The following is a 275,890-nucleotide window of genomic DNA, read 5'->3' on the forward strand; positions in this document are numbered from 1 at the left end:
TCACCATCTTTGTTATTTAAATCAGAACACATAAAATCCATGATGTTTTTCTCTCCCTCTGTGCTTGCTTTTCAGCTGTGTAGCTAAATGCTGTCTCTGGTGATGATCTCCTTACACGGATTAGAGCAATGATTCTCAACCAGGGGTACGTGTATCCTAGAGGATACACAGAGGTCCTCCAGGGGGTACATCAACTCATCTAGGTATTTGCCTAGTTTTTCAACAGGCTGCATAAAAATCACTAGTGAAGTCATTGCAAACTAAAATTTCATACAGACGGTGATTTATTTATATTGCTTTATATACTACACTGAAACCTAAGTACAGTATTTATATTGCACTTGATTTATTTTATAATTAAATGGTAAAAATGAGAAAGTAAGCAATTGTTCAGCAATAGTGTATTTTTATGTCTGAATTTCTAAGCAAGTCTTTTTAAGTGAGGTGAAACGTGGGGTATGCAAGACAAATCACACTCCTGAAAGGGGTACAGCAATCTAGAAAGGTTGAGAACCACTGGACTAGAGCAGCTTAAAAATCTCTTGTATCAACCTGCATCTGCAGAGGGATTTTGGCAAATATAGTGCCTGCTGACCCTGTTCAACCATTGGACTGGAGCTAGCTAGCGAAGCTTCAAAAGTGGGCAGCTCTGGCTGAAGAGGCAGGGCACCGCCCAAGAACACTGAAGAGATGTTCTGGTTCAGTCTACGCTTCCAGCAGTCTCCACCAGTGTGCCTGTCAAAAACTAGAATCATTCTACTACAAACTTGTTATAAAACACAAGCCTCATTCATCCATAATTGAATATACACCTACCATATTATAATTATATAGTTTCAGTTGAATTGACCAATTCAGAGAAAGACAGCTTTTTACTATAAATGGGGGAAAGTGTACATTCATATTGGTTGAAACATATCCTGCTCGCCTCATTCACCTAATTAATATCATTTTTAGAACAATGATGTCAAATGAATCCTTTTTTTAAGTAAATGGAAGGAAGTAATCAATCTTTTTGGCTCTTGGTTAAGGTTAGATAGCATGTTTCTATTCTATTCATAGTCCTACTAATGTCCCTTTGTATTCATGGTCTTAGGAATGTCCCACTTTCCAAAGGGGGAGAGTGAATTGGTCTCTTGAATTGTTGGCAACTTGCTCTTACTATTCTTGAGATAGTCATAAGTATTGTATAAATTAGACAGAAGAGCTACAAAATGATGAAGGGGTCCAAGAGAATAAATTACATGAAGAAATGTTTTTAAAAAAAAAGGCACTATGTATCTTGCCTATGTATGGGAAGTGTAGAATAACTCTCTACAAGTATTTTAAAGGAGAAAATACTGAGAGCCAGAATTGCTGTGATGAAAAGTAATGGTGATGGAGACAATTAGTCAAATTTATTCTGGCTGTAACTTCATTTAGGTCAGTAGAATTATACCAGGGATGAATTTGACCTATTATGCCTAAATGGGACAAAAGCGAGCCCTATTCAATCAGTGTGTGGACTACACTAACTAGCAGCCCTTGCTAAGCCGTAGAAAGAATGAAGCATGCATTTAAACTCCATAGCGTGTCTGAGTGAAGTATGCATTCACATTCTATATTTTCGTACAGGACACCAGGATCATGACTAAACACTTAAGAGCTTGCAAATTGCTTGATCCTGGAATTCCGATAAAGACTCCCTAGACGGGGAGCCCTCTCCACTCACAACTTATGAACTCTGCAGAGTAGAGTTGATGTAGGTCTGCATTGCTTTGGAGCCCAAGAGCTCTGCAAGAAAGGGTTTGATGAGCTTAGCAAATTCATCTTTAACCAAGGCCTCCTTTACTGAGATGCCACTAAACCATATTAAGTATAAGTGCATCTATTATGAGAAGTTCATTTCTGGAAGTCTCTGTTGTAAAGCTCTGTTGTGGGCAGCCAGTAATCTAATCTAGTTTTCTTGAATGGCATCAGCCATTACAGAAAAGCATCAGCCTTTCTGAGAAGCTAAATAATACATCTTCTACTGACCCTCCTAATAACAGAGGATAGGATAAGTCAAGGACCCAGGAGAAATACCACCTGACTTAGTCCATATGGCCATTCCCAGAAAATATGCACTGCCAAACAGCAACTTCAGACTTTTCATGAATATCTGGACAGTGGTGCTGGGGGGAGATGGGGCAGAGGTGGTGGGTGAGGTAATATCTAGCTTCAACGGAAGATTTGCAGAAACAAAAGAACTTGGAAGGGAACTACTTCTGGCTTCCAAATATAGGCTGAACTCAAATCAAGGCTGGTTCTGAGTTTGTTGGAGCTCTGAGCCAAATAGACTCAGAGACTATAAGACCAGAAGGGACCATCATGATCATCTAGTCTGATCTCCTGCACATTGCAGGCCACAGAATCTCTCCCACCCACTCCTGTAATAGACCCATAACTGTATCATGTGACTCTTCTATCGTCAGGGAATTAAATGTAAATTCCTTATTGTTTCAGTATTGTAAATGCCAACGTGAAGATGTTGGAAAACTGAATTTAAATGAAAATAGTTTAGTTTCTCTGCTTGTTATTTTAATTATCAACACTTTTCCTCATGCACCGGTCAGCCAGCTCTTAAAAAAATAGGAGGGAAGCTGCCAATGGGCCCAGTTTTGGGGTAAAGTAGAGTTGTGCATAGTATAATACACAAGGGGAAAAGAGAGCTAATCTTTTTTGCCCACGCTGTTCCTGGGGCCAACTGAAGGTCTGTTTGGCCCCCAGCACAAACCAGAGCAGCTGTTCTAACTTGTGCTGCTGATCGCCACCCTCAGTGGGCCACTGTGCCCACTGGAGAGTTGTGGAGAACAGCAATGCTCCAGCCACATTCCCTGCCTCCAGCATACCTCTGACATGCCCCCTCTGCCAGAGTCTGTAAAGGTGGGTTGCATGGTGCCAGCTATGCCACGTGTGCCCCAACCAGGGATTCCCAAGGTGAAGAATTCCTCAGCCAATTCGTAAAGCCAGCTTTATGTCCCCTTTGCACCACTGTATAAAGAGACTATGGTCAGGGGCCAAAATTTGGCCCAAGAGTTGTGCCTCATCCTTAATGTTATTCTGGAGTTTAGGGTTTGATGGTTTTGTTTTCTTTGATTTTGTCTCCTGCACAGAGTTTGGGGTGGAGGAGGGGCAACAGGCACTATAAAAATATACTTCCATGTTATGTAACCTGTTACAGAAAACAATCCTTACATGGGAAAGTTTTTGTGATAAGAATTTTCATTTAAAAATAGCTCCCCTTTTAGTTTGTTATTCATTCAGTTGACAGAAAACCCATCATGAGCGAGTTAAAATGGTAAGAAAAAAGCTAATGTACCTGATGCTGAGTACATTGTCAGTCATTCAGAGGCTTGTGCTACCACAAATCTGTTAGTTGAGCACAGCAGTAGTTATGAGGAGCAAAAAGCATGCCAAAATGTGATACATTTTGAAGTGCCTCCTGCTATGAGCTGTCAATTTAAAAACAAGGAGCCAGCAATGGCCAACAATTGTCCGTTACTGACATTTAAACAACAATAGAATGAAGACCAAATGGCAGAATGAGTCCATATAGCTCATAGACCTGCTTAATACACCAGAGACTGTTTAATTGGTAGGTGTTGATCCAAAACATAAACAATCCTATACTTTCACTAGTCACAGGACCCCTCCTACAAGGAATAGCTGTGTTCTGATTAGAAAGACAGTTTAATGTATGAAGGAATCTAAGCATAGGCATGTGCACAGGGTGTGCCGGGTGTGCCCAGACACAGCCTGATGCAAGGGTGTCACAGGGGAAGATACAGTGAGGCGCCGTTGAAATGTGTGGATCAGTGAGATTTTTTGGAGGTGGAGAAGAGGTGGCGGGAAATTGAAATGTGAAACTGACAAGCTGCTGCAGAAGGAGCTGGCAGATTTTGGAGAGGTGGCTGAAATTGACAACCCTGAAAATATCATGAAAATTCCCTGGGTGCCCACCCTAATGAAATGTGCTGCGCACGCCTATGAATCTAAGGTATATAATATCAAGAGCCTTTCTTGCAAGCTTTTCTACAGCCTATTTTCAAAGCAGAATAGTATACCTTGGTAATTCTATTGTATATAACACCTAATAGTGATGAATCCACGGTAAAATAGAGCTACTAGCAAAATTATTCATTTTTTCATAATGGAGGTACTGTTGGTGATCAGATTTCCCTTCCCTTCTGCATCCACCCCCATCCCTAAAAATTGAAATTAGGTAAAAAATATCCATATCTGCCAGAACTTAGCACTTGCCGCCACGCAGCCCACCAAGATCATTCATTATTTCATGGTAACAGTTTTTCTGCTTCTGAAGACCAAGCACCTACCACTTGAGTTTTCATTAAACCTAGTGTTTGCTCAAAATTGTTACCAGTATAACTATGTGGATTAGGGGTGTGAATTTTTTACCAATATAGTTATGCTTGCAGAGGTGACCCCGGGGGACAAGGAGATGCATGTGGTTTCACGTCCCGTCCCTCCTCCCAGATTTCTGCCAGGGTTTATGTTTATTTTATTTTATTTTATTTTATTTTTGCAGGGAGTGGGTTCAAAATACGTGCCCCCCCCCCCCCCACTATCAATAGTTACATATTGCTTCTGTTATCAGTATAAGGCCTAAAGCGAATACAATTAGACTGATATAAAGGCGACTTATACCAACATAGTTATTCCCTTTTCCCTACAGAATAGCTATACTGGTTTAAGGTATCTTTATATTGATATAATGGCATCTACACTGGGTGAGGCGGGAGAGTTTACAGCTTTTGAATGGTACAACTTTCTAGTGTAGACAAGCCGTTAGAATCTTCATAAGGTGTGAGCGGGTTACAGCCTGTGTCACACAACTGAGCATCCAATAGAAGGCAGTGGGACACAAACACACACGCTAGTTTATGACATTCCTTTGCAAACCCTGCCACAAAGGGTAGATCTACTCTTTCAGTGTGGGGTAGAGTACAGGCACTGGATGGTCAGCTAGCACAGGTATAAATAGCAGAGTAGATAATTAGGCATTGCTTAGGCGATAAAAGTAGTGAAGAGTTTCCTACATGCCTGAACCCTAGGATATGTACCCTAAAGGTCTCTCTACATGTCCAAGTAGTGCATCCCATGTCTACATTGCTGTTTTTAGCAGTGTAGTGTCCCACTGATGGAGCGTTTCTCTGCCACAGTGAAAGGCTCTGGCAGGGTGAAGGCACTGAATTGTTAAAAATAGCAGTGTAGACATGGGAGGCACTGATTGGGTGTGTAGAAAGATATGTAGGATACAAACCCTAGAGTTCAGGCATATATATGCACATGTAGCTACACACTTCAGTGAGGGTTGACACAGCCTGGCCTTTCACTGCAGCAAGTAACCACACTTACCTGACACATTACCACAAGCCTAGGCAAGTGTGGACAAGGTCAAAAATAGTCCAGCCATTTTTAAAGATTTCTTTGAAGAGGCTGGATGAATCCTCTCAGTTGCATCAAATGTTTCTTTGAACTTATTAGATACCCCCCCATAAGTGCATACCTCCTGAATGAACAATGTAGAACTAGAAAACACTGGACAAAAATAGAGATATGATTTATGACAGCAGAATCTTTTAATGATAATTATTCCCATAGTAATTCCATTGAAATGCTAGGTTTATAAGGAAAACAAGAATTGCATTTCACAAAAAAATTTGAGGTTTTGATATTTGTTTCCATTCTTCACTGAGACAAAAACTAGGTTTCTTGACAAATTCTGAGAGAGAGACCACTCCAGAATGTCAATAAAATTAAATATAGCACCCCAATATCTTGGAAATACCAAATCAGTTTCAGGTAAATTCACAGACTCCGGTATTTGTTGAGAACAAATGAACATGGAGGATTTGAACTTTTCTTTTCAAATTTTAAATTATAGGACTGAATGACATCCATCCTGAGATTTTGGTGGCTTCAGCTAATATCAGTTGTGGTGGTTGTTGTGAATGAGAGATTTCATGTTATTCTGAATTATTCTTCTGCTATGATGGGTAGATGACCTGTAAGGAGAGAGGGTTAAACTCACCAGACATTTAAATACTCAGATCCAAATTCAGACAGCTGCAGCTCCACTTATCCCATATCTGGGGCCCGGTCTACACTTACCTGGTGATTTGGCGGCAGTCGAAGGGAGTTACGCAAGCTACACAGAGTAGCTTGCGTAACTCCTGTCGACTGCTGTGCTTCCCTTCTGTGCGGCATCTTCACTGCACTGTGCCACTTGAGGGGGTGGTTTTACTGCATCGACTTCTGGTGACTTCTGGATCGATTAAGAGGGTCTTCACTGACTGCTCAATCGATCCAGATAGGTTGATCTGATGGCGGCGACTTTGCTGCCGTCAGTGTAGACGTACTGAAATTCACCCATTATGTCTGGTTTGGCATAGATGGTGCCAAATGTTCATAGAAGAGAAAGGAAAAATGTCAACCTTTTTATGAGCCCAATTCTGCATGGTTTCAGTGGGACTACTCACTTCTCCATGTGTATAAGAATGGCAGAATCCGGGCCTTAATGTTTACCATTCACCTTTTAGTATATCAGGCAAATATATAACTAAAACGTTTTTTAAAATGACCCTATTAGAAAAATATTAGGACTGCCAAACAGTTAAAAAATAATCACAATTAATTGTGAGATTTTAAAAAATAATCACAGTTAATCACAGTTTTAAGCACACTGTTAAACAAGAATAGATTACCAAGTTAAATTAATTATAAATATTTTTTAATCTTTGTCTACATTTTCAAATATATTGATTTCAATTACAACACAATACAAAGTGTACAGTGCTCACTTTATATTATTTTTTTTATTACAAATATTTGCACTGTAAAAAAGATAAACCAATAAGAAGTGGGCAGCATTCTCTCCCATAAATGTAAACAAACTTGTTTGTGTTAATGAAGTAGGACTGAGTGGACTTGTACAAGGTGAATCTAAAGTGAGCACTGTACACTTTGTATTGTGTTGAAATTGAAATCAATATATTTGAAAATGTAGAAAAACATCCAAAAATATTTCTAATACAATTAAATTGATATTCTGTTATTGCTTAACAGTGTGATTAAAACTGAGATTAATCACAACTGTTTTTTTTTAATTTAGTTAATTTGTTTTGCATCAATCGCATGCATTAACTGTGATTAATTGACAGCCCTAAAACATACCTATGTATATTTGGGACTTGAGAAATACTGTCATTCTGGCTCCTTCAGTGCCCATCACAGTCTATTGTTCCAAAGCATATTCAGAGAATTTGAAGTCCACAGTTTAATGACCTGATCCTTTAATAGCCCTATGGGAACCATTATAATTCATCATACCAATGCTACTAAGAGAATTTTTTAGTTCAAGATCACTAACCTGATAGAAAATGCATCTTAAAACTCCTAACTACTTTTCCTTTTATGTTTTTCTAATTAAAAAATGGCTCAACAGATTTCTTTCAAATTAAGGGTGAGGGAGGAAGCTAAGGGTGAAATACCTCCTGGTGTGGATGGAAATCACAAAAGCCTCCACCCTTCCGGAAGAGGCTTCATGGGAAGGGAACTGCCATGTAAAAGGCATCTTATGCATCCAGTAACATGGAGGGACCCTACAGACCAGTCTTACCCATTGAAGGCAGTGACAGAGATGGCCCATGGGAAGGGCTACAAGAACTACAGCTACAGAAGCCCTAACACACTGTGTAAGTAGCACAGAAGGGACTTGAACAACTATTCCAGACATTAAGCTGGAAGAATGGCCACAGAGAGAAGGGGAGCAGTCTTTGCTGCAGCCTAGAACCCTGGCTATGGACTGGAGAAATGGATTTTCTGAAGAATTCATGAACTAATCCTGTTTTCTAAGCATGCTCTTGCTATTTAAAAGTATTCACTGAACACATGGTATGAATCAATGTCAGCCTCTGGTTTGCCTGTGAACTACATCTTACATTTCTTATTTGATATCTATGGTATGCAGTTACGTGTCATCTGGGTCACATGGTAGGCATTTAAATAGGCATCTTCATTCTTCCTCCAATTTCTTCCAGCTGTGAGATTCACATATATTTTCACAGCTTAATATTCTTTAAATGCTGATGAACAAGGAATTAAAGGGGAACAAAGTCACCACACTGTTTCACCAAAATCTTCACAAATCATTTTTGTACTATTCAGCCACCAATATTGCTCAGCTTTTCCTTTGTCAGTTAAGTGTTCGTATTAAACAAGGGAATCCTTTATATTTCCAGCGGATGTAAGGAAATCCATAAACTTCATTTTTAAGCACAATTGAGCCCTCTGAAGGAAATAGTTGTGCGTCTTAGTTTTTAAAATTATGAAAGAAAATCATTGGATTTAAGGAAGCCATTTGATTCTAATGCTACATTAAAAAATGAGGGAAATGCCATAAAAATAGCAACTAGTTAAGCTATCTGTAGTTATGATTGGATAGGACCTGACTGCTAAACTGGGAACAGGCAACTGTTAAGATGTCTAGCTGGAAACAAGTAACAAGGCTTCAGGGTTATAATGAGCTCCCATGGCACATGGGTCTGTCCGTGTTTGGCTTATTGCAAGATCTCAGCCGCTGTGAGACAGCGCATTAGTACCGGTGTTAAACATATATTGAGATCAGTGAGGCTCCATGTAGATGCAATGGCCCTCTTCAGAGTGCTGATTATAGAGTTAGGAACTAAGGGCTTGTCTACACACCAAGTTACTGTGTTGCAAGCCAGAGTTTAATGTTGCATGTGGACACTTCAGAGCAAGGACCTATTCTTCCTGTTTATACTTACAGCACTTATCACAAAGAGTTCCCAATCTCGTTGTGTCCTTGAGATGCTACTGTGATATAAATCACCATCTGTTAATACTAATACTGTGCTAGTATTGGTAGCTACAGCACATGTTGGGTTATTCTTCATTAACAGTCTGGATGAATATAGCACTTCATCCATAAGCATGAGCCTGATTCTGGATGAGCCTGTTCCTACAAAGGTGATGAGTATGAGGACTGCAAGTTTGGGTGACAAATTCACAGACAATTCTAAAATCAGAAGGCTTGCAAACACACAGAAAGACGTTCTCTTCTTTGCACCTTGACCTTTATTTGTCATTGGCTCAGTTAAGCTATCTTTTTATTCATGTATAATCCATTTAACAAACGGTCTTTAAGAACTGTGCATGCAGAGATTATCCTTCCCTCAAATATTGCCCCTTTGGTCCTTGTCTGAATCTTAGAATATCTTGGCCACATACGCAAAGGGCAGATTCCACACATTTATGCTGAATCCTCAGCCATTACCACCTGTTTCTTTGATTGTTTTGGACTTGTGTGAAATGTTTCCCCCCAATGAGAAGTGTTTCTTATTGTGCAATAAAACCCAGGTCCAAATACTGATTTTGTCATGTTGAGGGAGGAATGGTATTCTGTCTTAAAATAATTACCCCAAGATAGCCTTCTGCAGGGTATGACTCCCTATCAGACTAGACATTCTAAAATCAAAATGCTACCCACCTTCGAGGCTGATTCTTCACTGCCTTGTACACTGTCAAGTCATCTACATCAGTATAATATAGTTGTAAAATGCTAGCACAGAATATAGAATTCTGATGAGTAGAGTCTTACACTCACTTGGGTGCAAGTGTAAATGAATACACAAAGTGCAAGGCTGTGGAGGATCAGGCTCTAAAGCATTTTGAAGCAGCTTCCAAACTTCAATTTCACACTACCAGCTGCGCCACTGCTTTTCTTTCTTTCTTTTTTTTTTTTTTTAATTCCACTTCCACAATTTTTTCTTCTTTTTTTCCCTTCCGACTTTCCTATTTCTGATCCTGATCCATGCTAGACTGCCTGTTCCATCTCAGGCTTCTCAGCTCTTTCCTAATTGGCAAAAACCTCCTGGGAGGATGGCTTCCCACTATTTCAACATCTTATATTATTTCTGTGATCTTTTCTACATAAGGGTTGCTAGACACAAGTGATTCATGTTCAGTTTGCCAAATGAGATGACTAATAGGAGTGGACAATAGATGTGTGATAGGCCTTATTGTTGCATTTTACCCAGTGTATGTGCAAATATATTACCATTTAGGTGACTATCATTTTGCAGGGGTAGCAGGAGTTATTTATAAACTTTAGTTACATATTCAAACCAGAAAATCATCCTCCTATTTTCAAAATTGTTATCTCTCAGAGATTATGTATCCTCAAAGTCGTATTAAATCCGAGTGACAGGGTATAACGACTTCTTTCTAATTAATTCAATTTGGTTATGCAGATTTGGCTCTGTCTACATAATTTTTCATATAGCATTTTAATGCTACCTCTGTTACAAAGAGATTAGACTTCAAAATTTTTTTTAAATTATGTAAAAATACAATGACACATCTTACATTAACCATAATATATACTGCCCTGTAAAGTACTGTATGTAGAGGAGACCAAGTTGTTGAGTTCAAATGTAACTGCATAAATCATGCAAAACAATTCAAAGTTTCTAGACATCAAGAGATTTGCAGTCTTGAGGTGTGATTGAAGAGTAATAGTGTACTTTTGTCAGTGAGTTAACTTGGGTCTGAAAAATAGTTGAGCTGATTGAAGGACTTGACCTAATGATCTCATTCTTTTATCTCCACTTTGACTCTATTTCCAGTTCACTCTAGATCTTTGTTCTCCATTTCTTAGCAGAGGAAAAATTCCTCTGAGTTCTACTTATGCAAATTTATTTCACTGAGCCTGTCAGTTTCGGTGAGATCAGCTTTTGCACTACCAATACTATCTTCAGCTAATGTTACAGAGCTAGCTAAGGGTACCACAGACACCTGTGATATGTAGGTGGGGGGAATCTTTATTCAGGAAAATCCCAGATACCTTTGATATACATTTGTTTGAGTGGTATAATTATACTTTGTACAAGTATACAAGGTTCCAGAAAATATCAGTCCCTGATCTCAAGATTAATGAAATTACACTTGTTTAGATAGGGATACGTATAGTACAGTTATCTTGATATCTTTGTATGATAGAAGGAATTGAAAGTTTCATATTTCCAAGAGTTTGCTTTATATATTTTTTCAATAAGAAGTGTTTTGAAATTAAGACTAATTTTTAAAAAATAAATTCCCAGTAGTTCATTCTGGCCATATAATATGGTTCGGCTTTAACAATGATTTATTATTTGTATTGCAGTAGCACCTAGAAGCCCCAGTCATGGACCGAACCCCATTATGCTCGGTGCTATACAAATACAAGAAAAATGAAAGTGAGGCCTAAAATAAATAAAGGTCTTCAAACTTTCACAAAACCATCATCCATATTTTAAATTCTGGGGAAAAAAAGATTTTACATTTAGAGACTAAACCATAAATAAAATGTAAACCTTAGAAACGAAAATGACATATGTAATTCTTTATTTGTCTTTGGCTAAATTAATCCAACTGCAATCATTGTCATTATCATCACTATTGAAGATTCATTCTGTCTTTCATAAGATTTATCCGGACGACATAATAATCCACAGGTAATCCTAGAAGGTTCTCTGCTCTTGTTGAAAATATAGTTTTGATTTAAAATGTTCCAAATGTGAATTTTGCTAAGATGTGTGCTTTAATTTAGATATATCTAGGAAAAGCTGGTAAATACTAGATACCTCCTAAATGTGATTGCTTTCAAGCTGATCTATCATGGAAAATGAAGAGATCATTTTGCAATAGCATTCTGAGAAGCAAACATTATCAGTCATTTGCCATGTGCTTAGGTCATTTAAAAATAAGAACAAAATCATTGAAGTATTGTTGCTAGAGATAATGCTGCTTGAAATTAAGGGACAGCTATTTCTGTAGGTTGGTCATGTTCAGAGTGAAATGAACAACCCATTTATTTTAATATGTATTCATAGAGTGAGGAACTGTTGTAATTTTAAACATGCCATTTCTCTATTTTTCGCCAATATTATATCTGTGTTTCATCCCACAGCAAAAAGACAGGCATCTATAGGAAAACAAGTCTATCTCACTTGGTCTATATATTGTGGTTGATTTATTGCTTCAGGGAGTTTAATCAAAGTTTCCCCATCTTACCTTAATTTTTAAAACTAATTTTCTTCTTACCAGTTAGTCTCTAAAACAATTAATCATCATCGTTTCCGTATGTTTGTAGCAAAGAGGAAGTGAAATTCACCTCAGTGCCAAAGACCTGCAAATAGCCCAACAAACTGCTTATGCCCTTTACTCAGGTTTTGAGTGGTGCAGCACATAGACCTTGTATTGGCAGGCAAAAAGATTGTCTTCGTCAATGGTCCTAGCTTCACAGCCTTAGCTTAACACAATTGAAAAGCACCATTGAAAGGCTAACATGTTTCCAGCTCTGTAAATTGGCCATGTTGTGGCCTAGGGAGTTAAGTGTAGCGGAGATCCTATGCTACCATATGACCAGCTAATGTGGCTTCAGATGTGTTAGCCTGCATCTTAACAGAGTTTTTCAGTCATGGCAAGCTAAATCAGTTGAGCTAACACGATTGAAAAAATCACACCCTTTTCATCCAGCCCCCAAAGTCACAGTAAGGACAGGGTTGGGCAGTGAACCATTGCTTTTCAGATTTTTCTGTCCCCTCTTCCCCATGGGAAAGGTTCAAATAGGCCATTGCAGCCCTATGTATTTCCCTTTGTTGCTTACCCAAGCCAAACCTGAATTCAGGTCTTCGTTATTAACAGGAGAGTATAGTGTTAACCCACTGCACCACTTGGCTGTCTCTCGTAAATGTTTACATTGCAAACTCCTTTCACTTGCTGTGGGATATTAATCCCTGCTCCCATTCTCTTTTAGTCTTCCAGATACTCAGGAGGTGGCATAAGGAAAGAGAAATGCTGCTTTGGAATAATCCAGGTTGCCTACTGAATAACAGCATTTTACAGTGCTAGTTTGATATTCACCTTCACATTCTTCTCCCTCCTTTTACTGTCTCTGACACAGTAGCTTGTCTAACCACAAGCTTCTCTCACAAAACATAAAACATATTCAGAATTATAGCATGATGGTGTGGATTCTAAAGAATTGCAATTAGCAGTACAATTTTTAAAATATGCACTGACATGTTAGGAACATTGGTATGTGGAATATTAAATAAACCTTGAATGTAGTATTTTTATATGTTACATCTAGTGCCTTTTAAAATCTCTCTGGGCTCTGCCATATTATGAGGAAAACGGGGTGGCCTTAGTTGATTTACTAGATCTTTTCCAGTTCTGATTCCTGTAATTCTGTGATCTCATTGTCATAATAACATAAGCTTGTGGCTCACCAGATTCATTGATTCCCATGTGTGGAGAAGTTTTCATTTCCCAGAAATGTTCTTTCACACACACACACACGCACGCACGCACACGCGCTGGCCCAGCTCCCAAGCTGCATTTTGTGTCCCATGTGCAAGTACAAAGTAGCCTTGAAAGTCATGTAATCAGCTCTAGGAGAATCACCTGTATCAGGAGACCCTATGCCATACCACCTCCTAAAATCCAGTCTGGGGGTGTGGCTGGGTTATCATGATGCTCTGTTGATCTATATCTGCCATATCAGCACATATTGGCCATTCTAATTTATCCTGGGAAAATGAGATTAACATGCAACCAGCAAGGTCACTCACAACTCCATTTTGAAGGTTTCCTTTGCCAACAATAGTAATTATGTAGCTAGTTCACTGAAAATCTAGATTTTAATGCAAAACTGAATGTTTTCAAAAATACATTACAGAATCAAAGACACATTATTAACCCAATGAGATCAGCTTCATTTATTTTATAAAACTGGAAGAATGAACCATAGTAAATACTAAATGTCCATACAGAGTCAAGCAGAGTAATTAAAACAAGACTTGTGATGAGCCTTAGGTTTAGGCGTTTTGATATTGACAGTGCTAGAAACCAAATTGTCCCTATGTAACAGAAGGCTAGAATAGTGCAGATGGGCGTAAACAACATTCTCAGCAATGAGGCTAAACCTGAGTGTACATAGACATTCTCTGTTGAACTAAAAGGACCATTAAGAAGATAGACTTGCAGATAAAGTTTGGGAGGAGAAGTCTGAATCTATACATGTTTAGAACTTGGCTTTGCCTCAGAGTATCTGAGTAAAAATATGGGACCACGTTCTTGGGTCCAGTAAGGGCCACATCACCACCACCAGAATCTGATTGTAAAGTTGGCATAGGTACTACACCAGCTCTACATTGCTGGAGGATGCCTCTACACTGGAGAGTCACCCCAAAGAAATAGGATCCTCCAGTAGTGTAGAGCTGGTGTAGTGGGTCTTATGACCATCCCATTCCATTCTCATCCATTTACCTAGTACCAGTATAGGCCAAACTCTTATGCTCTGACTCGCATACTGAGTGTGTAATCCATTAATTTCAATTGGACTATTCACGGAGTAAGATACAATTCAACATGAATAAAGGCATCAGAATTTGGCCCTTTGGGAGATGTGGCCAGGGGAAAAGGAAGCAGTCAATGTTTCAATAGGCCTACTGATCCCTGGATGCCATATTGTTACTTTGAGTCTTCACTGGGCAGAGGAGCAGCCAGCGTAAGCCACCTAGGGTCAGAGACACAGCATACACCTGTCACCATTGTGCTGTCCATTCTTTAGCCAATGCCAAGGATGTGGGTCATTAAGAGGCTGAGAAATTTCTCACAGGCAGCCCTTCTGGGCCAACAACACAAGTAGGAAAAATGCCAATTCTCGTGCATTCTTGAAGGGGATGAAAGCAGCAAACATGATCCCATATTGCAGGTCATCAACAAATAATAATTCATGATTAGACACTGAATATAAATTATTCCTGCCTGCTGTTGAGATAGTATTTATTAGCTCCATTCAAGGCGACTATTAATCCTTGTAATTAATCTGATGCCTGCATCAGAGCCTATGGTAACCTGAATGGAAATTCTTCCATAAGAGTTAATACTGATGTAAGCAAGGTCTGAGTGTCTGAGTGGCACTCGCCCTGCTCAGCAGCTGAAAGGGGGCATGTTATTTGCATGGGCTTTGTATTTGCACGAGTACAATTAAGTACTCAGCATATTGCATAAGCACACTAGGTGTTGAGCATGAAGGGAAATGGTCCATGTGTCTGGTATTGTGTTACAAGTCACTTTTGTGTTAACTGCAGGGTAATGAAATGTTGTCCTTCGATTCTATGAACAAATGGCATCAGATCTGTGTTTAACCTGTTCTGATAAAAAATGCACTCACCCTCACAGAGCCCAAAAAGAGTGGCAGACGGATGTTTCAGCATTGCAAGGGGGAGAAGTCTCCTGTTGAGATTGCACTAGCCCTGGAAAAGGGTTACCCTCAGGCATGGATTGACGATCTCCTCCCACTGTTAAATAGTCAAATGAATTATTCCTCACACAGTCTTTTGTTTGTTAAAAACAGGGACCTTGCTTCTGTGTCAGCAGAAGGTTTTCCCATGAGCTGAAATTCACTAAGAGCTGACTCGCTAGAGAGACTGGGAAACCTTGACTGACAACCAGCAGAGAGGTGCCAGCAGTGGGCAGCTCCTGCAGACGGCAGGATTGGTCAGCAGCAGTACATGGCAGGAGCAACAGCGGTCAATGCCAGCAGATGGTGGGATCGGTCAGCGCCAGCAGACGGCGGGAGCCAGGAGCGGTTGGCACCAGCAGATGGCGGGAGCCAAGAGCAGTTGGCGCTGGCAGACAGTGAGAGCTAGCAGCGGGGACTCAGTGAGGCCCAGAGGTGGCAGGAGGCAGCAGCGGAGGAGGCCTGGTCAAACCTGCGTCCAGCAGGAGCCTGCAGAGGGGGACTGGCTGAGCCCCAACTGAGAGGTGGACATTGCAACTACGATGATCAGTTCAGGGGAAGCAAGAAGGGAGAGGTAAAGGACACGCCCCAGTACTCTGGGATGGGTTTGGCTCATTGAGTTCATGAATTCTGTTTGCACTCTTTCCCAAACCAGTGCTGTGTTACTTCCCTTCTGTTATTAAAAGGTTTACTTTCTACGCTCAGCCTCTGTGCTTGTGAGAGGGGAAGTATTGCCCTTTGGGGAGCCCAGGGGTTAGTGTGTGATTTCTCAGGTGACTGGGTGTGGGCTCGAGCCAGTTTGGTGTGGTATCATTGACAGGGATCCCTAGATATAGAACCCGGCCCTTGCTGCTGCCGACTATGTCTAGCAGAAGGGTTACATAATAGTAGGTTAATAATAGTAGGTTACAATTTAGTTCTTTTCTGCTTTTGTCTAGTTTTACTCAGCCTACAGGGTGGAGTCCTGGACTGGGACTCTGGAGACCTGTGTTCTACTCCTGGCTCTGTCAATGGCCTGCTGGGTGACTGTGGGCAAGTCACCTCCCTCCCTGTGCCTCAGTCTTCCCCCTGTGAAAAGGGAGTCTTAAGCTGACCTCCTTTGTGCAGCACTGTGAGGTCTGCAGATGAGAAGTGCTATAGAAGAGCAAGGTGCCATTGTTATTATTATTAGTTTATTATTATCAGACAGACCAAGTTGTTCATTTGGATTCAGTTTTGCGTCACCATCTCAGTACTTTCCTTCACATTGCCACCTCTGTCTGGAACTCCCTTTCTGACCCAGATGCTGACCACGTCCACCACATTAATCAGTCAGCTAGACAGAATTATACAAATCAAAACATGTGCATTAGCCTCCCACGTGACCAAATAATTATCCCTATTCTGCCTCCGCCCTGCCTCTTGCCATATTGTCATCTCCCCCTTTTGGTCTCAACTTAATGTAAGGTCAGACTTGATATTAGTTTTATTAAGGGCTGCAGAACGTAGCTCTTCAATCTGAAGTACTTTAGGAAAGGGACTTAATCTTCATCTGTTTTGTAAAATACCAGCCCCATCTATGGCAATACATAAGTAATACAACAATTCTTGTATGTGATGTGATTTTGATTTGATGTGATGTGATGTGAGGTGTATGTGATGGTAGCACCGAGAAACCTTGGTAAAGGTTCCATATAACCAGCTGCTTTGCAAACTTAATAAATGGATAGGCAGGCTGTTTACTCTGTATAATGTCTAAGGAATCGTTCCATCGACCACTGAAATACAGGAACCTCTGGACTGAAACATAAACTGTACTTGTTTACATACTGACATCAAGTGAATCTTCTAGGCATGCACATAACCCAAATAATCTGACTGAAAACAAAACTTGTAGAAGATTTGCAACCGTTAAGCTGTGTACATAGCAAGCCTGTGTAACCAGGTAACCTTCTTCCCTTTTGTCCTTTCTCCCCTTCCTTCTTGTTTGTTACACTGCTTGTTGCAGCTCATTTTATATTCAATTGTAAGCTCTTCAAAGCAGGGATTGCATCTTTCTTTGTTCTGTACATTGAAAATTGTTATACCTCAAATTTATTTTCAAATATTCAAACCAGTTATTGAGCTATTTGAATACTGTGAAAAACTGTTTGTCTACTAAATGATTCAAAGAGAAACAGCAACTTTCACTGAATCATGTGTTTGTCAAAGAGTATTTGACTAGCTCTCGTAGTATGCAATTCCTGTTGTAATGGGCCCTGGAGGAGAAGTACAGAAAAACCTTTGTAAAGTCTGCCCCTTGCCTCTGAGACCACTCTTCCTGTTAGACAATCTGTAACTCTCTGACATCCTGCTGTCAGCCATTCAGACATGGATTTCATTATACCACTATGTCACATATTGAGCTTGTAACAATCCCCTTGCTACATCTTTCACAGTTGCCAGCTATGCTACATGACATGGTTTCATGGACTTCACAGTCTTAAACAGCAATAAAACTTCTGGTCCAAATCTCCCCCAAGTCCCTACCTATTAAAGTGTAGTAAAGAATAATCTGTGCTTTAGCAGTATTAGAGCTAATCTCTCTATGTCAGCCAGTAGAGGGCAACATGATTTTATACCCCTCTAGAGTTTGATAGTACGAATGCATGCTAGCCAGTATATGATAAACTGAGACATCAAAGTAATAACACAAAGACAGATTATTTCATTGTATTTCATTATTGTATCTCCAACTATCACAAGTCTAATAGAGGAAAGGAGGAAGAATAGAAGACATTAATGATATGTTGCTGTCATTTGGGGTTTTAAATTCCATGTGAGCACACTGGTCAGTGATTCAACTTTGTGAACAAATGAGAAGTGAGGCTGACACTAAAATAAGTCCTAGTAAACACAAAGCAAAAAAGAAATCTAAATGTTGTTGTTATTGTTCAAAGGCTAGGCACATTAACCAAAAGTTTTTAATGGTTTGAATAGTGTATGACAAACTATTATGTTTAAAGGAGGTGCAAAGTATAGAGAACATAATGTATTAACTTATGCTCTTCTCCACATACATGTATGCACACAAAGACACAACATATGGTATACGCAAAAGACAGACAATAACTGAAGCAACAGCAGTTCAGAATATACAAGTCATACAAAATGGTAACCAGACAAGGCAAGACCCAAGCACTACCAAACAATGAATTGGAACTGTTTATATATTTAACTTCAAACTGTCTGCTGTATGGCTAAACTAGCACTGGAGGAATTTAACACAAGAGGGTTTGTGAAGTGGGAAGCCATTTCGTAAAGTTTGTTATCTCACTGCCACTCCTTGGCAGAGTCCAGCTGAATAACCCTACATACTCTCTTACAGCCCCCACCCCCTCACCTAGCATAGCAGGTGTGACTGGAGAATAGGACGTGGCCAAAGAAAGGGTTGAGCGCAGAATGCTGCAGCACCCCAGTGAGCCCTGACTGTCAAAACAGCCCACAAGGGGCTGTTGCAGTTGTCCATAACTTAGAGCAGGGCTGAATCTGCTCTAAGTGGCACGAGGGACCCAACCAGCCTGCCAACAGTGGCAGGATTGACAGGATATAAAAATGGCAGGTTATAGCCATTTTGACCTCCCACCCCCAAGAACTAGTTCAAGCTTCAAAATATTTTCAGACTTTCTTGCCTAAATTCTCTACCTAGTTCTATATTTAGCCACATAAATGAGTGGTCTAATTTTCATAACTGCTGCGCACCCACAACTCCCTTTGACTGCAACACCTCTGAAAATCAAGCCACTCTAAAAAAAAGGAGTTAGGCACCTACATTTAAAAATTGTGGCTTCAGCAGCAAGTTGAAAGGGCTCAGCACAATGCAGGATCAGGCATACGTTAGTATCCAATTAGGTGAACTCAAATAAAGTCCAGCATGTCAATTAAAAAATTGGATTATGCTGAATTCATAGTGAGACTGATGAAAACATAGGGAAAACCTTTTTGAAAAATATCATGAGAGATATGCCCCTTCTTTTCATCCACCTCTTTTCACCATTCTATTTGCTTACAAATTGCTTACAAAACAATATAATTGCTTACAATTGCTAACAATTGCTTACAAAACAATATAAATAATTGCTACAATTGCTAATTGCTTACAAAACAATATAAATAAATACATTGAAACTTTAAAATTGCTAAAACCTTTTTTCAGTTTCAGTGAACTTGGATTTCTTTTAAAATTGGGCATATTATTTGGTGTTGTCTTTGTTTTGCTCCACATATTCTTTCCAAAAGTATCAGATGACCTTTCCTGTCAACATCAGCCAGCTTATAACATTTAAGGTCCAAGATAGGCACAAATTCCCATTTTGTTTTACTGCCATATTTTACATTATTCTTTTGATTTGTGATGTGCTGCAATTTCATCCACAGTTTGCACTATCCTTCCATGGAAGATCAATTAAAGATAACACGACAAATTTTTGATTATATTCAGAGTCAATTTTAATATTACTTACATGAGGGGATTGTAATCTTATCAAAGATGTAATCTCTCCAGTTTTGCTTGCACTTACTGGGAGGTTTAAGCATTGTAATTCAAACCAATATCTATGCAACATGAGCAGGGTCCAATTTATCGGTGTTCCATCATATAAGCTAAATAAATAAGTGTAATGAAGAAAAATCAAAATTAGAAAAAGAAGATTTCTATTAAGCTGCCAAGCAATGCAGTGAATTTTTTGCTAGAATATATTGTAAGAGGCAATGAATCCCAAACTCAATGCAGTCACTGAAATTGAAATTCAAAATAATACCAATTTCAGTCAGAAGGAAACAGGCTTATAACATTGGATTAAACATTGACTTTGTATTGTCTTTATATTCAAGAGATGAGATGGTGTAGCCTTGAAGGTACAGAACAATGAGTTAAATTGATAACCCTAAGTGACGATGAGCCTTTTCTCAGGAACTTCACTACACAGCTGCCTACACTGAATTAGTCTGCTGAAATGTCAAGGGCTTCCTTTTGTATGACACTGCGCAATTGGCTGAAAGTCAATGGTTTCAAACACAGATCTATATGTGAGAGTGAGTGCAGAACTTCTGAGAATCAGACCACTTATTTCGTCATCCAAATTTGATCAGTTTGGCCATGAGGGAATATGGATTACAATGAGTAGTCTGTTTCATATTTGCATTAGTATTATATTGTTATAATACCAAAGGCCACCACAAACCTAAAATGGCTGCAGTAGACATTTGAGGTCTGCTGCAGTGATTCAAATTCTGCTTAAAGCAGTAACATGTTTGTAAATAGTAGTTCACATCTTTAAAATAGACTCTAGAATAATTATTTGTTTCCATAAATATGTGGTGAGTCATCATTTCCACATAGGTCTGGTTTTCAAGCACTGCTGAAATACATTTCGGACTCGAACATAGAAGCCTTACTCATCTTGGTGAGCCACTGTCCACACAAGTAGCCCCATGGATGGGAAAGGGACTACTTCCGTGGGTCAGGACTCACCAGAAGGAGTATGAGCTCTGTGTTTTGGCACTTTATGAGGGTCTGCACAAATTAGTTGTTTATTTTAAAATTATTTCTGTTTGGTATTCATTGCGTGCAAAGCAAATAGCTGCTATTCTGAGTCGACGAACGAAGGCTCTGGACTGAGACTCAGGAGATTTTGTTCAATGAACAGCTCTGCCATTGACTTTTTGTGTGATTTTGGACAAGACAGCTACTGCCTCTGTGCTTTGGTTCACCGTCGGTAAAACAATGCTAATAACATTTCCATTCTCCCATCCTTAGTCTATTTAGACTGTAAGCTTTTGGAAGCAGCGACTGTCTCTTACTATGAATGAAATCCTGTCCCCATTGTAATCAAGGGGCATTTCACCATTGACTCAATGGAGTAGGGATTTCACCATATGTGTTCATATAATAAGTAACAAAATGGGGTTTTTTTTTGGGACCTAAAGGCACTACCAAAATTATTTTTCATTACATCTCTAAAGTTCAGCTTCCTTGGAATCCTTAGATACCAGCCACTGATCAGGGCAGGATATTAGACTTACCTAATGTGCACCTGTGTTACCTCTGACTCAGATCAAAACTATAAATCCATCACTTTCATAAGCACTAAGTTGAAAAAAAATTAAAAAGCCCCAAAATACTGGGAGGTACATTGCTATGCAGCCCCTTGATAGTTCTCATTAAACAGAACCTGAAATGCCATTCTCATCAGTCAGTGCTGCACTAAGCTGTCCATTGTAGCTCTTTTTGTACTGTATTGATATATACACGGCATATTCCTCTGGTTAACAGCGAAACAGATAAATGCTGACTCCCAGCATCAGAGATTTAAAGCTCTTCTTATATTTCATGAAAATTGGTGCAAAATTCTTTGAAGGAATAGTAAAAAGGTACACTTACCCTTCAGTTTTGCATATAGATGCTACAGTATATTTTATAGTAGCCTTTAAGCCACCCTAAATGATCTACATTTGTTCAGTGAATTTAAATATATATTTACCACTCAACATGTTTGACTATGAAACAGAGGGCTCATCGGTTTATTGTACATTTTTGCTAAAATGAGGCTTGTAATTCAATTATGTATTCATCGGGAGTGAAAATGGAATATGTTCCAATCAGAAGCCCCCACTGTCCACATGTGCATTCTCAGATCAAACAGTTATAATAATTCCTTGTTAAATTCATCATTTTCCATTAGATGAGCAACTGTGGCTGGTAAAAGGTAATGGTTACAGTGTGTTACACAATTAACACAGTGTGAAATGAACTGAAATATGTTTTCTAAAGATGATTTTTAATGGAACAGAATTATTTAGATACTGAACATGAAAAGGGTATCCAAATGTGGGATCTGTTGAATGCTTTTAGCAAACTGACAGTGCACCCATTCACTGCAAACCTTCTCAGCTCCCATCAACATTAGACTCTTGTCAAAATCCTGGCATGCAGCCTGTCAAATATATTCTTTAGGCCCATGAAAAAGACTATTTGTATTTAAGGAAAATCATTTAAAATTGTCCAGAGATACATAAATGATGGAAATGTTTTCAGCCTTCATAATGATTTCTGCTTCCAAAATGCACTAAAGAATTCAGATAATCACTGGAGTGAGATGGCTGACAGACGACAAGTTTAGTATGAGTGGAGTGCATACAGAAAACAAAATGTCATAGCTCTGCAGAAAAAAAAAGTCAGAAGAACCATGAGTGAGTAGTTTACTGTGTTTTCTGCATGATATGCGCCAAATTACCCAAGTATAACTCAAGTAGTCAGTGAACCAGAGCATCCAGCAGTTCATAGATACAGAAGTTGCTTATCAATTCATGCAGCTTCTGTTTGTCATAATAAATAAAGATAGCAGGTCTGGTTGCAGTTATCTGATCTGAAAAAAAAGTTCCATAAACCCTTTCATGTAGTATGGCATTTTTCCTATTTATAGGCTAAATGCAACACTATGAAATTTCAAGCTATGGGGCCATTTAATTCCACATCTTGGCAGTGAAATATTGTTGGAAGTCACCAGATGGCGCTATTAAAGATAGTGCTGTAAGTTCTGTTCACTGAATGCATAAACAGTTAACTCTTGAAATAAATGAATATTGTCAGCTGTACTGCTATTCTTATTACATACCAAGCATATAATGCTGGTAAAGTCTGTTCAGAGGTAATTTCCTGGACCTTGGCTAATATTCTTTTGTAAGCTGCTGTCTACAGGTTATATCCCCACAAACAAGCAAAACATTACAAGATTCCAAAGCGTTACATTAGCTCCCTCAAATTTCTCACATTGCACCAATTAAACCTTAGTGTAAATGGGCACAATTCCAGTGAGATCGGTGTATCTACGTTCACTTTCACTAGGGCTGAATTTGCCTTTATATTTTTGGGATCTAAATTATACACTGAATGAAGGCGCCAACTTTTCACCTCTGGCCCCTGAAGGTCAACTCAGATCTTAAACTACAGACTAAATGAGTTTGGAGAGCTCATCCAAGTCTTTAATGACTGATACATCACTTAATTTATGGTGCTTTATGGTCTGTGCTAAGGATATGCAAGTATAACTGGAGTGTTGTAGAATGTTAGGAGGTGTTCTGGCTGAGCTGTCAGAGCCTGTGTACAACATGTCTGGTTCTTTAAGACCTTCACTTGCAGGAACATCAAATTCTACAAAAATATATCAAAGAGATCTCTGACAATGACAGTCTACTGATACTAAGGCTGATTAGTGGTGGGATCAGGTCAAAAAGAGCAGAGAAGGAGTAATTTTAATTTTGACAGTCTGCTTGCATATCCTAAGCCTATCTGAACCTGGACCTTTTCTGTTTTCAGTCCCTTCTTTATGTATAGAAAACCATGCTCCTTACTTCCCATAATCTCCTCTTCCATAAAATCATCCCTTTCTGAAAACCCCCAGAAAGGCAGAACTCCACAAAACTCCTTCCCAGTGATAACCGCAAAGTTATAACCGCACTTCTTCCAAAAAAGGCTCCAAGTTCATCACAATACAATATTCCCAAGACACCCTGCTTCCATCAGGTTCTCTGAACTTGATAGCCTTTCTTGCTCCAAGTCTCCAAACACATCATGGTTTTCTCTACCTTCTCTATCCCATCAAAATGCTCCTAGTTGATAACCCCACTTAACAGGTTTCCATTAAATTTCCAACAGGTTCCCAGCAATATACTGACTGATGACAGTCTTGTGATACCTACACTAAATCAGCCAACCATTAAAGCTGTGTTGGGTGGCAGTCAGGGGTAGCAGGCATTATGTAGCTCTTTCACGTCTTTAAGTAACTATTTAAACTCGCCAATAATTCAGAACCGTCAAGCTGTGTACACAGTGTGCCTATGTAAGTACATTTTCTTATTACTGTTACCCCCCATCTTCGCTCCTCCTTTCCCTTCTATTGTTTGCTACACACTTTGTCTGCCTGCCAACTCAATTTAACGTGTAGAGTCTTCATGGCAGGACCTGAGTAGATTTACATGTTTGTACAATGCCTGGCACAATGAGTATCGGGACCTCTGTGTGTTGCCATCACACAAATAATAAATCATAAACAAAGAACAATCCTAATCAATACCCCGGGCTCATAAGTGCTCACCAAATTTTCCCAATCTTTCTTGATAGTGTTGAGGGATCTGGCAGATGTGGAACCTTCGGTAGTAATAATACTGCTTGCACAGCATTTATATAGTGTTCGTTATGTTCCGAGTACTGCACAAATCATTAACTAATTAATCTCCTGCAGATATGAGTTAAAGAATTTATTAGTATTATTGTGACTTTTACAAATGTGAAAATTGAGGCATGAGGTGAAGCGTATGTTCCTCTAGACCACGTCTCAGAACATTAGAAATGGAAAAGCTCTATTATATTATATAATCCATCCTCTTGGCAATGCAAGATTTTTTCTCTGTAGCAAATAAATGTGCTACTCCTTACTGGTTCCTGGCACTTCTGGGTTTTGGTGTTATCATGGCTGGAACACCGTATGGTGCATCCTTCATTAAAGGTTTGATCAAAATCCTACTGACTTCAGTGGAAGTCTTGTCACCGATGTCAATGGATTTGAGGTCATGTCCTAAAGGAGTAGGGCATGCGGTCACATTTGGGTTCAGATTAGGGATTAGGGTAAAACTGAATGCTTAGCACTGAATTGATACTTTTGTAAGTATCTACCCACAGCATTTAGCATGGAGAAAGATAGGAGCATAGGACTGAAAGGGACCTTCCGGTCACTGAGTCCAGTCTCCTGCTGTCACAGGCAACCCATCATATAATCTCATTCATAAATGTATCAAGTTCCATCTTAAAATCAGTTAGACTTCTTCTTCTCACTCCTATTGGGAGGCTGTTCCAGAACCCCACTACTCTGATGGTTAGAAACTTTATTCTAATTTCCAGCCTGAATTTACTCATGACCACTTAATACCCAGTTGTGTTTGTGTAAACCATGTCCTTTAGCTTAAATAGCATTTTCTCCCTTCTTTATGTTTACCCCCCATGTATTTATAGAGAGCAATCACATCGTCTCTCAGCCTTCATTTTGCTAGGCAAAACAACCCAAGCTCTTTTAGTCCTCTTTTAGTCTCCTCACCCTCCTCCCGTGACAGGAAACGTGGCCAAATACTGACCCAATAAGAAGATCGCAAATGTTTGCAAGTCCTGAATCATTAGGAGTGTAACTGTGATCTCTCTGAACGTGATGCAATGTAACATTCACAGGAAAGTGAAATGATAGAGGGTGATATCTTATGGCACAGTTGAAAATATACACTGCAGAAAAACATGATCTCAAGTCAAACACACTGTACCCATTTCAAGATGATGTCCAGTTCAGTTACTTCAAATGATTGACAGACAAATAGAATCTTCAGCCAAATCTCTTATAGCCAGCAATTTATTTTCAGTCCATAGACCTTCAGAACTATTCTGTGTGATTCAGATTGTCCATATATATATATATATATATTTGATACAGCAAGGGCATTGGATAGTTCAAACCTGCAAAGCAAAGATTGGCAATAATGACACTCTTCAGTAGCGCCTTTCAAAAACCTCAAAGCAATGTCCTATAACTGTAGATGGAGAAGTATTGTCAGATCTCAGAAGAGCAGCTTCTCTTCAAATGGAATATGTGCAACAAAGGAAAGTCTACAAGTGCCAAATGGTAATAGACCCTTACACAACTGAATAGTGTGGGGCTGGAAGGTATGTAGGGAAATGCAAGATTTTTTTCCGCTTGTGCAGGGCCACACAGGAATGCCGAATTCCCTGAAGGGAGTAGGAAAGAGGCAGACCCATCTCCTCATACTGCTTTCCTGTAGAATGGATGGCAACATCAGGGGGTGCAGACTGTACCATCTTAAAGATTGATGCAGCCTGGGCAGTTATACTGCAACTTGGGGTGCTTGGAGAGGTACCATCCTGAGGTACAATCCTTCACAGAACTTCTCCTGGGATGATAAGGCTTCATACTGTCTCCTAGTTGGGCCTTTTATTAAATGCCTCAATTTGACCCTAAAAGAACTTGAAATATGAACAACAGAAGAGCTAAAGGACCAATCTCTGTTCAGAAGCTGTAGGAGATGAGCCAGTTTATGATGGCCAGACTGACGGCACATGAAAATCAATGGTACTTTATTTATAATAGTTAATAAAATTGAAAATATCTATATAAAATTGTATTGATGTAATTACATCCTTCTCTCTCCATGCCCTTCATATGTCACTTCTCTTCTTACATTATAGGCTCCTGGCTGCAGGGAACTTGCCTTTGTATGGATTTAGAGAGCACCTTGCACAATGGGGCTGTTATCCTGACTAAGGCTAGTGAGTGCTACCAGCTATGAATATTCAAGTCCCCCCTGTGCCACAGTGACTTGCTGTGTGACCCTGGGCAAGTCACATAGGCCCAGTTCTTCAAATATATGTATGTGCCTAGCTCCCATTGAAATCAATGGGAGTTAGGCATCTAAATATCTTTGAGGATCTGGGTCTCTGGGCCTCAATTCCCCATCTGTAAAAGGGAGATAATAGTACTTCCCTTCCTCACCAGGGTGTTGTGAGGATAAATACATTAAAGATTATAAGGCGCTCAGATATGACACTAATGGAGTCCGTACAAGTTCTGGAGATACTAACTAATAATAAAATAATGTAAAGAATAGCTTCAGGTAGTTCCTGACATCCATATGTTTACATTTAAAAGCTTATCAGCAAGATAAATTTAAATTCCATTTAAAACTAAACGACCTAAAATTAAAGATCATGATCAAAGAACATTTTTAAAGATCAATATCATTGTGTTGATGAAAAGGTTAAAATCTTTTGTAACCTTGCATGGCTTATTTTAGCCCTATGTTGCCCATTACAATGTAGGAGTCACCTTGTTTGTACAAAAACCATTTCCTCAAAATGGGACTTGTGTAGTGCCATAGTTCTGGCAGTGCTGGTATTTCTAATACACACATATCAACAGCAGAAGTGTGCATGGCTATATCTAATCCATCAGGATTTGGCAGCATGAACTTGAAAAGGACTACAGATCTCCTCCTTTGGAAAATTACTTCTTATTACTTATTTACGTAGCATAGAATTGGGCCTTTACTAGTACTAACTAGTTCCAGGAAGAGAGAATTTTCTGTCTCAAATTTTCACTCAAAAATCCACTCGGGTACAAAAGCAAATTTTCTGTCTTTCCTCTCCCCATGCCAGACAAAAGTAAACAATTTCTGGTTCCCTTGATACATGACAGTTCTCACTTTTAGACAATAATCAATCTTCTATTTAGTACCTGCGTCTTCATTTCCTTAAACTATGAGATTGTGATCTAAAAAGTGTCACTGTAAAAATGCCAGTTTGGTAATTGTGGCTTCTGTTGGCTTAAGATGAGTTATAAGATTGTTACACACTGTGAAGAGCTGATGTTGTGAATTTGGGTGGAAAAGCAGAGGATATGGATACAGTTTTTGGAAACCAAAAATGAAAAAAGAGTTCAGGCAACTGTTACTATATTAGTAATAAATCACCTTTGGAAACCTGAATTTAAATCTAGCCAATCAAACACATTGCCTCTGATTCTGTAGAGGCTATTGAATAGAGCCCAAGATGTGGACCTGGATTCTAATCCTGTCTCTGACAGCTGTTCAGGCCAGAATCCACACAGCGGGGAGCAAACTGAGGCATTGCTCCTGTACCCCCTAGTCCAGTAATTAACATACACACTCAGGAGGTGGGAGATCTCAGTTCAATTCCTCTCTTTGCCTGATGAGAAAAGGGATTTGAAGAATAGTTTTCTGCTTCTCAGGTGAGTGCTATAACCACTGGACTATATCACTACACTATATCACTCTTGCCCAATTAATATTTCATTAGTAATACACAGTGGATGAGCTTCAACAGGAGAGATTGATAGAGTCTCCCCCACCACCACCCTGTATACCCATAGTCCAGTGGCTAGGGCACTTACCTGAAAGGTAGGAGACCCTTGTTCAAATCCCTTTGCCTCATGAAACAGAGGGGAGAATTGAACTGGGTCTCCCATGTGTTAGGTAAGTACCCTAACCACTAGGCTAAAATTTATAAAGGAGGCCATCTCCATCCTTTGTATTTGGTAATTTAATTGGTGTTTTAGAGGATTTGGTGTTTCATATGTATTTTCCATCAGTGACTTCTAGAGCAGATTTGCTCTGATTGAATGTTACAATGAGGTGAATGTATCCTCAATCAGGAACCAACTGAGCTAAACAGGAAAGCACAACAGACAGCCGGTGCATTTGCTGCAAAATGTCCCACACTGATAACAGATGGAACACAACCAAAGCTGGCAGGTGAAAGGTTAAATAGCTAGTGGAATGGCTACTTCCCCATTTTCTACAAGTGGCAGAAAGTTTAGGCTATGCAAGGGGGAAAAACTAAAAGTTCCAAACATTTATTAATGAGTCCTGTGAAAAGATAACTGGTGATAAGATAATTATCTTCAGCTGGCAACTCACCCCCAGGTGTTCTGAACCACATAAGAATAGGGAACAGGAAAGCAATCTGAGGACATTTTTTTTTCTTTTGGGACAGGGAGTAGGAGAAAGAAATCACAAGCTGGGTATTGAAACCTGTGTTATAACTTTCTGTTCTATTTTCATTTAACTGAGGCAGAGTATATGTAGGAAACAGCAAGTTTCAGTGAAGCAAAAGAAAGATGTATCTAGTGGTTAACAGTGGAGTGGAAATTTAAACTTCTGGGTTCTCTTCCCAACTCTGTCATTGATTTACTTTGACTGTGACAAATCACTGAGCTGTTTTATAGCTACATCTTTAGGCACCTAAATATTTTGAAAATCTGGCCCCTAGCCTTTCTGTAGCTGTTTCTTCACTGTGATTAGAAACCCGCCCCAAATTTAAATTACACTTAAATCTTCAGATGAGGATTAATTGTATGTACCATGGATGTTTGTTAGTGAGCAGTATTACAAAATTAGTTGGTGCATTCATGCTATTAGATAGATTTTTAGTAAAAGAATTGTTCACATGTTTCAAACTCTCAAGTGGAAAAGTAATCCTAATTGACCTAGATTAAAATACTATTAGCTGGACAAAAAATGGCTAAATGACCATAAATGAAGGGTAATGATGAACAGCAATGTGTCAAGTTATAGGGAGGGGCCAAACGGGCACAACAGAGATCATTGCAGGGACTGCTCTTGTTTAACATTTTAATCCATTAGTTGGAAGTGGGTGCAAGCGGCACAATAGAGAAGTTCACAGGTGATGTTATGGAGGAAGGGGATCTGCACACGGGTGAGGACAGAAAAGCAAAATTTTAAAACTGGATTGCCTAAAGGTTGATATTGAAATAAGAATTTATATGCCTAACTTCACCCACCCAAAGTTTAAAACGTTGGTCTCTTCCTCTTTGGAAGAGTAACTTGCATCACACAACAGCCACCTCCTTCATGGATTTAAGGAGCAAAGCTGATCTCTACTAAGACAATCCTGTCTAGTGCTCCACAGCAGGATTATGATAGCTATGCTGTAGAGCTTCAAAGATGGAAGGTTATGGTGGGATGTTGTTAGATGTCTGCCTCTCCCTGACCCCAAATTAAAAACCAAACAAAACTATAGCTGGCATCTCTTCTAGATCATCACAGTTCCTAACAATCAATCTGTGTTATTTCTGCTTCAGTTATAATCAGCAATAGCAGTTGTGGGATCTGAGGACAGTGGGCAATATTATTGATGAAGGATGAATAAATCTTGGTCTTTTGGGGTGCTGTCAATACTAAAATCTTTTTGATTTTTAGCAAATAAATAAAATATTATTTCAAAGGCGTGGCTGGATTCAAAACTAAAGTGCCATTTAGATAGAAACTTTTCTTACTATAAATACTATTGAAAAAAATCATCAGTCAAAGTTTGAAAGGAACTGACCACTTTTCAATGCAAAATGAATGTGCCTGAACACACAAGGAGTAAAAGGATCTTAGGAAATGCAGTTTTTTATATACCAAACCTGTATCTCAGTTTTCTTCTGACGCTGAATCTTTCATGAATACACATTTTGTACAGTAGCCCTAAATAACAAGCTACCATTAAACAAATCCAAATCAATTGACGCCTGCAGTATAAAATGTCTGCTTTTTACATAAATAATGTTAAAGGTATGACAAAGACAAGAGCATGTAAAGTTTAACATGAACCACCATCCATCTATGCCTTGACCTGTTTTGCCTATAGTAAACAGCAGGAGTCTCAGATCGGTTAGGCTCAAATCCTTCCAATCCAGAGCACAGCCTGAATACAGGGCATTGCAAGGGAATGGAGACCTCTTCCCTGTGTCCTGGCATCTCCACAGTCATCCATCTCTGCAGGAACAGAAGGGGATGTTCTACAGATCTTCGGGCTTGCCCCACTTCATCTCTCTGCCCTTGCTATTTCCCATTATGGTTAGCACTATTATACTTAACACATACTACAGCACCTAGCTGTAGATCTTCCAGCCTCTCCCCCACAAACATTTTGCTTTACAAACATTGTTTTAAATAAGCTTGAAAACAGTCATGGTAATTATTATGTAGTTTATTGTTTCATGTACATTTCCACCAATAACTGGCACTTCCATTTTTGCTCAGCTTGAGGTTTATGCATCTTGCACCCAGGAACCAAATAATCTGGATGGGAAATTGCAACAGTCATATCATCTGTGCTGTAATATCCCACACAAGCCACCGCAAAACTCAGCTCCACCTTGTGCAAGGGATGTACACGCCTGTGTAGTCCATCTTCCCAAAACCTGCCTTTGACAAGGGAACTAAATTGGTTCTGCTACCAGGCACCCCACACCAGCAAAAGAGGGGTCATGGTTTGCACTGATTTAATGTTTCATGCCATCTGTGCTGCAATGCCCATGCACAATGGAGATGAATGCAGAATGGAGTGTCAGGTTTAACTTGTAATTGCCTTGGCTTTTGTCAGTTTGTCTCACATCTTTAACTTTACTTAATCATCCTGTAGCCTTTTTTTTCTGCTGTTAATTAGGACTAGAGTTGCAGTGAGCAGCTGGTCTGGTCCCGCTCTGAAGCAATCACAAGTATCTGAGAATTTTTTTTAATATATTTTTATTCTTCAGAATGACTAAGATAAATGATTTAGCATCATTTATTCCACTCCTTTGACATCAGTCTAAATTGACCTACAGAATCGCCGGCTGAACAGCACAAGTGAAATAAACAAGTTGAAGAGAAATGTTAACATTTTAATGAGAAAAAACAAACTCCTTCACAGAATAGTTAATCTGTTTGTTAGTTTGCGTAATGATAATATTTTATTTAATTAGCAGGAAAAGTAGAGAGCAATTAAAAGGTTTTATTTTGCCCAGAGGAAGCAGTTACCCTTTTGGAGAGACTATGTTATGTATATCAGTAGACATGATCAGGTGCATAATACCCAAGTGAATGCAACATTTCCACAGTACTGGGAATTTATTTGCCCCTTCAAAATGTGGCTGTTGAATTTTAACAAGTGTCCATTTCACAAGCAACTAAAGCTTAATTAAGCTTAGCTGTAGACATATAGACATGGATGTACTCAAAATTATCTTGAGAATAAACCCATTTGTGGTTTTTAGCATCGCTGCAGTACTATGGTTTAAAATTGCCCTTATTTTCTCTTAGCCAAAAGTATGAGACCCTAATGTATTTATTTGCTTGTTGTATCTGAAAGTTTTTGGATTTGGAAGTGGATCTTAATGGCAGTATATTAAAAAGATTGCAGGAAATGTTCTGACTCACAAAAGGGCTTTAAATGTAAGTGACACTCGGGTCTTCAAACTTTAGCTTCTACAAAATCAATCAAACCTCTTAACATTTTGTAATGCACCCAGCACCTCTATAGTTGGAATAGGACCTGTAGAAAAAGTCAGGAAGGCTTGCAAGCTAAAATATTCACAAATATTGGATAGCCGTTTGGAGCATCTTTGAGACAAGTATACGTTTTTGTTGAAAATATAGATCATTCTATTAATCATACCTCTAAAATTGTATATACACAATTTACAATAGCTTTGCTATCTAGTGCTTTGAAAATGGTAAGCTCTTTGGGTGAGAGGGATTATTTCCTATATGTTTGTACAGCGCCTGGCACAATTGATCCCTGATCTGGTTGACCTCTAGGCTCTACTTCAATTTAAATGTCAAATAATAATAAAATTATTATTGTTTTGCTGCTTTTAAGGCACACAGTGCTTGATGAGAATGCAGTTATTCTGAGCAAGTTTTCATTACAGATTTCAGAAATGCAGCTTTTTAAGGAGGTTCAGGATATATATGTGTCATAAAGATAAAATATGGATCACCTCTGGTCTATTTTAAAAAGGTAGACTAACTGGTTTGATCATTTTAATGTTCTCTATTTGCTGTCTTTTCAAAGACTGATGTGAGAAAAGAGTGGGGTTAGGATTTGTACTTATTGTGTAATATTTAATACATAATTGCATTCACTATGTTTTATTTACATGCAATAATTTTCGGGCCCAATCCAACTCCTACTAAAGTCAGTGGGAGTCTTGGCCCCTTGACACTTCTATCTTTTGACATAATCACATTAAGGACTATGTAAACTTTTTCTCTGCATCGTTTTTGACCTAAAATCCATGTTAATGTTGGATACAGAACCAAATACAGTTCACTATGGATGGAACACTCCTTTCAAGTTTTAGGTATTGTTTAGTATGATCCAGAAGGGCATGGATGTCACATGAAGTGCTGAGAATGCAGTTCAATGTTATCTGGTGAGCACCGTCCTTCAGACAAAATGTTAAAGGAGGAGGGCAGATTGTCCATTTCTGGTGGCTATCCAAGACAGAGCAAAGGATTCATTGCAATGCGTGTTTGCCTACAGTTATCTAACAGATTCTTTTCATAGCAATTTGTGATACCTAGAGGATTCCAAATTATAGCATAGAATTCTGAATGAGAATACAAGAGGATTCAGCCATTAAATTACAATATAACCTTCTTAGAGTGAAGCCTTTGTTTCATAAAACATAAACATAAAACGAACAAATATTTATATGTCTGCATAGTGATGTGAACTGAAACAATTTTGAGACTTCCATTCTACTCTACCTTAAATGGAATTTTTGCTATTTCTCAGCTCATTATAAGGAGTTCCCATTGAATTCCGGTAGTTTGGGACATCACACATTTTAAGCAAACAAAGCTAAAGTTCAAAGAGCTGCTTTTCGTATGGAATTTCTCATTTGTTTATGATCAGTGACAACTAGTAGGGGGCTGAGCTTTATTACAACCGTACAAGTGAAGCCTCCAAAAGTAGGGAAGAAGATGGATATTCTGCCTTTGACATAGATTCACAAAAATATCAACTGTCAATACATGAACTGAAAATGTTCCCATTTCCTTAAAAGTTTAACACTGTGATCTAGCAGTCCTGGAAAGTAAAGCCAGCCCTGCTTCTGTGTATCCTTGTTTCCTCTCTTCATACTTCCTTCTTCATTCCCGTGTCACTAATGCCTCTAGTGCCATGGCACTGAACCAGTCAGCTTATTGCTGAGTATGTTACTGACTGCTCTAGTGAAATCAGTGCGTCACCATCTTGGATTTTTTTATTCATATGAGGATGCTGTGTGTCATACATACATACATACATTCTGTTGATCATACCATACATTCTTGTACCACTTTTAATAACTTTGTAATAATGGTTGATCAGTAGCAAGTATTTTGAAGTCCCACACCCCATTTTCAAACTGTCCATTGCATACATAGTCAAATAATGAGAAAAAACATGAGGCAATTTTGAAACATTAAAACAAATAAGACGCAAACGAAGAAAAAACCCAATATCCTGGTTAGTTAAAAAAACAAACGTCCCTCTCAGTTCCAAAATATGTATCTTTAGAAAGAAAATGTGCAACACCCCCAAATCTTTCTAATGCCTCAGATTAGTGATCTAAAGTTCCCTGGGCTAACTAAGCACTGCTGACTCACAGACTCAGTTACCCAGAAGTACAATGTTTAACTATGTATTTACATTCATTAAATTCAATTTTCACATGGGAAAGCTAAACCATGTTTCAGCAAATTCACCACACATACAATATTTCCCTAATTGTTGTGAAGAAACTAGGTATCTCAGCAATGTACTGTGTTATATTTCATACTCACATCACTAATTCACATCCAGATCAACAAAAAGGACTCTTCTGAGTCCAAAGTCAAGTATGTTAATGAAAAATAATAGTCAATTCAAAGGAAAACAGTTAAGGAAAATATTATTAATGAGTGTGACAGAAGCAGCAAAAAGTATAAAGCTTCCACTGTTAGAAGAAGCTGAATCACTACCTGTTGGTTGGTTTGTTATTATACTGGTAGTGGTTGTATTGCATAAGTTGGAAAGTTTTTTTTTTAAAGGGTAGGGAAAAATTGAAAATGGTGACCACTGAGTGGACATACTAAATAGATATAAATCACTACCAGTGATAGCATTTTACAACCACTTTGCACAAATATAAGTGACTACACAAAGTGCAGGCCAGGGAAGACCCATGCCCTGTGTAAATGCTTATTCATCATAATAATGGTTACTAATAGTGTTGAATATTGGTATTTTACACATTCCTAAGGTGAAATCCTGACTCCTTTGAATTCAATGGAACCAGTCCTTAGTGTGGAGTACTTCAACTTTATATATAATATGCAGAACAGATACTTTTCCCACAGAACATATCATGAATCACTAGCAGTCTATTCACAATTCCTAGTTGAGATGGACCAGAAGCAAAAATCTGGCTCTGTGTATTCCTGGATTTTGTGGCAATCTGGATCAAGAATCTGAACTTTATGGCTTGGACCATCTTTTTCCAAAACTGTGCAGAGTTCGCAGATCCAGGGTGATAAGATTGTACTTGGAAGTGTCTCATTTTATGCAGGAATAATTTCCATTATCATATTGTTTCCAAGGAGCCAGGGACTTGATCCTGTGGAAGTTTCTTCTTCACTTATAGTCAATGGTAGAAATATTTGTCATTCGTTTTATTAATTTGTTTCATTTTCATACTATTCTTTAGTAAGAAGGGTTAGCTGAGAAAAGAGTCATCTAGGGTCTTGATTAAAGTCCCATGCAATTCAGCTTGAGAGGTCCAGCATTAGAAGTGGTCTCTGGTTTCTCACTCCTTGGACCTTTGAATCTCTGGAGCATTAGAAAAGTGCATGTCTGGTCTTTGGAAAGGCTTCTCTTTGTTTCCTGCACAGACTTCTCAGCAAGTGAATGAGCACAGCTTTGGCAGTCATCTAGGAGTGAAGGATAGAATTCATGTGTGGGTGGGCACAAATGGTAATCCTAAAAGAAATGCAAGGGAATGCTGATATCCTTGCAGGGTCGCCTTCAATTAGATGTAAGCATACCAGTGAAGTTATTGTGGTTCGATAGCTGGAAGCTCGGGGCAAGGTATGCCACTATACACAAAAAAGATGCACAATCAACTGCTTTCCTTTTAGAGGAATAAAACTCTTCCACTACATAGGAGGTCTATGCCTAGACAAGGCTAGAATTAAGGCAAAGGCAGACTTGCGTACTCACACAGAGAACAATTTTTCCCACTTTTAAATTGGTACGTTGCTTTCATTTATGACTAATAATAATGTAGGCCCTGCTCCTGCAAATTGTTCTTTGCGGGATGACTCCCACTGAAGTCAACAAGGCCCAGTGAAGGCCTAGAGATCTGCCTGCATGCTATAGTTTGGGATAATTCTGCACAAACTTGAAGACATGAGATTGAAAGATGGAGTTTTAGCATAATCTTCTTGTTGGACCATTTAAACCACCATCTACACAATACATATTGAAACTCAACTTTAAGTATTTTATTTTTATGTACAGTTCATTTTTTGTCTGGAAATAAAATATCTAAATACAGACAGACTGTAATGTTGTATATGTATAGCTCTCAACAATACTTTAGCTGAATAAATGCATTGTACATAATTCTGTCTTTTTAATGGAGTTTACAGCTACATTGATGAAATGAATTCCTCGTTTCCTTGATTGTTTTTAACCAATAACAAGCAGAGAGACAATTACAAGTTAATATTAATAAGCAGCTCAAATAACACTGATTAAACTATGTACAATACAAACCATTCATACAAATGAAGACTAGGATATTGAATGTTACAATATTTGTAATAAAGACAAGACAGCCACTTATAACTTACATGTTGTCTATCAGGCATTTTCCTTCTTGTAGAACAGTTGGAGAGCTTTTAAGTAGCCCAGCTGGTTTCAACTCTGCCAGTTTAAATGTTCAGTGAAGAAATATGAAACCATAATGTCTGCCCACATGTAAATTCCAAATGTCTGCTCATCTTTACTAGTAATAGGCTCCCTCCACAGAAAAAGAGCCACCTAACGCCACCTTGAATGTGCCTACTGTACGCTGGAAAAGAAGTCATTATGCTTTATTGTATTCATATAATAAGGAATACTTAACTCTAGACACACATTTTTCCCATTTTAACAAGCATTTACTCCTATAGTATTATTTACCGGTACAGTTACTCTAAGCAGTAGAATGCATGAGTGGGGATTATTGATTGGCATGTATTCAAGACTTTAATGGAGATTTCCATAACAGTTTGTGTTAGAAACCATTCTCTGTCTAGTTAATCCTTTTGGCTTGATGATAGGTTATCCTGAAACATTATGTATCAGACAATGAAAGCCCTCTTAACAGGAATCGCAATAGATGTCAGCTGAAAGAGTGCATGTCTGTGTGGTTTTATTTCGAATCCATAGTGATTTACAACTAGACTGTTACATGGAGCTGACTGGGCAGAAATTACATTAGATTGTTTTCCACTAACGTATTTGCAGCCATTTGACAGCAGCAGCAGCAGCAGAGTGTAGACACATTCCAGGCAATAGGTGTGGCCTTCTTCTTTGAGGTAACAGCCCTGTCATATGATCTCTTTTATTCCTCAGGCTTCAGTCTTAGATACATGTTGTTCACCCTCAACCTGAAGGGAAGTAGGGTGTGTCACTGTGGTAGTTGTAATCAGGACACACCTTCTGTACTAGTTTATAATCTGTACTATAAAAGGAAATGTAAATACAGATTACTTTAAAGGGCTTGGAGCAGAGCCATGACACGTGACTTTGGGTCTGCTCCTGATAACATGTTTTTGAAGGGTCATAGTTGCAGAGTGTGTTCTTGGTAGCCTTGTCAACCTTTTCATATTCGATGCGACAGTTAAAGGACTTGGAATCTTTGGCATCAATCACTGTTTGTTGTGCCAAGTCAAATTCCACTATTTTGGTAGGGGGCACCAGGCTCACAGATACATTCCCTTGACCAGTAGAATTATGCCTGAAATAAACGCTAAACGTCCCGTTTCCATGATCAACAATTTTCCCAGTTATTAATAGATTTAACTTCACAGTCTTGATGTTGGAATGAAAGTCGCCCCAGCCAAACATTTTCTTAAATTTCCCAGTCTTGACAATGGGCCGTCTCTTTGCTCTGGGTCGAGGCTCTTGAAGGTCTGTGGAGTTCCTCAGCCAGTCCCAGAGATCTTGCTCAGTATAAGTTTCTGGGGCATCATATCGCAGGTCCAAATCTGTATCATTTTCTTTGCCACGAAAAGTCTGTGATAGCAGTCGGCTGATGGACAAGTCTTTGCTGCTTTCTGTCCATATGTGCTTTAGTGTGGATTTGGAGCTGCCTGATTTTAGAAGTTCTGATTTGCCGCCATTTGTTAAATTTGCACATGTAACCTGAAAGAAAAAAGAGGTCAGATTGAGATAGTACATACAAAACGTCCAATTTGATGCCAAAGAGATTGGAGTTCAGAATTTAACAGAGTTAAAATCAGTTTTAAATCTAAGCTGAAATATGAACTCTATACATAAGTAAAATAGACCAGAAAGACCATTTCTGTTGCCTTTCCAGGGGATCACAATCTATTTCTCTTTAATAGTCTTACACATAGAATATCCTTCCGAATTAATTCAGAAGGCCCCTTCAAACCCCAGCTCAGAACCTACTTCTGCTGTGACGTCTGCGAGCAGGCCACCGACCAATGGTTGTTTTTGTGTACCAGGTGGGGGTAGCTGATTTTCTTATTTAAAAAAAAATTCAAATTCTGTGGAACCATCACAATTAAGTTGTGTAATAGTGAGTGTATGCAGTAGCAAGTGTGTGCAACCATGTGATCATACCCACATTCTCCTTCCCTATCCCTCTCTTTCCTTTGGTTTGTGACATTCACTGGTTGTATCTTGGCTCAAACTGAGTTTATATACTCTTTGAAGAGGAGACTGTCTCTTAACATGTTATGGCCTTCAACTTACTGGGGTGGCTTTTGCACTGATGGAGTAATAACAATGTATCCATGCTGCTGCAGCCCCTCAGTGTCAGTCTGCTACTGTCTGCGTTAGGACTCTGCGCCTGTATGTTATGCCAGGCACTGCTGCCTGTTGGTTTTGGACACCAGGTAAGGAATAAAAACACACCCACTTTAATTAGGTACACTTATTTTTAATTAAGTTTTACACTTTAAACAGCAGAGGGAGACCCTAGGGCTCTGCGAAGCGGCTGCAGGAGAATGCCAGACACTCCAGGGTGAGTTCATGGCGGGCTCTCATAACATAGCTTGCATTTTAAGCTTTTATACAGCATTTTTAGGGAATAGCAGGGATTGGCTTATTTACAGCCACTGACTTAGCTAGCACTTTTGCTTTTTTTGGCACAAAACACAATTAGACAACAAATTACAAAACAGATTACGTAACCTATTTACTACTTAACCAGTCCTGACCAGACTGGCCGCATCACTATCTCAAACGCGTTACAACATTTTTTGCAGCCTACACTACAATCCACCCCTTGACGAGGCGGGTATGGTTTGGCCATAAATAATACACTGCAAATACAAAACACTTTTATAAACATTTTTAACTTATAACAAATATATATATTACACATACTAACCAACACAATTACACCTAACATTAAAGCAATTGGGTGTAACATTACATTTAGGAATTTGCTGGCTTTTGGAGACCAACTGATAAACATATTATACCAATGATGTATAATTAACTGTTGAATATGGTGCGCTAAGTGAACCACCCCTTGACTCTTAACTGTTATTTTGAAGGCAGCTGCCCCAGTCATTACCTTAGCCTGGGCAAACAACCGGTTTACCCACATCCCCTCCTGCTGCAATTTGTGGTCCTGGGGCAGGGAAACATGATATTTTTGCAGCCACTGATGCGGTAGAGTGACCTGCAGGGTTCTTGCTTGGGTTTTACGGACGATTAACGTAAAGCACAAAACTCAATTTTTATTGCAATAATAAATTTATGGTGGTATTTTTTAGCTGCTTCGCTGATGCCCACTTTTTTGAAGCTTTGAAATACAAAAATAACATTTTTCTACCACCTTTTGTGGGTGGCAAATTATTGCTTAAAATACCTTTTTTTTTTTTTTTTACAATTTTTTATACTGATTGCAGGCAAAACAGAGGAATTACCTTTATATTTGTTTGTGTTTGGCTGACTTTTTTACAGCCATAACTTTGGTTTTTAAAAGATATTGAATTTTATGAAGCATGGAAGTACCCAAAGGGTTACTTTGCTAACAAAACCAAGTTATTAAACCAAGAACTTTCTTTTTATAACACTGTTACCCCTTGAACATTTTTACAACTATTACCTTTGAGCATTTTTACATTTTTTAACTGTTTAATCTTTTTTAACTTTTGTAGTATTTATTTTTACCAACGCTATTCTTTTAACTTTTTTTTAAGTTACTTACTTTTGCCTTTTATTTACTATATTTTAACTTTATTACAAGATTTTTGGCTGCCATAACTTTTAACATTTAAAGTGTATTTAAACATTTTTTTATTAAACATTTTAGGAAAACAGACATGCAAGTGTGTGTGTGGGGGGGGGAGGGGGAGGAGGAAGCAACCAATTAACCTTGTAAGATTATTTTGAATTTTAGGCTAACAGAAACACATTTTTTAACAGTTTAATTAGGGATTTACAACGGCTATGATTAGCAGGTGCTCTGCCCTGCTTCAGGGTTAGTTTTCTTACTATTTTCTGCACTGCTAGATTGTTTTTTTTTAATATTACGTTTGTATTGTTTTAAAACACTATTTAGGGATTTTACCTTTTTTGTTAATAAAGTGATTGACTTTTGATTAAGTGCAGCTTGCATGTAGCCTGAATTACAAATGCATTTTTTTTGTTTTGTTTTAGAGGGATTATACACATGAGAAATATATTTGACAAAGGGCAGGGATTGGGGTTTGGAATTGGGATCGTCCCCTGAGGCTGAGGAGTTTTTAGGTTGTTTCTTTTTAAACAGCCTGACTCTCTGACACGGTCCCGAATCTATCCCTGCTTGAGTGCCAAGGTTTTTGAGCTTTAAATGCTTGCACTTAGTTTCCCAGTCATTGGCACGGGTGGCAGATGCCTCTACCATTTCCCACGCCACTAGCTGGGCTTCCCTTGCGGCATCCAGGTTATCCTGGAGCACCTGCACCCCCTTCTCCGTTTTTCAGAGTCGGTCCTCTAGGGAGCGGAGCGTAGTAAGCAGGAGCCACCCCACCTCTCCCACCGCCTTCTGCTCCACCTTCCCTCTTTTTTCCAGCCGGAACTCGTCCACTGCCTTTGCCAGGGCTACTGGCGTGATGGCTCCCGCATTCTCGAGCTCTGGCCATGCGGTCGGCGCAGCCCACCGACCCACCTTTTCAGCCACGGATGACCACATACTGGTACTGGGCCACCGGGGATGCGGCTGACACTCCCTCCCTCTTTCACCTTTGTCCCGAACAGGGGCATGCTTCCTTCCCCGATATCCTGTTCATGACGCCAATTGTTATGCCAGGCACTGCTGCCTGTTGGTTTTGGACACCAGGTAAGGAATAAAAACATGCCCACTTTAATTAGGTACACTTATTTTTAATTACATTTTACGCTCCAAACAGCAGAGGGAGACCCTAGGGCTCTGCGAAGCGGCTGCAGGAGAATGCCAGACACTCCAGGGTGAGTTCATGGCGGGCTCTCATAACATAGCTTGCATTTTAAGCTTTTATACAGCGTTTTTAGGGAATAGCAGGGATTGGCTTATTTACAGCAACTGACTTAGCTAGCACTTTTGCTTTTTTTGGTACAAAACACAATTAGATAACAAATTACAAAACAAATTACATAACCTATTTACTACTTAACCGGTCCTAACCAGACCCGCCGTGTCACTGTCTTAAACGCGTTACATCTTTCGCAGCCTACACTACACTGTATAAATGTAGTTCCACCACTGCAAATTCCCCTTGTCTAAATAATCCCTATGTGTTTATACAGCACATTGGGTCTCTGATCCTGATGCTGGTGATGGGTGGGGGCTCTGGGGCTGACTTTTGTTTATGTCTTATGTTGCTAAAGCTCACACTTCAGTTTTTCAGTCATCTACCTGCAGGGCTCAAGAAGGCATTGGTCCCCACCCCCCATGTGTTCTGGAGGTTCTTTATCACCTTTCTATGAAGCATCAGGGATAGCCATGGCTTGAGATGGGTCATTGGACAGTGAGGTCCAGTGCTATGAGATGGCACTGTGCATTCTTGATCTCAGGTGCTTGGCTGGCTAGTTCTTGTTCACATGTGCAGGGTCTAACTGATCACCATATGTGAAGTCAGGAAGGAATTTCCCCCCATGTCATATTGGTGGTGACTTTGGGTGGTTTTTTGCCTTTCTCTCTCTCCAGCGTGTGGGTGTGAGTCACTTGCCAGGATTATCTGGGTATATATCACTTAATCATTTCTGCTATTGTGGGGATTCAAGCACTGGTATGTCTTGGTCCTGCCTATTCTCTGAATGTTGCACATAATAGTCTAGTCTCTTGTGGGCTGTAATACTTTGGTCTAATTTTGGTTGTGCAGGTGCTGGGCGGTGTTGAAGGCCTGCGATAGACAGGAGGTCAGACTAGATGATCTGGTGGTCCCTTCTAGCCTCAAAATCTAAGACTGACTGGAGCCTCTAGGCCTTACTATAATTTAAATAATAGAGCGTAATAAAGGGCTTGATCATGGTTTTGCTATGAGCCCTGAATTAGTGGCAGACCTGGACTGACTTGAGGAGTCACATATCCCTCCTTGTCACCCTGCTGCTACAGAGGACTATGTTGGTTCTATACTCAGCATAATGTATGCTCCCAAAGGCAGCAGTGTAGCTGTGCCACCCATCACTTTGAGAAGGGGCAGAGCCTAGGCTCTGCCCACTTCCCACCCACCTGTATGCAAAGGGGATGGAGTGGCTCTGCAGAAGGGGTGTCTTATATCGCTGTACCGCTGTTCATAAATAAATCCAAAGTGAACTGTGCAGCATAGAAATCCAAGTGAGTTTTTTGTCTCCTAAAGTGATTACCTCAGAGTGAGAATTGTGAGAATACCTAAGTGAAATTAGCAGTCAAAAATACAGATCAAAGTTTTATAAAATCATGAAAACCTTGCACTGAAATCCTGAGGAATCTAAAAACCTCGGGACCATGTCAGCACCAGAGCACAAAGACTTAAGCTAGCCATATTCATTTTCCATTCTAGCTTTAAGAATGTGGTACACATTGTCACAATTTCTGAAGGGTAGGATGAACAGTCTTGGTTTGTAAGGGGAACATCACTGCTCTTAATTCCTCTGCCTGGCTACAATGAACACCACAGCAGCCCTTGCTGATAGTTTCATCATATGGGTGCTCAAGGGCCATCCCATTATCTTGTTGCTTTTATAAATGCCTCTTCCCTTAATCAAATATAACAACAATATTTCCATTTCCTGATAAACATGGAATTGAATTGTGTTGCTGACCAGCTTTCTCTTTCCAAGGTAGTTGTGCCCCCTCCCAAACATGCTGCATGGAAGTTGTCATAGTGACCACTGAATATCTTGAAGGGATGACAGGTATAATGACAGCCTTTTTTAAAAAAAAAAAAATTAAGTCGATCAGAGCACTAACAGAATAGCCCCAATGCCTTTTGGGATGGGATGGTGGGGGGGAGAGAAAAGAAATAAATAAAATATGCTCTTTATTTAGGATTTGTCCCTGGGATGATTTTTCCATTTTTTGAATGGCAGGAAGGATAAATACTGCCTAGCATTTGATAGGTGGTTTGTATCTGTGTCTTAGCATCAACACAGTGAGCAAGGGGAGAGACTGTAATGAAATGCTCTGATGGAGCACTGGTTAATGAAGCAGCAATGAAGATATCACAGCGAGAGAGACTTAGAATATAATTTTGCAGAGGCTTATGGGGAGTGAGAGCAAAATAAGAGAAATATGGTCAAACGGAGAAATGTGCCAGTCTAGCATGAATCTAAGCAGTTAACTAGCAGATCTAGTGTACCTGCAATCTGAAGGTAGGATATAAATTGCTTATTATCGTATTTTACTCTCCTCACAGCTTGCTTTTTCTTTTCCTTCCTTTTTTTTTAAACATTTGTGTTCCAGTGAGTTACATTTCATAGGATTAAACAGCAAATTCCCACATAACAGGATATAGCACCATAAAGCTCATTTTAAAGAAAAGTTCTTTTTTTGACTACATAAAACCAAGCACCCAGCACCCAGGAGAAGAAGTGAATATTTCTGAAATACTTGCTGTCAGCTACAAATCATGAGTGTTCTAAAAGCTAGTATATCTCAAGTTCAAATGGAACTTCAGATTCCATGCAAGACACATTGTTTCATATCTGACCTAACAAACTCAATTAATTGTTACTCTCATTGATTTTGTAATAGTTTAAGGGCTTCTAGTCACGCAGTTGGCCCTGAGATCTCTGTTTGTGATTTTCTATTTGAGTAACTGGCTACATTCATGATTAAAGACCTGTTCCTGCCCTCCCTAGTCAGGCAGCTGAGTAAAGAGTCTGACTAAACAGCACAAGACCACCCAAAAGGGTTAACAATACAGATTTACAATTCATTGCTCATCAAAGTAGTGGTATTGACAAAATGATAGTATTATCCTGTTTTCAAACCAATGTTTTTTTCACATACTACTATGTTGTGTTGTAACTATACATACACGCCAAATAGGCCATGATTTTCTTATACTTGTGTTCACATCTACCCAGTCATCTCAAAACTGTCACAAAACTGTAATATTATTGTAACAAAACACGCAAACCCATGACATCGTGCATGTTTGCTGAGTAAAAATTATTTCACTTGAAAATGGTCCCATTTTAGCATAAAATATCATGAAAACAGGACCAATTTCCAATACTCAGTGAAATGCAAAAAATACTGAGCATTTCAATTTGACGTGAATAATTGTTCCATCCCTAGAGCATGCACACACACAGTTATACATGTATTATAACATCCATGTGATTTGATCTGAACTGAAGTTGCTTTCTCCTTCTCCCCCCCCATCAGCTCCCTGAATATATACCAGATGCCATTTAAGTCTTGATATGTTCTGCACTGAATTGTTTACCATACAGTGGGACTCCTCTTACATGGAAAGTTACTCGTGTAAATTTTTGCAGGATGGGAGGTTTGTAATATTCCCTATAATTAGCATTGGGTCTACATAAACATCACAGTAAATTTAACTACCATGGACAGTAAGTGTCAAGATTTATTTGGGTTGTACTATACACTACATTTCCAAAATCTGTACTGTGATTTAAGTTTCTATCAACAGAAGCTCTTTGGACTGTCTCTTACTATTGGTTTATATAGTGCCTAGCATAAAGGAGCTTGGATTTTTGTTGGGAGCTTTAAGCCCAACCATAATATAAGTAGTAATAGGTAACAGTATGAAACGCTGACAGATATACCCATTACAATGCATGTCATTAATGAAGTAAATATATGATATTTTTCTTCAACAAAGAAATGCTTCCTGAGATTTTTAAATGATTATAACGATGGGAGGTGGTGCTCAGAAGGGTACTACAACAGAGAATACAAGATATTTGAGGCCCGATCCAAATCCCACTGAAGTCACCGAAAGACTCATAGTGAGTACAATGGGCTTTGGTTCAGGCCTTTTGTGTGGAGAATTCATATTTCCTCTGGATAATCACTAGACTACCTTGGTATCATCTGGTCACCCTTTTCCCATGAATAATGACAAATTGTTGTTGAATATATTTTTTGTAATTTTGAACAGTGCTCTCACTGAACATAACATATGAAAGTTATATTATGGAGCCTCAGTATATGTTAATGGCTAAGAAATTGATCTGTATGCCTAGTTTCACTCAGTTTCAACACAACACTCCAGTCTTTATCTCATCCTTTTACACTAAAGACATTTTCACAGTGACACTTAACTTCATTAGATGTGTTTTTCATGAGTATTATTCTCATTTAAGACTCCCTAAGAGAGGGTAACTCATTTACCTCAAAGCCTTTGGGGTTCAATTTAATCCCTCATGCACATGAACCTATTACCTACCGTAGGCCAAACCTGAATGCTTGAGATCAGATTAGTTTAACAAAAAATTCAAGTGGTACAAAATGACTCTTGATTTCTTAGTCTTTCATTATACTGTAGATCTATTACAGTTCATTATATATAATTACAGTATTGGTTTAGAAATTATGTATTTATTCCTCTAAGTGTATGAATATTTGAGGGCAAATGGAAATGTAAACAAACAATCTAATATTCAAGGTAGGAAATTTCTCTCTTCAGGTAAATAACTAATCAAAAACACAAGTTAATTTTGGCTGGCACGCTGTAGTAGGGATTTTTCAGCTCAGTATTTGCATATTCACTGTGTAGAGCAACACAGAATTCTGGCTTCTTGGCCAGATGCCTCAGATACTTTGCTTGTACAGGAGCGTGAACACAACATAGGTGAAAATTGGCACTCTAATGATGAGACAAAAGCACTCTGAATTCTCACTGAGACCCAGTGTCTACCCATAACCATTATTGTTTGTTTATTAGTTGGTGGGAAGACCTGAAGATCTAGGGCCCTGTTGTACTTTGATCAACTTAGTAGTAGTGGCTCAGCCTAGAGCTATCTGAGTAGTATAGAGCAATGTTACTGGGTTAGAGAAAGTGTTAGATACTACTGTTACTGTGAATATATATTACCTAGTCAGTTCTTGGCACACAAGCTAATGCCAATGACCTTCCATGGAAATTATAATTTAAACAAAGAAATTGACATTAGAATTTGATGGAGAGATGATTATAACAGATGGAGTGAAATGAAGCAGAGGCCTTGTGATGCATTACAAATTAATATTTTGAAAGCAGAGGAAGAACACATTTAAACAAAGGCTCTGCTCATTAATTTTTCACATACAGGGTCCTATCTTTTTATTTATAAGCCTTTTTTTCTACGTGGTGAGATGGATGGAGGTGCATGTATCGGCTGTACATTATCAAAATATTCAGCATCAGAATGAATTTGTCCAATGGCATAAGTGTGCTGGGACGTCAAATATGAGGATCCCGTTCCCCCATCTTCTGATGATATTCAGTCAAGTAGCTGCATGAGACTATGCACATCACTTATCCATAAACATCCTGGTGCCACCAAGTACAATGGCCAAGAACAGGTTCAATTTAATGGCACATTGCAGGAGAAACTATTTCAGTTAGTTATGTCTTGCTGAGGTTCCAGTTCTCAGCACACATTATCAGCTGAATCCAATATATCATCCTCTGCTGTTGATGTCACTGCACTTTGCCAGGAAACAAAACAATAGGGCACGTTCTTGTCCTTCTCATATCAACACTGATCAATCTGATCCCTAGGAAACAATGATGCAGGGGTGTCTAAACTCTAAGGCCCAGATCCTCATCTGGATTAATTAATGGCGTAGCTCCATTTACACCAGCCGATGATCTGGCTCTAGCAGTTGTATTATAGTTCTTAAACAAATAATTGAGAAGTTAGAAAAGAGAAGGGTATGGAAGGAAACCTAGGCTTTTTTCTCTGCCTTGATGTACCATGAGAGGAAAATACAGGAATGAGGGAAAATGGATATTACACCATAAAAGGTATTATACTTAGGTAATGAAAGATAATAACATGAAAATACTCTCAGACCTAATGTTGAAGAGTATTCCCTATGCCAACTATTGCACATGGGAAATGTGCAGTTATTCATACTAGTGCAAATATTGTCTGAGGTTGCTGACAGGGTCAGAGATCTCTTGGGCAGGACTGGTCAGAATTGTTTCTATTAAAATTGTTTTTCTATGGAAAATTGGATTTTTGATGGAACAAAATTTTTGTAGACCATGTCTGCTTCATGCAGGAAATTTTGGTTTCTCATCAAAATATTCGACATACATTGCTAATGCAGGTGGTCACGTCTACACATATGTTCAACCTTAATGTTCACATATCCTTACTCAATACAATCAATAGTATTTGGTTTCCAAAGAAAATTCTCAATTAAATTCTGCATTCCTTTCTTGTTTTAGCCCTGGTCTACACTTACTGGGCAATTTGGCGGCAGTCGACGGGAGTTACACAAGCTACACAGAGTAGCTTGCGTAATTCCCGTCAACTGCTGTGCTTCCCTTCTGAGTGGTGTCTTCACTGCAATGCGCCGATGGGAACCGCGTTCCCATCGACGCAGCATTACACCACTTGAGGGGGTGGTTTTACTGCGTTGACTTCTGGATCAACTGAGCAGGTCTTCACTGACTGCTCAGTCAATCCAGAAAGGTCAATCTGATGGTGGCGACTTTGTAGACATACCTGCCGTTTAGGTAGTGGCTACCCTACGTATCCAAAGTGACCTTCTAAAGGGGATAAAAAAGATGACATTTGGGCGATTTCCAGCTCTCAGATAGGGACAAAACAAAACCGGATACTGGTTGCCAGATTCTCAACTGGTGTAAATTGACATAGATTCACTAAAATCAGTGGACCCACACTAATTTAAACCTGCTGAGGATCTGGCCCATCATTTCAATTTTCAGAATTCCAAGTATAATTAGAGAACTGGTCTCCTGGAGGACAGGGACACCAAACAACATAAAATAGATCCAAATATCTCTATTTAGGGATATAATAACTCCTAATTATTCAATAAGCAATCTGAAAATACTGTAGTTGGCTGCTCAGCTAAAGAAAAGGAGCTTAAAACAGCTACAGCCTTTATATGTTTTTCTATGCAACATAAATGCATTTGAAAAGGAACACATTTCTAATATTTTTCAAAAAATCCTAAAATGATGAAACACCCTTATTGTTTAGCTCATATTTATTATTAAGAAACCCGACTGTAATATTTTTCAGTAACCAAATTAAATTGTTAAAAATGATTAGACACTTCCTATATTTTATTTTCTCACATTCCCCATATTTCTCTCTCAGAGCTCAGCTTTGCCACAAGCCCCATGTATGGTGCAGCACATTGGTGTGCTGCCCATGGAGTAGGTGTGGGTAGAGTCACAATCCACCTCCACATTTCACTCTGCCCTGGGAGAAGGTGTATCCTGTTGCCCAGCAGCATCCCTTGAAGCTGTTCTGCCGAAAACATTGTGGAGACAAGTATCTTCCCCCACCCTCTTTCTACACACTATGGAAGAAGGAGTAGCAGTTCTGCAGAGGTTACTCTACCTCAAAGATTTGTGGGGGGAAAAATCCCTGTCAAAATTTCAACCAAGTCTAGATGTGCCCAAGTTCATCACTCCCTACAAATCTGTTAGTGCTCTTGACTTCTGCATTATTTTTGCCCCAGAGTGTACAACATGAGCTTTTATCAGCATCCCTTAGAGTGTGAGAAAACTCCCATTCTGAGATTTTCCATGAGAAGCAAGACGTGTGCAGCTGTGTACTTAGCCAAGTCCAAGGGATTAGTGGTTCACCCATCACTGCTTGTGTGAAATTATATTTTAGTTTAATTTAATCATAGAAACTTTTTGACTGATATGTAGCATGTGAAAAATAAATCTCCCTGAGCCTCCATCATCCATGAAAACCAGATTTTCAAAGGTATTTAGATGCCTGAAGATGAAGATAAACCCAAATCCAGACATTTTCAGCTAAAATGGTACAACTGTGCTGCTGTAGTGCTTTGTGAAGATGCTACCTACACCAGCGGGAGAGCTTCTCCTGTCAGCGTAGGTATCCCCTCCCCTCCCTGAGAGGTGGTAGCTAAGTTGACAGGAGAAGCCCTCCCGTCAACACAGCACTGTGTGCATGGGACTTTAGTCAGTGTAACTGTGTCGCTCAGGGGTGTGGATTTTCTCCACCCCTGAGCAATGTAATTATACCGACATAAATTTGTAGTGTAGACCAGGACTTAATATATATGCTTGCTCCATGCAGTCAGCCGCCTATGGGAGTTAGGTATTAATCTGTTGACATATTTTTTAAAATTATACTAGGCACTATAGCCATCTTTCGGTGCCAAAAGATCTTTTAAAATCTGGCCCCAAGTGACAAGTATTATGTCATATTGTATAATAAAAGAAAATTCATTGATTAAGTAAAAACATGTTTCCAATTGCTTTTCTGGAATAATTTTACAGAGTGGTAATAACTTTTCAATTTGAGGGACGAATCATCCCCACTAAATTCAATGGCAGAACATCCCCGAGAAGCAGAAGAGCTAGAAAAGTGTCTGATGTTGCGTAGTTTGTTTTAATTTTTTTGTATGCTAAAATAATTATGTCAGAATGGATGCTGTTTTGCTTGTAAACCATGTCATTTCTGAAGACATTATGCTATCATGTGTAATATAATAGCCTGTAAACTGAAAGACAACTGAGTTTCAATATACAGAGTACATCCTCACACTATGGTTTTACAGCTTTTCATTTTTCCCTTAGAAGTGTGGGAAATTCAGCCAGAATGTTTCTAATGGTGCAAGTGAATTTATAAAGATTTGGAGGAGGATTGAAATGTAACTGTACGAAATATCCTATTAACTCTTGCCCTCTGTTTTACATTTTTAGAAAGAATTTAAACTAAACCTTTGAAGCCTGGTGCCTATGTCATCATTAAAGATTTTTCACTTCAGTGGATTATGACTTTTGAAAATTCATACCACCTCCATTCAACAGGGGATTGAATTTTCATGGAATAAATTAAAGTGGGTTAAAAATGTCTAACAGAGTTTTAAGACCACTGCTTTATACAAGCATCACAGAGTTCTGTTAACTTTGAAATGAAACTCTAGCTAGGTAAATAACTTTTGTCAAGGATCTATTGCTCTCATTCCACACTCCTGTAAGCCTTCTTTTATTAATATTGACTTGCCATTTTCTGCATACATGTAGAAAGAAATATTGAATAAAATTAGAATATAGCTGAAAGGCCACAGAGCAATATTTTAATCAAAATCTGTACTGTAGTCTGCTATGTATACTGTGTTCAAGAAGATGCCCTTTATCATATAAGTGAATAATCACATAGGTAGGCTGAACAAGGTGAAAAAGACTCTAAGACTGTCAAGAAAATAGCAGTTCTGTGCTGCTTGAGCTGGCCAGGTGACAGTACTCTAATGTGCAAACGTTGTCCTCTATTAACATATTATTAATTATCCACATCTAGTTGAAAATTAAGCTCTTCCATGGATAAATACAATTAAAAAGCTCCCATATTAATAATATCAATGTGAGTAGTCTATTACTGCTGTTTGTGGCACCATCTTTTTTGTGGAGAAGCATTAGAATATTCATATAACTAATCCGCTTGATAAGTGGATTAGTTGCATGAAGTAGCACAAAACTGTTATTTGATAAGGTTAAAGTAGTGCTGATATCATGTGAAGGATATTGGGAGCCAAATTTTAAAAAATAATCAACTAAATTTTGCAACCAGTGTAGGTACACATAAATGAAAACAGGTGCATACACAAGAGGCAGCTCTGTGGCCAGCCGTTGTAATCCTGTTATAAACATTCATCTGTTTTCATCTGCAATTACCTATTATCTACAAACAGATGTCTATTTTAGAGGAGATTTTTCAAAGGCACAAAGGGCAGTCGTACGCCCAACCTTCAATGAAGTTCAATTCAATGTGCTGTTCATAATGTCTCCCTTTGGGTATACATAATACCCCCACTCATTTTCCTGCAAACTCTATCAGCACAGTCTTCCAGTCCTTGAGGATATAATGAGGAGGGACAATTTTTTTTTCTTTGCTAAGTATGTTTGTTTTCTATTTGCTCAATTGGTGTATACATGTCAAAAACTAGGAAAGCCCAACTAAAAGAACATGTGTGCTGTATCTTTAATGCAGTAACAAGAAGCCAGGCAGCAGAAGGGCTAGGAAGGGTTCTCAGCAGAACCTTTACTGTGAAGCAAAAACGAGTAGCTTCAAGGATAGTACCATCTCTTGAGTTAGAATGTTGGTCTTTTTATGATTCTAGACTATTGTCACATGATGCTCATCCAATAAATATATCAAAGAGGAAAAAGGCATTACCCAATGTCATAAATACATTGACATGCATCATGTAATCTAATAACATTTGTCTGGCAAATACTTATTCTCATTAGATTATCCTTAAACTTTAACAGTTAAATGTTTAGGCTTGTGGTATTTTTCTCATGATCTGTCTAAGTGGATGTTATGGAAGACTTTCTGTAGTAGCGCAACTAAATAATACAGGCCAGGGGTTACACACTAGAATGCTATCATAGATGCATGCTATTTGTTTTATGCACTGCAGTATTTTCTTCCTACAATAGTGTCATACCTAATTAAAAGTGAAAATTAGTAGCCAGCAGTATTAATCAAATTCAATATGCAGTTCTTCACTCTTGAGAGCGATGGTTCAATTGCTGGTGCCATCAGGGAAGTCATTAATTTAAATCTAGATGAGTAAAAAGGCCTTAGGGCATTGACACATAAGTCAAAAGAGGTTGTGCTATGAAAAATTGTTCCCAATGAAAGGAAATACTTAGGGGGAAATATATGAACATTGTCTTAGCACATCCAGCGACTGGACAGTAAGCATAATTGTCAGTTGGTATCTGGAGGTTGGTGGGTACTTCACTACAACATAACAGATTTGATATAGTGCTTTTCATTCTTGAGTTATCCCAGAGTGGTTGGCAATGGGTTAAATACTTGTTATTTAATGTCTGTGTTGGCAAATATCACAGTCATTATGTACTTGTTAACTTGTGCCAAGCATAGCTCATGTGTCCAGAGAATCTGGGAATGAGATTTTTTCAAAGCCTGAGCACAAGTTCCATAAATACTTCATATTTTCTCTTTAAATTCTAAAGAGAAGGTTTCCAAATGTCTGATCTGCAGTTACTTCAGTTGTACTCAGCTGCTGTGCAGAACAACAGGGGGGAGACTTCTTGAACCCTTGTCTTACACATGAAGCAGCTGGACACAATGTTGCCCAAGGAATCTTGGTCCAGAGGAGTAAATTAAAGAGGAGTGTCCTGGTCCTAAGTGCTTCCTCCGAATGACTGGTGTCTGAAAGATTATATATTTTGCAGAAAATGCTGTTACTGTCCTAATAAAGTTGTGGTACCTTCACTCTTCACTTTTTCTATTAGAAAGAAGGAAAAACAAAGGGGAAGAGGGATGGTAATCTAGTATTCTAACATGACTTCACATGGGCTACTAACATGGGTAAAAGAAATAGGATTTGTTTGGCCTTTTCATGCTGGTGAATATTTGGATTATTGTGAAACTCACAAAATGTGTGGGACTTAGACGCTTATTTGAGGCTTAGGAAAACCACAGAAGTCTGTAAAATTAGGCTGGAATTCTCACAAGGCAAGGCTTTACGATAAGATCTCCATGTCTGGGTGCTCTGAAAACATCACAAGTTCAGTCTTTCCTGTGGAATATCAGTCCCACCTGGAACCAGGAAGTGCAGAGGTTCTCAGAAATGAAAATGAAGGAGAAAACCGAATTTTTGGAATAATAAAAACAAAAAAAAAGTTTTGAGCAATGGTTTGAGTCGATTTTTATTTGACCACAAATCATTTTGACCATCTCCAGTTTGGCCATGTTGAAGTCATTTGAAGGCAAATTCTGTCTACACTTACCGCTACGCTTATACTCATGAATCACGCCAGAATGTGTTGGATTGTCTTTAAGAGAATAAACATTTAAGCTACCTCGTCAAAAATGGATGAAGACCATAATCTACTGATATATTCCTATATCTGTCCCAAAGCAAGAAGCATCTTCTTTGGTTCTGTTGCTGACCAGAAACGGAAAACAATTTAACCATAGCAAGCAAATTTCATTTGTTATCTGCTGACCACTAATACAAAAGATAGCTTTGAAAAAGTAATAAAAACCTCACTCTAAGGTTTATAGCTTCACTATAATATATTTTCTAAACAACATTCAATAAGCTGACAAAAGCATTTCATTTAAATATCCATGCTTAGCAGTTCCATTTTGCCTGGTGTGAAGGAGAGCTGCTATTGTCTCTTTCATTAACCATACTTAATGGTATATATTATTATTTATATTATCTTAGTGCTTAGAGGCCCCAGCTGAGATCAGGAACCTATTGTGCTAGTAACTGCATAACACATACTATGAAACAGTGTCTGCCCTAAGATGTCTACAGTCTAAATAGACAAGACAGAGAAAGGATTGGGGGAGAAACATGAGTGACTTGCCCTAGGTCACAGAGCAGGACAGTGGCAGAGCTAGGCACAGACCCCAGATCTTCTGACTCCCAATCCAGTGTCCTATCCAATAGATCACACTGTCTTGTTCATTCATAGAAAACATGTTTATTAAATTATTTGGTTGAGGTATAAAATCAGATAACATGAACTGAAAAGGCCACAAGCTTTTTTGGTGACAGAAAGCAAACCAGGAGACAAGTTGTGGCAACAAAAAGAGCACAAAACCAGCCAGTGCAGCCACAAGTTGCTGATTTAGCTCATACCCGGGGGATATCTGACTTCAGTTTTAAAAGATTTTCCCCCTGGATAAAGCTATGCAAAGAGCAGTAGTTGCAAACACCATCTGCCTTTCCTTAATGTCAATCCCCTCAGGGTACTTCCTTGCTCATGGGGATGCCATTTGCAATCCCATCTACCACAAGCAGTGAACAAAGACCATGGTTTCCACCGGATTGTCATGTAATTAATCAAACTTGAATTTGATTTCTGCAAATAGAGACAAAGGGCTAAAAAGTGCTCACCCTGCTCACATAACTTTTAAAACACTGACTTTTAAATAGTTCCATGAGTTAGGTGAGTATGATTAAAAGTTCTGTCTTTTAAGAGGGTCGATTTAAAAAGTTTTTCCATTTCTGACTTTTTTTTTTTCATCTGTTTTCCCCTCTATGGGCCAAGTCCAGTGCCCTCTTAAGTCAAGAGGAAGACACCAGCTGAATTTAGTGGGCATTGGATTGAACCCCATTTCTAAAAGGAATAGTTCTCTCAAACTTTTAGAATAAAGAATTTTAGAAAGCTTTTCCTATCAGGTGTCTTTCCTGTGTGAAATTTAAAATATGGCCAGCAACCTCCCACTGTCAACACACAGAAGATATTTGGAATCCTGCAATAATACCTTTAGCAAAATTATTTGGTTTCTTGTAATTAATCTTTTAACAGTATCCAATTTCCTAGGCAAAGTAGCCCAAAACTGAAACCAAATTCATTATCTTGGATAAATTTAGTCAATGGCAATATGGAAACTGGATCTTAAAAATAGTATCTGATATCTGCAAACCATCTATTATAAGAAATAAAGCAAAGCTGTGGCTTTTTGATACAGTAAATGAAGAAGTTAAGCATATATGTATCTAAGCATCATAAATCAGTTATTTATATTATACACACACATGCACACACACCCTTGGGGTTATGCACCTACCCACTCAACTTTCATATTAACTGTATTCTCCAGGTTAATGCCAATTTAACTATAATTATGCAAAACAATAAGCTACCTGGGGGCTGGTAATGTTAAATTCAGTCAGAGAAAACACATATTTTACCAAGTGTGAGTTTTGTAAGAATGTTGTTGCATAGTTTTAGTAGCAAAATCCCCATTGTTTGCCTGTTAAGTGCAGGGTAGACTGATATCTGTAACTATAAGACACCCATCACCATGGTATCTATGATTAAATGTAAACCTGAAAGCTGCCATTATTTATACTAAAACCAGATTTATCTAAGAACAATATGAGTCAGGGAGGAAACTGTGAGCCCACAACAAGACAATCATATTCAGGAATGACTAAAAGAAAATTGCTTCTCTGTGCTTCACATGGAAACCTGAAACTTCACAAGGAGGCAAGAGCATTTTGTTGCTAATGATATGTACAGCTTTTGTAATGAAACCCAGCAGAAGGCAAATCTCAAGTTGTTTGGGATTTCCTTAGCACTTAGGAGGTGGGTACTTTATACAAACTGAAACCAACAAATGTTCATGGAGCCTCCTAAGAACTGTAACTGCCAAGACTCACAAGCTCTGTTTCTGATGAGTGAACTGTCAGTAAAACAGCCTAATCCTACAATCCCTTCATGACTGGAACTGCCATTGGCTTCATGTCAGAATTCTCATCTGGAGGTCTTGGAAGACGAGGCCCAGTTTTTCAGACTTGGGCACCTGTAGTAAGGCAGCTGTATCCACATTAAGTTGGAAAATATCAACCAAAGTTTTTAATTAACACTGTCATTTCTGAGCCTATTCCTGATGACAGTGTATGGTTAAAAATAACATTGCGGAGAAGGGGATGTGGCATGAATGTCTCAAGGGTTTGATAATGATTTAGAATCCCTTAACTCTAGGTTACTAGTTCAAATCCAGAAAAGATCAATAATGATCAACAGTCTTACAATCTATTGGTTGACGGGTAGTACATGAGAAATTAACTAGTGTTCACAGTCCATTTCCTAACAGACACTTTCTGTATTCCGAACACCAAATTGGCATGGATGGTCTTCCTGGCAATCAGTTTAGAGAGGGAAAGAACAGAATTGGCACTGAGATTGATACCATTCCATAGTAGATGAAGAATTATCATTCCGTGGTTGAAACACATGGTGGTAATTTGCCCTGCAACTGCCCGAGCTTTTCTTGTTTGTCAACTGACCTGAAGACGAGTGATGTCAAATCATCACCTTCATCCAGTAATCATTTCATTTAAAGGTTACTTTAAGTGGCCTGCATTTCAGGACAACCTAAACTTGTAAATAGGCATTTTTTATAATTAAATAGCTGGGATCAGATCCTCAGCTGGTGTCAACTATAATATTTGTGGGTTCTTCTGAAGAAGACTTAGAAAAAGCTGAGGGAAATTATTATTTATTAGGTGTAAGACCTAAACCATCTGCAAAGTCTGCTGGTTTGCTGTGCAATTCTCTGTAGCACAACCTCACCTTGTGCTCGGTAAGACTAGGCAGAGCCCACTCTCGAATATGGCTCTCTTAAAAAGATATCCTCACACTTCCCCTTTCCAAATAAACATGAAAAAAATATAATACACAACAGTATATACACAAGTAAAGAAACCTAATAACTCACTAACAATTTTCTATTAGTCTTTAAGATGCCTGAGCAGTTTCATGAGTCTACATGTCATCCCTTCAGTCTCTACATTGTGATGTGACGTACCACCCATGCTCACTGGTGCACTCTTTCTCTGTGGATTTCTCCATGACCCTTCCTGGTTCCATCACTGAAGACCTAGATTCCGCCTCTCTTGCTGTCTCATGTCTTGTCTCCTTGTCCTCCCTTCATCCTGGGATTTATTGCAGCTGTCTGCATGTGAGTTCCTCAGCAGTGACAACCACATAGAACCTAGATGCCAATTCATGAGAGACCATTGCCTTTTATGACCAAGTTTTTTCATCATAGATACAGGCATGATCATGTTGCTGCAAAGGCTCAAGTTCTTATGACCCCCCTCATATTAAACTTTTTGTTTAAAAGTTTTGTTTGTCTGGTTTTTTATACGTGTTCAAGTCACTTTTATCTGTTACATCAATTTCTGCAAAATCAGGCATTCTTGTTTTTAGTTTTCTATTGAACAAAACCTCTGCTGCTGACAACACCTGTTTAAAGGGTACACATCATCTTTTATCTTTACTTCATGCTCACATACACTAACAGGTGAAATCAGCTCCCCGCTGTAAAATCTGAGGATTACCAGTTAATTTGTTTGTTTTCTCAGTGTGTCTTGGCTTTTGTTTAAGCCCTATTTAATAGACTCTGGCACCACCTTTGCTTGTGAACCAGTTTCCATTTGTTATTAAAGTAATAGTCCAGTCACTTGGTGCTGCTGTTTCATGCATAGTTCCTATGAATAAGAATTCTTCACTGGTGCTTGAGCAGTTCGTTTCTTGGTATAGGGTGTACACACTTTGTTCCTGCTTGCAAACTCTGTGGGGTTTTTTTGCAGTTGTTGCAGCATTTTCCAAAAGCAGGACTTTGCTGTGGACCATGTCTGTTATCACACCCGTGTACAGCTCTTCGTGCTGACCTCTAGAAGCTCATTCTGATTTGTTTTTTTCTTTCCAATTTCTCTGTAGATCCTTGAAATCTATTTTGCCTCTGCATTCTTCTATAGCTTAGAAAAGTTACATGTCCACTGCTTCAGTGTATTGTTTTCTCACCATCTGGCTTCCATCTGGCCTGAGTAACTCAGTTGCCTGGCAATTTCTGATTGCCTTTTCTAAATTCAAATCTGGATCTTCCAGAAGACTCTTTCTGAACATTATATCTCTGATCCCCCTAACAATCTGATCTGTGGTTAGGGAATCTGTGAGCTCACCATAAGTACACGATTGGCTCAGCAGTCTGAGATCAGTCACAAATTCTTCAAAAATTTCTCCCTCCTTTTCAGCTCTCATATGAAAGTTGTATCTTTCAAAAGTCTCATTCTTTCTAGAGGTGCCGTACTCCTCAAATTTTTGCACCACTATCTCAAAACTAGCCTGCTCTTCTAGGCTCAACTTTGGACTATTATATGCATCTAGTGCTTCTGGCCCAGTAATATTAAAAAAAATACCTACTTTTTGTTTATCTGCCTTCTCAGTGGCTGCACTTGCCAATATATAAAGGCTGAATTGTTGCTTGAAACTCCTCCATTTAGATGCTGCATTGGTGGAGAGTTTGAGTTCTGCTGTAGCTCTCAGCTGCTCCATATCTAGTCTTGATCCTTTTCACCCTATTCCAGGTAACATGCAATATTCATGGGTTATTACGAAGGAGACTATGTCTACACTTGCCACCAAATTCGGGGGCAGTCGATGGGAGATACGCAAGCTAAATAGAGTATATAGAGTAACTTGCGTATCTCCCATAGACTTCCTAACTCCTATTTACCACAATGTCTTCAGTTTGCTGTGCTAATTGGAAAAGTGCTCCCATCGACGCAGCATTACATCACTTGGTGGAGGTGGATTAATAGCATTGATTTCTGGGTTGATTGAGCGAGTCTCCACTTCTGCTCAATCAATCCGGATAAATCAATCTGACGGCAGCGAATTTGCCGCTATCAGTCTAGACCAGCGTTTCTCAATTGGTGTTCCACACTGCTAGGGTTCCGCGAGAAAATGACATTGCGCTGCCGAGAGCAGCTGTTCTCCGCGCCGCTGAAAAAGGGAAGATGTCCCGGATTTTTCCACGGAGGGTATCAAGTATGAATGTAATTTCCATGCGGAGCCTAAAGGGTTCTGCGGGGAAATTTAATTGAGAAACGCTGACCTAGTTGTTTGTATATAATTTACTTATTTCGACATTTTTTTTGGCCCCATGTGTAAAAATACTTTTAAGAGTTTGGGGGGTTCCGCAATTATTTATCGAGTTCAAAAGGGTTCCGTGGCCAAATTTAATTGAGAAACGCTGGTCTAGACATAGCCAGAGACTTAGACAAAACAGAGGAAGATGGTTCTTGATTAGAAGTAAGACCTACACCATCTGCAAAGTCTGACTGCTCTCTGTGAGAGTCTCCCTACCACTGCCTCTGCTTGTGCTACACTCAATCCGACTAAGCGGAGCCAACTCTCAAGCATGGCTCTCGTAAAGAGAAATCCTCACATAAACCAAGATAGCTTTGCTTAAGTCAATAGAGCTAAGCCAATTAATAGAGCTAAGCCACCTTGAAAATATATGATCCACATATTGATAGCTATAGGGCGATATCCTGCCCTCTGTAGAGAGAAGATGGTGAGAGCCAGGAAATTCTCAATTAACACATCATGGAGTTTCCTATATTATCCTGTCATAGGGTGGGTCAGTATCTCAGAACAGCCAACATGATCACTGATAGAGTTTGTAGATGACATCAAAATTGGGGAAGTGGTAGATAAGGTAGAGGACAGGACACTAATGCAGAGCAATCTGGATAGCTTGGTAAACTGCGCACAATCAATAATATTTATTTTAATATGGCCAAATCTAAATGTATAAATCTAGCAACAAAGAACATAGGCCGTACTTACGGGATGGCTGACTCTATCCTGAGAAGCAATGTCTCTGAAAAAGATTTGCAGGTTGTGGTAAATAATCAGCTGGCTGTGAGCTCCCTGTGTGACACTGTGGCCAGAAAAAACTAATACGATTATAGGATGCATAACCAGGGGAGTCTTGAATAGAAGTAGAGAGGTTATTTTACCTGGTACTGATGCAATTGCTGCTGGACTACTGTGTCCAGTTCTGGTGCCCACAATTCAAGAAGGATGTTGATAAACTTGAGATGGTTCAGAGAAGAGTCACAAGAAAGATTAAAGGATTAGAAAAGATGATATATATTGGTAGGCTAAAGGAGCACAATGTATTCATCTTAACAAAGAGAAGGTTAAGGAGTGACTCAATTACAGTCTATCAAGTCTATCTACCTTCATGGGGAACAAATATTTAATAATGAGCTCTTCAATCTAGCAGAGAAAGATATATCATGATCCAATGGCTGGAAGTTGAAGCTAAACAAATTCGAAATGTAAATAAGGCATAAATGTTTAACCATGAGAGTAATTAACCACTGGAACAATTTACTAAGCATCAGGAAGGATTCTCTATCATTGACAATTTTAAAATCAAGACTGGATGTTTTTCTAAAAGTTACGCTCTAGGAATTTTTTTGGGGAAGTTCTATGGCTTCTGTTATACAGGTCAGACTAGATGATTACAATGGTTCCTTTTAGCCTTGGAATCTATTATAATTGTTCCTCCTCAGCTATCTGTATCCTGAGAACCAGTGGAAAAATTCTGTAGATATTCCACCGCAGATAATCTACTAGTGGTCAAATGTCCACTTTGCCTTGGTCTAAAAATGGACTTCAAAGGGCAAATAAATGGATTGAAGATTACTTTGATTCTCTTTGACTTATCAAGGACATTACTAGATTGTACCAATTTAAAATGCTCTCATCTTTCCTATTTTAGCAGAAAATGGAAGGTTAAAGGACTGAAATACATGCAACAGGTTGAAGTCCTAGTATTCAATTGCATATCCTCATTTTATAATGCAGTGATTGCACCAAGATCTTCATAATTATTCTTCCCCTTACTCCAATGGACTGCATCATTTCTAGAAGGAAATCCAGGCATCTTAGTAAATGCAACTAATTTTAAGTCTATAATATGTCTTACTTCAGTCTTTCTGAATCATGGTTGCTCCTGATCTGATCCATTTACTCCTTCGTGTTGCAAAGATATTGTAAAACAGCCACTGTTTCTCAAAGACATGTCTCTGGCTCTACTTACATGACCTCAAAAGTTAATTCAGATTCCCTCTGCTTTTAGCCTTACAGAGGACATAGTCTAGCTTTATCTCATATTTAAAGAATTTAAAGAGGTCAACCAGAATTTAGGAACAAGGAAATTGATGTAATTTCATAAATGATCAGCAAAAGTGAATATTTTAGTCTGGTTCATAGTTCAGGTTTTAATAAACCGATAAAAGTTTCTAAAGGATCCTGTGGCAGATTACTTACTATTGTCCCACATTTACAGCATGGTACTACGTTTCTAAAAGTCTATGGATTCTCCATGGGATAGATTGATGTTAGCTGCCCCATAGAAGACTAAAATGGAAGTTACCTCCCTGTATGGTTAAGTAAAGACTGCTTAGATTGCAGCTTCGGCCACAAAAGCTTCAGCTTTTCTAATGTTTAAGTAAAAATAACTTACTGGTGTGGCTGAGATCCATATCTGCCCTATGGTTTCTGAATATCCCAGTCAATATCAATTTATATTGAAATATATATTACTACCTTCTCCATTCCCATCAATACTAGGATCTTTCCTCCCCTGCTTCCTTGTCTGCACTGGGACTTTTCTCCATTAGCAATAAAAATAACTCAAGAAGCAGATGGTTTTTACCAACTGTTGCTGATAGAGATATTGTATGATATTGCCATATAATATGAGAGAATGCAGTGAAATTCCTGTTGTTGCCCTTTTGCAAGTTGATGAGCTGGTGAAGTTGGTGATGAGCTGGTGAACCCAGCTACAACTGCTACCAATCTTATAATGGAGGCACACTTTTCTCAGAAATAAGGTGGATGACATTGCAGATTTTTTTTCTATCAGAGTTTGTAAGAATTTTTCATCAGTTAATTTGGTGGGATTTTACACCTTGAAAATTTTATAAAAATTCAGAAGACTGAAATGGCTCTCAACACAGCCTAAAAAACCTCCAGAGCTACTTTTAGGATAATAGTCTTTCTGAAGTCTACCCCAGACTATTTACATTATTAGGCCTTAATTATTTGCCGCTTGCAACTCTTCCTCTTTATAGAATAAATACCAATATATTCAAGAGACTGATCTAAATAACAAGCTACAAGACAATCAGGCCACAGAACAACCCAAATAAAAATGTCCTCATTTCCTTTACTATATAAAATAAAAAGCAAAGGATGATTTTTTCCAATATAGAGAAGAAATACAAATATTTAAATTGCACTAGGCAGATATCAGCTATTTATTAAAAATAGCATGAAAAATTATTAGAGAAGACAAGATTTATCATACTGAGGGAAGAAAATTTTTTAATACTTTGTTTATATACAGCAATATTTCCTGAAGATCTCAAAGCATTTTATAAATGTACACCAAACTCAGAACATTCCCATCAGGCAGGAAGCAATTCTTATTCCCATTTCATAGATGGACAAATCCCGGCACTGAAGGTTTACATGACTTGACCAAGATCACCTAGTCAGTCACAGACAGAACTAAAGAGTCCTAATTGCTCTAAATGCTATTCTGGCTGCCTGATGGGCAAAACTGTAGCATCATCAAGAAATCAGTCCAAAATATGTCACTGAGGCAGTTACGCTAGAAGCTACTCAATAAAGGTTCTAATATAAAAGTGGTCCTACCAACACAGATGGATGGTATAAAACAAAAGTCTGTTATCTGGGAATCAGTTTTAGGCATAGATTCCACAATACAGAGAGCATTTAAAAGACTAACAAAAAGTTTGCTTTGATTAGTAATACAGAGAACAAATCCAGGATTAAAAATAGAAAGTACAAATATCTAAAATTGGGTCTTGAAAAATGTGTGTATGTTGAAATTCAAAAGATACAAAGTCATTTTTCCAATAAACTACCTGAATCACTTATAGTGAAAAATGAGACAAGACAGACAAGGATATAAAGCTTCTCAATACTGGTCTAACATTGGCAAAGTCGGCTTGAGAAAGAAAGGTTTATAGTTTTTGTGGACCTATGTGACACTTTCCAGAGAAGGAAGCCTTTTATTCAGGAAAGGAACAGATGTTTTGGCAGATAGCATAGAAAGAATCCTGTCAGAGACTATAAACTAGGCTTGAAGGGAAGAAAAAAGAATGTGGAAAAAATGTGAAGTATAAAACAAAAGAACCAAAATGATGTGAATAAAATAGAAACACACAAAACGACAAGAGCTTTGTTTAAAATAAATAAATAAATACATGTACTCAACATCTTGTAACTTTGTGAAAAAGTTTTTATGCCAGAAGAGAAACTGAACTCTCACTGATACAGCTCATTGCAGCATGGGGTTGGAAGATTAGTTTTTTAACTGCAGATGGAAATCAAATAAAGAGAAGAGCAAATGCCCTTTTTAAGCATCAGTTGAGAATGATCACAAGTTTGCAGCCAATATTAAAATTCAGCCAAGCTTTATAGCCAACATGTTGCTGTAACTATGCTGTAAGAACAAGAAAATAGTCAACTGTATATATAGAAAAGAATGTACAATCATCACCTGTTCCTTACACTGATCAGTTTCCAGTTTAAGTGATTCCTTCATCATGAAAGTGTCTCCTGCATCCAAACTAGTTTCCAGTCTTTAATGAGCAACCAACCAAGTCAGACAAGCAGTGAGACAAATATTTAAAAGAATTCCTTCTGTTAACTTAAATTTTAACAAACTTAGCACAATAGAGGCAATAGAGATTAATATGTTTGAACTTGGCTGCGTTAAAGCTTGATCCAAAGCCCATTGAAGTCAATGAGAGCCTTTCCAGTACCTTCAGTACTCTGGATCTGGCCCTTTGTGACACTGTGGGTCTGAAAACAATACCCCAAAACTGCGTACTCACCAATGTCATATAATTATATGATGTTCTGTCTAAAGTATGCCTTGTGTGGCATTATTTGAAAAGTCTTGATCTGCTAAACATTAATTAATCTCTTGTCAGATTCTATGTGCCACCATTGTATGTGAAGTTATGAAACATTGTTGAATATGCTATTGGAACATGTTGCAAGATGGGAAACCCCCACAAACAGCCTTTCAGGCACAACTGTCAAGTGGCCAGATAGTTAATGGCTATTGCTTACCCATTCAGGAATAGATTTCACTGACAGGAATTGTTTACAGTGAAGGCTTCTCTGTAGGAAGCACATTTGCAATGGGGTTTGACTGATCAATGAGGATGACTCCCACCTTCCCCCCCAGATCACAATCCCGATTGTTCTAGCAAGCTGAAACAGACTGTAAAAGGGTGAGCATGACATCATCACTGGGCTCCAATCCCATACAACTGAACACCTGAAGGGTCGTCTGGAAGACAAAAGGACTTTGAAAAGGGGGAGGGGAGTCCCAGGAAGGTAAAGTTGCCCAGTCTGTGTTTAGGAAACTGCTTGTACCAGCTAACAAGGGTGAGACATTGCTAATCCAAATATTGTTAGCGTGTAGAATTTAGACTGCAATTTTATGTTTATTTCTTTTGGTAACTACTTTTAATCTCTTTACACTTGCCACTTACAATCACTTAAAATCTATTTTTCTGTAGTTAAAAAACTTGTTTACTGTTTTATCTTAACCAGTGTGTCTTTGAGTGAAGTGTTTAGACAAACTGCTCAGGAACAAAAGCTTCCACTGTGAGGGAAGGGCGGACTGGATAATAATCTTCACTGGTCAGGTTTTTTGTCCTGGGGTCCAGAGCTGGGGAGCCAGCTGGAATTTCCCTATGGTTCCTGAGTGGCTGGAAAGCATTCATTGAATTTAGATGGGTGGGTCCATGCCTGTGAATGGCTGTGTAAATGCAATAAGGTTTGTGGCTTGTCACAGCATCACAGTGTGAGAGGGAGACCACATTGGTCAGACAGAGGGCTCAGTGGTATCCCAGCTACCAAGCGGTATGCCAGGGGTTCAGCATATCATCACACCCTTACAACAGTATGCTATATAGGCACCTTGCTGCCACATGCTGACTCTCTTCTCCCACTCTCTCTTGCGCTGCTTTATGAAGGAAGAACAGCTTCCTGCTAAAGGCCTCTCCCAGCCTTACTGGACCTGATCCCAATCCTTCAGTAATGCAAAGGTACCCAACTGCCTCCCCACCTCCCTGACATGCAGAATTCCTTCCCCTGCCTTGTATCACTTAGCCCTGCAGGAAGCCAGTTTGCAAGCTGGTTGGATGTTTCAGCAACATCCTAGGACCCTGTTGGAGTGGCCATCTATAGCTTTGAAGCTTTAAAGGATTAGAAGAAGGTGGCTGAAAAGAAAAAGCTTCCTCCACCTCCCTCTCAGGTCACTCAACTCAAAATCATTTCCTTCTTTCCAATTGCCTTAGTTCAGAGTCCTCCATTCTCACTCTGAATTGGAGGAACTGCTGGGAGGGAGGGAAGTGGATTGTGCTGGGGGTGGTGAGAAGGGGGATGGGGTGAGGGATTTCTTTACTGTTTTACGATTCAGAGGTGCACACAAAGATGTTTTCAGGTGGTCTAGAAGCAAGGGCCCATTTGGGAGCCATATGTGAGCCATTCTCTGGTCTTTTGGCTGGCTCCTTGCCTAGACACACCCCATTCATCCAAAAATCCTAAATACAGAACGCCAGATTCAGAAATGACACTTCTGCTGCTGTAAATTCGACCCTACTTACATTCTGTTAGACTCATTTAGACTCCTTTATATACTTCCAGCTCCTTGGCATGTAAGTTACACCAATGAGACTACCTTGCATACACCCATAGAGTCAAGGGAGTCCAAGTGTCAGAGGTCCTAATCTTACAAATGCCTTTTGAATTTAGCCCAGATTCCTCTAAGCCAGGCTAGGGTGCTTCCTTTGTTTAACAGAAATAAGTGGGAGGACAGAATGAACAGAGGTCACTCTCAACAAAAACAAGTTAGAGATTCTCACATTTTGGAGAACTGGCACATGCCTCAAATCACCTATTGCCCTTATTCACACGTGGATAGTCTTTCTTGGTGTGAAATTACAGGAGCTAATATTACAATAGCAAACATTTATTCAGGACCCTGCCTGCAAGCCCTCCTTGCACAGAACACCCGATGAACACAATCTGAGTTTCACCTGCAAAGAGCTTCCAGGATTGGGCCTTATTTATTTATCTATATTACAATGCACAGTGGCTTCATTAGAGGCAAACTCCCAGCTGCATGTTACTGTGAGATACTTACCCCACTAGGGCACCAGAGATACAAGGGTTCCCTATTAAGGGTATCATAAAATCACACAGTTTTATACTAGCTTGGGCCTATAAGAGCTAAAAGATTCAGTCTTGGTTAGTCGATCTAATGGAGAGAAAATTCAGCCAGTCACTTTGTTCTTGACTAGGTATCCATAAACATCCCTAGGCAAAAAAATCCAACATCCTCATAATGGTAACAAAGGTTTACATTTATTCTCAGATGACCGAGAGTATATTATTCTTTCATAGAGTCTCTGCTGTAAACAGATATATATAGGGAAATGCAATATTATTACAGCTTCATTTGTTAACTCTGAATTTACCAATCTAAAATTTAAAAAAATAACCAGGACAAACCTGCCCTTTGAAATTTGATGCCTTGCTTTGAAATTCTCTTTCTCTCTGTTTTTACAGCACCCTTCTCCATAGTATACAAGCACCTGTCAACTTGACCGAATACTCAACATGAGCAAAAATGTTAGAGGTATTTTTATTCTTTTGCCATTCTAAAAAATGCTGGGCAAAAAAAGTCTATCTCTTGGGCTTTCATAAACACAGCAAAGCAACACAATTTTTAATTCCTTCACTGTTCATCATTTTGGCCCCAGTTCAGAAAACTTTTATGTACTAAAAAGGAGCTAAGGCACATTTTTAAATGCTGTCCTGAATAGTGATGTGTTACTGAATCACAACCTTAAAAATTAATGTTGGCCCACAGTTAACACTCTGTGACATTCTATATGAGAGTAAGAAATAGAAATGTAATGCTTCAAATACCACTGCATGATGCCTGTTGGGAAATGTAGGCTTTGTAATGGTGACCATTATGTTAAATCATTGAGATGTGACATTTTTCACACAGCTGTATTAAATAGCAAGAAATAAATACATCTGTATAAAAGGAGACAGAAAAAAATTACAGTTACAGGAATGTGGGAGAAAAACAAGAAGTACAGAAATAAATACAGAAACATGGTATAGCTAACAAGGAGAAGACAGGAATGTTGTTCTGGACAGAAAATTGACTGTATAAATGATATTTTGGCAGTCCATATTTATTTTTCATTAGTGGTTTTTATGTCAAGTTTTCTCCGTTTACAAGTCTAAACATGCTTTTCCTGTCTGCTATCCTTGCCAGCTCAGATTCAGGTCTTCAAATTAAAATGTGTTCGTTCTGCTTCATTCATCAACCATCATCTACCCTGTTATTTCTGGATCATACGTTAGCTAGCATTTTGATGATGATGGTGCAGCAGACAGAATAGAATGCAGCTTGCTCTGCCACAGATATATATGTATTGGTTCAGCAATGCTGAGTGGGGAATTTTTTTTTTTTTTTTTTTTTGATCAGCAAACTAAGCAGATCTGACTTAGAAGATTTATAAGGTGCAGATCTAGCATCTGGAGTATCAAACTACTCATGACATTTGGGCTGACATAGAAGAAAGGCAAAAAAGAAATATGTTTAAAGGAGTAGGGAACTGCAACAGCCGTTTACCAGCAACAACAGGAATTTGTGGATTTTATCAACTTGAGTGTTGGTGGCAGATAATTTCATCTGAAGAGGAAGTCACTTCTCCCCATTCCAGACTATCCTAACCATACATCCCCCAATCCACACCAGTACCACTTCAACTTTCAGGAGATAAGTTGGCAGCAGTGTCAAGTAATCTCTCGAATGGATCCTGATGGTTTTGTTACTTTCAGATTCTGTGATATATGCTCAGTCCTTCCTGAGAAGCACTGTGGCTTTTCTTTTGACTCTTTTAAAATGCCAAAGCAATGAAATAGAAAATTACATGACATTTTTTCAGCTCACTCTCATATTCCCTATTGAGTGTCATGAGCACTTTCTTTCCAGACTCCTCAAAACCTTGGACTCAATAAACTGGATCCATATCTTGTGAGAAAATAATTCCTCGCTGGTGAAATCCAATTAAATGTAATATGGCTTGCCCTCTGTAGAGGAACCAATTGAAATCATTTCCAGTGAATGTGGGGAAAGCTGGAGGTACAAAATGCCAGAGAATATACGGGGTGATCAAAAACCCACTGAAATCTTTTTATTAACTTTGATGGACTTTGGAACATTGACTTCAATTGACTTTGGTCTCAAGTCACTAATCAATGCTGTTAAAATCTGTGGATCTTGAAAGGAGGATCTACATTAGAAAACTAGACATAGGGCAAACACTACATTCTTGGCATTACAGGTAGATCTAAAAAGGCCTTAGTCCATTGGAATGTACCTGCAGACACACCACAAATGAATTTTCACCACAAAGAAGACCCCATTTATATGGAACACATAAATAAATGACAAATTGATGTGTCTGGGGTAGGATGGTTATTGTACCTGTACCATGATTCTGTGCTCTTTTTAATTAACAATAGAAAGAAAAAGGGGATGGGGAGGAAACTTGACAACTCCAAAAGAAAACTATAAAGGCATAGATTTATGTTTAACAAATGTCAGCATTGCACTACAGAGCAAAAAAGGCAGAAACTTGTAACTCCAAAGCAATAATTTAATGAGGTCTGGGTTGAGCCTTAGAGTTCTCTGGGCCCCTTTCAAGTTGCCTTGTCTTGAGTTGTATTCTTACTTCTTTAAGTTATAAAAAATTATTTCTATGCTTACACATGTTAACAGTAGGTCGTTTCCCCTTATTCATTAAAGATTCTTGTAGATTTTATAGATTCAAAGGCCAGAAAGGAACATTCTGCTAATCTAATCTGACCTTCTATATAACACAGGCCATAGAACTTCCTCAAAAGAGAGCATATCTTTTAGAAAAACATCCAATCTTGATTTAATAAATTCCACCATGATCCTTCATATGTTGTTCCAATGGTTAATTACCCTCACTGTTAAAAATGCATGCCTTATTTCCACTCTGCATTTGTCTGGCTTCAACTTCCAGTCATCGGATCTTGTTATACCTGTCTCTGCTAGATTGAAGAGATTGCTATTAAATATTTGTTCTCCATCTAGGTATGTATAGATTGTACTCGTCACCCCTCAACCTTCTCTTTGTTAAACTAAATAGATTGAGCTCTTTGAGTCTATCACTATAAGGCATCTTTTCTAATCCTTTAATGGATCTTATGGCTCTTCTCTGAACTGTCTCCAATTTCTCAACATCCTTCTTGAATTGTGGACACCAGAACTAGACACAATAATCCAGCAATAGCCACACCAGTGCCAAATACAGAACTAAAATAATGTGCTGGAGGATTCTCTGTACCTTGAAGTCTTTAAATCATTATTTGAGAACTTCAATAACTCAGTCTTAGGTTAGGAGTCTATTACAGAAGTGGGTGAGTGAAGTTCTGTGGCCTGCGTTGTGCAGAAGGTCAGACTAGATGATCATAATGGTCCGTTCTGACCTTATAATCTATGAGTCTATGAAAACTTCTCTACTTCTACTCAAGAGTCTCCTGTTCATGCATCCAAGGATCACATTAGTTGTTCTGGCTACGGCGTCACACTGTGAGCTCATGTTCAGCTGATTGTCCACTACCCTGCAAAATTTTTTTCAGAGCCACTGTTTCCGTGGATAGAGTCTCCCGTCCTGTAAGTATCGCCTACATTCTTTATTTCTAGATGGGTACATTTACATCCAGTTGTGTTTAAACACATATTACTTGCTTGCACCCAGCTTACCTAGCGATCCACATCACTCTTTAACAGTGACCTGTCCTCTTCATTATCTACCAGTCCCCAAATTTTGTGTCCTCAGCGAACTTTGTCAGTGATGATTTTGTTTTCTTCCAGGACACTGATAAAAATGTTAAATAGCTTAGGGCAGGACCCCACTGGAAACACCCCCATTTGATAATGATTCCCCATGTACAATTACATTTTGAGACGTATCGGCCAACTTTTAATCCATATAATGGGTGCATGTTAATTTTATATCAGTCTAGTTTTTTAATCAAAATGTCATGCAGTACTTAGTCAAAGTGGTTAGTTACAAACATTTGTCAAAACTCTTTTACTGGTTGATGACAGACCAGGATCTTCCTTTTTGTTCTAGGAATCAATTTTATTCCTGCAATCCGATATGCCTGGCTTTGTAGAATTATTGGGCTATATATTTGTTTAAAGATGTTCTCTTCAGTATTGAAATATTAATAAAAAGTGAGTTTAAAAGTGACAAAGACAATGCACAGTTTCCCAGAGTGGATTTACTGGTTCTTCATAGGATGCTAAAGTAATTTCCTCTGACTGACATTCAATACCTTTGTTTATGCATCCCTGTTTTTGTTGCTTTGTTTATTGTTGCTAAGCATTTTGTTGAGAGATAAGTTATATACCCAGCTCTACTTCTTCTAGATTCTTCTCCTGATTAGTGTTTTGTTCCATGTGGCTTTTGAGGGATTAGTCATTTTTTGCATAATTGTGAGGTGTTTGGTTTTTTGTTTTGTTTTTTCCCCCTCTGGTTTCATTTTCTTACATTTCTCTAAATTGTATAAATAATTTGCCAGTCAATGTTCCAGAGCTCTCTACAGACACTATAAATTGTACTGCCCACCTTTTATAATTACAAGTTCCTCACTGCTTTGAATCACTATCACTTTGCATCATTTCATTGCCTGTGTTCCTGTTCCCAAACATTGCTAAAATAAACAAAAATTATCATTGTACTGGCACTGGCAGAATAACTATAATAATTTTCCTTCATCTAGGACTCCTGTTACCCAGTAGCTCTGATATCCAAGCCTTTTCAGTGTTTCATAGAATCATAGTACTGGAAGGAACCTCAAGAGACCTTCTAGTTCAGTCCCCTGCACTCAAAGCAGGACTATTATCTTATTTATTGAAGTTCATCATCTCCTCCCCACATCCAACAAGTCAGCATCACTAAATAGATCAGTTATTGCCACTGTGATCAGTATATAATTATTAATTCATGATTGGGTGCCCATTGTGCTCTGGGCCTGATTTTGAAAAGTATACAGCTTCCATAGCCCCACAGGTGATGCAGGGAGTCAGAACCTCTTAAAATCAGGTCCCAAAAAAAGTAATGAAAAAGATTGTCCCTGGCCCAAGGAGTTTAACAAACTGAGATCTGCCTTTTAAGTAATGCAGTAGCCAACATTTTCTTAGAATCCATGGCAATTATGTCTATAGCTTTCCCACAACTAATTTTTAATTTGGTTGTCTCTACCAATTATAATATTAAAAGTCTCCCCCTTAAGAATCCATGCTGACTTTAATTAAATCATAACATTTTAGAGTGCCTGATTAGCTGTCACTGTCTCTTATTGCAGAAACGAGGCTTATAAAATCAGTAATTTCCCATCTCCTACCTAGTTCCCTTAAATACTATATAGGGTTTGTTTCAAGTTCATCATCACCTCCCCTGTTTCCGGGATAGTTTTGAATACACCTATGAAGGTTCTCCTATATCTTTTACCACTTCAGAATTCTGGGATGGATTCCATTTGGCCCTGGAGCTTTGTTAGTTTTCAGACATTCTAATATCCTGATCATCTGTCCTGGCATGGTCCTAATTTCCCTCAGTATTTCTTCTTCCTCTCCTGGGAAATTTATGTCTGTTTCCAGCATCTGTCCCCCATCCTCTTTTGTGAACATTGAGGCAAATCATTAATTTAATGTCTAGTGCTTCCATCAATAAATTACACTAATCTCTTTCTACTGCTTCTTTTATGAACCTCTTGTTTCTCATGTACAATGCTTAAAAATGTCTTCCAAACACAACTATGTCTGTCCTCTAAATTACTACTGTGGTGACCCTTCAGGTAAGGTACACGGCTCCCAAATGGAGCATATATTTGCCCCTTCTTCTGTAGTAGCCCTGACACCTAAGAAATATAAATCCTATCATGTGCACCAACTTTTTCCACATCATCTGTCACCAGGTTGCCTCACCCATTCAGTATGGGGCCCACTTTCCCTGACCTTGTTTTTAACATACCTGTAGAAATATTTCTTGTTATCTTTCACGTCCTTGCTAGCTGCAACTCCAGTTGTGCTTTGGCCTTCCTGATTTCAATCCTGTATGCTTAAGCAGAATTTTTATACTCTTCCCTAGTCACCTGACCAAGCTTCCACTTCCTGTAAGCTTCTTTTTTGTGTTTAAGCTCACCGAAGATTTCTTTGTTAAGCCAAGCTGGTCACCTGCCATATTTGCTATTCTTTCTGCACATTAGGATGGTTTGTTCCTGTGCCTTCAATTAGGTTTCTTTAAAATACAGCCAGCTCTCTTGGACTCCTTTCCTCCTCAAATTAGCCACCCAGGGGATCCTGCCCATCAGCTTTTCAAACCATTTCCAATCTTCCATTATCTTCCTAGTCCCAATTGAGACAGATAGCATTCATGAACACTGTCTTCAAGGACTAATCCTTTGTCTTATTTCCTAGAGTCTCACACCTGATTTGCAAGACCTCTGATGTATACATTATACTTCTACACCATCATATTCCAATTGGTTAAACTACTGGTTTCTTCTTAGTTCCTAACATCTAAATGGCAACAAGCTGTGTAAATGTTTGTCTCCATTCAGTACGGTATTAAAAAAAATTAGAAATTAATTTAGTATTCACTAGAGAACACACAAGTTAAGGGCCAAATCACCTTTCCCTCCAAGAAACTATGGGAAGGGAACATGGAGAAAAAACAATGGGAGAAGAGAAATTAATTTTTCATCAGATTTTTCCATAGAGGGTGCAAGGTTTCTTCTTACTTCACCTCCACGCCTCTCCCTCCCCATCTCCTGGGATAGAACAATCAGGAAATTCAACCCACAAAATCTGTGGCTTCCAGAGAACCTCTTCATAGTCAGAGTGAGGCACCCCCCGGAAGGCACTATATGTCCATATTGGATTGGGATGTCTCCAGCTCCCCTCTCTGACTACCTGGTGGTGCAAACCAATTGTGCTGTGCTGTCAGAGACTATACATGCCACTGCTCCTGGGACTTCCCTCAAGCTATATTAAATTCTGGGCATTTTCCTTGTGGAGAGGGAAGTATTTTTTCTTGCCACAGGAGGGGAATTGGTGGGATAATAAAGTTCATAGCATACTTGTTCTCGTACACTATTCACTCTGCCTCTGGCTCACCCTCCTGTCTGTGCACAGATCCCCAAGCAAGCCCAAAGAGTGCCCTGCCCTCCATAGTCAACAGGGTCAGGGGAATGATGTTCTGGAGATAATACTCCACGGATATGAGCAGAAAGCGGAAGATCCCTTCTGTGTGGAGATCTCCACGTATGCATGGTGAAGAGGAGAGAGAATGCTCCACCCTTCAGTTATTAAATTCCCTCCACAGACAGTACTTGCTAAACTTAATTTCTCTCCTTGCCATTGGTATTCTGATCAGCTGAACTACCTTTTGATGGTTTAAAACTCATGCAGTACTCAAGAAATTACCCCACCAGTTTTGCACAAGATGGGAATAGTTATTTTGTGGTCTGACACTTACGTTCTCTGTTTTAATTAAAATCTGTGTTTTAATGCACACTATATAGCAATTACTTTAGATCAGCATTGCAATGTGTAGTCATATTCAGTTGATTTCACCCTTTGTCATCAAGAGACGAACTTTAGCACCTTTCTAATAAAGGCTACGTATTTTTTTAAAAGGAGAATGCCTTTTCCAGCTGCAAAATAATGCATGTAACACGTCTTAGATTTACCCAAATTCACACATAAAATCCACCGTAGAAAATCAAGTAATTGCACATGCAGTTTCTCATTTTCTGCACACTTATATCCAATTTTTATTTGGCAATGGTGGGTTTTTCTACATGCAAATGCAGGCACAAACATTCACATGCTTTTTAGGATTGGACTTTTTGAAGAGGGGCCCTGAACTGTAGTCTCTGGTCTCGGTTGGACCTCATGGGCTACTACTGTGTTTCTCCATCCAATGGAGCAATACAAGAGCAAAAAAGGGACAGAGACAGGCAGGGAGTAGCAGACCCACAGACAGTTATGCTGTGGAGGACTAAACCTCACCTCTGAAAGGAGAGTGGCATTCCCCCAAGGCAGAGAGGCAGAATGCCTCCTCAGTATTGCCAACATCAAGAGATCAAAAATCATGAGACTGCCCTTCAAAATCATGATTTAAAAAAAAATCAAATAATATTTTAATTTAAAAGTATTTATTATATAATTATAAAAATTAATTAATTAATTAATTTTAATTAATTATTCTCTGTTTACTTTTTTGACTCCCCTCTACTGGTCTGCCAGCATGCATGTGAGAATTTCAGATTGAAAAGTTAACATATCAAAACAAAACAAAAAACATTTGCCTATCCCTGGCTGCTCAGAGGGAGCCTCCGCTTACCTTCTCCATTCCCTATTTCTGTCTTGACTCACTCCCCTCTTAGTTTATTTCATTTGATAAAAGAAGGTGAATAGATTGAGAACCACTGACCTAATTAATGTAGCACAAATCACACTCACGCATATAGCCTAGGGTTGGAGTTACAGATATATAAGTTAAAGAATTTTAAACTTGTCTCTATCATTCATATAGGTGATAGTGTCATAGTAAAATCATTATGCAATTGGTTTAGCCTTCTGCAAGAAGCAACACTTCCCAAACTCTTTCCTTTCCACCTCCACCCCCCACACACCTCCACTTCTCTGCATGAGACTGGGCAGCATTTCCCACATGCTCACACACTTCTGCCCTGTCTCCCATTGCTCCAGAATCTCCTCACCCCACTTCCCTTCCCTCCACTGCCCTGTCCTGAACCCCCCTCCTCCTGACTGTCTTTCCACTTCTCACCCATCTCTCCTGCCCACTATATCCCCCTGCTCCTGCTCCCCTTATTCTCCTCATCCATCTTTCAGAATGTCTCTTCTGCTCCTCAAAGTCCCTGTATCCTGGCTAACTTCCTGACTCTGAACCACAGAGTGGCAGCCATATTGTCTCTGGGTCTGGCTTCAATCTCATTGGAAATAGTGGGAGATGGCAGCCAGCTTTATTAAGGGCAGCCTCACTTCCACACGCAGATAGACTGTAGGGCAATGGGGGCCATCTTGCTGACTTCAGCCCCATTGGTGTGATAGGAGATGGTGGCTATTTTGAATAAGGGAAGTTTGTGGAATTGGCAGCTTTTCATCATGTTTTCATGAGACAGGTAAAAAAATACCCCTAAATGACTAGAGTTGTGAGAGAATTTGAAGTGTTGGCAAGCCTGCCTCCCCATGCTCCTATTGGAGTGGTGCAACACTGTGCTGTTAGCATGGTTTAGCTCTATGGTGAAGACACATGCACATTGACTGTCCCTCTTTGATTTCTTCCAGACAGTATCACATTTTGGTCAGATCACAGGTTTCCCTTTAATTTAAGATTATTCTTTCAACATAAACTCTATCCTTTATGACTTTTACACTAGCGTACTAGAAAAATAATTGAAAGGAAAGAACAATGCAACCTATGAGAAACTCCATTGCTCCCTACTGTTAGCATCTAATGTTGCCCCATTAAACTCAATATTGTATGCTGAACAGGTCACAGGAATCCACAGGAGAAGGCGCACATACACATCATTTTATCAAAAAAATTCCCTGCATTCAAAATGTATGAATCTTCTTTTTCTTTTTTTCTGAGGGTGAGAAGAAAGAGTGCTCTTCTATTTCCAACCATCGCTCGCAAACATTCCCTCTGAGTTCATTCAGTTTATAAACAATCCTGTCAAAAGCGAACAGATCCATCTTAAAAGTGTCAAAAGAAACCCACATACCTTTTAAGAGAATCTTAATCTTTCAGAACTTCCTCTTTAGTGTTTCCTGACTTTCCCCAATAGGTTTGATCCCTTCTAGTATCAGTTTCAATGTGTTTCATATCTATATCAATTTCAAACCCTATCCTAACACAATCACACTTCTCTACCATCAGCAGCATTCTGAATCAGCAAGAAATGACATCTCAAGTCAGCATGAAGGATTATTTAAATAAAAGGAGGAAATCTGGGTTTACAGTTTAAGATATTAGGCACCACTTCTAATATTTGCTCAAATATAAAAAGTTAATAAAAAGGACAAAGCAATATTGTTATTAAGTAATAAATGAAGTTAAAGAGGAGAATCAAATATCTGATGTGCAGTCCATGGGCCCAATTTAAAGTCATGCATCATTTACGCAGAATTTTTGAATAATTCACTCAGGGGAAAAAGTTCAAAATGTGCTGTCCAATAAGGCACAAACTTTTACAGTTCATTTAGCCTATACTTCTTTATGCACAAGTGGCCATATCTCCATTATGCATCCAAGGGTGCACAATCACAAAACAAGGTGGACTGTGACAGAAAGGGACATGACCTGTTCCAGTACACAAAATATATGCATTACCAGCACTCATCTTAGCAGAGGGAGAAGTAAAATAGAAGGTGTAAAATGTCAAGCTGCTTGAATATAGCCTTAACTTACAATAAAGGCTCATAACCTGCATGATTTTATTCTGAGCTTTATTATGACATTAGGAAAGTAGGAAAAGTAGGAAAGAAAGAAATGTATTCTGTTATAGTAATTGCCACAGGACATGATACTTATGCTAAATCTGAGACAGACACACATTATTACTTTGTATCCTTCAAAAAATTACACTCCTGACAATAAGTTACCTGGCATCATACTTGTTTTGTATGTACCAGTGTTATGTACTTCCAAAATGGATTAGGCTAACTCAGAAAAGATACTCGTATTCTGTAATAAGAGTGTCTACATGGGAAACTATTCCAGAATAGCTATTGCAGAATAGTTTATTCTAAAAAAAACTATTCTGGTCAATTTCCCCAGGTGGAGTTACTCTGATATAACTCCATTGACTTGAATGGACATATTTCTGATGTTGTTAATGTGAGTCAGAAGAATCAAGCCCTGCATGTGGTACTGATGTTAAGATTCAATTTGCACAATGCCAAAGTTATATTTCAGGGTCTAGATTTTTATCCAAAATCACAGACAGGTTGGACTCCATGAGTCAAAACAAAATGGGGGAAATCTGATTATAATAGTAATTAATGGTTTCACTTTGGGTCACTGAAGTGATATTTTTGGCACTACTGAAACTCACTGCAGTATTAGATGTATCCTTACCCACAGCTAACTGATGACACTCCTGTTTTATTGATAAACATGTACAAGAGTTATTTAAAGTTTGGGAGTCCTTTGAATACCTTGAGCTTGATTCACTAGTGTGTTACTCCACTTTTACACAGGTGAACCACCACTGAAATTAGGGTGACCACATAGCAAGTGTGAAAAATCGGGACAGGAGGTAAGGATAATAGGTGCCTATAGAAGAAAAAGCCCCAAATATCGGGACTGTTCCTATAAAATCGGGACATCTGGTCAGCCTAGCTGAAATCATTGGAGTTACATAAGCATAAATTCAGTGATCAATCAGGCCCATGCTATTTATTTGTTCTGTTAGTCATTCTTTTGTTACAGTTATTTATACCCTCTTCCCAGGGCCAAACCTTGTTTGAAGTACTTTTCTGAATTACTGTCAGACTTGACTTGGTATTGTACTTCATTACATCAGAATTTTGCTGATGGGTGATTTTAATATTCATGTGGATGCAACTATACTTTTTCTTTCTTCAGTTTTGATTTAACTAAAGTTGCCTATTCAGATAATTTTTGCTTTCCCTTTTGCTTTCAATGGCTATTTCATGTCCCTCCTCTTTATCTAATAATTATTGCCCTAGGCAGCTGCTATATCCAGTTAGTCCAAATTCTTTTGTTACCATTTTTGATTTGATGAGTCATGTTGTTATTTCAAAATCCAGTAGATCAGGCAGATGATATTCTTAGTAGAGATTTGCAATCTTGGTGTTGAGAGTTTCCTCTTACTCCACCTTTTGAATACCCAAATTTTAAGGGGTACAAAGGCTGCAAATTGTCATCGTCCATTCAAATGGATGATGAGTAGGTCACAGTTCTTGGAGAAGGTTGGGGTATAGAAATGCTTGGCTGGAATGTCAGTATTTTATTATTATGAGATTTGTCCGTGTGGGAAAATTTGCCCTGCTGTTCTTTGGAATACCTTAGGTAGGTTTCCTAATCAAGAGAGATTTGCTGAAGATAGGATCAATCTATCTAAGACTCTGTGTAATGATCTTTAAAAATTTTCCATGAATAATATTTCACCATTAAGAGAACTGTGTGTTGGTTATTTTATTTATTTTGAAATTTGTTAAAACCTTGCCCATCACAGCATCTCTGCCCAATGTGAATCAGTTAAAAAAATTATAAATTAAAAAACAAAACTGTCAAAAAGTAAATTCAATGAGTGGTCTCTCAAAATATCAAAATTCAACTCAACCATTACAGGCCACCTCCCTCAAACAAAGATAAATACAAGCAGATAAGCTTTGCACAGTGCCTTGAAGATAAAATATTTGGGCTTTGTTGGACCAACAGGAAAAGTAAATTCCAGGATTCAAGTGCCCCTCTCAAATGACAACTCCTTAATCCTCATCCCTCAATTTTCAAATTGGAGGATCACTGGCAAAAGCATCCTATTAGATCTCATCTGTCAGGCTGTTACATAAGGAAAGGTGGTTTCTAAACTATTCAGAATATAAACTATAATAGGGCTTTAATGATGAAAATAAACACTTTGAATTGCATCCAGAAACAGACTCAATGCCGTTTATAGTGCACAGTTATAATATATATCATGAGAGAAGCACCTCTATGGAAAGTGGCAGATGTGATCTGCACTAGCTGAAGTTTCTGAGTAGCAGTCAAGAGAGTATATGTATAGGACACTGTATTCATTCCCAGGCAAATAACCACATTAACCAAGTTTTAAAGTGGAAAGTATCTACTACTTAAGCCAAAGAAAATCTTGAATGGACATTGTATTTTTGTGTCAATCACCAATGTTAGAAAAAGAGCCTAGACATTCAAAGTTAAGGTTGCACTTTACAGAGTGTAAGATAAGGGAACCCAAACATAACTCCTTCCCACAGCATCAACCATCCCTATTCTTGTCAAATCTTAAATTTGAAAAAGACACTGTACTTCTACAGTATCTGCGTGTAACATTAAAAATGTTACGCGTAGGTTCTATAACTATAGGCTCTATAACCATAGGTTCTGTAACAACAGAGGGGCAAACTGGCTGAGGTAATATCTTCTATTGGACCAACTTCTATTGGTGAGAGAAGTTTTTAAGCTTACACAGACCTCTTCTTCAGGTCTGGAAAACTTACTCAGAGTGTCACAGCTAAATACAAGGTAGAACAGATTGTTTAGCATAAGTAGTTAACATATATTTCAAGGGACCATTTACGTGGCCCATTAACACCCCTCCAGTCATAGGGAAGAAAGGAAGAGGCAGGGAGAAGCAGCTGGAGAGAGGGGGCATTATTAGTGGGTATAGATTGTTGTAATAAACCATAAACCCAGTGTCTGTATTCAGCCCATGATTTTTAGGGTCTAGCAAAATTATGAATTTAAGCTCCCAGGCTCATCTTTTCAAAGTGTTGTGCAGGGCTCCTTTGAGGATGAGAACTGAGTGATTTCTTTGTGAAAAGTGTTCACCCACAGGTGATAGGATGATTTTGTCCTGTGTGAGTTCATTTGAGAGCATTGTGATTGTCTAGTTTCACCACATAGTTGCTATTGAGGTATTAGAGGAGGTTTTGGAACAAATTGATACATTAAAGTAATAAGTCACCAGGACCAGATGGTATGTACCCAAGAGTTCTGAAGGAACTCAAATGTGAAATTGCAGAACTACTAACTATGGTATGTAACCTATAATTTAAATCTGTTTCTGTACCTGATGACTGAAGCTCATGTGATGCCACTTTTTAAAAAAGGCTCCAGAGGCAATCCCAATAATTACAGGTTGGTAAGCCTAACTTCAGTGCCAGGCAATTTGGTTAAAACTATAGTAAAGAAGAGAATTATCAGACACATAGATGAACATGATTTATTCAGGAAGAGTAAACATGGTTTTTGTAAATGGAAATCATGATTCACCAATCTAGTAGAATTATTTGAGGGGCTAAACAAGCATGTGGACAAGGGTGATCCAGTGGATATAATGTACTTAGACTTTCAGAAAGCCTTTGACAAGGTCCCTCACCAAAGACTCTTAAGCAAAGTAAGCTGTCATGGGATAAGAGGGAAGGTCCTCTCCTGGTTAAAAGATAGGAAACAAACAGTAGGAATAACTAGTCAGTTTTCAAATTGGAGAAAGGTAAATAGTGGTGTCCCCCAGGGATGTGTACAAAGACCAGCACAGTTCCACATATTCATAAATGATCTGGAAAAAGGGGAAAAACAGTGAGGTGGCAAAATTTGCAGATGATACAAAACTCTCAAGATAGTTAAGTCCAAAGCAGGCTGCGAAGAGTTACAAAGGGATCTCACAAATTGGGTGACTGGGCAGCAAAATGGCAGATGAAATTCCATGTTGATAAATGCAAAGTAATGCACACCGGAGAACATAATTGAACTATACATATAAAATGATGGGGCCTAAATTAGCTGTTTCCACTCAAGAAAGAGATCTTGGAGTCATTGTTGGCAGTTCTCTGAAAACATCCATTCAGTGTGCAGCAACATTCAAAAAAGCTAACAGAGTTGGGAATCACTAGGAAAGGGATAGATATAAGACAGACAATATCATATTGGCTCTTTATAAATCCATGTACACCCACATCTTGAATATTGCGTGCAGATCTGGTCACCCCATCTCAAAAAAGATATATTGGAATTGGAAAAGGTACAGAAAAAGGCAACAAAATTATTAGGCATATGGAAGAGCTTCCATGTGAGGAGAGATGAGTAAGACTGGGATTTTTCAGCTTGGAAAAGAAACTACTAAGAGGGGATATGATAGAGGTCTATAAAATCATAACTGCTATGGACAAAATGTAAATAAGGAAGTGTTATTTACTCCTTCTTATAACACAAGAACTAGGGGTCACCAAATAAAATTAATAGTCGGCAGATTTAAAACAAACTAAAGGAAGTATTTCTTCACACAAAACACAGTCAACCTGAGGAACTCTTTGCCAGAAGATGTTGTGAAGGTCAAGACTAAAACAGGATTCAAAAAAAGAACTAGATAAGTCTATGAATAGCTATTAGCCAGGATGGGCAGGGATGCAAATCATGTTCTGAAGTGTAACTAGCCTCTGTTTGCCAGAAGCTGGGAATGGGCGGCAAATGATGGATCACTTGATGATTACCCATTCTCTTCATTCACTCTGAAGAACCTGGCATTGGCCACTGTTGGAAGACAGGATACAGGACTAGATGAACCATTGGTCTAACCCAGTATAACCATTCTTATGTTCTCACGGGGCATTTAGTGCACTAGATGAGGTATACCACAAGTTCTGATAGTCATGTGTAGGATCTTGAAAAGTGTGCTGTGCGGGGTGTTGATCATTGTAGCAGTATGGGTTGGATGAATGGACTATAAAATGGATAGAGAACTGGCTAGAGCATAGGGCTCAATGAGTAGTGATCAATGGCTCCATGTCTAGCTGGCAGCCGGTCACAAGTGGACTGCCCCAGGGGTCGGTCCTGGGGCCGGTTTTGTTCAACATCTTCATTAATGATCTGGAAGATGGGGTAGATTTCACCCTCAGCAAGTTTGCAGATGACACTAAGATGGGGTGAGTGGTAGATACCCTGGAAGGTAGGGATAGGATACAGAAGGACCTAAACAAACTGGAGGATTGAGCCAAAAGAAATCTGATGAGGTTCAACAAGGACAAGTGCAGAGTCCTGCACTTAGGAAGGAAGAATCCCATGCACAGCTACAGACCGGGGACCGATGAGCTAGGCAGCTCTGCAAAAAAGGACCTGGGGGTAACAGTGGATAAGAAGCTGGATATGAGCCAGCAGTGTGCCCTGGTTGTCAAGAAGGCTAATAGCATATTGGCTTGCATTAGGAGGGGCATTGCCAGCAGGTCACGGGAAGTGATTATTCCCCTCTATTCGGCATTGGTGAGGCTGCATTTGGAGTATTGTGTCCAGTTTTGGGCCCCCCACTACAAAAAGGATGTGGACAAGTTGGAGAGAGTCCAGTGGAGGGTAACAAAAATGATTAGGGGGCTGGAGCACAAGACGTATGAGGAGAGGCTGAGGCAACTAGGCTTGTTTAGTCTGCAAAAGAGAAGAATGAGGGGGGATTTGATAGCAGCCTTTAACTACCTGAAAGGGGGTTCCAGGGAGGATGGAGCTAGGCTGTTCTCAGTGGTGGCAGACAACAGAACAAGGAGCAATGGTCTCAAGTTGCAGGGGAGGAGGTCTAGGTTGGACATTAGGAAAAAGTTTTTCACTAGGAGGGTGGTGAAGCACTGGAATAGGTTACCTAGGGAGGTGGTGGAATCTCTATCTTTAGAGGTTTTTAAGCAGCAGCTTGACAAAACTCTCGCTAGGATTATTTAGCTGAGGTTAGTCCTGCTTTGAGCAGGGGGTTGGACTAGATGATCTCCTGAGGTCCCTTCCAACTCTATGATTCTATGCCTGCAGGTTTTGCATCTATTGTTCCAGCAGGGTCTGGTGCCGCTTTGAGTTAGAATCATAGAATCGTAGGACTGGAAGGGACCTCAAGAGGTCTTCTAGTACCATCCCCTGAACTCAAGCCAGGACCAAGCATTATCTAGACCATCCCTAATAGGTTTCTGTCCAACCTTCTCTAAAAACTTCCAAAGGTGGAGATTCTGCAATCTCCCTAGGCAATTTATTCCAGTGCTTAAGTACCCTGACAGTTAGGAAGTTTTTCTTAATGTCCAACCTAAACCATCCGTGCTGCAATTTAAGCCCATTTTCTCTTGTCCTATCCTTAGAGGTTAACAAGAACAATTTTTCTCCCTCCTCCTTGTGACAACCTTTTATGTACTCAAAAACTGTTATCATGTTCCCTCTCAGTCTTCTCTTCTCCAGACTAAACAAATCCAGTTTTTTCAATCTTCCCTCATAGGTCAGATTTCCAGACCTTTAATCATTTTTGTTGCTCTTCTCTGGACTTTCTTCAATTTGTCCACATCTTTCCTGATATGTGGTGCCCAGAACTGCACACAATACCCCAGATGAGACCTAATCAGCACATAGTAGAGCAGAACAATTACTTTCTGTGTCTTGCTTACAACATTCTGTCTAATATATCCCAGAATGATACATACATATATATCTTTCAGCTTGACTGTGAACCCCTGATAACTACTCTCTGAGAATGGTTTTTTGCAACAGTGTGACACTGCTGACTCCGATTTAGCTTGTGATCCATTATAACCCCCAGAAACCTTTTTGCAGTACTCCTTCCTAAGCAGTCATTTCCCATTTTATGCAACTGATTATTCCTTCCTAAGTGGCGTACTTTGCATTTGTCCACATTGAATTTCTTTCTATTTACTTCAGACCATTTCTCCAGTTTGTCCAGATCATTTTGAATTTTAATTCTATCCTCCAAAGCACTTGTATTTCCTCCCATCTTGGTATCATCCACAAACTTTATAAGTGTACTATCTATGCCATTATCTAAATCACTGATAAAAATATTGAAAATAACTGTACCCAGAACTGATCCCTGTTGGACCCCACTCAATATGCCCTTCCAACTTGACTGTGAATTACTGATAACTAACCTCTGGGAATGATTTTCCAACCAGTTATGCAACCACTTTATAGTAGCTCTATCTAGGTTGTATTTCCCTAGTTTGTTTATGAGAAAGTCATGTGAGACAGTATCAAAAGCATTATTAAAGTCAAGATATACCACATCTACTGCTTCCCCCTATCCACAAGGCTTGTAACCTGTCAAAAAAAAGCTATTAGGTTGGTTTGACAAGATTTGTATTTGATATTCATGCTGACTGTCACTTATCTCCTTATTATTTTCTAGGTGTTTGCAAATTGATTGCTTAATTATTTGCACAATTATCTTTCCAGGTACTGAAGTTAAGCTGATTGATCTGTAATTCCCCGGGTTGTCCTTATTCCCCTTTTTATAGGTTGGCACTGTAGGTTGTTTTATAGGTTGGCACCTTTTTCAGTCCTCTGGAATCTCTCCTGTCTTCCACGACTTTTTGAAGATAATCACTAATGGCTCAGATATCTCCTCAGTCTGCTCCTTGAGTATTTCATCAGTCTCCAGGGACTTGAAGACATCTAATTTGTCTAAGTAATTTTTAACTTGTTCTTTCCCTATTTTAGCCTCTGATCCTACCTCATTTTCACTAGCATTCATTAAGTTAGATATCAATTGCTACTAAAGTTTTTGGTGAAAACTAAAACAAAAAAGTCATCTAGCACTTCTGCCGTTTCCACGTTTTCTGTTATTTCCCTCTCCCCCATTGAGTAACGGGCCTATCCTGTCCTTAGTCTTCCTCTTGCTTCTAATGTATTTGTAGAATCTTTTCTTGTTACCCTTTATATCTATAGCTAGTTAAATCTCATTTTGTGCCTTGGCCTTTCTAATTTTGTCCTTATATACTTGTATTATTTGTTTATATTCCTCATTTGTAATTTGAACTAGTTATAACTTTTTGTAGGACTCTTTTTTGAGTTTCAGATCACTGAAGATCTTCTGGTTAAGCCAGGGTGGTCCCTTGCCATACTTCCTATCTTTCCTACACAATGGGACAGTTTGCTCTTATGCCCTTAAAAATGTCTCTTTGAAAAACTGCAAACTCTCTTAAAACTATTTTTCTCCTTAGACTTGCCTCCCATGGGATCTTACCTACAAATTCCCTGAGCTTGCTAACGTCTTCTTTTTTGAAATCCATTATTTATTGTGCTGTTTTCCCTCCTACCATTCCTTAGAATTATGAACTCTGCTGCCTTCCACTTACAAATTCTCAACCAATTCCTCCTTATTTGTCAAAATCAAACCTAGAACAGCCTCTCCCCTACTAGTTTTCTCCACGTTCCGAATTAAAAAATTGTTTCCAATGCATTTCAATAACTTGTTGGATAATCTATGCCCTGCTGTGTTATTTTCCCAACAGATGTCTGGGTAGTTTAAATCCCCCATCACCCCGAAGTCACGTGTTTGTATGGTTTTGTTAGTTTTTTATAAACAGTCTCATCCATCTCTTCTTCCTGGTTAGGTGGTCTGTAGTAGACCCCAGCCATGACATCACCCTTGTTTTTTACTCCTTTTATCCTTATTCAGAGACTTTCAGCAAGTCTGCTTCCTATTTCCATCTCAACCTCAGTCCAAGTGTATACATTTTTGATATATAAGGCAACACCTCCTCCCTTTTTTTTCACTGCCTGTCCTTCCTGAGTTGGTATGTCCTGGTCTGTGGGGACCTTATTTCTGATGATGAGCCTGGAGAGGTTGGGGTAGTGTTTGAAGGCCAGAAGTGGGGGTTCAGGAAAGATTTATTTTAGGAGGGGTCCCTGTCGTGTATGGGTTGCAGATGTTTGATGATATTCTGTATGGATTCCAGTGTAGGTGATAGATGACAACTAGGCAAGTGCAGTCAGAGTGGGGAGGGGTTATTTCTGTATTGCGATCTACTTCTCAGGTGGAGTGACCTTGTTTGGTAAAGGCAGTTTTGAGTGTATTATGGTGTATATCCCAGATTTTTTCTACAGAGCATATTCTGTGATAACTGAGTGCCTGGCTGTAGATAATAGATTCTTTAGCATATTTGGGGTGGTTACTGGATCTCTGAAGGTAGGTGTGGTGAGCCAAGGCTTTCTTGTATATAGTTATCTGTAGAGTTCCATTGTTGAAACTGATCATGGTCTCCATGAAATTGATGCTAGTGTGGGAATGTTCCAGTGAGAGCTTGTAATTAAGAGTAAGGTTTCTGAATATCCATTTGTAAAATATGCATATAATATCTTGTGTATTTATATTGTTTTTCAATATTATGTGTATATCTATATGTGCATAAAATAATTATAATATAGATTTATCAGGTACAGTATTGAATCTTTGGTTGAACAAGGAGGAAACAATACCCTCAGTCTGCTACTTAAATATTATATCCCACTGCTGGTCAATTTTCCAGCCAACATCACAATTTTCTACTTTAAACCTCAAATACATTGTGGTCAGTATATAATCATACGTTTATAACAGAAAAGTCTCTGCGTACAATTTGTAGGAGTAAATTGTTACAATTTCAAATTAAGTTGAATGATTCACGTCTTTAAGCCCCTTCGAAGTAATGGATTGAAATAATATTTTAAAGGAAAAGCCAGCACATGTTTTAAAGCAAGATGTTGATTGAAATTGTTATGTACATTTCCTTTTGTTCTCTATAATTAAAACTTTAAATCACACACACACACACCAAAAAAACAATCTATGGAAAACAATTCTGAGGAGATATATGCTGAGGAAAGTGCTCTACTGTTTAGACAGAGAGATGGGAGTCAGGATTTATGGGTTCTCTTTTCAGATGAGTCACTGTGTAATCTTGAGCAAATTCATTAAGTGCCTCAGTTTATCAATCTGTAAACTGAATATATAGTGATAGTACAACATGGGCTAGGCACAATAGCAGTCCCTGTACTCATGGGAGCACAGGAACTGCTCCGTCCTTAATAGCAACCATTGGGATGCAAATCACCCCAAATGGAATGGGAAGAGGCAGGGATGAGTTATAGCCATAGCTCATTTCTCCCTTATCACTAGCCAGCTAAAATTGACCCAGTTTACCAGGCATGTTAGAAAATGGTGCAATGGGTAGAGAGCACTGCCTGGCAGAGAGCAGTGAGAGGCACAATCCCCTCTCAGAATTCTGCCTTGGGTGGTGAAGCGACACAATCAGACACAAAGAGTATGTACACACGGATGGTGGCAAATTTGCTGCCATCAGATCGAGCTATCCGGATCGATTGAGCGGAAGTGAAGGCCCACTCAATAGATCTGAAAGTCGATTTAGTTAAACCACCTCCCCAAAAAGCGTAGCGCTGTGTCAATGGGTACGCATTTCCCATTGGTGCAGCATAGTGGAGACAGCAAGCCGAAGAGGATTTAGGAAGTCGACGTAAGTAACACAAGCTACTTCACGTAGCTTGAGTAAACTCCCGTTGACTGCCTCCAAATTTCCCTGTAATTATACACCAGGCCTTAATCAGTCCGCTCAAAAGTGGGCTTAGGTTCACCTGAAACTGGGCCCAGTTTTGCATCCAAGGTTCATGATCTCCATAGTGAACCTTGCAACACAGTCTGTGCTTTGAAGTTGTGACTGAACCTTGTGCATTTCACATGCTTCTATGTTTTTTGCAAACTTTTTGCAAAGCTCTTCTTATTCCCCATAGGATGGTGATCAGCCAGCTTTATTGGCCAGTACAGAAGGTAATGAGACCTTGGTTCCCCCCTACTTCTTGCCCTACCCAACTTTCTGGGGGTGATTTAACCTCAGGCCACCTGAGGAAATAGGCCCTGAACAATTTTGAGCACAGAGACTGTTATTTGGCTGTCCCTGACATAGAAGGTGCAAGCTGGGGAAGAGGCCTCCTTCACACTCTTTGACAAGCATCGTCTACAGTCTGGCCCTAAAGGTTTACATTAAAATAATGGAAAATTGACAATTTGGTTTGATTTATATTCCAAACCAGCTCAAATGTGTCAGTTTCTACAGTGTTTTAGTCTGAGATTGTTCGTTCATTTGGAGCTGAAACTCAAAAGGTAATTTGGGGTTGCTAACTCAGATGGAACGAATGAAAATGTTTGCATGAAATCCTGGGACGTGAAATCACCATGTTGTGTGTTGCTCTGCTCTTTAATGAATTATGACTATAAAGCACTTTTAGCTTCTGGAATGAAAGGCACTCTATACAGCAGTAGATGGCAACTGTTTCTTTTATATAGCCAATAGTTACCTGAGCTATTATCTCAGAATACAGCTATTTCCTATTCTTATAGCCCCTAAGCAGAGGAGGAAATCTGTGGTATCTCAGATTGGCTATATAAAAGAAACAGTTGCCATCTACTGCTGTATAGAGTGCCTTTCATTCCAGAAGCTAAAAGTGATTTATAGTCATAATTCATTAAAGAGCAGTATCTCAGAAACCGAGTGATAACTAGATTTAAAATAGGTGCCTAGTGGAATTTTCAAATCAATAGGAGTTGGGCACTAGGCACTTTCGAAAACTCTACTAAACATCTATCTGCATTTTTAGGTACCTAAATACCTTTAAAAATCTGGCCCTAAGTGACATGACCAAGGTTACACACAGGAAGTATATGGCAGAATAGAGAATTGATCATAGGCTTCTTGTGTCCCAGGCTAGTGCTCTAACCACTGATCCATCCTTTCTCATGAGAGAGACAAAGTTCTGTTTGATTATTATCTTTTCATCTTAACCCTAGGCCCTGATCTTGCAATGAAATTAGCATAGACACACCTCTGCGCCTATGGAGAACTTGTCTGACTTCAAGGGGCTCTGCATTAGTACAGGGATGCAGCCACAAAGCGCCAACTCCAGGACTGGAGCTTTAGATTGTAAGCTTTTTGGAGCAAGGACACTGTCTTCATCTCTTTTTAAAAAATGACATTTATGGCAACTTTAGATCTAATAGACAATCAGCACATTTTCTTTTGAGTTTTTGTTTTTCTTGCCAAAAAAGATGCAATGACTTTTTTGCAGATCTAATCTCTGAAGAGGAGACATTTGTCTTGGATATTAATTCAATGCCAGTTTGTGTTTTTATTTTAGCTAGAGAAATTCATTTGATGATCTTATAGATGCTGCCTCAACTGTAAGTAGGTTTCTATCAGTTTCTGGCACAAGACAGCAGTGTATAGTTTGACTTGTCAGTGTGCAGTTTATATGGCAGAAACAGTGTCACACACTTAATGCAAAAAAGGCATGCACTGCTTACAAAATAGCAAGAGTCTATACAGACATCTGCAAAAGCATCTACTCTATGAACTCAAATAAACTGTCTCTCCAGATGACTTCAAGATCAAACTTCAGAATAGCACATACTATGGTTAAAGGTGAACTGCAGTGCTAAAATCAAAATGGAGTTAAGCATAGAAATATATGCTGAATACCTTCACTAGCCAGACTGTAGGGATCATTGAACACAGAATCTACTTTGAATTATGTCATCCATCTGTGAAATCCACTATCACTTCTGGCTTCCCATTGTGAGAGTGCTTCACTCTCTGACATCACTAAAACCCTTGGGCCCTGGGATTATTTTACAGTTCAGCCTGAAGAAGACACACCCAAACACTAGGCTGAAAACTCCAGATAATTAATCAATGAATCACTTCTCACCATACTGTAAATCCCAAAAGATGCCAACGTGCTTTACAACTATATGAAATGGGGATGAAGAACAGTAACTAACCCACACACTGAGCAATGCACAACAATAAGAGGAAGAGAAAGTTTTGGCCAAAGACACCTAACAAAAGGCTACTCTCATGAAAAGTGCAACAAGATCTTTTCATATCCATACAAAGTAAAGCAGTCATCAGTCAATAGCATCTCATCTGGAAGAAGCCCACATGGTACTGCACTAAAATGATCTACCTTGGATGGATGAAGATCTTTGTCAAACCTAGCCAGAATTTGAACTGGGGGAATCTAGAAGTGTTTCAGAACTACTGACGTATATAAAAGGCAGCACTACTATATTGTAATATTACTATGCTGTTATAACTGAGGTCAGGTTAAACTTCAGGTTATATGTAGCCTAGAAAAAGAGATGGAGGGAATCCATTGGATCCATGCATTTGTAGATCCACTGACCTTGTTTCCACACCTCTTCATCCTACCTTTTGCTGCCCCCAAAGTAGAGGAGATAAAGTCCCTGCAGAGCACAGTTTCAGCATTGTGTAACTGATATTGGTCCCCCTTTCCAGGCTTTCAATGTCCATCCCCCTCTCCTCGCTCTGCACAGAGGGACTTCACCAGTTCAGCAGCATTCACCAGGGATATCTGCTCTTCTTTATTTGTTAAAATCATTTTAAATAAAGGTCCTATATCAGAAGCTGAATGATTAGTACATTCTGTGTTATGGTTGCTTTGCTGGTTTTGCCTCATTGCTTCATGTTTTCATTTGTTGGCCATTCCATCACTTTTTCAATGAAGCTGTGAGCAAGAAGGAAGGAGGCAAGGATGATCAGCTACCTGAAAAAACAATAATAAAAAGGACTAAGCAGTATAAGCTACTTCTCTAGTACTTAGACTGCAGTGCTAAAGACTTCAGTTTCAGACTGGAAAATTGCAGCAAAGCACAGACTCCCATCCGACTCCGATACTGGCACCCAACTGTAAAAGACTGATAGAGGATGCCAGGAAGGAAAACGAGTAGTAATGGGGGTAGGAGGACTTATAGGACACTTAACAGAGAGGGGAGGGGAGATGAAGAGACTGAATGAAAGCGCTTGGCAACCGAGAGATACTGTAGAATGTAGGGAGACCTACTTGCTGAAATGTTGATGCACAGATTAAGAGTATGGGTGAGTGAACCAGTTCAAAGGAAATTAAGAATATGCCTCCTACTCTGCAAAGAAGAGGCAGTAAAAGACAATGTTGGAGATGTATACAGGGGAGGAGTTGTATAGGGCTGTGAAGGCAAGTAAGAGAAATTTCAGCTTGATGTAGTGGGGAGCTAACGGAGAGATTCAAAGGGGCTGTCAGAAACAATTAAAGATATTTCTAAAATCTGTTTTGAATTTTTGTTTTAAATGTAGACAGGTTATCCTGTGAAACAATATGGTCCAGCAGAGAGGGTACTAGACTCAATATATTTGGGTTCTGTCCTGGTTCTGCCACTGACTGGTTCTGTGATCTTCAACAAGTCATTTCGGGTCTGTGCTTTCCCTTCTCCTTTGCATTGCCCTATCTCCTTATCTCCTTTGCATTGCCTTATCTTACATATCTATTATTATTTATTTGTTATGTTATCATTGCACCTGGAAGCTCTAGTTATGCACCAGGATTCCATTGTTCCTAGTGCTTAATACAGCAGGGCCCTGATCTCAGCTGGCGCCTCTAGGCACTACTATCATACAAAATAATTAAAAAATCCTAAATTAGTAAATATTTATTGGATTCTGTCAGGTATTATAACTAATTACTGCTATTTTCCTTTAAAGAACTAATCCACCACTCCATTGATGATAAAAGAGCCTTTCAAATAATGGACTTAAAATCTATCTTTTCAGAACAATAATTCATTGTTAGCTCTTTTCCGTGCTACATGCAAATTGCTTGTATCCTTTTGGGATCAACTGTACATGCTTTATAACAGAGTGTATTAAAAAAGCACTGGAAAGTTTCTGTTGCTGCACGATATAAAGAAGCACAGGGGTATTTTTTATTTCTAAAGGTATCGTTATGTGTATGCACACTCTAAACTCCCTCCACAAGTCAGTAATTAGAATATTGAACTAGGGGGGACTGTATCATCCAAACCTCCTACTTGTTTGACACTGACACATTGATAATTACACTCTCTGATTTCTCAGCTATGTAACTACCTTCCAGTAACTCCATATAATACATTTATCTCTAATTTTCCTATAAGAATGTACCAAATGCCTTAATAAATTTGTGAGTGAGGCAATATATTTTACTGGACCACTTGGTGAGAGAGAGAAGCTTTCAAACTGCAGAAAGAAAGAAAGAAAGAAAGAAAGTTCCGTGTGGCTCAAAAGCTTCTCCCACCAGCAGAAGTTTGTCTAATGAAAAATAGGACCTCACCCACCTTGTCTCTCTAATATCCTGGCACCAACACAACTATAACTATGCTGCATTACTACCGTGGTGAGCTAGTGAGACAAATATTTAGAAATGGCCTCTTATTTCAGGGTTTCAGTTTTTGGGTACCCAGCTTTAGACACATTTAGAGGTGTATAGTCCAGAGGTTAACGAGCACTCACAACTCCCTCTGAAAATCAAGTCCTAGGCGCCTACTGTTTCGCACCCAAAATTAGAAAGCATTCTTTAAAATTTGGGCCACTGTATTCACTGTGTTTCTCCTATCCACAAAGAGCCTCAAGTTTTGCCACTGACTTCCATGGGGGCAGGCCCTGAGCTGTTATCCTACTGAAAAATAAATGAAGTTAGTTTGGGAAGATTTGCTTTTGATTAATCCACGTTGCCTATTTATCCTATTATTTTCTTCCAGGTGCTCACAAAGAGCCTCATCCAGTGCCACTGATTTCAATGGAATTTCAATCAAGCCCAAATTGGTTGGGAGTGGAAATTCTCCTTTACAGTAGAAGGAACAAACGACGCTAATTGGGACAAAAGCTTTATCTTACAACTAGCTTAGGTCAAATATAGAAAGTGTCAATTCAATGACCATTGCAGGCATGGCCAAACCCTGGCTCGTGAGCCACATGTGGCTTTTTTACAGCTGAAGTGCAGCTCACGGACCCCCCCCACGTCTCCCCCCATTCTTCACCTACCAGCTGGGGACAGAGGGGAGCTCAGGTTTTTCCCCTGTAGGGAGGAAGGTCTTGGGACTTTAACCCTGTGAGAAAGGCTGAAGCCCCAAGCCCCAGAGTGTCCCCCCCATGGGGATAAAGTCCCAAGACCCCCCTCCCTGCAGAGCAGAAGAGCCTAGCCCCATCGCCCAGCCATAGGGCAGAAGCCTGAGCTTCCCTTCCCTCCACCCCCATCTGGTAGGCAGAGAACGAGGGGATGGGGACCTCTGGGAAATACTTCAAGGTTGTGCGTGTCCTGTGGCTCTCAAACTTCTGAAAATTATCATTGTGGCTCGGAGGTTTAGCAAGTTTGGCCACCCCTGGACTATTGAAATTAATCTGGAGTATAAATTCTACAACTATAGATAATGCCATACAGTGTGACTCAAAAGAAAATGATATACATATCATTGCTGATTTATTGCAAGGAGCTTTGAACTCCAGTTCCCTCCATAGGCAGCACTTTGGAATTGATGCGAATTTTGACATTAAGCTGTTTGTACACCCGCTGTAGCTGGAATGAAAACATTAATTGATTTTCATAATTAAAAATTGCTTTCAGGGTTGTTGCCCAAATACTGCCTTGAAGCAAAGACAGGTATTTAAGAAAAAAGGAACTTCATGTCACCATTTCTGTTGGCACGTCTATTAAAAATTAAAAATGTTATCTGTTCTTTAAAGATAGCTTTGTGGTGGTCTCTGATGGGGAGCCAGATTGTCTTACAGGAGCTGCAGTGAAGAAGAGAGGAGAAGTGGGGTCAGAGAAATCTGTTTCAGCCTGTGCCCACTAAATGTATTTCCAGAGATATAGGTAGGAAGATAGTGTGGTCCAGTGTGGTCTAATCCCAGCTCTGTTACTGACCAGCTGTGGATCTTGATCATACCACTTCTCATCTCTACTATGGGGTGGGGCACTTGTCCACCAAACGGTTGCAAGAAGAATCACCTACAACAACCACAATAAAAGCTTAAGAACCATCATACTATATGCTGTAACACTTGATTTGTCTTCACACTTGTTGAAGGATTGTGGTCTTTAAAATATAGCACTATGTTCCCTGTCTTATTCCTGGGTGAGACCTCAGCACTCGGTTACTCATAATCGATTAACATTTAGAAAAAAGCCACAACACATCACTGGAATATGTGAGCACCTCTGGACCAGTTGAACATAACTAGCACTACATTATCTCAATTTGTACATAATTCAGACCTTTATATTATTCAACATTTTGTATAATAAAAAATTAAAGTGTAAAGACAAAGATCTGCATTTTCAAAAATGACCTCCAATATGGGGGTCACAATTCATTGTGCCTTTACATTGCACTCACATTTAACTGGAAATATAAAATTGTACCTGAAATAGTGGAAATTCAAATAAAAATCAGGATCAAAAGATCAGCATTCTTTCCCTAATAGTAATTATTATGAATAATTATTTATATTGTGCCGTGACTTAGCCTGGCTCTTACAGAGACCAGAAGAGATTTCAATCTAACAAAAAGATCAACTGATAAAGCTAGTATCAGTGACTTAATGGCTACTTTTACTTGACAATGCTCCTGTGTGGTCTAAATTTGTATTTACAGAGACATGGTAAAGATATTTAAACTAGATTGTAAAATGGACTAGGCATCTACAAAGTGGATTAAGGAAAGTAGAAACCCTTACAATTCTGCATGGACTAACCAGACCTTGAGGATCTGTGTACATAGGGGAAGCAGGCTAACTGTCTACTTCTTCTGCAGAGCATGAGGGCAGAGAGTCATCAGGGAGGGGTGAGGAGTGGACAGAGTTTTGGGCTTCATCCCTCTACTTGCTGTCCTGCACAAGGGTATTACCATTTGGAAAATAATACCTCTCCTGACCCCAGAGCAAGGAGGAAACAGGGGATGGATAGTAAGACAGAGCTGTCTGTCTCTGAGGCACTATGTATCAGAGCTACTTCTGGGATGGTGCAGCTGGTTAGGGCTCTGCCTAAAATCACACTCTAGCGCTAAATGACCTTCCCAAGTTCACACAGGGACATTTGGAACTGAACCAAAATTCACGAGTCCCGGTCTATACCATCTTTCCTGCTTGGTTCCAAATCAGCCTGAAAGGCTGTTGTCACAAGGTATCCAGCTTAATTGTGCATGAGGCTTGAGTAAATGAAATATGCTTTATGGGCCTGATCCAAAACCCACTGAAATCATTGGAAAGACTCCCACTGACTTCAGTGGGTTTTGAATGCAATGCAAATGGCACACCTTGAAATTGCGAGAGCAAATATACACAGAGTACTTTTGCGAAATAAGAAAATCCTTTCAAGAAGCTGGTCACTGCTGCAACATAAGCAAATGTCTGTCTCATGTTATTAGCAGATTTGTAATAGTCTTTTTATAATTTCAATTTCCCATTCATGTTGAATTATGGTTTCCCTTTGTTTAATGTGTTTTTTAATGCTCTATTTTATGCAGGTCAGGAAATGTATCAGGATTTGCACCAAAGACCCCAGATAAGTAGCTCAACATCAGCTCACAAAACAGCAGACCAGTTTAACTGGCCTTTTTTTCTGCAGGTTTTCTCAATCTGCTTTGCACCGGTTACAAAAAAGCAGGGTCAGAACGATGACTTAACCTAGAATTTCTTGCAGGGATTTTATCAATACAATGTTCAGAACTGTTTTCTTGATCCCTATTATGTTGTTAGCCCAGTAGAGGGAAGAGACCGTTTAAATATGTCACAGTAGGAGCTGTCTTAATATTAAGAGTATTAAATCACCAACGGCAGATGTGAAATGTCCCAGCTTTGTTGTACAGCTTGTGAGCCTGGTATAGAATTGTTAAATTAAGCAACATGATTTTTTTTATTTTAGAAAAACATTATAAACATGAAAGAATCATCCTACCCCCTTGTAACACAAGCTGAGATAAAACCTGCTAACATATAATAATGGTATATTCTATAATGAACAGCTCAGAAAAAAGGACTGCTTTGTTGTACATTTTTTTAATTGGGTCATGGTAGGTCATTCCTAAATCCCCAGGCAATCAACAAGAACTGTTTTTACACAGTTAGATGCAAAGCAGCAATATGAATATTCAAATATGATCTAATTAATTTTCTAGAAAGCCAATGTCTCTGTCAGAGCAGAGATTATCATAATTTTATCCTTCAGATTTGAGAAAAATCAGAAAAACTCCAAATTATGGGACAAAAGGCCTTATAAGAAAAATATCAAATAGTTTATAGTCTCCTTGCACAGGAACGGAAAAAAATCTTTAACCTTTATATGTGAAACTCTGAGATACAGTCTTCTGATGCATTTTCTCCCTAAACTGACACTATTTTAATCAGTACCATTCAGAGAGGCTTAGGGTCTAGTCTGAAAAGTGTTTAGATTTCCACAACAAATCCTTTTTGTCTAAATGTGTATTTTGATCACTCATGCTGAACATCTGCAAACTAAATTTATATATGTGATGATACACAGACTCAAACTCTGTAGAATAATTTGTCTATATTACAACAGATGCCAATTTTTCCCTTTGTTATTACAGAAAGGGGAAATGCCAGTCCTGTCTATGACAACAAGCAATCCTAATCCTTCTAATCCTTAACAATAAATGTACCTAGCATATGAGCAGAAGTGGCACTCAGCCTGAACATCCATCACCATTTTGATAGTTTGAAGTGCATCTGGTTCCTTTGAGTATATTTACTGTGATTACCCAGTTCAAGTCTTTTCGCACTATTGTATATGTCATCAAATGACAGTAATGAAAATAACTGCAGCCATTATTATGGTTTTAGGACTTTGCCATCTGTTGAGTATTAGCCTTTGCCATCCCCCAACTGGCATTCCATTGTGCCAAACTAGATACATAAGCACCACCATACTACACTTTATATATTTGTATGGTCCTTTTGTTCCCATGTATCTTAAGGAATTTCATCAATTAGTATTAGTAAAGCTCAGGCACTGTAGTTAATAATGAACCAGATTAGACAAAATAGATGAAAGCAGAAACCAAACCATGCATTTGAAAGCAGAAACCATGCCAAGCATTGAAAGCTAACACAAAGTGGTCTTTGGGGCTGGAGGGGGGAGAATAATATCATATTCACAATCACATTCCATTCGTTTGTGGGTCTCTGGTTCAAATGTAGCCCAAAAGGGAGCAAATGAGTTAGAGCTGAAAGGGAATTTGGTGGCATGTGAAATGATTTGTTATCCTCAATCCCAATACCTCGTAGACAGGTGTTTATATGACAATAAACACTACTTGACACTAATTTGCACCCTTGTTAAGAGTCTTGGGGACAAGGTCATGGATTGTATTGGCATGGTGTCCTTTGGGTCAAGGAAACAACCTTAATGTGTTCATACAGTGATCTCAATTTTAAAAAATCAACATTTGCCCACACTTACAGCCAGTTTGTTTCTTGTCCTAGCACAGGTCTCAGGAGAAGGATGCAGGGGCTAATTACAAGAGCTCTCCCTGCACTTAGAGTAACACAGGGATTCCTCTGTCTATGCACTTCTGTGGACATAAATCATCTCAAAAGGGAGTGGGGAGATGATCGGCCCAGATCTTACCCCTATCCTGCACTACTCCACAGAATTCACTGGGCATGCCAGCGTGGGAGAGCAGGCTTCACCATCCAACACTTACCATTGCACATTCTCTCCAGGAACGCAGCCTAAGGGAGAGCAGCTCTGCACCAACCCCAACACATTTCGGCCTGTGCTGAACTAATACAATCTAACTCTTACCCATATAGTAACATCTGATTTACCATAGATACTGCCTTTTCCAAGAAAACCATTGTGTCCACTGTGTAGTAATTGTTGGCAAATGCTGACTTTTAATGGTGATCACTAAGCATGGTATGCTACATCAATAAAACTTAGAAAAATGTAAAGGAAAAGCACTGAACTGGATAATTCTATAAGGAAATCCAATCAATGGAAGAGGTGTCAAATAAAACTAATAAATGAAATACGAAAGCCCAGGTAACAAAAGGGCTTCCAAATCCATTGGCAACAAAAAGATCTTTGGAGACCTTCAAAAAAGTCTCTCCAGTGCCAAAGCCATGTCCAGTTTCTGACTGAAATCTATCATCTAGATCATGTTTACTTTCAAAGATTATTTGGAAAATGATGTGATGGTGCCATTTCATTCTCATATCTGTAAAAGCAAATTGGAACGATGACAATAATTCAATATATTGTCCTCAGCCAAGGAAGCTATCTTAAGCAAAGGAGCTATGGCAGTAAATTTGATTGAAGAATGAACACAGCCAGGTGTGAAGGAGATTTTTATTATATTTATAAAGGCAAAAGCTATCCTTTTTACATACTCCTGAAAAAGTCATGTAGGTCATGAATATAAGCAACAAGAAAGTAACCACTCTGAATACAGACAATATTAACAACAGAAAATAAACACAATTCCTGAATCTCCACACAAGTGGTAGGAGGCTCGGTGCACACTACTTTTCATGGCAAATTGGCCCCAGTAGCTTTGGTTCTTCGAATAAATTAATTAGGGTTGCTAGCACTGAATTAAAATAAAAACCTAATAGTTTAGAATTCATAATCCTATCAAGAGCCTGAAAAAGACTCAGCTTATTATCACTAGAATAAAAAAAATGAATAATGTGATGGTAGCACATTGGTGGTAAGCTCAATAAGTACTTATTCAATATGTAATTATTATAATATCCAACACTACCAAATAAATCAAACTAGATATCTACACCAAAGGCTATCTTTTGTGTATATGAAAGATGATGGATCAAGTAACGCTGAGGAGTTAATCATATAGAAAGTTTTAAAAATTAAGAAACAGAATGAATCAAAGGAAAACATCTAAGTAGGGGTGGCTGGCCATTCAGGGCCAGTCATGCTACAATTATCAGCTATATTACAGATACCATGTAGTATGGCTGCCAGCCTGCAGGGTGCAGTACCATCTGCTGCCGCCGGACAGTCCGCATGGGCTGAAGGGCTAGAGCTGCATCATCTCTTGGAGGCTGCCATACGCCTGGCTGCCTCCCAGGACACCTGACCCTGCAACATAGAGACTGCTGGGAGCAGAGGGAGGAGGCACCGGGCAAGGGAATTCAGGCCTCTGTGGATCAAATTCAGGTTAGCCCACAGAGTCAGAATATCCACACACACTCTCTGTGGCTTCCAGCCTCTGGAGTCGTTAAGTATTTAGGCTGCAGGCAGCAGAAGGAGAACTCATTGAACAGGGAATACAGGCTTCTGTGGGGCCAATTCAGGATTTTCTTTTTCATTTTTTCTTTAGAATTTCCCAGCCTGTCATCCTTGCTAAAATTCTTCCCTGGGATGTCCTCCATTCCTGTTGTCCCAGTTTTTCACTTTGAAAATATTAAACTTTAGGAAGGGTCGGAAAGGGAGTTTGCTACCTCCAGCTCCAGCACTTATATTGGCAACCAGAATCTTGTCTGTTTCCATTTTACTATTAGCACAATGGGGCTCCATTCTTGGTTGGTCCTTAGGCACTATCATAATAAACATAATTAATTTAAAAAAATTAAAAAGCAAGAAGAACCTAATGAAATCACCAAATCCAATGTACTGTAATATCTTCAGTAACAGTTGGATGAAAAACATGCAGAGATAAACTTAGAAACGCTATTATGGAGACAGAGTCCCATACAACACACACCTCACCAAGGCTCTGCGGGAAAGAGATTAAAACTGCAATCAGTAGAAGTGCTATATAATGTAGCTGCAATTATTTTCACATGAAAAATGGTTCCTACAGTTATTTCTAGAGTCTAAATTGTGGGCACAGAATTGGAGGGCACTTTTCAAATTAAGAACATTTAAATTTTTTGCATTTAAAAAAAAAAAAAGACAGGGAAAAAGCCAAACCATAAGATTCTGCACAAGACTTCTTTATATCCCAAAGCAAAGACATAGACAACAGGGAAATGCTACCAAAGCAAAACCATGCTCCAGGCCATCCTCGCTTACTGGAATTAGAACCTTATTTGAGTTCTCTAATGGTGGACATGAACACAAAGATTGAAGAACTGGCCACAAAAATGGACAATGTGCAATCTGCTATGCTAGCTAAGGATAGAAAATTAGACTGAACAAAAGTTAGAATACTGATTTAGGGGACAGAAAGAAGCATTAGCCATTCAGCCATCCACAAATTGGAAAAGCAAAATACAGGTTTTGGCTTGAGCAGGGGGAAAAAAATTACTACTAGTTCAATTAAAGACTTTGGCCCTTATTCTGGGCTCTAATACACTAGGCCCTGAACCACACCTCTTACTGCTCCTGTATACTAGGCCCTGAACCACTTAGAAACAACCAGCTGAGGATAACCTTGGCATAAGAGCTTTCTCAGCCTGTGGAAGGGCCCTAGGCCACCCTGCTCACAGCCCACAGCATAGGAATGTGTTGAGAGGAAAATGTGGGGGAAGCTTGCTGGGGACAACTGGAGTCAAGCCAGAAGCAAGTATACTCTGCTGGTGCATAATGAGAATGAAGAGCTACTTAAGCCAATAAGCAGAAGCAGCCTCTCCTGAGTGACTCCATAGCCACACACACACACACACACACATACAAAAAATCTGCTTAGTGTTTGATCCAGCTACTCCAGCTGGTCACTGGCCTCAAGACTGGCCCTTAAGCGCTGATCCAAAACCCCTTAAAGTCCATAGAGAGATTCCAATTATTTTCAATGGCCTTTGGATCGGGTCCTTAATGTTTAATTGACATTGTAATATATGTTACCCTACTAAACGTTAAAATCTTGGGGTTTTTTTTAAATAAGAAAGAGAGAAACACTGAAGCGGGTGTAAATTCTTGGCTAAAAATCAGATTACATTTTTATATCAATGGAATTACTGTAGTCTCCATCTTTTAGAAAAGTTACAAAAAAATCCAGAACAAGCTGCAGCACTATGGCACCCTATAAATACCTGTGATAGATAAAATCACTTTCTATAAAGAAAGTTAAGTGACAGGCCAAATAATTATGAAAGCCAAACGGCCTGGATCCTGACTAGAGTATCTGCAAATAATTGATTTTTCAGTTTGTTTGTAATTCCAAAACATTTTAAAAATAAAATAAAAATTCATTTGCGGTCAACCCCCCAAAATTATTTTTTAAATTTGATTAATCAAAAAGTTGGGGGAAAATCATTTTGGGTTAAGTTAAACATTTTGTTTGATCCAAAATGAAAGGTTTCAATGTTGACCTCTTTTTTATTATTATTTTTATTATTATTATTATTAAGTTGAAGGAAATTTCAAAACAAAAAGTCATCCTCAACTGAAAAACTGAAACATTTTGTTTTAAAAATCTCTAAATGAAACCATTCAATTTTTCTTTAAATTTTGTTTGTTCTGTTTTGTAGTGAAACAATTAGGGGAAATCGATGCCAATTTATAAAATGTTTCAGTTGACCCAAATCTGCATTTTTCATCAAAAAAAGTTTTGATAAAAAAATTTCATCCAGCACCAGTTCTAACATAAAACCAGGAGGCGTTCCAGTCAAAATTCACAAAAAGGATCCTGAATGCACATTGAAAAATAAATATTTAGCTGCACATCCACATCATCCCCAACAAAATGGCTGATTAGATAAAGAAAAACTAGGCAAGCATACTGCTTCTGAACTCTGAATGATCTGGATGTCCCAACTAACTCTCTAAAATAACCAATGAATCTATGCAATCATCAAGAGGCATGGTATTTATTATTTATTTCGTAAGTGATGTAGCATTCTGTAAAGCCAAATTAAGAGAACAAAGGTAAAATACTGAGAAAGGGCACACATGCCACCATGCTGTATTAGATCAACACCTAAATATAATCTCATTTGAGGATAAATGCTTAGGTGCTCAGAGGAACAAATTGATAAATTAAACAGAACAAATTTTGGAACAAATTGATAAATTAAACAGTAATAAGTCACCAGGACCAGATGGTATTCACTCAAGAAGAAGGAACTCAAATACAAAATTGCAGAACTACTAACTGTGGTATGTAACCTATTGCTTAAATCAACCTCTGTACCAGATGGCTGGCAGATACTTAATGCAACACCGATTTTTTTTAAAAGGCTCCAGAGGCGATCCTGGCAATTACAGGTGAGTAAGCCTAACTTCAGAACCAGGCAAATTGGTTGAAACTATAGTAAAGAACAGAATTATCAGACACATAGATGAACACAATATGTTGAGGAAGAGTCAACATGGCTTTTTGTAAACAGAAATCATGCGTCACCAATCTATTAAAATTCTTTGAGGAGGTCAACAAACGTGGAGAAGGATGATCCAGTGAGTACAGTGTATTTGGAATTTCAGAAAGCCTTTGACAAAATCCCTCACCAAAGACCAATAAGCAAAGTAAGCAGTCATGGGATAAGAGGGAAGATCCTTTTGTGGGTAAGTAACCTAAAAGGTAGGAAACAAAGAGTAAGAATAAATTATCAGTTTTCATAGTGGAGAGGTAAAGAGCCAGGTACCCCAAGGATTTGTAGTGGGAGCTGTGCTGTTCAACATATTCAGAAATGATCTGGGATATGGGGTAAACAGTGAGGTGGCAAAGTTTTCAGATGATACATAATTACTCAAGATAGGTAAGTCCAGATCAGAAGAGTTGAAGAGTTACGAAGGGATCGCACAAAACTGGAAGACTGGGCAACAAAATAGCTGACGAAATTCTATGTTGACAAATGCAAAGTATTGCACATTGGAAAATATAATCCCAACTATACATACAAAATGATGGGGTCTAAATTAGCAGTTACCACTCAAGAAAGAGATCTTGGAATCACTGTGGAAAGTTCTCTGAAATGTGGAGTCAATGTGCAGCAGCAAGCAGAAAAGCTAAGAGAATGGTAGGAACCATTAGGAAAGGGATAGATAGTAAGACAGAAAATATCATCATGCCACTATATAAATCCATGGTACACCCACATCTTGAATACTGCATGAAGTTCCCATCTCAAATAAGATATATTAAAGTAGAAAAAAGTACAGAAAAGGACAACAAAAATGATCAGGGGTATGGAAATAAATAGTAGGATAGCATGGGCGGCTACACGGCTACTTTTAGCACATTAGCTGGAGGAGAGCTAGCATGGGTATGTCTATGCAAGCTGGGAATCACACACCCGGTTCCAAGTATACACATAGCCAAAATTTCCCTGGGAAAAACACCACTGGAGACAAGTCATTGGATAAACTAAAAAATTGATCAAAAATCAATCAAAACCTAAAGCAAATAAATACACATTGCATTGTGTCCTCAAGGCTGCCAGACTTGGGGTGAAATCTTAGTTCCATTGAACTCAATGGCAAAGCTCCCATTGACTTTAGCAGAAAGTCAGGATTTCACCCATCAACTCTAAACGACAGTCTTACATATGTTTGAAATGTGCAAAATTTCATAGTCAAAACAGCCTTTTCATACTTCTTGCAATAAACATCAAATGATTCCATGAACCTCAGTTATCCTGGAAAGTGAAAAAACTAGTACCAAAATTAGCCAGAGAATATTTTGTGCTCTCTCTCTTTCTCTCTCTCCATTCTCAAAAATCTCCTTGCTTGTCCCTCAGATATATATTGGGTTTGTTTTCCATTAAAACCTAAGCCAACTCTTTCAAAAGTGCTACATCAGCAAGGACCCTTTCAAGTGCTAGTGTAATTCACAATCTAGTTTTCCAGGAACTTTACAAACATGGCTTACAATACCTGGCAAGATAACTTCAAATGAGAGTTTTTGGGGATCATGTGTACCTGCTTATATTAAATGAAGTATAATACATGTAAGGTATTGGTTTTAACCTCTAAAGCTCTCACTAAATAACCTTGGACAATGCTTTTTAAGAGTTACCGCTCTACTCATGCCATTCGGTAGAGGTACTCCTGCTGGAAGCCCTCAGTTCTAAAAAGAGGCAATTGGCAGTACAACCTTCTCGACTTAATTCTGGAACAAGTGCCCTTCTCACTAGTTTTTGAACTTCAGGTCACAATGCAATTCACATCTCTTTGTGAAGACTGCTGCAAAGATGGATTCCCATGGGAGTTATGGAATCTGCTAAGCAGTACAGGACAAAGGGGGTCATGTTTCAGGAGATTGGTGAGGAACCAAAGGCTCAGGAATGCAAGATGAAGCCGCTCTCTAGACCAAGAGACAGTAGAGCCTCAGCATGTAAGATTGACCTCTCAGCATATTTTTAAAAGTTCTGTTTCCTAAAACATGGCTTGTCTGCCACATCACTAATTGCAGGTGAAACATAGTGACAGCAGTACAGGGTAGATCTGGGGGTAGTTTTGTGTTCTGGTGGCTCTTTGATTTGATTCTGTTAGTTATGGCAGTGGCATCTACAGCTTTGAATAGGTGACCATTTTACTTTTGTACAGACTGAATAAATAAGATTACATAAGGTGATATTAATCGAATAAGCAGATGACCAAAATGGATAGGAAGTGTAATAACTAGTGGAAAACCAGCATGTACAGGAAAGATTGGAAGTCACCAGCAAAAAATAAAAAATGTTTCATTTTTGGCCACGGTTGTCTCTGAAAATTTTTAAATTTTCATCAATAAACCAAAAACACAAAAGATAAAAATTCTTTGATGAAAATCAAAATTTTCTACCAAAATTTCCAGTTTGTTGAAAAGCCATTTTTTCCCCGAAATAATTACATTGGTGGTGGGAATATATATTTTCAGAGTAGACTGTGACCATCCTGCCTAAAATGTTGAACAACCCAGCCCCTGTGTGATCACTTAAAACAGGAGATTGTATTCTGAGAAAATTCTCTCAGTTACAACACTCACTGCACCAAAAGCAAAGACCCTTTTTACTTACTGCAAGACTTTCCTATGGAAACTGCTAATATGATCCTACAAATCCTACATCCTTGCAAATGTGATATGAAAGGCACACAAAGCATATTACTCAACCCTAATTCTGTCTTTAGGGACCCATAGCATATTTGTGAAGCTGATATTACTAATAAATGATACGATTCCAGTAGCAACTTGTGCACCTTAAGAGCAGATTTCAGAAATGCCAAACAATACCACTTCCAAAAACAGCACTGCAAGCACTGACAGAAAACATTTTTGCAAACTAGAAACATTTCCTTTTTTAAATAGAAATAGTTTACCAGGTTTTAATTTCCAAGGGGGAAAACACAATAACTATGTCAATTTCTGACTAGATTGTCACCAGTGGTGCTATAAAATTAGGTCAACTAGCAATCAGTGACATCTGAGAGAGCGCAAAATATTACAGGCATAAAACAGGTCTCTGCTCTTCATTACAGTATAGGGTGGAATCAGGGCCCCCAAATGGGGGGGAAAGAGGGTACACTTTACCAGGGCCTGGAGGCCCCGGGGGCCCGGCCCAGGCTGCAACCCCCATTACCATGAGGAAAAAAATTTTCATGGCTCATGAGATTGTATGTATGGGATGAGGGATTGTGGTGTGTGTGTGGGAGGGGGCCCGTGTTACAAGTTTGTACTGGGCCCAACAAAAATTATGCTTGGGCCCTGAGTGGAATGTGGACTGCTATGTTTGTATCACCTCACTGTAGTAATAGAGTTTTATTGCAATTCTTCAATGTTTCACTGTTTATCTCATTTTAGTTTTGCCACGGGAATGAGGCTGCATTTTTTTCTCCTGATTTTGTGGTATAGTAGGTGTACTGTACTTTTTATTTTGCATCATTTGTGTAGCATTGTTAGACCTCCCTTGGCTACATGTGGAGTAAAGAAGAGCCAGCTCATTGTAGTGCAATATCTGGGTGATCCAGTTATCTTGTGACAGTGCAATTCCCTAGCATACAGGAGTGAGTATCTGATTCTGATTGATACTTGGTCCACAAGAGCTCGGAGCACTACTGCTTAATCAATTAAGGGAATGATGCATTGCTATCTCTCTGTCTTTGGCTGACAGAGTCATGGTGCTATGTTGCCTTGCACTGGAAAAAATCATGTCATATCCAAAACTGTCTTCTGTAAAGGAAAGCTTGCCAAGATCCAAGATCCTTTGTTCAAGGAGCCAGGACAGAAAAGCCTTCTCTCAGCGTGAAAAATTGTATAATATTGCGGTGGTCAAATTGGTATAGGATTTCTGTTATTGCAACGAAGTTACAGTATAGGTAGAGAGGCACTTTCCTCTAAAGTCTATTTTCAGGTGTTTATAATATTCTGAAAAACTTTATCATTTGGGTTGAAAATTTTCATGTATGTTTTTAGTCCAAAGTTTACTATTTTGGTGAAGAATTTACAATAGAATTTAACTAGATCAGCTTTTCCTTTCAAAAGGATGTCTTATGAATTTTAAAGAAAACATTCCGGTAGTTTTGCGTATTGCTGACTCCCAAAAGATTTCATTTGCCAACTTCAAATTTTACATATGTTTAGTCATCAGGAAGAAATGCATATCTTGCCAAGTTTAGGGAGCATCTACCTGGGGACAGTCAGGAAAATTAAGCTAAATTAACTAAAGGTGTGAATTTAAAGTGGATTAGTTAAACTAGATTAAACCCCCTGTGTGGATGTACTTATTCAGAATTAAAGTGGCCTTATTTGGTTTAGCTTAATTCACAAATTTGGTATTCACAAAGTAAATTAAACTAAACCTAATTAAGGCCACTTTAATTCTAAATAAGAGTGTCCACACAGGTTTAATGTAGCTTAACTAATCCATTTTGGAAATTAATTTGGATTATTTTTTCTGACTGTCCCCAGGTAGACAAGTTCTTAGAAGCACTGGATGAGAAACAGAGCATTACTGTGTGAAAACAACTTATAGGGCCTAATTCTGCATGCTATTATATTCATCGGTAATTGAGGGTGCTTAGCACATTGCAAATAGGGTGTCCAGATGTCCCGATTTTATAGGGACAGCCCCGATATTCAGGGCTTTTTCTTATATAGGTGCCTACTACCCCCTACTTCCATCCTGATTTTTCACCCTTGCTAGCTGGTCACCCTAATTGCAGGATCTGGCTCACTATGCATTTTATTTAATTATTTAATTGTGTTACCATAGCTCCTAGGTCTAGGACTCCTAGTCATGAACCAGGACCTCATTGTGCTAGGTGCTGTACAAACACAGAACAAAAAGATGGTCCCTCCTACAAAGAGCTTCATTTTCCTGCTGATTTAAGTACCCAAGTCAGCACATCTCTTACGCACATACATAATTTTAGCACAGGACCAGTTCCACTAAGGTCAGCGAGACTACCCATGCTTAAATAAATGGGCAACAGGGGATAGATTGCTTGAATGGGTGACAGAGGATGGATCGCTTGATGATCACCTGTTCTGTTCATTCCCTCTGAAGCACCTGGCACTGGCCACCGTCAGAAGACAGGATACTGTGCTAGATGGACCATTGGTCTGACCCAATCTGGCCATTCTTATGTTCTTAAATGCTTTGCTGAGTCAAGCTTAAGTATCTGATCCAGCTCTTTGAAGTTAATTGAAAGAGTCACAAGGCATTTGATTGGGTTCTAAATGCATAGCAAGGCCTGATCTTGAGAGGCATTGAGCACCTACAGCTCACAGTGAAGACAATGGGATTTGTGAGTCTTCAGCACCTCTCAGAATTGGGCCCTACCAGCATTCCTGTGGTGCAATAAACACAGTGTATTTAAAATACTGATTAGAGAGTGAATTTGCAAATCTGAGAGAACTCATGCAAGTAATCAGTGGTTTTCATTTGAAATATCTTTTAAATAGCATCATTGACTATTTTCATTTTTCTTCTTTTCCTTTTGTATTTATGCTTTTAAACCATGGAAATTACACATAAAAGAATATAAATGTTAAGATAGCATTATGGTTGACAATTTCCATGTCCCAAAGTCAGGACATTCGAAGTTATGGTTCCCACAGTAATCAAAACATCCTCATTGTCTATTGGCTTAAAAATAATCACCAAATGCAGTAATAGAAAATTCTCTGTATGAGAAAGAGGCCAAGTTAACGTTGCAGTGGGAATCATAACTTTGAATTTCTTGACTCTTCTGAGCATGTACATGCTCATTCATGACATGGTACTGATATTTTTTTGCATGTAATACTATACTTCCACTACATTTTGTAATACTACGAAATATGTCATTGAGTATGGTAAGCCCTGGGATTCTAATAATTTGTTATTATGGAAAAGACTATAACCAAGGCAGAAACTGAGCTCTTATTAATATATTGCCATGCTAAAAAGGATAGTGAGAATCAGAAGTGACACTAACTCTTGCTATTCTCTTTGCAACTTTTCACTAGCAATCTTATGGTCTCTTTGGATGTCATATCCATAAGAGCCACCACCAAGCAATTTACTAAAGCTGGGAAAACAATTCTGTTACAAATGTGAGGCTGCCAGAATTTGGCATAGTACAGTATCTCAAAGGATTGCCAAGCCTGACATTTTGCCTGCAATGCCCAAGACTGGAAGACTGAGACAAACTAAAAATAGTTGCAAAAGCTAAAATGTATTTGTTTTTGAGATGCACTTCTCTCTTTCTTTAAAAATACCACAAGGTGTTGATAATCACCGCAGAAGAGGCACTGAGCACTGCATGAACTCTGAGGAGTCTGATGGTCCTCAGCATCTTCCAGATTCAGACCTTACACATTCCATTGCCACGGAGGAGATCACATTCAAGACGTATATGGTAGAATTTTCAAAAGAATTTTCTAATTGAGTTAGGAACACAAATCCCATAGAAAATCCCACCAGTGATCTAACAGCTGAAAGGGGCTAGGTCAGGGGTTCTCAAACTGGGGGTCATGATCCCCTGAGGTGCCGCAAAGTGGTTACATGGGGGTTGTGAGCTGTCAGGCCCCAGACATCAGGGCTGGGGCCTGTGAGCCCCATGTATGGCATGGCTGACAGCCCCGGCCACACGGGGTGGGTCATACTCAGAGACTTGCTGTGTGAAAGGGCTCGCCAATACAAAAAGTTTGAAAGCCACTGAGCTAGGTAAATAGAGTGGATCAAGTTTTCAAAAAAGTGGAGTCCCTCTTGCACCTACAAAAATGCACTCATCTGTTTGCACCTCCATTTGCTTATGCAAAACAATTGGAACACATTAATGCTGGCTAATTCTGCATGCTGCACAATCTGCCTTTTTGAAGGGCAATTATCCAGTTTACATGTGCAAATGTACTATAATTGCAGACTCTGTGGGCTTTCAGATTTTTGAAAATTAAAAATTTGCCCTGTTTATACCAGAACCATTTTTGTCCATAATAGAGGTGGGTGTATACTACGCAAAATATTATGAATATTCTTTTGAATTTTTAAACGGTTTTTTTCCTGCCCTATTTGTGCCCATTTAGTGTTTGCTTTCTATAGACTTCGTGAAATTGACAAGAATGTCTGCTGAAAGTGAATTTCAAAGTCAAATGTGTTTTTGTGGAAACACAATTTTTCTCCCATACTCATATTTACATCCTCATCCTAACATGGAATAGAAACAATATCATGTGATCTATCTGTCCAATAATAACTAAAATTAGCACAAATCCAGAATCAAATTCCTTCAGAGAACTGTTCACAGTCTAAAGAAATTTTTTTTTCAAAAAGTTGAGCCTAAAAAAATTGAATACTTTGGAATATCAAAGAGATTTAAGGATTTTTCAACACACTAGTGAACATTCTGCAAGCAGAAAGAGAGGTCAAATCTAAATTAGTTGGCTAAATTACTCATTGTGAATTATTCACAAAGGTCTGTATCTGAATGTAAAGGCTTGGAGAATGAGGGCATAGGCTTCAGTGCCCAGGAAGCAAACCATTGGCTGATCCTCCAAAAAAAATATTCATTAGACCTGAATCTCTCAATTTATTTAAAAAGCAAAGAACAAAATATGCGTGACCTGCAATGAGGAAAAAAAGAAGGAAAGGAGAAAGATGTGCTGCTTTGCTCCCTTTGGATTCTCTTTAAAACTTCAAATTCTCACATGCATGTCACATGATATTGGAAAGCTAAATTCCCTTCAGTGTCTTTTTAGAAAACTATCAGAAACTCCTTTTTGGTGAGACTGGATCATGTTTCTACAATACTATCAGGGTTAGAAATGATGTAACTGCTTTGGCCCAGACTCTATAGTCCTTTAGCATGCAAAGGGTCTGATTTTGCTTCATGAAGTCAACAGCAAAACTCCCACTGACTTCAGAGGTGCAAGATGAATCCCAAAGCTCCCATAGACTCCAGTGGAAGTATATGTGGAATTACTTTCATGTAGAAGCCATATTCATGGATATTGTATGTTTGAGACACAGGTAAACTATATCAAAGTGTCAGCATCTACAATCCTAAGCAACAGGACAGGTATTGTATTTGATAAATATTAGTATTTCAATGGCCTATAACTCCTAGCATCAGGAAATAAACTTTTCAAATATTTTCTTTTGCTCTAAGCCACAAACAAAGCACAGACTTCTCCCCTCCATCCTGCAACCCAAAAAGAAAAATAGCAAAGGGAACTTTTTTGGAAGAGCAGATGCAACTTCATTCTTCACAAACTTTTCTCAGATGCTGATCAGCACATTTCTAGTTGCTCTTTGTTGGGCAGCTGCCGAGCCATCACAGTGACAGACATCTTTTTTCCCCAAATACTTTTAGCTTTTAAAAAATGCTTATTTGGTGCATCACTAGCAGCTTTTCAATTTCCAGGAGACCATGCCCTGCAGACCTCTGAAATGGAATTAGAACTTCTCCCTGCCAACAGAAGCAGAGCCTCCATTTATTATTTCTACAGTGTCTTGTTTTCCCCATCTCTTCCAGAACAAGGTAGGAGTAGACATTGGTTACAAAGCAGGCCACAGCTGAACCTTCTCTCTTTCTCTTACTTGCTATCTGCAGCCACAGCATGGTATATAGCATCAATAGTACCAGTTAATGCTGCACTAGTGGAAACATGCAATTATATCTCTCTGCACTCCTCATTCAGCTAGTAGCACCTTTTACTCTTTCTTTTCCCTCTAGGATTCTGTATGATATGACTATGGAGTTGTTGCTTCTAATTATACCAGGAGGTGGTGGAGCTCTCTCTCTCTCTACTAGTGGTTGTCATTGCATGTGGATGTTATTGGTCTCTTTCTCATGGGGATTATTATCTCAGTCTCACTACTAGATGCTCGTACTGTAAGGGGCCCATATTCTAAATGTCCTTGTAGCTACTGGAAGAATGGCTACGGGTATTATGGGCCTCACTTGTGGACACATGGACTGTCAATTGTCTATTTACCCCTCAGTACAGAGGTAGCTGGAAGTATGTGTTAGGGTATATCTACACTGATTCTGCTGCGTCGGGCTCCACAGATCGACGCAGCGGGATCGATTGAGCAGCCAGTGGAGACCTGCTCAATCAATCCCGGAAGTGCTCTCCGTTCGACACAGTAACTCCCCCCCCAGAAATGAGTGACGTTGCATTGATCAGAGGGCATTTCCCGTCGGCACAGCACAGTGAAGACATCGTGGTAAGGGAACATAAGTAAGTTGACGGGAGATACTCGTTCCACAGTACGTAGCTTGCGTATCTCCTGTCGACCCAGCGCAGCAGTGTAGACCAGGCCTTAAACAGGATAAATGTTATGGCTATTAGCCCTGTGCAGCAAAAGATAGTCTGATCAATTGATTTTTCACAGAATGGATGCATGCTTTACAATATAATTCAATTTTTGGATTGAACTGCAATTTCTAACCTTCCTCTTTGTGCCCCTCACTCCATCAAAGCCTAGGTGAATAGGGAGGTCTTAGAGCAAGTTCAGGCTACTTGTGCAAGGGTGTGGTTGTACTTTAACCCGTTACAAACCTCACAGATTTGTCCCAGCTCCCCCTGAAATGAATGGAAAGATTTCTATTGGATCAAACCTGAAAACATGAATATTTCCAAGTTCCATTGTTTCTAAGGAGACAGTGCCTGAAAAGGTATCTACCATCAAAATGTATAGTATAACTTACTTTATATCCTCTCTTTAAATATAATAAGGCAAATAGAAGTTCTATCAGCTCTTATCATGTCTTTTGACCAAAGGACTAATTAGGGAAAGGAATGTTTCTCACTTCGTGTGTGTACAGCATCTAATATAATGGAATCCTGGTCTCATTTGTGACTTCTATGTGCTATCATAATGCAGATAATAAATAACAATACCAGCGTTTCTAAAGATGTTCCAGTTTTCTAATCCATCCTCATGAACAACAGGACTTACATGCCACTTCTTTCTCAGAGTGTGGCTAAGTGCCACCATCTAGCCCCAGGTTGATAAGGATCCAATCCAATGCCCATGAAAGTCACAGAGAGTCTTTCCATTTACTTCAGTGGCACAGGATCAGGCCCCTGGGGGCCAATCCAATGCCTATTGATACCAATGAGAGCTTTGCCATTAACCTCAATAGGTCTAATTGAGACCTAAATGAACAAACATAATATTAAGCATAGTTAATACATCACAGAGTGTTCTTGTTCACTTGCTTTTCAACTGAAGCTCAGTTTTAATTGTTTATAATACTAGTATTTTTGTAAATGTAGGGTACCTGTTTTTTAAAAATACTAGAAACTTAGTAATGTGAGACCTCACTATAGGGCTGTGCTAATAATTCTTTGCTGAGAAGTGAGGACAGACCATTAATTTTCTATATTCATTGTAAAGTGTGTGATTTAATGACGTCCAGGCTTTAAATTATGGTCTACTTTAAAACTTGAAGTGTGAGTCTACTCTGAAAAGTGACTGTAAAGATGATATTGTTTCTTCACCCACCTTACTTCCTGACGAAACCAGCTGAGTTTATTAATACGCACAAAAGGGTAAGGATTTCTCCCTAACTCTCAGCCCTGCAAACTCAGCCTTGGATCTGAAAGACATACCAGATACTGGCTCATGAATTGCCACTAATAAAGAGTGCACAATCAGAATGTGATCAGACAGTTCTCCTGGTGTTGCTTGTGACAGAATGGAATCAAGCTCACTCTCCTATAGCTGGGGGAATCAAAGGTAGTAAAACTTAGGATAATGAAGCAAGCATGTGTGATTATTAACAGACATTTTTCACAACATTAGTATGTATAGGCGATTGCTTGATCTCTCGAATGTGATCACTTGAGCCCTCAGTTGAGAAGGAGCCATTTCATATGGTCGATTTTCAGTCAATCCACATGTTAAGCAGTGCAATACAGTATACTCCCAATTAGCCGAATGGCATGGGGACATGGATTTTATTTGGGTAATTGGGAGTTTGGATAATTGAGAGGACAGGAGCTATTCAACAGAAGGGTGGCCTCCCCCATGGGCGCAGGCTCGTCTTCCTCACAGATCTGGCTGGGGGTCTCTGCTCTCCCCTGCCAGGATCGCAGCCTCCCCCCGCCACCGCCACCCACACCTTACACCTTCAGGGACCGGTGCCACATCCCTGCTCACTCACTCCCATGACAGCAGGGCTGCAGTGGGCCTGTGCTGCCGCAGGAGCTATTCAATAGCTGGGTGGCCTCCCTCTTGGCCAAGGGCTCCTCGTCCTCACAGTCATGGTGGGGGGAGGTGTCTTTGCTCTATTATCTGAACCTCCATATTATCTGAATCCTTGTCCGCAGCACAAGATACATGCTGCAGAGGGCCAGGAGTTGCATAATGCAGACATTTGATTAATAGGGTTTTGGACAAAGGGGAGTATAATGAAGATGTAAGTCAATGTTCTTTTCCGTAATTAATTTTTGTTGTGGCTAGGCTCTAAGCACTTGGTTTTGTAAACAAGAAACATATTGATGTACTGAGAGCTATGCTTAACTGGACTCCCAGTTAATCCTTGATTGTAATTATGAAAAGGAAGAGAATACTAACGTGCTTCCTGTTGGATTACCTGTATCCTTTAAAAGTGAGTCCGGTGCTAGAGTACTAATGAAAGAGCTATACAATTGTTTGGTATAATATGGATTCATCAGAAAAAGAAATTTGTTTAAAAGGCATTAACCTTTGTAGAAAATTGCAGATGGCTGTAATGACAATTTGCATGCCTTATGTATTAGACAATGTATTAAGTGCCTGATCAGCATGAAATATCCTTGGCCTTCTGAACCATACACGCCCAGGATGCTGGTTCCACAGCAGGCAAGCTGTCATATTCAGATGAAAGGTCAAACTGCAGCAGAAAGCAAATACCAAAAATACCTCTAGTGAAAGTTATGAACAGGCTCCCTGACTCCATTTTCTACTTCCTCTGGTCTTTAGACAGTTTCCCCGCTAAGGTCATATAAGATCAGGAATAGGGCACTCTGATTTTTCTGCTTCCCTTCTCCTTGCTCCCATTCATTCTTTGTTCTCTACCTCAGTTCTATTGATACCAAGCTGCTTCTTTACAATTCTACCCTTGCTGTTCTCTTCTTCCTCCCTCACCCTTCAAATATGTATAAACTATCACAAATGCATCCAATCAACCACTAGTGAAATGGGTGTCCAGCATCAATACCAAATGTCAATGTTGGATAACTGGCAAATAACCCACAGTCTCCAATTTGTTCACTGGTCATAATCATTAAATATTTCTCAAGACCAAAGGCATTTAAAAGAATGGGATTGGTTTGAATTTGTTTTGTAAAACCAGAAAAGTCCAGATTTGCCTAGCTTTATATTTTGGCAAATACGATTCAACCATTTCCTCTTAAACTTAATGCTGGCACAACATTTCTTCTAGCTGCATAAAGAGCACACTCACTATATAATATCAATGTCAGCACCACATTCAGATTTACTGGTACAGCATTAGGAATGGCTGAACTTTGAAAGGCTTGGAGGAGGTTCACTTCCATTCAGATAAGCACCCCAAATGTCTAGAGGTTTATCTGAAAAATGTATGAATGATTCAGACCTCTTGGGTCTGTAGAAGTGGAGTGGAAGATGACACACCTGGCATTTCCTGCTTTGAGCTGGGCTAGAAATACTATGAGAATAGCCTTTTTCATGGTATTTCAGCATTTCTGCTTTTAGTCCTGGTTGGAACAAGGATATGGTCAAAAAGCAAACAGATACAATACAAACTGCTTCTAGCCTGCAAAAGGGCTTGGTTCAGGTCCATTTTAAGTTTTCAGCAGAGGCTGAGCTCAGTTTTTTGTTTAGTCAGTTTACCAATCCCCAATTCTCGTGGATGGATTCCACTTGTGTACGGAGGGATATAGACTTCTGGGATGTAGGCTGGAACAACTGAATAAAAGACCTTTAAACTAGGAATTTGGGGAAGACATTTAGGAGATGCTCATGTAATCTTCACGCCTGATTCTAATATTGAAAGGGAAGGAAAATCAAGTAAATGAGGATACAGCACTGGAGAAAGGAACAACAAAGGGTAAGCGAAAGGAGAACAACAGGAAAGATAGTGCTAGTACCACTGACATTAATAGTTAGGAATGGAGTAAAATCAAGCAAGGAATCTGGGTGAATCCAAGCAGAAACAACTAGGATGTCTGTACACCAGTGCAAGGAGCCCGGGCAACAAAATGGAGGAATTAGAACTACTGGTGCAGAAAGTGAAGCTAGATATTATAGGGATAATGGAAACAAGGTGGAATAGTAGACATGACTGGAATACAAGTATTGAAGAGTATGTGCTTCTCAGGAAAGACAGAAATAAAGGTAAAGGCAGTGGAATAGCATTGTATATTAATGATGAGGTAGACTGTAAAGAAATTAGAAGTGATGGAATGGATAAAACAGAGTCTGTTTGGGTCAAATCACTTTGGGAAAAAACGGTAACAGAAGTTCCACTGGGATAATGCTTGGGATATGCTACAGACCTCCAGGATCCGATCTGGATATGGATAGAGAGCTCTTTAATGTTTTGATGAAATAAATACTACTAGGAATTGTGTGATTATGGGAGATTTCAATTTCCTATATATCAATTGGAGGACAAATGCTATGAATAACGGTAAGGCCCAGATATTCCTGGATATGATAGCCAACAGATTTCTTCACCAAATAGTCACCAAACCAACAAGAGGGGATGCCATTTTAGATTTAGAACTGATAAGTAACAAGGATCTCATAGAAGAAGTGGCTGTAGAGGACAAGCTTGGTTCAAGCGATCGTAAGTTAATTCAGTTTAAACTAAATGGAATGATAAACAAAAATAGATTTGCAACTAAGGTCCTTGATTTCAAAGGCCAAACTTGAAAAATTAAGTGAATTAGCTAGAACTAATTCCCTGAATTTTTTAGGAAAGTGGCCTGGACTGAAGAATTCAAGGATCTGCATGTGGAGGAGGCTTGGAATTACTTTCATTCAAAGTTGCAGAAACTATCTGGGGCTTGCCTCCCAAGCAAGCAGAAAAAAATCATAGGGGAGAGTTGCAGACCAAACTGGATGTACGAGCACCTCAAAAAGGTTATTAAGAGAAACAGAAAGCTTACAAGGAATGGAAGAAAGGATGGATTAGCAAGGAAAGCTACTTCTTGGGGGTCAGAAAGTGTAGGGGAAAAAGTGAGACCTCCCAAAAGCCAAGCAGAGTTGGATCTCGCAAAAGAATTGAAACCAACAGTAGAAGTTTCTTTCGCCATGTAAATAAAAAAGAAAATAAGGAAAGAAGAAGTAAGTGAGACCGCTAAATACTGAGAATAGGGTAGAGATTAAAGATAATCTAGGTATGGTCCTGGAGTGTGTGTAAGGGGGGGAAATCAGGGGCATGGGCCCCCTCAATCAGCAGGGGCACAGAACTCCTCCAGGATTGGGACAGGGAGAGTGAGCTCCTCCTGCCCCGAGCCAGGGCAGGAGATGTTAGTTCCTCCAAACCCAGGGCCACAGATGGAGAGCCAGCTCCTCCGGCTGCTGGTGGAGAGCAAGCTCCTCTGGCCCAGGGGTGAGGGGATGGAAGGAGGGGAGATCCAGCTCCTGTGATCACAGGGGGCCCAAAAAGTGCCCTCCCAAAAGCAGCCAAATTTTTATTCCTGTGCACGGCCCTATGGCCTAACATCTACATGAATACTTTGCCTCAATTTTTAATAAAGGTAATGAGGAGCTTGGTGGCAGTGACAGGGTGGCTAATGAGAAAAAGGATATAGAAGTAGAAATTTGCACATCCAATGTGGAAGCCAAACTCAAGCAGTTCAGTGGGACTAAACTGGGGAGCCCAGATAATCTCATCCAAGAATATTAAAGGAACCAGCACATGAAATTGCAAAACCAATAGCAATGATTTTTAATGAATCCTTATCTTGGGGTTTGTACCTTATGCCTGGAAAATGCAAATGCAGTACCTACATTTAAGAAGGAAAGGGGGGAAATGATCTGGGAAACTACAGGCCCATTAGTTTTACTTCAATTTTATGCAAGGTCTTAGAACAAATTTTGAAAGAGAAAGTAGTTAAGGACATAGAGCTAAATGGTAATTGGGATACAATACAATATGATTTTAAAATAAGTAGATCATGCCAGACCAACCTGTTCTTTTTCTTTTAGAAGATAAGAGATTTTCTATACAAAGGAAATGCAGTAGATCTAATCTACCTGGATTTCAATAATGCATTTGATACAGTTCCGCTTGGAAAATTGTTCGTTAAATTTGAGAAAATGGGGATTAATACAAGAATCGAAAGGTGGGTAAGGAACTGGTTAAAGAGAAGACTACAATGGGTCATGCTGAAAGGTGAACTGTCAGCTGACAGGAAGTTACTAGTGAAGTTCCTCAAGGACTGGTCTTGGGACTAGTCTTATTTACCATTTGCATTAATGACCTTAGAACAAAAAGTGGAAGCATGCTGATAAAATCTGCAGATGACACAAAGCTGGGAGGTATTGCCAATATGGAGGACCAGAATATCATACAAGAAGATTTGGAAAACCTCAAAAACTGGAGTAATAGAAATGGGATGAAATTTAATAGTGCAAAGTGCAAGGTCATGCATTTAGGGACTAACAAGAAGAAATTGTGCTACAAAGGGGGGATGTATCAGTTGGAAGCGACAGAGGAGGAGAAAGACCTGGGTGTATTGGTCAATCACCAGTATAATGTGGCCATGGAAAAGGCTAACGCAATCCCAGGATGAATCAGGTTCCAGTAGAGATAGGGAAATGTTATTACCATTACAGAAGTCACTGGTCAGACCTTATCTGGAATACTGTGTGCCATTCTGACCTCCCATGTTTAAAAAGATTAATTCAAACAGTAATAGGTGAAGAGAAGGCCTACTAGGATGATCAGAGGAATGGAGAAGCTACCTTATGAGAGGAGATTTAAGGAGCTTGGCTTGTTTAGCCTAACAAAATGAAGGCTAAAGTGAGATATAATTCCTTCTATATATACATCAGAGAGATAAACATCAGGGAGGGAGAGGAGTTATTTAAGATAAGGGCCAATGATGGCAGAAGAATAAATGGATATGAACTGGCCATCAATAAATTTAGGCGTGAAATTAGACAAAGGTTTCTAACCATCAGAGGAGTGATGTTCTGGAACAGCCTTCTAAGAAGAGTATTAGGGCAAAAACTTTACTTGTTTTAAGACTGATAAGCTTATGCAAGAGATGGTATGATGAGATTGTCTACAATGGCATATGGCCCATCTGCAACTGCTATTAGCACATATCTCCAATGGCCAGAGATGGCACACCAGATGGTGAGGGTTTTGAGTTACTACAGAAATTTCTTTCCCTGAGTGTCTGGCTGGTGGGTCTCACCCATATGCTCAGTGTCTAACTGACTGCCAAATTCTGAGTTACTACAGAAATTTCCATCCAGGTCAGACTGGCAGAGAACTTGGGGGTGTTTTCAACTTCCTCTGCAGCATGGGGCAAAGGTCACTTGCTGGTCTGAACTAGAGTAAATGGATTCTCTGTGACTTGCAGTCTTTAAATCAAGATTTGAGAACTTCAGTAACTTAGCCAGAGGTTACGAGCCTACTATGGGAGTGAGTAGGTGAGGTTCTGTGGCCTGCGATGTGCAGGAAGTCAGACTTGATGATCATAATGGTCCCTTCTGGCCTTAAAGTCTGAATCTATTTAGAGGAGGAAATTCAAAGATAGATGTCTAAAACTGACTGCATGTGCAAATTCTGAATGTGCAGATTAGCTGTAGTGCATGCACGTCTGGTTAATGTACTAGAACAATTTTTTGTTTCTGCGTAACACTGAAAATCTGACCATTCATTGGTCGTGTGTGTGATGCTTTAAATCATAAGATTTATTATTTTTAAAAGGACTGTCCTTTTCTAAAATGAAAGGCAATGTTTATGGTTGCAATATCTTATTGCTTTTTCTTAATATACAGAGAGTCAGGGAAAGATTTGGTTTCTTCAGTCAGCCCTACAAAACATACTGCCCCACCTTTCCACATCACCATTCCCAAAAAGTACACATTTGTTTAATACTAAAGTTCCCTTTCAGAACAATGTCTCTAACCCTACCCTCCCATTTATACATCAGCAGTTTGTTTGATAACTTACAACATAATTACAGGCTGTCCTCCCACTAAACGCTGTATTGAGAATTATGAAACAAGGTGGTGAAATATGTGCTGGAGTCTGAGCAGTAAGCCAGTAATTTGCCACAAGCACTTAGGAAGAAAAGGAATGAAGGAGAAGCCTGCTATTTAAACTGTTCTGTTAGCATGCTGTTTCCCTCCCCCTACCCCCCCCCCCCCCAATAGCATATAACCCATTCATATTTCAATTTAACAACATTTTCAAAGCTGTCATCTGCCCTTGCTTCAAGTTAATTTTAAATGTAATCTGTTTATCAGAGCAACAGCAAGTGCTTTGGCAGATCCAAATGGAGATGTCCCTCTATGCTTGCAAATTTTTGTACTGGGCTTGTGGAAAGTGAGAGACTTGTTCTAGGGGCAGTGCAGTGCTACACCACCTCAAGGGAAACACTGGAGGAAGTCTACCCCCAGAACTCCTCAGGGCAGAGGGAGGGTGCTGCATACTCTGCCCGCAAGTTTGGAGCACTGGCTGATATACAGAGGTGGAGCCAAGCTTCTGTCCTTCCGTCTCCTTTTCATCAACTCTGGGGCACTAGAAGTCCTTGTGCTCCCCGAAACACAATCTTTATGGAACTCCTGCAAAGGGACAGTATTTGGGGGCTCCTGACTCTCTCTGTCATTTGGCACAGTTGCATGAGAACTAGGCAGAATATAACCATTTGTATCCATGTCATCAAAAACCAGGACTTGGTCGTATGCAGAAATAAATACTGCTGAAAAAAGTGGGAATCATGGATTATGCCCCAAACAGCATTAGTCTATTTTAAGAGCTATTTTCTCCATTGGGATTTTTATACTTACAATTTATGAGCCAAATTCTGGGTCCAGTTTTGATCTGAGTTTGGCCTAATGGGCACGAATGGGTATAAACAATGGCAGTATTTATCTGACTAATGATCTAAACCTAAGGATGGGGAAACCTACTATGCTGTGTGCCCCTTAAGAGGTTTTAAAAGTAAGTGAAATATTCAGGGGGACTGGCTAGCTGAGAGGATTCATAATGCGATGTGTAGTCTGAAACCAAGCAAAAATCATCTAGTTCTAGCCCAGAAGTGACACATTTTGAGGCTCTCTCTGACACAGTGCGCCTCCTTCCTGAAATAAGCAAACTATCACTTTTCCTTCTTAACTAGATGGCTCAGCAGTCATTTTATCTGCTTTCTGATTATATCAGAGAGTGACCAGATGGGTCTCTCCTAAATATGGAGCAAGCCTCCCACCTGCAAGAAAGTAAGACCATTTGGAGGTAATGAGCCCACTAGACCCCGCGCTGGAGGAAGACTGTGTGGTGTATGGTGGGACTCAAAGCAAAGAGGCAGTGTGACCTATCGGACTGGATACAGAAGTGGCAGGAACTTCTGGGCTCTGATTCCAATTCTTCCCTTAAAGTATTGGGTTACCTTGGGCAAACAATTTTAACTATCTCTGTATCATCTGTAAAATGAAGCTTATAAGACCCATCAGCCTGCTTAACTTGATTAAAGTTTGTCCAGCATTTTTAAGGATACAAAATGCTACAGGAATGTTAAGCATTCTGGAATTCCCATCTTGAGTTTTTAGAATCAGATCCGTGGCAGATTTAACAGTCAGCAAGGTCAGCAAATGCTGACTGGGCCCCACCTGGTCCGGGCCCCCTACCTCCTTCCAGGGAACTACAGACCAGTCAGCTTAACTTCAGGACTTGGAAAGATAATGGAGCAAATAATTAAGCAAGCAATTTGCAAACACCTAGAAGGTGAAAATAACAGTCAGCATGGATTTGTCAAGAACAAATCGTGTCAAACCAGCTTGATAGCTTTTTTTTGACAGGGTAACGAGCCGTGTGGATAGGAGAGAAGCAGTACATGTGATATATCTCGACTTTACTAAAGCTTTTGATACTGTCTCGCATGACCTTCTCATAAACAAACTAGGGAAATACAACATAAATGGAGCAACTATAAGTTGGGTGCATACTTGGTTGGAAAACCATTCCCAGAGAATAGTTATCAGTGATTCATAGTCAAGGGCATATCCAGTCGGGTCCTGCAGGGATTAGTTCTGGGTCCAGTTCTGTTTAATTTCTTCAACAATGATTTAGATAATGCCATAGAAAGTACACTTATAAAGTTTGTGGACGATATCAATCTGGGAGAGGCTGCAAGTGCTTTTGGGGGATAGGATTAAAATTCAAAATGATCTGGACAAACTGGAGAAATGGTCTGAAGTAAATAGGATGAAATTCAATGAGGACAAATGCAAAGTACTCCACTTAGGATTACAATCAGTTGCAAACATACAAAATGGGAAATGACTGCCTAGAAAAAAGTACTGCATAAAGGGGTCCAGGAGTCATAGTAGATCACAAGCTAAATATGAGTCAACAGTGTCACACTGTTGCAAAAAAAAAAAAGCAAACATCATTCTGGAATGTATTAGTAGGAGTGTTGTAAGCAAGATACAAGAAGTAATTCTTCTGCTCTACTATGTGCTGATAAGGCCTCAACTGGAGTATTGTGTCCAGTTCTGGGCACCACCTTGCAGGAAAGATGTGGACAAATTGAAGAAAGTCCAGAGAAGAGCAACAAAAATGATGAAAGGTCTAGAAGACATGACCTATGAGGGAAGATTGGAAAAATTGGGTTTGTTTAGTCTGGAGAAGAGAAGACTGAGAGGGGACGTGATAACAGTTTTCACGTACATAACAGGTTGTTACAAGGAGGAGGGAGAAAAATTATTCTCCTTGACTCTGAGAATAGGACAAGAAGCAATGGGCTTAAATTGCAGCAAAGATGGTTTAGATTGGACAGTAGGAAAAACTTCCTAACTGTCAGGGTAGTTAAGCACTCAAATAAAATGAGGAGGGAAATTGTGGGATCTCCATCATTGGAGGTTTTTAAGAGCAGGTTAGACAAACACCTCTCAGAGATGGTCTAGATAATGCTTGGTCCTGCTTTAAGTGCACGGGACTGGACTAGATGACCTCGTGAGGTCCCTACCAGTCTTACGATTCTATAAGTCTCCCACCTGCCAGTGGCAGAAGAACAAAAAGATGGGCCTAGGTGCAGGTTTTTATTCTAGGCTCCCCATATATGTCCAACATAAACACTTACTTTGCCCCCACACACCCTTTTCCCTGCCCTACCTCCCCTGAACTCAGCTCCATGCCATGCCATCTGCTCTTTGCACTGCTGCTGCTGGAGCCATCACCACTGCTCCTGCCAAACCAGAACTGCCGCTGCAGGAGCCAGAGCCATGAGCCGCTGCTACCAGAGCTAAGTCAGAACTGTTAGGAAGAGCAGATTGCTGATTCCTGCTGCCTGCATTTGAATTTACCCCAGCAATGGGAGGGGAGGAGGAGCCTCCGACCAAAGCAGAGGCTCCGACATTGGCGGTCCCACTATTCCTCAGAATTCATGGCAGAGATGCTGTTTTGGAGGCTCCCTTCCCAGGCAAATTGAAATGTGGGCAGTGGAGAGCAGCACATTGCTCTTCCTGCAAACAATGGCAGCAGCCTGTGCCAGGCACATGTTGTGTAGCTGAGCAGCCCTAAGCCTACAAGGGACCTCCAAGTTCATGAGCCCCTGAACAGCTGCACCAGCTATTCCTCTGCCACTGCCAACTGTCCCCCAATCCCAGTTCAATTCTGGAGGCCCATCCTCACAAGTAACTGAGTCAGTCACCCCTCACTGCGGTGCTGGGACCCCCTCGCTGCCTCAGGGCTGATGCAATTGCATGGGTTGCATGTGTCTAACATCCCCGCTGGCCATCAGCCCCAATTTTTAAATGGATCCCAGGGAACCCACACCATCTGTCCTGCAATGTCATTGCAAAAATCCCATAGCATTTGAGCTTGCCCAATCCACAGTGGCAGGTAGTAACAGAAGTTTCCTACCCCATATTGCAAGGATCACAGCGACTGGGTATGCTCCAGTGGTGAAGGGGCTGCTGTTGGGAAATGTAGTTTGTTTCCATATCCTCCTTTTGCTGTGGGACACTGAGGTATGTGTCTGCTTGCTCTAAACTCTCTCCAGCCCCGTAGCACTCTCCCCAGCCAGCCCCACTCTAATTCTGCATATCTCTGCTAGATTCTGCACAGAAAAATCTTTTTTTTTTTTTTTTTTTTGCCGTATTACTCCTACAACTGAAGGATAAATTAAGCAGCACAAAAATACTTTATTTCAGCCTTTACTTCCAACTTACTTATTCTCATTCTGGAAGGTATCTGAAAACGAAAACCATAAATACAAATACAAGTCTGGTTTTAAAAAACAAAAAGAAAAAGAGATTTTGTTATTACAAACTGCCTCCAAAGATCCTAGGCAGCAGAAAATATCCTATTGTAAACTTTCTGATCACTTCCTGCAGTCTGAAGCAGAAAGTGAAGAACTGCATCTCAATTCAACAAGCATGAATTTGTCATTGTGTCAAGGTTTAAGTCAAGAAAACAATTTGTGCAGTACCCCTAAAGTTGCACCTAGCGGTAGCTGATGATATTTCTAGAGAAACTTTGCTTGAAAGCAACACAATTGAAGGTCCTGTAGCTGAGCTACAAACCAACAAAGCCAAAGATCCCATAAATTATCTTAAAACTGAAGAACCCAAACACCCTGTAGATGAACTTGAATGAAGCAAAACCAAAGGTCCTGTAGATGAGCAGATCAACAATGAAGCATGTCAAAGCAGTCTTCCTGCTGAAAAAAGGTTGAAGTTCCCATCTGATAAAAATCACTTTCAAGATTCAATTGCATATGCTTGAACAGATTGGTCCTTGCCAGCCCACTGAAAGTGATATTCCACATGGACAGTTTTCTTTTTTCCCCTAAAAACTGCCATTTTTCATCTTCATTTTATGGAATAAAAAAATGCACCTCATGAAGATTTGCATGTCCAGGGGCTAGTATACTCATATCTTTCAGTTTATGCTTATTGGTACATTTGTTGGCTGTTCAGGGATACAGGAATTCAAAAATCAACATGGGCAAAAGGTTTCAATGATTGGAAGAATATGCTAAAGTCAATGTCTGTTCATGGGAGGAGCAACACATGAGGTAGCTCTACAGTTCACAAAGGGTCATAGTATCAGTGCATGTTTTGATAAACAAGCATCTGAAAATATTAGGAAATGGCAAGACATATTACAAATATTGCTTGATACAGTCAACATTTTAACTAGTTTAAGCCTCCCCTTCCACAACCACATGAAGTGTTGGAGAGCAACAACTGTGGTATTTACTTGAGTGTCATTAAGCTACTTGCCAGACATAATACAACTTTTGCCCAATATATCAGTGGCACCAAGAGAATCTAATACTGGACAATTACCAGTGAACTCATAAGTCTTTTAGCATCAGAAACCAGGAGGTGCATATTTAATAGCTTCAAAGAAGCTACGTTTTTTATTGTCATTGCAGATGCAACCATGGATATACTCCAGGTTGATCAAATGGCCCTTTTGCATTGCTTTGTTAATATTGCTCATATTGAAGGAAAAGTCAATATAAAAAAGCATTTTGTAAGCTTGTGGCAGTAAGGGAGGTAGATGCTGCATCCTTTTGTGATCTGTTAACCTATGTTTTATTCTTCAAGTATGGATTAGACCCCAAATACATGTCTGGAACGGGGTATGATGAGGCCAGTGGTATTGCTGGAGCTTGTGGAGGATTGCAAGCAAAAAGCAGAGACTATCTTTCACTCAAGGGAGACAAAGTGTATGCACCGTCCATCCACTGTCCAGCACATCAGTTTTCGTTCATGCTGCCAAAGATAAGACCAGTCCAGACCTGAAGGTTTTCTTTGCAACTTTGCATGAAATATATAAATATTTTGCAGATGCTAGCCATCAACAGGAAGTATTAATGATTAAGTCTAAAAATAATCTTTATCTTCAAACTCCCTTGCTTGAGAGAGTACAGTTTTGCAAATGGAAAAGAAACTTGATGATGCTCTTTAGGCCCCCTGAAGAAGTTAACAGGATTGATGCAGCAGATGAAATTGAACAGGCTTCTGAAGAATGAAGGAGACCTTTATAACTAAAGGCACTCTGCAAGACTAGATGGGCAGCTCAAATGAAAGTCACTGAGGCAATGATACTAAATTTTCAGAGTATAATTGAATGCCTAGAAGATGAAACTGTCGCTGAACACGGGAGTGGTAAGGACATACGTTGAGCAAAAAGCAACCTGTCTTTGATGGATCGGATGTTCTACCTCAATCTGTTATGGTGGAATAGGATCTTAGTTATCATGACTGCAGCCTCTGCAATCCTTCAGTCAAAGAAAATTGACCTATTCCAAGTCCTCTGGTCATTTGAGAACACAGTGAATGAGCTCAGCAAACTCAGATCTGAAGAAAAGTTTGAGAAATTGTAAAAGAATCTCAGAACTTGTAGGAAGCAATGGGTCTTGAAAATGCACATTGTCCAAGTCACAGGCAGAGACATGTATGCTGCATGGATGATGAATTTGCTCACAATTCTGTGTTATAAGTAAAGCACAATTCTCTGTTATAAGCAAAGGACTACCATAGAAGGAAATATTTTGAGTTCTTAGACACTACGATAAGGAAACTCAAATCTCAATGTGAGGGATTTCTAAAGGTAGCTACTTTGTTTGGTTTCCTCCATCCCAGGCGACTTCAATTGAATTTCATAGTGTCAAACTCTCTTGATGATGTTTTACCAGCAATGGAAATGTTGTGGAGACTCTTTCTCACCATACCAAGTGGAGCAGCTAGTTCTGAATGAGCAATGAGCACATTAACACATGTCAAAAATTACATGCGTTCAACACTATCACAGACACAGCTGAGTGACCTTGCTCTCCTTGCAATTGAGACAGATGAGACAGCAAGGTTGGAGCTGGACAGAATCACAGAAAAATTTGCCAAGAAAAAGTGTTATTGAGGTGCAAGTTTCCAATAATTGGAAATACACAAACCAGCACAATTTGGGTGAGATTCCACTTTTGTTCAGGCCTGTGATTTTTATTTTATGTGTTTTTTTAACCTTTTATATTTAAAAAAGCCTAAGATAATATGATCATTGAGCCACATGCTGCATGCTTGCTGTCCATACTCTGCCCCTGAGTCAGATGAACCCAAAACTGAAGAAGAAACTCATTAAACAAACCCAACAGTTAAGTTTCTCAGAAGTAGAGTTGGTTGAAAAAATTATTTTTCCTCGTAGACAATTTTTTTTATATGGTCAAAAATTTCTATGGAAAATTTCAAATTTTCAGCACAAAATCTGAAAATTTTCTGTCAAAAGCTTTTAGCTAAAAAAACAAAAAAAAATATTTGGAAATCCCACCATGGTGCTTCATTCTCTTCTCTGGGCCAGGTTCCCAGGCTAGATTCCATCTCCCATAATGCATCATGGCCTCCCTTCTTGCAGAGCCACTACGGTAAATCCTGAAAGCCCCAGGCAGTGATTATTGGATTATTGGAGGTGTTGTTTGGCTCGGGAATCAGGCCCACAGAGGACAGTGGGGGCATGAAGCTTCTAAACTATAACTCCCATAAAACACCACAGGGCATTTCCAAATTGAAATGTTTTGGCTTTCGAGTGTTCACTTTTTGACAAAATTTCCCACAGAAAGCAGATAATTTTCATGACAAATTTTGTTTAATCAAAAACCTCAATGTTTTTGTCAACTACAGTTTCAATAGAAAATTATTGACCAGGCCTACCCGAAAGTCATGCAAGCCAAAACTGGCAGAATTTTCATATCCTGGCTACTTGCAGCTGTTAAATATGCAGTCCCACCTCACACTTTCCCAGCAATTACACAGTATCTCATTTATGCATTTCTGAGGTACATAAAACTAGTCTTGCAGCAGAGTAAAAACATGTTTTCATAACTGATACATGCCATAAGTATTCCAGATCATTCGGGGTCATTCCAAACAACATTTGTCTCAGCTACTCTACTTGCAGTGCCTTAGCCAGTTTTCTCAGCTTTGTATTTAACAACTAAAACAAACAAAAAATTTAACACACTTCTTCACCTGTGTTACAGACAACAAAGATATAGGATCGTTAAAACAGAGTAATTTTTTTAAAATGTGTTTATTTATCACTATTTTTTCTTTTTTACTTATTTTTGGCGCTCCTGTTAGCTTGGGCAATGAAGATCAATCAAATATATTCACTTTTGTTAATGGTCAGTTTCAGTCCTCAGTGCTACCTTACAGATATGGAAGGGAAGCATTTATTTGTTATAGGACAGCTTGTGCTCTTGGAATTCTATTTCACTTTCATGATTTTGGTGTTTATTCTATACCTCCTTTTCAAAAGTCTCAGATTTTGTGTGTATTTTCCGCAAATTTACTAAGCATAATTATGTTCCCATGAAAGTAAAATCATGTAAAAGTCTTAGGCAGGCCCAGAATAAAGGCAGTGCACAGCTCTTCCCCCAGTGGGTGTACCTAGAGACATTCTGTGTCAAGCTCAGAATGGCCAAATGCATCCCTGAATGTCCCAGCTTGCAGAAGGGGTGTTCCTTTTACTTTGATCCTCTTTATGTCTCAGTAAAGCTCCAAAAGCTGATGCCTGAAAGGGTAGGACATGGGCCTGAACCTCTCTGCTCATTTTTGGGCAACATGAACCACTGGAAGAATAGGAACAGAACACTCCCTTCCTGCACTTTCACAAACACAGAGCCTGCTATTCCACCTGACCTTTTTGCTCTTCATATCCTCCCCTTCACTGCACAATCACACCTAGAGCCCAGGCAGTGTCTGACCCTTACAGAACAACATGGAAAGGATGTTTAACCCCTCACTGAAATCAAAAAGGGGAGGCTATCCATTGTACATTCTGGGAACGGTGGTCGAGGAGCAGAAAGGCAGTGGCATATTCACAGGAGCATACATTTACCATGGAATGGAGAAGCTGTTGAAAATTTTTTGCCCACTAATAAGGTCAGAACTTGCAACCTTTGTAAGAGGCTACACTCTGTCAGCAAAAGTCAAGCTGGAATCTATCAGACAATACCCACACTCAGAAGACGTCTAAGGAGTACTGAAATCTTTAAGGCACAATTTTGAAAAAGGCAGTAGTGGCCCTTCCACTTTGACCTAGATGGATATTTCATATAATAAATGTGACCAGGACATAAGAATTTCCAACAGAAGGTCTCCCTATTTCATCTCAGTTGCCTTAGTTGATCTACAGTTTAAGAAGAACATTCAAGTCCCACTGCCTGTCTAAGTAAAAGATTAAAAGATGCTGATGGAAAAGACAAATAGAAGCACGGTCTATTGAAAAAGGAAGAGATGGATGAGTCTGTGTTACCTGCTTCTTCCAATACTTCCAGCAGGTTCTTCTTTAAATTGTGACTAAGAGCTGGGAAGCACAATATATCTGTAGTAACATCAGCAGAAAAAAAGTTCACTATTGCAACATGAGAATGTGGGAGAATCTACCTAGGATTAAGACTTTTAAAAATTAAAAACCAGAGGTCTTTTTTTAAAAAGAAATGTTTGAGGTTCATGTCTAAAAATATACATGCTTTTGCAGATGTACATTTACATACACAGTTAGTGCAATTGTGTGTGCAAATTGGTATTGGCACATGCAAATGCATACGTTGCATGTGCGATTATAATAATTGCAGGTACAATTTATGCTGCTTCTTTCCTTAAAAAAAAATCTGTCGCTAACAGAATGAGAGAGATAAAGTGGGTGAGGTAATATTTTTTATTGGACCAGCTTCTGTTAATAAATCCATAGACTTTAAGGCCAAAAGAGCTGTGCAGCTCGAAAGCTTGTCTCTTTCTGCAACAGAAGTGTATCTATTCAAAGATACTACCTCACCCATATTCTCTCTCTCGTATCGTAGGACCAACACAGCTAAAACTACACTGCAATTCACTAACGGAATGTCCTCCTTAACTATAGGTGTTGTCAAGCATTCAGGCTGTTCTCCTTCCCCTTCTAGCAATTACTCAGAACATGTTTTCAGTGCAGCTGGGAAATGTAGGCTGGAATTTTCAAAGGTACCTAAGGGAGTTAAGCATTGATACGTCATTGTTTTTCAGTTGGGATTTGGGTTTCTAACTTCTTTAAGCTGCTATGGAAATCCCAACCATAGTTACTAATGAAGAATAAGCCTGGGACTGGGTCTCAAGAAAATGGAATAACTAATCTTTTGACAGTTAAAGTCAACATGGAGATTGTTTCTGTAATTCTGTATACTTCTTGGGGCTGAGACTTGACTTTTAAAAAATCTCTGTAAAGCCCCGTGCACAACTATGGTGCTTATTAATAAGGATGACTGCTCAGTCAGAAGATAATTTTGGTGCCACAGGGGTAGGTAGCAATAAGAACTGAGTAGGGATAACAACTGAGAGAATGATCATTGTATCCATTTATGTAATTATGTGAAAGCAAAGCCACAAAAACATTAAGCAAATATAGGTCCACATACCTGATGACTCAGATTTGAATGCTAATAATGAGAAGCCCCTTTCAGATATTGGTTAAAGATGAGAGGAAACACAATCAAACGGGAATCTCCAGAACAAGAATCTCCCGTTAGTGATTTGCTCTGAATTTCCTTACATGGAAATAATTGATAGAAGATCAAGGTAGTACCTTAATTGATTTCTACACTAATTATCCAACTGTACTTTTTCTTCCATTTAATTAGGTTTATTTGGGTAGAAGAAATTATGGTTATAGCTGGGCTCAAATGAAGATCATTCAGAGAGGTACCACAATAACTGGCAATCGTTTTAGGATTCCTGCCGATAATAAGAATCAGGTACAGACAAATGTATTATGCTCTAGGATTAACTTGATAAGTGGATGAGCCCCCACAGTTCTACAAGTTGCTTCTTTAAAGTGCTGCCACACCATCTACACATCCCATGCTTTGCAGTAGTCATCTTTGGCTGTAGCCTTCCACAGATAACATTTTGATTTTATTATTTTTTGAAAAATGTGTTCTACCTGACATTTCGTAGGACATTTCGTAGGACATATATTGCCCTAGAATCTAGAGTCCAGCCAAGCTGAGCCCAATTCAGGACTTCCATGGGGGCAGGGAAAGTGGTGTTAAACTACCTTTATGCTTCCCTGATCCTGAGACCATTGAAGACAGAACTTGTCCCCTGGAAAAGTTTGTGCAGCCTCAAAGCGGTTAGCGCTTATACCTGACTTCTCAGAGCCCCAAAAAGTCATTCTGGTACCCAGGGATCAGCCAAGCACACAGGCATCTCCTCCACATTGCCTTACTACCAGACTTCTGCCAGGGGGTGGCATAAGGACTGCTAGAGCAGAGCTATGCATCACAGGTTTTCCCAGAACAAGGGGAAACCCCTAGCAGGCTGATTAAGCAGCCAGAGCAGGAGCCAGGATCTGTCCTCTATGTTATCAATGATCTACTTATTTTAATTAAGATCTTTCTGTGCTTTCACAATTTTGAGAAGCTAGTCCACAAGCTAGTTTTCTCCAAGCTGTCACAGCACCACTGCTACATGCTCTTGTGATTTTATGTGTTGTGAAGGCAAGTAAAGAGTGAATGCACAGTACATGGCAGAGAATGAGTACTGAAGATCTAGACAAACACGTTTACGTCCCAAACATTGTGTTTAGCAGGAAGAGTTCTTGGTGAAAAGTTGGGGGCGGGTTGTTTTCTAGTGAAATTTATGTACAGATTTATCCCAAGAAAAGAATTATAAAGTACGGTTACATAAAAGTGACCCCATGCAGTTCAATATTTATTCACTTTCATTGACTTCTCTATCACATTTGCTCAGTTTATAAATCAAGAGATTATTTTTCTCCAGCTGCCAACCCTGTAATCTCAGCCTGAAAACAAAGCTATGTTCTTTCTGCTTTTTATGTTGTAAAGATAAATAAATAAAGTGATAAAGATTTTCCCAATCAAAGTGGAACGCCAATTTTTTTGGAAGGTGCTGGAGCCAGAATACAATCAGTCTTGTTCTTCCATAGCTATATGACATCATGAAAAAATGTCAGTCCAACTGGGTAATACACAACTACGATGGGATGGTTGCGGGGAGGTAAAGCCTGAGATTAAAGTAGAGAGTATCAAAGGGAAGCACAGCTCCCTCTCCTCTCACTGGCTTGGGTAAGGGTGAGAGGAAGGATATCCAGTGGTTAGGGCACTAGCCTAGGAGTCAGAAGAACCAGGTTCAATCTGCTGCTTCACCTCAGACTTCCTGTGTGACCTTAGGCAAGTCATTCTCTGTGCTTCAGTTCTCCATGTACAAAATGGGAAATAATAGCACTTCCCTTCCTCGTGGGGGTGTTATGAGGTGAAATACATTAAAAGTTGTGAAGTGCTCCAATACAATGGTGATGGGGACTACATAAGTACCTAAAATAGCTAGATAAGCAGCACTTCCCCCCTGATTTCCATTCCTCCTTGGCTGGTGAAGTCAGACCTCCTGTTTCAGTGGACAGTGGTTCTTGCGAAAGGATCATTTCCTTCAAGTAAAGACAACAATCCTTCACTCCCAGCATATTCATTCTCTTCCCCTCCAACAGGCCCTCATCTTTAAAGTCTTGGCAAGGAGTCTGTCCTTTAAGGGCAGAATTAGAGGAAGAATATCTCTTGTTCCCACTCCTGCTGCCAGATGAATTAAATAGGCCAGCATACCTTGAAGATAGTACAAGTAACTTCGTATTTCCTGGGCTATCCTATAAGGGAACCTGGGATAGCCCTTGGAGTTCAGACACATCCAACTAGTGGAGGCAGTGAGAGAAGGATGTATTTTTGTCCCAGTGATGCAGGATGGGGGAGGGAAAACTGTCCCTTAATTCTTATCCAAAGAAGGGTAGGACTGGAGACAGAAAAGGGCCTAAAAGCTCCCCTGAACAGAGAAGACAGAAGGAGCAGAGCAGTCACTCAGTGGTCCTGAAGATCCTGGAAGCAGGTGTGGAGCTGCAAGTCACCAGGACATCTCCCCAAGTTCCTTTAAGTGTAAGGAGGGGCAGCTGCAGTGCCAGGGAGAGAGAAGGGAGAGTTCTAACCTCAGAAACTCAGACTTCATTCATAAACCCCTTGGCAAACCTGGATCCAGATTTGAGAGCAGAACCCCAAATTTAGGTGAGTTTAAATTGTTTTCAGATTTCAACCCTACACTGATAACAAGAGCAAAAATTATTGTTGAGCGGTAAAATGAGTAAATATAATGCAGATAGTCAGGAGGCAGATGTATGAAAGTGACATTTTTACATAGGCATTTATCAGAGGGTAGCCACACTAAAATACAAAACCTGTACTTATACATTCAGACTAATAAAATCCAAACTTTTCAATGCAACCTACTGAGTTGCCCTTTTCTGGAGTGCAGTCCATAAAATTAACCTGGGATATGTAAATTTTAATATTCAAGTGTGTGTCTTTAATCATTTTGTCATGTTCAAGTAACAGTGATTGCTGAGTACAATGGTGGCTGTATGAAAATACATTATATTCATATAAGCTCAGGCTACATCCATCACTACCAATGCTTTCCACTTGGTACCAGATAAGCTCTTGACGATGATGGCATATGTTAAAGAGATGTTAGGGAAGCAATCAATGCCACAAAACCTTCAGAGCAGATGTCAAAATGGATTGCTACAGACTAGACAGACTTGGCAGCAAAAATTCCTTCTGCTTTCTTTCATATGTTATCTCTTCTGCCTTGATCCGTTCATTCTGGTGTCTCCTATAGCATGTGATTCCTACTCCATCTCCAGTTATGAAGTTTGTTGGAATGACAGTTATGTGCCATGAAAACCACGCTTGGAATTTGATCTAAAGGTTGAGGGAGAAGAATGTGTTTCCAGAGTGAATATATCACCTGATAATCCAATAGCTCTGATTAGCTGAAGGTTTTTTAGTAAAGCTGGTCAGATTTTTGTTGTTTTGTTTTGTTTTTTCCTGCAGAAAATTTTGACTTTTCATCACAAAATGAAAACCAAAAATTGTAGGTTGAAAAATATTTCAGCTTTCCAACAAAAACTCCATATATTCTGTAGAAAGAAGACACTTTTCACGAAAAAATTAACTTAAACGAAAACCCAGTTTTCCATCCAAAACCAGTTTCAACAGAGTATTTTCAACCCACCCAAAATTTTAGTCAAGTGAATAATGGGGGGGAGGGCCAAATTCTTGTCTGATGTCAATGGACAAAGCTCCATTGAAATCAATAGAGTAGTGCCCTTTTTATACCAACAGAAAATGTAACCTTTTGTTTTTAATATCCTATTAAGAGAGCCCAGGGCTGTGTTGTTAAAAGAAAGCAAGACAAACAGGAAAATGGTAGATGGCTTTAAAGCTCGGGATGAAAGAGGGTGACTGAACACCAGGATTCTTGGTACCTTTCATCTTGTGTAATGTTGAATTCTGGAATTCCATACAGGTGCAAGAACATTTATATTCTGTGTCAGAGTGGAGAGGATCCAGTAGTTATTGTCAGGTCCCCAAGCTAAATGCTAAATCAGCATAGGAGCTACGTGGATTTCCACCAGCTGAGGATCAGTGTTTATGGTTTTAGGTAACATTGGCCTCATCTTTTCTCCAATCCACCTGGTTCCGCTCAGTCACTGTGAATATCATAATCACAGCGCTCTTCCCTGCAGCTACTCAACTACATGACCTAATCTATAAGTAGAGATGCAAGATTCCATGTCTACCCCAATATGCACTGCCTAAATCATGAGCAATCATTTTTCAGGGGAGGATGTTTGAAAAAGGTTCTTCAGAAAAGGGAGAAAAGTCTGCTTTATAAGCACTCGTCAGGCAGTGCAACCAGTTCACATCTTTCTGTCTTACACATTTTAAATTTCTCACAACCTGTCTAATTGCATTTTAGTCTGTTCTCAACATAATCTCTGTTCTGAGGGATCTGGATTGCTCATCATATCTCCTGTCATTTTAGTACAGGCTATTTTCCTTACACATCTATCAAAGTACATACTTCAAAATGTCAGCTAAAAACAATGTGACAACATTGGCAAAACATTTTACTCTGCTGAATACAAACATACCAACCTATTGGGTGTTTTAACAAAAATGGTGCTGTCTTCTTCCTTTAATCTTTTATTCTAATGTTTGCTTTTACAGCCTGGTTAGCTGCCTCCTCCTTGCTAATCTTCAGAATCAGATAGCTACAGTATGTATGCTAACTGCATTTTCATAACCTACATAAACAGCAAAGCTTCAGTTCTGTGTCGCATTCTTTTCTGTCATTGAATAAAACCCTTCTTGTTCTTCCTCCACTGATACCATGGAGCATTTATAGCAATGCATACAAAGCAAAGTGTACACTCTTGCAGACAAATGTTATTGACCTTTCAAGTGTATTACAGCCACCATACAACACATCCTAGTCCTCTCTGTGTGATTCTTTCTGTGTTCTTCATGTTGTTTTTATTTGAATGTTTTATTGATTTTTTTCTTCTGACACAGATACACTACAGATCATAAAAGCATAGGAAAGAAAAGACTATACCAGTTAGGGATAGCAAATGAATGTATAAAAGGGAAAGGGGAGGAAATAACACATAACAGTAAAAGGTATGTATGTGAGAGAGAAAGAGAGAATCCAAATGAAGCAAACAGTGGAACACAATATTGTGTAGTGCTTATGAATGGTTAGATTGTCATTTTCTCAGCCACGATGGGGAGTAAAGAGGAGTAATTACTTTCTGCTTGACTCTGCTCAGATTGTAACACCATTTGTGGGGAGGAAAGCATAGGCTACTTGCCTTGTATTCCCCACTCAACAACGGGGGGAGGAAGGAATAGAAAAGGGGGAGATGGGAGAAGTAGCTCCATCTCACCCAAACACTCACACTCATGGGCCAGACCAGACACTTACCAGGAAACAAGCAGCTCCATGAAAAAAGATGAAGTAACTCACTCTTTCCCCAGAACAATGAGAAAGCAGGAGAGGAATTGTTCTGTGGTCTGCTCCAGGAATAGTGCAGCTGTGTGCCATTCCTCAGAACAGTTTGTAAAGATACAGTCTAGCCTTAAATGATGCATTATTGAGGTTGCATTATAGCACAGTTGTGAATAAAGGTAGGAATTGGACGCATACATTCACAACTCTGTGGACTAAGTGTTTCCTACATCATCCTTTGCAGTGTTGCTCTCCTCCAATCCCTTAATACTAGTCTTCTCGGCACTTAGTCTAACTGGATAGACCTTATCAAAATAGCAACAGCCGCTGTTCTATTTTGTCTTCACTTGGAATCATTTTAAAAATTCAACTGTAATAAAACAACAATATATCAACAAGCCTGTCTCAAATATGGGCAGCCAACAGAGGCAAGATATTGCATTAGTGGAGCCAGTAATCTGCTCCAATATGGCAATTCCTGTATTCCTAACAAATTTAAATGGACTCTGTTTTTATTGTTTAAGTGAATCTAAGAACATTGATTTTTCTTGTAGTAATAATTAAAGGCCAAATCCCAAGGTCCTTATTCAGTTTTTATTCAGTCAAATCTGCACTGAAGTCAAGGGGAGGTTTTCCAAAGAAGGGTTAAGGAAACCTGCAGGAATGGCAAAATATGACCCTACTTTTTAAAATTGACAATTAAAGGCATTTTACATGTAAAGGGTTGTATACGTGGTTTGATCTCTTATGGCAATGAAACCAGGTGGTCCAGTATTTTAGAAGACAGAAGTCACAAATCAGAAGCCATCATCTCATATCTCAACTTCTGTGCTCTACCTTGACAAAATGGAAACCATTCTTTCTTCTACAAACCTAAACTAATGAAATCTACAACACAGCATTCAAAACCCAAAAGTTATGGAAACACAGTGTGTGATGTGACTGCACTCAACCATCTTATTCAGATCTTCACATCTTCCTTCTTTGTTAAACATTTTTCTCCTACTGGCACATCTGTGGAAACCCCTCACTTCCCCCTCCCCAACCCCCACCAACAGATGCTTCCTTCACTACTGAGAATTGGATTGTTGCCCATATTTACTTGGTTTCCTTTTTCTAAGCATTGCAGATGACCACATAGGATTGTCTTTATCACATTGTCTTTTATAATTACAGGACACTGACTTCTCTGCACTATTTCCAAATGCCATTAAACAGTAATGGTACTAATTTTATCTTTTTCCTGACAGAGCTGGACTATTTTCTCCAAAATGTTACATATTTACAGTGATCCCTGAAATTTAAACTGTGGAAGGTAATTAGAAACAATTATCAGTTAGCAATATTATAGGGTGACGTAGAAATAATATTATGAAATCTTTGTGCATAAACCTAAAACAAAATTGGGATTTTTCCAAATGCTCAATGAGAACAAGTATCAGGTTTTTAAATAATGGAATAGATCACTAAGGGGAAAAACCAGCTTGAGAAGCTATAAGTCTATACAGCAAAATGTTAATGCCTTCTGAAATATAAAGGCTAAGGAGCTATTTTTTTTTATTGTCAGTATTTTGTACATTTTCAGAGTCAGGTCCAGAAGTATTTATCTTTCATCTCAACATCTGATTGCTGTGCTAATGCTATTTAAAACTAGATGGAAGAAAATTATATTCTCTACAAGGATTTGACAGGTTCTTTTCTTTTGGTAGAAAAAAATTATAGTCATTTTTATTCACACAAAGTCCTGCATAGAACCTGTGTGTGTAAATCACATTGGGCCTCTATAATGTATTGCTGGGATTGGTTATTGCTGGGATAAATGCATGGAAACACTATTTATGTAATTGTAAGAAATGTCACATTTGGACGTAGGACTCAGACCTCCTGCAGATTTCTACAAATCATTTTTTTTTCTATAGTTTTCTGTTTTTCCTGCAAATCATTTAGTTTAAGCTAAGTATGAGTAATGGTCTCAAACATGAGTAGATTCAAATTAATTCTTATACATAAAAAAATCTCATCATGCAGCTGTATCAACCTTGTGCCCAGATTTTAAAGTGAAACTTGGGGGATTAAATGTGCTGAAATATCCAAGGACTATTTAAGTATCCTGTGACCCGCAGTATGCTTTGGTCAACTTGAATATATCTAACTGGAAGGTCTACTGTGTTTTTTAGCTCTCTGTCAGGTATTAGTCCAAAAGGAAATAATATATCTTTGTAATATTGAACACTTTACTCCATTCTATTGCTTAATTATTTCCTGTCTGTTGTTTTGTGCTGTTCCCCATCATATGCTGACAAAAATGCATGACATAACATGGAACTTCTAGTTTCTTCCTAACCCCCCGTCCCAATGTCCATCACTGTAATTCCCATGCAGGAAAATATACAACCTTCTTTGGGGCCACTGTATTGTTTTCTACCTCCTAAGCACTGGTGCAACTTGTCTGATCTCTAGCTGCCAGGGTACATGTATCATGCTGTAGAACACACAGCAATCATTAGTAGGGACAAATCATTTACTTAGCAGAGAACAGGCACTGCAGTTGTGCCTGGATAGCACATAGTGGGACATAACAATGGAGAAAGGATCCTTCCTATGTATTTGTTCACAGACCAGGCAGAATCTGACCCTAAGTGATTTTCCCAAAGCCACACAAGAAGTTAGTGACTGAATCAGGATTATACCTCAAGGGTTCCTCTTTAATTCTCCTAGATTTAGTGTTCTAGGAGACCCTGCCTCACTCAGCCCAATAGCTTGCATACACATTCAGAACCGGGCCTTACAAGTAAGAATACCACCTTGTTTCACACATTTTTCATGCCTGTGATGTTCTCTGTAGCCTAGTAGGAACGACTCTGAAATAATTATATTTTACTTCACCTTATGTCAGACAACAAGTTAGCATAACACATTTTAATGGAGTGATGCGCAGTGCCTCTTGCATTTAATGAGTCCACATTTTGATAAAAGACTCTAGTGGGATAAGGAATCATAACTGTAATGAAATCCAAGATTTGGGTTCTTGGTTCATTAGGCAACAAGCATAGCTCTTTAGAATATTTGTTCCTAAAAGGGAGTAATGATGTCAAGATTTTATTTTCCCCTAGGGAGTTTTTCTGTGAACTGTCATTACTGAAGAAATCTGTTTTGGAAGAGTGGGGTGGTCCCTACAGAAACTCAGCACTGCACATCACTCTTTTTCAGAAACACAGTTTTTAAAGTTAGCTTGTCAGTGCTGGGGGAAAAATACAACAGCTCACATTTCTTGGCCACAGTTTTCCAGATGGGCCAAAGCTTATACTGGATAAATAGTTTTTTCTTGAAAGAATTTCTAGGGTTCCTAGCACCTTTCATCCTAAGTAAACAGAGTAAACAGAGAACTCACTAGAAACCCCTGTGATGTTTCATGGACCACCAAACAGCAGGATTTACCTACCACCTGGCATCTGTGTGATTACCTGTGCCTTTACCCATGAGGTACTATTGGTATGCGTGCTATCCAGAGTCAGTCTCTGAAGCAATATTTTCCAGGAGGTGTAAGGACAACACCTATACTGTGACTACATGGGAACAAAAAGGGCCAATTCACTAACATTGTAATGTCATTCCTTGACCAAAGAAGTTGTATTTCCTCCTCAGAATAAAATCGTATTAACAGAGGGTAAGAGTGTTTGTGGGCCATTCAGTAGTGTTTTAATATAAAGGCATTTCTCACCTCCACAGTTTGTACTAACAGGCAACCATTTGGGCTGTCTAAGTGGCGCAGCTGAGGAGAGAATGAACCTGGAATACTACTTCTAGAGGAAGTCCCTCCTGTAGGGTTAAGGCCTATGCATATAAGAATTGTGGGGATGCTTGTGTTGCCCTGTAGCAGAGTGCTAGCAGCAGCACCCTGATCGCTGATATTGCTGCAGCACAGAAAAAACTGCAGTAGCTCAGCTGGAAGTAATTAACCACTTTCTATTGGAGGATTAGGAGCATCTAGGTAGTAATTCCTAGGCTAGTGATACAATTTGCAGTAACTGGGAGCATAAAAGTGGGAGGAACAGGAAGCAAGGGCGAGAGCTCAGAGGTGGGGTAGAGCAGAGCAGAGCAGAGCAGAGTAGAGTAGAGTAGAGTTCAGGTCAGGTCAGGTCAGGTCAGGTCTCTGTCTGTCGTATGCCTATGTCATGTTATGCTTGCTGGAGAACTGAGGAACAAAGGTATAGGTGGTGAAAGGAAAATAGCCTGGGCATGTTTGTGACTGAGGGAGCATGAAAACAAGCTAAGCAATGAGGGACTCTGGGTAGCTAAAGAAGCAGCTTGTAATTTGCCCCCACTATATTAAAAGAGGACTTCAGTCTCCAGAGCTCTCAATTCAGTACTTTTCCCATGAGCTAAATTCATGCTCATGCAATTTAAAAAACACCCACTTATCTTAACTGACTAACTAGGCAACTGAAAATTTTTTTAAAAAATGCAGTAGCATGATTGTGGTATTCACAATTTGTCTTCCATCAGTAAGGGGTGCCACAATGAAATCAGAAAAAGGCCCCAGTAAGCAAGCTAAAAATGGGGGTCCACCCATGAAATGTTTACTTTTTTAATTAATATTTGTTTTCCCTTTTTTTAAAGTCTGCACCCTAGGTTTTAGCAATAATCTCAGTGAGCTAATTTGCCCATTCAATCTACATGTCACCAGTAGAACAGAATTTCAGAGAAATGAATATGCTAATGTGTTCAATTTGTGAAGAAATAAAAAACAAGTACAATGAATGTAGTCAGAATATCCACTTCAAGGGTTAACAGGTGGACCTTACTAGCACTTCCATTACTTCATCATTGAGCTGAAATGGTGATTAAAAGTCATAATACATTTTTCCAAACCCCATAATTTATACTTTGATCAGAATATTAGATTACAAAGCATGCATAATCAACAGTATTGTAATTAAATTGCATCAAAGATTGCTGACCTTTCAGTGCAATCTTTAGGGTAAAATCCAAAACACACACACATGCTTTTTATCTACGTGAAGCATTTATCATGCACAAAGAAAGGTAACTTTTTCTACATCAACATAATTAGCCCTGGCGTATTGACTCTACATGTCAGCCCTTGGCTGTGAGCTAACTTGTGTGAGATCTTGACATAATCATGTTAAGTGCTGCCAGTTTGCTTAGCTGCCATGGATTAAACAAGAAAAAATGGTATCCACAATGTAGGCGTATGTTCTCTGCTGCATGTTAATGAAGTCATTTGATCTAAAACCGTTGATATTTCGAATTTGCTGTGTTTTAATTATGAAAATAATCAATATTATAGAACACAGGTGTTTTTAAACGGACCGTTCATTAACCTATTGATTAGTGCGGCAAGCAAGGGAAATATATTCCACTTGAACATTAATTTGCTTGCACAATGTTTCACCTATAAATTCTAAAAATATTATTGTTTATATTAATCTGAACAATGCTACAGCTGATGATCTGAATAAATAGCTACAACACAAGGTCTTGCATATCTGCATGTAAAAGTCCAGTCTTGAGAGATGCTGAGTACTCCTGTTGAAGATACTTGCCACCCCCACAGAATCTGGCTCTAAGAGGTCCTAGGCTTGATGACAATACATAAAAATCTGCACAAAACCCCGCTTGTTCATTTCTCTCAGCTTCCTGAATTTGTATACTGCTTGATGAAAGCAGGACCTCTGAAGAGTTTTCATCCTGGCCCCTTAACATGTTTTTAGATGCCTAAGGCACCAGTAGGTGTGGTTAAAATTTCGCATTCTATTCTGCTCCCTGCTTATCTCTGCTGGAACAGCTACTATGGTTTCACAGGCAACCCATAAAAACAAAATACTGCCATGTGACCACAAGACAAGTGCAAATCTGGTATCACAAGATCACTCTCTGAGAATTTAAGAGTGTCATTTTCACTGGCAAAGCAAAACAGATTTAAAAATACACTCAGCTAGGCTAGAATATGTTAGTTATATTTGAGAGAGTTTAAATATTTTTCCATAGTGTGAATAAAATCTTCATTGCAAACTAGGTATCACACCTTTAAATGTATTTGGGTTTCTAGCCACATGATTCTCACTGATTTCAATGGAAGTTGCCCTGATAAACTCACTCAGCACTTTGCTTATAGCTTCTTTAGATGATTATCTATGGGCATATTTTAACATGTGTACAAAATAATCAGGGGAGCACATTTTAAGGTATTGATGGGGCCCACCTAAGTCATCACTACCTTCTATTTTTACTTATACCTCAAAGCACATTACAAACCCTGTAACAATTTATAGTTTTAAAACAAGCAGTAGTAATGAAAGCAACCATAAGAAACAATGCAAATAACAATAATATAAATAAAAATCAAACCCCATCCCATTACACAATAAAATAAAGCACCAGAGACAATGATCTTTGAAAGGGTCACATGAAACTACAGCAGGTTCAAAATCAGAATGTCAAATCTGAACCTCTTCAAATTTCATTGTAGGTGGTGACTGGATTTGAATTCCCAGATCTCAACACACTCAACTCTTAGTCAGCTCCAAAACCAGATGTGGCCTGTTCCTCAGTTCTGTTTTGAATTTGACAAAACAAGAACAGTGATATTTTGGGAGAAGATTTTGGCCCAAAATGAAGAAAAATCCCATAAGGACAGCTAATTTCTCAAGATTTCCACCACTGGAGCTTTAAACTTGTAGGTTTTTTAATCCAAATCCAAGCCCTAGACCTGATTCTGCCTTTAACCTGCACTCTAAATCCCAGACTAAACCTAATCTAGATCTGAATCCAGATCTCAACATGGTCTTCTCAGTCTCTATACTAAACATAAATTCTCCCCCAAGAAATGTCACATGTAGAGCCCACCAACATGGAACAGTCCTCAGGGCACCTGGGAGACCCCTGTTCAAATCTTGGCAGCAAATCACTGTGCCTGTCACACACTATTTTAACATCAAGATCCTCCACTGGTACATCCTGGGGTCTGATCCTCCTCTTACTTACACAGTGTAAATCAGGAGTAACTCAACTGAAGTAAATGGAGTTACACTTGTGTGCAAACTTATTTGTTGAGAGGAGACTCAGGTCCTTTGACTGAGCTGGCGTCCCCCCTTGTAAAATTGTTTCCACCCTTCCAGCATGACAACCAGGCACACTTACTCTTCTGCAAATTCTTGGGTGGCCCTTGCTACATCATAAATAAGGTTAAGCCAAATTTCCGTGTTAAGATTTAAACACACTGGCGGGTAGGAGCCTTACCTTTGTACATTTCTTCCCTGTACAATCAACTAAATGTAACTGATTTTCACATATCACAGACATTTAATGCATCCATTTAGCCTTCACCTTTCTCATCATGAGCACTAACCACGCATTTGTATTCACAGGATCCAGGGTGCACCATTGGTTCCACCTTTCACACAAGGGGCTGCTATCCTTTTTGCTGTGCAACTATATAAAAAGATTTCAGTGCTGCAGCAAATTCCACAGTCAGACAAAGTTTTGTCATGTTTTGTTCATAGCCTTTAATTTGCAAATCCTAGTCCAGCTGGACAGAAATAAATATGTCCATTGCTAATTTATGCTGGGTGTCTATGCTGGTACCTGGATATGCCTGATACACCAATATCCTCAGGTCCTCTCACAGATCTCTTATCTCTCCTTCTTCTGGACTTAAATGAAATCTGGAAAACACAGATCTCTGGCTCCAAATGTCATATATGGGTCTTGTAACCAAGGCTGGATAATCAACTCACTTTTTATGAGAATAAATTCTGCAGCTGCATCAAAGCTGGCACATTTTAAGTTAGATGCTAAAAATTCCTTTGTTCTTCTCCCCAACTCATTTCAGATATGATAGCAAAGTGGACCAGATAAGCCTCTCATAATGTATTCCCACCATTGCTCAAGCAGGAATAGCTTAAATCCCTTCTCTGTGCCTCTGTGAGTTGCAATAAGAGTAGAAAAGTCTTTCAAAAGATTTGTCTTACCAATGCCCCTTTCTTTTCTGCTTCTTCATCTGCCCTGTAAACTTCTGGAATGTTCTACAGACCTATGTATTTTTTGTCCCAGTATTTCCCCAGGTACTTAAGTTCTGTCTGTTAAACTCCAAGGTGGGCAAAGATTTTAGCTCTTAACCATAACAGGGGAGTCCTCCTGATTCATACTGGGAAAGTAAGGCAATCAGCTAGTTATCTTAGGTGCCTGTACAAGAACGCAAGAAGCCTGGTAAACAAGCAGGAGGAATTAGAAGTCCTGGCCCAGTCAAGGAACTATGATGTGATTGAAATAACTGAGACTTGGTGGGGTAACTCACACAACTGTCATAGATGGGTATAAACTGTTCAGTAAGGACAGGCAGGGGAGAAAATGTGAAGGAGTTGCACTGTATGTAAGAAAGCAATATGATGGCTCAGAGCTCCAGTATGAAACTGGAGAAAAGCCTTTTGAGAGTCTCTGTGTTACGTTTAGAGGCGAAAGTAACAAGGGTAGTGTCATAGTGAGTGTCTCTTATAGACCACCAGACCAGGAGGATGAGTAGATGAGGCTTACTTCAAACAACTAGTGAAAGTTTCCAGATCATAGGACTTGGTTCTCATGGGGGACTCCAATCACCTGACATCTGCTGAGAGAGCAATACAGCAGAGCACAGGAAATCCAGGAAGTTTTTGGAGAATGTTAAAGACAACTTCCTGGTGCAAGTGCTGAAGGAACCTATTAGGGGCCATGCTTCTCTTGACCTGCTGCTCCCAAAAATGGAAGAATTGGTAGGGGAAATTTAAGTGAGTGGTAGCTTGGGCAGCAGTGACCATGAGATGGTAGACTTCAGAATCCTGACAAAAGGAAGAAAGGAGAACAGCAGAATACAGACCCTGGACTTCAGAAAAGCAGACTTTGACTCCCTCAAGGAATTGATGGGCAGGATCCCCTGGGAGGCTAGTATGAGTGAGAAAGGAGTCCAAGAGAACTGGCTGAATTTTAAAGAAACCTTACTGAGGGCACAGGAACAAACCATCCCAATGTGCAGAAAGAATAGCAAATATGGCAGGTAACCAGCTTGGCTTAACAAAGAAGTCTTTGGTGAGCTTAAACACAAAAAGGAAGCTTACAAAAACTGGAAGCTTGGTCAGATTACTAGGCAGGAGTATAAAAATACTGCTCAAGCATGCAGGAGTGAAATCAGGCAGGCCAAAGCACAATTGGAGTTGCAGCTAGCAAGGGACGTGAAGGGTAACAAGAAGGGTTTCTACAGGTATATTAGCAACAAGAAGAAGGTCAGGGAAAGTGTGGTCCCCTTACAGAATGGGGAGGCAACCTAGTGACAAATAATGTGAAAAAAGCTGAAGTACCCAAAGTCCATGGGGCCAGATGCAATGCATCCAGGGGTACTGAAGGAGTTGGCTGATGGATTGCATAGCCATTGGCCATTATCTCTGAAAAATTGTGGGGACTAGGAGAGGTCCCGGATGATTGGAAAAAGGCAAATATAGTGCCCATCTTTAAAAAATGGAAGGAGGATCCAGGAAACTACATACCAATCTGCCATGATTTATCCCAAGAAAAATCATGGATAAGATCCTCAAGGAATCCATTTTGAGGCACTTGGAAGAGAGGAAGGTGATCAGGAACAGCCAGCTTGGATTCACCAATGGCAAGTCATTTCCGACCAACCTGATTGCCTTCTTTGATGAGTTGACTGACTCTGTGGATGTGTGGAAAGCGGTGGACATGATATACCTTGGCTTTAGTAAAGCTTTTGCTACAGTATTCTTGACAGCAAATTAAACACATATGGGTTGGATGAATGGACTATAAGATGGATAGAAAGCTGGCTAGATCATCAGCTCAATGGATAGTAATCAACGCCTCGGTGTCTAGTTGGCAGATGGTAAGAAGCGGAGTGCCCCAGGGTCGGTGCTGAGACCAGTTTTGTTCAACATCTTCATTAATGATCTGGAGGATGGGGTGGATTGCACCCTGAGCAAGTTTGCAAATGACACTACACTGGGGAGAATGGTAGATATGCTGGAGGGTAGGGATAGGATACAGAGTGACCTAGAAAAATTGGAGGATTGGGTCAAAAAATGATGAGTTCCATAAGGACAAGTGCAGAGTCCTGCACTTAGGACAGAAGAATCCCATGCACTGCAACAGACTGGGGACCGACTGGCTAAGCAGCAGTTTGGCAGAAAAGGACCTGTGGGTTACTGTGGACAATAAGCTGGATATGGGTCAACCGTGTGCCCTTGTTGCCAAGAAGGCTAATGGCATATTGGGCTGCATTAGTAGGAGCATTGCCAGCAGATAAAGGGAAGTGATTATTCCCCTCTATTCAGCACTGGTGAGGCCACATTTGGAGTATCGTGTCCAGGTTTGGGCTTCCCGGTACAGAAGGGATATGGACAAATTGGAGAGAGTCCAACAGAGAGTAGCAAAAATGATTAGGGGGCTGGAGTACATGACTTATGAGGAGAGGCTGAGGGAACTGGGCTTGTTTAGTCTCCAGAAAAGAAGAAGGAGGGGGGATTTGATAGCAACCTTTAGCTACCTGAAAAGGGGTTCCAGGGAGGATGGAGATAGGCTGTTCTCAGTAGTAATAGATGACAGAACAAGGAGCAACGGTCTCAAGTTGCAGTGAAGGAGGTCTAGGTTGAACATTAGGAAAAACTTCTTCACTCAGAGGGTGGTGAAGCACTGGAATGGGTTGCCTAGGGACATGGTGAAATCTCCATCCTTGGAGTTTTTAAGGTGTGTCTTGACAAAGTCCTGTCTGGGATGATTTAGTTGGAGTTGGTCTTTCTTTTGAGCAGGGGGGTTGACTAGATGACCTCCTGAGGTCCCTTCCAACTCTAATCTTCTATGATTCTATGTCCTGGAACGCTCTGTGTGTTAGTCAAATTGCTGCTTGCCTCTTTGGTTTATATACCAGACCAGTCTGGACATCTGTAACTGTAATTCTATACTCTTCTGCAGTTTGCATCTGGTGTTCCAGAGCAGTTTTCATTTCCAGCTGGCGGGATTTGATCTCTGATTTGAAATCATTCTTCATCAGTAGCTGATCCCTCACTAGCATTGCTAAAGCTGCTTTGATCTTCTTTCGTGAAACTACCGTGCCATCTCTTAATTCTTTTTGACCTGCTTTTTTTGCCTTCTGGTCCTCTTTAAACTGCCAGCATTACAGCTCTATTTTCCACCTCTGTTCAACAACTCAAAATTTCAGCCCCTAGAAATCTTATCTGCACTCCAGATGCCGGTTATTCTGACTTCTGAGTGAACAAGAGGAGGTTTGGATTTCTGGAGTTAACTAACAAGAATTATCCTTGCTTGGAGAGAAACAAGTGAAGACAAACTAAGGATATTCTTTCCTAGTCAACTTTTATTTATAATATGCATACGGCCAACATTTTCAAAAGTGCATGCCTAAAGTGAGGTACATAGGGCCAAATTCGGATCCCATTAAAATCAATGACAAATTTTCCATTGACCAAGATTTGATCCCAAAATCCATAATTAGGGATATAAATATATTTAACACTTAGCATTCCCATTGCAACCAAGCTCAGCACCTCTTAAAATCAGGCCATTTTTATTTAGTGCCTAACTATCAACGTAGGTGCCTAAGTGTTAGGATTAGGGTTAGGGTTTGAAAATATTGCCACGTTTGGCAATATTGAAATGTTGAAAACATGCCAGTTTGAAAATATTGACCCCTTTTTTCCTCTAATCAGCATTATACATTTTGCTTCCTTAGAGTTCATATCTTTTGCAATTGATGTTCTGTATTTATTACCTTATTTACCTTTATTTATTTACCTTTAAAGTTAAACCCTTCCTCAAGATCAATTTATGTATAAACACTATATCATTACCATCTATCATCTCAATATCAGAATAAGCTGAAGTGGTTCTAATATTGAGACTTGTTGTGTCCTCCTACCTGCTATAGCTTCCCACCCCTGACCTGTCCTCTTTTCCTCATTCTAATGCACTTTTGAATCCATTATCATAGATCATTCCCATGCTATGTTTTCTGACATTTAGAAATCAATCTGTGTGATCCAGTAACAAATGCTTACCAGACATCTAGTCTAATTACTAAAGAATTCATGCAGACTTGGCAGACATTTTCTTTCTTTAACTACACTTACTACACTGTAAAAATATGTTTAAGTCTCTGATCCGGCACCAAAATCCAATAATATGGATTTCAGCACTCTTGCAGAAGCCCATGGCTATATCGTGTGGCCACTGCTCCCTCCCCAGGCACACAAACACACTAGGGCAAGTTTTGTTGATGGATCTGCATCCACTGGCCATAGTCCTCACCAGCCCCTAAACCCCTCCCATGCTACAGTGGATGGAGATCCTGAAGATCAGAGCTCCAAACATACAGGATTCTCCATCAGAATTTTTACAGGAGCTCTCTGTTGGCTACTGATCCCATAACCTCTACATGCAGCAAAACCACAAGTTCTGTCATTCAGCTCCTCTGTGCCTTCCAAGGGGAGGGGAGAATTTAGGCCTTTGTTATCATATTTATTGTCATAGGAATAGCCAATGGACAAAGCACAATAGCTTAACCTCAGAAAGAATAATCGCTGCTATTGGTGCAAAGGAAGGATGTGCGGGTAAATCCCAAATGTCTATTTGATCCAAAATTCATACCCATCCCAGCATCCAAAATGTGTATCAAATCTGAAACGTCTTTTAACTAAACCCTGATTTTATGAAGGTGTTAGTTGCCCCTCAAGACCTTCATAAGTCTCAGTTTGCCCGTAATTATTTTTAGAAATAAAGGAAAAGAGAACTTAATTTTAAAAAGCTTTAAGAAAGACTCTTGAAGCCTAAAATAGAATTCCAGCAATAACATGCTAATGTTCAAAACATTCTATGCTAAAACCTTGAAAGTACAGGATTTTAAATTTTACTATTTCAAGTATATACAAAATCCATATTTGTGTGTGAGAGCTCCATCTCTGTAAAATCTCTCTACCGAAAGCTAATTACTTTCATATCATCTGATCTCACAATGGGAATATTACTCATTAGTATACATCTAAGATTGGCTTATTAACAGAGCTATAAGCCACTATTTCTAGTGGAAATATCACAAGATTTCCTGATAGACAGGTTATTTTTTTCATTATCCCGGTATGCAATTTCTATATATTTATAGAGACACTCTCAGACCCTGTATGTTCCAATAGGAGTTGGGAGTCAGCACAAATTTCTACTATTGTGATGAGTGTTGTATAAGCACCGACATGGACTAAAATAGAGACCAGATTTGAGGTTAAAGATGGTTGGGTTCAGGAAGTTTAAAAAACAAGATGGTTAGATTTCAGGTGTCTTGGTAAAAGATGGCAGGGTTCAGGATGCCTTGCTTAACATTGACAGGAGAAATCAAGCAAAACCATTTAAAATACAACTTCTTAAAACAGTAATTCTTCAGGACAAGGACTCTCTCTCCTTATGTGATCTACAGCAGGGTTTCCCAAACATTTTTCCCTGAAGTCCACTTGTGCAGCTGCAATAGGCATTGCAGCCCACTATTCACACATCTTGAGGAAAATTACTGGATTTAAATTATTACATACGTATCACAGCTAGGGCTGTGTTGCAGCACACCTTTGGCTGTGTCCCACAGTTTTGGAACCCCTAGTCTACAGCATCTAGCACATGGGCCCCAGTTCATGTTGGGGCTGTTCAGGCTACCCCAAAACAAATAAGAATAAATAATGGTGCTTATGTACACTTTAGGCATAATTTGTTGGTTTTTTTTAAATGCTAAAAGCTAGTCTTAATGTGACATTAAGGATGAGAAATCAAATGCTCAGAAGTCAGGAACTGTAGAGATAAATTGAAAGCTAAATTTCACTTTGTCCTCTTGAACCTTAACATATGGTGTATCTTTATATTGTGTCATTATTTGTCAGATAATGCAATATATAATATAAAGCAGACTGTAATTTGCTTTACATCCTCATATACAGGTAAATTAATATACATGCGGAAGAATACTATTCCATATGTGTGAAATTTTGGATTTCAAATACGCAAAATTTTGCAATTACGCAATTATTTTTCTTCAGACTTGTCTTATTCCATAGATCTCAAGAAGATCTTAAAAAGCAAGTGAAGTTTGCTCTTTCTACCTTTCGCATAACATTTTGTACTGGGATATATTGGGGAAGAGTGAAGAAAATAACTCCAGTAGTTTAAAATTAAGTGTTTTAAATTTAATATCACAGATGAAATGGTGCCCAAACTTATAAACATCCTCTGTAATAGTTGTGTTAATTGTAGCAGTTACTCCAGAATGTCTAGAATTTGGGGGAAGAAAAGGCATCTTAAAGTCTGAATTATTCAATTCTAAACATTAAAACTACTGAAATGATTTCAGCAAACGTCTTGTTTTGTAGATGTCTTTAAAATTTAAAACAAAGCCAAATCTGAAGAGTATATAGGACATCTCAGTTTGTGTTATATTGTAGTTTATTCAAACATAGTAGAAAGCATTTGAGATATATGCACAATGTGATATTTATGGACATTCTGAGTGCTTGATTTTTCAACCTTAATAATACTAAGAATGCTTTGTTTCCCAAAACTGGTGTAAAACAGATTTCCCTCTATGCACTCTTTATCATCACACATAGAAAGCTTTATATATCCATTCTACATAAGCAATATCTTGACTTGCATTCATAAACCAATATTTGTCTTCTAAATAATACATGATTGGTATACATTATGTCAAAAACAAATTTACTGAATTATGTTATTAGAAATTTATACCAGAATTTCTAGTAGCAATCAATAATTGGACTTCAAACTACCAAGATGAAATAGTGAAATAAGGCTGGAAATACTCCTTACTCCCAATGAATTGTGTTTAACCACCCATAGATTGTTTGCACAATACAATGCAAGGTTCAAGGTTTCAGCTGGTTCCAGATGGTAATTACTTTCTATGAGAGCAATGGGTTTGTGACAGAGGTACTCTGTTAATCCCCAGTGTACTAAGGGTTAACTTTACCTCAGCTTCTCCTGTCTCAGGAGAAGTACTACAAGAATGGCTGCTTTGCAGTGAGAGGAAGGAGAACATATTTGAGAAGAAAGGACTCCACAATCAGGAATCATAGGCTGAACCTCAAGTTGGGGAGTTTTCTGTGTTATGTATTTGTGTTTGTCATACACGCTCTTGCAGAAAGGGGAAAACCTTGTTGACTGCAACTGTGGATTTCTTTTTTGCTGAGTCATTCCACCAGTCTACTTGGTCTTGTTAGGCTATATGCTACTGGTCCTCCTGAGAAACTATTGGAAATAAATTGAAGGATTCTGATGGAATCAACTGGGATTTTCACTAGTTAGAAATTCTACTGCTCTTTAAAATAAATATTTAAAAATAGAAGATTACAAGGAAGATCCCCAACATTATGTAACTACATCTAGAAAAACTGCTATTCCAAAATTGATGAGCTCTCACTAGTTATTGCTCTTCCCAGTGGGGTTATACACAATTGAAGACAAGACAAAGTATTACATGTAAAAGGTCTTATGGCATAGATGCATCAGGGAAATCAGGCACATCTTCAACATTGGGGGAAAAAACCAGGAAAAACTACTAACATTGCTGTTACCAAGCTCATTCAGTTCTGATTTACAAGAAAAAAAACCCATATGTACACTCATAACTTCTGTACGCTACAATCTGAGCCAGAGGAGACTGGTACCATCCCAAACTAGATAGACAAAAAATGTAGACAGGTAGACAGGAACGTATACTCAGAGCCAGTTCATAATCAGCTGCAGGTGAAGGACCCCACAGGTCTAGCAGAAAACAGTAAGCAAAACATAACCTGCCTGTTGAAAGGAGTGTGCACACATACACCCTTTCAAGGACAGGAAATAAAAGAATAAATAATCAATGCTGATCAGCAAACACATTTCCTGTTCCTTGTAATACCTTATTATGGGTTTAGTCCCAACAAAATCAACATGACTCATGCTCTAAGATGCATCAATCAAGCTGTTAAGACGGGACTTAAACACTGGTCCCTTGCTACGTTGAGTGGTTATGGTCAGAGCTTCAGTACTGATCCAAACACTTGGGGTGGGGGGAATGTTCAGTTCATATTTCTTTAACCATTTTGTGCATGATATTAACCCCCTTGTACATTCTGAAAGATCTTAAGTTTGTTTCACCTTTCTGCATAAAGTTTTATATAAATGGGTTGGACTGAGTTTTTTAGTGGGGAGTCTGAGCGTGTGATTGAGATATACCTGTATAGATGATCATCATCAGCCAAAACATTGTAATCACCAGGGGCCCATTAACCAGCTCCAGTAAATGTGGTCACATACAAGCCCTGCAAAGCCATGTTTGTGGAGCGCATGGCCCAAGCAGTTCACCTCTCCCCAGAGCACCATATGGAGTCCTCCAAAGAATTTCCCAGGAGGAGTGGTCTTTGAAAAGAACCCAGCATTCTCCGAGTAGGATAGATTCAGCATACCAGGGGACAGGAGAACGGGTGTGTTGGAGCCAGGACTCCAGCAGCAACAAGAGCTCGCTCCTTTCAGCATCAGGAACCATGGTGTTGACAGCAGTTCCGAGCACTGTGGGTCTGAAGGCTGACTGTGGGCAGGTATGGGGAAAGGGGATAGGAGGAGTAGGAGGTCTCCATGCACGTCTGCTTCTTCTTTGCAATGTTAAAATGTATTGCATGCATGAGGATGTTTATTATGCATTTAATTCCATATTTGTTTGCACTTCACAGATACTGTCTATCAGCACAGATGTCCTGTGTAGAAAAACACGTCCGTTGTGAAAAGCAATAACCATATGTATAAAATGTCAACACATGCTTTGGAAATATATCCAAGTCCACACCCCCAGGCTTCTACTTCAGTCTATGGCAATAGAAACCTGAGGTGGTACTTCTGATGATTTTGGAAGCTTTCACAATCTGCCAGTGTTGTGGTGTGGATGGGGGTGGGTTGCTCCAATCATCACTGTCTATGAATGGCTGCAGTCAAGTAAAATACCTTCACAGATAGTTCCCTTTAGCAACATGTAGTTCCCTCATCAAACTAGTTCTCCAGACCAATATCTTCCTATCATTCAACTTCTTCAAGACCTCTTTAAGACCAACTTCTCTCATGATATCCATAACAAGCGAGTCCACTAAGACATATTTATTCACTAAGTCATTTGGACCTCACTCTAATCTGCAAGGCCCTCTCTGCACTGCTCTGGCAGTGTAAAGCAGACTTAAAGTGGATGTAACTGCCAAACAAAGGTGTTCAACCTCACTGTGCCCATGCCTTTGCTGAGAAACCACATGCCCTTATTGCTCTGACCTTCCCCAACCCACTGTTTTGTTATCCCCGGGTAGTGTCATGTGTGAAAAGAAGCAGTAAACTCCTTAGGACAGAAACCGTGTGGGATTAGCTGTACTGGGAAGCACCTAGAAAAAGCTGGCACTGTAAAAGCCAGTAATAATAACAACACCTCAGTTAAGGGCTAGATTGAGAATTTCTTCTTAGCTCCAGGTAAAAGGAGGAGCCCGCTCTGAATCACATTTCCTGCCTTTCTCCCCCCTTTCTCCAAGGTACTGCAGCCCTTGACAGTGTACAGCTTACTTCCCTCACCCACCTGTCTCTCACGCACCCCTTTCATCAGCTCAGCTCTGTAGGCTTATTCATTGGAGGGAAATACCAAAGGTTCACCCTGCCCCACCACTTCCTTACAAGGCTGTGTAGCAGCCCTATGAAACCTTCTGCCCCTCCCATAAGCAGATTCAGGATCTGGCCATAAGTGAGAGTGGGGGTTTAGTCTTTTGTTTCCCTGCACAGACATGCAGGTCCAAGCGACCCTGGAGCTCTGTGTGATTCTAAGGTTTGTACATGTACTTGTCACTGAAATAGGATTTTAAAATGTAAAATGAAGCAGGCAGAGCAGTTTTTAAAAATATACATTCTTCACACTTGAAAATGGTCACTTGGTTTCGGCCATGAAAACTTAACAGCGTTAAAACATCAAACCAAAGCTCATGCAGAATACCTTCCTCTCCATAAATATCATAAAACTTACACAGATAAGCAATAAGACCGGCCACACTGGGTCAGGCCGATGGTCAGTCTAGTCCAGTATTCTGTCTTCCAATAGTGGCCAATGCCAGGTGCTTCTGAACAGAACAGACAATCATCAAGTGATCCATCCCCTGTCGTCCACTCCTAGCTTCTGGCAAATAGACGCTAGGGACACTCAGAGCATGATATCGCATCATGCTGAATCCTTGACCATCCTGGCTAATAGCCATTGATAGATCTATCCTCCATGAACTTATCTGGTCTTTTTTCTAGTTTCTTTTCCAAGCTGAAAAGTCCCAGTCTTTTTAATCTTTCCTCATATGGAAGCTGTTCCATACCCCTAATCATTTTTGTTGCCCTTCTCTGTATCCTTGGTGAATATGTTCCAGTTGTGCACAAAATGCCACATTAGCTGTAAATCATTGCAAAGAGCAACTGGAATCCTCAAAACCCAGTACATTTGTCAAAGTCTGCCTTGGAAAACTGCCACAAACCCCATCACTTGTTTTCTATTTGGTGTTGGAAAATTGCAGTTTTTCCAGCATATGTCAGAAAATGTATGTTACTCACCCACCACTCAAGGGTCAGTCTCGCGACTCTAGTCAGATACAAAACAACCAGTTTCTGTTCCAGTGGTCTCAGCACTTGCTTTATCATAGCAAAACTCTTTCTACTTTCATAAGTAAATCTGGTGTGTGATGAGAAAGTACTTGGTGTCTTTCCCCCGAGAATTTCTAAGGGTTACCTTTAAGAACTGGAATTCAAGATTTCAAAGATCAAAAGAAGATTGCACAGTATATTAGTACCTCCTGCAGCTTCTGCTGCTATGTCAGAACATAACAATTGCCATACTGGGTGAAAACACTGGCCCAGGTAGTCCAGTATCCCATCTCTAACAGTGGACAAGACCAGATGCTTCAGAAGAAGTTAAAAAGAGAGCCATAGCTGGCAATTATGAAATAACCTGCCCATAGGGGAAGTATTTTCCCAATCCCAGACAATGGTTGGTTTATGCATAGGGTTTATATCCCTGATAGTGTTTGTTTTATCCTCCCTAATCTACTGTGGATGTTCTTATTACCCATATAAATGTCTGATCTTTTATTTGAATGCTGATAAGGTCTTGGCCTCAGTAATATCCTGTGGCAATTAGTCATACAGGTTAATTTAACATTGTGTTGTATTTCCTTTTATCAGTTTTAAATTTGCTATCTTTCCATTTCAATTAATGTCTCTTTGTTGTTGAATTCGGAGAGTAAGCAAACAGAAGCATCTGATTCACCTTCTTTATACCATTCCTCCTTCATGTTTTTTTTTCCTCTAAACTGAACAGTCTCAGTCTTTTCAGTCTCTCTCCATATGAAAATCTTTTCATGCTTCTGATCATTTTCATAGCCCACCCATAGACCCCTTCTGCTATCTCTTATATGAGACTCGGTGACCAGAACTGAACACGGTTTCAGATGACAATATGCCATTTATTTAAATAATGGCATTACAATATTTACAGTATTATTTATTCAAACTAAAAATTGTAGTAAAACTAAAGCCTCCTTCCTAAGTAGTTATAGTTAATTTAGAACCCAGCAATGTGTACAAGTACTTCAAAGCATTCCTTCCAATTAGCATTATCTTGCTTTTTTTTCCACACTGAATTCCATCTGCCATTGTTTTGTCCATTAACCTATTTTAATAAGGTCTTCTCTAATCTCTCAACTAAATAATGTTTTGCCATCTCCAGATTTTTCCAGTTCACTTTTCATCCCATTTTTCAAATCATGAATAAATATATTAAACAACACCAGTCTTAATACAGCCTTGGCATACCCCACTGTTAACCTTTTTCCATACTGAAAATTGTCCATTTGTTCCCATCTTTATTTTTCCTCTTAACCAGTTTCTAATCCATGACAATAATCTGCTTCTCACCCCACACAGCTGCTTAGTGAGTCAAACTTAATTATATTATTATTACTATTATTTTGTGACATACCACATTTACTTTTTTACCATCTTCTGTGTTTTACATAGCACTCAATTAAGAATATTCTCTCTTCTTGTGAGCTATAGAACTACATATTCCAAAAAGCAATCAAGTAAACTGTTGATAAATTGCATTTCTAAGCCTTATGTCATTGGAACATTTGACCAGTTTATATGTGGGTATTTGAAGTCAGACATTTTTGTTTTACTTAGCTGCCTCTTAATACCACACTTAGTATATGTTTCCTCATCAAGAGGTCTGGTAGTACAGGATATTTACATTCTAAGATTTGGGATTTGTATTCAAACAGATTATACTGTATACTTGTCTCCACTCAGCAATTTTATGTCTCTTGATTCTATGGCATAGTGCCATTCTACCACCTTGGCGACCTCATCTACCATTTGTGTATAGATTATATCCAGGTTTTACAGCATCTTGTTGACTACTATCATTCCCCCATGTTTTCAAAATCCCCAGATGTCTTTGGCTGAACCAAGTGCTCTTTAGCACCTGTCAGCTTTCCCCCAGCTCCTACTTTATATAATCCCCCAAACCTTTCCAAGTTTCCATGCCAGCAGTCTTGTTCCACTGTGGCGATAATGAAATGTCAACCCTTCTGCAGATGCTCCCTCTTCTCTATAACTTTCTCCAGCCCTTAATAAATTTAAACCCCTTCTCTTTACACCATCTTTTCATCAATGCACAAGATCCTGAGGGACTCCCCTTTCTGGCATACAGACCTAAACACATTTCAGAGAAAGCTCCCATAAAGGCCATTTTTCTTGGTTATTTAAATTTCACTTCCAGGACATTTGTTTCTCTTCTCTCTCTCCCTGTGCCATTGGTACCAGTAGGCACTCTCGCCATGGGATCCTCCCCAGTTCTCATGAGACATTTAGTTACGTGTCTCATGAAATCTTCCACTTTTGCATCTATTAGGCACAGTCACCACACACCTAATTATCAACATTCCTACTGTCTGAATCTGCTAACAGCATGGCCTGTATCTGTGATATGGAAGAAATATCAGCCTCCCCACTACCTCTGTTAGCAAGTAGGTAGTCTCAGAGCTGCTGTGACCTTCAGAAAATTCCACAAACCCCAGTAATAATTCAGCAAGCCAGTGTGCACTAAACCTTTGAAAATTCCTTCCTTGTGGTTTTTCAGGAACTTCAAATACATACAGGTGATTGAGATGAGCTGTATTTCTTCAATCCCACCAATACTACTTTTGTTATCTTTTAGACCAAATACTCATGAACTGAAAAAGTATTTTCAGTGTCAGCACGGCAAATCTCCACCTGTTCCCATTATGCCTAGCATGCGTTCCCAGTAGCAGTTAACAAGGCTTGTATTCCATCAGAATATCCTCAAGGCTTTGCAGTAAAAGCTTTCCATATCCCTCTTGCCAGTTCCAATGTTGTCTCCTCAATATTTTCCCTTTGATAGAGATAAAAATCCTCTTTATTAGCCAAATTCTGCTATCGTTACTCAGTCCTTTACTCAGTCAATATGGTCACTGATGCCAGTGGGAATTTTGCTTGAGCATGATTCTGCAATAATTTTTTTCATGTAGAAGGTTCAGAGAGGTAAGTCTTCCATTTCTAAGGGCCACATTGTGATTCCAATTACCAGAGTAGTCTGGAAGCAAACTAGCTGAGATCATGCATCATCAACGTCTCATGCACATCCCCTGTGTTTCTTTATTTAATACCTTTGAGCAAAATGGTCAAGAAAAGTTATTAAAGACCTGCTGACACCATTTAAAAAAATGGGACAAGTAAGCACATTCTCCATGCTCCCTGTCCCAGCATATCAGACTGACGCTGGAAAATGTAAATAGATTTCCCATTCACCTGGGATTTTATTACTTGTAGGAAATTGCTGGAGCCAGGAGGAAACTACCTCTAGTGTTCCTACTGCAGAGAAAACACAGCAGCTGGTCTGAGGAGCCAACAGAAACATCTTTCAAGCATAGTTTATGGTCCTTGCTGTGGAGTGAGTCTTTTTAGCTTTTAATTTCTGTTTATCAGCAATATGTATTCAAATGATAAATAGATATCAGCCAGATCCTCAGCCGCTGTAAAATTTCATGTATAGCATCTGATCCATTCAAGGAAAAGACCATGAATACAAACATGTTAATATCTAACTTGAGGGAGAAAACCCTCAAACATTACACCAGATCTTTGTCTTCAGCTGCTCTGTTTTTAATATTGCAGTGATGAAATAAATTTGCCTCAGCACATCAGCCACTATGCTATGAAAATTTACTCCACTGTTGCAATTGATTTTTGCAAAGAACTGAGTACCCTCAGCTCCCACCAAAGCCAATGAAAGTTGAAGCTCTTATCACCTTATAGGATTTGGCCTTTTAATTACCAACAGGCAATGCCACTCCCTTTGCTTAGAGCAACAGCTTCTACCGATTCTTCTGAGGATGGAAAAAGAGAGATGCTCCAGTTTTCTCCACAATGGGAATTCAAGAGGCGGTTTCATTTTAATTGCAGTTATTTCCTCCAAGTAAAAAGACACCAGTAAATGGGGGGAAAATATCTTTAGCGTTTCAAACGTTGGTCTGACAAACTGAAAGAGTGAGGCTATGCCAGATATGTCAGTTCTTTTAACAAATAAGAAAAGAAGTAGCAAAAAGGAGATAGTTGAAGGTTATAAATGGTAGATGTTTCCCCCATTATGCACGTCCCATTTTAGTGCTCCCCGAACTAGTCAACTTCTCAAAGGGTTAAGGGTGGATTGTGATTCTTCAGCCACTGGGTGCTTTGGAGGTGGCATGGAAATGCACTTCACCAGCAGGATCTCCTGAAGGCTTTGTGCCTCAGGAAGGACAGCATCTCAGGGGTAGAGGAGGAACACAACTGTTTCATCACCCTTTCTGAAGCAGCAAGATGCATTTCTCCTGTACTGTGCCAGCTTTGGTGCAGGAGTAAAACACCAACCACTGTGGAGGCTAGCCCAGCAGAGGCCATCTCTCCCCGCAACACTTCACCTCCTCTACCCTATCTCCCACCCATGCATCCAGAATTGTACTGAGGAGACCCCATCTATTCTGGAGAAACTAGAAGCCAGGGGATGCATCCTCTTTCCCTGTCATGTGGCCTTGGAGAAAAACTACAAGGAGAAAGCAGCCAGAGACTCCAGAGCTGGTAAGAGCAGCTGCAGAAGCAGCCAAAGTAGTGACCTCTGGACATTCAGAGAACTTTCTACTGTTCTGACTTGATTTTCTCTGCCCTGTACTGATTGGCTCTTTGTGAGAAAGGACGAGGAGCAGGTTACAGCAGGCACTTCACCTTAGCTTCACTCCGCACTTGCCCCTCCTACCCACTTCTCCCCTCCCCGTCCCCTTCATCCTCCTTGCTTTCAGACTCCCCTCTTCCTACTCTTTCTTTCCCTATATCTTACCCCTCTCCTAAGTAAACCAACCCTCCCCTGTCAAAAAAACCATTGCACTGACATGCTATTTGCCACTATCACATTGTTCACTCCACTTGTGTTAAACCCATTCCCCAATACGCTGTCAGTCTTGTCTATTTAGATTATAAATTCTCCTGGGCAGGGACTGTCTACTACTTTGTGTTTGTACAATGCCTACCACAATGTGGCCCTATTCTTGGTAGGGCCTTAGGTATGACTGTAATAAATATGTTTATTATTAATAATAATAGCACTGGCCACCAGGCTAGCCTAAAGCAGTTGGGTTCATGGTAGTTCAATGACTGGCATTGTGTCCGCCACCCCATGGGAGTACAAGTTGAGGAAGGTTTCTATTTCTTTTCTACCTCTTATGCAACTGTATTGGACCAGGCACAGTCAAAGCCTTAGCTAGGAAACCTCATTTTTCATTCTTATAGTAGTAGTAATAATAATAAAAATAATAATTCCCCACTCTTCTATAATGCCTTCTCCTTCCAGGTAAAATCATGTGGCTGGGGAAAACCTAAATCCTAATCCCACAAGTAGTCATACCTGATTAATTTATGCATATAAGTAATCCCATTGGATATGAAAAGTCCATGCCACTCTCTAGGCCTCAAAAATGTCAAATTAGGCATCACTGGTAGACAGGAATGACAGTGTTATGGAAGGTGTGGGGCTTGTAGAGCCTATATGTGTGTGTGTGTGTGTGCGAGCGCGCTGCCCCAATTCAAGAAACTCACGAGGCTATAACTTTTCCTCTGGATCTATGTTGTGTATCTATATTTGAAAGAGAGACTAGGTGATGTTGTGGTGCGTATAAAGTTTTTATTAGCATGAATTTGGGATGGGTACATTACTTCTGAATGGCAAAGCCATGAATGAATTATGCAGCTCCTCGAACAAGTTTTTAGACAGTTCTGAAAGAAATTATTTGGGACCATTTTTTGCCTACAAAGCCTCCATTAACGTAAGTGCAACTCTGCTGGGCTCAATGGGAGTCCATAAAGTCATTAGAAGTAACCTAAAACAGCCTTTTTAGACCAAAATATAACAGATGTAGAGCCTGATAACCCATAGGGCTATAATGCTCAGCCCAGTTGGGAAGCTGGGAATCTCCCCTTTCCAGCAGCACATAGTTCCCATGTCTAACCCTGCAGAAACATGAAACAAGCTACTTTGAAGGAGTGACATTTAGTGTATAGAGAAGCTGTCCCTGGTCCAGGGCTGAATCTTGTCCATTCTGGGCATTGGACTTTTGGGAGACATTCAACATTTGGGAGGAGGAGGAGAAGGAAACATTTCTCTAGTAGATTGTTTTTGTTTGTTTTATTTTTTAATGATGGCTAAATCCTAGGGATAAGGATTAGTGGGCAAGTGATAAATGAGGCGGTCATAGATGCATGATAAATTCATTTATCACCTGATGCTGCAGTTTATCACATGGTACTGCGATTTATTGTCGGGATATCACCTCCACATATGCGGTAGGTGTGGGTATAAAAATCATCTCCAGTTACAGCATTAACAATGTTCTCCCCCACAAAATCAGTCTCTCCTCACACCAAGTTTATCTCCTCTCCCCCCCGCCCACATTCTAAATTCAACTGCCCATCTTTCCTCCCCTGCTCCCCAGATTTTTCTCTCACTCCAGAAATACCTCTCTTCTCTCCAACTCCAAATTATCTCTCTGTTCCCTTGCTTTCTTCCCTTCTCTCCCAGTAATACTGGCTCTCACTTACCTGGGGCTAGATATACCACGTGGGCCTCTAGGCCTGCCTATAAGTAAGGATTGCAGCTTGGGTTGGTGGCAAAGAGTTAATCCTCCTCTTTGGCTGGCAGCAGCAAGTTGGTAACCAGGAGCTCAGTAAGCTGAGCAGGTGGATGGAGAGGGTCAGGTGGAGAACAGAGGGCTCATGGTGATCTGGGAGAATCATTAAAAGCAGGCAGGTTGCATCTATAGGGTGGAACTGTGTCAGGTCAGCTGCTCCCTGTCTTGTGAATTACAGGCAGCAGCAGCAGTAGGTCAGAGAAGAAAAGTCAGCAAGTGGCGCTGTTTACTTCATCTTCAGTGAGCTGCTGAGCTGCGTCTCTCTGTATCTAAATACCGCTGCTCGAGATAGGAATAAATGCTCAGCCCAGATGGGTCACTGTAGTAGGAAATGGAATCCAACAAAGGGAGCAAACCATCTGGCTAATGCCCCATTGCCTAGAAGTCCAGTCTGGACCTGTACTGACATCAGTGGGTTCCTCAGATGAAGGCTGGGTTTTTATAATCCTGATCCTGTTTCTCTGGCCCCTCATGGAGGTGGGTATAAGTGAGGGGTAGGTGAACATGTTTCATATTATTCCTACATTCAATCTAAAACCCTTCAAGTCACACAGATTCCACTGCAGACAGTACACAGATTAGGATTCTGCTGACAGTGCCTCTCTTTCTGAACTCGTCAATGCAATCACAATATTCGTTTGGCTTCGCTGTAGTCCTACAATTGGAGGACTGCCATCCTGGTCCCCTTGGCCACTTCCTGTCATCTCCTTCAAAAGAACCAGCCAGTTGGACACTCTGGGGGCTAGTCTGGCAGCTGTCAAGCTCTGGATTACACTTCTTGAGCACAGGCATCTGCGTCTGTGACTGGCCGCCTCTATAGCCTTTGCCCTGGCTTTGCTCCAAGCCTCAGAACAGCCTCTGGGCTGGGTGAGGGACATTCTGCTGCTGGACTCCCTTACTGTTTTCCTTTGAGTCAACATGATAAAAGAAAATATGCTTCCTAGTTGTATACGCATTTGTGAACAAACCAAATGTACCGGATCCCTATGCTTGTGGCAGACGTGCTAGGAGTCCTATGGGCACAGCAAGTGGGGACTGTTTATATTAGACAAAACTTTGCTGCATATGAGATGATTTGCATCCAGGCCATTAAGCATTTTTCTCAAGAAACAAAGCCTTTCATATCTGCGTGGTTTTCTAGTCCTGTTTCCCCAATAAATTGTCATATAGAAAGAACCGGCAATGGTATGCCATCAAAAGAGCCATCTAGCAAGTTGATTTCATGTATATGTGGATTCAGAAGTTAGTCAAGGTCTCCTATTGTCACTGATCGTTAGGAAGCCTACTTCATATCAGTGTAGTTCTTGCTCCTCTAACTAGAGAATAGAAACTGCCTGGACATGGGTCCCTTTGAACATGAATGCAGGAGCCAAAGGCCAAAGGAAGCCAAATAGCATCACCCACCCTAATAGAGTGACACTGACAAATACTGTAAGGGGTTGAACTCTATGTGCTGGAAAAGTACATGGTTGACAGCATCACAAAATTACGGGAGCTTGTCAGGTGCCTTTACAGAGAAAAAGAAAATGTCAGAGACTTGCCCTCAGGGTCACCAAAACAAGTCCTTCTTGAAACACTTGTGATTTCAGGAAGCTTTCTAATGATTTAGCCTATGGCATGTTTTCATCTTCAAAGTCTATCAATATATGTTTTACCCCTACGGTAATTTGTAGCAAACGTCAGAGTCATTTAAGTTATATATATAAAGCAGTGTATATTTCACACTATTTGTGATGCATTTATAGTTCTCCAGTGTGCCAAGCTCACTTTGAGCCACATAAATGGAGCAAAATGAATTTGAAGAAGCCAAAGAGTGATCCTAGAAAACCTCCCCTGTGTAGGGGGAATCTCCACTGGCATAAATCTGGCAGAGGCAGCTCTACCACCTGCTGAGGCAGATCCGCCATATGAATCTGCCACCTGCTTTGCTATAACCCAGCATAAGGGTAGGCAGGGGAAAGGAAGGGCACATGCTGGTGGGGAGGAGGAGCTGTGACAGAGTAAAAGTACACCTAGACAGGATGTTGCAATCAGTTGCCTGACAGCGCCCACTCTCTACACTTAGACTGGGTGCAGTTGAGATTCAAGCCCATATTGTAATTCAAAGTTGCAATGTCGATCAAGCTCAGTTGTGACAATGAAAAGGCACACACATAGGGATTGTTTGCCAAACTGAGAATACATACCACTTATTTTCATTGGTCCTTCTCGGGTCACCCAAGCTAGATGAGCTACTGTTACTAATCCACATCTTGGCTTTAGTTCCTAAAGATCCCTGTATAAAAATTAATGCAGCTCTCAACTGTCAGCTTTTTGAAACTCATTATTTTAATAAATAAATTAAGTCGAAGTTGTGAAAGATTCTTTTCAGGTGAGTAAAAGGTGTTTAATATTCATTGTGTAATAATAGTATCTTATAAATGTGCCAAACATATATTTGTGAATTGCTCTGCAAAGAAACGGAACTCATTAGAGAAAGGAAGATTAGACAGATCCCGTTCCAGCAGCTCAAAAGAGGTAGAAAGCTGCCCTAATTAGCTATCTGAGGATTCATCCTGTGTGGGGTAATCCCCAGATGGCACAGAGCAGTGGTCCTCAAACTTTTTCAGTTGCACCTCCCCTTACCCATAATGGACTCTGTCCATGCCTCCCCTTCCCGCCTGAGCCTCCGCCAGAAGCAGGGCCGTGTTTGGGGCTGGGAGCCTGGAGCCCAGGCCGGAGCTGCAGCTGAGACCAGGAGCCAAGGGCCGCGTCCAGGGTCAGAAGCCGGAGCTGCAGCTGGGGCTGAGGCCACATCCCGGAGTGGGACCACAGTCGGGTTCTGATGCTGCAGCTGGGGCCATCTCAAGAGCTGCCGTCAGGGCCAGGAGCAGAGCTGCGGTCGGGGCTGAAACTGTTGCTGGGGCTGCGTCTGGGAACTGGGGGGTGGGGTGAGCTGCAGCTGGGGCCGTGGCCGGAAGCAAGGCTGCAATCAGGGCTGGAGTTGGGGATGGGGCTGGGCCTGGGTCCGTGTCTGGGAGCCGGAGGCCAAGGCTGCAGCCAGAGCAGACTAAGAGGCTGGGGGCAGGGCCTGAGCAGAGTTGGGGACAAAGTGGGGCTGAGTGGTGTTCCCTCCCCACCCGCCCTGGGGACTGACCTGGGCCTCGCTGCACCCCCCGATGTCACCCCACAATTTGGGGACCACTGGCTTAGAGCTTGTATAGCCTCTAATACACTTACTCCTGATGTCCTATCATAAGGTACATACTGAGATAAGGAGGTATAGCCAGAGCACTGCTTTGCTCTGTCAATCGCTGGCTGTTATAGTGCCCCCTTTGAGGGTTGTTACCCTCAGACTACTCTAATTTATGCCTGGAGCAGATCTGGCTCCCCTCAGAACTGAAAAGGGCTCAGAGAAAAGCCTGGAGAATGATTAAAGGATAAGAAAACACGCCTTATAGTGATAGACTCAAGGAGCTCAAGCTATTTATCTTAACAAAGAGAACATTAAGGGATGGCTTGGTTGTAGTCTATAAAGCACCTGCCTGGGGAACAAGTATTTAATAAGAGAAAGGCATAACACATTCCAGTAGCTGGAAATTGAAGATAGACAAACTTAGACTGGAAACAAAGCATAAATGTTTAATGATGAGAGTAATTAACAATTTACCAGGGGTCACAGTGGTCTCCATCACTGACAATTTTTCAATGAAGATTGGATTTGGTGGTCCTCTATGTCCTGTGTTATACAGGGGGGCAGACTAGATGATCACAATGGTCTAGTCTGGCTTTAGAACAGCAATGGTGATGTGTACACACTTTCTCCCTATCCTTCCCCAGTCCTGCCCCAAACATAGATCAGCTGGATCCATGGATGGTCCTGATACTTTTAATACAATCAAGCGTTCACTGCATTTTCCAGCTTCAGGGTTTCTTTCAGTGAAGCGTTCTTTATCTAGGGCCAAATTCTGGCCATTTTCTATTCTCATGCAACCCTACTGAAGTCAGCATGGTTGCACACATGTAAATAAGGATAGATATAGTCCATTTGAGTTTAAAAAGCCAATTACTACAGCATTGGGAAGGAGAGTGCTTTAAATCATACTCTGTTTCATGAAGAGTTTATAATATTCAGCTCTCAGGAGAACTTTTTGTCCATAAACTGTGCATGTTAGACAGTCTATTTACAATTAGAGTGGACAAAACGCTATAAAATATACTGTAGAAAACAGTCCTGCATTGATAAGGGAGGGAAAGTGGTTGACTTAGGTCTTTTCCATCTCTAGTGTCCAGGATTTTTTGATCTCTTACTAAATTTGCAATCAAGTTTCTCGGCTTCATCAGATTACTCCAAGGATTGCTGTAACAATAAAAATAATGAGTCGAATTCCCCATTATATTATACTGATTTCAGCAGAGTTCTCCGGGGATTACTTGGCTGTATCTGTTTATTAATAATAATAATAATACTTAGCTTTTCATATGAAGATCTGAAAGCACTTCAAATAATTATCCCCATTTTACAGATGAGCAAACCGAGGCACAGAGCAGTGATGTGATTTAGCCCAAGCGGGTTATTACCAGTGCTGGGAATAGAATCAGGGGTGAAATCCTTGCCCCATTGAATTCAATAGCAAAACTCCCCTTGACTTCAGTGGGCCTTGGATTTAGGGTGACCAGATAGCAAGTGTGAAAAATCGGGACAGGGGGTGGGGAGTAATAGGTACCTGTATAAGACAAAGCCCTGAATATCGGGATTGTCCCTATAAAATTGGGACATCTGGTCACCCTGACTCTGAGTCTGATGCAATTCTCTTATTATAATACCTTAGATTATTAAAATGAAAACAACTTTGAAAACTAATTGGATTTCAGCTTTTACTCTGTTTATCCACTTCTTACATTTTCTACCTATACTTCAGTTTTGCTAAAGTTCAAGTAACCTTCACTGTCCAATTCTGATGCACTGGCAAAATACTGTTGTGCTTGGTTCACAGCCCGGTAAAGGGATATTTTAAATGACCAGAACACTGTTTTTTTCATTGAAAGTCATCAAAACCATTAAAATAATCCTATCATTAATTAGGTGTGGGCAATTTTGGACCTAAATTATATTGACAATGTCCTTTTAACATCATTCTCATTTCCAATACATGTTATTGTGTTATGCTGTTGGCTACACTGTAGCATTTGTTGCCTACAAGGTGATCAAAATAGGCAATTAACTTCTGTCTAATCCCAGAAGACGGCCGTTATTTCAGATCAAGGTTGAACTATTTACTGTAATCGTATAATGGCAAAGCTTACACTGCTACATAGGTCCATGCCCAAAGGGAATTAAATTCTCCTGGACCCCTCGCTCTTTCAATACATAATGTTTTTTCACACAATACAGCAAATTACTAACAGTCCTGCAGAGTCCCAAGGAATGTGAACTTAGAAATGGAAACTGTCAGTTTAGTGATTTCACCAGACGCTCTTTTTATTTGAGGAATTTACCTAAGACTAGGTACTGAGAGATCAAGTAATAGAGGTCTAGTCTTTGCAGCCAAAGTGTTTTACTGTTCAGTAATTCCACCACCAGAATTGTAAAGGGTTATAAATAAAATATTCCCTCCTTCCTGTTTTATGCTCAGGTGATGGACTTGCCCTTTTGTTTTGGGAGCCTAATTCCTGCCCTGAAATACAGGAGCTCAATCAAGTCAAGGGAAGCCTCAGCTATGTGTCAAAGGGCAGAACTGGGCCCATTTTTTTGGAATTCTTTTGTATTCCTCTGGGTGGCAGGAATGGAGCAAGTCGCATGCAAGGTTGTTGGATACTGTGCAGCCCCCTGTTTTCAGGATTAACAAAGACTTCCCAGATTCCATTTCTGTTAAAAAAGAATCCTGCCCTGTCATTGCAGCCTCCTGCTGTGATGCCATTGGTATGAGCTATGGAGAGCACCATGATGATGGAGCCTAGGGATAGCAAGACTAGGTATTCCTCTGAAGGAGATCAGTGGGGAAAAAATCAAAGATATGAGGTCAGGTCACAAAAAGCAGTGTGAAAAAGAACAGGGTTCAAGAACTAGGTCATTATTAATCAAATTATAGATCAAGCCCAATAACCACATATTTCCTTGAGCTCACACTCAAGGGCCCTTTTGTAAGACATTCACAGAGGAAGATCAATAACTCTCTGGAGGTAAGTGGCATAAATTGTCTCAACATATACACCACAGGAGCTTTACTGTGTGTTGTATACAGTAATTGCATTTTATAGATGGCTGTGGAAAGCTTCAGTCCTCATTGATTTTGATCATAAACTAAAAGGAGGCAAGAAGAAAAGAACAGCACTTCATATGAAGAAGTCAGTCAGCTGAAGCTGCAAAAGAAAATGGAAATTTGGCATAGTGAAGGTGATCAATTCATGTCTCTTGGAAAATGAATGCAGATATTTGAGTGCCTTCATTAGGAGCTGATATCAAAACTTGAAAGGAACCATGAAAATCTCTGTTCGCCTAATAGTCAGCAGTGGTACCTATCAGTAGGATTTAAGACTACAGGAAGTCTACTAAATTAAGGCACTTTTAACAGTTCTCATACTATGGATGCCATCTGAATGACTTATGAACCAAGGTTACTGAATGTTTGTGTTTTTTATTATTGCATTTAACTTGTCCACTTTCATATTTAAATTGAGATTTTTAATATAACCTAAGATCATCTATGTCTAACATTTAGAACTTTCAAAAGCATAGTTTTAAAGCAGTACTCTTTTGATTTCCTTCTTTTTTTTTTATGCCCTTCACAGCAAGTAATTCAAAAGGGATGTTAATGCAGCATAACAACTCTTTACCCTTTTTCAAGGCCAATTTTGCAATATGGGCAAAATGATTGGAAATGTAGTCCTGAAAAAGCTTAAACCATCTGTCAGGGACTCAGTTAAGAAGATACACACTGTCTCACAGCCAAAGATGTGGATAAATTATGCCTGGCTGGAAATGTCCAAGGCATGTGGGTTACCATTCAAGCTTATTAGGATGAATTACAAATTTTTTATTGTTCATTACCCTAGTAAAATAATCTTTTCAAATTACAATAATCAATAAGCCGTGCAGACTGGAAACAAAGCAATTGGTAAAATACTGGTAAAAATGCTTTTAAAAGTGCAGTGTCCTGTAACACCAAAAAAAAAAAAAAAATTATGCAAACTTGTATGTGTGCAAACCCAGACATTTTTATACAAAAGAACACTACACAGTAGTAAATCTATATATACACTTTATACAGAATAATATTGTTAATGTTTAATTATGACCTGTAAATATAATCAACCAATATTTTTTCATCAAATATAGTCACTTAAAAGTTAAAGATCAAGAGGATGGGGTAGTTGTGATTAAATTACTGGAGTTGTCAAGCTATATGCTTTTTACTTCTGACATCCTTAAATATTTTTCTTATTATAAAACTATTGACATTTTTATAGAGAACTCTGGTTTTTTACATTTCTTAACCAGGGATTTTCCAAGTGCTCTGTAACCACTGGCCAGCTAAATACTCCCCGAACACCCAAACATGCTAGGAGATTTGTATCAGAAATACAATGGATTTTTTTTTTTTTGAGCAAGATAGAACACAGAGTTAGACCAGGCTTCTTACTTTTCCATCCTAACAATTATGAGCCTGATTTTTTTTAAATCCTGTGAGTGTGATTGCACATGCAACTATGCACATTTAGTTTTGCACATAATTTGCATGTTAAATTACCATGATTATGTGCACAGTCGTGGTAATTTTGTGCATAAATGGCTATAACTGGTGGTTAATGGTTAAACCCATAACTGGTCATTTTCACCTGCAGTTATTCAATAATCATGATAATAGCTCAGGGTCAGTTTTTAAAATCAGTCCATAGCTGCTTTGAGGAAAGTGTGTTATTGCTAATAGGCAGAGTGTCCCATCCCTAGGGCTGGGTATCCTAAATCAGCAGGAACCTAAATATCTTGGTATTTGTATTTATGTTTCTGATTTTCATAGGCTTTTTTTGCCCCATTGAGTCATTTTATGGAGCCAAAATAATCTATCTGATCTCTCTCAGTATTTTACCATCCCAGAATGAAAGATTATAAACCAAATCTTAGCATCAAAATGTATCAAATAGCCAGAGAAAACAACATACAAGCAAAAAGAAATACATGAAACAAATACAAATCCTAGAACTCAGACACACCTCTTTCCTCCCCATCCTTAGTCTTCTTACTACCAATTTTGAAATAACTGAAGGCAAGGGGGAAACATGGCTCTTCCATGGGGCCAGGAATGGAGAATGAAACCTATGTGTGACTCTACTATTGCTTGTGGTGATGATGGCAGCTTTAGAGACTAAATGTAAGATGTAAAAGGAGCATGCCTACAAATTCTACAGTGGATTCTTCACACTCACCCAGTGCAATTATGGGGTTGTATAGGTTCATTTAAATAAAAATCCAAAGATCACCTCTTCCCAAAAGCAGCTCTCGCCCAGCCAAATTCCCTCATCTGCACCACACTACTTCTACATAGACACATTTTAAATGTTCTTTTTTGTATTTTTCACTGGCTAATGGAAGTGATGCCCAATCCATTAATACAGCAAGAAACAAACAAACAAAAAACAAAGCAGCAGCTGGCACATTAGGTGGTGTTCAGGTGCCAGCACTGAGGTCTGCACCAAACAAGATTATTTTTTTGTTTGTTTGGCTGGTTATAGTCAATAGAAAATGAATGGCATATAGGAACCTAACAGTTATCAGAGGAGTTTTCTATAGATTCCATGATTTTTTTTGCAAAAATCTAACCTCAGCTGCTTTTTTCTCATTTAGGTCAAAATATTTAGTCTCTGCCTCCACCTTTGTGCTTGCAAAGCATGGATACAGTTTTGCACACACAGCTAAAGGTCTGATTGCTCACACAGAGCCAGCATTTGCTATTTAGAGAGGATCAGGCCCAATGGCAACTTGGATTTGAACCCCTGACCTAGATATTGGGAAAAAACATAACTTCACCCTTGTACACTGGGAGGGACGGGGAATTGCAAACAGAACAACACAGAAATCCAGGTGAAATGTGGCTACTTGAGCTAATTTTGTTTGAGCAATTTTATGCATTTCGGAAGTTTAACATGCTGTATCTGCAAACTCCTTCCCCTCCATAATCTCATCATCATGTGGCTGAGCCACCACTAATCACAAAGGGCTCATTTGCCATATCCAATACTCAACTGTGTAGGGAAGTAAAAGGAAGTAGGACCCAACCACCACCACCTTAGTCCATTGCTCACATTGTGATGCTAGCCTTGGCAGAGAGAGCAGGGGCTACTTGCCCAAGGAAATGGGCAGCAGGAGGTAAAGAGCGGGAGAAGCCCTGATTTCATCCCCACCCTATTCACTGTCCAGAGTAATTAGCCAAGTGCATGGGGACAGGAAAGGAGTAAAGTAACTTCATCTCTCCCCAGAGCAAGTTGGGAATGGGGTATAATTGTGAATCTGAGTCACAGTTTGTTCTCTGATCTGCTGGGATGACGCACCTTCATGCTGTCCCTTATTCAGGGCAGACAGTAAAGCCATACCTAGCCCAGAGTGGGGCTGCTTCTTTCCAGTCTCCACTGAGAATCTGAATAGCTTACTCTCTAGGTGGAACAACCGTGGACATCAGTAAGAGTTTGGAAGGACTATAAAATACCCACCAAGGAATGGTTGTGCACACTGGGCAGGAGACTTTTGCTCACACTCAGCCACCTCATTTCTATCCCTCTATTGTGCAGCACAGGCTTGATATACACTAAGCAAAGGTTTTAATTGCACCACTAGAAATACAAAATGTTTTTAAGCAAATACAGCTGCTAAAAAAGTCAAACATCAACAGTTTTGCTTTATATTCAAAATCTCTCACGCACTTCCAGTATGCTCTGTTAAGTATTGTATACAGTAAGGTATTCAAGGTTCTAGCAATATATAAACACAATTGAAAAGCAGTCTAAAACTTGGAATTTCACCTCCAGTAGCGACAAAGTGAAAGATCAGCTGAAATTGCAGTAACATGGATCCGTCTAGAGACTTATTGTTAAAGGATGAAAAAGAAGCCCATGTTGATTTAGTCTTTAATTTAGATTGCGGCATTTAAACATTGACTTCTCTGCGAGTTGCTGTTTTAAAGTTCAAAACAAATCCTGAATGCAATGTAAATGAGCTCATTATCTCACCTCTGATCTTTATGTGTTTAATTTCTTGATGACCTGTTTTATTTTTTTCCTCTCCCATAAAAGCAAGAAATAGTTCAGAGGCAGATGAATATTTTTACATTTGTTTTATCTCTACGACATAGATCAGATTACTACTCAAACTGAATAAATGACATCTAAATACATTCCAGAGAGATACATAAGATTTGCTACTCAGTACAACTCAAGGAAAACAGGTGTTGCTAAATATTTCATGGCACGTCAAAATAAAACAATCCTTTGATAATATATTAGGTTGATGTTAATAAGGATAAACATCTGCATAATTTAAATGAAGCATGTTAACAATGACAAAAATAAAAAGTTAAAATAAAATATCTTTTTGGTTTAATCTGTATATCTTTTTGATTAATACTATGCTCATTTTAGCCATTGACTGATGAGAATGCTAGTTAGTCTGGAACTTCACAAATCTCCATCAATGTCAATGAATCAGCCTACCGTATCTCATTAAGCTTTGGTCACAGTACACATGTCTGCCTCATCGTTGTATGGTGATTTACAAATGGAACTTTACCAAAGCACTTATGTGCGGTTTTTGTCAGTAATTGAATTACTAAAAAGATTTTTAGAAAGCTGCCCATGAACTATCAAAAATACTGAAGTGGCAACCATGCTGGCAACACCAAAATGTGAGGATACAAATTGCAAACACTACACAAATCACCACAAAAAGGCTTTAATTTCCAGGACTGATTGGAAAAATCTTGCTCTCTAAAGTGTACAAAGCCTAGTGAATCATTTTTCCTGATACAATACATGGGTTGCAAGTTCACACAATACATGGATAGATTAAATAAAGATCTACAATAGCTTCTGGGAGCTGTAGTTTGCAGCAATTGTTCGCTACTATTCACGGAAATCTAAAGAGTGTATAAGCCATTTAGGGCTGTGATTTAGTCCACTCAGATTCATTGCCTAACTCCTTGACACTCAAGTGTCAGAAACATTCTCTGAGTCCAACAGGCAGGCATTAAACACCATCATTTATAAGTGTCTTTGGAGAAAGGAAATGAGATATAGAAAGGAAAGCACAGAAAATACATATTGATATATAGTGTTTTAGATCATTAGGAACAAAGAAGACCCCTGTGTGCAGTACTCCACCCATTGTCTCTTTGGAGCTGTTTAGCCCACAATTTGCAGATTTAGACCAACTTATGGCGAGTCCTAATGAAGCCACATATAAGGCACAGCCCTTTTAAGGCAACTCAGATCTTAGCTCCAGGTGCTGGAGAGAGCTTTGGAGCTGCCTGCCAGATGGGAGCTAGGAGCAATTAACTGGGCAGGGAGTAGGCAGAAATCACGCCTTTGCCCCCACCTAAGGGTGAAGCAAATTCCCTTCACCCACACCCCCTGCTGGCCTCAGTAAAGAGGTGGTTTGCCAGGGAGCCAGTTACAGCTGCCTGTGTCTGGCCTTGATGCAATTAAAGCAGCCTAGTCATTTCTGGTGTTAGTGAACAAGCTTTTGGTGGAGTTATGCATGGGATTAATCTTTCTCTCTCTCTATTTTGGGTTCCTAGAATGTATTTATTTCTTAGTGTTTTATAATGTGTATCTGTCTATATATATTTAAAACTAGGAAATGGGATCGAACACATAGTATAGAGACTCAAACTACTGCTCCTGTGGATAATTTGAAATTCTAGCATTTTATGCCTGGCTGACCAAAACACTGATGATAGTGAATGAGGGATCACATTAAAAAGCTGAGGCTTTTGAAATCTGTCGTTTGGCATTTCTAATCGTCAGTGTTATACATCATTTGTGATTCACTGTATCTGAATGGACATAACTTTTACCCCAGGAAACTCAGATGGAGAGATGGCTTACATCACAAGTGATGAATTTTGAGGTCCCAGCATAGTTCCACATTAACACGTCTTCCTGTCCCAATACCACCGCACAGTATGGCGCAATTAACAACCTTTGCACAAGAAGGCTCGTCCCTGGAATAGCAGGGGTATTGCAAGATTGTGGTGAAAAAGCAGAGCAGCACGGGGAAGTTTACCCAGCACTTTCCTTTAAGCACGGCTCTAAACAGTAGTGTTAGTTTCTCACACATAATTAAAATTAAAATGAGAAAAAGAGAATGAAAGAAAAGAAAAATCCGAGCCCCATGACAACAGCACAGCTAAAATGTATGAGAATGCATTTACTTTTTAATTGGCTCTCTGCCATCAGTCTGAATTGTGGATATGTGATCCAGAATACCACATGCCTGCATGAATTGGCTAATGAGATGTCCGTTAACTGCTGGGTCCCTCAATTAATCAAATAGCTGAATCCCTTCAGGTAGCTAAAGATAGTTCTATTTGCTAAAATGTTAAAACCCAAATAGATCAGACACTTTCACTGGAGACTGAAATCAGAGGTCATGATAGGGTAGCCTTGAAACAAAAAACAAAGCTCTCTTAGAACTCCAAACATCTGCTTAATTATTTTTATTCTCCTGCTACATTTTAGGAGTAAGACACTGATACCTTCAAAGTAAATCACATTTAAGGCAAAGAAAGGAAGATTAGTTTTGTGGCTCAGGTGCAGGACTGAGAGCTGGGTCTTGTCCCAAGTCTGCCATTGATATCCTTGGTTTGATTGGTTTGACCTTGGGCAAGGCTTTTAGCCTCTCTGCCTCAGTTTCCACATCTGCTAAACAGAGATCATATCCATTTCACAGGAGTGAACTGCATTCTTGTGCAGAGAATTTAAATGGGTTGTAATGGGCCTGGTGCTTCTGCAGAGGGCATATATTTCACCTGGATGCTTCCGGCCTGCTTTGGGATCCTTGGAAGGAAGGCACCACGGCAGTGCAAATTAGAAAGAGCACGTTGCACCAGATGAATAGAATTTTCCCTTGCACTTTGGAAAAGCACTAGCTGTTATTTTGAATTGTAAGATTGACTGTCAAGCCTCATAAGTGAGTGTCTAAGAAATGTGTTCATTTACAAGTTAAATCATGAAAGAGAAATGCGGGGGTGGGAGGGAGAGGGAGGATGAGGGATGTGGGGGCAGGGACAGAAAGTTGAGAGCAATTTTTTTTAAAAGTCAGAGCACTCCTGTCGACATGCCATTTACAGCTTGCAGTGGGGCGGGGACAAGGCCATAACCCATGCTTACCAATGTCAGATCCACATTATTCTGTCAACAGTGTAGACAAACAGTCACCATGCAAAATCAATAGGCAGTCAAAAAAAAGCTTCCTTTGAAATTTATGATGGATAACAATGTCTCGGTGCCATGCATTCAACAATTTGGGCTTTGAATGCATATCCCTGCCTGTTTGAGTGTTTTAAGACTCCAGGGGATGAATTCTGATCTCAGTTGCATCAGTATAAATCCAGAATCACTCCCCTAGAACCAAAACACTGAGATCGAAAGCTGACTTTTGGTGGAGAGTATGCTCTGTTGCTAAAATGTTTGGCAAAAAGCAATTTCCCTGCACTGGTATTTCTCCATTACTCTGTATATAGAGGAATTGTTTCAAGAGCTTTCCTGTCGCTCCATCCAAAGAGACAAGTGACTGCTGCTTCACTAATCCAAATTGTTTCACCTTGTGCTCCCCCAGCTGTTGTGTTTACACGTTGTCTCTCACCATGCACTTAGACTGTAAGCACTGTGAAGCTGGGAATTGTCTTTTCACCTGTGTGCCCAGAGTGCCTAAGATACTGAGGTCCCGATCTCTCTGGGCAAATAATTAATTAATTAATTCATCAATCAAAGCAATCCTTACAAATTCTGATCATCAGAATGGTAAGGAAAAGAGCAAAATAAATATTTTAATTATACGGGATACAAAAGAGCAACAGTCACTGCACGTTGCTTCATAGGCATTTGCGGCTTCTCTCCATCACGTTGCCAACATTTTGCAGCATTCAGTTGCCTGGATCATGCAGTATTTCGGTTTTGTTGCACCCCTCCATTAGACAAATGAGAATCTGTTGTGACTAATGACCCTTACTCGCACAGCGTCTTGCTCTCACTGCCACTCGCATCAGTAGGCAAGTGAGGATTAGTTGTGGCTAAGGCCACGATGTGCTGGAGGGTGTTTGAGAGGGGCATCCCTGGCTAAAATACCACCACCTGCAAGAAACTTGCAAGGTTGCTAGTCCTTGCTTCTGACGGCATTCGCCCACCCTTGAGGATATCAACAAACTATCCCTACCAGAGGTGACTTATCCTCTGGGCCATCTGGAAGGGCAACTCTCTTGTCTTCCAAATGCACCAGATTGCATCAAGCATCAGGATTTATTTATTTTTAAATATTTTGAGTGATGATATTCTTGTTCTCTTATACAAGGTCTTTGCCCTGCCCCTGTTTACGATCACACAAGTAAAATGATCTGTTTTACTCTCAATATCCTCTATATTTTCCAGGTACAAATCATCAATAGTTCCGGAACAGCTTCAGAGGAGGAGTTTGTTTGTCAAGTGATTTTATTGCCCTGGTGTTATGAGAAAGTGTTTTTGTTTAAATGGGAAAAGGAATACATTCCCCCTTGTCCACCAGCCCTCCTCTCTTCATACACATGGCTCCTGGGAGAGGGTTTATGTCAGGCTAAGGGAGTAAATTTCTGTGGATTAAAATACTGGCACCACAACATGGGGCTAGTGACTTAGTAACTGGCAATGCAGTCACTCCTCTTGCTTTCCCGCCACTCATATTCATGCAAATTAGCCATATGATGTCCCTGTGAAGCAGGGAGGTAGAGCTATCCCTATTCTCAGAGAAGGAATATGAGGTACAAAGGACATAAAGAGTTAAAGGTCACATGGTCACCCGTTAATGAACCAACCAGCATAAATAGAATCCAGCTCCTCTGACTTCCATCCTCTGCTTTAACCATCAGATCATCATTTCCCCATTCTTTCTTAAAGAGTATTACAATAATTATATTTGAATATTACCCATATCCTTTCAGAAAAGGAATCTCAGCTACAGTTAGAAATGCAGTCCTAAGTCCATAGGAACTGCCATACCAGAACAGATGGATCGTCAATCAAGTCTTTATAGCAGCCTTCCAACAGAGGCCTATATATCATGTCAAATACAAAATGAAAGTTGAAAATCTGCCCCCGATAAATTACACCGATGGGGTCAGAAACAATGTTTTTCTGAGGTGATTAGCTTACATCATAAAACACGTCACTGTCAGTGTAGATTTTACTCAACCAAGTGCAATTGCTGATACTCAAATCCTATGGTGATGAGTGTCCAATAAGAACTTAGACAAATAGATACCTGTTCATATACACACAAAACAGATGTTACCTTAACAGTTTAAAATGTGTTGCCTTTTCATTTCAAGTGCAAATTGATCATTAAGCTATATGTTGAACATCACTGGTCCTAGTAGTGATTTCTGGATCGCCTCATTATTATCTCCTCTTCACACTCAGAACGAGTCATTTATTCCAACTCTTTGTTTTCCATTTTAAACCCAGTTTTTAATCCATGACAATACTTTACCTCTCACCCCAGTGTTACCAAATTTCATCAAGAGTCTCTTGTGAAAGTATTTATCAAAGATCTATGGAAAGACTAAATTATGTCATCCAGTTCTCCTTTCCCCAGCATTTTAGAACTCTCTCAAAGAATTCTAACAGTTTAGAAGTACCATTTACCCTTACAAAAGCATTACCAGTTTTATACTCATCTGCAATAGGAACTCTGTAATTATTTTTGCCAGGCACTGAAACAATGTTTCCTGGTCTATCTTAAAATGTACAACCTTGAACACACTACATGCGGCCATGATTGCAGCTGTTTTGAAGGATAAGATACATCTTTCCATTGTTCATGTTACCATTTTGATCATTAGTTCTATAGAACGCCATCCAGTCCCAGTGACTTATTGACTTTGATTGGTTGGGTTATCGCTACCTGTAACAGTGCTTTGCTTTCATTTCATCTAAAGACCAAGCCTAGGGTAGGTATTTCCCCATTATCTTTGTGCCATAGATCAATTAAAAAATCATTTAGTTTCTATGCAATCTGTTGCAATCTCCACAATGCACAGTCAACCTGTGAAATTCATTGCCAGTGGATGTTGTGAAGGCCAAAAGTACAACTGGGTTCAAAAAAAGGATTAGATAAGTTCATGGAGGATAGGTCCATCAATGGCTTTTAGCCAAGATGATCAGGGACACAACCCCAAGCTCTGGGTGTCCCTAAACTTCCAACTGCCAGAAGCTAGGACTCATTGACGAGGGATAGATCACTTGATAATTGCCCTGTTCTGTTTATTCCTTGTGAAGCATCTGGCACCAGCCACTGTCTGAAGACAGGATAGTGAGCTGGATGGATGATTGGTCTAACCCAGTATGGCTATTCTTATTTTCCCTCTTGCCCATTTGATTACACCCTCAAAACCAGGCATATACCACTCACTCGCCCCCAGATGCCCTACTTTTGATGGACTTACAAGACTCATCAGTATTTGTTCCGATATCTTTGTTCTTTAGATTCTGATTTTAGCTACATCTGTGTAAATCTGGAGTGACTCCACTGATACCAGGAGAATCAATTGGGTTGAAGCTGATGTGGCTGACTTTGGCTAACCTCTGCAGGCAAAAGTTCCAACGGTACTCCTGAGCCCGCTCCACACACATCCTTCCAGTTGCCTCCCCCTTTAGGATACAACGTCTCACAAACATCTCCAGGACCCTCACATTTACTTTGGTTGTCCTTGAGTGAGACATCCACCCCTGTCCTAGGGCCATCTGTTTCCCTTCCTCAACGGAATTTGAGGAGATGAGCAGTATCTGCTAATTCACCCCCAACGAACAGGCAAGAGAAGCAAATAACTGCAGCCATGGCTAAACTAAGTGATATAGACATAGCTGCCCACGTGACTTAGCATGGTACATAAAGCTTCTAGGGAACTCCAGTGGAGTTCACCTAGCAGCAAAGGCAGCAGGAGCCAGGAGTGTTTTCCTTACAACTGCTGCTGACTGAGGACACTTCCGATCCCATGAAAACATGTTTCATGGTTAGGGGGTGAGGGAAGTCAGTGCTGTTTCCTGGGGACATCTGCCTCCTGAAGATAGAAAATCTGGGGGAAAAACCACCAGATGCCTCCCTTGGCTTCCAGATTGGGCCATTCAGCTACAATATGGGAGTTATCAGATCACCGGCCCCCTAAAGACAGAAAAGAAAACTCGGCAAGGGTATAGGTACAGCAGGTATCTGAAGGCTGCAAGTAGCTGGTGAGGTGGTCACTTTGGGATTAGGCATATCAACTGTGTGCACTGGTCTATGTAAATTCATGAACCTAGGCTGGTCATCATGCATTTGCCTAGAACACAAGACATCACGTGGGTTCTGGTTTCTAGTTGAAACCTTTCTCAGCCCTGCTAATTATGTCAAGGTTTTTTTTCCCATTGCTAAGCTTTCCAGCTTACTCATTTTCCCTTTTATACTTCTTGCCCTGGCATACAGCACCATAAGCTTGGTCTTCTTTGAAGACAGATCTGCTTGTTTCATAGCTGCTTTAGAGATTCCCATGACACTAGATTCCTCTATTGTTTCATATATTGTAGATGAGCAAAGCTTTCACTTTGGATAAAACGGACCATTTTGCAGACCAGTGATGTAGTTCACACCTAACCAGACCTGCAGTAAAATACACCAGAGTGCAGCAAATCAGAAAATGTGTATTTCATACCTTATTAAAAGGCTTCCAACAGCAATTCTTCCTTAATCTTTAAAATGTCTCTGTCTCCTCTATTCTTTGATGTTATTTGTAAACCTAAACAATCCTAAAAAAAGGATTAAGTTAATCCTATTTGTTAGATGGTTTAGACACTACAAAGTTATTACAAGCTCTCTGTACTAAAGGCTATAAATTATGAAAAAGTTGTTTTTGTTTTATGGCATGAAAATTCCAGACTGCACTAGCCTTTATTGCTCATCTTATAATTGGGACATAAGAAACCTATTGTTTGTAACTCTTATAATCTATTAACTTAATTACAAATTTATTTGGTTGGGCTCAGCTGAATTGTATGTATTATATTTCTGCATGAAATCAAGAAAGAGTTTATCATTATGGTTCATTTGCTCATGATTTAGGGCTGTAATGTCACTAGGGTATGTTCTGGGGAAAGAAAAGTCATGGATCATTATTTCTTTTCACATGACTGATTCAATCATGGGGTTTCATTTCATGACATTCCAAGGGGTGGTTGCTTTCATCCCAGGAGTTTGCCTATCAGGGCCCCTGTGAGGTAGGGAAATATTATCATCACCATTTTACAGATGGGCAATGGAAACACAGAGAGGCTCAGCAATTTGCCCAAGGTCATAGGAAGTCTGTGGCAGAATAAGGAATTGAACCAAGGTCAACCAGCTCCTCGGCCAATGCTGCAACCACCAGGCTATCCTTCCTACCTGTTAATCATTGTAAAACTGTTAAATCCTGAAAATTATAACAAAAAATCAAAGGCAAAATTTCCAGGCCTGTTTGATACATTATTCAGATTTGCAGGCCCAGCCTCCCAAACTTTAGCAGGTAGATTCTGCTTTCCTCGTAGGATAGTGTCTTTGAAGTTCATCTTCTTAAACAAACAAAAAGACTTAGGCTATGCCTACACTACAGACCTCACAACAGCACAGCTGTACCGCTGCAGCTGCACCACTGTCAAGTCTCTCATATAGCCACTCTGTGCCCACGGGAGAGTGTCTCCGACCGACACAGCACTGTCCACACCAGCACTCTTGTCAGTGAAACTTATGTCAGTCAGGGGTGTTTTTTTTCACACCCCTAACTGACAAAAGTTTTACTAACAAAAGTGCTAGCATAGACAACGCCTAAGAATAATAGGAAACTAATTATGCTTCCATCACTATTTTGTTGTCATGAACTCTACCGCTGTATCCTCACTGCTAAAAAGGTTGGGGGAGGTGGATGATTATAGTGAAATAACTAACACACAGTAGTTATTGGAGCAACAAGGTGGGTGAGATAACATCTTTTATTGGACCAACTTCTGTTGGTGAGAGAGAGAAGTTTTTGAGCTACACAGAGCTCTTCTTCGGGTCTGGGAAAGGTACAAGAATATCACAACTAAATACAAGATTGAACAGCTAGTTTAGCACAAGTAGCTAGCGCATATTCTAAGAGACCATTCAAGGCGAAGTGGCCCATTAGCACCCCTGTAGTCGTACGCTTAAAAGAGAAGTAGGGTGGTTAGTGAGGTACAGTTTGTGGTAATAAGCCATAAATCCAATGTCTTTATTAAGACCATGACCTTTAGTGTCTAGCAAAGTTATGAATTTAAACTCCCAGGCTCATCTTTTGAAAGTGTTAAGCAGGTTTCCTTTGAGAATAAGGAATGAGAGGTCTGATATAGAGTGACTGCTTTGTGAAAAGTGTTCACCCACAGGTAAAATCGTGTTTTTGTCTTTTATCATTTTCCTATGTGAGTTCATCCAAGAGCATAGCGATTGGTTTCACCCACATAGTTATTGTTGGGGCCTGTAGTGCACTGGATGAGGTACACCACATGTTGTGATAGGCATGAGTAGGACCCAGGATCTTGAAAGATGTGTTGTGTGAGGGGTGTTGTAGCAGTCTGTAGGTTTTGCATCTGTTGTTCTGACAGGGTCTGGTGCCGTTTTGAGTTGGTGTGTCCTGGTCTGTGCAGAGTTTGCTTCTGATGATGGGCTTGGAGCAGCTGGGGAGTTGTTTGAAGGCCAGAAGAGGGGGTTCAGGAAATATTTATTTCAGAATGTGATCCCCATCAAGTATGGGTTGTAGTTGTTTGATGGTACTCTTTATGGGTTCCAGTGTCGGGTGATAGGTGACAACTAGGCATGTGCAGACGGAGGGGGTTTTATTTCAGTATCGAAGCAGGTTGCATTGGGGCACTTGGGTGGCCCCTTCTGTGAGGCGATTTACTTCTCTTGTGGAGTGTCTTTGTTTGGTAAAGGAGGTTTTGAGTGTATTGTGGCATATATCCTGGACTTCCTCCTCGGAGCTTATTCTGGTTAACTCAGTGCCTGGCTGTAGATAACCGATTCCTTGGTGTATTTGGGGTGTTTACTGGATTTATGAAGGTAGGTGTAGTGATCGTGGTTTTCTTGTATAGAGTTGTCAGTAGGTTCCATTGCTGAAGCTGATTGTGGTGTCCAGGAAGTTGATGCTAATGTGGGAGTGTTCCAGAGAGTTTAATGGGCGGGTGGTGATGTCTGAAGCTGTGGTGGACATGTATGAGGGAGTTTAAGTTGTCTGCCCAGAGGAGGAAAATATCTTTGATGTATCTCAGGTTACATGATTGGTTTTGTGGTGCATACAGTTGCATGAAACCAATGCACAATAGTTATCTCTCTGTAAAATCCTAGTGGAGACAAGACACAATAGTTTTACCATAAGGTATCAAGGTCAACACTATACTGCCCCTCATCCTTGTTGACCTCACCTAGTTTATCATGTCTTGTCTCCACTAGGATTTATAGTAGGATAGCTAATACACATTCATTATCCTGAAGTAAAATCATACCTATTTTTTACACAAAGCTTCTACAGGTTCACCTGATTCTGCAATGTGCAGAGGATTTTCACCTGCCCTTAGACCACCAGAGAATCCTTAGTGGTGATGGTCACAGTGGACCACATAGCCCCTGACAAATCCAGTCTGAACCTCTCCAACCCCACAGGGTTGTCTCTCATCTCCAGCCTCTTTACTAGATCCTATCCTCTGCAGTCTTAAAGACTCAACAGAACCCAGACTTCAACAACTGTCTTAAATTCAGCTACTCACTCACCCCCATAAAACACATGCTTGCATTCAAAAAACCCAAAAGGCTAAACTTTTTCAGACTCTTCCACATGTGCAGGCAAAATTGCCCAACTTTCAAGGTGCAAATTCTAACATGTGCATCACACAAGTAAGAGCTAAATGAGCGTGCAGTGTACGATGTCCCAAGATGGGCACTGTACATGTGTGCACAGTGCTGTACGCATATGTAGGGAGGCCATAGAGAGGCCCTCCTGAAAATTAAGCCCAATATATTGGACAACCAGGAACAATTTTAAAATCCATGAACATCGTGGGCTCCAGGACTTCCATAAGGGAAGTGGTAATTACATTTGGGTTTTGGTGGTGTTTTGGAAAACCCTGATGATTGATTGTGCTTGATAATGGACCACCGTACATCTTTGTTTTTATTCTAAAACCTGTTCCAGAACAGATTTGTTTTTATTTATTTTTTATGTATATTCTATTAGCACCTGGAATCCCCTGGAAATCAGGTCCCCTTTGGGCGAGGCATGCTGTACAACAAGATAGTAATAATCTTTGCCCTGAAGATCTTACAGTCTAAACAGAAAAGAACGGCAGGGGGTGGAAGAAAGGAAGTATTGTTAATTTACAGTAATTTACATTGTAATTTACAGATAGAGAACTGAGACACAGAGAGATTAAGGGTATATTTTCCACAAGTGCTTATGTCAATAGGAACCTACATCAAATTTTCAAAAGCTGCTAAGTCTCATTGACTTTCACACTTCCACCAATTTAACTAACGGTGTGTTTTTAAACTGATTCAATTAAACTAGAGCAAGCTGACGCATACACACTCTTAATTTGCTTTAGCTTAATTCAGTTTTGATCATGTATTTGTGTAGTGCCTCGCTCAATGGAATCCTGATCTCAGTTGTGGTCTTTGGACACTACTGTTATACTAATAATAATCTTGCAAAAGCCATTTTAACTCTTCCTTTCCTGTCTTAAGAGTTGCATCACTATAGAATCCCATTCCATCTCGTTTGGTGCCTCCATCGCTCCCCTGTTTTTAAGGCCAAATCTGGGCTTGACCACGTTCAGTAGTTCAAAGCCATCCTGACCTCTACAACCCAGCTTCACACCATGGAATACAGCTGCTATCTTGAGTATGTAACATTGGATGGTTGCTACCTCCTGCTCCCCTAAGCAGAATGCAGATTCCAGGACTCTGCTGTATGGAGTACATAGTCAGAGAACTACTATCATTTTTTTTTTTGTACCTTTAAGTTTCTAGGAATCTGCTGTCTGCAGCGCCAACTGCCGTTTTGGAAGGCAGAGTTGGGGGAGGCATGTTACAGAAGGTTACACATACTGTGCTTTCTCAGGGAGACTTTATTTTTGTTCTTTCTTGTTTGGCTGATGTGGCTGAAGAAGGCAGTATCCACAGAGTGGAGAATAAAGGCCAGAGTGCATAAAGGGGCGAGGAAAGAAATGTAAGTAGAAAGAGTCAAATTGATGGAGAAAATGGAAAGGATGGATTGGTGGGAGTTAGACCGAAAAAAGAGAAGTTCAGCAAAGAGAACAGAAGAAAACCAGAGTAAATAAACAAAGGTGTAAACAGTAACGCCAGATACAAGGAAAAAAGAAACACCAAAGAGAAAAATGGGGGTAAAGGAAAGAGAATTAGGAAAGAAGAAATGTCTTGAAAGAAGTTTCTAAAGGGAGAAGATGACATTTTAAAGACAAGAAATGAGAAAAATTAAGAGAAGAGAAAACACAGATTCTGATAAAGACTGTGGGAAAGATGAATCAAGATACAGAAGAACAAGGGGTGAAGGAAGAGAAAGGGAAAAGAAAGAAAAACAAAAAAGCTATGGCAACAACACATTCTTTTATTGTTTATTTCTACTTTATGGGACTCTCATACCAATCATTATTAGTAGTGTGGACAGGGGTGACTGCACATAAACAAATACATATGCACATGCATGTCTATTGTTATGGCCCTGATCCTGCAAACACTTAGGCACATGCTTACAGTTCCTCATGTGCATGTGTCCATGAGGGTTTGCAGGATCAGAGCTTAAATCCTCATACATTTCAGTGTATGGTATCAGGGTCGGGAGTACTGGTGCCAATTCCATTGATGTCCAGCATCTTCCCCACCTAATACAATGAATACACCTCTGCCCCACCCTTCCCTCACCAAGTTGTGCATCTTCTGGCAATATCCCTGGAGCCCCACACATCTGAATTTGCACAGAGCTCTGCGAAACCTCAGTCCAGCTCTGTTTGCTGAGACTTGCACTGAATGGCATCATTTTTGCTGCCTTAATGCAGCAAAAAAAAAAACTCACCTAAGAATAGCCCATAGAAATCGCTTTTCTACTGAGTCAAAGGCTTTAGTCTGGATTGGGGAGAACTTGATCATCAATCCAGACACTGCAGGCTGAGAGCACACTAAGGACTTTTGCTTGTATATTTTATTTGTTACATCTATATGCAAGGCTTTAGTCATCCCAAGAAAAACTGAAGTTCAGTGACCAAATGCCCAGTGACACTGACTTTGGGGAAATTATAAAACACATTTTGATGTTAATTATTTACGTGGTTGAAATGTTTTCTTTGTACGTCTGTCACAGGAGGGAACGGGGCATTGGTGTGGAAATGCTAAGAGCTGGAACTGGTATTGTACAGCGTCTCCTGTTTTGTAGAGCTTTACCTACACCCTCTGCTAAACTACAAACTGGGCTAGTAGCATGATACTGAAAATTAAACTCCATCTGATTATATGTCAACAGCAGCGCAGACAGCCCCAGTTCACGCTTCCCCACTCTGCTCTGCTGATGAGCTGAACCATAACCTGAAAGGAGGCCTTCACGCATGAGAAGCCTTCCTTGTGGTAATTAATTCTCCAGGATCTCCTGAGTAGAGAACAAGCGACTGTAGAAAGGTCTCCATCACAGAGCACTGTACGGTTTATATCATTACAGGGCAGAACCACCGAATGTAGGTTTAAAACGGTCTGAAATTAAAAGACAAGTGTCTCCCCTCTTGAACGCATACTGAACCATTGAATGCTCCATTATTTATTTATAAGGATTTTCGTTGTCGTATAGGAACAACTTGGCTTAAAAAGTAAATGAAAACCAACCTGACATTAATATGACCAGAGAGAAAAACTCTTGGTCTTGTTTCTGTGACATGATCAAAGTCCTCTTTTTCCCTTGTTTAGTTCTGAAAGGTAATCATGTATGCCAGTCGTTCTATGGACCCCATCCTTAGCTGCACTTGAACCGCTCTTGCTACACCAGCAGTGCAAAGCAGGTCCAACACCAGCACGATCATCCAGTGGGAGGTTCATTCCAATGCAGGGGAACCACCTGTAGTACAGAGCCTGGTAATGGCTCCTATGTTATCTTCACCCCCCACCCCTTGCAGCAGAGTAGGGGTCACACCCAGAGCAACCTTCACCTCAGTGATGGTAATGGCCCCTTGGGACCTTGTGCCAGGGGAACAGCCGAACACAGAGCCTCCCAGGATTGTGGGAGCACAGAGCGTGATTTAAAACTACCCCACCTGCTCCTGAATTGTGCTGTGCATTCCTCAGCCACAGCTTCGAAAAAGACCTTGGTCTCTGGCATCAGTTGTTTAGGAATATGAAAAAACTCTACATATGGGTGTACCAACATGTCTAAAGCAAGAGTGCTTCAAATCCAAACACAGTCAGACCATCCCCCAGGTTATGAGCCAGATCTGGCCTTCATTGCACAGTAGGGACAAGGCCGCAGGAAGTCTCCTCCTTCCTCTTCTCCCCGGCATACCCAGATACGGCCCCAGCCAGGGTTACTCACCTAGTAGTCAAGATAGTAAAGTCCTGCAAGGGAGCAGTAAGAGAAGGGCCCTGCAACAGTGCCCATAATGTCTCACAGCCCCAAAGAGTGCGGTCTGCCAATTGGAGGACATGACCAAATGCCCAGCAATATGTGCTATCATGTGAAACATATGCAAGCAGACAGTTGCATACTATTCCTTTCTAGGGCAGCAGTAAAGTATGTCTTACTGCATGTTCGCACCTCACCCATAGCTTCCCTGAGCCATCCTGCCCTATGCTAGCAATCGGACTTTGGAGGGCATTCTTGCAGGAAGTCCTGTTCCTCTCCCCTATTTGAAACCTTCTTCCAACAAGAAAGGGCTGGCTTTGGCCCTGAATTTCAGACACCACTTTCAAATACCGTGTGAAGATTCTGGCACTACGATTTGTTGTCATTGTTGATCAAGCAGTAATTACACTATTGAGCAATTTAATTAATTTTGTATTTTATTACTTAAGATCTGTGATTCATCCTTAACAGAGTTAAATTAATAGAGTGTAAATAGGTTTGTCACATCTTCAATAGTTTTCATGAAGGGTGTTTTACTTTAATTTGTGAAAACATGGAAATTGTACACATGATGAAAATCAATCATTCTTTTCTCATATCTTTTCACGAAAAAAAAAATACATATAAAAGGAAGATCCACCTTTTTCACTTTCATGTTTCACTTGAGATGATCAAGAGTCCTATATCAGGCTCAGGGACCTCATCCTGCAAGGTGCTGAACACCCTCAACTTTCAGCTCTGATCTCCACTTACCTGGAAATTCGGTGGCAGTCGACAGGAGTTACACAAGCTACGCAGAGTAGCTTGTATAACTCCCGCTGACTGCTGTGCTTCCCTTCTGTGCGCTGTCTTCACTGCACTGTGCCACTTGAGGGGATGGATTTACTGCGTCGACTTCCTGATCAATTGAGCGGGTCTACACTGACTGCTCAATCGATCCAGAAAGATCGATCTGACAGCAGCGACTTTGCCGCCATCAGTATAGACATACCCTCAGTGAAACCATTGGGCCTCTTTCTGATCTCATTTGCTGTAACTCTACTGTCTTCACTGATGTCCAATAGTGGAAACTGAGATCAAAGTCAAGCCCACTGATTTCAAGAGAGATTGCAAGTGCTCAGCACCTTTTGGGATTGGGTCCTAATGAAAACTCTACGCTGTTTGCAAACTACATTTCTTTTAATTGGGAGAAGACAAGAAAACAAAGAATGGAGCAAACAGCTGTGCCACTGGACTGACACACGTATTCATGAATACTATGAATACTGCTAAAACAATCTTCACCAAACTTCATTCTAATTCAGAATTGCTGTTCACTTCATCTGTGTTTGCATTCCTTTTATTCACTCTTTGCAAATAATTTCCCAAACCGATTTATGGTTCATACAGCTCTCTGGGGAATAGCTGTTCCTCATAGACATACCATATCCTCATGCAGACAAAATATGTCTCTAAAGCTTTATTAGTTGTTCGTTATTTGTTATTCTCATGTTCAAATAGTTTTAGTCAACCAGCTAGGCAGATGGAACAATACCATATGACTTACATGATTAATCCCACACCATGAAAAAGAAATAGGCTAAGATTTTTTTAAAATAGGAGCTGAAAGTTAGGCTCCTAAGAACCTATTTAGGCACCTGATTTTCAAAGACACCTGACCAAATGGTCTTCTTTTTGAAAGCACTGAACTCCCTGAGTATCTGTTGCAGATAATGGGAGCTGGTGGATTCTCAGCTATTTTGAAAATCTGGTTATTTATTTAGATGGATTGAGGAGCCTAACTTTAGGTTTCCAATTGTGAAAGTCCTGGTCACAATGGTCAGCAGTTCTGCAACCATGAAAATGCAAGAAATGACATTGGGCTTAATGCAACACACCCTTGTACTTTGTGTAGTCATTTAGACTTGTGCAAAGAAGGTGTAAAATGCTATCATTCTAGTTTGATAGTTTTTGCACCATTTTCCACTCATTTTGCATAGATGTAAGTGACAACACACGGTGCAAAGCAGTGGAGCATCAAGCCTATTTTCACCATATGAGTATTTCTAAGCAATCTACATATCTATATAGATCAGTGGTTCTCAACCCGCAGATCGTGGGCCACTTGAGACCCAATCAGCACACAGCTGCAGCCCATGTGACATCCTCAGGGCCAGAGAGGTATTATATATATTGTGTGAATGCAGCCCACATAACATATAGGGAGCTGCATATGCGGCCCACAATGGAAAATAGGTTGAGAACCACTAATATAGATATAACTATATCTACATCCATCTATATATTTATATATCTCTATATATTATAGTTAATTTATTGACTCATAATCTATTTTGACATATTTGTATTTTCTAGTTCATGGGTTAGGTTAACCTCACTGTATGTCAATCTCTGGCATGGAAAAAACTGGGAAGTTATTATAATAAGTATTTTTACACACTGAAAATGCTTTAGAGTAGTTGGAACCTCCATTTGCAGTCAAGGAGCTGTACAATAAAAAATGTCTTGTAGATTTCTTATGTGACTTTGTAGCATTGCAAATTCCCAAGGCGGTTTTAGAAAACCACTGAGAATGTAAATGCTAAGCAGAGCTACAAGAAACTGGGTGACTGAGGAGACTGATAATGTGATAAATAGCTTTTAGCCCATGGGTCACTGGATAAAATCGGGCTTCAGTCTCCTTTGCTGTCAAGCCAGCAATAGATTTAATTTTTTTTTTTAAATTAAAGTTAAGGGGAAAAAGTTGAACAGTAAAAAAATTAGTTAAACGAAGATTGAATCCGGAACAATTTGTCATTTTCCTCAGGTTAAGCACGGCACAAACTCCAACTGAAAGACAAATTCAAGTTTGCCTCAGAAAAAAGTTGATTTTATAAAGCTTGTCAATTTTATTTTCTGCCATGATCAGCTGAACCATGCAACATCATCTCTGGAATGGAGGCAGACGTCTCTGTGATATGACACCAGTTTCCTTTAAGCTAGAAAATATAGTCAAATTGGGTTAGATTCTCCACCCTGCATAAAATGAGCTCAGACACAGAGGAGAGGAGTGCTTCCTGGGATCTGGTTATGGTTCCCTGTCCCTGTGCAGCTTGGTCTTGGCATAAGTTAGAGCAGCTGAGGAGCAGTTCTAACTTCTGCTACCAACATAAGATCCCTAAGAGAGCTGCCAGTGGAAGATCAGTTTGTAGCAGAGCTCTGCTCCCCCATGTCCTCTAAGGCCCCTAATGTGGAAGTTGAGTGTGGGGCTGGCACAAGAGGCAGCTACACTGTCTCGTAGATTCCAAGGCCAGAAGTTGTGATCATTGAGTCTGACCTCCTCCAAAGAACTTCCCCAAAATAATTCCCAGAACACATCTTTTTTGAAAAACATTGAATCTTAATTTAACAATTGTCAGTGATGGAGAATCCTCCCCGACCCTTGGTAAGTTGTTTCAATGGATAATTACCCTCACTGTCAAAAATGTATGCTTTATTTCCAGTCTGAATTTGTCTAGCTTCAGCCTCCAGCCATTGGATCATTTTATCCCTTTCTCTGCTAGGTTCAAGAGCCCATTATTAAATATTTATTCCCCATACAGCTACTTATAAATTGTAATCAAGTCACCATTTCTTTAAACAGAGGAGAGTTCTATTACATGAGGTATGTCCACCTCCAACCAGAAAGCAGCCACTTGGCACTGCTCTGGACAATACAGCTCATTATTCTCTTCAGGCAACCAAAGAATAAGGAAACCAACCAACAACTGTCCTAGCTGGCAGAATTATCTGGGCTCAGTTGCAGTTTAAAGTCCCAACCCATGGTAGGAAGTATTGCAATGAATCTCAGGTAGGCGCAATGGGCCTGTCACTTGAACTGGTGCAAATTAAGCGTATTGTAAAATTAGTGTGAGGGAGAATATGGCCCAGTGCTTCCAAAGGCCCTAGGTGGCATAGTCAATGGTAGCGTCCTGCTGTGGTAGAAGAAATAGGCTTCAGCAGGCAAAGGGAACATCTTTTGAGAGGGTCCAGTATATGTTCCTCCTCACCCTACATACTGCAAGGGTCCATCCCATAGTAGGGGACAGCGTGGGACCATGCCTCCCCAATCCTCCCTGTGCACAGAGCATTAGCCTGCATTTGACGCCTGTTCAGGGGGTCAGAAGGCTCCTTCAATCTTCTCCAGCTCCCCATTCTCCATCCCCTTACGCAACTGTTTAGGGCTGAACACAATTGATTCTTGTATCTGCATCTGAAAGGATGTGAGTGTCTATTGCTTTTGTTACATATGGTATGCAGTACTATAAGGTAGAATAGTCTTTGTGTTCTCTATGTGCAAAGGACGTGATATTTTAGTGCTGTAACATAATAAATGCACTTCAAATAGGAAATAACTTTCAATTTCTATGCTACAGATACTAAATACTCTCCCCAAACCTTTGGGCAGACAGAGCAAATAGTGGTTGTTGATAAGAAGTAGGTAATTTCCTGCTGATTCCTATTCATAAACTGCTTATGAATGTTAGCATTGTAGGCCTTACATATGACTGAAATCAAGATTCTCCCCTGGCAATACCAGTTTTCCTGCATAGCGTGGTCTACAAAGACTTCCAAAATTGTTTAAAATGTTTGCATAAGAAGAGAAGCTTCTCTTTATTGTGAACTATGACAGCTTGGTGGGCAGATAAAGCTTTACCCTAGGCCAGTATGTTAACTCTTTTGTAGTTCTGATCTTCGCATTCATTTACTTTTTAAATTACCGAGAGAAAAATAGATTGGAGAAATGCAAAATTTTCATCCATTTTCCTAACATGCTTCGTTGCCCAATCCTGTTCTCAGTGAAATCGATGGCAATTCAATAAGACTTCAATAAGAGTAGGATTGGTCCCTTGCAATCTTTAGGGATAATGATCTTTTAAAATATAGGATCAGTTCAAAGAAGCAATTGTGTAAGAAACAAATGGGGGGGGGGGCTGGGAGGGAGCCGGGGGTTTTGTTATTTTTGTTGTTGTTGTTTTGTCATTTATAACATATATATATGCAAAACTTCATGGGAGTTCCATGAACCAAAGGCCAAGTCCTGAACTAGAGAGCAAAGTCCCTATAAAAGGGTTTGGTTTCATGGGCCAGATCCAAAGCCCACATCCAAAAAGAAATATGTCCCAAAAGCAACTGGGCAATGCAACTGCCATTGTATATCTCAGTTTGCAGCAGCTGGTCATTTCACCATTTTCTCCTTCTCTTATGCAACTAATATTTTACAATAGACTTCACATCAAAGCCAGGTGTGGAGCCACCCTATGGAAGCCAATGGAGTTTCACCCACTTACTTCAGGGCTGAATTTGTCGCTCAATATCCACAGTGAAAATAACTCTGGGTCAAATCCAGCAATGTACAGAGGGCCAACATGAAACCTATTCACCACTTACATCCTACTTAAGTCCTCCTTTGAGCAGGGTACAAGCCTTGTGCTAGGCCTCTGCAAAGAGGTGAATTTCATCTTTCATGATCCATTGTATAATACAAAATTACTGACATTCCTAACTTGTCACATGTGAATATAAGTGGATTGCATCACCAAGACATAACACTAAAATGTAAAATAATTAACAATTACCTTTAGTTGGCCCTAGTTTCTATTCTAAATCCCCATCTAAGTACATCACACACTGTTCAGGCTGCAGGAAATGTATTCTGCCTGTGAATGTGGGTACTTCGCTGTTATTTAGTCTTCATGTTATAAAAGGGAAAAGGGCACCACATAATCCTAAAGGGCTTGTTAGATGGTAAATTTCAGGAGGGAAGATTTGCATAGGAGTTAGGAATTCCATTTAATCCTGGATCATAAGAAGAGTCCATTTTAGGATACACAAAAATCTTTACTTGAGAAGCTTGCAGCATCCATTGCAGTGCATAGGCCCCAATCCAGAATAGCATTGAGCAGGTGCTTAACTTTAAGTTTGTAAATAGCTTCATTGAAGTCATTGGGGCTAGTTGCATACTTAAAGTTAAACGTGATTAAATGCTTTTGCTGGACTGGTTAAGTGTGAGCTGGTGGTTTCCATCGCAGTGAAAATGATACTGAATGAATCCTCTAGTAAACCAGTGAACAATTTATTAACAGTAAATCCCAGACTGGATTGGTTTGCATCAGCACACCGGACACTTGTAATTACTGTACTTTGGTACATAAGCCATTATCTGCAAAAAGAAGGGTTGAAGGGGTTGAGTAAAGCCTAAAGATTTCTGGGAAGGTCTGCAGCTATGCAGGCAAAATCAGATAAAGCAGAGTCTAGGGATGTCTAAAGTTTATGCACTGGCTGTGCCCAAGAAGAATGATGTTTGCCACTGTTCTGTGAAGTCTTTATTAATAGTGATGAATGATGAATACTTTTCTAAGGGATCGCTGGGGAGTTTGGTTTCGTTTGGCTTTCTGTTCAAATCCTTTGATTGTCACACCACTCTGCTTTTTGGCTCAAAGCATAATGTGAAATAAAAGAGTCTGATTATAAAGGAGTTAGTTGCAAAAATACATAATATTACAGAAAAAATTGATCTAAAATGAAATAATGAGCAGAAAGTAAAGTCAATTTTTAAAAATCATTAGTGAAAAATCTATATATTTTTCCTGGTATTTCTGCCCCTCTCCCCCACTGTTCTATTCTCTGGTGGACTCTGCAGCTTCAGTTGAAGATTAAATGTGTAGAACTATCATATTTTTTCTCATTCAATAGAATATTCCTATTTGTATATAAATGTTCCTGTTTGTGACAGTTAGGACAATTGCCTCACATTGAGATATCAGAGCTTTGATATAAAGTCTGTCTTTATATTGCTGTTTGTCTTTATTGGCTGTGGTATCATCGTTAGAGCAAAAGACTGGCAGTCAGGAGAACAGGCTTTTCTTTCCAGACATGCCATCGGCTCATAAAACAACTTGGAGCCAGTCACTTAGGCAAGTGATATAGATATTTGGAGTTGGGTACCCAAAATTAAGGGATCCTTTTGAAAATTTACAACTTCACGTCTTTGTGCCTGCGTAAAATGGAATAATAATATTTATCCCCCTTTGTGAAGAGCTTTGAAATCATTGGATGGAGGCCACTTTAGGCCTGATGCAAACCTTATTGAAGCCAATAGAAAGACTTAATTGATGAGCTTTGGATCCGACTCTGCACAGAAAGTATTCATATAATCAGCTATTTTGCTATCCTTATTTACATAATAATTGTAGCATATATTTAAAATATAGGTTACAGGCCTTTCTTCTGCTTGTATGTATTTCAAAAGCTATGCAAAAGTAGAATGCACATGTCACAAAAAAAGCAGAAAAAGAAAAAAATCAAAACAAGTCATACATGGGTAATCCTCCAAAATATATTTAGCCACATCATGTGGCTTCTTTCCCATCCTTTTCTTCAAGCATATATTTACTGTGAATGTTACAAACAAATTCCACTTTCCATAAATATAAATTCCCCCATGTCCCTCTTATACGCACTGAACCCAACACTGAGCCCACAACCAAAGACCAATAAAAAATATTTGCCAGTGGGAATTATGAGGCAGTTGAGGGGGATGGAATCCACTTTCCAACCTGGAGCAGCCACACAGACTACCTGCTGCTATATATGGAATGACATAAGAAACATTGTTCACTGGTGTCCCACCTGTGAGTTTGTGGCCACCTGGATCTATACATCTCCATACCCTCGCCATGGTAAACCTCTCATGCCAATGTTTATAGCCTCCCTAGGGAACAGAGGTGACCCTCTACAGAAGTCCCCTTCATTTTATGCAGATGTAGAGTCACCACTCTTTCTGTTCCTGGTACAGAAGACCCACAGATTTTAAACCCTTCTGCAGATATATAAGGTGCCTAAGGATTTGATCTGTACTGTCTTAGAGAAATGTTGCAAGATAGAATCTTGTTATAGACCCATGGACTTTTAGTGGGGCGTTAGCATAAGGTGGTTTCCATCAAAATTACAGTGCCATAGCACAGCTAATACAGCACAATACTGTTCAAATAGCTCCAACAGTTACTTCGATTCTTAAAGGGTGTGAGTATCTTCATGTATGTATGTGAGTATCCAGCGTACGCCCTTCATATAGGAAGGCCAAATCAGTTCAGTCATCCATCTACTCTAGTATCCTGACTTTGTCCGTGACCAGTACCAGATGCTTCAGAAGAAAGTCCAAGAAACCCTGCAGGGGAAGATTTTTCGAAAGCATCCAAGATATGTAGGGGCAGAAGTCAAGGGGACCTGTGCTTCTAAATCACCTTCATGCTTTTAAGAATCTCCTTTGTAATGGACAATTATAGAATAACCTGTCTATAAGGGAAATTTCCTCCTAACTCCCCTCAGTTAAGGGTTGGCTTATGCCTCAAAGCAGACAGTTCACAGACCTTAAAAATAACAGCTAAGAGTGTACAAAGAAGAAAGAATAGAAGCTATGCATGGCTACGTAGAGCCGTATCTTCAGTTCAGATGACGTTAACGGAACTATGCTTATTTACAAGAGCTGAGGTCCTAAGCTAGAAGCTTTCCAGATAGCCGAAGAGATAACATCAGGTGCATACATAGACTGTGTTGGGGCAAATAAAACTTCCACCGATTCCCATGCCTTGTACTGCCAAAAAATGAGAAATCCCATGTCTACTATGTAATCCAAATTCACATGGCTATTATCCAACCCACCCACACTCCCTGTAGAAATGGGTACACTATCATTTGCTTGGATTGAATTTTTGAGTAATACTAAATATGCCCAACCTTCTGCAAAGAAGATCCATGAGAGAATTCAGTGTGATAAATACACTGAAGTTAAAAAGAAAACTAGGAGAGAGTCTTTAAAATTTTTTTGAGTGGTTTCTCCTGTCTCTACTAATATTCAGTATAGCCATTTTTGCAGCTAAGAATGTAATCCAGGAAGGCCTGGCATTTTAAAAAGTTAAATGTTTGATACGCATTCTATACTCATTCTGTAAATAAATCTACAATGAAGTGCTTAAACGTTTATTTCTTATTTTCAAAACTGGGAACTAAGCATAAAAATATTGGCTCATAAAATACTTAAAGAGTAGATTACTAGAAACTGATAGAATGTATTATTATCTATTGAACCAATGATGGGTCAAATGGCATTCTGAATTCTGGTGGAGAATATGAATATGACCTTCATATACACCATTTACAGAAGGCAATTTTATTTACATTTTAAATCCACATAAAGGTGAAAGATGATACTGCAACAAAATTGAACATTTAATTTTTTTTTTTTGCCCCCAGGCATAACTAAGCTTTCCCAAGGTCAAATGTAGTACAAGACTGAAATGAAGCAAGACTTTCTCCATCATGCTGCCAGTGTATTTCTCCCTCATCTGGTGATACTAGTGATCAATTTTCATTCTCCAGATGAAGAAAAATCCCCATAGACTAAGATGGTCAGATAAGAAACAATGAGAACAGACTTTGTTTCTTATGTTCTTTAACTTCCTATGTACAAACTGATCACTAATTACATTTGCAGCTACTGTAACAGACCAAATCATTTGGGCTGTTTAAAAATATGTGGTCTTATAAGTGTGAGAGGGAGAGAAATAAAACACTATGTAGTATTTACCTATATCAACAATATCATAATGCCTGTGTTCCAAAGATCATGTCATGTACATTTAGAAAATAGTTGATCAATAACATTGATACTCTTGATACACTTTTAAGATCTTAAAAACCTACTTCTTTCATGCTGCCTATAGCAAATTGCACTGGTTTGTATTTTAAACTATCCTTTTTTATTGCTTCCCACCCCTAATCACTGTCTGCTTTCTCTGTCCTTTGATTTGCACTCCTCCAGGCAGGAACCATTCTTCCTGGAAGCATCTAGGACATAGTGGGTACTACTGTAATCACATTATTAAAAATTACAGTGACATCAATATTTAAAAAGATAGCGTGCACATTTTTCTCACATTTTATTTAGCACCTGTATGTTTTCCACGATACAGTGTTAATAAGAAATGGGGATGTTTATAAAATAATGCCATTTTATAGACTGCCACCAAATGAATGCTCAGGAGGATGTGTGTGTCTGTGGGTGAATCTGGTAGCCCCACATATTATTAAAGTTGCCTGACCCTTCTCAGCTTAAGACCTTGTTTTCAATTGCATATAACTTTGCCAAACTTTAACCATTTATGCTGAAATTTTCCATCCGGGATGTCTACCTCAGGCTAAATGTTTGGGGGAAATTTCAGCCAAAATAGTTGAGAGAACAAGGCGATCACAAAATATTTTTTTTTAAATATTGGCGACCTTTTCTTAGGAACGATCTAGTGCACCCACGCTCTGCAGCAAGGACTTGAAATTTGTCAGGGGAATGGCCTTTCTGCCAAGGATATGCTTTGGCTTTTCTTACGAAAATCTGTCCAAGAGATTGGCCAAATAATAAACCTTTCAAAAATCTCAGTTTGCACATGCTCAGTGGAGACTTCTTAGATTCTGGCAACTAAAATCTCCAAAAATTCTGTGCACACTGACTATGCTCCAGGCCCTCACAGCACCTATCGCTGCTGAAACAACATATTACCATCCCACCACTGTGATCGAGCTTGCTTTCTCCAGTCCAGGGACGCACGGGCAAAGCCAGACTTTCCCAGTAATGGCTGCTCCCTGCCAGGGTTGGGGCCAAGTACCAGAAGTGAGAGCAATGACCCTGTCTCTCCTGAGCTCTCAGTAGACCCCGCTGCTGGTGACTAGACATTGTGGAAGAGGCAGCTACCTGATTTAAATGTAGAGGGGATAAAAGCCAGACCTGTGGGGTTGAGAGGGCAGGGGAGCAGTCAGAGTAAGCCAAAGAGCATGGGAAGGCGATACTGGCATTGGAGGCTGGCATGAGTAGAGAGAGAAACTGGGACTGAGAGTTGGGGCAGGGGACTGGGATTGGTTAGGCAAAGAGACTAGGATTGGGAACAAGGTAGAGATGGAAACTGAGATAAGATGTGGAGCCAGAAGGGATAGTGGGACTGGCTGGGCAAAGAGACTGGGAAAGGAGGGGCAGTGGAGTGGGGGAAAGGAGAGGAGTGGGAGGGGAGACCAATGTGATGAGGAGCCAGGGTTCAGGGGGAGAACTGGGGCTGACTGGACAAAGAAACTTGGACAAGGAGTCAGGGTGCAGCAGAGACATCTTTTGTTTTTTATATATAAACACAAAGCATGTCTGGACCCAGAAGCCTTTTAAAAAAATAGATATATGTTCAATTGAGTCAGGTTTCCACTCTGAAGGGCATGATTATTAATAGCAAACAATGTGTTTGATTAATTTAGCTCATATTTCTGTCCATGAATTATCCACTCAGAATGTGTTTAATTTCTACTGATTTATTCATAGAAGTTCAAGGAACACTTCAAGCAAACATATTCCAGCATCTGGGTTACTCAGGAGCTCTTTGCTTCACCTAATCACAATTAGTTTTTCTTTATTCATGGAGTGATTGGACAGCTGTATCCCATGGTATTGATCCTGCTCCCTGATTGGATGACTGAAACTGTATAAACAGAGCATAATGTACACTTCTAATGTGAATAGCAAACACCTGCACTCACATCTGAACCCCCTTGTTTGCAAAGGGATACAGGTATCAATATGGAAACAACCATTCACCAAACATTCACTGGAACAAAAAACTGTTTGCACAATTGTATGTGGAAAAACAAACAAAAACATGGTCAGATTTGGGATTTGGGTCAGAATGAACATTTCTGGATACTTGTTTTGTGGTATTAGCCCAGTTCATTCTCGCCTAGATCACTGAATGTTGTGGGAGCCTCCGTTCCCCATCTTGTTCTGCTGTGGTGAGATCCACTCCCAACATGGAAGGTTCCTTCCTCCTCTGACCCTGATTACCATCTGATTGCAGGGTGAAATCTTTGGACCTGTGCTGTTTTCTCAGCTCTGGTTAGAGCTCAACAAGCATTATGTCAATTTTAGATTCACAACCCACCCTCAAGTCCGTTGCCTGCTGAATAATATCTGTTTCCTATGAAAGAACAAATCATGCACACATGCATGCACACGGTGCTAAGGCACTAAATAATATTAAAAATCATTTCCATGAATCTGATCACCATATGTAACAGCTGAGGCAGTCAGAATCAGTGATTTTGGCCCTGGGCATGCTTCAGTTTGGGGCAGATGCCTTATTTCTGTGAGAAAAAATAGCAATTTGAGTGTCAATCACTGTGTCTGAGTATCCTTGGAAGTCTATGGAGCCCTTAAAAGCCAACACCTACTGAGATGAATATGGGATGTAAAGAGCCTGTGACCTTTTCTATACTCCAGTATTTTCCTCAGAATTTCTCACCATTTCCCGACCAGCCTCTGAGCAGGGCTAAGCAACATGGTGGGTTAAAACAGCCGCATCTGCTCTACACCCGCACTCTCATCACTGTTCCCAATGTTGGACTTGCACAGGTGATAGTGCAATGGTGGGAAATATTGAGAAAAAGGCTAGTGTAGACACAGCCCATAAATAGACACTAGTCATGGATGAATAATCAGCTACAAAATATACCAGTTAATGAGTTTATTTTTATCATCATTCATTACAAATTTAATCTCTTTGGCTTGGCCCATCCTTGGGTGTGCTTTGAGGGGTATGTGCTGTAGGATTCTTACACACCCTGTGTATGGCCTATGTAAAGGCAGAGCACAATTGTAGTCCCTGTGTTCCCCAGACTGTAGGAACTCCACTGTATCTACTCCACTGGGTGGTGCACAACGCCTCAGAGGGGGTAGGGGACTCATAAGGAGAGTCATGGGCCCATCTCACCCTCTTCACTAGCCTATAGAGTGTGACTCTGAAAGAGATTATGCTGCATCCCAGAAAGGAGTGCAGGAAAAACATGCTCCCCCTGTATGCTGAGGAATCTGAAAGAGAATAGCTCTGATGCTTAACCTGGGGTGCACTGACAGCAGGCCACCCCCCAAAGCACAGCAGTGCCTAATAGACACAAGGGAGCCCAAGATCTATATATTATATGGCACAGGTTTTCCGCTGGGTGGCCTCCCTGTTTGCTGATGCACTTATGCCTCTAATTACCTGAAATGCACTTTGCAAGCCAGGAGGGGAGGGAACTCAAGTGATCAATCTACCTTGAGGGCACAAAAATGCAGGTGCAAATTGTATGAGTGCAAGCTCTGCCAGTGGATCCCAGTTCTCAACCTAGCTGAATACATGAACCTGAGTTCACTAGCTAACAAAGTAGTAGCTACTCCTCTTATTATTATTATTTAATATTATTATTTTTGTGTTATTGTAGCGCGTAGAGACTCTAGTCATGGACCAAGACCCCATCAAACACAGAACAAAAAGATGTTCTCTGTCTTCTAATCTAAGTATAAGACAAGAGATAACAGATGGGTATAGACAGATGGGGAGTGCAAGAAAACAATGAGACAATATTGATCAGCATCATATGGAGCTGTCTGCGAACGCGAGCAGCCATTGTCAAGCTTTCCGTAGGCTATTGAACTAAAGCAAACTCTTCACTGGCTGTCAGCAGCATCAATTCATTATATATAGTTAGATGTGGTTCACTAATAATATTATAATTGTATAAATGAAGCTCGGAGTGAAAAGATGAAAAGTTAGAGACTGTTCCTAAATTCCTCACTCTGGATAAAGTTTCATCGAATCCAATGACAGTTTTGCCAGTGGAAGAATTAAAAGGACTGGGCTCTAAAAGAGGAGTCTTGTGATTGAACAAAACTGGGACCTGATTCTCCTAGACTCACATACCACAGTGATGTGTGCAATATAAGAACAATGAATAGAATAGAATAGAATAGAATAGAATAGAATAGAGCATCCTCAGTTCTCATTGACTTCACTATGAGTTGAGGTTGCTCAACACCTTGTGGGACTGATTTCATACTGAACACTGCTTACCATAAATAAAGTTTCTAAGCTTTTCCATGCCTATATAAATTTATTTTATTACATTTGTTAATTAGGCCAAAAGGTTCTTTCTTTTTCTTTTCCTTCACACTCTGACCAAGAACAGCCTAGGGATTTGTTTTGAATTCAGCTGCATGTGACTCTAAAATGATAATGAAATATTGCTCCCAAAATGTTCATTGAAAAGTAAAATACTTCTCAAGTTAAGGACATAATTCTTCTTCCATAGAAGTCAAGGCAAAACTCTCATTGACGTCAACAGAACAGAATAAGACCCTGAATCAGTGCAAGTTTTCTATGCTAGAATAAGCCAGGTTAAAAATTTAGCCTAACATAATCATCATTCAAACACATATTTCTTGTGAAAGAAGCAAAAAATCTGCATTGCTCTGCAAAATCTCCACATCAATAGTAATTAAACTTCAAATCTAAAACAGAGAAATACTGCTGTATATTGACCAGGCAGGATTTCCTCAGATGTGTTGTGGTTTGCATCTTTCTGTATTTTTGTGAAACAGTAAATGATGGTGCCCCTGATGTTGCATTGCCATATTACATAAAAGGCAAAAGAATGACCTGTTTGAAAAGCCATTTTTGTATTTAATTTCAAAGAAGATCAAGATATTTAGCAGCAAATTTCTTAAGATGTTGAATCGGCAGCCAGATAAATTTCCAGCTCATGATTTGGAAAAAATTTTCCGAATTAAGAAGAAGCTAATTACCATATATTGCTTGTGATAGACTATATTTGGGATAAGAGGTTGTATGCAATGCATAATACATTATTTTAATAGATACCAGGTCTCATAATTTGGCAATAATTCAGCAAGATCTGGGTTAAGGATATTGTTCTACAGCATTGTAATGTTATTAGATATATAGCAAATGCAATGGAATTTTGTTTGAGGTGGGAGAAGAATATATTCTATCTTAACCATAGAAGTGTAAAACACAGATAACATTCATTTTATATGGCCCCAATTCACCAAAGCACTTAAAAACATGCTTAATCCTTAACATATGAACAATCCCATCTTTCTTCAAAAAGGCAGATACTTAACTTTAAATATGTGTTTTAGTTCTATTGACTTCAGCGGGACTTTAGCATCTATTTAAAGTTAAGCACATTCTTAAGTGTTTCACTGAATCAAGGCCTATATCCTCAAAAGTCTGTTATCTATAGTTGATGTTGACTCCTGATGGTAACACATATTCATAGTCCTATGACCAGATGATGTCAAACCTTCCTTCTCTCCAACATGTAATATTTGCAAAGGAATGCAATGCTATAATCTTACAATGTCATAGTTATCCATAAAGTGTGGGGATTAAGTTAAGTAGCATTCACACCTTCCTTTAAACTACTTCAGTCACACATTTACACATTCTGTTTATAAACTCTGATTTTGGTAAACTGAGAGACTAAAAGGTGTCATTATAATCTGCTGTTAGCCTTGAACCTATCTGAAGAGCTCCGTGTAAGCTCGACATCTGGTCTCTCTCACCAATAAAAGTTGGTCCAGTAAAAGATATAACCTCGCCCACTTTGTCTCTCCAATATCCTGGGACCAACATGTCTACAACAACACTGCATTGGACCCACCCACTAACTTCTCCAGAACACTTGATGGACTATGGTTCCCAAATGTAATATATTGTTAAAGATACAGTATTTGGTCCACAATCTGATATCCTTACTCATATTGATAGTATCTTACATGATGGAATGGTCTTATTAGTCAATGAAACTATTCTTAGAGTAAGCTGCTATGCAACATGAGTAAGGATATCAGAACCTGACCCCATATAAATGTATAGGGTCTGAATATTGAATACTACTTTACTATGGGCCAAATTATGAACTCCTTACTCACACTGAGGTCAATGAGACTCCTCATCTGAGTAACTGCTCACCAGTGCAAGAAAGCTGAGTAGTGCCAGTGAAATAAATGGAGGTACTCACACAAAGCCAGACTCTGACACCATTACAATGACTGGTACCACATGCCACAAGCAGTCAAACTGAAGTTCACAGGAGGAGGACTTCTGGAGTAAAATGCTACTGAGTGTGAGTAAATGTCCCAGAATCTGGGCCATACTAAGGTAATAGCTAATAAGAGTGAAGGTGATAGAATGAGGCCCATGGTTTTAAATGGATAGGGTTTATTGTGCCATTTACTACGCACATTTTTTATGTCCTCTCTCTCTATTTGTTCTATACCTTCATCCCAGTGATCTTTAAAGATCAGTGAAATCAGCAATTGTGTCCTTCATAAAAATAAAATATTGTTGTTACGCTTTGCCTCGTAACTTTTCATATAAAACCTTCTGGAATGCAGTAAGTATTCCCCAAATAAACGTTAAAAGAGAACTTTGCTGTATGAGAATGAGTTCTATAGCAGCTATTAGTGATACCAAGGATGACTCTAAATTAGTGTTAAATTATCAACAGTCTGATTCAAACATCCCAATATTTCACAGTATTGCTGTTGATTGTGCAACAACCCTGCATATGCAGGTTATATTACTCCCATTTTAAAAATATTCATTCCTTTGCAAAGATCTCAGAAACTAGGGATGAGATTGTAAATATATAAAGCAGCCCATTAACTTTATACAATCAGTTTTATATACCCAAAGGCCTATGGCACTTCTTGACAAGATAACCTAGCTGAAGAATTGTTTTGCTAAAGTTCAATCAAAAATGGCTTACAAAAAATGAGTATGAAGATAAATATGTTGGCATTGTCAGCCTTTGGTCTCTGTCATAAAAGCACTTTTACTTAAAATCTTTTAAGAGCTGCATAGATGCTTAGTATATTATAAATTCCATGTAGGCTAGTGTCTGAACAGCAACAAATAACCTGCAATGATAAAAAGCTCTGCATGATCAGCAAGAGACTAATTCTGCAGCCCTGGGTCAGGCAAATCTTTCATTGACTTAAACAGGAATTTTATCTTAGGTAACACTGAAGGATCAGGCCCCAGTTTTGTCCTACCTTTTCAACACCCTGTGAATATATACTTTTATTTTTAATTCTTTTCACTGATGTGCATGAGGCTCCAGAACAGGTGCTAAAAACATCATGCCAACTTCACATTCAAACTCACAGTAAGTAGTTAACAATAGGGAAATTGTGCCTGCAAGTTAGTACAGTCAATAAAAAATTTTTTACTTTCTTTATAGTGCATCTAGCACAGGTATCTATGGGTATCACTTTGCACACAGGGCATAATCCAAAATCCTTTGGAGTCAATGGAAAGATTCCCATTGACTTTGATGGGTTTTGCGTCATGTCCATAATCTTTAGATTTTATAACTAGCAAGGTAAATAATGGGTACATTTTCTTTTAAATCAATGAAACTGTACAACTTACATAGTAAGTGTTTCCTTAATTTTCTTTCTTAGCAGGCCACATAACCATAGATTTAAAAAGACACTCCACTTAATATGTTTTACATATATCTCATGGATTGTAATTACAGATGCTCTAAAAGGCATTTGTGGTTCCAAGAAATGTTATTTTGGCAGTCAGCTCTGCTGCTAAAAGGAAGAATCAAGGGATCCTTTCCCAGGGAGGAGAAAGAGTTTAGAAAATATACAAAGAAATAATGCAGACACATTTGCATTATGTGGATTTCAAAAGTTCAGCAGAAAATCGAATTTCATCCCTCCTCCTCCTCCTCCTCCTCCTCCCCCACCCCCACTTCCCCCAAAATACCTCAAGCTTTTATACTTCAAAAATCTTTGCACCAACTGAGCATGGATTAGAAAGTGAGCTTTGAGGAAAGCAGAGACTAGAGTTTTCCAATTCACGGGCATCCAGAATACAAAGTGAAACGATACCATTGCTTTCGTTCCAGAAATCTGCAAATATACAAAGCAGATTGTCTCTCTGGGCAGACGGTCAACCAATCATCTAAGGATGGAGTGGTTCTAAGAAGAGGAGAGGTAGCAAACCAGTAGGCCCTGGTGAAGTTGGACGGGCACGTGTGTTAACTGACAGGACACATCAGCAGAAAGCCAACCAACTGATAGACAAATTGTCTCACAATAGACGCCAGACTAGATAGTGGGGGAAACACCTATCGTCCGAAGAGGAAGAGACTGTAGGGCTGGTGAGATGGATGCAGTGGGCTGAGCAGATGCACTTACCCGAGACATTTGTCTCTGGCTGGATTGTCTGCAAGAGGCAGACAGTAATGAAAGTGGCATTCTGAAGGCAGAATGATCTCTACGAATCAGACAATACAGTTCCCAGGACCTGCTGTAGCTGTGAATCAGGAAACAAATCATACGGAACTTAATGGCTCGCTTCTAGCAAATGCGCCACGGCCTCTGCACTAATTAGAAGTAGGCAAAACATCTGGCGGCGAACAGCAATGAAAGACTGGCCTAAAACTTTTTCCAACCCAGTCAATTCCCATCGCAGCCCTTTACTGCCGGGGCTTCCCATCAGTCATCCAGTTACACCTTTCTTGTCAACTCTCTGTGTGTTATTGACAAGCACCTCTCAGCTAGCAGACCCCTAGAGGACAGCTCTGTCAATAGGAGGTTGGGATGTATGCGATCAGAGGACATCGCTAATGATTATCTCTTACTTAAAGTAGGACAGCGGCTCGTGGGAACTCCAAGCGATCGCTTATTTCCTAGGTGAGCAAACACTGAAAGTTTCCGAGTGGGCATTATTTCTGCGCTGCTCCAGTCTCCAACTACGAAACGGTTTTGGCTCGGCTTAGAGTTAAATCAAATTTTAATTGTGGTGCTCATTCAAAAAAAAAATCAAGTCTTGCCTCAACGAAAGAGTGCGTCTGGTTCGGTCCCCAGGAAGGTGAAGTGCCTTTGTTCATTGATCGCAGGGCGGTTTTTCTACATGGCGGTTTTCTCCCTAGCAGTAATGTCCCCGGGTCCGTTTCACATATGTTTAGCTGGCATATCTCTGGCCAAAGGTAGTCCTGGGGCGAGGGGCCGGAAAGAGACAAGACTGAGGTGAAAATGAAAGCGTTGCTAACCCGATGAGTTACTTTTCCACGGGTCTAATGATGATAAATTCAAGGTTTCACTCCCCTTCCCTCCCCCCCCCCCTCAAACTGTCCTCACAGTGGGCAGTTTAGCCATGGAAACAATGAGTCTGGCTCGCCAGCAGTTAAAAGAGACCCAGCCAGTAATGACAGTGAATATACTGAGTTGCTTATTAACCCGCTTTCTGTGGTTACCCGGGGATAACCACGGGCCCCTTCGGACAACTGGACTAATGAAGAACGGAAAGAGTCATTTGAAGTGGGATTTTTTAAAAAGTGACTCCGCCAAGGAATTCGTTCCCACACCCAGCCCCCATGTGGGGCTCGGGTCCTTTTAGCGGTGGGGTGAAATAGTTCAAAGGTAGGGGTCTCTGGCTCGGCAGCGGGCAGCCTTAAAGAGAAGTGTCGGATTCAAGTGGTGTCGATGGCTGACGGGACAGCGATCTCAGCGCTGCGGTGGCTTTGCTCCCGAAGCGAGGGGACGAGACTGGCACCAAGTCTGGGTAGCTCAGTGGAGTCAGACCTGCCCCGCCGACCCACCAGCAGGCAGCACTCGTAGCCCCGGCAGCTGGGCGCTGTCCAGGGTGCTGGAAGGCAGGAGGCGTCTAGCTCCCCGGACTGTGACTGATGGTGAGGGGAGTCCCGGAGCTGTCCAGGGTCCTGAAAAGCCGCAGGGCTCCAGCCCCAGGAACAGAGACTAGCGCTGGGAACAAGCCACCCTTACAGGTTGCTCTGTAAAGCAACAAGCTTCCACCTCCGCCAGCCTTGGTCCCCAGCTGGGGTGGGCAAGAGAGAAACCCGCCAGTTCTCACCAGCGGGGCGGCCCCCCAAGTTACCGCTCTCCCTTCAAAACTAAGGCAGGACGCTGGGTGCTTCTCCTGGCACCCCGCGACTGGCAAATGTTTGAAAACAGCCTGTCCGCATCACTTCTAGAAGTGCGCAGGCTATTGAGCTTGGAGCTAATGCATCTGGTCCGCTACTTCTCTACTGGTGTAAATAACTTCATCGGCTCTGGCTATGCAACACCTCCAAGGGAGAGGAGATAGTTTTCAGAATAAACTAGGCTAATCTTGCATTGAATAAAGTTTTTCCCCGGCTCCAATAAAGGCTATGGGAACAGGAATCCAAAACAACCTGAAATGAGAACGGGTGGGCGGCTATCCACCCGTCCCCTTTTGTAATGCATGCTAAGAATTTCTTGCCGTGTATGCAGGTTCCATTGGCCCTGATCCCTGCTATCAAGAGTTCTTGACTGTGGTTTATAGATCTAATAGGTTGCCCCTCTCCGCTAGTCCCCCCCCCCCCCGCCTCTCTTGCTCCGAATTGAAAACAGAAAGGATGTGGTGAGAGAGGAGGAGGCATTTTGAAGCACAGAGAAACCCAGCACGATGTGGCGGGAGCTGTATTTCTAAGCAGCAAATGTTGTCATTGCAGGTAAACTAAATAGAACAAAAAAGCCTCTCCGGATGGCCATTCTTATGTAGCTTAGGTGACATAAGAGATTTTCTGTCTCCTGGTGGGTTTCGGGAAATTCTAAACTGTCCAAAGAAGCCCTAGAGGCGACAGAAAGAGGGAACATTGCTTTTGCGAATAATGACAAATCTTGTAATGCTGTGGGTTGTCTCCTACAAACACACTAACAATGGTGTGATCCAATACTGCTGGGTTGTCGTGGCTCAACCTCGTCATTTGTTGGCCGACCTTTGATTATGTCCAGGAGTGTTGAAGGGACTTTCTAAGACTAGAACAAAATCAAGTCTGGGTTTCCATGGTTGCTGTCCATGGTCCTGTCTCGGGCCACCCCTTCAGGAATGTGGATTTGTTTGGGGGCGGAGGTTCCCTCCAAAGGCAGAGCACCCGACAGAGGTATAAACAGCCAGCAATCCGCAGGGTTAAACAATAAACGGGGCAATGTGCACTCCTGCCGTTTGCATAGCACTGAGAATCCGCCAATATATATCATATCAATAAAAGCAGCTCTTCGAAAGCGTGCATAGTAATTGAGATTGGAGATCTTTTTTGATAGGGGTTGGCATTTCCTCATATCAATCTGACAGAGCCAACTCAGGAAATTGCTGGTAATATTCATCTGGGGAGCACTTTCATTAAACGTAATTCATTCGACTTTCACAATAAATTGAGTGACATCCTTACGGCAGAAGCTTTTTATCCTTGATGAAGTGTTTGCCAGGCTTTGGGGTGGGTTTTTTCCCCCCACTTTATTGTCACATTCCTTAAAGCAGAGTCGTCAACATGTCAATCTGCTGCATAAAAATGCGAGAGACGTATTTACAAAGCACCCAAGAGGTAGTTTACTGCTGACTTACAAGAAGAGCGAGCTGGGAGTTAAACTATCTGATAAATCACAACCGTTAACTTAACACAAATGCAATCGGGAGGACAGAAGCCAATCCAAGAAGGGAAGGGTGGGTCACAGAGTCATTTTCTCAAAGGCGCTGTTTATTCCGAGCAATTGATTTGCTAACCGGCTTCTCCGCAATTTCGAATTTACTGGGGGAAATTGGCTTTTTATTAATTAAAATGGCGGTTTAGAGGGACAGGGAAATATTAAAGAGTTTAAAATGGATACCTCTAGGAAGATGTGGCCAATCACAGGGAGGCGGGAATGCCGGATTACATTCAGGTGCCTTTCTTAAAAGGCGAAAGCTATGCCAACCTGCTTCCTTCAGCGAGTGAACAGAAGTGAGTGCGGTGAGTTAGCCCTGTGCTCAGAACTATGCAAAAGCAACTTTTAAGCGCAGCGAAAAACCTCCTTAAACTTCCAACTCCTGCACCTGCAGGATCACTAGCCTGCGCCCTGCACAGAATTCACCGTGCTTCGCTTCCTAGGAAATCCATGTCAGTGGCTGTCCACTGCAAGCAATCCGGTTTCCAGCGCAATTAGCGTGCCGTGTCTTCCAGGGAGGAGCTGTTCTATATAAAGACAGCGTTTTAGGCATTTAACCCCCCTTTTAAAAGGACTAAACGAAAAGAGTCTAGTTCAAGATCGTGTGACCTCACCAAAAAGCACTCCCAGTTCTCTGCTCCCCCAGCACATAAACCAAAGGCAGAAAATTGCTTATTTGAAAAAGCAATACCCAAGTGCTTTCAGCACAAAATACCTTTTGAAAATATTGTAGAGTGGTTATTGCAGGACAATGCTGCCTATTTCTCTTTTTCTTCGCAGCCTAGAGAAATATTTGGAAAAGTAGGACACCGGCACCGATCTTTAAAATCACCCTGTTTTCACAGCCACGTCTTCTTTCACGTTAACAATCGCTTTCATTAAACAGGGAGAAATGACCGCAAACAATGCGACACGTATAGAAATCACAGATGTGCACAAACTCTGTAGCCAGTCACTTAATGTTTCCCCCCCTCAGCAAATAATGTACTCTGAGGACAATTTTCCACAGCTGATCTGCACCACCAGCTTCTTACAGGAAAGCTACACCCGGATTATCGGAAGGCCCCCAAACTTCAATACTGTTGGGGGATAATTTTAAAAACCCGGTCAAGCATCGAAGGACACTAGCGGTACATTTTCAGAACCATCTGCAAGCGTTCTCATTCCGCAGGATAAATGATTTGTCTTGCGAAAACCAAGATCTACTCTCTTTAAAAGGAGAGAAAAGACTTCCCATTAAACAAACTATTTACCAGTGTTTTCTTCTGGCGCTGGATCAGAAAATTCCCCCGAAAGGTGGTTCCTGCTTAAGTTAATTTAAATCTTTTGCTATGTAACTTTTAATATTTGGAAAATGCAAAGGCCACCAAAAATAGCGTAAAGCCTGATTTTACAAAAAACACTAGTAACTTAATTTTGAGCTTTGGAAAGGCGACAATACAGGAGGGTTTCCACCGCGACGCTGCTATTGTATTTAGCTCTATACCAGATACTCTTGACAGTTGAGAACTAGTCAGTGAATATGGGTAACTTTTAGCCAGGATAATCAGAGTCAAACAAATGCCCTCTTTTCATTTACTGTAAAGCACTGGAAGTTCACGAGAAAACAATCGAACGCAGCTGTGCAGTGTGAAAAGAGGTATATAAAAACCTGCAATCAACAGACCCTTCGCCTTCCCTGTGTTAGATTTACAAGAAGAATTTACATCATTCAACCACCGAATGACAATAAGATTTTCCAGCAGGAATGCTTTAACTGCTTCGATGCAAGCCTTCTAAAGTGTGGACTATGTGAAATTATTCTTCTCCTCTTAATTTATCAAATCAATCGTGTTTCCTTTAACTGCTGCCATGGGAATTAAGTTGTTATTCCATTTGGCATGTAACATTCCCGTTGATGGACTTGCGCCGTGAGCAGCAAACTCCAGTCGTTTGCAGTCTTACAATGGATTGCTTTAGCAATCTGTATGGAAATGGTACGACCCATCTCTTTGGCCCATCCTTGACCTGTCCTATTGAGAAATAACTCCAGTCAGGACCTCTTTGCCAAGAACCATATGTTTTCCGCCTCTTTTACAGCATGTTGCTTCAACTCTGTACAAAACATCTGACTAGAGTTTCATTGTTCTATTTTATCATGTTGGAAGTGTACCGGAATTGATGCAGGAATTAAGTGAAAATAAGCTTTTTAGTGAGGAATTACTGTAAAGCTAAAATGTCCTTTTAATACATATCATTCCAAATGAGGAGTGCTAAGACTCTACAGTATATGACTGACGTGTTCTTTCTTGAGTAATATTCAGCTATACGTTAGAGGCGATTTTGAGTTTTGACGCAGCATTGTTCGTTACGAAAACTTTAATCAGAAAATTGCAACTAGACGCTTTCGAATGAACAATGTAAAATTGAGACTCGCCAGTTAAAAATCATAGCTAACAGTGCAGCCTGTTAAATACTTTCTGTAGTGCAATGTGCCTCATATAATATCCTCGACTGAAAACACAAGAAACGTGTGCCCGTAAACACTAAATCCGAATCCACCAAAATGGTATTTAAATATTCCTTTAAGCCAAAGGAAATGCATCGACTGTGCTAATCAAATCTAATCACATCAAGCAATTCACCTCTTTGTGCAGAAATACAGTACAAAGCAGAGAGAAAACAGATGTCTGTTCAAATCTGGAGTACCCCCTTATTTATAAATAAAGATAATACTGCGAAACCTTTTTCACAAGGGAAGTCTCCACATGAAATTCCTATTCATTAAGTCTGTGTCTGTATCAGCAGTGACCTCTATAAATTTCATGTAAGGCCGATGTAATATTGGCATATATCTCCATAAAAAATAGAACTGCACTTTACAAGACTTCATTAGAAAAGGTGGAGGGGGCGGAGGAGAGCACTGATTGGAGCTGAAGTCCAGGCTGGCAAATTTCGATATTTGTTTAATTTGATGCAGCCCAGGCTAGCTTTATCGTCTGTTCTAGATGTAAGGATACTCTTTTCCCTATACTACCCTTCCTCAGAAATCCGCCCTGCTCTTTAAACAAACTATGTGGGAACCAGATCGAATTTGTTTTCATATCCTAAATGGCTGGGTGCTGAAAATTGGCTGTAACTGCTCTATTCAGTGGTATGCGTTTGTCCAAGGCTTACACACACACACACAAAGTATAGGCATAGCAAAATGTTGCACCTTGCTGGTTCGTGTCACTGCATTAAAGTTTTAATCAAAACTTCATGCTTCATTGCTAATCTCAGACTGTTATTACACGATGGCCTAATTCGAACGTGTAAAGTCACTCCCCAAACACGGTTAAATCTAGAGCCAGATGTTGGAATACATGTACAAAGATTAATATGGAAATCTGGTTGGAGTGGGAAAATCTTGGGGATGTTTTTCCCCCTGAGTGTTTTGGCAGAAGATACAACCCGGCTGAAGAGTGTCCCCTCCCCCTAAATTGTCTTTTATTCTCTATTTTATTGTATCATATTTTTGCATTGTTTTGAGGGAAATGGGCAAATTGTCTCCTTCTCTGTGTAATGGCAAGCCCTGCGGAAAAAAAAAGGCATTCAGGTAATGAAGTCTGTAACTAAACGGTAATTGAATCAGCATAATTTGCACACTGAATGGTTTTCAAATGCTCCCAGTTTACAATTAAAGGAGAATGAATGCGCCTCTTGTTCAGACTGCAGCGCGTTAGAATAAATCCTGCACTGTTGTTGTAATGAGCGCAAAACAGTTTAACCGCCAGCAAACACATTTAAAATTTAGCACAACGTATCGATCTCGCGCCTGGCTTTGATTGATTATTTTTCATAGGTTGTAAAATTCACGGCAAGAAAGTAGCAACCTCTGCTGCAGATGTGCCGCCGACCCGGGCAGCGCTGGGAGTGGATCGTGCCGGGGATTGTGCGATCGAGTCCTGCCTGGGGTTAGCTGGGCTGCACCCGAGTATCACATTAGTATTCCCCACTTCCACCGTCACTGTAATGTCTCCGTTTTACATCATTCTGCCTCATCCCTGTAATGTGTCTGACCTTCCAGCCCTGCCTCCTTCTACACCCGCTGCCTGCCCGGTCCTGATGGGGAAGAGGCGGCAGAACGGGACAGTTGTTTCACTTTTCTGCGGCGTGCCTCTTTATCTGTCCGCTGCTCATTTGGGGGAGCCCCCAGGGGCCTGTGTGTGTGTTCTCCTCTGGATTGGTTGCCCCTGCGTTCACCTGCTTACCCCCAAGGTGTCCTGCGCCGGGCTGAGACTGACGCGCAGCGCCCTCAGGCGGACACCTTCGGCAAGTGTAGGAAGTAGCGCAAAGAAAATCAGGCTGGGATCCTGGCGTTGAACCTGTGACCGGCTAAAGGCGCCTCTTCCCCCCTTTGAGTCTAGCCGAACATGAAGGGCGGCTGTGAAAAGGCACTTACATTTCTGCCTCTCTCCCTTATTCCCACCCAGCCTGAGCCTAGAAGCAGCTTCACCTGCTTTTCCGGCCTAGGACTGCCTGCTCTACACCGTCGGAAGGAGAGGGGCAGCTTGTTGTGTTCTCTGCGGTGGTGTAGGCAGTAAAGTAGGCGGTAAAGGAGATAACACTGCTGTTTACTTGCGTTCCCCTGGTAATCTGAAAGGGGATTTGCTAGGGAAGTCAAAGACACGTCAGACAGAACATACTCGTTGTGCTGTCAGAGCGTTTACACGACTCGGCGGTACGGTGTTATATTGCAAAATGAATGTCTGCTCTTGTGACTCGGTGACAGTGATCCCCATCCTGAAGGATCTCCAGCGGCAATAACACGTAGCAAACAAGAACTTTCCTACTGCACAGAACAAGCGAGGAAGACACCTTGAGACCGTTTTTCAAAGCGCAGCGTGTTCCGGATCCCACCGCGCACCCTTCAGAGAGAGGTACCCCTGACAAAGTACATTCTGCACAGGAAGGATGGTGCTCGATTACCTTCCTCCGTGGTAGGGAAAGGATGGTTTCTAGAGCCGTTACCTATTCGGGGCACCTTATACGGCGATCGCTTTGATTTCCCCGCTTGCTCTAGGCACTTCCCGAGTGTCCTGCATATCATACACTGTCACTCGTCCTCTTTGAACACACCGGCAACCCTAGAAGCTACACTTTAATCTGGAGAGAAAGTTGCACACCCTTATTCCCCCCCCCCTCCAAACCACCGAGGGAAATCTTTCAAAGTGAAGCGGCGCAGATGTTCCCCTACTAGTTAGTGGCACTACCCGCCCCTGCTATCAGAAAGTCCCCGGAAGATGCCACTGCCTCCCCAGCCCAATCGGTCTGGGAGAGGGGCTGTCCACCCTCCAGCCTTTGCAGTACCCCCCCCCCCCCACACACACACACACAGAGGGGTGGGGTGGGGGTGCAGAGCAATTAAAACCGAAATAGCTCCGAGCCCTGATAAAGTTGTTGGGAACCGAGTAAGATCTCGCCTGCGATCTGAGCGGAGCGATGAGTTTTGTTTGGGGTTTGGTTCGGTCCGGTTCTGCCTAGTCCCCCCCCCGCCGCACCCCCGCCCCGGAGAAGAGGACACCTGAAACTTACCAGATAGAGCGGAGGCTGGAGCAGGAGCACGGCGCACCAATACACAGCCTGCATCCTCCCGGCTCACACTTCCGCGGCTTCCCCTTCGCTGGCTCTTTGTTCCTCCAAGACCATAGATCCACCTGGCATCCACTTTACAGAACAAGGCGAGCTCTCACCAGCCTAGACACAAATGAAATTACAGACCCCATGACCACAAGACAAGGTTAGACTGCGAGACTAGGGGGGAAGCGAGGAAGCGGAGGGGGGGGGGAGGAGGAGGAGAGGCGGAGTGGGGGGCGGGGAGCGGCAAACAAATAACGATTAAAATCGAGTTAATCCGGCGTCAGGGCAAAGTGACCGCAGGGTCCGGGGCTGGCTGCTGGCGCTCCTGGGCGCTGCGTCCTCGGGCTAGGGAGGCGGCTGGAGGGAGCGCGCCCTCGGCGTGTGCTGGGCTGGAGCCTTCCGTGCCTCTGGCTGCCGGGCTTGCCTGGCTGCCTTATATCAGGAGGATGCGGGCGACCGCCGGCTGCCACTTCCCGACCGCCGCCCCATCCACGCAGCAGCGCGCCGGCGGGCGAGGGAGGGAAAGGGGGGCAGGAGCCACCAGGATTAGGGACCAGGGTGCGCCTCGAGGCTTGAGATCAGGGCAAACCGATTGCTCCCTCCCTGCCCGGGAGATCCGACCGGGCGCTGTCCAGCCCACCCGCCCGCCAGCAGCTGCCCTGCCTCCGCCCCGACTCACTGGTGCCTGGCTTTGCCCCGAGCCGGGTGCGCCGCAGCAGGTCGCCCGAAAACATGTGGCTCAGCGGATGCCCCCCCGCCCACCCTCCTCCCCTAGCCCCCCTCCCGGAAGCCCTCATCCCGGGACTAGCCGGGGCCCCGGCTCCGCTCGGCTCGGCTCGGCTCTCCATACGTACTGCAGGCGGGGTGCGAGCGCAGGCAGCGAGCTCCGGGAACGCTCCATGTGCCCCTACAGCGGCCGGCAGCCCCCGGGGAAGCGGGGCTCCCCCTCGCATCGCCTCTCCATGTCACGCGGGTCGAGCTGTCCCGGGGAAGCAGGTGCCGCCGCGAATCCAGCCTGCGGGAAGGGAGACGCCGCCGACTGGACCCGACTCCTCCAGCCACGTCGCAGGAAACTTACACAGGCGAGAAGCTGCCCGGAGCGCCAGCTCCCCGCCTGGCGGCCGGCCGCCGCGCCGCGGAGCCTCCCGGGCTATTTGTCTCTGCTCAGCCTGACTTGTTGGCGGGAGCGCGGGGGGGCGCGGCTGTGACACTCCCGCCACAATCGAGCTGCAAAGACCTCGGCCGCGATCGCCTTTAAACTAAAGCGCCTGAGCCGCACGCTGTCCGAGAGTCCCTGTTGGGGGGGAGAGAGAGGCGAGTTTAGCAGCAGCAGCAGCAGCAGCAGCAGCGGCCCCAGCCGTCCCTCCAAAGCTGGCGGCGAATCAGAGCCCGCCCAAGGCGCCGGGCCTCGCCCTGCCCTGCCACCAGGGGGCTCTGCCCGTCGCCTCGCTAGCTGTCAGGCAGCGGCGCAGTGCTGCCGGCCCTTCACCACGTTACACTAGTGTGCACTACCGGCGGCGATTTCCCCCTTCAGCAGCAGTGAATAACCCATAGAAATAAAAAACGGCGTAGCCTCTGGTTTGCACGTGTGCGATCTCTCACACACTCACACATACACACACTCATACTCTCGTATACACTCTCACACTCTCACATGCACATTCACACACCCACAGACACATACACACACACACACTCCCATACACACACTCACATACTCTCACACCCATACCGTCACACACTCCCATACACACTCACACACACACATGCACATTCACACACACTCGCATACCCTCACACACTCACATGCACACCCACACACCACTTGAAAGGGACGCTTTCTGTGGCTTGTTTCATGCCGATGAATCCCCGCGAGCCAGGGCCCGGGGTGACTGCAGACAGGAGGCGTGGAGCCTGGCACACATGCTAGGAGGTGGGCTACAGGTGCTGGGGGAGCCGCCCGCCAGCCTCTGGGATTTAATGGGTGGTTTCCTCAGAAAGGGGCGCGGTGAGCAATCCGGAGCGGGCCGGCCCCTCAGAGCTCCGCCGGAAAGCCTCGGCTCCCCGCAGCCGTGCTGCTAACTCGCAGTGCTAGGAGCGAGGTCTTGTCGACCTTTACCACGACCCCACCGGGCTACAGAAAAGAGGGGGCGGGGGCTATGGAAACAAGTGTGCCAGCATCTGCAATCGGGGGAGGGGGATCGTCGTCTTTGGAGAACATTACGAGCCCTCGGCCTCCTCCTTGTGCGTTGCCAAAGGTTGCGAGCCGGAGGCTCTGCTTTACCGTTTGACTACAGAAAACCAAGGGCTCTGGATGCTCGGCTGGCGAGGAGAGGGCGGCCGCTGTGCTGCCAGATACCGGCTCCGCTCCCCCAGAGCACGTCCCGCTGATTAACCTGACGGCTGGCTTCTGCTCTGCAAAACACAGTGTACACTCGGGGGCCTGAGTCTGGACCGTGGTCATAAAGAAGTGCTTTGTCATTCGTGCCTGGAGACGAACGCTGCCAGAGAGTCCCAATGTCCATTGCTCAGCACAGCCAGAGAATGGGCGCCTCCAGACGTCTGAGGTCCCTCTGCTAGCATCATCTGCCCGCCATGCTCGGGTATTGAAACTGAAGCACGCAGCCTGGAAGAAACCACCCCAATATCCGGCCACTCAAGAAAGAGTTCCCTTCACAGGGCGGCCCAGACCTGGCTTGGGTTTCTGGTCTGAAGGCTCTAGAGACTACTGGAATACAAAGGAATGATGAGCAAGGGATCTTTTCAGCTAGCTAGTTCCCCGGTTCCTCCTCCCCAACAGGGATGAAATTACGAGAGGGAAAACTGTCCAGGGTGATCAGTATCCACGCTATCTTCCTACCCCAAAGCAAACAAACCTGCTACCACTTTGGCAGGTGGAACTAGCAGCCTAGTGCTACAGGAGCTTTATCCCACCCGCCCCTCTAAGCAGTGACTGTCACAAGCACACATCCTAGCACCCCCGCCCTTCTTTTGTGCCCCATTCGGCCCTCTCACTTTGAGTAGTAACTGATCCGGCAAAGAGATCCTGCTGCTTTCAAGCGGGCGACTCACTGAGTAAGATATTACTCACTGCGAGTAAGGGTGGCAGAGTCTAGCCCTCTGTCTCTCATTGGCAGGCCTAGAGATGCAATAAGAGGGAGAACCGGCTTGTAGAGAAGGCAGAAAAGATTGACAGGATCCTTTCAGTTTGGCCAAGAGTTCGGCCACTGATGTCAATACTGATGTCAAATAGCTGGGAGAAGATTCTGGGCACTGATATGTCCAAAGCGTTTGAATGAATGTACTAAGACTGTCAAAGGATCTGATCCCATATCCTCAGCATTTCCTTGGATCAGCCCCCAAAGAAAGGGGTTAATAGCTTTAGTGACCATGTTTGTGCTGTTTGAGCATCTGCCCAGAACTGACTGACATGCCCAAGGAGTTCTTCACATGTGTTAAATTAGGCACATTAATAAGATATTATTATACTGTATGGCCTAATCTAGCAGTCCTAACCCAGGTAAAATCTTGAGGGTGAGATTCTGGTCCCATTGAAACCTATGGCAAAATTCCCACTGACTTCAATGGGGCCAACATGTCACCCTGAGTGAATTAAGTGGAAGCCTTGCCTGAATAAGAAGGGCAGGATCTGGCCCTGGATGTGCTTTTCCTGTTCCTAGCTACAACTGGATAGTTGTCTGACCACAGGGACAAGGAAAAGGTTCAGGCTGTCTATACTTTTGAAAGGAATGGCTTCTCTTCTACACATGCTGAGGCTGCTCCAAAGCACACTGAAGTCTATAGAAAGACTCTCCTCAGTCCGCTTTGGATCAGGTGCTGTTCATCCAAACCAGCTTCCAGTGAAGTCAATGGCAATTTTGGCATTGACTTCAGTTGGAGTAGAATTGGGTTTTACTTCAAAAAGGCTGTTTCTATTGTCACTTATCTATATTGTTGGGGTGGGGGGGGTGATGTTAGATGGAAGGAAAACAGCATGCTAAAAAAGCAAATAGGAAGCCAGCTGTGATTGATTTAAAAAACAAAATGTTCCAAAGGAGTCTTGTTATATGCACACGTGACATTTTTTCATATGAAATGTGACGCTATTGAAGATCTGACATTAATTACAAGTGACTTTTTACACAATAATTTGGTTTTTATGTGATTCTATATAATATCAGTACCATAGCCTGAGTGGAGTATTGGATTTTTTAAAAAGAGCATTTTAATTTCAGCCATTTGTATGCTGTTTAATAAAATGGTCTTTAGCAGCACAGTTCAAGGAAAAGGACAGTCTTTCAGTCAATGAGTTTTTCCCATTAAAAATCCCAATTTAAGGGTTTATTAACTGGATATTTTTTAAGCTCCAAATTTCATTTCAACCATTGTTAAATTATGCAAATTATTGCAAAAATTGTTTTAAAAGAATCAAATGGGTCAAAAAGAACTCTAAAACAATGGCAAGTAATTAGTCCATATAATCATGTGGTTTAATTACTTTTGGTATTAGAAGAAAATCACAATAATAATTTATGTAATAATAACTATCAAGGAATTGTCCTAAACATACCTGCTGGCAGTGTAAACTATATTTCATGTGCATAAGTATGTATGAAATTTATATACTAAGTAGATCTCAGTTCCTTGTGACAAAACTCACACAAACCATGAGTGATTATTTTCTTCTTTCAAACAGCATTTCAGAAATTAAAAACAAAGGAAACACACATACACTCAAAAAGATATAGAGGAGAGTCAGAGCTCAGAGCCTGAGGTCAGAGCCTGAGCTGGTGTAAATGGATATAGCTCCACTGGCATCAATGAGCTTACAGAGATTTACACCAGAACAGGATCTGGCCCATGATCTACATTTTTCCCAAACTTCAGCTTTTTTAGGATCTCAAGTTGCACTTAATGCCCATGGGTGAAATCCTGCTCCAATGAAAGTCAATGGAAGTTTTGTTCCTTCTCTTTAAAAGCTATGTTTGAATATCAAGGTGACTGTCTTGCAATGAAAAATCAAAACAGTCTTTATCTTTCCACCAGTTTGCATCCTGAACTATTGAAGAATTCAGTTGGAGTTGTGTATTCACAACAAAGGCAGACTGTGGCTTCCCTTCCCCATTGCCTCCTGTGCATTTGCACTAAAGAGTATCTGGGGCCAAATCCTTTTCACATTATTCATGCAAAGAGTCCCACTGAAATGGGGATGTGAATAAAAAGCTTGAATGTCCAAGCTTAGAGTTTTTATAATTATTGTACAAACTAAGTCCCTTGTCTTCATTCTTTTCTCTGTTTACACGTTATTTACATAACCTTTCAGGGTCAAGATTTTATTTTATTGCAGGAATTGTATTTCTTTTTATAAAAATTGGTTGTAAGGGTGTTTTTATTCCATTGATTTATGAGTGGTTACAGTCAGAGACATCATTCAAGTGGCACTTTTGCTACATGCTATATAAAAAATACAGAGTCATTTTAACCACTTCCACAGAAAAGACTTGAATTCATTAAATATATTTTTATCATTTCACCTTCTGCTTCAGGATCTTATCCAGTTCCCACTGAAGTCAACTGCAGGCACACAGTCAATGGGAGCTGGAGCTGGCTCTCAGTAGCTAATGAATGGAGTAGATTGTAGTGTGCAAAGGTACACCAGAACCTTATTGCAGATATACTAGTGTAAGTCTGGTGTGATTCTGCTGGCTTCAGTGGAGTTATTCCAGATTTGCTCCTGTGTATATGAGATCAGAATTTTGAGCAGTGAGCTTGAGTTCAGTGGAAAGTAATTTATATATCTATATGTGTATAATTTACCACAAGGACTATATTCAGCAATGGCTTAATAACAAGACTATTGAATTCAAGGGAAAAAATAATTGTCAAGATCATGAATAAAAATAAGTAAAAGAGCTTTCTAATCTTCTTTGCAAGGGAGGCCTTTTTCTAAACTGTAATTTATGTAATAAATCTTGGTATTTGCATTTCACAGGTATTTCATTTATCAGATCTTTGAAGTGTTATACCATGGCTATCTGAAAGCTACAATAGTTTTAATTATACCTATAAGAAAACACCTTAAAGAAAAGTAATGGAAAGGAAGTGTGTAGTGAGCAGAGGCTGTCCAGATAATACACAGATTTGAGTGGTTTTCACACAATTAGACACAATTAGATTTTTAAAAATTGTATGTCTAAGTGAACCTCTTAATTAAAATCCAATTACCTGGATCCTTCAAGTCACTCTAGATTATTAATTGACAACTCCCCGGAGACCAAATGTGTTGAAGACAGAAAACTTGGTAACAAAGTTCTGTTAAAAATGTGTGGTGTGTTTTCAAGTGCAAAAAACACAATCTGAATAGCATCAGTTAGGAAGCTGTAAGAGAATTAAATTGCCTTATAGTAGGAATTAAAGTAAGGAAGAGCCAACAGAGCCAGCTGTCCCTGGAGTTTCATGTGAGTGCACTGGGAGAGCGGAGAGGTTGAGAAGCCGTCCCTTGTGGCCCTTGTATGCCCTGTGCAATGGCTAAGGAAAATCAGTCCCTGAACTTGGGAGAAGGCAAGAACTATTCCTTCTGTGAGCAACATGGAGTGCACATTGCCTCATAAGGGTTGGGGAGGAGGTGTGCTGCATTGCACTACATCAGTCCAAGGAGTAGGCCAGGCATGCCCAGCTGAGAAGGCCACTGTATTGACAGTGGTTGAGCAATGGAGAGCTGGGGGATAGATTGTATCCTTCTGAGGCAAAATCTGTCCCTGAGGGAAGAACAGTGTGGCTCTGGCCTCCACCTGCTTGGGGTAGTGCCTAAGTACACTATAGCCCATAATGTCTGTATATTCCCAAAGAATGTAGTCAAGCACCATCCATTCATAACACACGGAAGAATAAGCTTCCTGTCACAATATTACTATCAATGGGAAGAACTCTAATTGTATCTTTCTTTCTGTCATTCCTTATTCATTTTTAAGAGAGTTGCTCATGCTCAGGAATAGTGCTGGGCTTACAAACCTGGAGACAAAAGTTACCCATTTATCTACAGAACAGGTGCAGCCAAGGCAGAGCAGTGCAATTTTCCACTTACTGCCCCATTGGTCTGACTCAGCTTTGTTCTGGAACAGCCCATCTTCAGAGGTGAGAGGACAGATCATTCTTCAAGCCCATTACATCCTTGGCTTTTGTGCCAACCACATGAGAGCAAGATTGAAAGTGAGGGCTGGTTTTGTTATGTGATCCATTGCTCACTTGGAACTGGATGGAGGCACAACAAACAAACAAACAGCCACAGTTCCTATGTTCAAAGGAACAACTGCTTTGTGCCAGCTAATAAGTTAATATTCAAATCAGTAAATGAAGAGAATTGGTACGGTACCCATTTAAGTAAATTTTTTCTTAAGGGAGCCTCTAATAAAGGAACAAAAATATTTTAGGGAACAGACTAAGTGCACCATTCATCTACCAAACTCCTTCATGTTTAGTACAATCATTAGTGTGTACAGGTAAGGTGAAGTGGTCATTATACTAAATAACATGAGAAATCAGACTCCATGCTTTTTCAAATAGTTTTTATTACATGATGAATTTGTGAACTAAGTTCCACCTACTGCATCCTGATTTTGCTGGTAATTCAACAGGTAGTACATGATATGCAGAAATTGAGTGAGCGGTCATTTCATTGAACTGTTTCTTTTGTAGTCATGAAATGATTTGACAGCTTTTCATTACAATACAGAAACATATGTGGAATAGTAACTTCCAAGTTTAAAATACCTTTAAAGTCTGATGGCACTGTATGCCCCTACAATTTGGGGCTAACTCCTGTTCCCATTGAAGTCCATCTGAGTCAATTGGCATTGCCTTTAACTGAAGCAGGCCTGATAGTTTTTGCCATGACATGCTGTCTTTTTTCTAAGGCCTCGATCCTGCAAATGTCTCCTTCTGGGCAGAACCTTACACTGGCACAAGGCACTATGCTCTTCTTCAGTCTGCCTTTGAAATTACATTTTTATTTTCTATTTGTTTATGTACAGCATGTTCTTTTTATTGTAAATTGGCACAAGTAAAATATAATTGCACTGGACAATTATACGTGCTACATACACAATGGACTAGATCCATGTCTGGTGTAAATTGGCATAGCTCCACTGAAGTTGATGGTGTTATGCCAGTTTATTGCAACAGAGGATCTGGACCCATATATTTAGTATTCTTGGGGTGTAATAGAAATATTAGATTGTGGTTAGAATCCACATTTTATATAAAAGGGGGAAAGTTGCCAAATGTCATATATTGTAAGTAGCTAAATAATGAATTACTTGCGTAAATGATTATCAAAGATAGTACTTGCTGAAGAACAAAAGTGAAATATCAGAATGACCATTGGTCTTGATTTGTGTGTTGTGAAAACTTGTTTAGAGCCTGGGTGAACCCTGGAAGAACCATCACCATTGGCCAAATGCAGACTAAAGCATATTTAGACTGATTTAAGGGGAAAAGACACCTTTGTGAAAGAAAGCTTCAATCAATGTCTCAAATAAATTACAGAGGAAATAAATGTATCTTCTCATGCACAGTCATCGCTGAGGTATGGACACTTAGCCACAAAAAGAGACAGCTGTAAGGATCAACAGTGTTAGCAAATTCATTTTGAAAACAAAGGAATGTTGGTTTGTTTGATTACTTTGCTGTACGGCTGTAATGGCTGTACTATATACTGCCTCATCACCATTTCGCTCTTAACAAAACTTTTAGTAAAAAATTCTTAGGAAGTGAAGCCATAATTAGAAGAAAGAGAAATGACCAATTTTCATGGTTTATATCATTTAATGTAAAAAATGATGGTTTTCTTGACTTTGAGAATGATGTGATTTACAAGAGGTTTTAATTACAGTGCATTAGTACAATCCTCCAGTGCCACCTTGTGTATTCATATCATACTGCAATACACATCCTATGTTTAAATGGCACATTTCCCAAGCATAAACTGGCAATTATGCACACAGGCTATTCATAAATTGAAAATAACAGGCTAAGAGCTAGAGCAATGTTTAAAACGAAAGGGGATATTTTACTTTTTTCACATTTTTGTATTTAACAGTGTTCTGTCAGTGATGCAGCAAAACTATCTTTTTTCATTCTTACAGAATTGTAAACACTGTACCTAAGGCTAATTTTTGTGTGGTAATCATGACCCTCAAGCCCATTGAAGTCAATGGAAAGACTCCCCCTGACTTCAAAGGGGTTTGGATCAGACCCTTATAGAGAAGCTTTAGCATTGTTACATGACCATACTATGTAATTATACAGTAGGGCTATAATTTTTGCTGAAAACCTGGAATCTCAGTTTGCCAATTTAACAGCGTTCTTCACTATGTAAATACATGGAGGACTTATGTTTAATGTCAATATGATGATGATTTCCAAATGGCATTGGAGCCACAGCATAAATGGTAATGTAAACCATCCTGAATTCTTGTATCCAAAGATTTCCTCCTCATCCTGCAACCCACATGCTGCAACCCATAAATGAGAGTAAGGATTGTATAGTGATAGCAGCACTAGCTACAACAAAGGGAAGGCGGGAAGAAGAGGAGGTGGAGCCATAGCTTTATTCCTCGCATCCAGCAGAGCTAGTGAGCTGCACAAGGGACCTAATGCTGCATCTCCGAAGCGTTGTAAGTACAGATATATATACCCCCGCTGCTCCAGTGAGCTCCAGAAGGCATTGTGCATGTTTGAGGCGCAATGCCTGCTGAAACACCTGCTGGCTGATGTGCCAGTGAAGACATGACAGGTCCCTAATTAATCAATAGTTTCACTTTGCATATCCTTAGGGTGCCTTACCTGCTTAGCAGTGTTTCATTGCTATTATACCCACGCTATGTGCAAGGAGGCCATGGCCAACTCTAGGTTTTGCAAGACACTGTGTGAAATGATATTTGTTGGGTACAGTCCAGTCTACTACTTACCTGTCATCAGGCTTGGGGCACTGGGCAGCCCTGATTTATAATTGGGGTCTCTGGGCACTACCACAGTACAAATAACAAAGAATGATAATAACTGTGGCTGGTAGGTTGGTTGTTTGCATGCCTGCAACCTGGATGAGCAGGGCCTTCAATAATTAAATATGTGGGTTTCTTAAATCTGATGATGAAGGAGATACACTGTATCTTGAAAGACAGCTATTCCCATTCACAGGTTACATATTAGATTTAGGAGAATCAAGTTATTTGATTATAGGAGTTTAGGATTCCACCCAACCCAGAAATGAAGACACCTCTTTTGAGTGAAAAATAGTTTCAGAGATGCTACACCAGAATTGCATAATGAGCCCAAACCAAAAAGATGAACATCACCTTATTGTCAACTGATGTCTCATCAGATTATGCCGCATCAGTCGAGCATCACATAGCAGGCCTTGAAATTTAGATTCACATTTCTGGGCGTCAGTCACTTGTCCTACTTACAGCTCCATTGTTTACTTTGTCAGTCATGCAAACTGCCAACACAGCTATTATTTCACAAGTCGGTTGTCCTGTTCTGTGCATTTATTGAATGTATTTGGTTTATGCAATGGTTCTATCCTAAAACCTATCATAGGTTAATAAAAAAAAATCAATTGTTAGATGTAAACATCTGGAAGGCTCACTTCCCTCAACTTGTGCCCACATTTGTACACCCACCTTTGAGCTGTGGGAGCCTACCCTAAGACTGCAGCTACCCAGATGTGTGCACATAGTTCATTTGGTGCGCACACACTGTGCCTGCAGACGTGAAGGATAAACCTTATCTTGAATGAAATTATGCTTCTTAACCAAATGCACACTAGCTAGATAGATGTGTATATACAATATATATGCACACCTAGGAACTTAGATACCATTTCCATGATTCGAGATTCAAGGAGATTCAGATATATAGCACAAAATTACTCCATAATGTACAGATGATAGTGAAGAAATACAACAGCTGAAATTTGTTGTTCAAGTGGCTGATGTTGCTCCTTCCTCGGATTTCTCTGCTGCTATTTCTGTTTAGATGCCTCTGTCGTCTGAGTGACAGTGGCTAAGGCTCTCACAAGGCAAGAGAGATGCCAATTTTTGTAAAAGGAAATGGAAGTGCTGTTACTCAACTCTGCTGGAAGATCACTAAATCTTAAAGCTTGTCTCATAGTGGAGGTGCAGTGAAGCGGGAAATTGCTAATGTAAAGTATATAGGAGAAGATCCAATACCTGGGGATACTGTTGAAGAGTGGAAAGCAGAGACGTTCAAACTGGAACTCACCCCAATAGCCACTATTGCAAAAGGAAGGAAGGAAGGAGGCATACATAGGCTGAGGAGAGCATTGTGAAAATACAATGCAACTTCCCAAAAACATTTTATTACACTGTTGTTCTAAGCTTAATTGTGTGTTATATGGGTTCAATAATCCTATAATGTTCCATGGCACTAAGCCCCCTTCTGTAATGCATAAATCTGGCATATTCTACTGATTCTCAACACCACAAGCTGCATCGATATACCTATCCTGGCTAAAAGATGGGGCAGCTGGGAAATTCATACTCTTTATTTTATTTAAAAATGTGATCATCAAATGGTTACATTTTTCAGCTATAAATACTAAGTAAAAGTGCTTCTATAATTAAGATGGATCCAATCCAATGATGAAGCACGTGGCTTTTTATGTATTTGTACAAAGCTCAGAACAACAGGACCCCAGTTCTGAATGAGGCCCCCTGGCACTGCTGGAATATAAACAATAATAATAGCAGCTCAAGCATACAAACTCCACCACTAAACCCGTCAAGTAGATTAGATAACTAGGGTCATTGTGGGATATGATCGTCTTTGTGGCATAGCTGTATAGTAATGGAGGTTTCTATTTACAAAGTTTCTATTGTGATGGAGGTTTTAGATTTATGCAGAATATGTCACTCCTCCTTGCAAGATTGTGCAGGAAGAGAAAGCATTTTTAGCTGATCCTGATCCTACAAACATTTATGCACGTACTTTAACATTAATCATATGAGCAGTTCCATTGTATATACATGTATAAATGTTTGCAGGATCATAACATTGAAGGGAGAGAAATGCCTGAATTGTAACTTGTTGATTAATTGGTTGAACCCTTATTTAAGACAAAATAGTCTAAAATCTGTGGAGTAGTGATATCACCTTTTTCTGATATGCTGTAAAACTTAATATTCACTGGCAAAATTGATTTAACACAATTTGCTCTATCCAGCTGCTCCAAAATGGAATTTTTACAATGATCATTCTGTTCTCTTCATCATGCTCTACCAGACCTCCTCTCCAAGCCAAGACATACCTGTAGGGTATCTTCTATAAACCATGCTGTGGTGGCATTTGATTACAAGGCAGGCTGGATATCCTTCTTGAACCATGCTGAATTAAAATAAACTGAATCAATAAACAGTTATAATATATTCATTTGCAGGGTCATAAGTAAATCTGTAGTATCTGAGCGTATTGAAAGTGGCTAGCTAGGCATTTCTAGGTGCATTGTTGTATCAATGGATACAGACACCAGTATGTCCCCCATTCCTGCAGGCTTTACTGGTCCTATAATATCAACCAAAGTAAAGGTAAGCATTCACAATGGTGCTGCTGCTGAAGACAGTGTCCCTGAGGAACTGTCAAGTCAATCAACCCCTTCTATATCATGTTGACAGCACTAGTAGCCAGATATTTAAAGGGACTTCAGCTTGGTCAGTTTTTTTGCATCCATAATTTTGTGTCCTCTATCAACTGCAGATAAGTGGGTTACCATGAGTTTCCGGCATCCGGAGGACAATACTTGCATTTGCACCCCTTCCCCCATCAACAGCAGTGGCAGTGCTCCACGGGGAGGGTCTGTGGGCCCATTTCCCGCTCTCCCCTACTGCCCCGCCCACTGTGGGACTGGCAGGTGTGGGTTGGGAGCAGGAGTGACAGGGGCAGATGCCCCCATGCTGCCTGGTGGCAGGGGGGAGGGGCCTGACAGGCTTTGCCCCGTAGCCCTGCCATTAGGTTGGTTGCCTGGCCCCTGTACAGCTGGGGTCCCCACGGCTCCCTCATTGCTCCCAGTGCAGGGGCGGAGGGGCCGGGAGGATGCTTGCTCCTCCCACAGTGGGAGCTCTCGGCCGCCAGCTGGCCTGAGCTGGGGTTGGTGCGGCCACCGGGGATGTCAAAGCCCGGCAGCCCCTGGCCACCTGTGACAGCGGGAGTTGGTTCCAAGGAGGAGGGCCCACTCCAAGCCGGTGACCAGGGGCATGGCCTCCCCCCACCCCACCCCATCAGTACGCCACTGCTGCAGATGCAAAACTTTGGGGGCAGTTAACTGTCTGTGCAAATGATAGCGTTTAGACAACTTTCTCCCTGATTTCATCTGCAGATACATTAACTAATCTCTGCAATGTAATCCCCAGTGCCCACAATTAATTGTTGGTACAAAAGCAGAGGCCATTTTAAAAAGTTAGCCCTGGATGTCAACCTGAAATCCTTCTTACGCTGTTGAGCTGCCCCTTTGCTTTCTCATCTCCAGGGAATGAGCTGTTAAGCATTTACAAACTGTTTAAGAGACAGTGTGAAGTTAAGACCTTGTTGAAATGTTACGTTTGGGTGCACTTACCATTACCTATGTAGGGCCTGAATCAGCATCACTTACTCACCCAGACCAACACTTATTCTTGGGAGCAGCCCAACTGACTTCGACAAAGGGACTGCTCACATGCATAAATGGTATTCAACATAAGCAAGGTTGCAGAATCTGGTCCCTAGCTTGTAATCTTCTTGGGGGCAGAGACCTATCCTCTATGCATTCCCCTTGATGTGCTTCTCTAGTTCTAGCTAAAGTAACCTTCCATCCATTTTTTAACAAGGTGTGAAGGTTGTGTTACCCTTTTAAGGGACAGGCTGGAGCTTACAGACCAAAGAGCCTGGGCTCAGTTAAGGAGCCCTGCCCTGCCTGAGGCTAGGTTATATACACGTGAAAAGAATGCTGATGGGGGTGAGGTGGTGCATCAGAAGCCATGCTAGTTGCTGCAGGCCCCAGGTCACTAGTCTGACCTAGGCCCTAGAGACTTGTTTTTCTGACTGTAAGGAGAGTTGTTCTGATTTAAGTCTTGACGGTAAGGGGCTTATGGATTGGGTGAAGTGGCTCCTCTGCCGACCTGATGCCTAAGGGAAAGGGGAAAAGCCTGCCTGGCTCCTACAACATTAAGGAAACTAGAACTCTGCTTGGTGGGGTTGGTTTGGAGGCCTTCTCAAAGGGGACACATTTGTTTGTTTAGTTTGGTGCTGGCTTTCCCCTTCTCAGATCCTATACACAGGAGTAAAGATTATAGTGATGGGGAGTTGAGTAGGGTGAGAATAGCAGCAGTTCTAACTCGCTTGGTATTTGTCCTGTTCTAGAAGAGGGTTAATACCGCAGTGCAATGGCTGTTTATGCTCCCCCCAAAATCCAGCTGTTGCTGACAAGCAAATGAAAAAATTAAAAGACTTGAATGCCAGCTATGGCATGTTATATATTTGCCACTTCTTATAGCCATTGTTAGAGGCTGGGAGAAATATTACTTTGTTTCTATTTGGTCCTTCCTCAGTCAGACTCCTACTGGAATCACAGCTTTCGCAACATTCCTATGTTCTAAGGCACTCAAACATTTCCAAACTAGTTTTTGAGTCTTTATGTTAGAAACAGGGACAGCACATTGAGCAGCTCTTCAGTAAGTGGTCTGCTTCATGACATTAAAGATGCATGAGCCATGCAGTTCATCACTGAAACCAAGGAACATTAACGACTCTTAGCTGTATTTAGTACTTAGCATAATCAAATACTTTTATCATGAGAGACAAACATTTTAATGTTGTCCCATATAAAATTGAGCTTGTGGGTTATACAGCGAGGCACTGAAGTTTTTAAGAAGGATCCCACAGTAATAAGTGTTTAGGAGAAACTCCAGCTGTAGAATGACTTTGTCATTTGGCTTAGCTTCATGTCTCCTGGCCCTGTTTTTTCTTCTGTTGGAAGGAATGGTGCCAAGAGTCTGAAACTCTAAATGATGATGTTATAGGCACTGTGGCATACAAGTGAAATGAAAATAAAAATGAGATGCAATATCAGTTCTTAATAAAGCGGTGACAACACAGTGACAAGATGTGACATGACACAGTTCGGGCAAAGAAAAAGAGTGGAAATGGAAGAGGCAGGTGAGCGGTTGGCAAGAAATTGTTTGTGATTGTAAACAGACGCATTGTAAAGATAAGTGAAAAGGTCATTGGACTAGAACCAATGACTGACAAAGATGAAAAAGAGCACTGTGTGATGAAAGGCATCCAATTATGTACAGCATCAGGCTCTTGAAAATGGGATCCTGTACTACTATGTATCAGCTGATGCAAGATGAGCTGCTAGCAAAAAACTGAGATGAAAGTGACATTACACAGGAGAAACGGGTAGGAAGGAAGATGAATGGAAGAAGAGCCTCAGGTGTTTATAGAATTGCTGCCGAACTACTTAAAGACCTTGTGACTGAATGAAAAATATTCACCTCTGTACGTCATCATAAAAGTCTGAGAGAAAAAGCAACCTTTAAATCCATCCACATGATAAGACTTAAATAGTTGCTGAAAAAAGACTGTAAGAAATCAAGAGCCAAGAGTCTCTCAGGGTTCCCAGGAAAGCATTTGCTAACCAGCTCCTTAACAGACACAAATAATTGGTGGGAAAGCTGTATAAAAGTCATTGTGGCTTCAGAAGAGGATCAAGGAGGAATATAAGTACAGAAAACCTCTAGGCAAATGTTTTTGCCATATAATGATAGGGAAGGATGATGTCTGGGAATTTATGTCCTCCTGTGAAATGCAATAGTTAATAGTCCCAAACTTCTGAAGGAGTTATAAAGGCTGTAGGAAGGAAGAAAGGTGAAATGTCAGCACCGCTTCATATTGAGTACAATGCTTTTGTTACTAGCTGGTATTTTTGCTAGTTCTGCATAGCTCTCCTGCACTTAGCTTGAGTCCCTAGTAAAATACTGGCACAAATATGAAAAGAATAAAGTTATAAACATATAGAGGATAACTGAACCAGGAGCAACATTGGCACCCAAATAGTGCAGGGATAAGAACAATGGTAAATTAGATAGATGATTCCAGACAAACGTTAATGCTTCTTTAAATACAGTTCAGCCAGCATGTGCTGATGATAAAATTTGCATACCCAAAATCTATTTGGACAAATGGGCTTTTATGTGTACAAAAACTATTATCTGTGCATGTAATTATTAGTGCACCCAAATACGCACACTACAACTGCGCAAGAACTGGATTTTCTTTCATATGACTTCTGTGGTTTCAAAAGTTTCCAGTCCAAAATAACAAAACCAAAAAATTCAAAATTTCCCACAAAATGAAATTCTGCAAAAAATTATTTTGGGTCAATCAAAATATTTCATTTTAATAAAATCAAATTGCTTCATTGTAACTTTGACCTTTCAAAGCGTTAAAAATGTTTTTGATATGAAAATCTACATGGGTTTTTTTTAAAGTAATTTGAATACAAAAAATCAAAATGTTACATTCCAAAAATGTCAAAATGGAACATTTCGCTCTAGTTGAAATGCTTTCTTTCATTTTATTTTCTGAATGAAACTTTGTCAGAATTGACACATTTTGAAAAATATTTTTATTTTGGCAAAAAAGATATTTTTAACCGAAAGCTCATTTTGACAAAAAAACTTCGGGCCAGCTCAAGTGCACACAGATATGTGCACATAGAAAACAGAAAGCCAGGGTCTGGAAAGCATCTCTTGTGTTGACTGAGCTAAAAGAATGAGATGTAGCCAGAATCACAACAGACGGCAAAGTGAAATTAATCATAAATAATGCCAAGTATGAAGCTGGACTATTTGAAAAGTGCAATTGTCAGCAAGAGTGCTTTTGGCCAAGAATATGGAGAAAAATGGAAATGTAGTTTGCATTTTTGCAACCGATATTTCTTTCAGCTATGTAACTGAATGTGCTAATAAACAAGAAAGCATTTTAAGATATTTGCTAGTCACTTAAACATGCACGTACCATGACTTTTTCCTGAATTACAGAGTAAGCCCACTGATCTCCTCACATTGTTATGCTTCAACATTCACGTGTATTTGGATTTATTGGGTAGATGTATGTGTTAGGTTAAATGTGAATCTTGTACTAGCCAATCAATGTTTGGATGTTATATTCTAATTTAAATGGGCAACTACAACAAGGAAATATAGTTGTACTGTAACAGGGTGCTGCGGGGTGACCCCTTGGCCAGCCCCCGTCACTCCTGCTTCTAGACCTGCAGGGCAGCAAAGCTGGTTAGCTGGGTGGTGGCCTGATTACCTGAGGGGAGGCAACTGTCAGCCTATGCAGGCTGAGCAGTTGCCCAGACTTGATCAGGCAATGGGCGGCAGCTGCCCTGCAGACCCAGCAGGGTTTATATGCTGGTCCAGCGGCAAGGCAGGGAGAGAGGGGAAGGGAGGGTAGAGGCTTTACTGGGCTCCCTGAACAGCCCCAGTGATGGCTGGTGGGAATTCATACACATCTTGTAAATAAAAGCACTGGTGCACCAAATGGAAGGGTCTTTGACTCCTTTGTTGGCCAGAAAGGAATCCCTTATGTGTACTAATTAGGTCTTTCTTTTTAATCTTATTTTTATGAAATAGGATTTCATAGACATATATGAAGCTTGTATTTTAATGCTGTGTATTTTTTCCTAGTCTTAACCATGAATTTCATTCAAATGGATGCTTCTGTGTTCTCAATCTGGTGCATGAGATGAAACTTCAATAGAGATATGCTGATGTAAACTTCCATTTTATTAAGTAATATGATGATTTTAGGATGGCTGGCTGTGACAAATGTAAGGTTCTTTTCATTACAATGATCTGAGGGGGGTTGTGGATATAAGTTGGCACTTCCTGCATGTGCTTCTCATTACATCTCACCATTTTACTGCAGCTTGAGTCATGGAGTTCTTTGTCTGTATCCCAGTGTTACCCTGGAGAGAAAGTGAGTCCTCTCACTATTTTCCTAGTTCTCTCCATGAAGTGGAAAGAGACAAAGTCCAAAGCTGCATAAAGTAGCACACAGAACATCAAAGAAGAGGAAGAGAGGGAATGATACATCATAGAAACTGTGGGGAGATTTGATTCATACTAAACCTAGGTGCCACTTGACAAACCTGTCATAGATATCACTAGCAGCGGTACCTGTTCTGCAAAACTCCATTGAAAAAATAGCAGCTTTCTAAAAAAGATCTAATTTTTATTCAGGGGCAAAACTGCTGGGCTTTGAGTCTCCTGTCCTGCACCATATGAGGATGGTCATATAACTCCAACTGAAATGGCCACCTACATCAGTGTATCATTGCAGAACACAATATTTAAGAGACTAAAGAATGACAGCTAGCTTTATCTTCTTCGTTCTCATCATAGTCGGAGACCCTACCATGGCTACTTTACTGTCAGTGATTTCCTGTATGTAACACTGCAATCAGATTAAGAGTAGTACCTGTAATTGTTCACCTTTTCAAGCTTTCTGTCTTGAAGCATGTTCTGTGACAAGTGCAGGTCCTAGATCCACCAACATTTTAAACCCCCTCATACTCTGTGTCAGGGCTTCACCCCCATTCCCAGCTGCTTGTGGGGCCGCATGGGAGATAATTCCTTCCCTTCCACATCTCACAATGGGTGTGTATTCTCATTTTTTCTTGGTGAAGGCTTCCCACACTGGGCCAACTCAGCAGTTGCATCTCCCCTTACTGCTTCACTATAGTGGGGTCTTCGCTGTTCTCACTTGCTTGAAAGAAAAAGAGAGGGAGCTGTTTTCTCCCACATAGATAGAAGGAAGCCTTGCATCTCTAAAATGCCCTGGGTCTTAGGGCTCAGCTTTGTGCCATTCCCCAGAAAAAAAGCTCAAGATTGACCTAAGGTCTGTGTATGCTGCTAAAAAAAAAAAAAAAAAAGTGGTGTTCTTAACTCAGGTGAGCTAACCCATGTTAAAATAGCTGCAAGGACAGCAACTCAGGTTAGCAGCTGAAGTTCAACTCTAGCTCAGTGTTTCCTAACCAGTGTATCGTCAGACCTGAGCAGGTGTGCCATGGAATTCTTTGAAAAACTACTTGAAGAGTTCTGAATTGGCTCATGAATATTCATGAGTTCATTTGGAGACTGTATGGTGGTGTGCCTCAAAATAATTAAAGATTCTTTAAAGGGTTCTTTAAAGGGTGTGCCATGGCAGAGAAAAGTTTGGGGACCATTGCTCCAGCTGCCAACCTGAGTTAAGAATACTTTTTTTTTTTTTTTTGCATCATAGACATGCCTTAGGTTGTGAAGGTGGTAGAGCTACAGTGTAAACTGCTGTCTCTACTTCTTTAGTAGTGGTTCCTTGAAGACAAGTGACCCATGTTCCTAAATTTGTAGGCCTTCTCTGAACTTTGGACCTGTATCTGGTGCCCAGGGGATTTTGTCTTTTATCTGCCATTTGATATTTCAGGGCCTGCTTCTTTCTGCTAGGAAGTACGTAGAACACGTTCTAGAACATGTTTCTATAATTCAGTGGTCACTGTGGGTTTGAGGCCAGAGGCATAGATTCGGTTTTGCTCCTTAAATTCTGAAATATACAGCTATTGTCTGCAGACAAACCTACAAAGTAAGGCAAGACATTTCACAGCTGACCATTTCCAGCTGTATGGAATGTATCGAAATGGTGTGCTAACATACCCTCCCTTCCCCTGATTCTCAGAAATGATCATGACTTGACGTGGGAGACGTGAATGTCTCCTGCAAGTAACACAGCATATTTTATAAATTTACCAGTGAAGTCAGAATCAAATGCATAATTTATGGAACAGGTGTGCATAAAAGAGACCATTCAAGCTCTTAATATAGCTGCTGTGAGTACTGAATAATTACTTTTAAAAGGCCTTTTGGCCTCTTTCAAAGCTGCTGCCATGTTCTTCCAAAAGAAAGGGTTCACTACAGAGTTTTATAAATGCTGCCCACCCTTCCTTGTATCAGTTAAAATGGTGCGCTAACTGCTTATTAAAGGATTATGATCATTAAAAGGTAAACATGCTAGAAAAGCAGTGTCTAATGGGAGGCAATTATGCAGTTTAAAAATAATAATAATAATAATAAATAAAAGAGACATTGGGGTGAATCCTTGCTCCACTGACGTCAATGACAAAACTCCTGTTGATTTTGAAGTGTTCAGGCTTTCACCCCTGAGTTCCTGTTTCCTTTCCCTGGCCCTGCTCCCTTTCATCAGCAATGCATGCCCTGACAAACAAGCTTTGGTTTGTGACTGTCGTCGTTTCTCTCTTCAGTGGCATTGAGTAATAGTTCTGCAACCTGACCTTCACATCACACTGACACTTTTCCTAGTTTGCTCCAAAAAAAGACACCAAAACCAAGCTGTTTGATAAATCTTGCCAAGCAGGAAGGGATGTGAGGATGAAATAAGAAAAGTAATTCTGCTTTCAGCCTGGCAGCCCCTCAGGCTCCTTTCCAGAGAAAAGATAAACACAACCAGAATGTAGAAAGTGTTTACTCTTTACCCTTATCCTTCCTGTCCTGGACCTATCCCATTCAATCAAACATGACCAGCCATATTTTGTTGTTCTTGCTACCTAACTTGCTGTTACATTTTTTGCATACCTACAAATGCTGTCTATGGATGGTTGTTTGCGGTCACTTACCATTCTTCCATCCTCATATGCAACCCTGAGTACAAAAAGCACCTGGCGTGGGGGTGTATGTACCTCACACTGCCCAGTAACCAAAGGGTTAACGTGGGCACTGCTGGCCACTGCTGATTGGCCACCAGATGAGTGAGCAGGCTGGAGAAGGGAACCCCTGTCAAAAAGCTGCTGAAGAGCGACTCAGGTACACTGCCTAGAGAGAGGCGACCAGATCAACAGGATGAAGAACCTGCAGAAATCCTGGGAGAAGGTCGGAAGGTGCTCAGGGCACAGCCAGAATCGACAAACCCGGGTTGAGCTTATCGAGCCTGAGGGCCCTTAACTGGAACATAATGGAGTGGGCTGGCCCGGGTTCCCCCTACTGTCCCCCTGACAGATTTAAGAGCAGAGAGGGTTTTTCAGATTCCTGGGCACCAGGAATAGACAAACAGCACTGCCAGGCTGAGTGAACTCAGGTGCCACGCACCGACTCTCAGCACCTCATAGGTAGACAGAGTCTTTGGACTGTCATACCTCAGCAAAAATCTCTAGCTAATTAAAGTCACCAGGGAACCTTGCAGAAACAAGTATGTATTCTGCAAAGAAGAATGCAAGTTATATGGGCTGGAGGAACCTATGGAAAAGGAACCAAGACATTTTTGTGGATAACTCTTCCTTGGGCATGGAGCTTTAAACAACTGGTACCTTATACTATAATCCTGTCATATCTCACATGCTAAGCCTGGTCAGTATTTGCATAGGAAACCTCCAAGGACCATCTTGATGCTTCAGGAAGGGATATTTGTGATTCAGTAGGTAGCATTTGTCCCTCTAAGACACTATCAGTCAAATGTCTCAGGATGAGATTAGGATGCCACACACTGATGAGGGGTGCTATCTTTCAGATAAGATAAAACTGAGCTCCTTCCTACTTGTGGTCACTAAAGCAAATATGCCATTTTTTTGCAAGGGATGTTATTTCCTGTACCTTGGTCAGATCACACCTGTGGTCATTACATTCTGCCTGTCTATATTCTCCTTCAGTTTCAATTGGATATGATCTTCATCTCCTGTCCTCAAACTTCTGTGGATTGTTGGTATACGCTGTTAAACAACTATTGTATTCTACCCCAGAGATAGTTATATTTCAGTAATGGGTGAAGCAGTCCCTAGACACTAAGTTTTACCTACTTCACAAAAGTGCTGTGATGTTTGTAATAATGTTTGTAAAGAGCATTGGGATGAAAAGCACCATGGAAATACAAATTACCATTCTACACCAGCAATAACTCCTACATTTTGCATACAATTAATGAATGTCATTTTCAGGGATTTCAGTTTCCATACAGTTAATTTTTGTTTATAATAAAAATAAAAGAAGTTGATATTATTTATTATTTGTATTACTGTAGCACCTGCGACTCACCAGCCATGGATAGGACCCGTTGTGCTAGGCACTATACAAACACAGCACAAAAAGACAGTACCGGTCCCAAAAAACTGCTAATTTAAGTATAAGAGATCGAATAGTGCATCCAGACCAAAAGATAGAATCCCCCCAACAGAAAAGAGACAGAATAACCAGAATGTTTGTACAATGCATGGAAATTAGTGCTGAGGACACTAGGCTCCACTGTAGTAATAATGATCTGGATTTTTTCGTACAGAAACTTTGAAGACATATGTCACTGGTGCTAGTCCCTCCTCTGCTCTTCCTCTTGGCTCTGTTTCTTTATGACTGGTGGTATCATTGCTTAGTATTAATCTCTAACCCTAACCTAAACCCAACAAGATCAGTCTTATCAGTCATCTTGCCAGTACAGATAGTATGATTAATACTTAAAGCTTGCGTGCATTCCCTAAATTCTCTTAGCACTAAATGCTTTCATTTGCATCACTTGTAGCATTTGCAAACATAACACTGCAGTATGGAGTCATGTCACCCTGGAAAGGCTAACCACTTGAAACGACACTGAGAGAACACGCTTAAAGCTAGGTATTAGTATTAATTCTGACAAGTCTGGCAAAGGCAGGGCCTGGTGAGATCTGGGTATTAGTGTTATTCAAGACAAGCCTGGTCAAGGGAATGTTACAAATCACACTAAGCCATTGTGTTAAAGGAGCATCTGCTTTGACAGTGATGATTATTAGTATGCTTCTGGAAGCATCCAGGATGATTTAGACATTTTCAAACAGCAGCAAGGGACAGTCCCTGCTCCAAGTATCTTACAATCTAAAGTCAGACATACAGAGAGAGATTGGGGAAAGTGGTACAATTTATAGAGTATGACGCTTGTCTGTGTTTTGGGCTAGATGACAACCATTAGCCAAGATCCTCATAGGCAGTATCGGGGATAGCACTAAGAATCCTTTGGTCTGTTTTAGTGATGTTGTGTATTGTAATAGCTGAATATTCAAGCATTGTTCTTGCTGCCCATTGTCAGCAAGCCCCTTCAAATATATTCTGTGAAGTTGCGTATAGACTCTGCAGTGGAAAAATTATGCATGTTCTGTAAATGATCAAAAAGCTCACTCTGTCTTTTGTAAAAACCATACAGACAGGTATGGTAGGTGATGAAATCCCTACCTATATGCAGGTATAGAGAGTAAAGTCCTGACATAGAATATATGTTTGACAGAATTCCCAACTCCAGCTCACACAAAAATCAATTACAGCGAAAATGCTACTGGACTGTGTATGTGGTTTTTTTTTTTTTTTTAAATCAATAGACCACCATGTCGCCAGCTTCTACTGAATTAGGTTTACAAAGCTCTTTTGTTCTCACTTGTCTATAAGAAAAATCATTCATGGCATCCTACATCTCAGCTAGTGGAGACTGCATGAATCCGAAAGGTAAAACATTCAGTCCCTAGCGAGGGTGCCAGCTGTCTCATTGATTCAGCACAGCTCTTAGCTGATTCTGAAGTAGCATTGGCATAATTTCCAGAGAGAGATGTATAATAAGGTACCACTATGCTAACTGTTACCAAGGAGAAATGCAACATCTGGTCTGGGACAAAAGAGCAGTCCGTAGCTGGGGCTCAGCATGGCTATCAGCATCCAGATATGAATACATGGGGCACTGGTAGGTTTCAGCCTATGGCAGGATTCCACTGCCCTGAAGCAACAGGTGTGGGGATGAAATGCCATTTAAAAAAATAAAATAAAATAAAAGGGAAAAAATCAAACTTTTCTTACACAACTTTTTCTTTTATTTTTCTATTAAAAAGTTACTTCTCCCTTCTCTTACAGGGACACAGCCCACCGTCTTGTAGACCCCTCAACTGATCAGGAAGTCAACGCAGTAAATCCACCCTCTCAAGTAGTTCCCGTCGGCGCAGTGCAGTGAAGACAGCACACAGAAGGGAAGCACAGCAGTCGACAGGAGTTACGCAAGCTACTCTGCATAGCTTTCATAACTCCTGTCGACTGCCGTCGAATCTCCAGGTAAGTGTAGACCAGGGCTCAGTCAGGGGTATGGGAAAAAAAACACACCCACCCCTAGCTACATCAGTCAAGGGAGTGAAAAAAGCACAAACCCCCAGCAACATAGCAGTGCCAAAAAAATACCCATTGTAGACACAGCTATGCAAGCGAAAGAGTGCTTCTGTCAGCACAGCTAACATCGTCGGGAGAGGCAGTGATCCTACAGCAGCAGAAAATCTCCTTCTGTCAGTTTATGCTGCATCTGCAGTAGGGGCTATGCCGACATAACTATGCCAGCGTAGGCTGTGTAGTGTAGACAAAGCCTGAGCTTCTGTGATCTGGAGAGTTGAATATGTAAACACTGGGATTTTGTCATCAACAGTTTGTCTGGATTGCTGTGGCTGTTTTAAAAACAGAAAGCTGGGGTGACAGGAAGAGGGAGGGAAGCCTGAGATGCAGCTCTAATTAGCAGATGCATTCACATTGGGCTCTGGCTCAATTCCCCATTGTTTCTGATAAAATTGCCATCTAAAACAGCAGGATACTGAACCAAAATAGGATTTGTTTATGGCGGAAATAATACTAGGACACATTTCTGTTTAAATAAAAAATTCTGGCCCTCAGATCAGCACAGAAACAGAAGGAGAAGATGCAGCCTCCGAACGCTGATAAGGAACAGAATGGTCCCAGATGACCATGTCCTCAGACACATGCACCATGGAATCAGAAAAAGACAACTTGGCAGCTGGGAATGACACAGAAACTTCCCGTTGTAACGGGAGGCGGTTGGGAGGATTGAAGGTTTCCACGCCTCTCTATAATAAAGGTGTGGGACCCAGAACTGCTGGCAAGAGAGTTATTTTCTGGCCTCAGACACATCACATCAACCAAAGTTATAAACAGTTAAACCTCTGTTGTGTGGCAAGAGTCACTATCTGTTGTCTCCAGCAGCTAATGTGAGATACAAATCAGAAATAGCAACCACAAATAATACAGCAATTAATGACACGCACAAATAGAGACATCTGGACAGAGCTCAGAATAGAAGCCTGAACCCCTGACAAAAGAGAGGGTTATTCTGCCTCAAACTGGGCAACTGTCAATAACCACAATCTCTGAATCTAAGTGACTTTGTGTACTCAGCTGCCCAGATAGATCCAGCACCCTTAGCTTAGACTTGCAGCTCCATATGTTTTTTCATCATCAGTGCCTGAATCAGCATGAGTTATTTCTGTCAGTACCACTCTGGTTGTCCTCAAGAAACAGAGACAGTGTCCTCTTATTTTTGTTTGGATGTATTCTGTCCCTCCTATAGGCCTGACCCTCAGGGATAGTCAGCCTTAGTGCTGATGGGATATCTGCTACCTTGCCAGATGAGAAGCACTTTGTTTTAAATCTGACATTCTCTCCCACCAACAATGGGGTTAATTCTTTAGCACTACTGTCATAGTATTTCTTCTGCCTGGTTTCCTGGTATATCTCTCTTTTGTAGCTCCTTCAGGGCTGACAGTCATTGGCTAAAGAAGCTTATTGGTTGTTAGCACTAAGCCTTTTGCCCTACTACCCATAAGTCTCTGAACTAGTGATCCTAATAAAGAGGTTTGTTGCAACACTCTTACAATGTTAAATATGGATGCCTTGAATCTGCCAAAGATTTTTTTCATCAATGTTTGTACTGACTCTTCTCCTGATCCATTTAGCTGTTCGTAGTAAGGGCTTGACTTAATGTGCTTGACTGTCAGAGAAAACTGGTTGTGGGAACAAGACCCTTCTCAACCAACATGACCCTTCTCAACCACCATCTCTCAACATGACCTTTCTCAAGCATCATCAGGCCTCCAGTAGCCCCACATTGTTCCTCATGTAAAGATACTGTACACACAAATGTACGGTTATATCTAATATTCTGAATTGCCCCAGCTTCATCAACTCATTAATCTCTTTTCCCTATTTTTAAGTATGCATAGGGAGTGCTGTAGTTTTTTGTGTTGGTGAATGCGCTCACCAAAGGTGCTGCTGTTAATACCCATGAGTTGTTGTCTGGGGGAAAAAAAAGATTCACTCAGCATGAGTCCCTGTGGCTCCTTCTCCTTGCTAGTGGGCAGTCGTTTGTAGTTTTGCTGTTCCCCCAAAGTAAAATGATAAAGGAGTCCACAGTTGCCACTGACTATATTGTGATTACACATGTTCCTCATCACACAAATACACCACCTGTCCAAACCATCCTCTGCTCTTTCTCCAACTTCCCAAACAATCTGCCTCCCCACAGCAATAAATCAATATCTCTTATCCCAATCATCTTCTTCTGTCTTCTTTTTGGCCCCCAAAGATTCCCATGCCCCCTTTAGCCTCATCAGTCCATGTTTAACTCCATCAATCCATTCTCTGTCCACTGTCCCCTACAGACCATTCTCTGGTCCCTACCCTATCAATACATCCTCTGTCCTTAATTAGTCAGTTCTCTCCTCCCTTCCAGATTCTCCAATCAGATCGTTCTCTAGCCCTCCTCCCATCAATGACTCAAGCAATCAAATCTCTACCCTCACATTTTGTTTTCCCTTCAGACTTCCTAATTAATTCTCTGACCTCCAAACCACCTTCTTCTCTATTGAGCCCATTAATTGCCTCTAGCAACTTAGGGTCCAATTCAATCTCCTTATAAACCTATTCAGCAATGAGGTTCACAAGATTGCATGGGTCAGTGGGTTTATATGGGTGAAAATGAGGGCAGAATATGGCCCTAGCTTTCTTCAGGAAGAAGTAGGCCTGCCCAGTTAGCATTAGAGAAAGAATCCTCACACTGTACTAGACTGTATATAAGATTCTTTTACAGACCTATCTGAGTGAATTTGACTCACTGATCATTTCATCAGTCTCTCTGTACTGTCCCTGAAATCAGTCCCCGGATAGTTTATTGAACAAATGTTACGAAATCAAACTCTTTGAGTATTTCCATTTTGGTGCACAGAACATTCGATAAAAGGAGGCACTTGTAGTCTTTTGCTTAAACAGTGTCTCCTGCCTCTTATGTTCAAACCACTAAAAACTAGCTAGAATATGCAAGGGCAGCAGCTCCTTCACAGTCAGGCATCTGGATATGGATAGTGAAATCTACTCTATTTTTAGGCAACTGATGTTCGCTTCCTTGCTAAGCTGCATACTTGCATTTTTCAGGTCTGCCTGACGTGGATTCTTTCCCTAAATTGATGGTACGTTAGAGGCTTCTTTAGTGCATGGGAAGTACAGGCCTGCTCCAAAGTCCATTGAAATCAGCTAGAGTCCTTTCTGTTGATTTCAATGGGCTTAGCCTCAGGCCCTTGATTATTCTTTCTGTCCTTTTAAAATATAGGCAATCTTGAATTAGAAATGCAACGTAAATGTAATTATTAGTCTAAACTCAGTTGAACATGCTTTACTGCCCAGTTAGAACATGCTTTACTGCCATTGCTGGATTGTGTTGGTTATGAGTTTTGACCCAAACAGTTAGCCAATATTTGGAGTCTTGTAGGTGGTTTCCATTAAGATGAGAAATTGTTGACAGAATCAAGGGAGGGTGGGGTTTGTGCAGACCTGCTTATTTACAAAAAATGTACAAAGTCCTGTTTTCCTGAACACAACAAGACAGACAACAGAGGCAGTTTCCTTGTTCACAGTTCCAAGCCTGCCTTTCCAACCAGAACTGTACCCAAAAAGCTCTCGCTCTTGGCTTTTCCTCAGACCCACTTTACAAGTGCTTCTCTGGCTGTCTTCTCATTTTTTCTGGTCCTGAGTCTCTGCCTACTTTCTGGCTGCTTCTAACTGCTACTGACTGACAGACATGCATAGTTTCATCCAGTTAATGCTCAGCCCCTGTGCTGGTATTCAGTCTAGTCTTTGGGCAGTGACATTTGTTATCACTCCCCAACATGGTATTTTCCATTGTTTCGGCTATCATTAAATAAAAGGGCATTAAATTGCTCCCTCATTTAGCATGAATGAAAAGCAGCTATCACATCCATCAGTTTCCACATGGTTTGTGATTGCCCAATAGATCAGACACACATAATGGTAGCTGACCAAACTCCAGCTTATTAGCGTTGTATCTCCCTTCTATCCACCAACTATTTTTATGTATGAAAGGTTTGAAATACATCACACATTATGACATGCTACGATGAGGTGATTTGGAGAGGGAGATTGTTGTCTGGGGCTAAGAGTAGGAGTCTGGGAGTAAGGATGCCTAGATTTTATTCCTAGCTTTGTCATCAACTCATTGTAAGATTTTGGACAAGTTATGCAACTGCTTTGTGCCCCAGTGTGACAGTTTGGGGAATAAGTCTATGTAAACCTATGAATGCCATTTGATTTATTGAAATCTATTTCTGACTATAACATTCCATGTGGATTAAATTTTCCATTTTATGGCAGAAAACAGAGAATGTCTGAGAAATGGAAAAAAAGCCATCGGGGCCATCAGCAATCGAATAGCCTTGCCTTGGCAGGACAGTGGAGGCTATTGGCCAGTCCATTAACTGTTAACGATCCTTTGGCTCACAAAGGAGTTGGAGGATGGAAAAAACCCAGCAGAAAGAAAAAAAGAAAGAGCAACAGGTGTTAGAAATTGGTTTTAGAAAGAAATGCTTTCTAGCAAAGGGAGACACACCATCTCCAGAAGGGATATCAGACAGGGATTGTGCCTGAGAGGCTGGACTTAGAGACAGCATCTGGATGCTGCTCAGACCCAATAAGATTGGAAGCATATGAGATCCAAATGCTGGATCCAATACAGCAACAGAGGAACTTAGCCAGGGATGTATCACCTAATTACCTGCTTTACAGAGATGTTGTTAGGCTAACTGAAGTCTGTAAAACACTCTGAGCTCCTCAGAGCTCAGCTAACTGCAAAGTGCTATTTCATTCTTTTTTTAAATTAAGTTTTCCTGCTCCCACATCATAAAAGAGACCTTACCCATTTGTCACCAAAAAACAGTTTGGGGAGAATACTTGATTATTTGTTGGGCCAAAACTGGAAGACAGCTCCACCGACAAGACAAGTTCCACCCTCCCTTTCCTTTTTTCTGTGCTTTGAGCAGCTGTGAACTGGTTAATACATAAGTTAAATTATCATCATTGTACTTTTGAGTTAACCCTATTTACATGAACAGAACAGTTCATACCTCTGAGATCTATTGTTTCTGACTCTCTGCAGATGCAGGAAAGAGTCAATATTGGTTACACTTCATGTTTTCAAGGTTTTCTCTACACTCATAAAGGCTAGAAACTTAGGCTATGTCCACACTACTGCTTATGTCGGTATAATTTATGTTGCTCAGGGATATGAAAAAACACACCTCTGAGCAACATAAGTTACACCAACATGAGCACCAATGCGGACAGCACTATGTTAGTGGGAGAACTTCTCCCACCGACATAGCTACCACTACTCGTTGGAGGTGGATTAATTATGTTGACAGGAGAGCTCTCTCTCCCATCAGCATAGATGGCTACACCAGAAATCTTACAGCGGTGCAGCTGTGCTGCTGTAAGCTCTCTAGTGTAGACATAGCCTTACCTTTAAAACAAAAAGAAAGAAAGAAAGCTCCTATTCTGAATAATATAGGAAGGTCAAAAAAAAAAAAGATTCACTAACCAAGTGTAACCAGGCCTAATTTGAGCGCTGATTATTTAGCCTCAAACAGCTTCCTGTAACAGAGCATCCTGATGCAACCAGACAGCTGTTACTGGGGCTCATTCCTTTAAGGATAGGGATTTCTGGGATATGTAGTCCTCAGGAGGGACCAATGGAAGGTTTAGTACCAGATCATGTGACACAGGTATCATGTAACACCAAGGCTATAAAAAAGCTGCTCTGAGTTCATTTTAGGAGAGGTCTCTAAGGGGTGGTAGGTAAGGTTAGGCGGGACCTGAAGGAGGGGATGGAGAGACATGAGGAAGAAAAGCACTCATCCTAGGAAGGCAGCTATGGAAAGATACTGAAAGGAGGCACGATACAGCAGCACCCCAGGAAGGGTTGAAGTAGGAGAAGGAAGAGGCATGGAGCAATATAATACTGATATGGGCTGAGACCCAGAGATGGTACCAGTCCTTTTCTAGGGGCTCCATGCTAGGTCTTCCAGTGGGGATAGGAGAAAGTTCTGCTGCTTCATGAAGGGAAAGATCAGGAAAGACAAGAAGAGGAAGGACAATTGATAGAGCCAAGGGAAGGCACATTTTTTTTAAAAACCCTGCATTAACAGGATAAATAAATGACAGAATCCAGGTTGTGCTAATGAAGGTGTATTGTGGTACTACTGAGGTCAAGGTGTGAAATTCCTCTATATCAACAGCATACATAATCTGCTGAAGCCCAAAACAGACAGAGACTCTTACTGAGGTTTGCCTAGAAAGCTAAATCCAAAACTACTTTAACAGAGGGGAAATTAAGGCACCAAGGAGACAGTGACACTCAAATGTCCCTGATGTTAGTGCCAAATGTACTCCTTTTCTACACAAGTTTTTTGTCCCCTCTCATTTATTGCTGAAAATTATTTTAATTAGAAATACAGAATCATGACACTAAGGTTATAATACAACATATTTACACTACTGGAAGGAATGTATGTTCCATTTTTTGTATGAACTCTTTTGTCTTTCTCATTTTGGGTCTTTGCCACACATTTTGATCTTGTCCAGTTTATAGTTAATCCCCGAAGTATAGTAAACCTCCTCAAAAATCTATCTATGGTACTCATATGGCCCCATTACCATAGTATCTAAGCACCTCTCAATATTTAAAGTATTTATCCTCACAACACCTCTGTGAGATAGAAGTGCTATTAGCCCTATTTTACAGGTACAGACATACAGTGAGATAAAGGGATTGGACCAAAATCACACAAAGTCACTGCAGGTGGTGGAGCAGGAAACTGAATTGAAAGTCCCTAGATCATCCTTCTCAAATTAAGTGAAATGTGTTCTGCTTTCATGTAGCATACATAGCATGGTACCAATGACCCAGTCTTTACCTATTCACATAATGAATATTGCTTCAACTGAAAATGGCTGCAGGTACGCTCAGCAGCAGTAGCATAGATAAGTGGAATAAATGACTAATTAGATAAATGACTAATTAGCCCACACATATGCCAGAAAAGTTCACATGTATATTGTAACCTTCTCTGTAAACTTACTGATGGACAATTCTGAACTTGGTTTCAACTTGGTTAACAGTGTTAATATTGTGCTGATGCAACACAACTACTACATCATAACATTCATGGTGTTGTGTCTTTGTTCAGAAGGATAATGGCTCAGTAGCAAACTGAACAGAAAAAAATATAATCTATGTGAAAATTTGGCATTTGATACTCTCTTGCAAGTTCAGCTGCATCTGGAATCCAGTACATCTAAAGCAATTTCTGTGTGGATGGAATTCACCCCTGGGGCAAGATCATCTGCCCAGGAGGCCTGTGAGCAAAGCTGCCACACTGCAGTGCCAGTGTACTCCCTATGCATCACAGGAAGGACCTTCATGCCAGCCCAATATAGGTCAAAGCAGAAGGCTGCAGTGGAGGCTAGTTAGGGGAATGATCATAAAAGCCACATGTATGTGAATTTACTGGCCTTCATATCCCATCCATATGTGGGATTGCAGCTGCTGTTTCAGCCTATGGGAATAGCAGCCCCACGTATCGGCTCTAAATCTCTATGTCACCTCCCTAACCAAGCTGTGACCCGTCCATGCCTAGGGTAGACCACCTGAAAATGCCAAGGTCAGAGCAAGCTGCAAAAGGATTGCAGATTCTCCCAAACTGGTGGCTAACACTGTTGTAAATTCACCAACCAGTCACAAACAGTGCTTCTGATTCCCCCCACTGGTTATCAAGAAGCTAAAACAAAAAATACACAGCCCCCTTTACTATATTTCAGTCTCTGGTTCCCAGTCAGCCACTAGGTCCAGTAAAGACATAAGTTACTTAAAACTCTCTTCCCTTTACCAAAATGTTCTCTTGACCCTAAAGGATCAATCACATTGCCAGATCAATATAAGTTTGGATCTTACCTAAAATACCATGCTGCCAGCCAATCCTTTAGTAACTAAAAATAAAGGTTTATTATAAAAGGAAAGAAACAAATAATGAGAAATGTTAAATTGGTCAAAGCAATCCGCTAAATACGAATGACTTTAAAGTCCATATATATCAGATTCTCAGTAGACTTGTGGCATTTGCAGGCTTGTACAGTCTCTCTGGTGTACAACCAATACCTGGATGGGTCTCAGTCCTTTGTTTCACGGTTTCAGTTGGTCCAGAGGTAGGAAGCAAAAATGAAGACAACATGGGATGGAGCAGCTACCTTTTATGTCCCTTTGCCATGCAGCTTGTGAAAATTTACAGAAACAAGATGGAGTCCACAGTTACCTGGACAAGTCCTGGTGACTCATAAAGGTGTAGCCCTGGCTTCTCTCCCCGGGTTCATTGTACCTGTGAATTCCCTTAATGGGCCATTAAGCAGGCTTAGTACTGCTGCCATCCTGTCTGGACTGTCACCCAGAAACACAGCACAAAATGAAATACCAATGTATCATACATATTTAGAACTTGTAACATAACACTGATACATATATATATATATATATAAATGTGCCTATCAATTTTAGCAAATTATTATCTTTCCAACAGTACCTGACATGATATATCTCATACAAATTATTGTAATTTTGCAATATTGATATTAAATAACATTATAACTGGTCACCCCTAAGCCAGACAGCATCACACAAGCCACACAAGCCAAATACTCAGGCTATGCAAGAAGAATAGATTTTAGCCTGTGTGTATACATGCATGAATTGTGTGTGTGCATGTGTAGATGTACCTTGTATGTGATGTAAGATCCAGTGTGCTTGCAAAACTGTCTTATTAAAGTAATCTGTAGTTTCAGTAGATACAATATTATTCTCTTCCTATACTAAACTGTTAGTAATATCATTGAGCATTGTTAACAAAAGTTGTGTTCCACCCCAGCACTGCGTGTATTTCAACCCTGCAAAAAATCATTCCTCTTCATATAAGGCACTTTACTTTCCATTTGAGATTAAAGGTGCTATATAAAGGCAAGGTATTATAATCTGAGCAATAAAACACGCAATGTTTAAAATCTTAATCTATCTATCCTTAGTACAGAAAAAAAAATATTGATGCTTTTGTGTACTGTAATACATTACTGAACTGTGATAAGCCGGATGACAAAGGAAAAGAACTGGCAACGTTATTAAACTAATTATATCTGTAAGGATATTCATTTAATTTATCTTGCTTGATTATTACTGCCATAAAGCTAAATGCAAGTTCTAAAGCATGAGTTAAACAGATGATTGAATTCAGTTTAGAGGGAAAAGTAAAGGATTAAAAAATGATAAATGCTTCATTAGGAGAATTTGGAAAAAGGAATCATTTTTTGTAAGTGATTCATAGATTATTTTTCTCATTTTCTAGCCTTACTAGAAATTTTAAAAACTGTCACTTGGCACTAAAAAGGACTAATGTGTACAATTTTAGTTCAGTGGACATCAGCAGGCTCGCTTGGTATTAAGAACTTTAATATTTGGCATTTCAGAGGAAGATCAGGAGAATATTTAAACAAAAACACAGAAATGGTGATTTAAAGAGAATCAGGAATGGTTGTTCCTCTGCTTACAAAGAAATAATATGCTATAGTTAATTTTTAAAATTACGATGGAGCTGGCATAAATAAAAACTAGGAGCATTAAAATTCAGAATAAAAGTTGCTGTTGCACATTCACATTCCAATGTATAGGGCTGTGTATTTTTTTTAAATGTCACCTTCACTTTCAAGGTTCTTGGCTGCTGACATCTACAATGTCACATTAAGGTTTCGATGAGCCATATTTACAAACCCGAACTCCAGTGTAACAAAAACTTGCATAGGACGTAATGTGTTCTAACAGATTAAGGATATGTCTACACAGCAGCTGGGAGAATGCTTCCCAGCATGGGTAGGTGGACGCATACTAGCTCTGCTCAAGCTAAAAACGGCAGCAGTGCAGGCATCAGCACGGGCTAGCTGCTTGAGTGCCATCCCACCTGATCCCAAACCCACCCAACCCTCTGGGTACATACTATGAGATTTTTGAATGAAGAGAGCTATATAGTCCACAGAATGGGGCAGAGTGAGGAACAAAGACTTCAGAAATTCTTAGCTCCCACTCCCTCGTCAGCCTGCTAGACCCGTTTCTTGCTCCCCTATAGCCTGTCCAGAATTTAGAATGTCTGCAGTCATTTTCATCTCCGTATTGGACCAGGTGGTGCCATTCAGATTAGCAAAATGGAAATTGCACAATGCTCAATGTAACCACCCAGCCTTTCCAAAACTAACCCAGTGCACCAGTCCTCACCAAAGCCAGCTAAATACAACAAATATGGAGCTTTTAGCCTGAGCACTTTGAAAAAAAATAGGATAATTTTCAAACAGTAAAATACCTGTGTGGATTTTTTTTCCCAAAAAAACATGTTTGAGCCCAACAGCCAGAAAGTTTTTTTTCCCAAAAGCCCTCCTGTGGCAGAGAAAGATAGATGCAAAATTTTAAACAGATTAGCTCAGTTTTAACAAAGTTGGGATGGAGCAGCTCAAAACTGATCTTTGAGGCCTCAGTTTGTTACCCGGGGTTCTGCCAATCCAAAGCTCATGGTAACTTTATTTTGTGTGAGGTGGTATCAGGAAATAAGCCAAATGGAGACACCATCGTCCAGCGGACAGATGGACTGGTAGAAACAGTATAACACAAGGATGCTCTTACTTTAAAGCTATACTTCACTTAGGCTCAAACACTTACACACGTCCACAACAGGTTAGTAAAACACCCCAACTCTCAACCTTCAATAATTAACAAAGCCTGGGGTAGCTTTCGAGTGGAAACAGCGACAGCTTTCTGACTGGCCTGATCTTCCTGATGTTGCTGGAGGATCCCAAAGCTGTGTACAAGAAGAGATCCCAGAGAGTCCAAACCTCTCCCCCCGACTTATCTTTGTCAGTAGACAATAACACATCAAGTAAAAAAAACTTGTTGGGCCGACAGTTTCAAGCTAGACCTAGGGTCACCAGAGTACTTAATTAACTAGATGTGTTCCTACAGAATCTACATATCTTGAGGCCTGGACAAAAAATCTACCAGAGGGCATGCACCCTCCTGGTGTAGTTGTGCCAAGGCTGCACAGGCCTGCAGAAAGGCCTACCAAGTTTGGCTGCTGTTAGCAACAAATACGATAATCAATATTACACTATCAAGTGGTCCCTGGCCTTTTTACTGGTCTATCAAAATCTCCCCATACAAGTTCAGCAAAGCACTTAAACATGTGCTTAATTTTAAACCAGTTAGTAGTCCAATGGGACTACACCTGTGTTTAAAACTCCACACTTGTTTAAGAATTTTTTTACATTGTGCCTCAGGAGTCAGGGTGAGAGCACTATGAAGTTAAAATGATAGAATGTTAAACACAGGATACTTGAGGTTTAAATTATAACAGTGTAAATGTTTGCAGGTACAACTACCGCATGTATTTACCTTCTAAAATACTTTCTTCAATATTATTTCATAAAACTAAGCTGATTATCTCTTAACATGCAACATTGCCAGGGAAAAAAACAAAGTGAAACATCATTTTTAGATGTAGCATCCCCAAGTTAAAAACCATTTTAGAAGAAAATGTTGAGTTTTATTATTAAAAAGAAGGGTTTCAGATTACAGGTCATTACTGACAGACTCCTGTGAACAATGTGGCTGATATATACCATCAAACTGTCTATTGAGGCATGGAACTACAATACAAAAGCAATCAGTGCAGAAAGCAATGCAGTGACAATATAATTTTAAATCCATTTGATAGGCAAACTATCAGCAGAAACTTCGCAGGGTGAATGAGTTTAAAACTCATTATCAGTATTGCAGTATATCCCAGGACACCACTTTATTTATTCAGACAGAGATTGGAGAATGTGGATAAACACAGCCACCTTATACTCAAAAATTCTTTGTAGATAAATCCTTTGCGGTATTTGTTCTTTGTGCACTTTCCATGAGGCTTTCATGCAATGTTCCTGCCTACTATCAGAAAACCAGTTTTTTAAACATGCAATGTTTATGCCTGTGATGTGTGCTTGCCAATTCAGATGGTCAATGAACACACTCGGGGTCATAACGATATTGGAAAATACTTAACCTTGACTTCTATCATGTAATCTTCCCAGCTGAGTATCTCACCTGTCTGTGAAATATCACAGACCATTCAGCCATGTTTTTAAACAGAGTCTGGCAGAGAGAAAGAGTCCTTTCAGCCAGACCATGTAGCAAGGAAGCAGACACTCAGGGCTGCAGTAGCTCCTGGAGTGAATGTATTCTTCCACCATGGGAGAGTGGTCAGCAAACTGATATAGTCATTGGATCCATGGGCTCTGCCCATGCTTCTTTCCTGGTTTGTTCCCCCCCTTTCTACCCACACCTTGTAAGCTCGGCCAGAGCCTCCACATGGGGGGGGAAGGGTACACTTTACCAGGACCCAGAGGCCCACCCTAGGCTGCAACCCCCAGGGGTCTGTGTGTGGAAGGGGGACCGTGTTACAAGTTTGCATTGGGCCCGAAAAATTTTTGCTTGGGCCCTGAGCTATGCCCAGGAAGCCCCTGCAGACCAGAATTCTTTGCCACATAAATATGTGGACTCATTGCTTTGTCCTTCTCTTTTCTCCCCACACTTTCTGCCACAGAACCACGCATGTTCCTCTAAGGTCAACGCCTTCCAGATCAAAAAAGGAAGGGAGAGGATTTGCTGCCTTGCAAGCAAATGAAATAATTCATTCAAGATTATGAAAGACTCAATAAAAGGTTGCTTGTTGCAAGTTATGTACAAACCTCTTAGGGGCACATTTTGAGAATTGCCAAGCACACACAACTCTCACCAGATTTCTTTGCTAGGTTTTGTGTTGTTTGAGAACCTCACTGTACCTTTAGAGTGGCTGTGGGAAATTAAGAGATGCAATATATTTTTTTACCATATCATATAGAATTTAGGTTTAAGATGGTGATTTTGTTTTTATTTTAGTCATGTGTTACTTTTATAGAGGGGACAAAGACAGGCAATTGTAATTCTGAATCCTTTCAAATTCCAAGGTTGGTTCAGATTTGAATTCCCATATCTGAACTGACCAACACAGTTTTAATTCATAGTCTGATCCTAAATTGGAAGAGGTCTATCTTCCAGCTCCAGATTGCTATCAGAGAGAGTCTCACAAACAGCTATTCATGAAAGATTTTGGCATGAAATGGAGGCAAGTTCACAAGAACAACCACATTTGTGCAGTTGTCTGCCATTCAGGATGTCGGAATTCTTGCACCATCACAAGACCAGCTGATCTTATGATATTGCCACTATTTTGGCTGAAGTCTTGTTGGTGACATTAAAATCAAAACCCAACCAGTGATCCTGATTTGGCCTTATCTGAGTCCCAAGCTCTAATCTAAAACTAATCTGGATCCTTGGGAATCTTTCCATTTACTTCAGTGAGCTTTGGATCAGGCTGTTGCATAACAGTTACTATCATTTGCTTTAAGATGGGGTGCAAGTTTGGCATTATTAAAATATTCTAATTGGGGCTTTTTCCCATTCTTTTTATAATCTTTGTCATGGAGATAACATCGGTCTGTGCTACTTTGACCTTTTCATTGTTTAGTAATTTGATTGGAAGGCAATTCCCATTCTTATCCTTAGTAACCTGTGAGGAAAAGGTGAAACAGAGAAGTAATTCAAAATACAGAGACTATCAAAAAGGTTTAAATAACTGAATCATTAAGATTCTGATAACCTCCTTTTCATGATAGAGATGGTAATGAGAAGATGAAATAACATAATATTCATGTATTCATTGGGAAAATGACTGTAATGAGACCTGAGTACTGGAAATAATACAAATGTAGTCCATTCTCATTCTATCCCAAAGATTGACATTTTGCAGTCATCTTTGCATTCATTTCTTCCTGATATTGTTTCCCTTGCATGAAAATCAAGCCATTTTTTCATCCTATAAGGACATGTTCTGTGCATACCATACACATTTCTCTGCATAGATATTGATAAAAATAAATATGATGCCAATATGGTCAATGTGCTTGCTTACACTTCACCCAGAAGGCTGGCCTTTCACATACATACTCCATCAAAACATAACATTAATAGATCAGTAATGTTCCATGGTTAAGTACTCAAGAGTTCAGGAAATGCCAAAATTAAGTTTGTGCATGCAACCTTAACTTTATCTGTTATGATAAACTTCAGTTACATGATCAGATACTATTTCCCAAGGAATATAATATAATATACAATGTATTTTACAAGTAAAACATCTTGTGTACTATTTTATATGTTCCAGAAAAATATAACCCATGTAAGTCTGCTATGTCACATCCCTCACTCAAAGTGTAGACACACCTCTATATACAAGATGCAGTGAATTAGAAAAGAGCTTCTGGAGAACCCTGCCTGATTCAATGTACACCATACAAGAGACACTTTGCAAGGGATTAATATTTTCTTCTTATAATTAATAGGCTGTGCTTTCTATTCCATTCTCCTCTCACCTGAAGACAGTTGAACTATGTTCCCCTCAGATATTCCAAAAAATAGTCATCTTCAGAAAGAAACTAGGCCTGAAAACTTTCATTCCAAAAAGGGGAGCATTTTGGAAAGTTATGACTGACTGAAAACAAAAACAGAAAAAAACCTCTAATGGAAACATTTCAACAACTTTAAATAGAGATGTTATTTGTAATCGGGTTATACTAACTCATTTCATCCTGTGTGATCCCAAAACACTTCACATACTATATATTGTGCTTCTTAAAACACTGAAATATAGCTGTATCTCGGACAGTAGAAAGGGACAATTCAGCTGCTGTTTTAACACTGTACCACAACAATAGTTCATAGCAGAATACAAAGAACACAAAATGAAGAAAACCATATCATTATGAATGATTGAAGAAGGGAGACAGAATTTATAAGTACTGTAGGCAGAAAATAATTTTCCAAATGGTGAAAAAAATCTTCCAACTTTGATTTGTAAAAGGCAGGTGAATTTGTGTGAAATTCAGTTTACATGAGTTCCCAAACCTTGAAGTTCAAAAAGGTTTCCATCTCAATAAACTCATTTGCACAGTCTCATTTAGAACCTGAACCAGACTGAGTGTGAGTACTTTTGCAGTTTGAAGTGAACTGCACTGGTGATCTCCTGAACTGGTGTTAATTCCTTTCTCTTGAGAAAAGTGCCAGGGGATTAATGATCATCAGAGGCTAAGACATTGGATTTAACTCTAATCTAAACTATGCCATCTATAGCAGCACAGGGAAGCACTAGATCATGCTGGTATATTAATTCCATGCTAATTAGAGAATAAATTCCCCCTCCTAAGCACCGACACGATTTCCACTAGAATCCTGGGTTCTTCAGAAGTCTATCATTCAAATACTGGCTAGGCCCAACCCAGTTTACCCTATAAAATCTGGCATTAGCACAGTCCAGGGCAGCGCACTGTAACTAATGTTTTTTTAACCTCTCTCTGAAAAGATGCAAAATACATTAAATGAACCCCAGCCATCAGGCAGCTTCTTTTTCATCACCAGGCTCCTTGTGCAAAGGCACTAACGGACTGAGATGTAAGTCAGAGATGTCACCTGTTATTCTTTAAACTCACCTACAATTACATGACATTTGATGGCTAGGGATTTTTTGGGGAGGCTATGAAGTGCTGGAAGCTCCCTAGAAGTGGGGGGAGGCACTGGTACCCAGACTGTGCTCCCCCTCATGAGGCCCTGCTTCTGCTCAGCCTCTTCCCCAGAGACCCTGCCTCCACTCCGCCTCTTCCCCACAAAACCCCACCCTCGCTCTGCTGCCCAGTCCCAGCCTTAAGTTCTACGTGCTGCACTCACAGGGCTCCTCACTGCTTCCTCCAAGCTCCTTACTGTCCCCTTCTATGGGTTCCTCACTGCCCTCCAGGATCCTTACTGCCCCTTCCCACCCACCCCAGGCTCCTTACTGCCCTAAACACCCCCAGGCTCCTTACTGCCCTCTCCCCAGGGCTCACTGCTGCCCCAACATACCCCTCAGTGCTCAGTCCCATTCTTTTCCCTTGCTCATACTCCATGAGGCCCTGGAAGGGGAATGGGAGAGGCCAATGCTACAGCCAGGGAAGGCAGGGCAGCTCGGGGATGTAGCTTCCACAGGGAGCTTGGGTTAAGCCAGAGCTGGCCATCAGGAGGCAGGAGCTCCATGGCCATCACCACTTCCCCTTGCAGCAACAGAGGGCAGCATGACTCACCGAGGGGCATCAGGCTCCAACTGAGCCAAGGAAATGCCACCTCCCTGGGTCAGCACTGAGGGGAGCTGGGCACAGGCCCCAGGGATGTGCCAACAGCCGCACTGACACCTCCTCACTGGCGTCCTGCTCTGGTCTCCCCTCCTGGCCAAACACAGCTCTGCAGACAGCCCGGAGATGTGCCTATGGCCAGGCAAAGCAGGAGCATCACCTGGAGTGTAAGCAGGGGGAACAGATGGAGTGGGGTGGGGCCTCAGGGGAAGAAGCTGAGCAGGGGTAGGGCCATAGTCTGGGCACCAGTGGCCCCCCACACACACACACTTCTAGGGAGATTCTGGCACTCCTGGGCAGCACAAAGTTCACGGACTGTTGCACCTCCAAAGGGAGGTGACCCGCACCGCATCTGGCATTAGCCCCCTGTATGGCCAGCCTTTTTTAAGCCTCCCCAAGCCTCTTATATGCATCGCCCATGCCTATATGTACAACATACAGAGGACATGGTATATAACATTTTCATAAGCTAAAGCTTCTGAATTAATATATGCGGGCAAATTTTACAGTTCCCCTTTTTCCCCCTTCAGGTTCAGGATGATTCCCAAATTCATTCATCCCTAAGACCAAACAACCCATAGGCTGGTGAAAAGAAAAGTGCCACTGAAAACCTCTCAGTAATAAGAGGTTTCACACCAGCATCTAACGCCCTACATTGTAGCTTTCCATGACATAAAATGACTCTATTAAAACACATAGGGTTTGATTTGGATTTCATGTACATCGATTTCTCACTTCCACTGTCTTTAATGTAGTAGAATTTAGGGCAAAATCTGGCCCACCGAATAATTATAATTTATTTAAAACTTCTGCCAAACACTTCACATTATATTACCAAGCACGTGACAAACCTTGGGTGAAGTTTGACATGTAGAGCACCCACGTGCCTTTTCAGTGACAGCTGCTGGGAAGAAATAGCATCCTCCAGCTGCACAACTTTATCCTTCTCTCACTTGTGAATTGAGATGTTTGGTTTTAAAGTGGCACTCTATGCTGTACTCTTACACTGCAATTGTCACTTGACGAAAGGAAGCCAAAGAGCTGTATCAGTGGCATCTGATGGGAGATAAAATACTTCTTCCCAAGAGCATAATAGGCAGGATGTACCACATCATTCTTTATGTTTAGTGCGTATTATTCAATGACGCCATTGGGATTAACTATCAGGCAATGGGCACATGGACCACACAAAAATATACAAAACATATGCAGGGTATAAAAAGCAAGCATAAGCCCCCTCCCAGAACAGAGCCCATTAATCACATTGATCTATTCATGGAACATCAGTCTTCAGCAAAAATCTTAAGAAAATCTTTGGCACAAATGCAAGTTCATTGCAGTGCCACAATGGGGTGAAACTACAAGAGGCGGAAAGCAGCAGCAGCTGCCTACCAACTAAATGCACCTGCTGGATAAATCTTATCATGGAACACCTACATTAAACCCAAACATATTCTCTGTACCTTGAAGTCTTTAAATCATTATTTGAGGACTTCAGAAACTGTCTCAGGTTAGGGGTCTATTACAGGAGTGGGTGGGTGAAGTTCTGTGGCCTGCATTGTACAGGAGGTCAGACTAGATGATCATAATGGTCCGTTCTGATCTTATAGTCTATGATTCTATACGTGAAATAACTCCAAAATAGTCACTCAACAGCAAAATGCATAACCAGAACAACAAAGCATTGAATTGGTGTATTCTGCTCTGCAACATCAAAGGTCTATCTATTATACCACTCTCAAATAGAACTACTGGCATAAATTTATTTCTGGTGCCGCTCCATTCAGTGACTTCAGTGGAGTTTACACATGCCATAAATTTGTGCTGTGGTCAAGATTTGTGCTGTGGTCAATGTGCTGTGGTCAAGATTTTTGCAAGTGACTAGCGATTAGTATTTGGGTGCCCCACTTGTGATACCTTGAAGGGATCTGATTTTCAGACACTGCTGTGCACCACCCTCTGAGAATCAGGCCCTTTTAACATGTCTCAACTTTTAATGTGTCTCAAAATCACGCATTTGATATACTTGGCCTGTGTTTATACTATATCTTGTGACTTCAAGCTCTCCCTTCCATATTGTAGTTCTATTGCCTAATAAGAAAAAAATAGACCATCTAATAAAAATCTAATTAAATATTAATATAAACATTAACTTTTCATCTTGTTCTGATTTACATAAAAATATCATATTTTTTCAGGTTACAGGTCAGTTCAAAATGACACCCACAGTCCTCTAGAGAAAGCAATTCTCTCTTGCACGAAGACAATTGAAGAGCTAGGTCTTAAACCACCCCTCCTTAGCCAAGGAGTTTTAGGTTAATTGAGGTGCCCCTCCCCAGGTCTTTGCTCCAGTGTAGGAAGAATCTTTCTTTAAAGATTATCTATCCATTTGCATCTCCTGCCACGGAGCATAGGACGATTGAGCTGATAGAGGCTGCCCGCCCTCTGACTTCTCCTTTTCAGCAGCAGTGAGAAAAGACTGAATCAGGAGAAGCCTCTCACTCCTGCATTCCCTCTCTGGTAATGAAGGCACATGGAGGAGCTATCTGTGAGATGCTTCCACTTCTATTCAGTGGTAGGACTGCAAGAAGATGGCATAAAAAGGGCCACAGTTAGTGTTTGGTAGGACAAGACAACATACATGAAGTCGAGGCTCTCCAAGATACATACTTCATAATAGAAGGCCAATGGTCTCATAAAAGAAGATGCAAGTGTGAAGAGAGAGTGGGGTTAGGGGCATGTTTCTCAGAAGGTGTTTGTATACACAAAAGCAGATGTCTCAGTCCACTCACTTAATGAGCCTGGAACTTCACTTCCACACAAAGCAAAGCCTCCTTAACTGACTTCATTTTATTCTCAGGAAATCTTCTAGAATGTGCATCCTGTGAATTTCCTTGGCAACTGGCTAACAGCCGGCAAAACACTCTCTGGCAAATGCCCATTAAACTTCATAGGATGTTCTTACACCAAAGAGCTTTTATCTTTGTTTTGTAGCCCTATTTAAAAAAAAAAGAAAGAAGAAGAAAAAAAAAAAGCATCCTGCAACAGTAGATAAGCTGTACAAGAACTGTTCATTATTTGATGTTTCCCGTGGTTAGAAAAAATGACAATAAACAAACAGGAGCCATTTTGATATTTTTTGCTGGTGCTATCCACAGAACAAAGAGAAACTATATTGTTAACATCCTTGCCCAGAATATTCAAGTGCTGGGTTTATCCAAGAGGGATTTGGATACAGAAAACTGCATTATCAAAGAATTGAACTGCTCTTTTCCTTGCAATACTCCCCTGAGCTGTTTCCTGTGTGCCATATTAACTTTCTGGGGAACCACTTTTAATCTTAGCTGCTATTTTCTTGCTTAGAACACTGTCACAAGTTATATCAGCAAAACCAGGTTAACACTTTGACCTGAGATTTTTCAAAGGCCAATGACCCTTCTTAATTATGTAATGAAGATTTAGCACAGGGTATTAGCTCTTGGGCAGGCCTATATGTCAAGTACATGAGGTATAATTTGTTATCAAGGGATGAACACTAATGGGCTGTGAGACAAAATGCCACCTGAGGAGGCATGCTGACCCTAGGCAAAGCACTCCTAATACTTTGTGGGGTGGGAGGCTTCAGAATTTTCTTCATTTTTAAAGATTCATTTATATTTTAATGGGGAACCCAGCTCAGTTCACATCCTTGAGCCATTACAGACATTTTACCCCCTGAATTAATCCCAAATTCATTCCCCAAAATGAATATTCATATTGTTCAAATGCAATTTTTAATTAAACATACCAGTAGCAATATCATTACTGCACCTGAAAGATCCAAAAGCAGATCAGAAAAATACTGCCACAATAGAATTCAGTGAATTCTGCTCACATTCCTTTCTAAGGCTGATCACCTTCAAAGTAATGAGAATAAACTGTGGGATAATATAGGACAGATCTAATTAAGATAATGAACTGGAGATTATGAACATAGCTACTCTGTGTCTGAAGAATTTTAATATATTGGGTTAACAGAAGGTTAAGCATTCACAAAAAAAAAGATATAGAAATATATCCTGTATTTCTATTGGATAACATTTGATGTTTCATGCCTGGGAAATGTATAAATAAAAAGGAGGCTGGGGGAAATAAAAAAACATGTTTAAAGAAACCTATTTCATAAATTTTTAAATGAATTTGCTTAACACTCAAATAGAAAACAGGATGAGACAATTCTTCCTGCAAAGTGAGGAATGAAAGGAAAGCAGGCAGGGAGACATTATGACAAGCTGATAGGCACTTATAAGGTTATATTATGGAGAGTTTTATCCTAGCAGTCTATCTGATGTGGCTATTATGGCTTGGAATGAATATTTCTTGAGGGAACAGCCTAATTAGCTCGCCTTCAGCAGGAGCAAGGAAGAGAGAGAGAGAGAGAGAGAGAGGTAAATGAGCTGTTAGGTAAAGCACAGTTCATATGAATTAGAACTACTGTTCTGTTTCCATGCTGCTTCATCTTCCAAAACAAGACAACGCAGAGAGACAACTGTTACAGGGTGAAACTAGAACCCAATAATCTTTTGTCATCTATGGTGAATTGACAGAAATGGTCCTTCTCACACATGCAGAGGTTCATTTTTCAAAGCAGTGCTTCAGAGCTGCTGCCTTGAAAAGATACCCCAGATAATTCTGCATAATCACTTAGCTATGTTTAATATTTCACTCCAAAAAGAATCATTATTGGCCATTGGAAATATAGAAATCAACTTACTACTAGTTAGTTAATAGTGATATTAACACTGGTCCAGACTGTGTTTAGTAGTCATAGACCTGTATGTTTCAGAGCTCCACTGCCTAAAGGGGGCTCTGGGTAAAGTTAGGCTTCAAAAAGGCACAACTCCTGAAGGTCATCAGCATTCATGCTGCATGGAGTTATGTTGAAATCATAGACTATTTGGTCCTCCAGTACCTAGAGACGACACAAATGTGTTGTATGAATATTCTGCACCATCACGTATTTTCTTCCATAGCCAACCAACAGTGCTAAGGGTGTTAGGAGAGATGAGTGTCTGCACTCATGGGAATGCAGGGTCTGTGATTGTGCCTGAACACTCCAGGGATGGAGGACATAACTGGGGGGAGGGATTTTTCTGGTGCTTTTGTGCACCCATGCAGCACCTGGGTACTATCTGGCCCACTGTAAATACTGGTCAGTTCTGCATCTGATGGTGAACTGCTGCAGTAAATACAGTGTAATGATAAAATCAGTGGAAGTTTTGCTTGGGTAAAGACTGAAAGATTTGGCTTGGAAATGCCAGTTTAGCAGGAGAAGAAGTGTGTCAAAGAAAAAGAAATGATCTCTCTCGGGAACTAAGGACCATCACAAACATCACATTCTCCACTCAAAGTGCAAGGTATATTTCTTCGACCTTGCTTCCTCTAACATAAACATATAATATTTATATACATTTATATACATACGAATATATATTCAAAAAAATCCAAAATAAAACACTTTGGGGAGAGGATGGGAGAACAAACAAATGACAGATGTCAGTCAGATAGCTTAATGCACTACTGTAAGGCACTCAGATTTTATGCAGATGAGCATGGTAAAATAACCTATATAGAATAGAATAGAATAGAATAGAATAGAATGGAATAGAACCCATTATGACAGACAGAGCAGTTTCCTGCAATATCCTGGACAAACCTTACTGAATTAAGTTTAAGTACTTTAGCAGTTCATTGTATTAAACATGCAAATGTGTATGTATTATTGTAGGATTTTATGTAACGCCTCTAGGAGAGAGACATGACTAATGGGAAGTGTTATGAGCTTCTAGGAGAGAGACATGACTAATGGGAAGTGTTATGAGCTTCAAAGGACTATTTGAAACAAAGTACCCACTCCAGTTATGCAAGAACTCAGCCTTTTGAAGCTTCACTTTGGGGAAGGAATCTCTGTCTACTGATCACCTTTCACATGAGGACAGGATCAGAGGCCCAAACTGTATAAAGGAGTGCCTCACAGATTCATGGAGTGCATGTTCTGAGCCCATGCGATTATAAAGTTGTAACCACAGAAAAATTCCTTCGTGGGGTTTGAAGGACTGACTGAACCTTTCTTGGAGTTGGGGTGATCTCCAGTAAACTTATTAGCATGTTTAATGTGTTTTCTCTATAATGATTTCATCTTACAAATAAATGTGCTTGCTTAGAAAAGGCTGTCTGGTAACTTATACTCATGGGGAATTATGCTGTGTATAGCCTCTGAGGAGAAGGCAAAGCAGGCCTGCTCAGGCAGTATGACTTGCCGGGGAATTCACAGTGTAGGCAGGAAACTGAGCAGCCTGGAAAAATCCTTGTTTCAGTGGCAGACCAATGGGGGGCAGGAGGGAGCCATGGCACCTGGGCACTGGCCAGGCGGGGAGGGCGCCAGCCGGGCCCTTCAGAGTTCTATGGGAGGCACTCACAGCCTCCTTCATGCAAATTCCAGCTTCCCACAGTGCGGCCAGAGTCAGGCCTGAAGGGCACTCCACCAGGGGGAGGGGGAGCGACTCACTCACGACTCAAGTCTTCCTCCCCCGCCCCAGAGGGCAGTTTCCCAAGCAGGCCAGCTCAGCTCCAGCTGCCAGCTCCGGTGGGAGGGGGTGCAAATGCAAGCATTGGCCCCCAGGCACCGGAGATCCATGGTATGTCACTTCTCTGGTTAAAAGGGAGAGAAACACACGTCTCTTCTCAAGAAAGGTGACATCTAGGAATCCGAAACCTGAGCAGGGGTACCTTAAGTGAATCATAAAGGGGGAATACAAGTGCAATTGCCCTGAACTGTGATACCTATGTCTGTCCTAAAATTTATAGGGAAAGCCTTAGGGAACAAGTGGCACATTGGAGCATTTGCTCACAGGTCAGCAACTATGCTCTAAGGTCATATGAAGAACTGTGATGATGTTCCACCCCACACAAGCCCTGTGCGGGTTAATGTGGGTATGAAGGGGCTAATCAACCTTATATGCAACACCTGCAGGGGAAGCAGGGCATGATAAAGCCTAATGACAGATGAAACCTGTCTGGGGAAGGAGCTGGGTTAGAATTATAAAACAGAAAGTAAGAGCAGGAAGATGCTGCAGGGAGGGAATCTGCAGTCACTCTTTGGCTACAGAAAGATGATGAGTAAGAAAGCCAGAATGGGGCAAATAAGATCTGGGGTCCTAGCCTGGAAAGAAGGATCAATCCAAAGAAGTTACAGAGAAAAAAACCTGACAGAGGCTGGGTAGAAAGAAGCCCAGGGAATCAGGAGCCAGGAGTGGGAGTGTGCAGACTGTGGCCGCTGGTTATAGGATCTCTGAGCTGGAACCCAGAGTAGATGGAGACCTGGGTTACCAGTCCCTGGGAAAGTGGCACAGGATCTGGAGATGTGAAACAGAAGATGGTCTGAGGCAGCATCTGGACAGCTTGTCCAGTGGGACACTGTTACCCTTAAAGGGAGAATTACACAGTGACCTGGTCAGAGGGCTGAGTCATGAAGAGAGAGAACTCTGAGTCAGTGAGAGAAAGGACCACAGTGTGAGCAAACCAATGGAAGTGGGCACCAGATGGAGTGAGAACTAATTCCCAGACACCAACACAAGGAGGTGCACATGAGGTGAGTGGACCCCTTCACGAGGATGTGCTAACTAAGAAGGTGCCGTTTTTACATAGCCCCTTTTCAGAGTAGAACTTCGGGCTTGATCTGAGAGATTTCTATTGACTTCAGTGGGTTTTGGATTAGGCCTTTTAAAGAAAATCTGTCTGATGTGAATGACTTGTGTGACAAAAGTAGGGCTGCTCTAATAATTTATTAATACTGTATGTTAACCTGGTTGTTGATATGTCTAGTGTATGATTATGTTGGGTTAAATCACCAAGGCTGTGGGGAAACAGGCAGGAAAACAAAACAATGGCTTGATGTAACACCCCGACCCCTTAGCAAATACTTGAGGGTTGTTACAAGACAATAGGAGAACCACTGGCCCTGAGGTGATAGTTCATCATCCTACTGATCCCAACAAACTGGTTTGATTCCCAGGCCCACACAACTCAGAAACTGAGAAGACAAAAGAATTCTGGCTGGATAAAAAGTGACTCTCTGTAGGTGGGAGGAAATAGTTTTTGGGGAGCTCTTTAGTGATCCATGGGGCCGGATGCAATGCACCTGAGGGTGCTGAGGGAGTTGGCTGAGGTGATTTCAAAGCCATTGACTATTATCTTTGAAAGCTCGTGGAAACAGGGGGAGGTCCCTGAGGACTGGAAAAAAGTAAATATAGTGCCCATCTTCAAAAAAGAGAGGAAGGAGGATCCAGGGAACTACAGACTAGTCAGCCTCACTTCAATCCCTGGAAAGATCATGGAGCAGGTCCTTAAGGAATCCATTTTAAGGCACTTGGAAAAAAGGAAGATGATCAGGAACAATCAACATGGATTCACCAAGGGAAAGTCATGCCGACCAACCTGATTGCTTTCTATGATGAGGTGACTGGCTCTGTGGATGTAGGGAAGGTGGTGGATGTGATATACCTTGACTTTAGCAAAGCTTTTGATACTGTCTCTCACAGTATTCTTATCAGCAAGTTAAAGAAGTATGGGTTGGATGAATGGACTATAAAATGGATAGAGAACTGGCTAGAGCATAGGGCTCAACGAGTAGTGATCAATGGCTCCATGTCTAGCTGGCAACCAGTCACAAGCAGAGTGCCCCAGGGGTCGGTCCTGGGGCTGGTTTTGTTCAACATCTTCATTAATGATCTGGAGGATGGGGTAGATTGCACCCTCAGCAAGTTTGCGGATGACGCTAAGCTGGGGGGAGTGGTAGATACCCTGCAAGGTAGGAATAGGATACAGAGTGACCTAAACAAACTGGAGGATTGGGCCAAAAGAAATCTAATGAGGTTCAACAAAGAAAAGTGCAGAGTCCTCCACTTAGGAAGGAAGAATCCCATGCACAGCTATAGACTGGGGACCGACGAGCTAGGCAGCAGTTCTGCAGAAAAGGACCTGGGGATAATAGTGGATAAAAAGCTGGATATGAGTCAGCAGTGTGCCCTGGTTGTCAAGAAGGCTAATAGCATATTGGGCTGCATTAGGAGGAGCATTGCCAGCAGGTCGCGGGAAGTGATTATTCCCCTCTATTCGGCATTGGTGAGGCCGCATTTAGAGTATTGTGTCCGGTTTTGGGCCCCCCACTACAAAAAGGATGTAGACAAGTTGGAGAGAGTACATCAGAGGGCAACAAAAATGATTAGGGGGCTGGAGCACAGGACTTATGAGGAGAGGCTAAGGAAACTGGGCTTGTTTAGTCTGCAAAAGAGAAGAATGAGGGGGGATTTGATAGCAGCCTTTAACTACCTGAAAGGGGGTTCCAGGGAGGATGGGGCTAGGCTGTTCTCGGTGGTGGCAGATGACAGAACAAGGAGCAACGGTATCAAGTTGCAGTTGGGGAGGTCTAGGTTGGACATTAGGAAAAAGTTTTTCACTAGGAGGGTGGTGAAGCACTGGAATGGGTTACCTAGGGAGATGGTGGAATCTCCTTCTTTAGAGGTTTTTAAGCTGAGGCTTGACAAAGCCCTGGCTGGGATGATATAGCTGAGGTTAGTCCTGCTTTGAGCAGGCAGTTGGACTAGATTACCTCCTAAGGTCCCTTCCAACTCTAATATTCTATTATTCTATGATACCCAGCACCGTGTGGGGTCTGAAGAATTTAGGCCTGCTGGGGTCATCATCACAGGATGGTTGGTCTTTAGGTAAGATAAATAGGTGCGTACAGACTGCTTTGTTGTTCTCAAAATCCTTTTATCTAAAGGTGTTGCTTCTAATGTGAGGTTTTAACAATACTTTAGTCTATTCCAGACGGGTATCTAGAAGTCACCTACTACAGGACAGACCCAACAAAGAAAACAACAGAACCCCACTGGCCATCACCTACAGTCCCCAGCTAAAATCTCTCCAACACATCATTAAAGATCTACAACCTATCCTAGCAGATCCATCTCTCGCTCAGGCAGTGGGCGGCAGACCCATCCTGGCTTACAGACAGCCCCGCAACCTGAAGCAAATACTCAACAGCAACCATACACCCTACAAAAAATCCTACCCAGGAACCTATCCCTGCAACAAACCCCATTGTCAGCTCTGCCCACACATCATCTCTAATGACATCATCACTGGTCCTAACCACATCAATCACACCATAAGAGGCTCATTCACCTGCATATCCACTAATGTTATATATGCCATCATGTGCCAGCAATGCCCCTCTGCCATGTACATTGGCCAAACTGGACTATCACTACGCACAAGGATAAATGGACACAAATCAGACATACAAAATAATAACATCCATAAACCAGTGGGAGAACATTTTAATTCCCCAGGGCATTCTGTCTCTGACCTGAAAGTTGCTGTACTTCTCCAAAAAAACTCCAAAAACAGACTTCAAAGAGAAACTGCTGAGTTAGAAATGATCTGCAAACTTGACACATTCAAACTGGGTTTAAACAGAGACTTGGAGTGGCTGTCTCACTACCGAAGATAAATTACTTTGCTCACCCATTCTCACCTCCTACTCAATGGTCGTCAGTAGGTCTTAAGTACCGGACTCCACCTCCCCATTGTTCTCAATGCACCTGGATACCTATATGATGCCTCTGTGTTACCTATTTTCTGTATTACTGCATCTGAAGAAGAGAGCTGAAGTCTCTCGAAAGCTTATGCCTGCAAATATTAAATTTGTTAGTCTTTAAAGTGCCACAGAACTCTCGTTGTTTTTGCTGTATACAGACTAACATAGCTACCCCTCTGGAATTAGTCTATTCTGTTGACCACTGGTCTCAAACTCCTGAAAGGAAGAACCACAGGTGCCAAGCCCAGTCAGACAACCTCAGTCAAGGTAGAAGCACAAGGGCTGGCTGCCCGTGCAGGTGCTCTCCAGGAGACGAGAATGGGAACAGAGATGCAGCTAGCCATGCAACCATGGCAACTTGATCAGAAGTCTCAGTGGGGAAAGATGCAAAATCTCCCTTCTGTTCCAAAAAGTCAATACAGTAATTTCTCCAATATTTTAGACAACATGGAAGTAATGTTTGTGGGGCTAGATCACACCATTCAGCTGAAATGAAACAATCCCTGTCGTGTCTGATCTGAGGAATTTCACAAAGTTTTAAATATGCATTAAATCTGTGTCAATGGTTCAGAAGGCTGCAAAAACAAAACTCTCCACATAGTTCAAATGGATACTACCTCACTGGTCAGCGTGAAGAAGCTTCCAGCTTACCTTGTGAGTTCTGCCTTTGACTTCTTCAGAACCTGAAGAAGAGTTCTGTGTAAGCTATAAAGCTTGTGTCTCTCACCAACAGACGTTGGTCCAATAAAAGACATTACATCACCCACCTTGTCTCTCATTTTATTTTCTTAACATTTTCTTCATGCAAAAATTGCCAAAGGGCACTTTTACAAATTTGGTAGGAGAATAAAATGTAATCCCAAACTAAAGTCATGTGTGCTAAGAGGGAATTTCTATCACTAAGTCATAAGTCTCTGAAAACAGGGGTTTATAGTGGAAAGGTTCTACAACCTTAAACTTACAGTATCTCTAGAGTGAGTCTAAACAGAGTAGCTGTACAACTGACAAAGGAGATGACTGAATTTGTTCAGAAGTCACAAATGACCTAATACAAAGTCAAACTATTTATTTTACACCAGTGGTTAGAAGCCCCCACCAGGATATAAGAAAGTCCCTGCCCCACTGAGTGTGCTATCTAAAAACAATATAGATAAAGGAAATAGCCACATTTTACAGATGGGGACCTGAGGCAGGGGGAAATTAAGAGTGAGTTCCTCAACCTACTCTGGCCCCTTTAAACCAAGTAAAATGGCCAGAATGATATAAAAAGGCAAATGGTGGAGAATCCACTTAAAAATAAGGACTCAGGCCTTGTTTCTGCTGATGCTGTTGTTAGAAGGGTTACACTTGCATGGAGTTACTGAGGACTCTGAAAGGGGACACTGAGGGAAGTGTGCCTGTCATGCTGTGTCCTGCCTCAGGAAGGTGCTCCCTGGCATGGTCACATGCATTAATTTTTGATGTACACAATGAACAAATATTTATAAGAATACGAACCTATGAATGCAGAGAAAAACTAGCCAGAAACTCCAGCCAGTAGGTGCAACTGTAGAAGCTGCCAAAGCAGGGACTGCTGCTGCTGCAGTGGGATGGAGGTGGTGAAATGGGCCACCCCTCCCCCCAGCAATTCTCCCAGGATACAGAACGGTGCAGAGGAGTCCTTCTCTCCACACACACACACTCTGGGCAAATTAGGGCTCAAAAATACCTCAGCACTGTCCACCTGATCCAATGTGGCCTTTCCTACACTTCTAACTGGACTCTATCTGCCCCGTGCTGATTGGCTGTTTGCTCCAACTCTCCCCCTCCCACTTCCTCATAGTCACTTCTCCACATCTTCACTCCACACCTGCCCCTCTTCTCCTCTGCTGTGTCCCTCTCCCTTCCCTATTCTTTTCTTTTAATTTATCTTCTCTTAACTAAATCCACCATTTAAAAAAATGTGGAAAGTGTCATGTACACCTTGTAAAGAGTAGGTTGCAGGGCTTCTGTACCAGATAGGTCTAGATCATTCTGTATCCTATTCCTATCCTCCAGTATATCTATCACTCCCCGCATCTTAGTGTCATCTGCAAACTTGCTGAGGGTGGAATCCACCCCATCATCCAGATCATTAATGAAGATGTTGAACAAAACCAACCCCAGGATAGAACCCCTGAGACATTCCACTTGATACTGACTGCCAACTAAACATCAAGCCATTGATCACTACCCATTGAGCCCAGTGATTTAGCCAGCTTTCTATCCACCTTATTGTCCATTCATCCAACCCATACTTGCTGGCAAGAATACTGTGGGAGACCTCAGTAAAAGCTTTGCTAAAGTCAACGTATATCACATCCAACACTCTCCCCACATCCACAGAGCCAGTTATCTCATCATAGAAGGCAATCAGGTTGGTTAGGTAGTCTTTCCATAAATATTCAGTTTCACTGTCCTGGCAGGGTGTGTGTCATCACACATGGTAGATCCCAGAAATAATGCCTCTTGATTGTCAGTCTGTCTGTAATATTAGTCAATTCCCTGTCTGACGGTACAGCAAACAGCAGCAAAATATCCATATTTTGTGCATGTATGCACCTTGCACTGTTAGTTGGAAATACATCTGCTGGGCTATACATTTTTCCAGCTTGCACACTTAGTTTGAAACACTTCGTAGTTTGCCTGGGATTTCCTCATTAGCTTCAGGGCTTATAAGGTAATGACTTCTAGCATTCCTGCTGTATCTGTTTACCACTTCTAAGCTAGTGGTAAGAGATTTTTCAAGTTCCTCCTGACTTTTGTTCTGCTGTTTGACTAGTTCAGACTGCTTTGCTACCTGTATAGCTCTGGGTTGATTTAAGTCTTTCTTTGACTGTAGGTGCTGTGAGAGGTTCTTGTCTGTTAACCCAGTAACCAGCCTGTCTCTGATATCTTCATGTTATGCAGTCCTAAAAATCAGTTTTCAACCAATGCATGCAGAGCTCTTATAAAAGATTCAGCTTTTTTTTTCTTGGTTCCTGAATTCTCTAGTGAAAACATGCTCTCTCATAAACCATATTTCCTGAGATATAAAGTTTGAATCAAATGTAGTCAACCCTTTTTACAATCATCTTTGTGTCTGTCTTCAATAAGATAAAAGATTTACAGATATGCTCTGTCTATTTTCCCATAGCATAAATTAAAGATGATACCTGATAATCTCCAGTTTCCTGACGGAGTTTTGTAGAAATGCAAAATATTGCATCCAATCTGAAGGACTATTAAAGCTGAAGTTCCTTCGGACATTGAAGAGGTGGCATGAGATCCATTCTGCAACCTTTGTGGCTGTTTTCCTTCTATTCTGTTTTCCTCTAGCACTAGTTTGCTTTTGACACCATGTCATGTACACCTTGTACATGGTAGATGCAGGGCTGCTACTAGCAGATCAGACCTATGTACCAGACAGGGACTGTCTACAGAAATTCCTTCCCAAAGAGATACACCAGAAATGTGTTCACTTTAAGACACTTTAATGCACTGCAGGGCTCTGGCTATGTGCACCTAAGAGAAGGTATGTTACCCTTGGTGCATACCTAGTGGCTGAATCGTGCAATACAGTTAACATTCTGTTACAGAACAAACTGAAGTTATGTCTACCAGCAGAGTTCCTCTGGGCTGTGTCCACTGGTTCCCTGGACACCTTCAAGGAGCAGTGGGTGCTGTCTGGGGTTCTCTGCTCAGTGACTCTTCTGGATCCCTGATTTTTGTCCCTGTGACCTTCACTCCTGTTCCTGGTTTGTTTGTTTTTTTTTTCATTTGTTGTCCCCTGAAATCATTTGAGACCTGGGTCCCGTAGCTCTTCCCCTTAGGCTGAGGTGCAGGGCTTTTAGCTGTGGGTGAACTTTCATCCGCCCATCCACAGAACCTCATTAGGTGCAGAACAAACATGACATTTGCTACTATCACATTGTTCATTCTGCTTGCAAGTTTGACCCCTTCCCTCACCTTGCAACTGTGTTGTCTATTTAAATTGCAGCTTCTACAGGGCAGGGACTATCTACTATTCTATTTGTGAAGTGCCTAGCAGAATGAGGCCCCACTCTTGGTTGGTCTGTAAACACTACCATGATAAAAATGGTTGAAAATAATACACAGTGGCCTGTATAAAACCCACATTTGCACCCACATCAGGTAGTTCATTTGGCATGCACAGGTAGCCAATTTATGGAAACAGATGTGTTCTTCATGCACAACTTTGTGAATACAAGATTTTTGGGGAGGGGGCTATAACTGAAGGTCTGAGTTTTGAACTTGTTCCTAAGGATCTTTGTATGATATATGGAGATGAACTTTGTGATCCCTTTAAGAATCATACATACACAAAAGAGAGAAAATAAACATAAGACAATTCTAGAAAAGTAAAATTCCCTTGCAATGTATAGGACAAATTAAAAAGGCTCTATCTTAAAGGATGAAAATCAATAAACACTTATATAGATTGTGATTAACAAAATAGCCACCAGATGTCACTATTGCTTTATACAAATAGCATTTCTCTGGTTTTGGGACAAGTTCCTTGTAAATGTGTATGAGCTGGTAATAAATATTGACAATCCCTTTCTTACAAGGAACAACTCTTCCACAAGTTAACTGCTACAGAACAGAAGCAGGTTATATATAGAAGTATTAACTCAGGTTTCCATATTTAAATATCTGTTACCATAACAACTGCCAAATGGAACAGACCATAATTAGATGAGTGAGGAGCTTGGAAGAACTTCCTGATCAGAAAATTAAATTACAATGTCAGTATTTTCAGGTAAGAACTGAACAGCAATTCCTATGAATTGCGGGTCACTCTTTAAGAGGTCTAAATTACTTTATCTAAGGGAAGTACTCCCCGTGTTATCAATATGATTTCATCAGTGTTTCTATTACGAACTTCTATTGTCAGGGAGTTCATTTGAAAACTGCTTTTCTTCCTCCATTCCATGAGATTCCTACTTGGGAACAGAGTAGATTTTGGTTCTTTATATACTGTTAGTAGAACTTGCCCAAGAGAAATTGCTTAAAAGATATTAGAGCAAACAAAACAAATGTTTACTGGATTAAGCAAAACTTTCTTGTTTTTATTTAATTTCCTGGGAAACAACTAGTCCATAATATGAGCTATGACCATTTGTAGGCAACTAAGAATCACATTTTCAATGATGTCTCAGATTGGCCATCACTTTTGCCTGCACAAAATTGTCCACATAAAGGGCCAGATTTTACTCTCCTGTACACCTGTATAAACCCAGAATAAAACCATAGATTTCAGTGGAGTTACTCTGGATTTTCACCAGTGAAACTGACTGCATAATCTAGCCCAAATGATATTCTGCAGACACAAATGAGGTTGCGGCACACCTAACAGCGTGTGCCTATATAAACATACTAACTGCACATGCAATTTTGTGACGTCAAAACGGAATGGAATCTTTTGAAAATGTAGCCCTGCGTTTTGAAAAGGGTGTAATACTCTTCACATGGATATCTGGTGTTGTGCAGTTGCATCAGGAGTGTGGTGAAATCATTTTTTCTGGATGTATGAGACCTCAGATCTCCACAGTATTCCCATGTAGTCACCTGGATTATTAAATACAGAACATAGCCCTGTTCTGTCTCAACAGTCACTGCGAATTTTTCTGTATTTTTATTTATTTTGCTAAATGAGACACAAAATATAACTTCTGAAAACACTCGTTTGTAAATACAAAGCAATATTTATATTAAAGAGACAGTTTTGGTAAGTCACTGAACCATATTTTATAGCTATTGGACTGACTCCACTAGTCAATGCCAGATGCACTGAATTGCTCCGGAATACCCAATCTACACCTTTCTAATATGCCACAAATCATTTGACCCCAACATTCAAGGCTGTCCACTTTTTTAGATTCTCTGACCATAATGAACAAAGCTCCTGTATGAAGGATCCTATCTAGATAAAACTGTAATGCACTATTCATGGTCAAAGGTGCAATACAATCTTTCTATATCCAGCTTAGAGTCGAAGGGTATGTCCACACACCAAAGAAAAACCCATGGCTGGCTTGACTTGGGCTTGCAAGGTCCTTGAGCCAGGGCTCCAGCCTAAGCCTAGAAATATACACTGCAATAAAACAGCCCTGCAGCCCAAGCCCTGCGAGCCCATGGCATGGGCTTTTTCTTTGCTGTGTAGACATACCCTAAGATACCCTAAGATACCCTGTGTAGACATATCCTAAGATGTTTCTCTTATGCAATAGAGTAAGTCCTCCAGGAAGCGTAGAGCTGCCACAACCCCTGGGCATACTCAACGCAGTCTTTGATTTCCTGTGACACTTCCAGAGGGGGCAAAACCAAAGCATCCCAGGACAGGACAGTAGCAGGCTGCAGATACACAATAGTAGGGAGTTTTGTTGCCTAATTGCTGTATGAAGTTCTGCACATAATAGTGGAGTTACCTTGTCACTGGTCTGCTTGTCAGTAAGATATTACATCTTTTATCTACTGATAGGTAAACTTCCTCCTTGTGGGTCTAAAGCTACTCCTCCTGCAATCGATGAGAGTTTGTCATTCACTTCAATGAGAGCAGGAGCAGACCCTATGAGCTCTGTTGTGGCTTTAAGCCCCTTTTGGATAGTTTGCACCCCAGGAAGTGCTAGTAGGGAACAATCCATGGATACACGGTTATGACTGTGGGTGGCTCCTGAGTCTGTGCATGAAGGAAAGGGAAGGGTCCTTACAGCCTCTCCATTTGTGGACCTGTGCAAAAGCCAGCCATAATATCACCCAGGAGTTCACAACCTTTTACATCTGAGACCCCCCAAACCAACTTTTTTTCTTGTGAAACTGCATATCCCAGAATTCTTTGTATTGTATATTTCAGACACCTTTACTCAGCGTCAACCAAAAAAACCTAAAATGTTATTTCTTTAATACTATTGCCCCTTGGCCTAAGTGGCTATCCAATATTCAGCACCTTGCCAGATTGGGTGGAAAAATGGATCACAGGAGTCAGGTGTTTCTTTGGTGCAGTCCTATTTATTTACAAATAATGTTCACAAAGTCCTGTTTCCTTGAACACAGTAGGAACAAACACTAGAAGGGAGTTTCCCTGCTCACAAGTTCCAAGGTTGTCTTTTTAGCCAGTGCTCTGACCAAAAGAAGCTCTCTTGGCCTCTTCCCAGGGCCGCACTCTCATTGCTGTTCTTGCTATCTGCTCACTTTCTTGTTCCTTTCACGCACACTCAGATAGCTTTATCCAACCTCTACAGTTTCAAACAGTGTCCAAGGAAACCCCTCAGGCCACATGGCTCGGTTCTACTCAGGCCTTTCCATGCTGGTCCAAGCCTTAGACAATGGCTTCTGTAGCTTCAGCTATCATAATAAAGGGCCAGTTAATTACTCCTTCAGCTATTATGAATGAAAGAGGGCTAACATGCCCAGCCACTTCAGGGAGGCCTGTTATTTCCCATAGGTCAAAGACACGCCTACAGGCAGCCATCAACATCCTCTAGCTCAACAAAACATTGTATCATGCAGGATTTGGCCAAAATAGGTTTTCACGTTATATGTATGTTTGATAGTTTCACACTTAAATATATGTCAGGTTTTTTTCATTTCTGTGTCCCCAGTGACAAATGCTCTTTCATCAATGATATATATTCATGCCACCAAATTATTGCAGCTCTTTGCATTTGAAAGACTTTCTTTTGAAACTAAGGCTAAAAACATATTTAAAAATGAAAACAGCTAAATTCTGTCCTCTTTACTCTGATGTAAATCCAGAGTTAGATGGCTCTAAATTTAAAGAACCAAGCCTTACCCTGTGAGAAACAATATGGTCTAGAGAATAGGCCACTGCACTAGAACTCAGGAGACTTATCTTCTATATCTGACTTGACTATTTATCTTCTATGGGATCTCGTAAGTCACTTCATCTCTCTGTACCTCCTTTCTCCCTCCCATCCTCTGTCTGTCTTGTCTATTTAGATTGTAAGCAGTTGACTGTCTTATTATATGTTTGTACATTGTGCCTAGCACAATGGGGACCCAGTATTGGTTGGGGCGTCTAAGCGCTACCATAATATTAATTATTAATAATAATAATTCATAATATGTAGTGTATTGTATGAGTTTTTTCAAATTGATTTGCAATCCAACCACTGCTCTATACTATATTTTAAATTAGTTTTTTAAATGATACTGTTTCAGATCTTTGCTTGAAGTCCTGAAAAACGCTGTCCAAGATTTATTTTTTGTTTCCTTCTTATACTGCAAGGAATAACATAGAAACCCCATTTATAATGAAATTTTATTTCACAAACCTATCTCATTTTAAGGGGAGAATCCATGTAAAGAGAATGATAGCTTGCACATTGTACTGAAGCAGTAAGTACTTCCATTCTAATTTACTATAAACAGAGTTTACACCAAATCTGGTGCTGCTGAAGTCAAAGGAATCTGGCTTCAAGGGCACTAACACTTAACTATATAAACAGGTTCCATTTTATATAGGCAATTATAAACACACAGAATTTTATATGGATTTGAGCAGGGTATAAGAACCAAGAGAATAGAATAGCAATACCTTTGAGATAAAATAACTTTCTATCATCAAGCAATAGTATTAGTGCACTGTTTTAGGATGAATATACAAACCATAAACCCACACAGTAACCTGTTTTGGTGGATGGATGCTATGAAAGTGCAAGCTTAATACATGTGTATTGGGAACTACTAACAATTTTTAAATATTTCCCCAAAGAAAAAAATCAAGCATGTTGCCTTTAAGCTTGCTTGTTCTCTTCAGCTAAAAGCTCCCTGTGTAATGTAAAGCAGCAGGCCTGTGGAAACTCTGGCACTCTTTATCCAGCCATTTGAAGGGTTTTAGTGCATCATTCCAAGCCAAACACCTTTCACAGTCTTCTACTGTTTCCTTGTGCTGCAATTATGAACTATTCTGGCTAACACAATCTACTGCTCGTAGGTCCCTCTTTTTTTTTCCTTAATAGATACCTTTTCTGAACAATCAATCCAGAAATATATCAGTCACCCAGGGCTAAATCCTCAGCTGGTGTAAATCGGCATAGATCTGCTAAGGGAAGAGGTTTTCAAAGGCACAAATGGCAGTTTCAGTGGGAGTTGAACACTTAAGTGTCCTTTGTGCCTTTGAACATCTTCCCCTGGGCCCTAAATTTTGGCTATATTTGAACTAGAGAAGCTCAGAAGAAAATACAGCTAGTAGTTCTGACAATTTAAGACATTTTGGGCCTGATCCCACGAGGGGTTTTGAGAAAAATTCAGGCACTCAATTTCTGCCACTCCAAATGTCTTTAAAATAGAACAATAGGAAAAGCAAAGACAAAGATGTGAGTGAAAGATTGGTCCAACTGAGACCCAATCACTAAGACTATTTTGAAAAAACTGGAAACAAAAAATAAAACACTGCTAATTATTATGATATGACTTTCTGTATATTACACTTGCAACTGTGGGGCCAAAGCTCTTCACTAAAAAACTCTCACCTCTTCCCTGGGAGCTATGGAAACTTTATACTCATTTTCCACATGAATAAACTGAGTCACAGTTAATCAAGTCCAAAGAATACTATAAGGAACTTCAGAATGTCCTAATCAAGTGAGGTGAATGGGCAACATGATGGTAGATGAAGTTCAGTGTTGATCAGTACAAAGTAATACACATTGGAAGTAAAAATTTGCAGCTCAATATGCATCTGTAGTCAAAAAAGCAAACAAGGTAGGATGTACAAGGAAAGGGATGGAAAATAATACAGAAAATATTATAATGCCATTATATATCTCAGTGTTTACAGCCTCCTCTGGACTCTTATGTGCAATCCTGATCACTCCATGTGGAGAAGGAGAACACAGAGTTAGAGGGGGTTCAGAGAGAGGGACAAGAATGATTGTAGACGTGGGGAAAACTCTCCTGTGAAAACATTGAAAATGCTGCAATTGGCTTCTTTAGAAAGGAGATGAAAAGGAGAGGCCATGGTAAAAGTATATAAACTAATGAATGGTACCGAGAAGGCCGGGGAGAGAAGGGGGATTTCTCTTCTGTCTGTCGTGTAAGCCAAAAAACAAGGCCGTCGATGGGGACAGTCCTGACTCCTGAACAGTGGGGAGGAAGCATGCCGTGGCCCAGCCGGCAGCCGGGTCCCGCTCTGCATTGTGCTGCACGTACAGCATGCCAGTCAGCTCCTGGTCTGCTGTGCGTGGTCCCACATGCAGCATGCTGGCCAGGTCCTGCTCTGTGTGCCACATGCTGCCAGGCCCTCACTTGCTGCCCGCTGCCAAAACCACGGCAGTGACTTGTTTCAGCACTGGGGATCATCCAGGTCAGGGAAGCTGTGCAGACCCACCAACCGAGGGCTCACCAGCAGGGAGGGTAAGGTAAAGAGCAGGGGGAGAGGCTGGGGCTCCAAAAGGATGGGCTTGCATGGGGGATGAGAGGGAAGCTGGGGCTCTGGGGTGAAGCAAGGCCTCTAGGAGAGTGGGGCTGTTAGGGGGTAGAGAGGCAGGGACCACAAAATACCCACTTCCTCTCCTCTCCCACCCCCACCCCCCGACACACACACACAAAAATAGGGACCCAAGAACTGCCTCTGTTACAAAACTGCTTAGCATTAGTCTGGCTCTGCTCCCACTGCAGTCAATGGTAAAACTCTCTTTGGCTTCACTGGAAGCAGAGTTAATCCAATGCCGAGCACTTCTGAAAACTACCTAGATAACAGGGATATCCAGGGCTATAACAGTCAATGTTAATGATAATGTTGGGCTTAAATTAAACACTGGTTATCAAGGATTTAGATGAGACTTTCAGGGGAGGCATGTTATCCCACACCTGGATATTGCAGGGTTTTTACACTTTCCTCTGAATCAGCTGGTGCCAGCTACTGTTGGATACAGGATATCGGACTAGACTAGAGTCACTAGACTGACCTTGAGTCTGATCCCACACAGAAATTCCTATTTTCCTCTACTAGGTACACAGATGCTATGGAAATGAGCAGTAGTGTAATCCCTGTAAAACAGATTAGTTAATTACAACACGACTGCAGCTGGAGTAGCATTCTCTTCTCAGAATCAGAATTTAAAGATCAGTTCAATGTGTTCTTCTGCCACTTTCAGTGCAGTCATTCATTCCAGCTCTTGCTCTCTAAGGTGCCTTTAATGGATCTTTCAGACACTAAAAATAACAGCATTCATTCATTGGCATATTTCTGGTCAATGGGTTGAATAATGCAGACCTTATGAAAATGTATATTTGCATCCCTCTCAGATGAGCTGCGTAACACAACCCTTCGAACATAAGTGTGTTCATCTAATTTCATTATTTTCAGTAGAGGGGAAATTATCAGGTCCTATAATGAATATCATTCAGGGGAGAAAATGGCTATAAATTTATTAAGTCTTAATTGAAAACACCTAAGATGATGAGATGCTTGTCTTCATAGATAAAGGTTTCTCTATAATGTAAGTTTTATGTTAATGCAAAATAAGGATATCCAGATATATTTTCAGAGAGGCAGTACACAATGAGCGCTAATCATTCCTTTAAGCCTAATACACCGTCCCTTCCCAGGGAAAGGGCTAGGTTATAGTATCTTTATGGTCATGTCAGAATAGCCTAAATGTTTCTTGCAAAGCTAACATAGAATGAAAGGGTATATGAGAAAATAAGATAGAGCTGCTAAAAGAACAGGCCCCTAATAATATGCTGTCATTGAAATTATATTCAAAGAATTACAATAACATGCAGTTAAATAATCCATTTATCAGTATTGGGGAACAAGGATTATTCATGCATAACAGCAAATTCCCTCCCATTTAACAACATCTTTCCTTGACCAAAGAGGGACAGATGGACTTCTTTAATCAATTCTGCTCCTATCTCAGTCACAGGAGTTAATGTAGAACAACTAGAAATTCTCCTTTCCTACCCCAATCAGTCCTAGGGATTTATAGATTTTAAGGTCAGAAGGGATTATTGTGATCCTGTAGTCTGACCTTCTGCATAACACAGACCATAGGACTTTCCTGTATTAATTCCCATTGGAACTAGAGCATATCTTTTGGAAAAACAAAACCTATTCTCCTTTTTCACTATTCTCACATAGGGAGCCCAGAAACTAAAGACATATCTCTGCCGTTTCCTCTGGCATCTTTAAAAACCATGGGCAAAATTTTGGCTTCTCTTATACCTGTATAAATCTGAAAAAATCCATTCACTTCAGTGGTGTTACTCAACATTTATACTGCTGTAATGGAAGGCAGAATTTGCCCCTAGACGTACAGTGAGCTACCTGCACAGACATTGGAGCACCAAATTGAGTATATTTTGCTTAGCACCAGACTGTCCGTGAACTCTGACTATGAGGCACCCTGGGACAGGGTGAACCTGCACTGTCCTCTACCCAGAGCTGTTATACTGATATACTGCATACCCTACTATTTAGGGTGAAATCCTGGCCCCATTGAAGTCAAGGGCAAAATTCCCATGAACTTCACTGGGGCCCAGATTTCACTTTCGGTGTGCCTTTTGGGGAGAATTTCTGTATTAAGTCTGACAACATCCAAATGCAACAGCCATGTTGGGATTAAGTCAGGGGGT

At 40.5% G+C, this 275,890-nt stretch overlaps 1 protein-coding gene across 1 annotated transcript; it reads right to left on the reverse strand.

Moving 5' to 3' along the window:
* Positions 1-36,219: 36,219 nt before the first annotated feature.
* NXPH1 (neurexophilin 1) lies at positions 36,220-213,171 on the reverse strand. Its single transcript, XM_067561685.1, has 3 exons — positions 212,932-213,171; positions 212,033-212,194; positions 36,220-38,150 (listed from the first exon to the last, which is right to left on the reverse strand). The coding sequence occupies exons 2-3, from the start codon at positions 212,084-212,086 to the stop codon at positions 37,389-37,391; spliced, it is 816 nt and encodes a 271-aa protein (XP_067417786.1). The 5' UTR covers positions 212,087-212,194; positions 212,932-213,171; the 3' UTR covers positions 36,220-37,388.
* Positions 213,172-275,890: the final 62,719 nt, after the last annotated feature.

This window comes from Emydura macquarii, unplaced genomic scaffold (assembly GCF_026122565.2).
Source record: "Emydura macquarii macquarii isolate MOO-44397 ecotype Brisbane River unplaced genomic scaffold, CSIRO-AGI_Emac_v2 contig_2422, whole genome shotgun sequence".
Taxonomy (NCBI): Eukaryota; Metazoa; Chordata; order Testudines; family Chelidae; genus Emydura; species Emydura macquarii.

Coding starts and splice junctions, on each gene's coding strand:
- NXPH1 (XM_067561685.1), bottom strand. CDS start 212,086: ATGCAGGCTGTGTATTGGTGCGCCGTGCTCCTGCTCCAGCCTCCGCTC. Junction 38,151..212,032: donor TCCAGCCTCCGCTCTATCTG/GTAAGTTTCAGG, acceptor TTTTTCTTTCAG/GTTACATGTGCAAATTTAAC.